The sequence below is a fragment of the Thalassophryne amazonica genome, chromosome 14 (assembly GCF_902500255.1).
Source record: "Thalassophryne amazonica chromosome 14, fThaAma1.1, whole genome shotgun sequence".
NCBI classification, from domain to species: domain Eukaryota; kingdom Metazoa; phylum Chordata; class Actinopteri; order Batrachoidiformes; family Batrachoididae; genus Thalassophryne; species Thalassophryne amazonica.
This window is the reverse complement of record NC_047116.1, coordinates 1631264-1919621: the sequence shown is the minus strand read 5'-3', so window position 1 is coordinate 1919621 and position 288358 is coordinate 1631264. Positions and strand designations below refer to the sequence as shown.

Here is a 288358-nt window from a genome sequence, read left to right as displayed (position 1 = left end):
TGTCCTGTGCATCCAACAGCATTTCATGTATATTCGTTTTTTGAATTGTTCTGTAATTTATGTCTGTATCATGGCCCAAGCAGAGGGTCACCCCTTTGAGTCTGGTCTGCTTGAGGTTTCTTCCTCAGAGGGAGTTTTTCCTTCCCACTGTTGCTCTGGGAATTACTAAGATTAGACCTTACTTGTGTGATGCACCTTGAGGCACCTCTGTTGTGATTTGGTGCTATATAAATAAAAATAAATTGAAATTGACAGATGAGATCCCATGATCTCTTCCACCATTCAGAAGATTCAGACGGCTTTTGGTGGCTTTTTAGTCAAGTGAGTATCCGAGAAAGTGTGAATACCTGAGCATGTCACATGGTTTCCATTGTTTATCAATTTCATAATTTGGCCGCCGAGCCAACCTGTTTTATTTTAAAGGACTTTACATGACTAAGCATTGCGTTGCTGCTTGCATTGTCCATGGGGTGCTTGTATCTGACACTTTGCGTCTGTGTAACTGTGCACACAGCGTCTGTGCAGTGGGCTGAGATGTGTTCATCATTAAACTTGGAATTCATTTTTGAAACAATGCCTTGACGTTTTGGGTTTAGGCCGAGCCAAGTAGGCTACCAGACTTGCACTGAATGTGTGTGTGTGTGTGTGTGTGTGTGTGTGTGTGTGGGGCGCTGCACTGCAGCTTGCATTATCCATGAAGAGTACTTGTGTCTGACGTGTTGTGTCTGTGTGCTCACTTTGCCAGTGCTGTAGGCTAAGTGATAGCGTTGCTTGCGATGTTCAAACAAGGCACACTTTTTCAAACGGTGTATTATTTATAATACCTACACCTTACCTACAACCCCAAAGGTTGGGCCCATCTGATTTTTTTCTGGGCCCACCCGTTTTATGATTTCTGCCTACGCCCCTGCCTATAGTCCGTAAATTATACGGATTTTTCCGAGTTTCAGAGTCCAACGGACGTACAAATAAAGTCAGATATTCAGGGTTTGGTCTGCAGCGGGTCTGTAATCAACCATTTCTGCAGCGCGACTCCACTTTGAAGCCATGAAGCACTGAAGCAATGATTCGATTCAGTAGCTCGTTGGTTCTTTGATTCGCTGCTCTTCAGAAACGGCAAGTCCACTTCTTAACCCCTCTCAAAGCCATTAAAATACCGTGAGTCACTTTTGTGTGGATTAAAGTCACTAACTGGGACTCTTGTTTTGTTGCAGTCGAAGAAACGAGAATCGTCCTCCGTTCCCTTGGCACAGCTCCAAACGCTGCGCGGCTCTCTGCTGAGACAGAGTCCGGTCAGAATAACTTCAAAACGAATTGCCGCTTTAAATAAAATGACATCGCTTTCCAAACGCTGTAATACAGACAAGAAACTACAATTGACTAAAATGTGTTTTCCTCACAAAATGAAACGTGCTATATTTCTTTACAAATTACATCCTGAAGCACAGCAGCTGTCAGAGCTCAGCTCAGATATATGGAAAGATATTTATGCCAGTAATGTCTGAAAGGAAATGCTTTTGAGAAAAACTACAGATTTTGTTTATTCCTATTCATGTCCAAAGATCAAGGATCCACCATGTAGAGTTTATTATGTCCAAAGTTTAAGGATCCAGTGACCAGTTTCATAATTATTTACTTTAAAACGCAATAAAATGTTCAATTTCAATTCAATTTCAATTTAATCAGCTTATAAAGTGCCAAATCACAACAAAATCTAAATATACGAAAACAAATACACCACAATTGTACACATATGGGGAGGTGTACCTATATTGGACCACCAAACAATATCAACATGTACCTCTGTTCTCTTCAATCATATTAATTGTATTTTTACATCAAAGGATAAAGTAAAATAAACAGTCTATGCACACAATATATGAGTTCACTAAATATTATATATTTCATTAAATTAGGCAATATAACTCAGCCACATGGGGTGTTGGGGTGTGCAGCCAGTACATTCTGAGTGCCGGTCCCAAGCCCGGATAAATGAGGAGGGTTGCGTCAGGAAGGGCATCTGGCGTAAAACAAGCCAACCAACTATGCAGACTAAGAATCGAATTTCCATACCGGATTGGTCGCGGCCCGGGTTAACAATGTCCGTCACTGGTGCTGTTGCCCAACAGGGTGCCGGTGGAAATTGGGCTACTGCTGGGCAAAGATGATGAAGAAGAGGAGGAGAATGTTTCCACAAACAGCGGGAGAAGAAGAAAACTAGAAGGGTGGAAATGAGAGTGGGGACTTTGAATGTTGGTAGTATGACTGGTAAAGGGAGAGAGCTGGCTGATATGATGGAGAGGAGAAAGGTAGACATATTGTGTGAGCAAGAGACCAAGTGGAAGGGAAGTAAGAGCAGGAGCATCGGCGGTGGGTACAAGTTGTTGTACCATGGTGAGGACAGGAAGAGAAATGGTGTTGGGGTCATTTTAAAGGAAGAGTATGTTAAAAGTGTGTTGGAGGTTAAGCGAGTGTCTGACAGGGTGATGAGTGTGAAGTTGGAAATTGAAGGGGTGATGATGAATATCATCAGTGCATATGCCCCACAGGTAGGTTGTGAGATGAAGGAGAAAGAAGATTTCTGGAGTGTGTAAGATGAGGTGGTGGAGAGTGAGCCCAAGCATGAAAGAGTGGTGATAGGAGCGGACTTCAATGGCCATGTTGGTGAAGGGAACAGAGGTGATGAGGAAGTAATGGGTAGATATGGTATCAAGGATAGGAATGGGGAAGGACAGATGGTAGTTGATTTTGCAAAAAGGATGGAAATGGCTGTGGTGAATACCTACTTTAAGAAAAGGGAGGAGCACAGGGTAACATATAAGAGTGGAGGAAGGTGCACACAGGTGGACTAGATTCTTTATAGGAGATGCAAGCTAAAGGAAATCACAGACTGTAAGGTGGTGGCAGGAGAGAGTGTCACTAGACAGCATAGGATGGTTGTTTGTAGGATGACTTTAGAGGTAAAGAAGAAGAAGAGAGTGAGAGCTCAACAAAGGATCAAATGGTGGAAGATGAAGGAGGAAGACTGTTGTCTGAAATTTAGTGAGCAGGTGAGAGAAGCACTGGCTGGAGGGGAAGCAGTTTTGGGCAACTGGAAAAGTACTGCAGATGTGGTGAGGGAGACAGCTAGGACAGTACTGGGTATGACATCTGGACAGTGGAAGGAAGACAAGGAGACTTGGTGGTGGACTGAAGAGGTCCAGAAAAGCATAAGGAGAAAGAGGTTGGTGAAAAAGTTTTAGGATAGTCGTAGAGATGAAGAAAGTAGACGGGAGTACAAGGAGATGCGGCATAAGGCGAAAAGAGAAGTGGCAAAAGCGAAGGAAAAGGCATATTGCGAGCTGTACAAGAAGTTGAATAGTAAGGAAGGAGAAAAGGACTTGTACTGATTGGCCAGACAAAGGGACAGAGCTGGAAAGGATGTGCAGCAGGTTAGGGTGGTAAAAGATGCACATGGTAATGTGCTAACAAGTGAGGCGTGTGTGCTGAGAAGGTGGAGGGAATATTTTGAAGAGCTGATGAATAAAGAAAATGAGCGAGAGAAAAGTTTAATGTGAGGAGGAAGCGTAGCCCTAAACAGAAGCCCCGTGTACACCGCCAACCCGTTCACATTTCTAACCGTTTTTCCCCACTTGACGACACACCCGCTGAGGATCAAACTCTGGTTATTGGCGACTCTGTTTTGAGAACTGTGAAGTTAGCGACACCAGCAACCATAGTCAATTGTCTTCCGGGGGCCAGAGCAGGCGACATTGAAGGAAATTTGAAACTGCTGGCTAAGGCTAAGTGTAAATTTGGTAAGATTGTAATTCACGTCGGCAGTAATGACACCCGGTTACGCCAATCGGAGGTCACTAAAATTAACATTAAATCGGTGTGTAACTTTGCAAAAACAATGTCGGACTCTGTAGTTTTCTCTGGGCCCCTCCCCAATCGGAACAGGAGTGACATGTTTAGCCGCATGTTCTCCTTGAACTGCTGGCTGTCTGAGTGGTGTCCAAAAAATGAGGTGGGCTTCATAGATAATTGGCAAAGCTTCTGGGGAAAACCTGGTCTTGTTAGGAGAGACGGCATCCATCGCACTTTGGATGGAGCAGCTCTCATTTCTAGAAATCTGGCCAATTTCCTTAAATCCTCCAAACCGTGACTATCCAGGGTTGGGACCAGGAAGCAGAGTTGTAGTCTTACACACCTCTCTGCAGCTTCTCTCCCCCTGCCATCCCCTCATTACCCCATCTCCGTAGAGACGGTGCCTGCTCCCAGACCACCAACAACCAGCAAAAATCTATTTAAGCATAAAAATTCAAAAAGAACAAATAATATAGCACCTTCAACTGCACCACAAACTAAAACAGTTAAATGTGGTCTGTTAAACATTAGGTCTCTCTCTTCTAAGTCCCTGTTAGTAAATGATATAATAATTGATCAACATATTGATTTATTCTGCCTTACAGAAACCTGGTTACAGCAGGATGAATATGTTAGTTTAAATGAGTCAACACCCCCGAGTCACACTAACTGCCAGAATGCTCGTAGCACGGGCTGAGGAGGAGGATTAGCAGCAATCTTCCATTCCAGCTTATTAATTAATCAAAAACCCAGACAGAGCTTTAATTCATTTGAAAGCTTGACTCTTAGTCTTGTCCATCCAAATTGGAAGTCCCAAAAACCAGTTTTATTTGTTATTATCTATCGTCCACCTGGTCGTTACTGTGAGTTTCTCTGTGAATTTTCAGACCTTTTGTCTGACTTAGTGCTTAGCTCAGATAAGATAATTATAGTGGGCGATTTTAACATCCACACAGATGCTGAGAATGACAGCCTCAACACTGCATTTAATCTATTATTAGACTCAACTGGCTTTGCTCAGAATGTAAATGAGTCCACCCACCACTTTAATCATATCTTAGATCTTGTTCTGATTTATGGTATGGAAATTGAAGACTTAACAGTATTCCCTGAAAACTCCCTTCTGTCTGATCATTTCTTAATAACATTTACATTTACTCTGATGGACTACCCAGCAGTGGGGAATAAGTTTCATTACACTAGAAGTCTTTCAGAAAGCGCTGTAACTAGGTTTAAGGATATGATTCCTTCTTTATGTTCTCTAATGCCATATACCAACACAGTGCAGAGTAGCTACCTAAACTCTGTAAGTGAGATAGAGTATCTCGTCAATAGTTTTACATCCTCATTGAAGACAACTTTGGATGCTGTAGCTCCTCTAAAAAAGAGAGCTTTAAATCATAAGTGCCTGACTCCGTGGTATAACTCACAAACTCGTAGCTTAAAGCAGATAACCCGTAAGTTGGAGAAGAAATGGCGTCTCACTAATTTAGAAGATCTTCACTTAGCCTGGAAAAAGAGTCTGTTGCTCTATAAAAAAGCCCTCCGTAAAGCTAGGACATCTTTCTACTCATCACTAATTGAAGAAAATAAGAACAACCCCAGGTTTCTTTTCAGCACTGTAGCCAGGCTGACAAAGAGTCAGAGCTCTATTGAGCTGAGTATTCCAATTAACTTAACTAGTAATGACTTCATGACTTTCTTTGCTAACAAAATTTTAACTATTAGAGAAAAAATTACTCATAACCATCCCAAAGACGTATCGTTATCTTTGGCTGCTTTCAGTGATGCCGGTATTTGGTTAGACTCTTTCTCTCCGATTGTTCTGTCTGAGTTATTTTCATTAGTTACTTCATCCAAACCATCAACATGTTTATTAGACCCCATTCCTACCAGGCTGCTCAAGGAAGCCCTACCATTATTTAATGCTTCGATCTTAAATATGATCAATCTATCTTTGTTACTTTGGCTATGTACCACAGGCTTTAAGGTGGCAGTAATTAAACCATTACTTAAAAGCCATCACTTGACCCAGCTATCTTAGCTAATATAGGCCAATCTCCAACCTTCCTTTTTTCTCTCAAAAATTCTTGAAAGGGTAGTTGTAAAACAGCTAACTGATCATCTGCAGAGGAATGGTCTATTTGAAGAGTTTCAGTCAGGTTTTAGAATTCATCATAGTACAGAAACAGCATTAGTGAAGGTTACAAATTATCTTCTTATGGCCTCGGACAGTGGACTCATCTCTGTGCTTGTTCTGTTAGACCTCAGTGCTGCTTTTGATACTGTTGACCATAAAATTTATACAGAGATTAGAGCATGCCATAGGTATTAAGGCACTGCGCTGCGGTGGTTTGAATCATATTTGTCTAATAGATTACAATTTGTTCATGTAAATGGGGAATCTTCTTCACAGACTAAAGTTAATTATGGAGTTCCACAAGGTTCTGTGCTAGGACCAATTTTATTCACTTTATACATGCTTCCCTTAGGCAGTATTATTAGACGGTATTGCTTAAATTTTCATTGTTACGCAGATGATACCCAGCTTTATCTATCCATGGTAGCCAGAGGACACACACCAATTAGCATAAACTGCAGGATTGTCTTACAGACATAAAGACATGGATGACCTCTACTTTCCTGCTTTTAAACTCAGATAAAACTGAAGTTATTGTACTTGGCCCCCACAAATCTTAGAAACATGGTGTCTAACCAGATCCTTACTCTGGATGGCATTAACCTGACCTCTAGTAATACTGTGAGAAATCTTGGAGTCATTTTTGATCAGGATATGTCATCAAAGCGCATATTAAACAAATATGTAGGACTACTTTTTTGCATTTATGCAATATCTCTAAAATCAGAAAGGTCTTGGTCTCAGAGTGAGCTGAAAAACTAATTCATGCATTATTTCCTCTAGGCTGGACTATTGTAATTCATTATTATCAGGTTGTCCTAAAAGTTCCCTAAAAGCCTTCAGTTAATTCAAAATGCTGCAGCTAGAGTACTGACGGGGACTAGAAGGAGAGAGCATATCTCACCCTATTGGCCTCTCTTCATTGGCTTCCTGTTAATTCTAGAATAGAATTAAAATTCTTCTTCTTACTTATAAGGTTTTGAATAATCAGGTCCCATCTTATCTTAGGGACCTCGTAGTACCATATCACCCCAATAGAGCGCTTCGCTCTCAGACTGCAGGCTTACTTGTAGTTCCTAGGGTTTGTAAGAGTAGAATGGGAGGCAGAGCCTTCAGCTTTCAGGCTCCTCTCCTGTGGAACCAGCTCCCAATTCAGATCAGGGAGACAGACACCCTCTCTACTTTTAAGATTAGGCTTAAAACTTCCTTTTGCTAAAGCTTATAGTTAGGGCTGGATCAGGTGACCCTGAACCATCCTTAGTTATGCTGCTATAGACTTAGACTGCTGGGGGGTTCCCATGATGCACTGTTTCTTTCTCTTTTTGCTCTGTATGCACCACTCTGCATTTAATCATTAGTTGATCGATCTCTGCTCCCCTCCACAGCATGTCTTTTCCTGGTTCTCTCCCTCAGCCCCAACCAGTCCCAGCAGAAGACTGCCCCTCCCTGATCATGGTTCTGCTGGAGGTTTCTTCCTGTTAAAAGGGAGTTTTTCCTTCCCCCTGTTGCCAAGTGCTTGCTCACAGGGGGTCGTTTTGACCGTTGGGGTTTTTCTGTACTTATTGTATGGCTTTTGCCTTACAATATAAAGCGCCTTGGGGCAACTGTTTGTTGTGATTTGGCGCTATATAAAAAATTGATTTGATTTGATTTGATGTTAGGACTTTTATTCTGTGTCAGGCGGTTTAATGTTCATGTTAGACTGTTTGTATTCTGTGTCAGGCGGTTTAATGTTCATGTTAGACTGTTTGTATTCTGTGTCAGGCGGTTTAATGTTCATGTTAGACTGTATTCTGTGTCAGGCGGTTTGATGTTCATGTTAGACTGTTGTATTCTGTTCAGGCGGTTTAATGTCATGTTAGACTGTTTGTATTCTGTGTCAGGCGGTTAATGTTCATGTTAGACTGTATTCTGTGTCAGGCGGTTTGATGTTCATGTTAGACTGTTTGTATTCTGTGTCAGGCGGTTTGATGTTCATGTTAGACTGTTTGTATTCTGTGTCAGGCGGTTTAATGTTCATGTTAGACTGTATTCTGTGTCAGGCGGTTTAATGTTCATGTTAGACTGTTTGTATTCTGTGTCAGGCGGTTTAATGTTCATGTTAGGCTGTTTGTATTCTGTGTCAGGCGGTTTAATGTTCATGTTAGACTGTATTCTGTGTCAGGCGGTTTAATGTTCATGTTAGACTGTTTGTATTCTGTGTCAGGCGGTTTGATGTTCATGTTAGACTGTTTGTATTCTGTGTCAGGCGGTTTAATGTTCATGTTAGACTGTTTGTATTCTGTGTCAGGCGGTTTAATGTTCATGTTAGACTGTATTCTGCGTCAGGCGGTTTAATGTTCATGTTAGACTGTTTGTATTCTGCGTCAGGCGGTTTAATGTTCATGTTAGACTGGTATTCTGTGTCAGGCGGTTTAATGTTCATGTTAGACTGTATTCTGTGTCAGGCGGTTTGATGTTCATGTTAGACTGTTTGTATTCTGCGTCAGGCGGTGTAATGTTCATGTTAGACTGTTTGTATTCTGCGTCAGGCGGTTTAATGTTCATGTTAGACTGTATTCTTGCGTCAGGCGGTTTAATGTTCATGTTAGCTGTTTGTATTCTGCGTCAGGCGGTTTAATGTTCATGTAGACTGTTTGTATCTGCGTCAGGCGGTTAATGTTCTGTTAGACTGTATTCTGTGTCAGGCGGTGTTAATGTTCATGTTAGACGGTATTCTGTGTCAGGCGGTTTAATGTTCAGTTAGACTGTTTGTATTCTGCGTCAGGCGGTTTACTTTCATGTTAGACTGTTTGTATTCTGTGTCAGGCGGTTTTAATGTTCATGTTAGACTGTTGTATTCTGTGTCAGGCGGTTTTAATGTTCATGTTAGACCTTTATTCTGTGTCAGGCGGTTTAATGTTCATGTTAGACTGTATTCTGTGTCAGGCGGTTAATGTTCATGTTAGACTGTATTCTGTGTCAGGCGGTTTACGTTCATGTTAGGATGTTTGTATTCTGTGTCAGGCGGTTTTAATGTTCATGTTAGACTGTTTGTATTATGTGTCAGGCGGTTAATGTTCATGTTAGACTGTTTGTATTCGTGTCAGGCGGTTAATGTTCATGTTAGACTGTTTGTATTCTGTGTCAGGCGGTTTAATGTTCATGTTAGACTGTTTGTATTCTGCGTCAGGCGGTTTAATGTTCATGTTAGACTGTTTGTATTCTGCGTCAGGCGGTTTAATGTTCATGTTACACTGTTTGTATTCTGCGTCAGGCGGTTTAATGTTCATGTTACACTGTTTGTATTCTGCGTCAGGCGGTTTAATGTTCATGTTAGACTGTTTGTATTCTGCGTCAGGCGGTTTAATGTTCATGTTAGACTGTTTGTATTCTGCGTCAGGCGGTTTAATGTTCATGTTAGACTGTTTGTATTCTGCGTCAGGCGGTTTAATGTTCATGTTAGACTGTTTGTATTCTGCGTCAGGCGGTTTAATGTTCATGTTAGACTGTTTGTATTCTGTGTCAGGCGGTTTAATGTTCATGTTAGACTGTTTGTATTCTGTGTCAGGCGGTTTAATGTTCATGTTAGACTGTATTCTGTGTCAGGCGGTTTAATGTTCATGTTAGACTGTATTCTGTGTCAGGCGGTTTAATGTTCATGTTAGACTGTATTCTGTGTCAGGCGGTTTAATGTTCATGTTAGACTGTTTGTATTCTGTGTCAGTCGGTTTAATGTTCATGTTAGACTGTTTGTATTCTGTGTCAGGCGGTTTAATGTTCATGTTAGACTGTTTGTATTCTGCGTCAGGCGGTTTGATGTTCATGTTAGACTGTTTGTATTCTGCGTCAGGCGGTTTAATGTTCATGTTAGACTGTTTGTATTCTGTGTCAGGCGGTTTAATGTTCATGTTAGACTGTATTCTGCGTCAGGCGGTTTAATGTTCATGTTAGACTGTTTGTATTCTGTGTCAGGCGGTTTGATGTTCATGTTAGACTGTTTGTATTCTGCGTCAGGCGGTTTGATGTTCATGTTAGACTGTTTGTATTCTGCGTCAGGCGGTTTAATGTTCATGTTAGACTGTTTGTATTCTGTGTCAGGCGGTTTAATGTTCATGTTAGACTGTATTCTGTGTCAGGCGGTTTAATGTTCATGTTAGACTGTTTGTATTCTGCGTCAGGCGGTTTGATGTTCATGTTAGACTGTTTGTATTCTGTGTCAGGCGGTTAATGTTCATGTTAGACTGTATTCTGCGTCAGCGGTTATAATGTTCATGTTAGCTGTTTGTATTCTGTGCAGGCGGTTGATGTTCATGTTAGACTGTTTGTATTCTGCGTCAGGCGGTTTGATGTTCATGTAGACTGTTTGTATTCTGCGTCAGGCGGTTTAATGTTCATGTTAGACTGTTTTGTATTCTGGTCAGGCGGTTTATGTTCATGTTAGACTGTATTCTGTGTCAGGCGGTTTGATGTTCATGTTAGACTGTTTGTATTCTGCGTCAGGCGGTTTGATGTTCATGTTAGACTGTTGTATTACTGCGTCAGGCGGTTTAATGTTCATGTTAGACTGTTTGTATTCTGTGTCAGGCGGTTTAATGTTCATGTTAGACGGTCTCTGCGTCAGGCGGTTTAATGTTCATGTTAGACTGTTTGTATTCTGTGTCAGGCGGTTTAATGTTCATGTTAGACTGTTTGTATTCTGTGTCAGGCGGTTTAATGTTCATGTTAGACTGTTTGTATTCTGTGTCAGGCGGTTTAATGTTCATGTTAGACTGTTTGTATTCTGTGTCAGGCGGTTTGATGTTCATGTTAGACTTAAGGAACATTTGTATTATTTACGTAACCACACTATTACTAGAAAGATAGTATTAGAACACTCTGACCCACATTTGACGTTTCGACCGTTGTGGACACAGTAATGATAATGTTTTCTTTATCGGTTTTTCAGATAACTTTGAAAACCATTATCAGACTAATTATCTTCCAATAAGTTTTGGTCCGATAATTTTTAGATCACTAACATGGTTAACAAAGTTAAATAGTTACAAACATTTATGAAACGTAAAATCAGTTGAGTACTTACCTGCTAAATGCTTTGTAGTAGATGCGCAGTTCTATCCTCCGTAAACAGAGGAGAGCTGATTCTAAACGAAACCACTCTATCCTCTGCAGGCAAAGGAGAACTGGTCACAGAAAAGAAAAAAAAAGCTTGTTTATTTTGACCCCATACTGATACGCTGGCAATATCACCCAAATCATCCATAGGTATACAATTTTAACTTATGGTTAAAATTTTAACCAAACTAATTTCGGACAAGGTATTTAAATGATCACGTCTGAAGTTTTATAAAGTGAAAATATCAGATATATGTTTTAGTTTTAAAGTAATGCACTAATTTTGAAGGTTTTATTGTGGACATTCTGTGTCGAGAGGTGCATTATGGGTACCCTCAGTACATTCACGACAGAAGGAATGCATTTGAGATGCTCTGATCAGGCTTCACACGGACAACAGCATTAAACTCTTTGTAGATTGTGCCTAAAACTCTTGTGAATACGAGGTCTGTCAATAAAGTAACGGTCCTTTTTATTTTTTTCAAAAACTATATGGATTTCATTGATATGTTTTTACGTCAGACATGCTTGAACCCTCGTGCGCATGCGTGAGTTTTTCCACGCCTGTCGGTTATGTCATTCACCTGTGAGCACGCCTTGGGAAGGAGTGGTCCAGCTCTCCACAATTTCTCTGATACTTACTGGACTGGTAAGCATTGAAAGCTGAGATAGGCATGTCCAAACTTGTCCTCTGACACGCCGAAACGGAGGTGTTCCTTTGTCTCGCTTCCAAAGCGAAACGGTCGTGACACGCGAAGCCTCCACGCGGCTTTCCATGACAAAATCTCTTGTTAAAAGTAAAATCTGCTGGAAAATGGCTGATGTCCAGCTCTTGTGATAACCAGAGAAAGAGCACACGACGGTCTCGTATCCACAGAGCCATCCGTTTAGAAATGGTCCGGTGGCTTGTGCTGCGTCATCACAGCTCGGAGCGCGGCGCGCCGAGCGTCCTTAAAGGGGTCCTTAAAGCTGTAGTAACAGTCCTTATTCTCTGTGAAGCCCGTAAAATTTTCACCGAAAGCCAGATAAATTTTTCAAATGGTTTCCAGGTGCCAGTCTCAAACAGCTTCTGAAAAAATTCTGATGGAAAAAAAGTCCTTTTCATTCCGCCATTTCCAGACAATAAAAATCCGATGAGGGGGCGGGACCACTCCTTCCAAGGTGTGCTCACAGGCGAATGATGTAACCAACAGGCGTGGAAAAAACTCACGCATGCGCACGAGGGTTCAAGCATGTCTGACGTATAAACATATGAATGAAATCCATATAGTTTTTGAAAAAAATAAAAAGGACCCTTACTTTATTGACAGACCTCGTATATTCTCTGGGTTTATAGATGTTGTTATTGTGTTTGTTTAAGTAAAAATGCCAGAAGACGCTCAAGTTGCTCCTCCATTATTTTCAATTGGAATCATTGCAATTGATTCCTGTTTGCTCTTTAGAGTCCTGCTTATGTCAAACATTGTCTGTCATCTTTGTTCCAGAGTAATATATATAAGATGTCTGAAATTCAGTTTGCCTTTATTAAATTTCACACATCTGAAACATAGCAGACACAGATTATCTGGAATTTTGTTTTGGCAAGTTTTCACGGTCTCTACTGCCATCTATTGGCCACTAGTGTTCTCAATCATTGTACTCGGCTCCAGCTCAAACTTTATGACAAAACTGCAGGGTGTAAAAGTTCACAGCGCACAATTTATGTTCTCACATTATACGGCCCGATGCTCTGATGTGATCTGACTGCTTACATTGTTCGTTCAAAAACCACACGTCGAACTCGTGTTTCCAGAAGCAAAACGTAAACAGAAGCTTTTTTTAAAACTTTATTTACATTTCTTATTTTTACAAAAACTCGCAATGGAAGACATCAAAGTTTTAATAAAAAACATCACAAGACTTTACATGAGTTGAAGAAAGGGGGGAAAAGAAACAGAAGCTGCTCTCCCAAAGAGATGATCACTGTTTATGCTCTCTGCGGTGTTTGCACAGGCACAGTGCAAGAGGTTGGACGCTTGTTGCAATTAACCTGAAACTCAGTGCGATCCAAAAAATTCTCGAACGAATGAAAATTTGTCTGAAAAAGGGCCAAAACTTGCACAGTGTAAACTCAGCTTAAGTACTGAGCGTCTGGGCACCAGTTGATGGCAGTGTTCTATTTATTTTGACACCGGTTATATCAGATGGATATCTAATTACAACTTGGCTTTTTTTTTTTTTTACAAATAAAAAAATGGCATATTTTACGAAAGCACATTTATCTGTAAACACCAACACATGACACACCTCACATTAACGTGTTGGTTTTTACATAGAATGAATGAGTCAACCAATCAGTGTTAGCGGAGGCACATTTTACCCAGAATCCCTTTGGCGTCTGTGTTTGTTACAAAACTTCAGAATTAGTGCATTATTTAAAATTAAAATTATATTTTAACTTTGTACAAATGACAGAAATGACATTAATGGAGTTGTTCTATCAGTATTAATTTTTATCTATAGAACGCTCAAAGACAGAAGTGCTGACTCATTGTTTGGGTCTGTAGTTGCTTTTGATGCTACCAGAAGCGATCATGGTGTTAAAAAACTCAAAATCAGCTTGTTAGTAGTTGGATGTCTACCGGAGACAGTACTGGAAGTTATTGGTTATCTGTAGCTTCCAATACATTTTTGGGTGGTTTATCGGTTTAGCTTTCAATTTCAATTTATTTGAAAGGGACCATGTGCAATTAAAACATAAATGTTACCATTTGATGCATTGCACTGGTGTTAGCCTTAGGCTAATTTACATCTGCAGTCCGTGATCACAAATAAATATGACACATATAAAAACATCAAACATCACGAATAAATACAACACAACCGAGATGTTAAGCATCACTTAACAGATAAAAACATGTAGCAACACTAGGTATTGTAAATAAAGTGCCCGTCATAAGCACTCAAACATATATACATAATCATAGGGTGCAGCAGCAGCAGCACACAACACTACACACAGTCACACACACTCCTTATCACACACAAAAAGCACTAACGTATTAGTGGGTGCATTGTTGTGAACACTTTAAAGATCTTTGATATTAACTTTAAAATCACCAAATGAGTCACAATTTTTTATGCTGTCTGGATCAGCATTCCATTGTGTAACAGCTTTAACAGAAAAGGCTGCCTGCCCAAATGCTGAGTAGTGAAGGGGTAAGACACAGTCATGTATGGAAGCTATTCTCGTGGACCTCACAAAGCCACGATCACAGACAAACTTGCACAAACAGGCGGGAGCCAAACCGTTTAAGATTTTGGAAACAGCACATGAATTTGAAAATATCCTAAAATTTTCAAAAGATAATAGACTGCACTTGTGTAATATGCTACAATGATGATACCTCAGTGGCTTTTTGTCAAAAATTGTTGTCTGGCTCACCTGACCCCAACAGGTAATACAGTATGAAATATGGGGAAAAATTAAAGCATGCAAAAATATCTTGGCAGCCTCAGTAGATAAAAAGGATCTAATTTGTCTAAATAGGGCCAGCTGATATTTAATAGTTTTTGTCATTTTTTGATATGTTTCTTATAGCTCAAATTCGGATCCAGTAACACACCTAGATACAGTATTTGAATTCAGTAACAATCTCAATTTGTTCACTGCCAATGCAGACTTTTACATCTGAGATGTTCAATTTCATTTTGGAGAAGAACATACCTTTGGTTTTACCTACATTTAGGGGAGGTGATGGTCTAGTGGTTAAGGTGTTGGGCTTCAGACCAGAAGATCCTCGGTTCAAATCCCCACCTGACTGGAAAATCACTAAGGGCCCTTGGGCCCTTTAATCCCCTATTGCTCCCGGTGTGTACCAAGCACCTTGTATGGCAGCACCCTGACATCAGGGTGAATGTGAGGCATTATTATAAAGTGCTTTGAGCGTCTGATGCAGATGGAAAAGCGCGTTATAAATGCAGTCCATTTACATTTAAAGTGAGACAGGAGCAGTCTAACCACTCAGCCGCTCCAACCAAAGCATTATTTAATTTTTCAGCTGCTTGTTGAGCTGACTTTGCATGGGTATATAAAACAGCGTCATCAGCATAGAGTTGTATCTCCACATTATGACAAAACTGTGGAAGGTCATTAATGTAAAGACTAAAAAGTAGTGGGCCTAATACAGATCCTTGTGGCACACCCATTGTGCACTTCAAGTAACTGGAATATACATCTTTAATTTTCACACACTGGCTCCTATTGGATAGGTATGATGACATCCATGCAAGTGTGTTAGCTGAAAGATTAAAGCTGGAAAGTTTGGATATCAGAACTGTATGGTTAACTGTGTCGAAGGCCTTACTTAAGTCTAAGAACACAGCTCCAACAACTCCACCTTTGTCAAGATGAGATCAGATTTGCTCTGTTAGATGTAAAATGGCCATTTCTGTGGAGTAATGTTTTCTGAATCTAAACTGGGTTGGATTTAGACCAGGATTGTGGTCTGTGAGTTGTTTTATGACCACTTTCTCTGCTATCTTGGAGATTACTGGAAGTATGCTTATAGGTCTATAGTTACCAACTATACAACGATCACCAGATTTAAAAACTGGAGTCACGATGGCGTGTTTCCAATCCACAGGGAAAAAAAAAAACTGTGTGTAATGGAAAGATTTAGTAAATGAGTAATGGGGGAAATTAGAGCAGCTGAGTGTTTTTTAATAAACACTGTGTCCTGATGGGAAGTATCTTTGCTTTTTGAATTTCTTAAAGAGCAAATCACCTTCTTAACTTCCTCTTCAGTTACTGTAACTAAATCAAGGCCTTCCCCTGCAACAGTCAAATTAACACTGTAGCTCCCTAAATTTAAAATTATCTCCTAGTTCCTGAACAGAATCAATAAAAAAGGAATGAAATGTAGAAGCAATTTTAACATCGTCTATTGTCTCACCCTGAACTGTGAGCTGAATATCCCCTGTATAACTGTGGTCTTTCCCTGTTAAACTGTTAATATTTTTCCAAATTTCATTGCTGTTGCCCTTAGCATCATTCATGAGTTGAAGGAAAAAGTGTGACTTAGCTATTCTCAGTTCATTAATCACTCTATTGCTGTTTTGAGGGCCTTTTTTAGAGCAGTATCTCTACTTTTCATCAGTTGCCATAAATTTTCATTGAACCAAGGCAGGCTGACCTTGCTTCTGTTTTTTCGATGAATTTTTAGTGACTTGATCCCTAACAGCATTGATTTTAGATGTAAATAACTGACAGCTACACTCCAGATTTTCTGAGGATAAAATATCTTCCCAATCCAAATTATTTATCTCATTCTGAAATGTGTCCTGTTTACTTTTAGGTATACAGAACACATTTTTGTAACGAAAAGTTGATATAGGACTCTTAAATCTATTTTTAGTTTATTTCCTTGCCACCAGAATTAGGTTGTGGTCAGACAGACCAGCAATCAAATTGTAGCTTTTTGTTATCCTTTCAGGTTTATTGGAGAAGAAAAGATCAAGTTGCGTATTTGAACACTGTTTTATCAGTTGCTTGTAATGATACTTATCTGTAATAGCTTTTAACTTCCTCCTTGTAGATTTGTCCTCCCAGTTCAGATTAAAATCCCCCATTAAATTAATTTCTTTGTTATGGTCACATTCTTTCAAAATTTCAATAAATTATTCAATAAAAAAAAAAAAAAAAAACTTTGACGGAAAAAACAAAAAACACAAAATGCGCATGCGCAGTTGCACGTCGGGCAAGTTACATCATCTCCACATGTGCAGTAGCGCAACGCACCTCATCTCGACGTTCACCTCATCTCGACAAAAACTCACCTCCCCAGACAATGTTGCCACTGAAGTTGAGGGGAGTCCAGCACCAATATCCCACGATGCGCTCTGAGTAATTACTGGCCCTGGATTGAGCTGTGCGTCCCCAGACAACAGCAACAAGAGGAACAACAGGCCCACACTGTGGATCTTCTGCGCAGAAGAGGCAAGTCCCCGCTGCCTTTGGTGGTTACGTTGGTCAATCGTAGCACAACTGTCACACAGAACAGATGAGTTGATGACATAAAATCCAAGAAGATTAGAATGAGTACTTAGGGCCCAGTCCGAGCACAACCACCAGTGTTCTGTCATCCAGGCCGCCCGCTGCATTTGACAGCCGTCAGAACACAGCTGTTCCGCGTACGGCCTCCCTGACAGGCAGACATGAAATGAAGGACCAATAGCAACCAGCAACAGCGTTATAAAAAGCGTGTTGTAAATTTCCTGCCAAATCACAGTTTTGTGGCGTTGATCACAAATGAAACGATTAGAAAAAACAGCTAAAAAGACATTGACAGCCCCGCCTCACTGCACCTCCTTGCTGTCACCATATTGCTGCTCCTTCAGAATTCTGTATCAGAATGTTTATAAAAGATAACTTTCAACTTAGCTGATTATCTGTTATTGAAGCTAAGTTTTTGGTTAGCCGTGCCCACCGCTGCATATTCATCCAAGAAATGTGTTTCATTTCAAACTATCATTCTTTGTGACTTCATTTTGCTCATTTACTTGCCTTGATCGAATCAAAGATGACTTTTTTAACCGCTAACAATACCAGGCCATCACTACATTAATTACATTTTTTTTTTTCTGCTAATTATGGGGTGAAGGAGTAGGGATTTTTAAATTCAGCAGGTCAAATTACATAGAAATATAAGTTGTATTTTCTCATCCAAAGCAAACAGCACCCACTGGGGTGAAGGAGTAAAGATACAGCTCACCAACAACAATATTTGAACTCAGCAGGTCAAAATACATACAAAAGGATGTTTTGTTTCCTTTATAGTACATATATATGGAAGCATACTGCATTCTCTGGATTTAAAATAAAAAATTAGACTGCTGATCTCTTAATTAGGAGAAAACATCAGGTGTGTCAATTATTTTATATACGAGGTCTGTTAGAAAAGTATCCAACCTTTTTATTTTTTTCAAAAACTATATGGATTTGAATCACGTGTGATTGTATCAGCCAAGCTTGAACCTTCGTGCGCATGCGTGAGTTTTTTCACGCCTGTCGGTTGCGTCATTCACCTGTGAGCAGATTTGTGTGAGCAGTGGTCCACCCCTCTCATCGGATTTTTATTGCGAATAAAATGTCTGAACGATTTGGAGCTTTGCTGCATCAAATTTTTCCAAAAACTGTGAGAGACCTCCAGGTGGACACCATTCGGAAAATTCAGATGACTTTCAGGGACGATTTTATGGGGATTACACAGATTAAGGAGTGACCCAGGCGGTTTAAAGACCACCCACAGCTGCTGAGAGCGCGCCACGCTCTGAGCGCCGATCGACAGGCTGAAACGACCAGATCATTTCCAACGTGAAGGCTTTGTTGATCCGAGACGTCATCTGACTTACACAAAAATGGCAAGAGACATGGACATCAAGACTTTTTCAGCACATTCTACTGTTACAGGAGTTTTTTTCATGGAAAGAGAAGCGGAGGGACGCGCCACAGAGCTGTTCATGTTGCGGCACAAAACCACCTCCATGTTGGTCTCACAGGACGGCTTTCAGGTGGCATTGAGACGGCTGTCGGTGGCTTTTCAGTCGTGTGACTATCCGAGAAATTGTGAATGAGCTGGACATGCCAGAACATGTTCTGTGAGGCTTCATCACGGCGTTGCTTTGCGCCATGCGGCTCCACCACGACACGCGGAATTCCTCAATCTGCCGAAAAAGTGCTGATGTCCATGTCTTCTGCAATTCCTGTGCTAGTCAGAGGACGTCCCGGATAAAACACAGAGTCCAGTTTAGAAATGAACGGCACATTCCACTGTTACAGGAGTTTTTGTCATGGAAAGAGGAGCGGAGGAATTCTGTGCATCGAGGCGGAGCCGCATGGCGCAAAGCAACGCCATGATGAAGCCTCACAGGACATGTTGGGGCATGTCCAGCTCATGCTCATTTTCTCGGATATTCACACAACTGAAAACCCACCGACAGCCGTCTGAAATCCACCTGAAAGCCGTCCTGTGAGACCAACATGGAGGTGGTTTTGTGCCGCGCCATGAGCGGCACGGTGGCGCATCCGTCCGCTTCTCTTTCCATGAAAAAAACTCCTGTAACAGTGGAATGTGCCGAAAAAGTGCTGATGTCCACGCCTTCTGCCATTTTTGTCAGGGTTAGGGTTAGGGTTAGATGATGTCCCGGATCAACAAAGCCTTCACATTGGAAATGATCTGGTTGTTTCAGCCTGTCGATCGGCGCTCAGAGTGCCGCGCGCTCTCAGCAGCTGTGGGTGGTCTTTAAACCGTCTGGATCACTCCTTAATCTGTGTAATCCCCATAAAATCGTCCCTGAAAGCCATCTGAATTTTCCGAACGGTGTCCACCTGGAGGTCTCTCACAGTTTCTGGAAACAAACTGATGCAGCAAAGCTCCAAATCGTTCAGACATTTTCCTCGCAATAAAAATCTGACGAGAGCGGTGGACCACTGCTCACACAAAGCCTGCTCACAGGCGAATGATGCAACCGACAGGCGTGAAAAAACTCACGCATGCGCACGAAGGTTCAAGCTTGGCTGAAGCAATCACATGTGATTCAAATCCATATGGTTTTTGAAAAAAATAAAAAGGTCAGATTTTCTAACAGACCTCGTATTCATAGCTTCCATATTTCCAGTCCATCAGTAAAGAAGTGGGCTGAGGGTAGCCGATGATAAGACACTGGAATCAAACACAAAGTGTGGATTTTCCCCTCAGGTGCTCGTGGATGAATGTCCAGGGAGGAGCACGGGGCGTCTGACCAAACTGAGACGTGTCTCACTCCCCTCCAGACTTCCAGCTTTCACTCACACAGCCCCACCGACCACCGAGGGACACAGAGGGGCTCACTGTCAGCCGGGCACGTGCCAGTCTGGGTGCCTTATGCCCCGCCTCCCTGGAGGAGTTTCACTCATCTAAGAACATCTTAGGGGAAAATCCACACTTTGTGTGTGCATAGAAGTGGTGTGTGATCACGGCGCAGAGTCAGCGGTTACAAATTGGCCCATTTTTGATTATGACTCGGGAATTCTCAAGCTTGTCTCTACTGAGGGACTGGAAGTACGGAAGCCCATTGTACGGAAGCGATTACACACACACACACACACAAAATAAATCAATAAAAATAGCATGACCTCATCATTACAATCTCAGTGTTCTATTTTTTATCCAGTTAATCCAGTAGGCTTCCATACATATACAACCAAAATTGTGGAAAGGTTGACGTAATTGGCAGCCATTTTGCTTTATGCAAATAAGGGGCTGAAGGGTTAAAGATACAGCAACAGGAATTTTTAACTCTGTAGGTGAAAATGCATAGGATTCAGTCTGTTGTCTGCTTTTAACAGAATATGTCTTATACAAGCTTCTTTTCTGAAAAATGGAACCTTACGACTCACATTCAAAGACAGAAAAGGCTGAAAACACTGAGTCAGAACAGGACTGATGAAGGACGACTTTCTTCCCTGGCAGGTGAGCCGGGAAAGAAAGTTCTCTCTCTCTCTGTATGTGAGTGTATATATATATATATATATATATATATATATATATATATATATATATATATACACTCACGCTGTCGTATACGCCGGTCCAGAGCATCCCAAACATGCTCAATGGGTGACATGTCCGGTGAGTATGCCGGCCATGCAAGAACTGGGACATTTTCAGCTTCCAAGAATTGTGTACAGATCCTTGCAACATGGGGCCGTGCATTATCCTGCTGCAACATGAGGTGATGTTCTTGGATGTATGGCACAACAATGGGCCTCAGGATCTCGTCACAGTATCTCTGTGCATTCAAAATGCCATCAATAAATGCACCTGTGTTCTTCATCCATAACAGACGCCTGCCCATACCATAACCCCACCGCCACCATGGGCCACTCGATCCACAACATTGACATCAGAAAACCGCTCACCCACACGACGCCACACACGCTGTCTGCCATCTGCCCTGAACAGTGTGAACCGGGATTCATCCGTGAAGAGAACACCTCTCCAACGTGCCAAACGCCAGTGAATGTGAGCATTTGCCCAAACAAGTCGGTTACGACGACAAACTGGAGTCAGGTTGAGACCCCGATGAGGACGACGAGCATGCAGATGAGCTTCCCTGAGACGGTTTCTGACAGTTTGTGCAGAAATTCTTTGGTTATGCAAACCGATTGTTTCAGCAGCTGTCTGAGTGGCTGGTCTCAGACGATCTTGGAGGTGAACATGCTGGATGTGGAGGTCCTGGGCTGGTGTGGTTACACGTGGTCTGCGGTTGTGAGGCTGGTTGGATGTACTGCCAAATTCTCTGAAACGCCTTTGGAGACGGCTTATGGTAGAGAAATGAACATTCAATACACGAGCAACAGCTCTGGTTGACATTCCTGCTGTCAGCATGCCAAGTGCACCCTCCCTCAAATCTTGCGACATCTGTGGCATTGTGCTGTGTGATAAAACTGCACCTTTCAGAGTGGCCTTTTATTGTGGGCAGTCTAAGGCACACCTGTGCACTAATCATGGTGTCTAATCAGCATCTTGATATGGCACATCTGTGAGGTGGGATGGATTATCTCAGCAAAGGAGAAGTGCTCACTATCACAGATTTAGACTGGTTTGTGAACAATATTTGAGGGAAATGGTGATATTGTGTATGTGGAAAAAGTTTTAGATCTTTGAGTTCATCTCATACAAAATGGGAGCAAAACCAAAAGTGTTGCATTTATATTTTTGTTGAGTGTCTATATATATATATATATATATATATATACAGTGAGGGAAATAAGTATTTGAACACCCTGCGATTTTACAAGTTCTCCCACTTAGAAATCATGGAGGGGTCTGAAATTTTCATCTTAGGTGCATGTCCACTGTGAGAGACATAATCTAAAAAAATAAATAAATAAATAAATCCAGAAATTACAATGTATGATTTTTTAAATTTGTATGTTACTGCTGCAAATAAGTATTTGAACACCTGTGAAAATCAATGTTAATATTTGGTACAGTAGCCTTTGTTTGCAATTACAGAGGTCAAACATTTCCTGTAGTTTTTCACCAGGTTTTCACACACTGCAGCAGGGATTTTGGTCCACTCCTCCATACTGATCTTCTCTAGATCTTTCAGGTTTGGAGTTTCAGCTCCCTCCAAAGATTTTCTATTGAGTTCAGGTCTGGAGACTGGCCAGGCCACTCCAGGACCTTGAAATGCTTCTTATGGGGCCAATCAGTTGCCCTGGCTGTGTGTTTGGGGTCAAAGTTGAGCACGATAGCAGCGCGCATGGGTGCAGCGGCTTTTAGCTCTCCAATTTGGTGCTTGTTTTTCTTACTTTTTGCGCATATATTCTTCGAGTTTTGTAAAGTGACCCACAACTTCAGCCGCCAGAACCTTACCAGCCTCGGTCTGAGGTACAAACTGTTGGTTACGAGCAAGTTCCACCAGTACCACAACATCCCAGAGGACATAGCGAGAACACCGGGCTCTCCGAGGATGACCAGCCTGCCCAGCAGGTGGAGAAGGCGGCGTAGAGACAGGAAGCAGAAGCAAGGATGTCGGTCCAGCTCTGATGCTAGGCTACGTAAACAACCTCACAGGCCAGCATTACAGAGCCTCTTCCTCTCAAACGCCGGATCCATCACCCATAAAATGGACGGATTGGAGCTACAGGTGGCCACAAACAGCTTTGTGCGGAACTGCAGCGTTATTTTCATCACGGAGACGTGGCTTCACCCGCTGATCCCCAACGCTGCAGTCGAGCTAGCAGGCCGCACGCTACACCGGCAGGACAGAACTAGTGATTCGGGTAAGTGCAGAGGTGGAGGGCTCTGTGTTTATGTGAACCACGAGTGGTGATGTAGCAGCAGGATCATTGACTCTCACTGTTCTCCTGATTTAGACATGCTCGCAGTCTTGTGCAGACCTTTTTATCTCCCAGGGAGTTCACAGTAGTCGTTATGTTTGCTGTTTACATCCCACCGATGCTAACGTTAGCACGGCCCTTAGCCTCTTGCTTGCCTGTGTAAATAAACAGCAGCTGGCCCACCCAGATGGCATTTGTATTGTTGGTGACTTCAACCAAGCATGTTTAAAGACTGTGCTCCCTAAGGTCATCCAGTACGTGAAGTGTGCCACCAGAGGGGAAAATACTTTGGACCATGCTCAAACATAAAACATGCGTACAAAGTCACTCCCCTCCCCCATCTCGCTGGATCAGACCAACTCTGCCTGTCCCTCACCCCCACCTACACCCCCCTGCTGAGGCGAACAAAGACACAACGAAAGACTATCCAAACCTGGCCTGAGGGAGCGCTCTCTCAGCGACAGGACTGCTTCTCATGGACCATATGGGATTTATTTTCGAGCCACAACCTGCAGAAGTACACTGACACCGTACTCTCTTACATTAAGAACTGTGTTGACGCTGTCAACAAAAGGGTCAGGGTTTTTCCAAACCAGAAGCCCTAGATGAACAGTGCAGTCCAGTCCCTATTAAAAAGCCACAACACCGCCTTTAAATCAGGGGACAGGGCCCTGTACAGCGCGGCCAGGTCCGATCTGAAAAGAGGCATCAGAGAGGCCAAGGCTGCCTACAAGGAAAAGATAGAGGACAACTTCGCTGTGAATGACTCCAGAAGGATGTGGCAGGGAATAAATCATATAAACAACTACAGAAGCAGCAACCCAGGAAATGCCCGGTCTGACGCCTCGCTGGCAGAGGAGCTGAAACGCTTCTTTGCCCGCTTCGAAGCAGACAGACCAGCAGCAACTCCACACCCACCACCCTCCAGCACTAGCATGCTAACACTTCAGGAACATGAAGTGAGACGTGTGCTGAAGGCGGTGAACCCCAGGAAGCGGCCAGCCCCGAAGGTGTACCTGGAAAGGTACTCAAAGCGTTTGCTGACCAACTGGCTGGAGTTTTCACCTGCATCTTCAACCTGTTCCTGACACAGGCCATCATTCCACTCTGCCTCAAATCCTTCACCATCATTCCAGTCCCCAAGAAGTCAGCAGTGGGAGCATAAATGACTACAGGCCTGTTGCACTTACGCCTGTGGTCATGAAGTGCTTTCAAAGACTGGTCTCTCAGCACGTCAGGGCCTGTCTGCCTCCCACTCTGGACCCCCACCAGTTTGCCTACAGGGCAAACCGCTCTACAGAGGACACTATCACCACAGCGCTCCACACCGCGCTGAGCCACCTGGAGCACCAGGGGAGCTATGTGAGGATGCTCTTCTTGGACTTCAGCTCAGCCTTCAACCACATCATCCCGGAGATCCTGGTCCAGAAACTGACACATCTGGGCATCTCCACCCCCATCTGCCAGTTGATCAAGGACTTCCTCACAAACCGCCCACAGTCGGTGAAACTTGGCCCCCACCTTTCCTCCACCATCACACTCAGCACCGGTTCCCCTCAAGGCTGTGTACTGAGCCCCCTCCTGTTTACCCTTTACACACGACTGCTCACCGACCCATCCCACAAACACCATCATAAAGTTTGCGGATGATACCACCGTGATTGGGCTCATCTCAGGGGGGTGAGACAGACTACAGAGATGAGGTCAATCGACTGACAGCGTGGTGTTCAGCTAACAACCTGCTGCTGAACACCACACAAACAAAATAAATAATCCTGGACTTCAGGAAGAACAGGGCTGACCCAGCCCTGCTCTACATCCAAAGGGTCAGCTCCATCAGGTTCCTGGGAATGCAGCTCTCTGACAGCCTCTCCTGGACTGCCAACACCACAGTGGCGGTGAAGAAAGCCCAGCAGTGACTCCACTTCCTGAGGGTGCTCAGGAGAAACAATCTGGAGGAGAAGCTGCTGGTGTTGTTCTACAGAGCCACCAACAGGAGCATCCTGATGTACTGCATCACAGCGTGGTACGGGGGGTGCTCAGCAGCAGACAGGAGAGCGCTGCAGAGGGTGATCAAAACGGCCCAGGGTATCACTGGCTGCTCTCTGCCCAGCCTGGAAGACATCGCCAGCTCTCGCTTCGTCAGCAAAGGCCAGCATCAGCAAAGACACATCCCACCCCAGCAACCACGTTTGACCTATGACCCTCCAACTGACGGTATAGGTCAATCAAACTAGGACAAACAGACTCAGGGACAGCTTTCTCCCCAGAACGATCACTGCACTGAACAATAAGAAATCACTCTAATCTGCACTTTTCAAGTTTCTTGTGTAATATCTGTAAACCATGTGCAATATTCCTGTGCAATATGATTCCACAGTTGTATATAATTCTCATTTTACATTTTACTTGGCCCACATTTATTTTATTTTACCTTATGTTTATATTAGTTGTACATATACTCTGAATAATTTACCGTTAAATTTCACTATCTTTTATTTGGCTAAAAATTACTCGCACCACAGAAAGCACCTTTTTGAAGTTGCACTCAAATCTCGTAATGCAAATTACAATGACAGTAAAGGCGATTCTGATTCTGACTGTCATGCTGAAGACCCAGCCATGACCCATCTTCAATGCTCTTACTGAGGGAAGGAGGTTGTTTGCCAAAATCTCGCAATACATGACCCCATCCATCCTCCCTTCAATACGGTGCAGTCGTCCTGTCCCCTTTACAGAAGAGCACCCCCAGAGTATGATGTTTCCACCCCCATGCCTCACGGTTAGGATGGTTTTCTTGGGGTTGTTCTCATCCTCTAAACATGGTAAGTGGAGTTGATTCCAAAAAGCTCTATTCTGGTCTCATCTGACCACATGACTGTCTTCCATGCCTCCTCTGGATCATCTAGATGGTCACTGGTGAACTTCAAACGGGCCTGGACATGTGCTGGCTTGAGCAGGGGGACCTTGCTGCCCTGCAGGATTTTAAACCATGACAGCATCATGTGTTACTAATGTAATCTTTGTGACTGTGGTCCCAGCTCTCTTCAGGTCATTGACCAGGTCCTCCTGTGTAGTTCTGAGCTTTCTCAGAATCATCCTTACCCCACAAAGTGAGATCTTGCATGGAATCCCAGACCGAGGGAGATTGACAGTCATCTTGTGTTTCTTCCACTTTCTAATAAATAATCATAACAGTTGTCTTCTACCAAGCTGCTTGCCTGTTGTCCTGTAGTCCATCCCAGCCTTGTGCAGGTCTACAGTTTTGTCCCTGGTGTCCGTAGACAGCTCTTTGGTCTTGGCTATGGTGGACAGGTTGGAGTGTGATTGATTGAGTGTGTGAACAGGTGTCTTTTATACAGGTAACAAGTTCAAACAGGTGCAATTAATACAGGTAAAGAGTGCAGAATAAGAGGGCTTCTTAAAGAAAAATTAACAGGTCTGTGAGAGACAGAATTCTTGCTGGTTGGTAGGTGTTCATATACTTATTTGTAGCAGTAACATACAAATAAATGGAAGCCTCACAGGACATGTTCTGGCATGTCCAGCTCATTCACAATTTCTTGGATAGTCACACGACTGAAAAGCCACCGACAGCCGTCTCAACACCACCTGAAAGCCGTCCTGTGAGACCAACATGGAGGTGGTTTTGTGCCGCGCCATGAGCGGCTCCGTGGCGCGTCCCTCCGCTTCTCTTTCCATGAAAAAAACTCCTGTAACGGTGGAATGTACCGAAAAAGTCTTGATGTCCACGTCTTCTGCCATTTTTGTGTAAGTCAGACGACGTCCCGGATCAACAAAGCCTTCACTTTGGAAATGATCTGGTTGTTTCAGCCTGTCAATCGGCGCTCGGAGTGCGCCACGCTCTCAGCCGCTGTGGGCGGTCTTTAAACTGGCTGGATCACTCCTTAATCTGTAATCCCCATAAAATCGTCCCTGAAAGCCATCTGAATTTTCCAAACGGTGTCCACCTGGAGGTCTCTCACAGTTTCTGGAAAAAATTGATGCAGCAAAGCTCCAAATCGTTCAGACATTTATTTGCAATAAAAATCCGACGAGAGGGGTGGACCAGTGCTCACACAAAGCCTGCTCACAGGCGAATGACGCAACCGACAGGCGTGAAAAAACTCACGCATGCGCACGAAGGTTCAAGCTTGGCTGATGCAATCACACATGATTCAAATCCATATGGTTTTTGAAAAAAATAAAAAGGTCGGATAGTTTTCTAACAGACCTCGTATATACATATATATACATACAAGAGAGAAGACTGACCCACCTTTTGTCAAAAAGTGATTTATGGCCATGTCAGCCAATCAGAATCGACTATGTCACTAATCCCCACCCCTAATCCCACCCCTTATGACATCACAGCCAATCAGAATTGATTACATCACTATGTCCCGCCCCTAAGCCATCCCCTAGTGCCACCTCCAAGCCCCACCCCTGGCTCCTCCCCTAGTCCCGCCCCAGCTCCTCCCCTAGCCCCACCCCCAAGCTCCTCCCCTAACCCCACCCCCAAGCACCGCCTCCAAGCCCTACCTCCCCTCCCACCCGGGTCTAATATTTTAATGTCATTTTATTTCATGAATTAAAGAACGATTAAAAAATACCTAGATCTTTTTAATGTATTAAAGAATTAACTAATTCTGAAATAATTAAACATAAATCAGTGTCTATTATTTAATACCCCTTTAATATTTTTAATTCTTAAATTAAAGTGCGTCCTTTTGGTTTTTAATGCCTCAATTAAAGAAGGAATAAAAAATACCGTATCTTATGCATAATTATGGGAGGTTTTCTTCAATTTAGTGATTAAACACGAATATTTTAATACGCCTTTAATATTTTTTAATTCTTAAATTAATGCGTCTCCTTTTCTGTTTTTTAATTCTTAAATTAAAGAAGGGTTAAAAAAAATAGCCGTCTCTCTCAGCTGTATGTCTTCGCAGCAAGACGGTCAAATACCCACGCATAGAGCTCCTCACGGAAACATGACCCCAGGGCTGTAATACCTGTTGCAGACGCTAACTGTGTGTGTGTGTGTGTGCGTGTGTGTTTCGGAGGCGCGTGTGTGTGTGTGTGTGACCTGCGGAGCGGGGGTGTCAGGCCGGATGGTCTTTTATAACATAGTAGAGAAGCTTGAATCTTTGGTTGAAGCTTGAATGTTTTATTACATCCGATTTCCTGAAGACGGGGTCGTTCGTTGGGCTTGTTTGAAGACGGAAAAACAAAGTTCCTTCTCACTCACGCAAGATGGTGTTTCTTTTAAGATATTAGCCGATCGACCCTCTGATCGGAGATGCTGCCCCGAGGTGATGAAGCCGGAAAAAAAACAAAGTTTCTTCTCACTCACGTCCGTGGGAAGGAGTCACCGCTCATTTCCACTACGACCGGTGAAGAGTGAAGATGCCTGGACCCCGCGATGGGAATAAAATAGAATTAATTTGCGGAAAAAAAAAAAATCCTGAAAAACCATGTTGTTTAATTAAGTTTTCTTGTCTTCGAGCAGAGTGCGAAAACCGCATCAGCTTTCAGGGTAAGTGATTTAAGTAATCTGTTTTGATAGAAATGACTGTTTTTAAATGATGCACGACGTCTGAAACTGTGTCTTTTTTAGACAAAACCACGCAGACGGTCCAGAGCGCGTTCGGACCCGGCCTCGGTAATATATTTGAAATATTACAGAATATCTGCTTGCGAGGGTGCTGCTTTTTATTTATTTATTTATGTTAATTCTAGAAATCAAGTCAGAGCCCCCTGAAGAAGTTCGAAGGCTGGAAGCCCCGACTTCATCACACAGATGTAAGCACAGCAATCGAGATTAAATCACGGTTAAAACTCTGGAATAACCCGATTTTTTCTGTCACAGCCCGTGGAGAAGCGGGTCAGCGGCAGAGAACCGTAAAACGATCCACGGATTTACACGGTAAGGAGTCGGAGTTTATGTATTTATTTATTTTAAATATTTAATAACTAACGATTTTCTCTTTTTTCAGCACGCGGTGGAGGGAGACCGTCTATTTTCCACAGAGACGCAAGGCTCGAAGATATTCTGAGCTGGGATTAACCTCATCTCGCAACTTTCTTGAAAATGTGAAGTCTGTTTTTTTTTGTTTTTTTTTTCTTATTCCGATGGAACGGGAGAATTCATTTTGAAGAGGTATATTAATTGATTTTGAAGAGGTATATTAATTGATTTTGAAGAGGTATATTAATTCATTTTGAAGAGGTATATTAATTCATTTTGAAGAGGTATATTAATTCATTTTGAAGAGGTATATTAATTGATTTTCTTGAGGTAGATTCATCCTGGTACGGCTTTTAAAAGAAGGAAGGAGAGAATTCAGGTCGGGAAAATAACTTCGGACGTGTATTGGATTTAAACGCTTCAATAATCGACTCAGCGGGGAGCGCTCCTGGAGCAGATGGCCCATTACCCGAGGCGTTAAATTCACCGCCTCAAAATAACATCGAGTCCGGAGAGAGACTTTTAAGCCGTGTTCGTTTAACACCGTTAAATGAGGCTCTTAACAATTTGGCGGCTGAACGAGAATCGGAAGAAATTAACCCCTACATCATTTCTGCGATTAACGCGATAAATTCGAAGGTCCAGTCTGATACTGAAGAGCCCCCTGACCCCCCGCACACCCCGCCTCCAGACGAGTCCTGTACCGCGGCGTTGAACCAGGTACGCCTGACTCCGCTAAATAACGCCGTAAACCTCCTCGCATGTGAAGTTAATCCTCACGTCCAATCCGCGGTAGATGAATTAAATCAAACGCCTAATGACGCGCGCGTTTTTTCACCTTTAAGAAGTCCCTCCCCGCGCAATGCGCACGGAGAAGAGATTTTAAACAGAGCTCGTTTAACCCCGATAAACGCGGTAATCTCTGTTTTGATGGAAGGCGGGGATGATGCATGACCAGGGTCCAGCCGACACTCTCCCATGACGGGCGGCGGGGCTGCTGACGTCATCAGGAGACCTGCTTTTAACAATATCGAAATCAGGCTGCCTCTCAATTTCCACCGCGTCGACGAAATTCCCGACTACGCGGAATTTTATCATAACGTCGTAGGGACTCTTCAGAACTCGGTCGAAAAGGCTTTAACACACGCCAGGGCCGGGGACTTTATCCAAATGGAGATTCGTGGGGACTCAGTCTACAACGAGGCCGCTTTGACCAGCTCATATAACGACGCGGGCGATGTGACGGGCTTCGAGAATCTGCTAGAATGATTAATACAATCGAATTCCAACGTTTTATCCGACGAGTCTCTGGAATTAGTGGTCCAAGTCATCTGCAACCAGAACGGTGCAGGGAAACGCAGAATAGATGACCTCCTCCATCACGAGGTTCTGAGGAAAAAATCCAAATGCCTTAATATCGTGTATAATCCTGACAACAGTTTATGTTTCGCGATAAACCTCGTTCAGTTATTGAATCCTCATCTGACTACGCACGAGGCGGAGCAGCGCGGACTGGCGTTACAAAATAGCGTCGGATTAACGGAAGCTACGCCGGTATCGTTAGAGCAGGTGGGAAAATTTGAAAACGTTCTGGGTTGTAAAATTGTGGTGTTTTTCAGAGCTGAAGGGGAGAGAAAGCTGACAAAATTCCAGACAGGAATACCGGCGCTGCAGAAAACTCTTTTCGTTTTTGTTTAATAATAATTTTTACAGAATCATCGATTTAAAGAGATTTTTGGGAGTGAAATATGTATGTAAGTTTTGCTTTGAGGGGTACAATAACCCCGCCTCCCATAATTGTCCGTCATATTGTAAAATTTGTGAATCCACGCAGTGTTACGAGAAAAATATTCGGACGTGGCCGCGCAGTGGTTAGAATGGGTTGCTTACATTACCATCGGTCACGCTCTAAACAGGGGCGAGAAAAAAATAGGAGGTTATTATGTTGATGGGTTTGCTCAGATTGACGGCCGGATAAAAGTGTGGGAGTTTCTTGGGTGTTTTTACCATGGGTGTGCAACGTGTTTTACACAGCACGAAATAAACCCTCTCACAAACACCTCATTTGGAGAGCTCCACGCAGCGTGTCAGAAAAAAATAGCCTTTCTGCGGGCTATGCCGGGCGTCACCCTCAGCGTGATTTGGGAACATCAGTGGCTTGAAATGAGGCTGAGGGCTGAGAGCGTTCGGCGTTTCCTCGCCCGCAGGAGGTTACCGTCGCCCCTCGAACCTCGCGACACTTTATACGGCGGTCGGACTTGCGCGTCCCGTCTGAGGTACACGGCTAAGCAAGATGAGAGGGTCTATTACGTCGACATGACCTCGCTGTATCCTTACGTTAACGTAAATTTCACATATCCCACGGGGCATCCGGAAATTATCGAGAGAAATTTCCGAGACCCCAGGACTTATTTCGGGCTCATCAAAGCTGTCGTGTATCCGCCCCGGGGGCTAAAATTCCCCGTCCTCCCACACAGAACTCCTCACGGTAAACTGGTGTTTACTCTGTGTCGCACCTGCGCTGATGAAAATAATCAAGCGGGAGCGTGCACACACAGTCAGCAGCAGAGAGCTCTGTCTGGGACTTGGACGACCCCGGAATTCCATAAAGCTCTGGATACAGGCTATGTTGTAGCTAAGATTTTTGAAGTCTGGCATTTTGAGGAAAAAAGTGATAAAATCTTTGAGGGGTACATAAACACCTTCTTAAAACACAAGCAGGAAGCCTCTGGTTTCCCTCCCGAATTTGATAAAGACCCCGAGAGCAGAGAAAATTATATCACGGACTACTGGCTGAATCAGAAGATTCGTTTAGACCCAGAAAAAATCAGTCACAATCTGGCAAAACGACAGATGGCTAAGATCTGCCTCAACTCCTTCTGGGGCAAATTCGCCCAGAGGTCAAATCTAACGCAGACCGCGCTCGTTAAAAACGCTGACGATCTGTTCAGGTATCTGTTTTCTGAAGAGTACGAGGTCACATATCTAACATTCCTCAGCAGTCAGGCGGCTATGGTTCAATGGAGGTACGGCCCGCGGTACGTCAGCCGACCGGGTAAAGCCGTCAATATTTTCATCGCAGCCTTTACAACGGCGTACGCGCGTTTGACCTTGTACGGTTTTATGGAGGCTGTGGCAAATCCTGACAGGATTCTGTATTATGATACCGATAGCCTGATTTACGTTTGTAGGCGGGGTGAAACCCCACTGCCTACCGGTAATTATCTGGGGCAGCTCACCGACGAGTTGAAAGGCGACGTCATCACAGAGTTTGCAGCAGCGGGGCCTAAAAGTTACGCATATAAAACTGTACGAGGTAAAACGGTCATGCGTGTGAAGGGGATCATTCAAACCCACGAGAGCTGTCAGAAAATAAACTTTGACAGCGTCAAAGATCTGGTCGAGGGTTATATAAAAGACCCCGCCCTCGCTGCATCTATCATAACGCCGCAGCAGGGAATTAAACGTCATAAAAGCAGTTTCAGTTTGACAAACGTGTCATTTCAAAAATCCTTCAGGGTGGTGTATGACAAGCAGCGTCTTTTAAAGGACGGGGAAACCGAACCGTTCGGATTTTGAAAAATGTCTCACTCGGGAAATACGGTGGAGTTTGACCCCAGACTTCAGCTCCCATTCTTCTGTCTCATCGTTGGACCGAGTGGTTCGGGAAAGACTGTGTTTGTGAAAACATTGCTGGAAAATTGTAGCCACGCTATGAGATATGTACCTGACAACATTGTATGGCTGTATACGTCTGAACAACCTCTGTATTCTGAACTGAAGAATAAAAATATTAAATTTGTAAGAGGACTCCCTGACTCATTTCTGGACGACAGCCTTTTCCCTGAAGGTCAGAGCCATCTGGTTATTTTGGATGATCTCATCTTTCAAGCAACGGATCATCCTGAAGTTGTAAGAATTTTCACCCAGTACAGACATCACCGGAATATGAGCGTCATCATGATCACACAGAACGTGTTTCATAAAGGGAAATACAGTCGAACCATCAGTTTGAATTGTAATTATATGGTGCTGTTTAAAAATCCCAGAGACAAGTTACAGATGAACATTCTGGCTCAGCAAATGTTTCCCGGCAGAAAACAATTTTTTTGGAGGCTCTTGATGATGCTACGAGCGTACCTTACGGGTATTTATTACTGGATTGCACGCAGGAGTGTCCAGATCAGTTCAGACTGAGATCGGGATTACTCCCGCACGAGTGGCCCACAGTTTATTTACAGAAAGATAAACGGATATGAGCTCTCTTTTAAAAAGGAACGGCCCCGCTCTTAAAGCGCTAATCAGAGCCGGGGTGAGGGAGCGTCACCACAGCCTGAGGACCTGCAGGCCGGAGCTTCTGAAAACTTTATCCGAGATCGCTTTGAATATATTAAAGGGGAATATCGCCTTGAGCGACTCTCAATTCCGGGCCTTGAAAAAACGAAAAAGAGTTTTACATCTTCTGGCCGACAGAAAAACCAGTTACAAAAGGAAGCGGGGAGCGTTGATTCAGACGGGCGGCTTTCTCCTGCCTCTGCTCGCCGCGGCCCTGCCCGTTATAACGAGTCTAATAGTACCCAGAGGATAATGGCGTTCAAAGCGGCGCAAAAGATGTTTTTACTCACTCCACAGCAGATGCTTCAACTTGGTCATTCCGTTCCGCCGAGCGGAAATAACATCAGACAAACGGCGGAAAATGATTTAGACTTGCGAATGCGAGGTATACTGGAAGAACGTACTCACTCTCCTTATGAAAAAATTAAAAAGTATGAGGCTCTGCTGCAGCGCTATTTAACCCTGATCAAGCAGGGGGAACTCGAATCACGCGTTTCACCCCCGCAAGAGACTCGCGTCGCTAAGCAACCTGAGGAGGAGGGGGTGAAGGAGGAGGAGGAGGAGGAGGATGAGACTGTCACAGAGGTCCTGAAGAATATCCCCTCCAGAGAGCGTAGAAACGCTGAATATATTATGAGGAAATTATCGAAGGGTGATACGCGCTGGAGTCCGTCGGGGGAATTTATTTACAAGGGGAAAGTCGTGAGGGGGTCTCACGCCATAGATCTTATGAAACATCTCGGATCCTCGTTCAAGAAATCGAGCCCCCCTACAGGCTGGGTGAAGTTCCTCAATATTTTACAGGAGCGGAACATCCCGGTAGCGTGCGTATCAAACCCGCGAGCAGCTTCAGAAGCTTAAAAAAGGCCGGAGCAGCTCGCCGGATGAATCCCTTCTTTTAACCGATTCGCCGGCCAGGAAGAAACTTAAGAAAAAAAAAGACTTCCAACGCTGGGAAGGTTTCTCACCATAAAAGGAGGGTATCGAATTAAAAACTGACTGGATATTATGATCAAGATTCTTTAAAATACATCGCAGTCAGACACGTTTTTGTATATTGTTACTAATAAAACACCGACTGAAACTCATCTCTGGCCTTCTTCATCACTTTTATTCGGCATATGGTTTAAAAAACAACTTTCAACACTTCTCTACTTAATAACAACGATGCAAATAATGAAAAACATTAAAGGTATGATCGGGGGTGCATTTTCTACACATCCGGAACATTTTTCACAAAAAAAAAAAACACATAAAAAAAATCTGAGGTCAAAGCTTCTTTCTACGCTTAAAAACGAGGGTTTAAAGGCTGCAAACGCGATAAAACTTTAAAGGTATGTTCGGAAGGCCGCTCTCACACATCCATCCCGTTTTCAGGCGAAAAAAAACACATAAAAAAAAAAGTCAAAGGTCAAAGCTTCTTTCTACGCTTAATAACGGGGGTTTAAATTATGCAAACGCGATAAAACTTTAAAGGTATGATCGGGAGACCGCTCTCACACATCCATCCCGTTTTCAGGCGAAAAAAAAAACACATAAAAAAATCAAAGGTCAAAGGTCGACGCATCTTTCTACGCTTAGTAACAGGGGTTTAAATTATGCAAACGCGATAAAACTTTAAAGGTATGATCGGGAGAGCGTTCTCAGACGGGGGTTACATTTTCACACGGAAAAACATAAAAAAAATAGGAACGCCGGTTAACACAAGCCGTGACAATATTTAAACTCATGCAAAGGCCCTGCTAGCTGGTTACAGGAGGTATTGCAGCTTTTCTTAAGGCAATAACGATATCTTTTCACAAAATCAGATACCAAATCATCGTTCGCGATAGTATTTTCGGTGTATAAAGACACCACGTCCCGGTACGACTTCCCAGTGGCTCTGTTATACAGATAATACACGCAGTGTTGTCCACATACGTCGGATAACTCGTGCTAAAGCTGTTTGTTGTGATACAGAATGTTTTTAACATCTGGGAGATTCTCCAGATATTGCAGGATGCTTTTAGGGTAGTAATCAAAGTCCGGGCTGAGGCCGAACGAGTCAAAAAATGTGGCTCGACCATTTTTTTCAACGGTGAGCGCTAACCAGTGTTCCCCCGGTAAATGTCTAGGGTGGGTGTTTACAATGAAATATACGGGAGGGCCCGGCTTGATCCGGAATAACTCGTCAGACGCAAAAACACCGGCGAACAGGTCTCCTATTAAGCCCCTCATAACAGCGTCCAATTCCAGGGTGTTCATCAGTAAAAATCCACAAGGACCTGTCGCTTGGAATTAATCTCCAGGAGAGAATCGTAACACGCGTACACTATCAGCGTGGTGGTATGCGGAGTCGCGACTCTGAATCTCATCTGAAGTCGCAGGGTCCCTGTGGAGACGGGGCTCAGAGCGCCGCTGTCCTCCTCCGGGTTTAAATTGAAGACGTACAGCGCATAGCCGTGCGCAAAATCCTCCCGGTCTATACAGAGAGGCTGGTCTTTGAGGTGTCGTCCGGTCGCGGTGTAGAGATTGTAAAACTCCCTGACAGAGAGTCTGTTGTTAAATTCAGGCTGGAAAGCTTTAGCCGGCAGCTGTCTCCCGTTTTGACTGAGTGCGAGGTACTCCAGGTCATAGTGTGCAAATTCAAACGGGGACAGATCTCTTCTCCCGCTGAATGCATTGTGATTCACCATACCCAGAACCACATATTTGGGCATGGTTCCTAAAAACAGGTTCTCCTGGTTGCATATCCTGGAATGGCTGGGGATCACGTAAGTCTTAACGTTGATTCGTGATAACGGGTACACGGCGTTCCCTTTCATGAGAGCTGCGGAGTGACCCAGTCTCACTGCAGGGGATACGGTGACTTTCTTAACGAATAGGGACGCGCCCAGAATTTTCAGCTTGAAAGTGGAGGCCGCCAGCCCCATCAGGCAGAAAGCATCGCTGGCTCGAATTAATTTAACTCTTAGATCAACGTTATTCAGAAGAAGCCTCTCGCAGAAAAATATGTCCGCGTGCAGTGGACCCTGAACTTGAAATTCACGCGATTCGGCGCTAAAGCGTGCTCTGCTCACGAGGCCTTTATTCGGGCCCGCGTCATCCACAGCGGTCGAATTGTGCTGACCCGGGGTGTCCTTGTAAAACAAACCGCCCGTTAACTGCGATTTCAATGAAGCGGGCGAAAAGTTCAGCAGCGTCTCAATCATTGCCCTGTACGGGTGCGTCGCGCTGGACTGGGAAATCAGCCGGTCACCCAGAGTCACGTCGACTTGCGAGAAAATCGTATTGAGAGGATAATTTATTACGCCCACGCGGGCGTCATTAGCCAGGTCAGTCCCATCGGCGTTTGTAATTTTCAATCGCAGATAAAGCAGCGTATTATTGAGGTATAAATACCTCTCACCGTCTCCGGGGATAAAAAACTTGATAGGGCCCATGTCCGTCAGGGCTGATAACGGGCTGACTTCAACGTACTGGCTTTGCTCGATGGACAGCTGGGTCCCGGGGACGGCGAATAAATCCAATTCACTCATGGTGCATTCGGGGGAATTATTTCGCAAAAGAGACATTGTTTAAGAGAAAATATCCCCGGACAACCTCCTCTTCTTATGCTTCCTTCGAACTGTTCTGCTTTTTCCGGGGGTCTTTCGCTTTTTAACCGTTTTGACCCGTTTCCCCGGGGGGCGTTTCCGGGGCCTTCTTGAGAGCACCATGATCCCGGACCCCCGCTGCTGCTCGGGTTCCTGACTCCGTCCGGCCCTCTCAACAACTCGGCTCACTACGTCGGAAGCGATGCTTCGAGCGGCGTTTTATAGGTGAGGTTTGGCGATCGTGTATCCTTGTTTAATCAGCGGCGACACAAATTTGAACAGTTTCGAAAATATGTTCCCGAGCCCGCGCCCGTACATAACAGGAGCGCCGTGGAAGCCGTGAAGGCCGTTCCCGACTTGATTTTCATAGTAAGGCACAAATCTATAAATGTCGGCTTTGTGCACTGCCCCGGCCATTTTTTTATCCCGCCGGTTTAAAATGTAATGTCACAACCACTTTACCTTATCTGAAATCCACCGGTCGATCTTGATCGCTTTTGATTTCGATGCGTATTGTCTCAATATGTCTTTTGGAGACCGGGATGTAATAAGCGGGGTTGAATTTCTTTGTAATTATTTCCCCGAAACGACCTCCAATTTCGAACGCTCGGAGGAGAGGAGCAAAAGTGTCGCCCACCGCCTGAGGCTGTACAACGTCTGTATAACAGAACAGGTGATACATGCCCGCTTTTATATCGGGGTAGCGGGGACAGCTCGTGACCCCGGGTCCGCATCTCAGCCATTGATTAGGGTGCATCCCCAGCATGTACGCCGTCGGGGCTTCAAAAATATACCTGGCTGGTACCGTCTCCTTCCCACAGAAACCTTTTCTGGATATCGTCATATTTTAAAGTCAGATTCGGATCTATAGTCTTCAAACGAGGGTTTATCAGCGCTGCAATAACCTCAAAGTTATCGTAATATCCCGTGTCAAAAAATCGTGAGTGAACGGCGAGTTTGTTCTTGCCCGTAATTTTCATCACCTGAAACGTACAGGAAGGCTTTTCCGGGATATTTAACCAGGTGTGCGGATAAGAAATTTCCGTCAGCGCCACATCCCAGTCACCCTCTAGATCCAGGTGTCGAGCCAAGTCCACCTGGTAGCATGAAATTGTGTTGTCCGGGAATACTTTTAGGCTGGCGTTTGAAGGCAGAGTCATATAAAATCCGTGTTTCAGATCCCGATCCATTTCTCATATGTCGGTTGAAGATAGATGTTCTCATATTTATACGGCCATCAGCTGGTCCGCAGGAACCCAGGAGTTAAATTTCTCGGGCCAATTTTTCCATCTGACAAATACAAATTTCTTCCCCTTGGTAAAACGTTCACGAATAATTTCTTGAACCTGATACGGTCTGTCTTTTGCTATTTTAACCTTCTGCAATTCCGGTTCATAGAATGAACCTTCAATGATCTCGCCGTCATAATCTTTCAATTTATAAACGGGTGGTACACGTTGTATACATTCTGACACCGTGAACATTTCATCCGTAAAACTTTGTTCATATTTTTTTATCAAAAACTCCCCTGAGCTTGGAGACCCTGACTATATCTCCGACCTTATATTTAAACTTCGCAGGCCTCCTGCGTAGGGTGGATGCCCCGTACAAATTTTGAAACACTTGATCGACCTTTCGAGCATTAACCTCATTCGGCCTCATCTTAATGCTTTTATAACTCTCGTTATAAGCCGTGAGTAAAGACGGCAGGACGTCGATGTATCTTCGCGTGTTTTTAGCAGTAAAATATCTCCATTCTCGTCTTTAGCGTGCGATTAAACCTCTCGACAACCGAAGCTTTCAGATCAGTGGCCGTGGCAAAATGTAGAATCCGGTGTTTTTTCATTAAATCCTTGAACGGTTTGTTAAAAAACTCTTTCCCGGCATCAGTCTGCATCTTCAGAGGCACCCCGCTGTGCTTTAAGAGCGAGGCAAAGGCCTGTGAGACTTCGCGCCCTTGCTTTGACTTCAGAGGTCTGGCATACGCTTTTTTTGAGAAGATATCGATAACGGTCAGCAGGTACTTGTACCCGTCGTTAAAATCTGAATAACCCCTGCATGTCGCATAAATCAGCCTGAAATTGGTTAAACGGGTTTGTGACAAATACTCTATTTCTTGGAAAATGCGTCCTGGCAGGTTTGTGTAATGTGTATGCATCTTCCCCCGACAGGAAATCTCTGATATGCTTCATACGAATTTTAGATCCACGTTGATCGCGCAGAGCCCTGCGTAAACGCTCCGGCCCTCCAAAACTCCCCGGATTTACCGGACCATAATATATATCCTTCATTAAACCCTCATCACCCATCTTTTAAGACGGATCTCTTCAGAATGATGAACCGGATAGTCCTTTTTACATTTTTATATGTTTTAGCGACCAAAAATATTAGTCTTTTGTTTTAAATAGGAGCTCTTGGAAACGTTAAATTGAACTCTGATTCAGCACCGCGGAGAGCGCTCACAGAACAGCCTCGAGCTTTTAATAAGACCGTGTTAAAACCCCACATTAATTCATATGAGAACCTTTTTTCCACCAAAACCTTGTTTCTATGACTCTGTCTTGCAATATGAAGCGCCTTGGGGCAACTGTTTTGTTGTGGTTTTGGCGCTATATAAATTTGATTTGTAAAACATTTCACCCTTTTTCAACAATATTATTGGAAAGAACACTGACCGTCTGAGTTTTAGAATGTATGCTTTATTACATTCATTAAAGTCACACACAGAGAAAAAAACAATTGTTCATGTTTATTAAACACAACATACATGAAGGAATAAAGTATACGTTCACGTACAAAACTGGAAAACTCTCAGTAGTACATCTCCCCCGCATTTACGGTTTATTTCAGTATTCAGCTGTAAAAGTGTAGGAACAATCTCCCCTCTGGGCAGTTCCAGCTGTTTCACCCGGCACGCCATCACATCCACAAACAGAGTGTATAATGTAAGCAGGTGCATCGTATTACACCGTGTAAAATCGTCAGTGGTCAAAACAGAGATTTTCAGTAATACGTTGTACAGAGATTTTTCAGATGAATGGAGAGCCACGTTGTAGATATGATCTGTCTAGACTCCGGCCCGGGGCGACGTCTGATAACGTCGAAGACCCTCTCCAAAGCGCATGAAGGCGGGGTGTCTGGGGTCTCCAGCCTGCGAATGACTACCCGCTCCAGCTTATACGAGAGTCCACGTATAATATAAACTTCCTGCAAGCTTTGAAAGAGACTCATCACACAATTACCCATGACTGTAAAACAATATAATGATATAAAAAAAAAAAATAAAAAAAAAGGCAGGTTTTTTTCTTCAGTCGTCTGGGTTATAGACGGCTACCATCCCCTCCAGGTCGAGATCTGCGTCTTCACCGAAACGTGTACAGTTCGTTGATCTTTGCTTCAAAATTATCAGTGTATTTCAGCTCAGTGAGGATGTTTTCTACCGCCCCCTGGACCCTCGCAGCCGATGGGTTGAGGAAGCGCTGGGCTAGGAGCTTTACCACAGCCGGGATGAAGGTCGGTCTCCAGAGTCTCACCATTAATCTCTCGAAATGTCCGGTAAAGAAATATTCATTTAACGGGTCCAGGCACTCGTGCTGGCGCTGGCTGGGGTGATCGATCTCACACCCGTAACAGAGTTTGTCTGTAACTTTTGATCACAGCCAAAAGTAAGTGGGCCACGCCGACTTTCACCGTTTTCAGGAATTCCTCTGACAGGAACCCGTCTGGCCGGTCTGATGCGTAAGATGTGGCGTATTTCTCAGCCCGCTCAAGGTCTTGTACCTCACCCGGACTCGCAGCCTCCGTGACAGCGGGAAGAGAGCCCACGCCTCCCGGGCTGGAAAGCGCGTGAGAAGGTTGGATCTCGCCCCAGACCGGTTCGAGCTGAACTCCCCACGGGCTCTCGTACCCGCCGCGGGTCCGTGAAGCCTTCTGCCGCCGGTCCTGATTCACGACCTGCCCCAGGGATGCCAGGTCTCTTCCACAGGCGAGCGCGCAGTCACAAGCGATGTCATCGGCCGCTGCAATGGGAGAGGTTGAGGAGCTCATGCTGGTTCGTCGTCCGATGCTTAAATGAGATGTGGTCCCCTGGTTTTTTTATAGAAATCCCCGTGCATGTGGGGGAGGAGCTACGGCAGAGTTTTTTTTTTGTTTTTGTTTTTTTTTTTAAGTAAAAAGAGGGGCCAAGTTTTTTCGGACATCGATCACGTCCCTCCAGGCCAGGCACCTTGTAAAAAGGCCCGTAATCCTGTCGTTGCAGGTGTTGAACAACTCATGCCAGCTCTCAGCCGCGGCTGTGACGGTTCTGACGTGGCCGCTGGCACTAACTCGCTCCAATTTAATTTCACCCTCAGAGTCAGTGTCAGGAGGTCCCCGCTGAAATATCACCCTATAGCGTGGCCCCTGGGTGCTGAGCCAGGTGAGTTGGAAGCGTGTTTTCTTCTTTTCCGGCGTCCGATCTCCTGGAGGCTCAGGGTTGACCGTGTCGCGAATCATCGACCCTGCAGCCGCGGAAAACACTCCCCAGTCAGCAGAAGTAAGCGCCACTCGAGGAACCCCACGGGTGGCGTCTCACCCTCAGCCAGAGTGAAGAAACTTACTTGGGCATAATACGGATCGAACGTGTAAGTTAAACGTTCGGGCCCCTCCAGGCCGTACGTCAAATCTTCCTCCGGTATCGGCTGACTCAAGCGGCTGACGTACATCCTCGCTTTTTTTGGAGCGAGCGAGCCCTCTGTCGTCATGGTGATGTTGACGGGCGTCTCACAGATGTAGCGGAGGATTGGAGTTCGTCTCGCCATGGTGAATGCTGTATGTCGTCGAAAAGTGGATTTTTAAACCCCGTCTTCGTCCGCGGGGCGTAATTCATCACCTCGGATGAATAAAAACACCATCTGGCGTGAGTGAGAAGAAACTTTGTTTTTTTCCGGCTTCATCACCTCAGGGCGGCATCTCCGATCAGAGGGTGTCCCGCAGCCCATGATCGATCGGCTAATATCTTAAAAGAAACACCATCTGGCGTGAGTGAGAAGGAACTTTGTTTTTCCGTCTTCAAACAAGCCCAGCGAACGACCCCGTCATCAGGAAATCGGATGTAATAAAACATTCAAGCTTCAACCAAAGATTCAAGCTTCTCTACTATGTTATAAAAGACCATGTGGCCTGACACCCCCCCCCCCGCTCCGCAGGTCACACACACACACACACGCCTCCGAAACACACACACAGTTAGCGTCTGCAACAGGTATTACAGCCCTGGGGTCATGTTTCCGTGAGGAGCTCTATGCCTGGGTATTTGACCGTCTTGCTGCAAAGACTTACAGCCGAGAGAGACGGCTATTTTTTTTAACCCTTCTTTAATTTAAGAATTAAAAAATATTAAAGGTGTATTAAAATATTCGTGTTTAATCACTAAATTGAAGAAAACCTCCCATAATTATGCATAAGATACGGTATTTTTTATTCCTTCTTTAATTGAGGCATTAAAAACCAAAAGGACGCGCTTTAATTTAAGAATTAAAAATATTAAAGGGGTATTAAATAATAGACACTGATTTATGTTTAATTATTTCAGAATTAGTTAATTCTTTAATACATTAAAAAGATCTAGGTATTTTTTAATCGTTCTTTAATTCATGAAATAAAATGACATTAAAATATTAGACCCGGGTGGGAGGGGAGGTAGGGCTTGGAGGCGGTGCTTGGGGTGGGGTTAGGGGAGGAGCTTGGGGTGGGGCTAGGGGAGGAGCCAGGGGCGGGACATAGTGACATAATTGATTCTGATTGGCTGTGATGTCATAAGGGCGGGATTAGGGGCAGGGCTTAGTGACATGGTCGATTCTGATTGGCTGACAGGGCCATAAATCACTTTTTGACAAAAGGTGGGTCAGTCTTCTCTTTCACACACACATATATATATGAGCCTTTTTTTTTTTTTTTTGAGTGTGTTTGTGGTCAACACCTTCAGAATGTTTCTTTTGAGCGTTTTTGTTACTCAGCTCTACTAATATCTAAATAAGCTGAATGCTTTTTTTGCAGTTTGCTGAAGCTGACCTCAGCAAAGGAGATTAGGTGAATCCTGAAACCCACCAGTATCTGCTCAGGCTCATTTGAAAGAGAGGTGTACCAGGACAAAACCAAGACTAAACCAGGTCTAAAAAGGTTTAACAGGGTACCAGGAATAAACCTACCTTGTTTAAGCTCGGTGTAAATCAGGTCTACAACCCCTGGCAATAATTATGGAATCACCGGCCTCGGAGGATGTTCATTCAGCTGTTTAATTCTGTAGAAAAAAAGCAGATCACAGACATGACACAAAACTAAAGTCATTTCAAATGGCAACTTTCTGGCTTTAATAAACACTGTAAGAAATCAAGAAAAAAAAATGTGGCAGTCAGTAACGGTTACTTTTTTAGACCAAGCAGAGGAAAAAAAATATGGAATCACTCAATTCTGAGGAATAAATTATGGAATCACCCTGTAAATTTTCATCATTTTCAAAACTAACACCTGCATCAAATCAGATCTGCTCATTAATCTGCATCTAAAAAGGAGTGATCACACCTTGGAGAGCTGTTGCACCAAGTGGACTGACATGAATCATGGCTCCAACACGAGAGATGTCAATTGAAACAAAGGAGAGGATTATCAAACTCTTAAATGAGAGTAAATCATCATGCAATGATGCAAAAGATGTTGGTTGTTCACAGTCAGCTGTGTCTAAACTCTGGACCAAATACAAATATGAGAAGGTTGTTAAAGGCAAACATACTGGTAGACCAAGGAAGACATCAAAGCATCAAGACAGAAAACTTAAAGCAATATGTCTCAAAAATCAAAAAATGCACAACAAAACAAATGAGGAACGAATGGGAGGAAACTGGAGTCAACGTCTGTGACTGAACTGTAAGAAACCGCCTAAAGGAAATGGGATTTACATACAGAAAAGCTAAACGAAAGCCATCATTAACACCTAAACAGAAAAAAACAAGGTTACAATGGGCTAAGGAAAAGCAATCGTTGACTGTGGATGACTGGATGAAAGTCATATTCAGTGATGAATCTCAAATCTGCATTGGGCAAGGTGATGATGCTGGAACTTTTGTTTGGTGCTGTTCCAATGAGATTTATAAAGATGACTGCCTGAAGAGAACATGTAAATTTCCACAGTCATTGATGATATGGGGCTGCATGTCAGGTAAAGGCACTGGGGAGATGGCTGTCATTACATCATCAATAAATGCACAAGTGTTGTGAAAGTGACGTGACACGGACCCACAACAGGGGGCGTTAATGAACGGACAATGGATAAGCCAAAAGTAACAATTTAATGTTGTGAATCACACAACGACGTACAGACAATAACAATATGGTGACTGTCAATCATACACCAGGTGACGTGTGGGCAGGCTCGATGATAGAAGACGCCTGGCAAGAGAAGAGCTGGATCCCCACACAGCTTCCACCACCAGCGGATCTGAAGAACACCGGAGCCGCCAAGCCCTGCGCCCCAGGTGGCCACTGTCTTCAGCAGTCAGACCCGGTACTGCTGGCAGAGAACAGAGACAGTCCTGATGAGTGTGAGTTCGCACACTCAGTAATCCCACAGTCAGTGTTCAGTAAAGGAGGGAGAACCTCCACCTCCAATCACACACTCGTGCAGCTCCTGTTTAACCACTCATCTTGGTTTGGGGTGTGAGGCAAAGCCGTTGCTGTCACACCAAACGCCAATCCCACAGATAAGGCAGAACACCACAGGATAACGGCTGCAAAAGAAGTTCAGGTTATCACTCAATGATTTGAGGCAGCAGAGAAAGTTACCTGAATGGTAGCTGATTTCTCGGCAGGGAGGTGGAGTTGCAGTCCGGCCTTTATGGTGGTGGTGATGAGTAGTGGATGAGTGACAGCTGGTACGGATGATGAGTGACAGCTGTCACTCCTGGTTGCTCCAACGCCCTCGCTTGAAGCCCGCACTTCAAGCAGGGCGCCATCTTGTGGTGGTGGGCCAGCAGTACCTCCTCTTCAGCGGCCCACACAACAACAAGTTTACGTTGATATTTTGGACACTTTTCTTATCCCATCAATTGAAAGGATGTTTGGGGATGATGAAATCATTTTTCAAGATGATAATGCATCTTGCCATAGAGCAAAAACTGTGAAAACATTCCTTGCAAAAAGACACATAGGGTCAATGTCATGGCCTGCAAATAGTCCGGATCTTAATCCAATTGAAAATCTTTGGTGGAAGTTGAAGAAAATGGTCCATGACAAGGCTCCAACCTGCAAAGCTGATCTGGCAACAGCAATCAGAGAAAGTTGGAGCCAGATTGATGAAGAGTACTGTTTGTCACTCATTAAGTCCATGCCTCAGAGACTGCAAGCTGTTAAAAAAGCCAGAGGTGGTGCAACAAAATACTAGTGATGTGTTGGAGCGTTCTTTTGTTTTTCATGATTCCATCATTTATTCCTCAGAATTGAGTGATTCCATATTTTTTCCCTCTGCTTGGTCTAAAAAAGTAACCGTTACTGCCACAATTTTTTTTTCTTGATTTCTTATAGTGTTTCTTAAAGCCAGAAAGTTGCCATTTGAAATGACTTTAGTTTTGTGTCATGTCTGTGATCTGCTTTTTTTCTACAAAATTAAACAACTGAATGAACATCCTCCGAGGCCGGTGATTCCATCATTTTTGCCAGGGGTTGTAAAATTAGGACTGAGCAGTTGTCCCCACTCCATCTCAGCACTTAGCTGCAGTGTTGCACTAACCTAATGTTAATGTGGCACAAACTGACAGAAATACAGTCAAACCCGCATATAATGGATTCAGGTGGCCCAGCGAATTTTGTCCATTATAACCGAAATCCGCTGTAAGTATAAAACGGACAAAAAATGTGCTACATGTATAAAATGGACAAAATCCGCTGCATGTATAAAACAGACAAAATCCCTTTTACGTATAAAACGGACATCTCCTTTACATACAAAACAAACAAAAATCCCCCGTAACTATAAAACGGACAAAATCCACTATATGTATAAAATGGAAAAAAAATCCCCTATAAAAGGGACAAAACCCACTATATGTATGTAAAGGATTAGTTATAGCCAGGAGACACACAATTAGTCTTATGTATTTCCTTGATGAAACGCCTGACCTTGAATAGGGACCTGCCTCAATTAATGACCGGGTCAAAACTTTATTTGAAAAAATAAACGCCGGCCTTAAATAAGCGCCAGACAGTTTGTGCATTAAAAAGATTACATATGGATTGAGCCATTCCTTTTTTTTAAGCCCACTGTGGAGTGGTACCTTAAAATCCTAAAACCTGATTTATAATTCTACAGCTCTGTGGCCATGCAATGATGTCGACATGTGCATGACCCTTTTAAAGTTCTCTGTTATGTTCGTGGTTAAAGTTCTCTGTTATATCCGTGGGCATCTTTAAGAATAAGAACTTTATTTATCCAGGAGGAAATTGATGCAATTTACCACAGGAACAGTGTCTTTTTCTGGATTAATTTTTCTCTCAACAAGCTCCACTTCTTTATACGAGGTCTATTAGAAAAGTATCCGACCTTATTTTTTTCAAAAACTATATAGATTTGAATCACGTGTGATTGCGTCAGACAAACTTGAACCCTCGTGCGCATGCGTGTTTTTCCACGCCTGTCGGTTGTGTCATTCGCCTGTGAGCAGGCTTTGAGTGAGGAGTGGTCCAGCCCCCTCGGCGGATTTTCATTGTCAGGAAATAGCGGAATGATTTGGGCTTTTTTTCAGAAACTGTTAGAGACAGGCAGCTGGAAACCATTAGAAAATTTATCTGGCTTTCGGTGAAAATTTTACGGGCTTCACAGAGAATAAGGACTGTTACTACAACTTTAAGGACGGCTTTAAGGACGCTCAGGGCGCCGCGCTCCGTGCCACCATAGAGAGCCACAAACCACCGGATCATTTCTAAACAGATGGCTGTCTGGATCCGTGACCATCGTGTGCACTTTCTCTGGTTATCACAAGAGCTGGACATCAACCATTTTCCGGCAGATTTCACTTTTAACAAGAGATTTTGTCATGGAAAGCCGAGCGGAGGCTTCGCGCGTCATGACCGATTTGCTACTGGAGCGAGACAAAACCACCTCCATTTTGGTCTCACAGGACGGCTTTGAGATGGCGTTCAGACAGCTGTCGGTGGTTTTTCCATCGAGTGATTATCCGAGAAATTGTGGATGTGCCTGGACATGCCAGAACATGTCCCGTGAGGCTTCATCACAGCCTTGCTGTGCGCCATGCGGCCATAGTAATTGAGATCAACAATAATATCACAATAATTAACATTGTGTACAAGTTTAAAAAAGGCCTTAAAATGCTGGAATCACAACAGTACATTTTATTGTAGGCTAAAACTAATATTTTTATTGTGTAATTTTTTCTATGAGCCAAAATCAACTGAACTTATACTAAATATAATAAATTATATATCCAAGAAAGTCCAAACAGCATTGACATGCAAATAAATGAGAATTATTGTGATGAACAATCATTCCAGTAATAAAAATAAAAAAAATAGTCTCCAGCTTCAGAATACTTAACTTTATATAGTGAGTACATTTTACACATTACTACGTTCGATGGATCATCGGATGGCCACTAACAAACAGTCTAAATTTAAACTGTTATGATTTCAGTGCGACATCCTTTAAAATAAGGCTGAAGAGAATCAAGTTATTTATTCCACGAGTTTAATGCCGGTGAAGCTCAACTAGCAAAACGTGGAAGAAACTCAACTCGTCCTGCTTGAATAGTGAAGGACAGACGTGTCCTTTGGACTGTTGGGTGAACAGTGATCAGTCAACTCACGCCACCTGGTGGTGAGCTGGTTATAAGACCAGTAAAGCAGAGCGGTTAGAGAAGAAGCTGCACTTTTATTAAAAAGTCATTCAACAGAAATGATGAAAACATAAAAAACACCTTTTTTAAATCATCATCACAGTAATAAAAAGTGATGTGACGTTCACTCGCTCATCCTGCTGGATGAGGGATGAAGACGCTCTACCTCCTCCTCCTGCTCCTCCTCTCCTCTTCATTTCTGTGTCTGTTCTCTTTATCTCTCTCTCTCTCTCCAAATCTGTGTCTGTCTCCATCATCCCATCTCTCCTCCCCTCCTTTTTTGCCCCCCCGGGCACCGCGGGCCCCGTCCTCCCGGGCGGACCTCTTTCTGTCCTTCCTCGCCTGCGTTTCGTGGTCGTCCCCGTGCCCGAGTTTCATCTTGCTGGAGGGTTTTGTCTTTGTCTTCTTCATACTTTGTTCTTTTCTCTTCTTGTGTTTGTTGTCAGAATCTAAAGGATCAAAGAGAAATAAGTTACTTCTTTTTCACAAACACGTTGTGGACACATGGCGGGTAAAATCAGTATTGAACACGACACCATTTTTATCATGAAAATTTCACTGGATGTCAGTAAGAACCCCAAAACTCCAAACACACAAAGAAACCAAACCAAATAAGTACAGAAATTAAGTTATGTGGAATAACACAGGGAAAAAGTATTGAACACACTGACTGAAGTTTATTTAATACTTGGTACAGAAGTCTTTGTTGGTAATGAAGTTTCATGATGCCTCCTGTGTGGAGAAACTAGTCACCTGCACTGCTCAGGTGTGATTTTGGTCCATTCTTCCACACAAACAGTCTTCAAAACAAAGGTTCTGGGAAGCTCTTCTATGAACTCTGACCTTTTCCGTTGGGTTCCAGTCAGTTGATTGGCTGGACTATTCCAGCAGGTTTACTTTCATCCTCTGAAACCAGCTGAGAGTTTCCTTGTCTGTGTGTTTGAGATCATTGTCTCACTGAAATGTCCATCGTCGTTCCATCTTCAACATCCTGGTAGATTTTTATCCAGAATGTTTCCGTTCATCCTTCCATCGGTTATCTGAAGTCTGTCAGTGAAGAACGGTCCCACACCGTGATGTTCCACCTCCAGACTTCACTGTTGGTCTGGTGTTTTTGGGCTGATGTGCAGTGACACTGATGGTGTGTACTTTCTGGTCTCATCTGGTCTCCCCGTATCTCACAGGTTTGTCGAAGTGTCGTGCAGCAAACTTTAAACGAACTTCAACATGTTTTTCCTTCAGCAGTGGAGTCTTGTGCGGTGAGTGTGTGTGTGTACAGACCATCCAGAAAGTATTCACAGCACTTCACTTTACCACATTTTATGTTACAGACTTATTCCAAAATGGCGTAAATTCATTGTGTGAAATCTTTGCTAAATTATTAAAAATAAAAAACTAAGACATCACATGCACATATTCACATTTCCACATCATGTCCAAGCAGCTGAACTGACCCCAGGTGGACTCCAGAAACATCTCAAGGATGGTCAGTGGAAACAGGAGGCACCTGAGCTCAATTTTGACCTTCACAGTAAAGACAGAAAATGAGTTTATGTACATGTGATTTCTTAGTTTTTTATTTTTAATAAATTAGCAAAAATCTTATAAAACAAACACACAAATACCCCCCCCCCCCCCCCCCCCCCCCCCCCAAAAAAGGACACACGCGGACCCGACGACACACGTGGACCCGACGACCGCGGACACACGCGGACCCGACGACACACGCGGACCCGACGACACACGCGGACCCGACGATCGCGGATACACGCGGACCCGACGACCGCGGACACACGCGGACCCGACGACCGCGGACACACGCGGACCCGACGACCGCGGACACACGCGGACCCGACGACCGCAGAGACCTGCAGACCCGACGACCGCAGAGACCTGCAGACCCGACGACCGCAGAGACCTGCTGACCCGACGACCACAGACACATGCGGACCCGACGACCACAGACACATGCGGACCCGACGACCACAGACACATGCGGACCCGACGACCACAGACACATGCGGACCCGACGACCACAGACACATGCGGACCCGACGACCACAGACACATGCGGACCCAACAACTGCGGACCCGACGACCACAGACACATGCGGACCCGACGACCACAGACACATGCGGACCCGACGACCACAGACACATGCGGACCCGACGACCACAGACACATGCGGACCCGACGACCACAGACACATGCGGACCCAACAACTGCGGACCCGACGACCACAGACACATGCGGACCCGACAACCACAGACACATGCGGACCCGACGACCACAGACACATGCGGACCCAACAACTGCGGACACGACGACTGCGGACACCTGTGGACCAGATGACCGTCACCTGAACCGTGGAGGACTTAGCCGCCTCCATCACAGTCTTCTGAAAGACTGTAAATCTACAGGCACCAGGTGAGGAAACGCACTGACTGCACATGTGGAGTTGAACACACATAGTGTGGCCTGGCAGGAGTGCTGAGGTCACAAGAGCACTGCCAAAAGTGCGAAAATTATCCCCACAGTTTTTTCTTATTTCATGTTGGGTTTCAAAAACTATTTTGCAAATCAATGAAGAGTCCAACTAACCTATTTTCTGCATATAACGTCAGACTACAAAGTCGCTGAACTGTCAAGGTTGACATGCTTAGACAATGTTGCATGGACGTTGAGGACTCTGGACTGGCTAATTGGGGTGGTGGTCCCCATTTTTAGCAGTGGACCAGCTCTCTGCAAGAATATTACAAGGGTCTTGGGAGTATGAGTTTCTGAGAACTGTCTACTCCACACAGATTGACCACAGAGTGTCACACTTTGTATTTCTTCATAACTGATGTCAATAAAGTCTGAGACATATTGAGAGGCAGCTTCACCAGAGAGCCTCAACCACAACAACCACAACAGACTGTTAAAGGGGGCAACACACGGTATGAAGAACAGGGGGACGGAAACTTATGATCAGGCTCATCTGGGTCCTTTCTGTTGTCATTATGATTTAAAAAGAGGAAACAGCTGTTTGACAATAAATGGCTTCACCCAACCACAAACCATGAGGGAAAGAAATGTTACTGTGTTAGCATTCATATTCTCTGAAACACGGCAAAAAAAACAAACAAACAAAAAAAACAACTAAAATTCTGCCAGGGTATGTAAAGTTTGAGGACAGTGAGCAAGGAGTGTGACGAGGTAGAATGGCATTACTTTTTAAATGCCACAAAAAACTTGGATTTGGCCCCAAATTCATCTCCTGGATTAAGATCATCTACAGTTGTCTTGTCAGAGTCCACACCAATAATCTCTTAACATTTTCTTTTATTGTTTGGGGACACAACAAGGATGTCCCATTTATAATTTACTGCTTGTAAAGTCAACAGAACATTCAGCTGCTAAGTTACAATGCAATGCAATGAGACCATTTGACAAAACAAAGTCCGTCTCTATGCAGATGACATGCTGTTGTTTCTGTCTGACCGCCACTAAGTGTTCCCAGTCTAATTAATCTGTTAAAAGCTTTTGATAAAATCTCTGGATATAAAAGTGAATCTCCAGAAGATTGAATTAATACAGATAAACAGAAAAGCTCAAGAAACTAACTTTACAGGTTTTCTTTTCAAATTATGTACACAAAAGTTCAAGTAGTATTTAGGAATAAATTTAAAGGAAAACTACATAAGTTTGGTCAGTTCTTTTTTGCTTGTGTTCTTCTCTATGGGCCTCCCCCTACAGCTTGGGAGCACATATGTCATAAACCTGTCAAAAACTCCCCAGCCCCCTACTCTCCATGTGCATTTGTTTTGATGCAATCTGTGTCAAGAAAGCAACAATCCGGGAATACACAGAGAACACAGTTTAGCTCAGGTTGATTCCTCTTTCTGTCAGTTTCTCTCTCACTCTCTCTCCACCCGTCTCACGTACACACTCTTCTCTCTCTTTGTGCCCCCCCAACTTGTTTTTCCTCTTGTCAAAGATTTTTTTATTTATTTAACCTTTATTTGACCAGGTTAGGCCAACTGAGATCAAGATATCTTTTACAGGAAACCTAGACAACGATAAAGTTTCTGGTCCATTTAACCTGCATGTTATGAGGCGATCGGATGAAAAATCCTTCTGTACATTCTGTTCCAGTAAAACTGGTCTCAATAATTTTGTTAAAAATATACAAAAGTGCATTTCACAGAGTTTAACTGAAAAAGATATAAATGCAAGAAAAAATATTTTCATGAGGAAGCGGAACCCCACGTGATCCATCTGAACCAATCACTGCTCAGCTTTCACATCCTAGCCGCATGTAAACAACATGGCAAGTCCCGCTCGCTGGCTGGAGAAGAATCCGTAAATAATGGAGATCCTCGTATTTCAATGGAGAAGGGAACAAGTTAAATGCTGGACCACAGCACTCAGATCTCTGCTTTCCATGTTCAAAACATTGTTCTAAAAGTGATAGTTTCCTCTTCTTCCAGTTGTTGTGGTGCCCACAAACTGAACAATTAATGCTGCTCATGTTTGGACACTGTTAGCATACTGTGTTCCCACGTAGCTAATCATCAGACGCAGCGGCAAATCGGACGTTCCTTGACAAAATGGAGCCGCCCACCCTGACTTCCTGAATAAGGTGAATACAGACAGCACCGACCCAAAGCAGAAGCAGAATCAGTAAAGCGATAGAGGCGGGGCCAACCTTGACCCCCCGAGCAGAGCGTGACACGGAGGGACAGAAGCAGGGAGACTCACTGAGGCGCTGACTTCTGTAAACAAACACGAGGCCAGTTAATCATCTCCACGTATCAAATGAGACGTTGATTCAGTTGTTATGGCAACAGGCTTAGAACCTAATTACACTAATAAGGTCCTAAATCATTCAAAGACGTTCTGTGCACCAGCCTTAAAATGTGGACAGCAGCTGATGACGGAGACGGCGGACGCCTCATGGCTCTGGCCTAAAAACGGCCTTAAACGGGTGCAGGAGGCGGGACCTAAGGTTATTAGCACATAATAACCACGAGACTCTAACTCCGCCCTCTGCTGCCGCTGCTCCTGTGTGCTGGAACTCTCTGGATCAGCATGTGAAGACCCAACATGGCCGTCCGGGCCGCGTGCATCTTTAAAATCACTCTATCTTCTTCTGACGTGGGGATGTTTCTCTGTAAATCAAGTCTGTGACTGTGACTAAATGTGTTGCGGTGAAGTCAAAGAGTTGGACCCAGGAACAACGAGGGGGGAGGGCCGGCTCGTACCTGAGCTGCTGCTGCTGGAGGAGGAATCTGATTGGCTGGATGATTCTGAATCGCTGGAGGAGTCGGAGGAGGAGCTGGACGAGGTGGAGGAGGAGTCAGAGGAGTCCACATCCTGATTCTGGGTCATGATCATTTTGGGAGCATTTTTCAGGTGTTCCCGTAACTCGTCCCTGTCAGGGAAGAAGAGGACAGAGGGGTTAGGACTCAGCATGAACCCAAGGAACCTCAAACATGAACTGTGAAGACAGAAGACCTCAGCACAGAGGAACAGCAACCAGGACCAATGGATGGCCTGGTTGACCTGAACTGTCTGCTTTAGACGTCCCCATAAACCTCACTGACATCTCCGCAGTGAACACATGAATGCTCAGCTGGATGCTGAAGTGAATCAAATGATGACTGCACACTGATGAAAACGTCTGCTGCTGGCGTGAAGACGCTCACAGGCACGCGGCTAACACCTAGCTGCTCGTTAGGCTGTTTCACAAACCACTACACAAAGTTGACAGAAGTAAACTTTATGGAATTTGTCTTTTTGTCTCTAATGACACATTTTTACATGTATTTTGTTTATTTCACTCAAAGAAAGGAAACACTTTTGAAGCTCGCTGCCGGGGCCTTGTGTCCTGGACAAACACACCACATGGACACGTCGTCTCAGCTGAAGGTCCCGCCACAGCGCCACTGATCCATTTTTGAGTGTTATCACCTCGTTTCTGCTTCAAACTGCCTCCAGTCATCATGTGTTTCAGCCACAGATATCTGGAGCTTTTCTACAACAATCATTTGCACATAAACTCAGCATTACACCAGACTCTTGTTTGTGGAAGTCTAGTCAGCATTTAATACGATGCAGCCCTATTGTTTAGTAGAAAGCCTGTGTGATGATTTCCACCTGCCTCACCAGCTTGTTTTATGGATTTTTAATTTTCTACAATGAGGCAAATAAGTATTTGATGCACTGTTCATTTTGCAGGTTTTCCCACCTACAAAGAATGCAGAGGTCTGTAAGTTGTCATGTTTTGGTCCTGGACCTGCCCAGAATCAGGTTTTGTCCCCCAGTCTTCGTCTGTGTCCCTGTCTTTGTCCTTCTGTCCGGCCCTGAGTGTTTATATTCCGTTTCTTCCACTTTAATCTTGGTTATATGATCTGAAATACTTCAGCCACTTGAGTTCTCCTCTAGTTTAGATCCAGCCTTTAATTTTCTGTTGTTCTGTTTCTGCTTTTTCATTTGTTTATTCTGTTTCCCTCATGTCTGGATTTAGGTATTATTTCCTAATTGTTTAACATTTGTCTGTCTCTTTTTGCTGCTTTAGTCTGACACGCCCACCTGTCACTCCACTCTCGTCTCGTCCAGCCACACCTTCCTTGCACCTGCACCTGCATCACGTCCTGATCAACCTCTGCTTTTAAACCCCTTGTTTTCCAGTTCTCTGCTCGTTGGTTGTGCATATTGCCTCGTTCCAAGCCTCTCGTGTTGTTTTTCTGCCTTAGCCTATTTTCTTGCCATGTTTGACCCTCGCCTGGTTTGACCTTGCCTTTTGTCTGTGCCTGAATGCTGCTTGTTTTTGACTCCATGTTTGCCTCCTCCGATACACCTGTTTGCCTGTACTTGAACTCTGCTCTTTACTAACCACGCCATTGCCTCACGATTGTCTGTACTGCCGCCGGCCTGTTTGTCACCCAGTTTATCGAACTCAGCCCGTTTGTGATTAAACCATTTTTTGTACTTCCTGCCTCTGAGCCATGAGTCTGCATTTGTGTCCACCTGCCTGTTATGCCACGTCCTCAAAGATGACAATTTTTTATCGTAGCTTCACTTTAACTGTGAGAGACAGAATCTAAAAAAACCAAAACAAAAAACAAAAAAAAAACAAAACAAAACTGAAAATCACATTGTATGGTTTTTAAATATTCATTTGCATTTTATTGCATGAAATAAGTATTTGATCCAAAAGAAAAACAGACGTTAACATTTGGTACAGAAACCTTTGCAGTTACAGAGGTCAAACGTTTCCTGTAGTTTTTCCACCAGGTTTTCACACACTGCAGCAGGGATTTTGGTCCACTCCTCCATACTGATCTTCTCTAGATCTTTCAGGTTTGGAGTTTCAGTTCCCTCCAAAGATTTTCTATTGAGTTCAGGTCTGGAGACTGGCCAGGCCACTCCAGGACCTTGAAATGCTTCTTACGGAGCCCCTCCTTAGTTGCCCTGGCTGTGTGTTTGGGGTCATTGTCATGCTGAAGACCCAGCCATGACCCATCTTCAATGCTCTTACTGAGGGAAAGAGGTTGTTTGCCAAAATCTCGCAATACATGACCCCATCCATCCTCCCTTCAATACGGTGCAGTCGTCCTGTCCCCTTTGCAGAAGAGCACCCCCAGAGTATGATGTTTCCACCCCCATGCTTCATGGTTGGGATGGTTTTCTTGGGGTTGTTCTCATCCTCTAAACATGGTAAGTAGAGTTGATTCCAAAAAGCTCTATTCTGGTCTCATCTGACCACATGACCTTCTCCCATGCCTCCTCTGGATCATCCAGATGGTCACTGGTGAACTTCAAATGGGCCTGGACATGTGCTGGCTTGAGCAGGGGGACCTTGCTGCCCTGCAGGATTTTAAACCATGACAGCATCATGTGTTACTAATGTAATCTTTGTGACTGTGGTCCCAGCTCTCTTCAGGTCATTGACCAGGTCCTCCTGTGTAGTTCTGAGCTTTTCTCAGAATCATAGAATGGCACCTGTTTGAACTCGTTATCTGTATAAAAGACACCTGTCCACAGCCTCAAACAGTCAGACTCCAAACTCAACCATGGCCAAGACCAAAGAGCTGTCGAAGGACACCAGAAAGAAAATTATAGAAGTGCACCAGGCTGGGAAGAGTGAATCTACAATAGTCAAGCAGGTTGGGTTGGTGTGAATAAATCAACTGTGGGAGCAATTGTAAGAAAATGGAAGACATACAAGACCATTGATAATCTCCCTCGATCTGGGGCTCCACGCAAGATGTCATCCTGTGGGGTCAAAATGATCATGAGAATGGTGAACAAAAATCCCAGAACTACACGGAGGGACCTGATGAAGGACCTGCAGAGAGCTGGGACCAAAGTAACAAAGACTACACACTACACAGAGATGGACTCAAATCCTGCAGTGCCAGGCGTGTCCCCCTGCTTAAGCCAGTACATGTCCAAGCCTGTGTGAAGTTTGCCAGAGAGCATATGGATGATCCAGAAGAGGACTGGGTGAATATCATGTGGTCAGATGAAACCAAAATAGAACATTTTGGTAAAAACTCAACTCATCGTGTTTGGAGGAAGAAGAATGCTGAGTTGCATTCCAAGAACACCATACCTACTGTGAAGCATGGGGTGGAAACATCATGCTTTGGGGCTGTTTTTCTGCAAAGGGGACAGGATGACTGATCCATGTTAAGGGAAGAATGAACGTGGCCATGTATCATGAGATTTTAAGACAAAACCTCCTTCCATCAGTGAGAGCATTGGAGATGGAATGTGGCTGGGTCTTCCAGCATAACAATAATCCCAAACACACCACTCAGGCAACAAAGGAGTGGCTCCGTAAAAAGCATTTCAAGGTCCTGGAGTGGCCGAGCCAGTATCCAGATCTCAACCTCATAGAAAATTTGTTGAGGGAGTTGAAAGTCCATGTTGCCCAGCGACAGCCCCAAAACATCACTGCTCTAGAGGAAATCTGCATGGAGGAATGGACCAAAATACCAGCTACAGTGTGTGCAAACCTGGTGAAGACTTACAGGAAACGTTTGACCTCTGTCATTGCCAACAAAGATTATGTTCCAAAGTATTAAGCTGAACTTTTGTTATTGACCAAATACTTATTTTCCACCATAATTTACAAATAAATTCTTTAAAAATCCTACAATGTGATTTCCTGGATTTTTTTTCTCATTTTGTCTCTCATAGTTGAAGTGTATCTATGATGAAAATTACAGACCTCTCTCATCTTTCTAAGTAGGAGAACTTGCACAATCAGGGACTGACTAAATACTTTTTACCCCACTGTATTTGGTTAAATTTTCTGATGACACTGTACTGTTGTCTCTTCTTCACGGTTCAGAATCAGACCACGGAGCTGCTTTATCAAATTTCATTTGTTGGTGTGATCACACCTTTTTGGATTTAAATGTGTCCAAAAGTAAAGAAATGATCATTGACATAAAAGGAGTGTATTATACACCATGAAGAAGTGGAACTTGTCACATCATATAAGTATTTGGGGACTATTTTTGATGACAAACTCAAGTTTGATGTAAACACGGACACCATTGTGAAGCGAGGACAACAGAGACTTTATCTTCTCCATAAACAGAATTCTTTGTTTTTTTCAGTCTTTTATTGAGAGTCTTTTGTGTTTTTCATTTATCTGCTGGTTTCACAACCTATCAGTGAAAGACACAAACAACCTGAACAACACTGTAAAAATCTGTTCAAAGATTATTGGAGTGAAACAAAGAGTCTTACACTCTTTTTGTCTTTTTGGAATCAACAGATCCTCCTGAAAGTATCTCATCTTTGTCGGGTCATGTTCTTCCAGGGGAGCTTTCTCTGCTTCCTTCAGGACGCCGTTATGCATCACCACTTTGTAAAACCAACTGTTTGTTTCAAGTTGTTTATCCCTTTGCCGATTTGAGTTCTAAATGCTCCGTAGGTCTGGCGTGTTTTATTTATTCTGGCTGCCCATTTTTACTCCTTAAGTCTGTTTTTATCTGTTTTTATTTGTTTCATTATTCTTAAATAATGTTGTGTTATTGTGTTTTTTAGCTGCTGCTTAAACTTAATTGCCCCTTGTGGGATTAATAAAGTTGTTTGATTGAGTGATTGATCATTTCATAATAAAAGACACAGCAGCAGCACATCTGAGTCTGACTCTCTGAGTCTGACCCAAAGTGATCAAAGGGAATAATGTGATTGTAAACCATCAGATGACAAAGTAAAACTTCGAAAATCATTCTTAAGTCAGTTTGAAGGAGAAATGAGGTGATAATCGGTGAATCGCTGCTGACGCCCCAGAATGACACGTGTGGAGTGTGGGGGACGGTTCAGTCGGCAATAGGGTTGAGCCGGATATGCGTTTCAGACGAGTATCCGGTACGGATAAAGCATTTTTGTCGAGTACGAGCATGATCTGAGTAAAACCTGTCAATATCTGTGCTCGTGCTGGAGGAAAATCCTCATTGGTTAACTGACTGTTTTCATGCTCTGTGACTGGCCAGTCACACGCAGCACCTGCCTCTCCCTACAGACACGTCTCTCTTCAGCCTCTCGCACACACAGACAGGAACTGATCTCTCTCTGTGCTTGGCTTGACTCTACCTCACGTTGCGCTCTCAGTATTTGGTTTGTCTGATATTTAAAGTTACTTGGTGAACTTGTTTTGTAATGTACAAACTCCTGCATTCGACAAGACAGAGCTGAAAACGGCTCGTGTTATGTGACACGGTCACTGCCTCCACTCCGGTCGGGGATTTTTTTTTTTTTTAATCGTATGCTTGCTCTTAGTTTGGCTGGTGATATAAAGTCAGCTGGAAAACTTTGCTTGTACTGAATGCGGTACTTTTGAGAAGAATACAGTGAACAAGGCTGACATATTATTTCCCCGTTTGCCATCACTGGATGTTTGCATGAATCACCAAGTTCACACAGATCATTAACCTCTTTAAACCTAGAGTCCCCAAATTTGGGGACTTGCCCTGTTTTGGAACATTTGAACACTCATAACTAACCAATGCTAACACCAACATACACTTATTATACATGAAAAAGTTACTCGGTGAACTTGTTTTGTAACGTACACGGTGAATTTGACAAGACAGAGCTGAAAACAGCTCGTGTTGTGTCAGTCACTGCCTCCACTCCGGTCGGAGTTTTTTTTTTTTTTAACAGTTGAAATTTATTTTATTAGTAAACGGAGCGTGCCGCGGCCTCAATTTTACCTAAATTCTGGGTCTTTTAGTGAAGTTTAGGGCTAGTGGCCGGCGATCACCTTAGTATTTCTTCTGTTTTTCTTGTTGTTTAACGCTGACAAATTATACAGTATTTCTTGTCTTTCTGATGCCTGGTTCTGTTTTTTCTCTGTTCAAGGTGCAGCTCCATCCAGAGATGGGAGTTGTATTTGTGCTGGAGACGCTCCTGTCCTGTGCACCAACAACATTTCCTGTATGTTCATTTTGTGAATTGTTCTGTAATTTATGTCTGTATCATGGCCCAAGCAGAGGGTCACCCCTTTGAGTCTGGTCTGCTTGAGGTTTCTTCCTCAGAGGGAGTTTTTCTTTACCACTGTTACTCTGGTAGTCAGTGGGCCAAATCTCAAAAAGGCTCTAGTTAAGGAGTTTGTTGCACCCACCTGGTCACCAAGGTTTGATGGTTTCATGATCTGCCTGGTCCATCGGGGATAACATTTCCACTTGTTGTCATTGGCACAACCTGGCAAGGATATACGAAAATACGTATTTGCCGAGCACTTTTGTTCGCGTACCCCACTTTCGGCAAAATTTTAGGTAACACACTACGAGGTCTGTCCGTAAAGTATAGGTCCTTTTAATTTTTTTCAAAAACTATATGGATTTCATTCATATGTTTTTACGTCAGACATGCTTGAACCCTCGTGCGCATGCGTGAGTTTTTCCACGCCTGTCGGTGACGTCATTCGCCTGTGAGCACTCCTTGTGGGAGGAGTCGTCCAGCCCCTCGTCGGAATTCCTTTGTCTGAGAAGTTGCTGAGAGACTGGCGCTTTGTTTGATCAAAATTTTTTCTAAACCTGTGAGACACATCGAAGTGGACATGGTTCGAAAAATTAAGCTGGTCTTCAGTGAAAATTTTAACAGCTGATGAGAGATTTTGAGGTGATTCTGTCGCTTTAAGGACTTTTCACGGTGCGAGACGTCGTGCAGCACTCTCAGCCGCCGTCATCAGCCTGTTTCAAGCTTAAAACCTCCACATTTCAGGCTCTATTGATCCAGGACATCGTGAGAGAACAGAGAAGTTTCAGAAGAAGTCGGTTTCAGCATTTTATCCGGATATTCTACTGTTAAAGGAGATTTTTTTAATGAAAGACGTGCGGGCGGATTGCAGTGTCGGCTCACAGCCGCCGCGACGCTCCGCCACAGGAAAAACACCTCTGTTGGAAGCCTTGAGGACACGTTGGAACATCTCCAGCTGATAAACAATTTCTCATATACTCACTCCACTGAAAGCCATCAAAAGCCAACTGGATTTTACAAATGGTTATCAACACGGAGGTGTTTTTCCTGTGCCGCCGCGTCGGCTGCGTCCCGACGCGCGGACCCGTCCGCACGTCTTTCATTAAAAAAATCTCCTTTAACAGTGGAATATCCGGATAAAATGCTGAAACCGACTTCTTCTGAAACTTCTCTGTTCTCTCACGATGTCCTGGATCAATAGAGCCTGAAATGTGGAGGTTTTCAGCTTGAAACAGGCTGATGACGGCGGCTGAGAGCGCTGCGCGACGTCTCGCACCGTGAAAAGCCCTTAAAGCGACAGAATCACCTCAAAATCTCTCATCAGCCGTTAAAATTTTCACTGAAAACCAGCTTAATTTTTCGAACCGTGTCCACTTCGATGTGTCTCACAGGTTTAGAAAAAATTTTGATCAAACAAAGCGCCAGTCTCTCAGCAACTTCTCAGCCAAAGGAATTCCGACGAGGGGCTGGACGACTCCTCCCACAAGGAGTGCTCACAGGCGAATGACGTCACCGACAGGCGTGGAAAAACTCACGCATGCGCACGAGGGTTCAAGCATGTCTGACGTAAAAACATATGAATGAAATCCATATAGTTTTTGAAAAAAATAAAAAGGACCTATACTTTACGGACAGCCCTCGTATTGGCTCTGTGCTTCCCCAAAACCCACCTGAATTTGATTTTATGCAACCAAAGCTACTCTCAGTATATCATAAATAAAATAAAATGCATTTAGGATGATGATAGGTGCCTTTTATATGTCTCTTAGACAAAATTATTCAAAAAAAAAAATCATCCAAAAACATGGCTATTGTGAAAAAAAGTCACATTTTCTCTTCCCATTTCAAAAGTATTAAAGATATGGGCACTAAATAGCATCAAAATTATCCCTGGCATCTCTGCTGAATGTTGACAATTTTTTAATAGTACACCAGGTGGCCTGAACTTTGTTCAGGAGAAATTATCTTCCCCCTACCCCTAATTAAAAACTACCTTTTTAGTGAAATTACCGTAACTTCACATATTATGTATTTTCTTTTCCTACATTGTTCTCATTTTTGACTCAATATAGCATCAGGTATAAAAGCCACTGTTGATGAAACAACAGACCTCCTAACAGCAGAGGAAAAGGGAAATGATGCCTTTACAACATTTGTGGAGAGTAGACTGCGCACAAGTGAAGAGACGTTCCATGCCACTTTGGCCAAATTAAACTTGAAGACATTCAGCCACATGGCCTTAAATAGGAATTCTAAATCGACCCCAACTAGTTTCTAAAGGCTGACCGTGAACTATTTGCAAGAATGATTATCATTGCTCAGCACAGACAGATGGACATGCATGAAGTTTTGAAGTTTCCTCTTGGACCTCTCCCTTGGTCACTTGCCACTACTGATGGCAGGCTACCAAAGACAGCAAAGGACACACTACTTCACCTTCTTGAGGGACAGGCTGACCCTGCTAATGATGTGCAAGCTTCTGCAGCCTTTGTTGTAGATGGTATGGCATTGTTGCAGTCCCTGAAAATGGTTCCAAAGACGTTCAGTGATCTTGCCAGGTATCAAAATTTTCTAAATGTTTTATTCTTTGTTTCAGTGTGTTAATAATGTAATGTAATTTGAATAATAACATATATATAACATATTTCAATATATTTCTTTATATCAGAACTATTTTGTTGTACATGTACGTTTGCAGGTACGTCTTCCTGTTGTTGAAATCAATTTGTGTATCCCAAGAGTCTACATGAACTGACTTCATTCTGGATCAGTAACCAGAAGTCTCAAAGAACCTTGAGAGAGAGGCAAGGAGTGCTCAGGGTACCATTCAGATCCAAGTCAAGGATGGCAAACAGAAATGCCCAACCCAGTGGAAGAAGTTCCTTGGAGATGGCAGTAAAAAGACAAACCTCGCAAACTTCTTTGTTGAGGAATGGCAGAAGGAAGACTATGTTCTGTTGTTTGAGAACTTTGGCACACTCTTTGTCACACATGGCCCAGAATGTCACATGTTAGCTGCTGCAGAAAATAACATAGCCTGTACAACCCCTGGCAAAAATGATGGAATCACCGGCCTCGGAGGATGTTCATTCAGTTGTTTAATTTTGTAGAAAAAAAGCAGATCACAGACATGACACAAAACTAAAGTCATTTCAAATGGCAACTTTCTGACTTTAATAAACACTATAAGAAATCAGGAAAAACAAAATTGTGGCAGTCAGTAACAGTTACTTTTTTAGACCAATCAGAGGGAAAAAAATATATGGAATCACTCAATTCTGAGGAAAAAATGATGGAATCATGAAAAACAAAAGAACGCTCCAACACATCACTAGTATTTTGTTGCACCACCTCTGGCTTTTCTAACAGCTTGCAGTCTCTGAGGCATGGACTTAATGAGTGACAAACAGTACTCTTCATCAATCTGGCTCCAACTTTCGCTGATTGCTGTTGCCAGATCAGCTTTGCAGGTTGGAGCCTCGTCATGGACCATTTCCTTCAACTTCCACCAAAGATTTTCAATTGGATTAAGATCCGGACTATTTGCAGGCCATGACACTGACCCTATGTGTCTTTTTGCAAGGAATGTTTTCACAGTTTTTGCTCTATGGCAAGATGCATTATCATCTTGAAAAATGATTTCATCATCCCCAAACATCCTTTCAATTGATGGGATAAGAAAAGTGTCCAAAATATCAACGTAAACTTGTGCATTTATTGATGATGTAATGACAGCCATCTCCCCAGTGCCTTTACCTGACATGCAGCCCCATATCATCAATGACTGTGGAAATTTACATGTTCTCTTCAGGCAGTCATCTTTATAAATCTCATTGGAACGGCACCAAACAAAAGTTCCAGCATCATCACCTTGCCCAGTGCAGATTCGAGATTCATCACTGAATATGACTTTCATCCAGTCATCCACAGTCCACGATTGCTTTTCCTTAGCCCATTGTAACCTTGTTTTATTCTGTTTAGGTGTTAATGATGGCTTTCGTTTAGCTTTTCTGTATGTAAATCCCATTTCCTTTAGGCGGTTTCTTACGGTTCGGTCACAGACGTTGACTCCAGTTTCCTCCCATTCGTTCATTTGTTTTGTTGTACATTTTTCGATTTTTGAGACATACTGCTGTAAGTTTTCTGTCTTGACGCTTTGATGTCTTCCTTGGTCTACCAGTATGTTTGCCTTTAACAACCTTCCCATATTGTTTGTATTTGGTCCAGAGTTTAGACACAGCTGACTGTGAACAACCAACATCTTTTGCAACATTGCGTGATGATTTACCCTCTTTTAAGAGTTTGATAATCCTCTCCTTTGTTTCAATTGACATCTCTCGTGTTGGAGCCATGATTCATGTCAGTCCACTTGGTGCAACAGCTCTCCAAGGTGTGATCACTCCTTTTTAGATGCAGACTAATGAGCAGATCTGATATGATGCAGGTGTTAGTTTTGGGGATGAAAATTTACAGGGTGATTCCATAATTTATTCCTCAGAATTGAGTGAGTCCATATTTTTTTCCTTCTGCTTGGTCTAAAAAAGTAACCGTTACTGACTGCCACAATTTTTTTCTTGATTTCTTATAGTGTTTCTTAAAGCCAGAAAGTTGCCATTTGAAATGACTTTAGTTTTGTGTCATGTCTGTGATCTGCTTTTTTTTTTTACAAAATTAAACAACTGAATGAACATCCTCCGAGGCCGGTGATTCCATAATTTTTGCCAGGGGTTGTACTAGAGTTGACTCACTTTGCACTTACCAAGAGGAGGCCGACACCAGGATACTCTTACATGCAAAGCATGCCTCAATTCATAGCCATGAGTGTATTATAATCCAATCCCTGGATACAGATGTTGCAGTGCTTGGCATTGCCTTGAGTCATGAAATTCATGCAAAGGTCTTATTCAGTACTGGTACAAAGGAGATGCAGATGTTTAGATCTTACCAAGATTGGACAAAGCTTAGGTGAGAATGTATGCTGTTAGTTTCTGTTTCAATTCATTTGTGAGATTATGAACAAAACTTTTATTTTGTTTGGCATTATTTCCAAACTTTGAGAAATATTTCCATAAAAATTTTATGTATTAGCATTATTGTGTTTATTATATGCCATATACATAAAAAAAAAAAAAATCAAAACCAGTTTGGTGTGGTAATGGTATATGCAATATTCACTGAAAGGAAATTAATATTAAAGTAAATTTATTACAAGCAAAGGTACAAACATTGAATTTAAGCTGAACTTGTGAGGAGGTATGGGGAATTTGAAAAATGGCCAAAAATTAAACTTATCAAATTAAAATGTTAATAAATAGGGCAGGAATCATGTCAACCAACACTGTGGAGAAAGAATATCCATCTTGTATGAGGTTATGTGTACACCATAAAAAAGGCTTTCTTTTTGATTGCGGGCGGGGTAAGAAAATACCTTGTGGACAGAATCCCGATGACCAGTTGCACTAAAAACAGTTGTGAACATTCAGCAGAGATGCCACGGATAATTTTGATGCTTATTTTGTGCACATTTCAGCTTGGGACTCCGATGAGGGCGGTCTCCTCCACTCTCCCTTATCTCTGTTCTCTGCTTTAACCTTCAAGTCCCTACTTCACCAGACTGTGAATTCCTCAAATTATATTGGATACTGGTTCGATTGTACTACTATTGGATTAACCATGGAATTGATCAGCTGGTCTCTGAACGCTATTGACACCATCTTTTCTACAAGAAGGTCAGGACCGGTGGATCCTACCTGCCCAGATGGAACGCATCCTGCGGGCTATGTTCTCGACTCTTGAGGGTCTTGGCATATTGCATGCTTGGTGCCTTTCTCCGTTGAGGATTTACTCATATTTGGTCTTATGGTAGCAGGGCTGGTACTTTCTGGCTTATGTGCTGCCCTGATCTATTGGAAAATTGGCAAGACGGTGGCATTAAGAACCACGGCCCCTCGCTTGTCCGTCATGATTAACGAGGTTGGCAACGCAGTGCATTCTCAGACCGCGATGACTCTTGAACTCGGATGCAAATTGTATGACATCTTGGAGCAGATGCGTGCCTTGCAGATGAAGTTGAAGATTTCGGAGGCCGGGGAATATTCTTAATTCATAATTGGAAATATTCTTAATTCATAATTGGGATTTGGTTGTTCAAGTGGACCTGTAAAAAGTGTTTTTCACTGCTCAAACCTCAACATGGCAGGCTTATCAAGCCTGAAGGACAAACTGCCCAACTGTTTTCCTCCAGAGGAATGTCTTCAGGCCTTGGTGATTATTTGGCTCCTTTCTTATCTCAACCCACAAAGACAATAGACTGTTTTTCATAGGACTGAAGCATGCTTCACTTCCTCTCCCCACCCCACTCCTACCTCCCATCACACACCCCCCACTCCGGCTTCTGCTCACGTCACCCCCCTTCTCTTCTGCGGGGGCGGCGCGGTTGTAGCTGCTGCTGGTCCCCCCCCCAAGCTGACGGTGGCGCAACTCAGGGTTGTTGCGTGACCTTCACCCACATGCCTCAATTCAGATAACGGACTTCTTCAAACTTAGTGCACATAAGCAATGTCAAATGTGTATGTGTTGTCTTTAATTCTGATGTGTGCCATTATTACGGTAAACAAGTAATAACTGTGGACTAATTGTTGTCTGAGGTAACTGGAGTGTAAACATAATTTCTCCACTGTGAGATCAATAAAGTATATCTCATCTCATTTCAGATCTTTAATACTTTTGAAATGGGAAGAGAAAATGTGACTTTACTTTGTTCACAATAGCCATGTTTTTGGATGTTTTTTTTTTTGTTTTACATAATTTTGTCCAAGAGACATAAATGGCACCTAAATGTATTTTATTTTATTTATGATATACTGAGAGTAGTTTGGGTTGCATAAAATAAAATTCAGATGGGTTTTGGGGAAGCACAGAGCCAATAGTGTGTTACCTAAAATTTTGCCTAAAAGAAAGGGGGGTACGCGAACAAAAGTGCTCGGCAAATATACCCTTGCCGGGTTGTGCCAATGACAACAAGTGGAAATGTTATCCCAGATGGACCAGGAACATCATAAAACCATCAAATCTTGGTGAACAGGGGGGTGCAACGAAAATGCTTATTTCAGATTTGGGCCCAATGACTATGGGGGTTAGTAAGGTTTGACCTTACTTGTGTGAAGCGCCTTGAGGCAACTCTGTTGTGATTTGGCACTATATAATTCAATTCAATCTATCAATTTTTTTTTATATAGCGCCAAATCACAACAAACAGTTGCCCCAAGGCGCTATAATATAATTGAAAATAAATTGAAATTAAATTGGATATTCATGTTCTGAGTTCATAAAAAACTTGTTCTGTGAACAGTTCTCTTACTTTTGTGATCAAAATCATTGATTTGAATCTTAAGTTTGAGGCTGTTCTGTAAATAGATTTCAAATAAACAATAAATATAGCAACGTGTGATCAATCCATATTAATTTCAGTCTTAAAATAATGTACTGCTTTAAGCCCCACCCATTTCTGGTTAAACCACACCCACTTCAGGTTTAGGCCCCACCCACTCTGAGCACAGATACAGATAGTGGTGTACTTGCTCATTCCTAGTTGCAACACCGGATTCAACCCTGGACCCAGCTGACGTCAAAGCGGATAAACACGTAGACGTGGTGTTCGAGGTGTAGGTGTGACTCACGTCAGTCCTCCCAGTCCAATCGAAGTGAAGAAGTTGATTGCGAAGCGAGTGTTTCTGGGATTATCTCGAGGAAACAGACCTTCAAAGAACGGCTGCAGAGTCCTGAAACAGACAGAATGAAATGATGGCTCCTGGACTGAGCAGCTGAGGAGGTTCTTTGAAAGCAGAACTGGAACATCAGACCTGACCTTCACATCAAAGAGAAACTGACGGTTGGTTTAGTTCAGAAAACAGATCAGACATCACCAGTCAAAGTCATTTAACCAGTCGTTCCCAACACTTCAAATTACAGCTTTCTGCTGGTGAAGGACCGAAACCTGGATTCAAGTGGTGGCAATTTGAGGTCAAGTTCTCAAAAATGAAGCAGTCAGAAGCTCGGCCATCGAGCCTCTGACTGCTTCATTTTTGTTCATGTTTAATGTGACCAGGACAAGAAAAGAAGTCAATGTGGCTTTTGTAAAAAAAAGAAGTTGTTATAAAACAGAGTGATTCAAATCCAGACAGACGCTAACAATCTGGTCTCGAGTGTTTTAGGACCATATTATGAGAAATAAAGTCCTGGAACAACTTAAATCAGGGGTTGGCAACTTGTTCCAGAAAGGGCCAAGAGGGGGCAGGTTTTCTTTGCAGCCACTGACTCCAGCAGGTGATTAGCATCACTTTGAGCAGATGGAATCAGTTAATGAGTGAAATAACCTGGTGGAATCAGTGGCTGCAAAGAAAACCTGCCCCCTCTTGGCCCTTTCTGGAACAAGTTGCCCACCCCTGATTTAAAGCACCGTGACTGATTTGGCTGCGAGTCTCTAAAAGGCACAATGAGGATTTCAGGATGAAGATTGGGTGGTAATGTATCTCCACATGGACAACACGTGTTCCTCATGGTTCATATCCAAGTCAGAATGTGTTTCCAGAGCACCAGAGATCTGTGGCTGGCTGGAAGGGTTCTGCTGGACCCACTAAGTAAATCCTGAATCAATGGTAACTGAGTGAAGGTGGCATAAAAGTCGTACGTGTCTTTGAGTCGCTGATTGAGTTTGGGTAGACCCATGTAGGCACAGAGCTCCTGGAACAGGATCTTAACAAAGATCCTGCTGGATGAAGTTGTTGTCTCCTCACTCATTCTGATAGACTCCAAAACCTGGACAAGAGAGAGATGAAATAAGTTGAGACGACGTATCAGCCTCACATAGGTTGCATTGAACATTTACATTACATTACAACAACTGGTCCATCTCCACAGTAACCATCTATCTGCTACAGCCAGTGACACGTGGGTGTGTCCTTGACCTTCTCCAGTCTCCAGGGTCCTGAACACAGAGACTCCTGTGTGCTGGATCACGTCCAGAGAAACACACCACATGGACTAAACGTGGGATCTGATGTTCCCTCAGTGTCAGTGATCCTCCTCATCTGAGTCTCACTAATCTGACACAAAGTCATTCCAGTGGGACCCAGGATCCTCCACAGAGACCTGGGACCAAAGACATCCAGTCATCTGATGAAGCGGTCATGTCACTGCAGTTAGTACAGAACTCTGCAGCGAGAATTCTGACACAAGCTAACAGGAGGACTCATATTTCCCCAATTTTAAAGGAGCTTCATTGGCTGCCAGTGTCCTTCAGGATCAATTTTAAAATTTTGGTTTTATCCTTTAGAGCTCTACATGGCCAGGCACCTCCCTATATCTGTGACCTCATCCAGCCTTATGCCCCTGCCAGGGTGTTGAGGTCTGTGGACCAAAATTTGTTGATGGTTCCTCGCACCCGTTCTGCAACCAGAGAGCGATCCTTCCAGGCTGTTGCTCCCAGGCTTTGGAATGGTCTCCCGCTCTCTCTGCGCTCACTGGACTCTGTTGTCACTTTTAAAAGCCAACTTAAGACCTCCTTTTCTACACAAGCTTTTGCTTAGCTTTTGGGCTGCTGTACAATTAGTTATACCTGACAGCTAACGTTAGCTTATCTAGCAGGCCTTAGCAATGTTCATCGTAGCTTACAAAATAGTTGGTTCCTTTGTCTTTGATAATCTTCTCCTGTGATGTCTTATCCTTCTTATGTCTTATTACTTATTATATTATATATACCTTTTTTTATTGAGCTGTTTGGGTGTGTAGAGAGAGTTCCCATGGGATAAAAAAGCTTTCAACCTACCATCCCTGGTTCTCAAGACCAGGCACCTAAGTGGCTCTACTCTACTCTTTTCTACTCTATTTTACTCTTCCTTTTTAGATATTTAGATATGCCTTTGTATACTGGCATAGTTCCACCTTAGCACTGGAATATAATATATAAGATATACCTTACTGAATTTTCATAGTAACCACATGGATCAGGTAGGTGGGACACATACGTGCCCGATGTGCTCATTCTACACACTCATGTCTGAAGCTCAGTGGAGTTTGTGGTACTACTAGTTCTTCATAGAAGAGAGCCTTTATACACACAACGAAACTTGTCCTCTGCATTTAACCGTCCTAATTACAGTCAGGCACAATCCAACCACTTGGGGCAGTGAGCAGCCACAGTCCGGCGCCTGGGGACCAACTCCTGATGTGGAGACGCTGCCTTGCTCAGGGGCAGAGAAAGAAGCAGACCCTAAATAAGCATGTTTTTGATGGTGGGAGGAAACATGGGGAAACTCACGCAGACACAGGGAGAACATGCAAACTCCACCCAGAAAGGCTGGGAAGCGATCCCACGACCTTCTTGCTGTGAGGCACCAGTGCTAACCACTAAGCCACCGTGCTGCCAGAATCAAGAAGAGAATATTTCTTTGGACATTTAAGGTGTTAAACTGTTAACTATTTGTGTTAAGTTAAAAGAATCACACAGATTTAAAACTATCAGAAACAGAAGATAACCACCATAATTCACCTTTCCCTCAAAGCGCTACCCCATCAAGAGGAGCCGTCCGGATTTTCAACCAGGCAAACAAGACCCAGAGGCCCCAAACTAGTGCAGTCAGAATTTTAAACTTCCATCCACATTTGGAGAAACTGAGGGGCAGCATGGTGGCCAAGTGCTCAGGTCCCTTGCTTCCAACACAGAAGGTTCCTAGTTCAACACCACCCACGATCCCACCCGGACGCTGTTCTTTGTTCTATGCACACCTGACGTCGTGACGATCCCACCCGGACGCTGTTCTTTGACGTCGTGACGATCCCACCAGGATGCCGTTCTTTGTTCTATGCACGCCTGACGTCGTGACGATCCCACCCGGACGCTGTTGTTCTATGCACGCCTGACGTCGTGAGGATCCCACCAGGATGCCGTTCTTTGTTCTATGCACGCCTGACGTCGTGATGATCCCACCCGGGATGTCTACTCCACTGTCTACTCTGCACAGATTTACCACAGAGTGTCACAGTTTGTATTTCTTCATAACTGAAGACAGTAAAGTTCAAGACATATTCAGTGACTTGGAAATGTTCATGTATCCATCCCCTGACTTGTCTGAAGAAAACTGGCAATAAAACTGATTATTTACAGGTATTATACCAAAGGGGTTGATTACTTACACAACCCATCATCTTGGCTTTTAGATTTTAAATTAATTTATATCAATTTGTAGAGATTTACTTTGAGTTTCAATCTTATGGCCCAGTCACACAGCACACGATGATTGCTGAATGAAGGGAAAAAAAAGTAAAATAAAAGTCACAATTTGTTGAGAAAAGGTGGACGAAGGTGCTTTATCAATGAACAGCCTGTGAAGAAGAAGCCAAAAAGGATGAAAGAAGAACTAAACAAAACCAAAGCTAACGTTGATCTTGACGCTTTAAATGAAACGTTGGTGGATCCACCTGCACTGGTTCCTTGTCCAGAACAAAAGAGGGATCATCTCCTTCATCATCAGAATCCTCACTGTCTGTCGACACACTGCGCGCTCAGTCTTGCTTCAATTAAAAAAAAAAAAAAAAAACTCTGGTGTGCCGTGGTCACTGCATTACGTTACTAAGCTATATATATCGATTTATATTAGAATACTGTCAAAAGGGGGAATAAATATAAGTGTAAAGATGACTGAATATATCAGAGCAGTAAACTGATCAGTCCGTGTGAATGCCGCGTATCGACTCCCCATGTGCGGTTATTTCAGAACAGCTCTTTATATAATCATCTGAATCATCTACCTGTTGCCACATGTACATAAGTGCTGGATTTTCATTCCTACACTCATATTGTTATATTTAATAAAAAAAAATAATAAGCGTATGCAGGAGCTGACACTGCGTTCAAGTACCGTTGGAAATTACACTACTTTTTGTTGTTTCATATTCAGCAGTTGCTTGTGGCAAAATAATTAATTGTAGCCACACAAAAGATTAATTCTTCCCTATATAAGGTGCCTGAGCCCAGTGAACCTGACCCCCCCACCCAGATAAAAAGTAGACATTTGTCACGAAATGCCCCACGCGCAGTACTATTTTCCATTTAAAGTGCAGTAATATGTACATGTGTGGGGTAGGTATTTAGTTGAACCCTCATCTGTTTGATGTGAACTGAGATACACAGTAGAAAAATTGGAGATTGACATTATATTTATTTAGAGGATGTGGCCAACGACCATAAAAAGTTGGTCACCTTCGAACAAATGTAACTATTGGTAATTTTTTAAAAGTGGGTCAAGGTCACTGGCCTTCGAACCCATGCGACGTACTCCTCCAAAGCAAATACCCACCAAATATGAAGTTTCTGTGAGCAAAAGGTGCCGAGCTACGTTGCGGCCGGACAGATGGACGGACAGACAACCTGGATGCTATATGCCCTGCCTCGCGGTGCAAACGCCGCGCAGGGCATAAAAACCACGCAAACAGGCTCTGTAATTTTCGACGGTACATGAACGTAGCAGCAGCAGTGCTCAAAAATGGCTTCTGTACTGTGTGAAAAACATTCAGCTGGTTGAACGAAGTCAAACTAAACGCTAACGTCACAAACAATAAAAAAACATCAAGAACAACAGCAAAACGAAATACGGACAAATTGAGGTTTTCATTGCCACTGTCACGTACTGTGTGTCATCTGGTTTTCGGCCATGCCTAGGTTGGGGTTCTGTTTCTTTTCTGTGTAGTTCCTGCATTGTTAGAATGGTCTGATTTGGGGGAATGTTGGTTTGTGCTGTATTTGTGACTTCTCTTGGGTGTTTCCTGCTTGGGCTTCTCTGTCCCTATTTCTCTTGTCTGTCTCGCTTGGTGCTTGGTGGGGGGCATCACACTCTGTCTAGGCCACACCCTGTTCTGGTTCTTTCCACAGGTGTTCCCAATCTGTAGCTCACTACTTGGTGTATTTAAGCTTCACTGGTTGCACTGATAATTTGCCTGATCGTTGCGCCTTGTGCCACTGTTTCTAGCTCCGTTCCTTAGTATTGTTCAAGTCCTGCTGCCACGTGTGTTTTGACCACCTACGTGTTTATCTCGACCACGCTACTCGCCTGATGATTTTGATCTGTTTGCTGTTTTTGGACTGCCTCTCTGTGTACCAACCCCCACTGATTAATTCAGTAAACGTCTCTTTGAACCTGAGTTACTGTGTCAAGTCCTGCATTCGTCTCCAGCCATTCCTGCAAAACAAACCTGACAGCCATTTGTTCAAATTTTTCAACAGTTTAAAAATCCTGACGAACCGCCAGCTGCAGGAACGAAGCTGAGTTAAATGAAAGTTAAACGATGCCAACAAAAGTCAACAAAAGTCCAGATTTCTTGTTTTGTTGGGGCTTCATTGCCCTTCGTTAAGTGTGACTGGGCCATAAGGAAGATAATTTTAGAAATTTTATATTGAGAAGCCTGATTTACTTTTTTTGTATTTGAAATGCCATAAACAAATTAAAATGCGTGAAATACCACTTTGGCAAGGCAGTGTGTATGTTTATATATACACACACACACATATAATACACATATATACATACACATATACATATATATATATTATATATATATACACGTTAGAGCTGGCAAGTTAATGCATTATTATCGCGTTAACGCATTCATTAATTAACGCTGACAATTTCTTTTAATCACACATTAACGCAGTTGTTTTGTTTGTTTTTTATTCTAAGTCTGTTGCTCACAGGCTTAGTTTGTCGCAGACAGCTGCTGCGCTCACAGGAACTGATGTGATGAGTCCCTGACACAGGAAAAGAAAAGAACTGGCAGATAAACCAACAAACATGGAGAAGGGCATGGACCTTTTACATGGCCATTTTCATTTTAAAGTGCTTCCAGACTGCATAGTCTTTGAGTACTTTGAGTCTTAAATATCACCTAAATGCAGCACACACAGCTGATACCAGCAAATCATTCAACGAAACAAACTGTGGAATGAGGCTTCAGCAGACTACATTAGATGCAGCGTGTGGGAGAACAATAGATAAACAAAGGCAAGAGAAGCTCGCAAATGTGACAGCAAAATGGACTGCTACAGGCTGCAGGCCAATTAGTGTTGTGGAGTACGTCGGGGTTAGACATTCTGAGAATCCCAACAAATGACGGCACGTATGACATTCCCTCATGACGCATCATAAAGAAGAACCAATTAATCATGGAAATCATGCAATTAATCATGTTTAAAATTGCCCAGCTCTAATACGTGTGTGTGTGTGTGTATACACATGCACGCACGCACGCACGCACGCACACACACACACACACACACACAGGTTTGTTGCACTGGGATACCAATTAAACTTCATAAATCATAAAGAAGACAATGCTCATATGGCTGAGGGTATTTTAGTATTGCCTTATAATTAAAAAAATCCAAACACACTGCTTCACTGTAAATGTGCAATAAGTCTGTTTCAGATGATCAGCGTGGACCCTCTGGTTCTTAAAAGGCTTTGTTTTACTCAGTGTGCTGCTTGTAAAATTTTAGCATCAGCTGCTACATCAGTTACACGGACGCTGTATTGTCTTTGTTTTTTGTGGGAGGGTTACAGCGCCACATACAGGCCTGGCATATACATTACAGAGTTAAACAAAACCTCAAGGCAAAGAATTTCCCTCAAATATTTTTTTTGCAACTGAATTATTCGGGTTAGGGTTTCAGCCATTAACACCCAACAAAAACCACTAACCAACAACACCACCATCAAACTACAACAGCAACAACACTATCAAACAACATCATCAAAAACCACCACCAACACTATCAAAAACCACCAAATAACCAACACTATCAAACAACACCAACACCCACCAACACAACAACAAAAACCACCAATCAACACCATCAAGCTACAACAACCAACATCAACAACACTGTCAAACAACCACCAAAAAAAACACAACATAACACCAAGAAAAACCATCAATCAACACCAACCACCAACAAAAACCACCAAACAATACCATCAAACAACAACACCAACAACCACAACACAACACCAAAAACCACCAAACAATACCATCAAACAACAACACCAACAACCACAACACCAACAAAAAACACCAAACAATACCATCAAACAACAACACCAACAACCACAACACCAACAAAAAACACCAAACAATACCATCAAACACCACCAACAAAAAACACCAAACAATACCATCAAACACCACCAACAAAAACCACCAAACAATACCATCAAACACCCACAACCACCAACACAACACCAACAAAAACCACCAAACAATACCATCAAACAACAACAACAACCACAACACACCACCAACAAAAACCACCAAACAATACCATCAAACAACAACACCAACAACCACCAACAAAACCACCAAACAATACCATCAAACAACAACACCAACAACCACCAACAAAAACCACCAAACAATACCATCAAACAACAACACCAACAACCACCAACAAAAACCACCAAACAATACCATCAAACAACAACCACCAACAACCACCAACAAAAACCACCAAACAATACCAACAAACAACACCAACAACCACAACAAAAACCACCAAACAATACCATCAAACAACACCAACAACCACAACAAAACCACCAAACAATACCATCAAACAACAACACCAACAACCACAACACAACACCAACAAAAACCAAACAATACCACCAAACAATACCAACAACCACCAACAAAAAACAAACAAAACCACCAAACAACACCAACAACCACCAACAAAAACCACCAAACAACACCAACAACCACCAACAAAAACCACCAAACAATACCATCAAACAACACCAACAACCACAACAAAAACCACCAAACAATACCATCAAACAACACCAACAACCACAACACAACAACAAAAACCAAACAATACCATCAAACAACACCAACAACCACAACAAAAACCACCAAACAATACCATCAAACAACACCAACAACCACAACAAAAACCACCAAACAATACCATCAAAAAACACCAACAACCACAACAAAAACCACCAAACAATACCATCAAAAAACAACACCAACAACCACAACAAAAACCACCAAACAATACCATCAAACAACACCACCAACAACCACAACACCAACAAAAACCAAACAATACCATCAAACAACAACACCAACAACCACCAACAAAAACCACCAAACAATACCATCAAACAACAACACCAACAACCACCAACAAAAACCACCAAACAATACCATCAAACAACAACACCAACAACCACCAACAAAAACCACCAAACAATACCATCAAACAACAACACCAACAACCACAACAAAAACCACCAAACAATACCATCAAACAACAACACAACACCAACAAAAAACACCAAACAATACCATCAAACAACACCAACACCAAACAATACCATCAAAACAACACCAACAAAAAACACCAAACAATACCATCAAACACCAACAACCACCAAACAACACCAACAAAAACCACCAAACAATACCATCAAAACAACACCCACAACCACCAACACAACACCAACAAAAACCACCAAACAATACCATCAAACACCAACAACCACCAACACAACACCATCAAACTACAACACCAACAACAGCAACAACAGTCAAACAACAACACCAACAACAACCACCAAACAACAACACTATCAAACAACACCAACAACCACGAACACACCACCAACAAAAACCACCAATTAACGCCATCAACCAGAAAGAGTTTTTGTGTCGGTCTGTGGTGTGAAGCTCTGGAACTCAATTAGTGAAGAGCTGAGAGGGTGTGCAGACATTAGAAAGTTTAAAAAGAAGTTGAAAGAGGTGATTCTGTCACGATACAGTGAAGCAATTTAGAACTAATACATTTTCAAGAGTTGAGCAATAGAACAAACCATGTTGCACTTGTCTTATTAAATGATGCAAATGAATGTTGGAGTTTCTTATGTGTAAATTATAGAAAAGTTGACTGAAACTGTGAAAGCACAAGAAATGTTATAAGTGAGCATAAATTGTAGCTTGGAACTTCTGAAATATATAAATTGCAGAAGTGGGAACAACACTGTAACCAAGGAGCTGAATGATGATATAAGCTGTATTATACGTTCAGAGTAAAGGGATGGGACCAGTAAGTCTATACTTCTTCCCATTCCTTTTTGAATGTGTACTTCCTTTATGTAGTAATGATTCTGTTTTGTCTTGTCTTGTGTACTATACACATATTCAAATAAACAAACTTGAACTATCAACTACAAGACCAACAGCAACAACACTAACACCAACAAAAACCACCAATCAACACCAACAAAAACCACCAAACAATACCATCAAAAAACAACACCAACAGCAACACCACTATCAAACAACAGAAAACACCAAATAACCAACAACACTATCAAACAACACCAACAACCACCAACACAACACCAACAAAAACAACCAATCACCAACAAAAAACAACACTATTAAACAACAAAAACCGCCAACACAACACCAATAAAAAACACCAAACAACAACCAACAACAACACTATCAAACAACACCAACAACCACGAACACACCACCAACAAAAACCACCAAACACCATCAACTACAACACCAACATCACTATCAAACAACAACAACCACGAACACACCACCAACAAAAACCACCAAACACCATCAACTACAACACCAACATCACTATCAAACAACAACAACCACGAACACACCACCAACAAAAACCACCAAACACCATCAACTACAACACCAACATCACTATCAAACAACAACCACGAACACATCAACAAAAACCACCAAACACCATCAACTACAACACCACTATCAAACAACACCAACAAAAACCACCAAATAACCAACAACACTATCAAACACCAACAACCACCAACACACCACCAACAAAAACCACCAAACACCATCAACTACAACACCAACAAAAAACACCAAATAACCAACAACACTATCAAACAACACCAACACAACACCAACAAAACCACCAAACAACAACCAACAACAACACTATCAAACAACACCAACAGCCACCAATCAACACCAACAAACGTATCAAACAGCAACAACACCGCCACCAATCAACAACAGCAACACCAGGAGCATTCAGAGCAGCAAAGTATTGTGTAGGGAGAGATGGGTATTGATAAGAATTTATTGATATCAATGCCGCTATCAATTCCAGTTATTGATCCAATTCTTTGATTCCCTAATTAATACCTCCAGTGAATTTTCTGTGTACTAAAAGTAGGCTTTACAGGTTTTTTATCTCAACATTTTATTGAGTCTTAAACTACAACCCCAATTCCACTGAAGTTGGGATGTTGTGTAAAATGTAAATAAAAACAGAATACAATGATTTTCAAATCCTCTTCAACCAATATTCAATTGAATACACCACAAAGACAATATATTTAATGTTCAAACTGATAAACTTTATTGTTTTTGTGCAAATATTTGCTCATTTTGAAATGGATGCCTGCAACACATTTCAAAAAAACGCTTATTGAGTGTTGTTAGAAGGAAAGGTGATGTAACACAGTGGGAAACATACCACTGTCCCAGCTTTTTTGAAACGTGTTGTAGGCATCCATTTCAAAATGAGCAAATATTTGCACAAAAACAATAAAGTTTATCAGTTTGAACATTAAATATCTTGTCTTTGTGGTGTATTCAATTGACTATAGGTTGAAGAGGATTTGAAAATCATTGTATTCTGTTTTTATTTACATTTTATACAACATCCCAACTTCAGTGGAATTGGGGTGTAAATAAATATGAAATTGGTCACTGGATCCTTGATCTCTGGACATAAACAGAAATGAACAAAATCTGTAGTTTTTGTCAAAAGCATTTCCTTTCAGACATTAATGGCATGAATGTCACTCCGTACCTCTAAGCTGAGCTCAGCCGGCTGCACGTCAGCATCAATGTAATTCATAAAGAACACAGGACGTCTCATTTTAGGAGGAAAAACCATTTTAGTCTGTTGTAGTTTGTTGTCTATGTTCCAATGTTTGGAAAGAGGTGTCATTTAATTTAAACCGTGATTTGCTTAGAAAGTTATTAATTCTGACCGGACTCTAACTTGACTCGTTTGGAGCTGTGCCAACGGAACAGAGGACAATTCTCGTTTCTTGATTCCAACAAGACAAGAGTCCCAGTTAGTGACTTTAATCTGCACAAACGTGGCTCACGACTGACATCTTTTAATGGCTTTGAGAGGGGTTAAGAAGCAGACTTGCCGCATTTTTTTTTTTTGAAATTATCTTTTTATTTGGAAATACATGTTACAGTGCATCCAGACACAAATACAACCACATTTTTTTAACTGTTATGTTATACCGATCTGAGTTTCCTGTAGCTGCAATGGAATTTCTTGTTCCAAAGGTTTGTAGCAGCGGTATGGCTGGTCCATTTCCTTTTATTTTGACAGCGTAAAAGAGGGTGAATGGAGGAAAGGGGTGGGAGGAGAACAGGACATGTACAGCTGAGCTTTTTACATCCAGAAGGGTTATAAAACAGTCAAAAACACATAAAATACTTTTTGAGGAGTATCTGCAGTATTTTAGTTTCATTCAGTTGTGTTAGTGATTGAGATACTGTTGAAGACTTGGGGCGGGGGGGGACAAAAAAACAAACAAACAAAAAAAAAAACCCCTGTGTAGTAGATGAGAGGTTGCCGTTCCCTTAGTTCACTATCTTGACAAAGTCTGGTCTTCGAGGTCTAATAAAATGCACCCATCTTTTCCAGTTTTTCATAAATATGTCCATCTTTAAATTCAAAGAAAAAGTGACCTTTTCCAAAATGTATATTTCCATTGTCACAACTATCCAATTATTGTAGGTCCAGTTTGCAGCCTCCATCTCTTAGTTAAAGCCTTTTTCCCTGCTGCCAGCAACACCCCTATCAGATACTTATCTTTAGCCATCAGTCTTGGTGGGATAAGTCCTAAGTACATGGTTTTGAAGTCAAATGGTATCCATGTATTGAGGACTTCCTGTATTGCATTATGTATGTCTTTCCAATAATTTTGTATTTTTGGACAATCCCAAAAAACATGATAATGATTTGCAGTCTGACATCCACAGCTTCACCAGCAGAGAGCATTACTATTGTTTTGGTGCACCTTCATGACTGGGGTGATGAAGTATTGGGTTATATTTTTCCAACAGAATTCCTTCCATGCATGACATTTTGTAGTTTTCCATTGAAATGTACAAATATCTTCCCATTCTTTATCTGTTATTGTTATGTTTCCTTCCCTTTCCCATTTAACTTGTATATATTTTGTTGAATTAGTTTCTAGATTCTGTAGACTCATAGTCAGGAGATAATCCCTCTCTCTGTTCGATTTGTATGCATCAATAAATAATTGAACAAATGGTTTACTGGCCTCTCTATCATCCCTGTTTTTATTTTTTGACTATAGTAATGTCGCAATTGGAGGTATCTATAGAAATCTTGACTTTGTAGTGAAAAATGATCCTTTAGACTTTGGAAACTCATAAAAGTATCCTTCTGTATAATGCTGCACATTGATGTGATGCCTTTTTCAGTCCAAGCTTTGAATCTATCATCAAATTTGTTTGGTATAAAATCCGAATCAAAGGCACACCAACTTAAGAAACTTCTAACCTCCTCATTCAGTTTATATTTTGTAATTAATGATTTCCAAGTTTTGAGAGTGGAGTTCACCCATGGATTTTCGAGTCCATCTATGTATTGTTGTAAATTTTTATCCGGTAGTACGGCCTGTATGTGTAAGTCAGGTATCAAACTGCATTCAATATCTTTCCATTGTGCCTTGTAGGAGGGGTTGCACCAACAGAGTAACGCTCTCATCTGTGCTGAGACATAATATTTTTCCAAGCATGGTAGGCCCCCATCCCCCCTTCTGTTTAGGTAGCTGTAACGTTTTATATTGTATTCTGGGTTTCTTCCCTTGCCATATAAATCTTGATATTATTTTATCCCATTCTCCAGTTTGTTTTCTCATAATTAAGATTGGTAGCATTTGAAATAGGTAAAGGAACCTCGGTAATATATTAGTTTTTACTGTTTCAATTCTTGCTCCTAAGAGCCTCCTTAATCTTACAAAGCAGAGGTTTGAGTTTTGTCAAATATTTAGGCAGGTTTACTCCCAGGTATTTAAAGGATTCTGTTTTCCATCTTAGAGGATATTTTTCTTTTAATTTTTCACATGGTCTGAAGTTATATGTTAGAGTTTCAGTTTTATTGACATTTAGTTTATACCCTGACATAGAACCTAAGTTCTTTAAAAAAAGTCATAACCTCCGGCAAGGATGTCTCAGGGTTTTTGAGATACAGGAGGACATCATCTTCATAACATGCTATTTTATGTTCAATTTTGTTGATATAAATACCCTTGATTTTAACATTCTGTCTAATGTGTTGGGCTAGCGGTTCTAGGAATAGGGCGAAAAGGAGTGGAGACCAGGCACATCCCTGCCTCACTCCTCTCTCTAAGGTGAGTGGTTTGGATAGGTAGCCGTTTATTTTGATTCTTGCTTTAGGATTGTTATAAATAGCTTTGATGCTGTTTACCATTATTTCATTAAAGCCAAATTTAATTAGGACCTTAAAGAGGTATTGCCAGCTGACAGAATCAAAGGCTTTTTCTGCATCTAGACTTAGGATTAAGACCTTTATCTTATGTTGTTTAATGTGGTCCATAATGTGCAGGGTGAGTCCTATGTTGTCTTGTGTGAGTCGTGCGTGTATAAAACCTGTCTGATCATTGTGAATTAGGGTGGGCAGCATTTTTTCCATTCTTTGGGCCATTATCGATGTGTATATGTGGTAATCAACACTGAGTATCGAAACTGGTCTGCACTCAAGTTTGTCTTTTCCCTCTTTATGTATGAGGGTAATAATGGCCTCTTTCCAAGACGGTGGGGTCTCTGCTTTTCTCAGTGCCCAGTTACATGCTGTTAGCAATATAGGCATAAGTTCTACCTTAAATGTCTTGTAACATTCGGTTGTAAACCCATCACTACCTGGTGATTTATTGCTTTTTAATCTGTTTATTGTGTCTAGTAGTTCTTTTGGGGTTATTTTTGTACTTAGAGTTTTGTTTTGTTCCTCTGTCATAACTGGTAGGTCTAGAGTTTCTAGAAATGAGTCAATCTGATGTCCTTGAGTCTCTGATGTTCTAGAATAAAGCCGCTTGTAGAATGATTCAAAGGCTGCTTCGATCTGTTCTTGTTTGCTTTCAATGCTATTTTTTTGTGGGTGTCGAATTTTATATATCATATTGTTTGCATATTGCTTTTTTAGTTTCCAAGCCAGTAATTTTGTGAATTTAGGACCATTTTCATAAAATCTTTGTCTAGTAAAGAGCAATTTCCTGTGTACAGATTAGATTTATTTCATTTTTAACTTTTTTTTTATTTTTTGCAGTGTATGTGAATCTTGATTTAGTGCATGGTAGCTTTCCAATTGTTTTGTTTTGTTTTTTTTGATCAACCAGTTTTTCTTGGCATAATTTCTTTTTGAGCGAGGACATAGCCACGATCTTGCCCCATAGAACAGCCTTTGCTGCATCCCATATCGTAAGTGGTGAGGTTTCTCCATTAGAGTTTTCCTTTATGTACATTTGAATTTCATTTGTCATTTGCTTCTTGAATAGTGGGTCATTGAGGAGGCTGGAGTTAAACCGCCATGTTGTATTCCTCCTGCAACTTTCCAGATTGAGGGTAAGGTATATTGGGGCATGATCACTTAGGTCCATTGTGCCCATTTCTGAGTCTACAATCCTTGACTTGTCTTGGGCTAATATGATGAAGTAATCAATTCTGGTGTATACTGAATGGGCGGTGGAATAGTGTGTGTATTGTCTAGCAGAGGGGAACATTTCTTTCCATATGTCAATTAGTCCTATTTCATTCATCAATTCTTTAAATTTCTTACTTATTGCTTTAGAGGCATATGAGGGGTTTGATACATCTAGCTTTGGTTGCAGATGTAGGTTTAAGTCTCCCCCGCATATTAAAACTCCATCTGACTGACTCACTATCCTATCAAAGATTTTTTTTGTAGAACAAAAAATTACTTCCGGGGGGGCGTATATATTCAGTAGAGTGACATCTGTCCCTTCTAGTATACCTCTAACCAAGATAAATCTGCCTTCTTTATCTTTCTGAACATAGGTCTGTTGAAAGGCCAGTTTGTTGGAAAGTAGAATAGCAACACCTCTTTTGTGCTTAGCTTTATATGATGAAAAGAAAAGGTTTGAGAAGCCCGTTTTTCTTAATTTCTCATGTTCTGCATCATTTAAGTGCGTTTCTTGTAGATACACAATTTGTGCCTTCTCTTTTTTCATTTGACAGTATCTTACTACATTTCACTGCATTTAATATTCCATTCACATTGAAGGAAACAAATTTCAGTTTTTGATTACCCATTTCCTTTTTTATGTGAGGTCAAAGTATCATAACTATATGCTACAGGTCTTCCCTCTGGTGAAATATTGAAGAGCACGCAAGTGAATACATAACTAAAGCAGCTATTAACATTGAACAAGCTGAACAAATACAAAACATTAGCTTCAAAAAAAGGGAATTTGTTGAGTGATCCCTTAAATAGCCAGAGTATCTCTGGCTTTGGAGGGGAAGCCTCTTTAAACACCTGCAGGTAGAGGGCCCTCCCTGGGGGTTTAAGCCATAAAACGTCCATTGCCTTTAGATGGTTGTTGTCAGCCTCCGACTGATTTTAGTATCTATTTATTTTGAGGAGATTGGGGGGGACATGTCTGAGACCTGTCTATCTACTCCTATTGAGGAGAGTATAGTCTTTCTCCAGGTTAATAATATACTATTATTTATCGCTGCCTTTGCTCTTGATCAGTTTTGTTTTAAAATTTGAGCTGGGTAGAACCGAATGTTTCAGATTTTTTTTTTTTCTGTCTTTCTTTCTTTTCCTTTCAATCATTTTAACTATTTTAAGTAGAAGTTTGTCGTCTGAAGATCTGCAGCTTTTCTCTGATGCCGGTGCTCCGTGGTGAACCTCCGGTGTGTGCCACTCGCCCTCCTCTCGCTGTGTGCCAGGGGTTCAGGTTCAGTTTCTCAAGTGGATCTTCTGGTGGGGGGACAGCTTTGACCGGGAGACCCCTGGACTCCATGTCACTTGTGGCTTTGCTGATCGTGTGGTAGAGTCGTGTCCCATCCTCATAGAAGACCCGCAGTTTGGCAGGATAAGGTGTCTGGAAGCGAATTTTCCTCACTTTTAACATTCGTTTCACCTCATTGTATTCCTTCCTCTTATTCAGGACGGCTGAAGGGTAGTCGTGATCAAAGTATATTCTCTGGTCGTCCAGGCGAATTTCCTTCTTTTACCCAGGCTCTGCGAAGGACGACTTATTTTGCTTTATATCCGTGAAATTTAATTACAATCGATCGAGGTCTGTCTGTAGCAGCGGGTTTCGTGGTCAGCGCTCTGTGTGCTCTTTCAATGTGTAGTTCAGTGGTCGGGGGAAAATCCAGCTTTTCTCGGAGAAGCGTCTCAATAAAAGTTATCATCGAGTTTCACTCTTTTTCTTCTGGTACATTGTACAGTCTGATGTTTCTGTGTAGGCTCTCAGTTGTCCAGGTGGTTTCAACAGTAGAGAAGCTTGAATCTTCGACTGGACTGGGTTGCTTGACGTGAGGACCTTTCGCTTCAAATCGCAGAAGCTTCCTCAGCTAAAATTCATGCTCTGGTGGTCTGACTTCTGTCTTGACACTTGTAGAGAAGAATAAGTCACAAAAGCTGGAGTTTTAAACCTAACCAGACGCCTCCTACCCAGACACAGACTGCTATAGGCTAGTGACTAAACAACAGCTCTAATTAGCACCTATTGTGCTCTAGTTAGCACCCTCCTAATGACAGGGCAGCTGTCCCTCCTAATGATGGGACGGACCCTCTCCTGATGGCTCCCTTGACGACTCTGCTGATCAAATCAAATCAATTTTATTTATACAGCGCCAAATCACAACAAACAGTTGCCCCAAGGCGCTTTATATTGTAAGGCAAAAGCTATACAATAATTACAGAAAAACCCCAACAGTCAAAACGACCCCCTGTGAGCAAGCACTTGACGACAGTGGGAAGGAAAAACTCCATTTTAACAGGAAGAAACCTCCAGCAGAACCAGGCTCAGGGAGGGGCAGTCTTCTGCTGGGACTGGTTGGGGCTGAGGGGAGAGAATCAGGAAAAAGACATGCTGTGGAAGAGAGCAGAGATCAATCACTAATGATTAAATGCAGAGTGGTGCATACAGAGCAAAAAAGAAATAAACACTCAGTGCATTATGGGAACCCCCCAGCAGTCTAAGTCTATAGCAGCATAACTAAGGGATGGTTCAGGGTCACCTGATCCAGCCCTAACTATAAGCTTTAGCAAAAAGGAAAGTTTTAAGCATAATCTTAAAAGTAGAGAGGGTGTCTGTCTCCCTGATCTGAATTGGGAGCTGGTTCCACAGGAGAGGAGCCTGAAAGCTGAAGGCTCTGCCTCCCATTCTACTCTTACAAACCCTAGGAACTACAAGTAAGCCTGCAGTCTGAGAGCGAAGAGCTCTATTGGGGTGATATGGTACTATGAGGTCCCTAAGATAAGATGGGACCTGATTATTCAAAACCTTATAAGTAAGAAGAAGAATTTTAAATTCTATTCTAGAATTAACAGGAAGCCAATGAAGAGACGCCAATATGGGTGAGATATGCTCTCTCCTTCTAGTCCCCGTCAGTACTCTAGCTGCAGCATTTTGAATTAACTGAAGGCTTTTCAGGGAACTTTTAGGACAACCTGATAATAATGAATTACAATAGTCCAGCCTAGAGGAAATAAATGCATGAATTAGCTTTTCAGCATCACTCTGAGACAAGACCTTTCTAATTTTAGAGATATTGCACAAATGTAAAAAAGCAGTCCTACATATTTGCTTAATATGCGCATTGAATGACATATCCTGATCAAAAATGACTCCAAGATTTCTCACAGCATTACTGGAGGTCAGGGTAATGCCATCCAGAGTAAGGATCTGGTTAGACACCATGTTTCTAAGATTTGTGGGGCCAAGTACAATAACTTCAGTTTTATCTGAGTTTAAAAGCAGGAAATTAGAGGACATCCATGTCTTTATGTCTGAAAGACAATCCTGAAGTTTAACTAATTGGTGTGTGTCCTCTGGCTTCATGGATAGATAAAGCTGGGTATCATCTGCATAACAATGAAAATTTAAGCAATGCTTTCTAATAATAAGAGGAACAGAGGAAGTTGATACGTGTTCAGATACGTGTTGGTTTACGTGTTGGCATCAGAATTTTGGCTCTCTGTTGGGACTGTTTACACAGAGACTGCTACCTGCTGCTTTGGACTTGAATTAACAGTCTTTTTCAAGACTTTTTTACTTTTTTTTTTTAACTTTTTTACTGTGCTCCAACGCCTAAGGAAGACCTCTAACGGTCAAAACATCGCGACGGAGCACTTTTATCAGCTAACTTTCATCAGCGTTGGCAAGCTAACTAGCTTGCTAACGCTTTCGTTTTTATTTATTTATTTATTTTTTTTTAATTGTATTTTTATTTTTTTAATTTTTTCTCTTTTAGCACTGTTGTCGTGCGTTATCTGTGCTGCTCCACAGCGTGTTTAGTTGATTTTTATTTTATTTTAGCACCGTTGTCGTGCGTTGACTGCGCTGCTTCATGGCCTGTTTGGTGCCTTGATTGGGGCACTCCTTCTGCTGAATCACCTTTAAATTATTTACACATTGTTCACTTTGTGTGTTTTTGGGGGTCCGCTAGGTTGCGTAGCTACTAGCTCTTAGCCGATTTAGCATGGCGGCTTCTCCTGTCTCTCCCGTACTTTTCTGCTCTGGGTGTGAAATGTTTAGTTATTCCTCGGCCTCCTTTAGCAGTAACGGTACTTGTAATAAGTGCAGCTTATTCGTAGCTTTGGAGGCCAGGCTGGGCGAATTGGAGACTCGGCTCCGCACCGTGGAAAATTCTACAGCTAGCCAGGCCCCTGTAGTCGGTGCGGACCAAGGTAGCTTAGCCGCCGTTAGTTACCCCCTGGCAGATCCCGGGCAGTCGGGAAAGCAGGCTGACTGGGTGACTGTGAGGAGGAAGCGTAGCCCTAAACAGAAGCCCCGTGTACACCGTCAACCCGTTCACATCTCTAACCGTTTTTCCCCACTCGACGATACACTCGCCGAGGATCAAACTCTGGTTATTGGCGACTCTGTTTTGAGAAATGTGAAGTTAGCGACACCAGCAACCATTGTCAATTGTCTTCCGGGGGCCAGAGCAGGCGACATCGAAGGACATTTGAAATTGCTGGCTAAGGCTAAGCGTAAATTTGGTAAGATTGTAATTCACGTCGGCAGTAATGACACTCGGTTACGCCAATCGGAGGTCACTAAAATTAACATTAAATCGGTGTGTAACTTTGCAAAAACAATGTCGGACTCTGTTGTTTTCTCTGGGCCCCTCCCCAATCGGACCGGGAGTGACATGTTTAGCCGCATGTTCTCCTTGAATTGCTGGCTGTCTGAGTGGTGTCCAAAAAATGAGGTGGGCTTCATTGATAATTGGCAAAGCTTCTGGGGAAAACCTGGTCTTGTTAGGAGAGACGGCATCCATCCCACTTTAGATGGAGCAGCTCTCATTTCTAGAAATCTGGCCAATTTTCTGGGATCCTCCAAACTGTGACTGTCCAGCGTTGGGACCAGGAGGCAGAGCTGTGGTCTTATACACCTCTCTGCAGCTTCTCTCCCCCTGCCATCCCCTCATTACCCCATCCCCGTAGAGATGGTGCCTGCTCCCAGACTACCAATAACCAGCAAAAATCTATTTAAGCATAAAAATTCAAAAAGAAAAAATAATATAGCACCTTCAACTGCACCACAGACTAAAACAGTTAAATGTGGTCGATTAAACATTAGGTCTCTCTCTTCTAAGTCCCTGTTGGTAAATGATATAATAATTGATCAACGTATTGATTTATTCTGCCTAACAGAAACCTGGTTACAGCAGGATGAATATGTTAGTTTAAATGAGTCAACACCCCCGAGTCACACTAACTGTCAGAATGCTCGTAGCACGGGCCGTGGCGGAGGATTAGCAGCAATCTTCCATTTCAGCTTATTAATTAATCAAAAACCTAGACAGAGCTTTAATTCATTTGAAAGCTTGTCTCTTAGTCTTGTCCATCCAAATTGGAAGTCCCAAAAACCAGTTTTATTTGTTATTATCTATCGTCCACCTGGTCGTTACTGTGAGTTTCTCTGTGAATTTTCAGACCTTTTGTCTGACTTAGTGCTTAGCTCAGATAAGATAATTATAGTGGGCGATTTTAACATCCACACAGATGCTGAGAATGACAGCCTCAACACTGCATTTAATCTATTATTAGACTCTATCGGCTTTGCTCAAAAAGTAAATGAGTCCACCCACCACTTTAATCATATCTTAGATCTTGTTCTGACTTATGGTATGGAAATAGAAGACTTAACAGTATTCCCTGAAAACTCCCTTCTGTCTGATCATTTTTTAATAACATTTACATTTACCCTGATGGACTACCCTGCAGTGGGGAATAAGTTTCATTACACTAGAAGTCTTTCAGAAAGCGCTGTAACTAGGTTTAAGGATATGATTCCTTCGTTATGTTCTCTAATGTCATATACCAACACAGAGCAGAGTAGCTACCTAAACTCTGTAAGGGAGTTAGAGTATCTCGTCAATAGTTTTACATCCTCTTTGAAGACAACTTTGGATGCTGTAGCTCCTCTGAAAAAGAGAGCTTTAAATCAGAAGTGTCTGACTCCGTGGTATAACTCACAAACTCGTAGCTTAAAGCAGATAACCCGTAAGTTGGAGAGGAAATGGCGTCTCACTAATTTAGAAGATCTTCACTTAGCCTGGAAAAAGAGTTTGTTGCTCTATAAAAAAGCCCTCCGTAAAGCTAGGACATCTTTCTACTCATCACTAATTGAAGAAAATAAGAATAACCTCAGGTTTCTTTTCAGCACTGTAGCTAGGCTGACAAAGAGTCAGAGCTCTATTGAGCTGAGTATTCCATTAACTTTAACTAGTAATGACTTCATGACTTTCTTTGCTAACAAAATTTTGACTATTAGAGAAAAAATTACTCATAACCATCCCAAAGATGTATTGTTATCTTTGGCTGCTTTCAGTGATGCCGGTATTTGGTTAGACTCTTTCTCTCCGGTTGTTCTGTCTGAGTTATTTTCATTGGTTGCTTCGTTCAAACCATCGGCATGTTTATTGGACCCCATTCCTGCCAGGCTGCTCAAGGAAGTCCTACCATTATTTAATGCTTCAATCTTAAATATGATCAATCTATCTTTGTTAGTTGGTTATGTACCACAGGCCTTTAAGGTGGCAGTAATTAAACCATTACTTAAAAAGCCATCACTTGACCCAGCTATCTTAGCTAATTATAGGCCAATTTCCAACCTTCCTTTTCTCTCAAAGATTCTTGAGAGGGTAGTTGTAAAACAGCTAACTGATCATCTGCAGAGGAATGGTCTATTTGAAGAGTTTCAGTCAGGTTTTAGAATTCATCATAGTACAGAAACAGCATTAGTGAAGGTTACAAATGATCTTCTTATGGCTTCGGACAGTGGACTTATCTCTGTGCTTGTTCTGTTGGACCTCAGTGCTGCTTTTGATACTGTTGACCATAAAATTTTATTACAGAGATTAGAGCATGTCATAGGTATTAAAGGCACTGCGCTGCGGTGGTTTGAATCATATTTGTCTAATAGATTACAGTTTGTTCATGTAAATGGGGAATCTTCTTCACAGACTAAAGTTAATTATGGAGTTCCACAAGGTTCTGTGCTAGGACCAATTTTATTCACTTTATACATGCTTCCCTTAGGCAGTATTATTAGACGGTATTGCTTAAATTTTCATTGTTACGCAGATGATACCCAGCTTTATCTATCCATGAAGCCAGAGGATACACACCAATTAGCTAAACTGCAGGATTGTCTTACAGACATAAAGACATGGATGACCTCTAATTTCCTGCTTTTAAACTCAGATAAAACTGAAGTTATTGTACTTGGCCCCACAAATCTTAGAAGCATGGTGTCTAACCAGATCGTTACTCTGGATGGCATTTCCCTGATCTCTAGTAATACTGTGAGATATCTTGGAGTCATTTTTGATCAGGATATGTCATTCAAAGCGCATATCAAACAAATATGTAGGACTGCCTTTTTGCATTTACGCAATATCTCTAAAATCAGAAAGGTCTTGTCTCAGAGTGATGCTGAAAAACTAATTCATGCATTTATTTCCTCTAGGCTGGACTATTGTAATTCATTATTATCAGGTTGTCCTAAAAGTTCCCTAAAAAGCCTTCAGTTGGTTCAGAATGCTGCAGCTAGAGTATTGACGGGGACTAGCAGGAGAGAGCATATCTCACCCGTGTTGGCCTCTCTTCATTGGCTTCCTGTTAATTCTAGAATAGAATTTAAAATTCTTCTTCTTACTTATAAGGTGTTGAATAATCAGGTCCCATCTTATCTTAGGGACCTCGTAGTACCATATTACCCCATTAGAGCGCTTCGTTCTCAGACTGCGGGCTTACTTGTAGTTCCTAGGGTTTGTAAGAGTAGAATGGGAGGCAGAGCCTTCAGCTTTCAGGCTCCTCTCCTGTGGAACCAGCTCCCAATTCAGATCAGGGAGACAGATACCCTCTCTACTTTTAAGATTAGGCTTAAAACTTTCCTTTTCGCTAAGGCTTATAGTTAGGGCTGGATCGGGTGACCCTGGACCATCCCTTGGTTATGCTGCTTTAGACGTAGATTGTGGGGGGGTTCCCATGATGCACTGTTTCTTTCTCTTTTTGCTCCGTATGCATCACTCTGCATTTAATCATTAGTGATCGATCTCTGCCCCCCTTCACGGCATGTCTTTTTCCTGGTTTTTTCCCTCAGCCCCAACCAGTCTCAGCAGAAGACTGCCCCTCCCTGAGCCTGGTTCTGCTGGAGGTTTCTTCCTGTTAAAAGGGAGTTTTTCCTTCCCACTGTTGCCAAGTGCTTGCTCATAGGGGGTCGTTTTGACCGTTGGGGTTTTTCATAATTATTGTATGGCCTTGCCTTACAATATGGAGCGCCTTGGGGCAACTGTTTGTTGTGATTTGGCGCTATATAAGAAAAAAGTTGATTGATTGAGTTGATTAATAATACTGCCTAAGGGAAACATGTATAAAGTGAATAAAATTGGTCCTAGCACAGAATCTTGTGGAACTCCATAATTAAGTAAAGTAGGTAAGTAAAATTTATATCCAAAGCACATTTAAACAGTTTACACTGACCAAAGTGCTGTACATAGTTATAAATAAATAAATAAGCAAGAAATATTCGAAGAAACAAAACAACTGATTACAACATCAGCAGCAAGATACAAACACAACAATCATTGACATGACAAGACATGACATAACCAGTTAACGGCTAATTAGTAGGGAATGCTAGTGTAAAAAGGTATGTCTTGAGCTTGGATTTAAAAACAGTAATAGATGGGGTATCTCTGATATCAGGAGGCAGATGATTCCACAGTCGGGGACCAGCGACTGCAAAAGCTCTGTCCCCTTTTAACTTGAGACGAGCTCGGGGGACATGAAGGAGACCTTTATTGGAAGATCTCAGAGACCTGGGAGCAACAGCAGGATGAATGGCAGTAGCTATGTAGTTAGGGGCCAGGCCATGAAGAGCTTTAAAAACCATTAACAGTAATTTAAATTGGATCCTGTACTGGACAGGAAGCCAGTGTAATGTGGCTAGGACAGGTGAAATATGTTCATGTTTTTTCCTGTTTGTAAGCAACCTAGCAGCAGCACTTTGGACCATTTGAAGCCGTGACACCAGTGTTTGAGGGACACCAAAGTAAAGAGAGTTACAGTAGTCTAGATGTGAAGTTATACAGGCATGGATAACTTTTTCCAGGTCATTGTAACACAGAACAGATTTGAGTTTTGCAATAATTCTTAATTGATAAAAGCTAGTTTTAACAACAGAAGAGATTTGTTTGACAAGATTGAGTTGGGAGTCTAGAATTACACCCAAGTTTCTTGCATAAGTTTTGACAAATGGAGTGAGGGAGCCAACATTCCTGAAGATGGAGTAAATGGATTTTGGGGGGCGGGAGCCAACATTCCTGAAGATGGAGTAAATAGATTTTGGGGGGCCAAAAATTATAACCTCAGTTTTATCCTCATTTAACTGGAGGACGTTATTGGCCATCCAGATTTTAATTTCTTTCAGACAATCAAGGAGAGGATGCAGGGAATTTCCAGATTTGAGTGGAAGATACAACTGAGAATCGTCAGCATAAAAGTGGAATGAAATATTAAATTTTCTGATTATGTTCCCCAATGGAAGCATATATTAACCTTAGTCTGTGAAGAAGATTCCCCATTTACATGAACAAATTGTAATCTATTAGATAAATATGATTCAAACCACCGCAGCGCAGTGCCTTTAATACCTATGGCATGCTCTAATCTCTGTAATAAAATTTTATGGTCAACAGTATCAAAAGCAGCACTGAGGTCTAACAGAACAAGCACAGAGATGAGTCCACTGTCCGAGGCCATAAGAAGATCATTTGTAACCTTCACTAATGCTGTTTCTGTACTATGATGAATTCTAAAACCTGACTGAAACTCTTCAAATAGACCATTCCTCTGCAGATGGTCAGTTAGCTGTTTTACAACTACCCTTTCAAGAATTTTTGAGAGAAAAGGAAGGTTGGAGATTGGCCTATAATTAGCTAAGATAGCTGGGTCAAGTGATGGCTTTTTAAGTAATGGTTTAATTACTGCCACCTTAAAAGCCTGTGGTACACAGCCAACTAATAAAGACAGATTGATCATATTTAAGATCGAAGCATTAATTAATGGTAGGGCTTCCTTGAGCAGCCTGGTAGGAATGGGGTCTAATAGACATGTTGATGGTTTGGAGGAAGTAACTAATGAAAATAACTCAGAACAATCGGAGAGAAAGAGTCTAACCAAATACCAGCATCACTGAAAGCAGCCAAAGATAACGATACGTGTGATGGCGTGAATGACTCATTACCATGAACAAAAGACTGAAACTGCTTTGACCTGAGTACCCCATTGTAAACAGGGGACAAAGCGTGTCTCAGACCCCCTCCCCAGTTAAGGCTGGGTTTCAACTGTTTCACATAGAATGCCTCCTTGACCCCTCTCTCAAACCATTTCTTCTCTCTGGCTAAGATTGTAACTTCCTTGTACTCAAACGTGTGGTTAGTGTCTTTAAGGTGGAGATGAACTGCAGACTGAGGTCCACTGGCGACCTCTCTGTGGTGCTGGTATAGCCTTTTGTGTAAAGGTTGCTTAGTCTCACCTATGTAGTGTTCGTTACAGTTTTCCTGACATCTGATAGAATACACTACATTGCTCTGTTTGTAAGTAGGGATCCTGTCCTTAGGATGAACTAATTTCTGTCTCAAGGTGTTAACCGGTTTAAAGTAAACTGGAATGTTGTGCTGTCTGAAGATCCTCTGTAGTTTTTCCCCTACTTCTGCTAAATAAGGGAGAGACACTCCTCTTCTTCTTGTCTCCATCTCCTGTCTATCTGGTCTCTTTGATCTCTGGGACTTCTGCACTTTGTCCAGGGACCATCGTGGGTACCCACATACTGTGAGGGCTTTCCAGACAAGTTGTTGTTCTTTAGCCCTTAACTCTGTAGTTGTGGGCACCTGTAGGGCTCTGTGTTGAAGAGTCCTGATCACCCCGAGCTTGTGTTCAAGGGGGTAGTTTGAGCCAAAGAGCAGATATTGGACAGTGTGAGTTGGTTTAATGTAAACCCCTGTCTGGAGCTGCCTGCTCCCTCCAATCGTAACATCACAGTCCAAGAAGGCTAAATGGTTGTTTCTGGCATCCTCACGTGTGAACTTGATATTGGCGTCCACCAAGTTGATGTGTTCTGTAAAGTCTTCAACATCCTGTTGTTTGATTTTAACCCATGTGTCATCAACATATCTGAACCAGCGACTGGGAGAGATGCCCGTGAAAGACGTCAAGGCTGTCTTTTCCACTCACTCCATGTACAGATTTGCCACAATGAGGAATACGTACAATTTGGCCAAGAACCTCAAGTGGATTTTGGCTCCTCTAGTGGGTAACTCAGACCACCATGTGGAGAACACACAAGATTTTGTGAACAAGATCAAGGACCTGCAGCTGGAGGCAGATGAAACAATTGTGTCATTTGATGTGAATTCGTTGTTCACCTGCATCCTCACTGCAGAGACCGTCTCTGTTGTGAGGCAGAGACTGCTGGAGGATGTGTCTCTACTTGAAAGGCCCAAACTCACACCAGACCACATCTGCCAACTCTTGGAGATCTGTCTTAACACCACGTATTTCCTGTTTAGGGGGAATTACTACAGGCAGATTCATGGTTGTGCGATGGGGTCTCCAGTATCCCCCATCCCCCAAGACACTAACCACACGTTTGAGGACAAGGGAGTTAAAATATTAGCCAGAGAGAAGAAATGGTTTGAGAGAGGGGTCAAGGAGGCATTCTTTGTGAAACGTTTGAAACCCAGCCTTAACCGGGAAGGTGGTCTGAGACACGCTTTATCCCCTGTTTACAATGGGGTACTCAGGTCAAAGCAGTTTCAGTCTTTTGTTCATGGTAATGAGTCATTCACATCATCAGCAGAGTCGTCAAGGGAGCCATCAGGAGAGGGTCCGTCCCATCATTAGGAGGGACAACTGCCCTGTCATTAGAGGCTGCTAATTAAAGCACAATAGGTGCTAATCAGAGCAATTGTTTAGTCACTAGCCTATAGCAGTCTGCCTCTCGGTAGGAGGGGTCTTGGTAGGTTTAAAACTCCAGCTTTTGTGACTTCCTGATTATTCTTCTCTACACGAGTCAAGACAGAAGTCAGACCACCAGAGCAAGAACTTTAGCTGAGGAAGCTTCTGCGATTTGAAGCGAAACGTCCTCGCATCAAGCAACCCAGTCCAGTTGAAGATTCAAGCTTCTCTACTATGTACAGTCTGATATTCTCCCTTCTTGTTCTTCCCTCCTGACTGATTAGCTTCTCTTCATGTTGTCCCATGATGCACTGTTTCTTTCTCTTTTTGCTCTGTATGCACCACTCTGCATTTAATCATTAGTGATCAATCTCTGCTCCCCTCCACAGCATGTCTTTTCCTGGTTCTCTCCCTCAGCCCCAACCAGTCCCAGCAGAAGACTGCCCCTCCCTGAGCCTGGTTCTGCTGGAGGTTTCTTCCTGTTAAAAGGGAGTTTTTCCTTCCCACTGTAGCCAAGTGCTTGCTCACAGGGGGTCGTTTTGACCGTTGGGGTTTTACATAATTATTGTATGGCCTTGCCTTACAATATAAAGCGCCTTGGGGCAACTGTTTGTTGTGATTTGGCGCTATATAAAAAAATTGATTGATTGTCGCTGAATCTTTAACATGTTTCTTATCACTTCCTCGACTGTTAGCAGCCTCGCTTCGGCACTGTCAATGCGCTCTTCCGCTTCTTCAATCTTCTGGTTTGTTTTGTTAATCTCATCTTTTATATCGTCCAATTGCTGACCGTTCTCTTTTCGGTATGTCTTGTAGAATCCGTTCCATATTCACCTTTGGTCTTTCGGTGCTTCTCTGCCGTCTTTAGCATTAGCACCTGCTTCTGTAGCTTGTCTTTCCTCCTCGTTTTCAATGAACTCCGCTGCGTTTTTCTTACTTTTTGTCCTCATCTCCATTGTTACGCCACTATCCAATTGTTTTGGTATGTTCTTGTGGCTATTCTCTAGTTAGCAGGGCGTTTTAGTATTTTGGTTGGAGGAGACCATGTTTTACTCTGTCATCTCCGTGGTGGCGGAAACCGGAACCTCAGACTTGCCACTTCTGAAATGCAGCAAAGCAATGAACCAACAAAGCAGTGGGTCAAAGCACTGCTTTGTTGGTTCAAGCTTCAAAGTGGAGCTGCTGCAGAAGCGGCTGATTCCAGAAAAACACCCTCAAAAACAACGACCACTGTGAAGGACTGATAAGGGAATAGTTAAGCAAAAAGACTGTTAATGTTGGTGGATTGAATCATTTCTTCATGATACCCGAAAAGAACCGGTTCTCAATACCAAACCCTAGTATTGTGTCAGAACTCCATTTGTTCTAATCACTGTGTCGTGCTTGTTTTGAAACCGAGCTTCACTTTCGGGTGGAAAAAGGTCAGGTGTCAGCGACTCACACTCCAGGGAACAGAGTCTGTGTAGAGCAGGTGAGCGAAGAGCCGAGCCACGTTTCTCAGCTTGTTGGTCTCAAGTCGATGAATGGTGTCATACTGCTCCGAGAAAATAGCTTCAAAGCTCTCCATGTAGTCCTTCTTCAGCAAGCAGAACCTCTGCACGCACATATGCACGCACACACACGCACACACACACACAGAGACTTCAGAAACTCAGAGGCTGTAAGATGTGATGTAGCGGTCTGTGGTTTCCTGCTGAAGGACACAAATATCAGGGAATCTGGATCAGGTTAAAGACCGCAAGACTCACCCCGGCCAGCAGACCAAAGAACTTCTCATAGGTCCTCTGCTGGGCACAGCAGTCCAGAATCATGTTACACAGTTCCTTCTGTGCACACACAGACACACAACAGGAACAGTTAAAGACACAAAGCCAAGTTCAACCCTGTGCTCCCACAAGTCCATCTTCATCAACCTGTACAGTCCTTACAGCTTCTCACGATTCCATAATCACAGAAATTAACAACTTACTGCATCGTCTCCCTCCGACTCTGTATGGCCTTTAATGAAACAAAGTCTTTTAAAAGCTGTTTAAACCACTCATTCCGTCTTCCTGCTACCATGAGTTTGCTTTGAGGGACAGGAAAGGAAAGCCTGGTTCTTTTGTTTTTTGATTAGTCTTTGTGACATCATAGGTGTGGCACTGAGTTAAAGCTCAGAGAAAAACCACATGATCTGCACAACCACAGCGCTCCCAGACAAAAAACATTTTTTTAACAGGCGATAAATGTAACGTTTCGGGTGGACATCCTTTGGTCTGACGAAGGGCGTCCGCCCGAAGCGCTGTGGCTGTGTGGATCATGTGGTTTTTCTCTGTGATATGTTTCTGGTCCTGCACGCCTCTCTTTGTGCTTTGGATGTGCGTGTCTCCATTGCATTAACTGAGTTAAAGCTCAACATTTCATATACAGGGAAACTCCCATATAACAGATTCAGGTGGACCAGCACATTTCCTCCGTCACAAAAGACGGGCAAAACCAGCTCTACGCATAACGGATAAGAAGAAGGGTTCGTTTGTTTGTCTCCACTGGGTCGCATGTTGAGAAAAAGCACATTTTGTGTCAAAATAAAGCCATAAAATAGTTTTTTCTTAAGTTAGCAGTTTTATATAAAGAAATAAACAGAACATGGAAACAAATTCCAACAAAACTCCACACACAAATGATGGTTTTGCAGTGCTGAATTTCACTTCAGTACATGTGCAGTAGAAAGAACTGTGCAACACTTTAGTGATTGTAAACACATTTTAATTGCATGAATAGAATTATTGGATACACAACTGAGCACTGGCTGGCACTGAGCGGTACGAGAGCTGTGGGCTTTGGGCCTCACTGTACCTCTTCCGCACTCTGGAGTCAGGCAGATTAGTCTGTTTAATATTAACTTTGGTGACATGTTTCTTCGTCTTGCAGTGTTCTTCCAAGGTTGTGTTGATAAAAGCCAAAGATAGCGTGCAGAGGGCTTTACCGGGAAGCTCAACCTTGCGGATGAATTCACTGAGTCTTGCTTTTGTTCATGTCCACCTCCTGCTCCAAACATGTCCACTTAAACCATTTTTTACAGCACTATCGATGTCTTTAACGTGGCCTTCGTCCTCTATCTCTGTAATTTTGGCCATGCTACAGATGCAGCTCAATCAAACTTGCAGAAATTCACAATGTTCACATCCGGATACTTTCAGTGACATTTGATATTACAGGGATTGTGACTGGCTCCTTTCAGCTTGCAGTTTCAGCAATGCGGTTCCCATGCATATGAGGAAAGGTTAAACAAGCATGGCTGGCCCTGCTGCACCTCATTCCCCCCACAATTTTTCTCAACGGAATTACGCTGATCTCAGAAATGGCCCAGAAATCCAGAAAAAGTCAGAAATCTGCGGATCCGTGGAGAATTCTCATCCCTAGGTAAACCAAAAAAAAAAAACAAACACTGCAGTAGTCCAGTCTAGAAGAGATAAATGCTTGGATCAGGGTCTCAGCATCAGCCATAGACAGGATGGGACGAATCTTCACTATATTTCAAAGGTGGAAGAAAGCAGTCCTAGTAACATTTCTAATGTGGAGGCCAAAGGACAATGTAGGATCAAAAATTACCCCAAGGTTCCTCACTTTGTCAATGTGATGTATGACACATGAGCCTAGACTGAGCGTTAACTGGTCAAATTGATGCCGATGTCTCACTGGACCAAGAACCATCATTTCAGTCTTATCAGAGTTTAAAAGCAGGAAGTTTCTAGACATCCAGCTTCTCACTGATGCAAGGTAATCTTCTAAGGATTTTATGTGGATGAGATTACCAGCAGTTATCGGCATGTACTATAACTGAGTATCATCAGCATAGCAGTGAAAGCTAATCCCAAGGAGTGCTATACTAAGACAGACCCCTGTAGAACCCCAAATTTCATGTCACTAAGGTTAGAGGTAGTGTATGACGTCAACCATGCAAGGGCACTCTCCCAGTAATCCCAAAATGGTTGTCCAGCCTATCAAGTAGAATATGATGATCCACTGTATCAAATGCAACACTAAAGGTCCTGTCACACCTTGACGATTTAGCCCTCACCCCATCTTTACTTTTGCATGGCTCCTTTTATACTTAATCATGATACTCACCTGTTTTCAATTAATCTGTTCACCTGTGGAATGTTCCAAACAGGTGTTCTTTGAGCATTCATCAACTTTCCCAGTCTTTTGTTGCCCCATCCCAGCTTTTTGAAATGTGTTGCAGGCATCCATTTCAAAATGAGAAAATATTTGCACAAAAAGAATTAAGTTGATCAGTTTGAACATTATATATCTTGCCTTTGTGGCGTATTCAACTGAATATAGGTTGAAGAGGATTTGAAAATCATTGTATTCTGTTTTTATTTACATTTCACACAATGTCCAAACTTCACTGGAATTGGGGTTGTAAGATGCATCTTCGTAGGTTTAGGTTTGAGACATTCCATGCGGGATGCAGATAGCAGACACAAAATATTTGATATTGCTGGAACAACCAACAGGCCATCCTGAATTTCAACATCATCCAATGTAGTAATGGGTATTAAGTTTGCAAAACATATCCTTCTATGATTTTTATGGACACATCTTCGGGAGCAGGCCACAGTCTTGATTAATTTCCCTCCCTGGCAGAAAAACTGCACTATCACCATAGTGGATTCTCTGCACTAATTTCCCTGCTAAGCTAATGGATTCCACACCAACATTTGTCATAAGCCTTGCAGGGTCTCTAATCACCTGCTCTGTGGCCTGCTGTAAATTCCTAATGTTACCCTCCCTGTAGAGATCTATCTATGTTCGGAGACAAGATGGCGGAGCCTTCCCAAGTAGGGTTGAGGCCGTCCGGCACCAGCAAGCCACGGTGGCCCCAGAACGAAGGCCAGTTATCAATAAAGCTAAAGCCTTGATGCTTGATGCCTAAAGCCTAATTATGCCAGCCACCTATTTAACGATGTCAGCCTGCTAAGCACCTCATTAGTAGCCCGTTTGGGGAGAGGACCAGAGACTATTAATCAATGCCGACATCTTTCTGGCAAGGTCACAAGTCCTCTTTATGTCCATTTTTGTGAACTCTGAGTGCTTCATCCTGACATCATTGTGCCAACGTGAATAACTATGTGACTATATCTCATGCCATTAGTGTGTCTTCCCTTCTGCAGCGTCAGCACCCTAAGATGTGAGGCAATGTCGGGAGCTCTGGCATTAGCTAGGCGTGCATGATGCTGGTGCGATGGTTTGTGCATGCGACAGTGTCTTTCGAGCAGTGCGAGCAGCTGCTCGCTGCTCACACTGTGTTCCATGGGACGAGGTGCACCACATCGTGTCGCTTATGTGGAGGAAAATAAAATAAAAACCAACTGTATAATCAGTGACTATCACTGGGTTGATATAAATAATAATACATAAAAGGGGATGCAATATAGAAGCCTGCAGTTAAATAACCCTAGTTACATTAAAAAAAAAAAAAAGCTACTCACGGGATTTGAACCCACACGCTCTGATTACCAGACAGAAACTTTATCACTGCATTGCAATCAATCTTGTAACAGGAGCGTGAAATGGCTAAAATCAACAAGCAGATAAATGTATTTTCTCAAAAAAGGAAAAAAGCGCTGTGATAACTGACCAAACGGCGTTTGGTACAGCGTATTTCTGCTGCTATGTGACTGAAAGTGGTGTATTTGTCGTACTGTTGGGTTGTCCTGGTCCTGTGGCGCGCCGCTCACAGCCCTCACGACCCGACATGCATGTCCTGTCAGACGTGACATTCGGATTATCTGCTGCATGTCCAAACGGACTGACAGTCCGTTTTTATGTATTTCCACACAAGCACACATGCATGTGTCCGTCAAAACACAGGGCATGTGCTGCAGCTGTGATGTCCAGAACCGGAGATGTGTCAACAGCTGTGGGCAGTCAGCCACACCCCCTGTCCTGTCAGCGCATAGACCAAGATGTCAGTCTGTGATAAGATGAGAGATGCCTTGCCTGCGAGGGGGGTGCGCGAACCACATATGCATGTGTTGTGGGGGGAGCCAACACTCTGGCATGCCACATGTGCAACTTCACAGTCGTGGGGCACTTAGACAAATTTCACTGCCAGCTTGACACTGATGGTCTGCTGTTGTCGTGTTAATAGTGCGAGTGACCACATATTTTCTAAGTGCCATGCGAGCGGTGTTAGATGTTCATGGGTGTCATGTGGACTTTGGCCGGGCATTCAAGATATGCACGAATCTTTTTGCTCTGTATGCACCACTCTGCATTTAATCATTAGTGATCGATCTCTGCTCCCCTCCACAGCATGTCTTTTTCCTGGTTCTCTCCCTCAGCCCCAACCAGTCCCAGCAGAAGACTGCCCCTCCCTGAGCCTGGTTCTGCTGGAGGTTTCTTCCTGTTAAAAGGGAGTTTTTCCTTCCCACTGTAGCCAAGTGCTTGCTCACAGGGGGTCGTTTTGACCGTTGGGGTTTTACATCATTATTGTATGGCCTTGCCTTACAATATAAAGCGCCTTGGGGCAACTGTTTGTTGTGATTTGGCGCTATATAAAAAAAAAATTGAATTGAATTGAATTAAGATATGATTAAAGTGGTGGGTGGACTCATTTACTTTTTGAGCAAAGCCAATAGAGTCTAATAATAGATTAAATGCAGTGTTGAGGCTGTCATTCTCAGCATCTGTGTGGATGTTAAAATCGCCCACTATAATTATCTTATCTGAGCTAAGCACTAAGTCAGACAAAAGGTCTGAAAATTCACAGAGAAACTCACAGTAACGACCAGGTGGACGATAGATAATAACAAATAAAACTGGTTTTTGGGACTTCCAATTTGGATGGACAAGACTAAGAGACAAGCTTTCAAATGAATTAAAGCTCTGTCTGGGTTTTTGATTAATTAATAAGCTGGAATGGAAGATTGCTGCTAATCCTCCGCCACGGCCCGTGCTACGAGCATTCTGACAGTTAGTGTGACTCGGGGGTGTTGACTCATTTAAACTAACATATTCATCCTGCTGTAACCAGGTTTCTGTTAGGCAGAATAAATCAATATGTTGATCAATTATTATATCATTTACCAACAGGGACTTAGAAGAGAGAGACCTAATGTTTAACAGACCACATTTAACTGTTTTAGTCTGTGGTGCAGTTGAAGGTGCTATATTATTTTTTCTTTTTGAATTTTTATGCTTAAATAGATTTTTGCTGGTTATTGGTAGTCTGGGAGCAGGCACCGTCTCTACGGGGATGGGGTAATGAGGGGATGGCAGGGGGAGAGAAGCTGCAGAGAGGTGTGTAAGACTACAACTCTGCTTCCTGGTCCCAAGCCTGGATAGTCACGGTTTGGAGTATTTAAGAAAATTGGCCAGATTTCTAGAAATGAGAGCTGCTCCATCCAAAGTGGGATGGATGCCGTCTCTCCTAACAAGACCAGGTTTTCCCCAGAAGCTTTGCCAATTATCTATGAAGCCCACCTCATTTTTTGGACACCACTCAGACAGCCAGCAATTCAAGGAGAACATGCGGCTAAACATGTCACTCCCGGTCCGATTGGGGAGGGGCCCAGAGAAAACTACAGAGTCCGACATTGTTTTTGCAAAGTTACACACTGATTTAATGTTAATTTTAGTGACCTCCGATTGGCGTAACCGGGTGTCATTACTGCCGACGTGAATTACAATCTTACCAAATTTACGCTTAGCCTTAGCCAGCAGTTTCAAATTTCCTTCAATGTCGCCTGCTCTGGCCCCCGGAAGACAATTGACTATGGTTGCTGGTGTCGCTAACTTCACATTTCTCAAAACAGAGTCGCCAATAACCAGAGTTTGATCCTCGGCGGGTGTGTCGTCGAGTGGGGAAAAACGGTTAGAGATGTGAACGGGTTGGCGGTGTACACGGGGCTTCTGTTTAGGGCTACGCTTCCTCCTCACAGTCACCCAGTCGGCCTGCTTTCCCGGCTGCTCGGGATCTGCCAGGGGGGAACTAACGGCGGCTAAGCTACCTTGGTCCGCACCGACTACAGGGGCCTGGCTAGCTGTAGAATTTTCCACGGTGCAGGCCGAGTCTCCAATTCGCCCAGCCTGGCCTCCAAAGCTACGAATAAGCTACACTTATTACAAGTACCATTACTGCTAAAGGAGGCCGAGGAATAACTAAACATTTCACACCCAGAGCAGAAAAGTGCGGGAGAGACAGGAGAAGCCGCCATGCTAAATCGGCTAAGAGCTAGTAGCTACGCTAAGCTAGCGGATTCCTAAAAACACGCAAAGTGAATAATGTGTAAATAATTTAGAGGTGATTCAGCAGAAGGAGTGCTTTAGTTAAGGCACGTAAAGATTACACTGGGAAACAAATCGTAATCTAGATAACTAGATCAATCTAACTGCGCAGATTAAACAGCTAACAGATACAGAAAAACACCGCTGTGCTCCGGAACAGGAAGTGATACAATACCGCAGTGAGAGCCAACCACCAGTAGAGGCTTTATCAAAGAGTAGGTTTGCCAGGATCTATCCAGATGTCGATCCGACTTGCTCCCGATGTTGTCAGGCTCTGGCTACTCTCTGTCACATGTTCTGGGCTTGCCCAAAGTTGATACAGTTCTGGTCATTAATTTTTGATACTTTTTCTTATATGTGCAATAGAGAGATAAGCCCTGTTCCTGAAATTGCAATATTTGGTGTGGTTCCTGCTGGAATGGCAATATCTGGGGCACAATCAGACGCCATTGCTTTTGCATCTTTATTGGCCAGACATCTTATTTTGCATAATTGGAAATCAGATATGCCTCCTACACACAGGCGCTGGGTTCAGGATGTAATGGCACACTTGAAACTGGAAAAGTTGAAACACACGATCAGGGGATCAACTCAGAGATTTTATAAGGTCTGGAAGCCATTTCTAAATTATTTTACCCTACAATTTGATGCTGGAGACACTGGGACATAATGGATTCACAGGCTCTGTAACTTTGTAACTTTTTTTTTTTTTTTGTAATTGTCACTTCATTGTTGTATGTGTTGGGGTTGATGTTTGGGGATTTGTTAGTTGTATAATTGTTTACAATTCAAAACCCAATAAAAATATTTGAATAATAATGTGGACTTTGGCCGAAACCTGCCACGAGGGGGATCTATGGACTCGCACAGCGCACACTCTGTCTTTCAGTCGCTGGTGTGTGCAAATAGTTGTAGCAACAGGTGTACGAGGCAGCTATGATTTTACATGTTTTGCACACGATTCCTGCTTCATGCGCACTTTATGTGCAAATCGACCAAAACCAGGTCTGAGCATGGTTTAAAAAAAATAATCAACCGGGCTTTTAATCACGGCAATATGGTGCCCACTTTCCTGGAATCGGTGAGGAACTTCAGTTTGTACCTCTGTTGTGACTGGGCACGCCCTCTGTCCGGTACATGAGAGGGGTTTTTAATGGGAATACACTGTGATGGGGTGGGACATTTTGTCCAATATGAGCAAAATCTGTTATCCAACATCCGTTAAATATGGTGTTTATTACATGGAAAACCATAACTCCACCACCGTCACTTTTGCTTTTGTCCGGTGACTACGAATATCCGGTTTATACAATGACTGTTTAGGCGAGTTTTACTGTATTACACACACACACACACACACACACACACACACGCACACACACACACACGCACACACGCACACACGCACACACACACACACACACACACTGCTCTTCAGTGAAAAATACAGGAATTTGACTTTTGACCTGTTGGAAATGTTGAATGTGGAGTTTTCTTTTAAGCGATATCATGTATGCTGAATATATAACGTGTTAACTTCACATTTTTTACATTTAAGTGTGACAACTTAATGCTGAGGGTTTTTCATGTGAAAAGACAAAAGACAGCTCTCCTCAGGAATAAGATAAGACAAGGCCACTCTCCCCCATTTGAGAAAAAAAATGTGTGTTTTTTCCAACCTTGGGTTAGATAAGTCTGGCAGCAGTATTGGAGACGTGGGGCGAGTCACAACCAGCAAGATCGATGCTAGGACCCCCCCCCCGTGATCCAAGCTGGATATACACTGAGGTTTTGCTCATGTGCTTCAGTGATGGCACTCACGCGGTAACTAAGTCTTTAAATTGAAGCAAGACGTCTGTTTTCCTCTTCCTCTACCACAAGTCAGGCAGTTATTGTTATTACTTTATTATTTTTCTGACAGTCCTTAAGTCATACCATGCCAACTTTATTTATAAAGTACCTTTAAACAGCCAGCGCTGACACAAGGTGCTGTACTCTATAAAGATAATACAAATTAAGATACAATAACATAAAAAAGAGACACAAAACAAAATGAGTTTTTAAATCAACTTTAAAAATAACCAGTGAAGGCTGGTCAGCTGACCTGAGAGACCGACTGGGTACATAAGGCTGAAGAAGCCCAGAGAGGTACGACGGAGCTCAACCATGGAGGGACTTAAAAACAAACCTAAGAATTTTAAACTGAAACCTAAAATATACTGACAACCAGCGAAGTGCGGCCAGGACAGGAGTCGTATGCTCCCATAATTCAGATGGGAGTTGACCTAACATAGTCAGCGGGACTGAAACCCATGTTGCGTTGCTCTGTGCGCTCATTTGCAGCAAGATGAAGGAAGTACACACAACCTGACTGTAAGACATATTTAGCCCACTCAGCATTTAACCTCACAGTGTGTCCACAGACATCAGCAGGACAGAGCTCAGACAGACACGTGAGGACTCACCGTCTGACTCTCAGGAAAGTCCATCTTGATCAATTTATGAGCGCACTCCTCAAAGTCTAAACTGCAAAAGAAATCAATCAATCAACCAACCAACCAGGACAAGCGAGGAAAGTCACAGTCAAACAGAAATACAAGCAACAGCGGCCTCTAGTGGTTACTACAAGGCTTCGTTAGTCGAGATCAGGGGCCCTGCATGTTTCCCACCCACTGTTCTTTAAGTCAGGTGCGTTCAGCCTGGAAACCCACACACTAAACCAGGGGTGGGCATCGAGGGCCGAGACACTGCAGGTTTTCCATGCAACCATTCACCTCAGCAGGTGGGTTGCTGATGAGCTTCTCTTAACACAAACACCTGATCATTAATGAAATCACCTGCTGAGGTGACTGGTTGCACGGAAAACCTGCAGTGTCTCTGCCCTTTATGGCACGATTGCCCACCCCTGCACTAAACCCTGTTCCTCCTCCTGCTCATGGTACTCCAGGCCCTTAGGGAGTCATGAAGGGGGTTATTGTGCAGATTTGTCTACAAGGACCAAATTTGGTCCAAATGTAGACCAGAACATACCTTTTTCATTTTTGGAGGGCACCAAGCCAGGTGCTCACTGGGGGCCGCCACATTAGCCAAATCCAAGATGGCCACCAACTGACATGCGATTTTATCATAACTTCATAGACCAAAGCCATAGGATCGAGAATGAAGGCATTTTTTATAGGTTTTTGACATCAAGGATTCCAAATTTGGCCTCTCCTGTGACATTCACAGTCAGGATACCCCCATAAGGGCATATAAAAAGCCATTTGGCTGATTTACTAGTTAAATATGCAGCATTTCCAAATTTAATTTATTTTTCACCTGATTTTTGATCATAACAGAGATGACAATTGAGATGAAAACTAAGACAACACAGTTTTTCAAATAATTTAATGTACAGCCACTGATATAGACCAGACCACCATTAGAGATTAAATTATAATGCAAATGTGTCTACAAGAATGAAATTCGGCCCAGATGTAGGCCAGGCTAATTTCAATTTTGGAAGCCCTTTGCCTTTTGATGTGAACAATGTAAATGTGACCACATGAGAGAATACTACCTCACAAGGGTGTTCCAAGGGCGCTGTTCACCAGTCACACAGCAACTATAAGAAAGCGCCTCTGCTGCAAGATCTAATCTAGGCGTTGTCACTGTTCACACAAACACCTTCATACTCGCACAACCCTGTGCAGATATAATGTTGTTGAAATAAAAGAATATGATGTGGAAGTAGGACCTGGAATGATTTTCCTTTTAACTGTAAACCAAATAATGCACTGACTCAGAACAATTAAACTACAGGAAATTCATGAAGACTGAAAAGACTGTTACAGCATTTCAAAAACCAGAGCTAAAGCTTGTAGAATATTTGGAAAATCAGGGTAAAATATCAATAACACACCTTATAGTTAAAAAAAAAAAAGTCACATTCTTGTAAATCCACAGCGTCTTTTTTCCCATGAAAAAAAGTCTACATTAATAAAACTCATTTATATTCTTGTGTAAATTCATGTAAATCCATTCATAGCCAGTCTTTTTTTCCAATGAAAGAAATTCCAGATTACTGAAAAAAGTCACATAATCTTTTCTAAAATCCTGTTTGAACAGCACAATGTTTATTTTCCAGAAAGAGAAAAATTCTTATTTTCAGGTGTGTTCATGAAGCCAGCGACAATTCCACGGATTCTTGTCCTTATTAGACTTTTTCAAACCGTGTTTCTCACCATCTTCTCTCTGTCTGATGTCGCTCCGTGACACAGACATACTGCAAAACTCTTCTTTTAAAAACCTTAGTGCTCTAAAAGTTTGCAATGTCCACATGCTATATTTAGCTTAAGCTTCCCTCAGGAGCCACACAGCGTCGCCGCAGCAACCAACCAGTCCCGCTTTACGACAACTGTCGTAACAGCCAGACTGAGAGCGATTTTTCTCCTCGAAACTCCGCGGATCAGAGGAAACTGATTTGTATCTGTAACACACAGAGCAGTGTCCACTGACCGTCGCGGACATTTAAAACTTGCACGATGTTGTAAAAAAAAAGAACACTGTGATAGACATTTTAAAAACTCAGTAATGATCACAATTACAGAGTTAAACACTAACAAACACCCCCCCCACAGAAAATCACAGATTTTTCACAGCCCTGGATCTCTCCCAAGTGTTATGGTAAGTCTTCCTCTCTTGGTGTTTGCAACTGTTCATGTTTATCTGACTGACAAAGACAGCACAGCTCCCAATTGATATTATTCATCTGACACAGTATTACATATAAATCGGTACAGATATCTTCAGAAGGTTCACTATTTATCACCACCACCATTCCATGTGTTTCTCTGAAAAAGATTAACATTTATATAAAGACTATTTATTAGTAGGTCCAGAATAAAAATGACAGAACAAGTAATCATATCAGCAACCCATAATTGCATCTCTGAAAAAGACAGAAATAAACGCGACTTTGTAACACAAACGAGCATTATGTAGATGGTTGTCACAGATGCCCAAACCTGACACCCAAAGCAGTAAAAATGACTCTATATGCCCTGGGGAAAGAGGGGTGGGGGTGGTTATCCTGACCGTGAATGTCAAAACAAACATCAGATTTGGAATCCTTGAGGTCAAAAACCTATAGAGTTTCAGTTATGAAGCTATAATATAATCACAAATCAGTTGGCAGCCATCTTGGATTTGGCCAATATGGCAGCTTCCAGTGACCACTGGGCTTGGCGCCCTCCAAAAATGAAAACAGTATGTTCTGGTCTACACCTGGGCCAAATTTCATGTTTGCAGACAAATCTGAACAGTTTAGTCCCTAAGGGCCTGGACTATGGGTGAAAGTCACTGGATTATTCTCAGTGCCCTGAAGTTCATCTCAGCTTGTCAGAAACCAACATTGTGCAGCCAATCAAAGTCATTCCATCATGGAGATTATTTGCTGCATTTATAAGGTCGAGTGTGGGAGCATGCTCTGCTGCTGCGCCTTGCCGCATCCATGCCACTGGAAATCATTTGGTTTCCAATCATCAGGAACTCTACAAAACTCTTGAGTGTCACTTTGTTTCCAGCAAAGACTCTGCTGAAGACAGCAAGGATCATTTTCTGTTTCCAGAGAAAAAGGTCCCAAACCATGCTCAACTTATAAACATGAATTATCAGCCTGGACCACTAGTTACCACAAAATCCTACACACTGAAGCTTCCAATTAAAGCCAACTGCTTAGATTTGACCTCATGACTTCATGGTCAAAATTAATTATTGATGAGTCAATAACTAATGGTGCCAATGGTTTAGATTAGTCATCGAACCCGCCTGAAGACTCATTGGACTCGAGCTCGGGTGTCCTGACAGTGCAGGTGACAGCACTCCTGTGTGAGCCTACCTGGACTGGATGGCCAGGTAGATGGTCCTCCTAAAAGCCACCAGGTTGACCTCAGTCTTATCGAACACAGTGACCGTCTCACCTGCCAGACAAACACAAACTGTCACATGACAACACAGGTCATTGGAATGACAAACAGGCGGAACATCACCCTGATGATTATGACAGTAAGGGGGCGGGTCCACAGCCACTCAGGCAGACAGCTGATGGACACCTGAATGGATCACTGTCATTCGATTGGTGGGTTCTGGGTCATGTGACACATTATTTGTGCCACTCTGAGTGACGTCACTACTGTGAATTTCTGCTGTGCGCGTTTTGCTCTATTGAATGTCACCATTAGCTTTACATGAGGCTTTTCACTCACCCATCTTCAACCGCGTATCCAGGACCAGGTCGCGGGGCGACACTTTTCAACTTGTGCAAAAAAACAACCCAGAGAGTTCTAAGCGACGCTGATCATTTTGTGGCAGAACTGATGGAGTGCTGCAGGTTGACCTTTTTGGAGATCAATGTGTCCAAAGCTAAAGAGATGACAGTAGACGGAATTGTCCTGAACGGACGGGATTTGAGGATAAAGAGTGTTAATGATCTGTTTGCTCTCACCTTCTGCATCCTCGTTTCCATCCTCCTCCTCCTCCTCATCGTCGTCGTCACTGCCGCCTCCCTCCTCCCCTGAATCACTGCTGCCTTCGTCCAAGATCTCTGTCAGGAGGTGACAGCTGATTGGTCAATGTGTGAAGCAGGAAGCAGCTGATTGGCTCTTACTGTCAGTATTGGTGCTCTCACCTCGTTTCAGCGTTTTGTATTTTTCCTCGTTGTCCACGAAGTTTGGGTCCATCTTAAACACATCTGACACACAGACACACACGTCAGATGGACACCACACGACTTCAGGACTGAAACCAGCCTCCCAGCACACAAGCAAGTTATCAGAAATGCTATTAGTTCACCTCCAGACCAAACTGACACGCAGGCACAGAGTGCTCAGTCCAAAGAAATAAAGAAGACAAAACAACCCAAAACAAAACAGCTGTGTAAAGCCTGACATCTACTGGTGGGAGAAGGTATGAAAGTGCCTCTTGACTGCAGTAGCTCGCCTGCAGTACCAGCTTCCACCAGTAGCTGAGGCTGTGAGGGTTTGTGCATCTTACTGAGGACGTCCTCTGGGTTGTACTCATCATCCAGCGGCAGCATGTGGGTGAACTGGTCCTCCTCGTCCACCAGGTCCAGACCGTCCGGGATCACTGGGTGATCTTTGAAGCGGTCTTTCCTAATGGCAAACATCACCTCAATCATGTACTGCACACGCTTGTCGATAGTGGACTCGTGGAGGACGTTCCTGAGACGTTCAAATATGGCTGCAAGGCAGAAAGATAATAGTTTGGATGGAAAGCTCCACTTAAACCTCCACCAACAGTCCAGGTCACAGTCCAGGTCTCCAGCCCAGCCTCCTCCAACGAGAGCCCTCAGCAACAACACAACCTGACATGACTGAAGGTCTCCTGTAGCTGAGCCACAGACGTGATAGAGAATGTCTGCTGGAGCAGCCTGAGCAGTGAGGACAGACACCATACACTCTGAAGGAGGTAGAGGCTTCAGCGGCAGCGTCTGGAGCAGCCGCAGACTAGGAGAGCCTGATCCTCACTTAGCGTCCTGCTCCAAACCAGACTCAGAGCTGAGACCAACGCAACTTAATCAACAACTGGACAGTGAGGGTTAGACGTGTGAGGACAGCGTGCTCCTCAACCCCCTGTAGCTCCTCCCACTCTGCACCGAGGCCACACCGAGGCCTTCTGAGATGTCATGTTAAACATTACACTTTCCACCATCTCAAACAATTGACTGCAGACGTTAGCATGACCTTAGCGCCATTTTATGCATTAGAGGGTAGCAGTAGACAGACGGCGGTAATACTGCACTCTAAAGGAATAAAAACACAGACACACCTTAAAGTAGCAAAGGTACTAATGATGTGGAAGGGCTCCTTTCAGAGGAATGTACATTACTGGATGACTGCACTTGATCTTCATATGGTTTTAGGGTGTCAGGTGGGACACACCAACATATTCTCAGCAGGGTCCTTACGAGTGAAATTATCAAATTTTCCAAAATCTTCCCAGGTCACCAACTCGGATTCTCATGGTTTTTTTTTTGTTTTGTTTTTTTTTACAGGTATCTGCATATGTCTGATGAACATGCAAAATATTTCTGCTTAATTCTAAGTAGTTTTTTTTTTACATATAATTATTTTTTAATAAGGGTACCCACAATCCTATTTTACACTTTTGAATGCATTTTGAGCTTTTTTTCATTTTTAAAAGGCATTATCTCCGCTACAAAATGCAGACATAAAGCTCAAATTTGGAATACACCCTATTTGGGCACCCCAGATACAGTAGTACGAGGTCTATTAGACAATAAACCGACCCTTTTATTTTTTTTTAACTATATGGATTTGAATGCCGTGCGATTCCACCAATCATGCTTGAACCCTCGTGCGCATGCGTGAGTTTTTTCACGCATGTCGGTGACATCATTTCCCTGTGGGCAGGCCTTGAGTGAGATGTGGTCCCGCCCTCTCGGCTGAATTCCTTTGTTTCACACGCTGCTCCAGACGGCGCGTGTTGTTTTATCAACATTTTTTCTGGACCTGTGAGGAATATCCGAGTGAACACTATTCGAGAAATTAAGCTGGTTTTTGGTGAAAAGTTTAACGGCTGATGAGAGATTATGGGGTGTTTCTGTCGCTGTAAGGACTTCCCACAGAGCGGGACGTCGTGCAGCGCTTCCAGGCGCCGTCGTCGGCCTGTTTCGACCTGAAAACATCCTAATTTAAGGCTTAATTCACCCAGGACGTCGTGAGAGAACAGAGAAGATTCAGAAGAGGTCGGCATGAGGACTTTATGCAGACATTCCACTGTTTAAGGACATTTTTTAATGAAAGACGTGCGCGCAAATTTGTGTGCACTGCGACAGGAAAAACACCTCCGTGTTGAAAACCATTTGTAAAATTCAGGCGGCTTTTGACGGTTTTCAACAAGTGAGTAACTGAGAAATTGTTTAACAGCTTGGGCATGTTCCAACTTGCCCGTTAAGGTTTCCAACGGAGGTGTTTTTCCTGTCGCGACCCCCCGCGGTCGGGTCCGGCCCGACATGCGAATCTGCCCGCACGTTCTTTCATTACAAAATGTCCGTTAACAATGGAATGTCCGAATAAACTCCTCATGCCGACTTCTTCTGAAAGTTCTCTGTTCTGACGACTTACTGGGTCAACAGAGCCTGAAATGTGGAAGTTTTCAACTTGAAACGGTGAGACGCTGCCGCCTCGAAGCGCAGATCGCCGTTAGGCGCCGTGGGCCATCCTTACGGCGACACTACCAGACCAAAATCTCTCATCAGCCGTTAAAATTTTTACCGAAAACCAGCTGAATTTATCAACTGGTGTCCACTCAGTTGTGCCTTACAGTTTTGAAAATATTTTGATCAAACAAAGCAGCAGTCTCTGAGCCATTCCTAAACAATGAAAAAAACGACGAGAGGGTGGGCAACTCCTCACTCAAAGACTGCCCACAGGCGAATGACGTAACCGACAGGCATGAAAAAACTCTCGCATGCCCACGAGGGTTCAAGCATGTCTGATGTAATCAAACGTGATTCAAATCCATATGGTTTTTGAAAAAAAATAATAAGGTTGGATACTTTTCTAATAGACCTCGTAAATTTCAAAAATACAGGGATACAGAGCTAATTTTTCATTCTGTAGCATCACCATTCTCTCTCTCTCTCAAAAAATACAGATATATACATATAATTTTTAATAAGGGTTCCCACAATCCTATTTTACACTTGTCAATGCATTTTGAGCAGTTTGTCCATTCTCGCAAAAAATACAAAAATTCAAAGAGCTGTACTAAAGATGGGATTCAATGGATAATCTTCATATTGTAGAATACACATATCTGGGCTACTAGTTATATGTGTGTAAAACATTGTGGTCATAACTTCAAGGGTTTTTGAATTATTGGGTCCTGAAAATCAAACATGATCGTAGAAAGTCAAAAATAGGCCTCCAGTCTCTTTATGATTTGACCACGTGGGCAAGTTCTCAACCACTTCATATTTTTTGTGGAGAGTATATTGGTATACCAACTTATGTCAGTTTTTTTATCTACATCCCCTGGCAATAATTATGGAATCACCGGCCTCGGAGGATGTTCATTCAGTTGTTTAATTTTGTAGAAAAAAAGCAGATCACAGACATGACACAAAACTAAAGTCATTTCAAATGGCAACTTTCTGGCTTTAAGAAACACTATAAGAAATCAGGAAAAAAAATTGTGGCAGTCAGTCACGGTTACTGTTTTAGACCAAGCAGAGGGAAAAAAATATGGACTCACTCAATTCTGAGGAATAAATTATGGAATCACCCTGTAAATTTTCATCCCCAAAACTAATACCTGCAACAAATCAGATCTGCTCGTTAGTCTGCATCTAAAAAGGAGTGATTACACCTTGGAGAGCTGTTGCACCAAGTGGACTGACATGAATCATGGCTCCAACACGAGAGATGTCAAATGAAACAAAGGCGAGGATTATCAAACTCTTAAAAGAGGGTAAATCATCACGCAATGTTGCAAAAGATGTTGGTTGTTCACAGTCAGCTGTGTCTAAACTCTGGACCAAATACAAACAACATGGGAAGGTTGTTAAAGGCAAACATACTGGTAGACCAAGGAAGACATCAAAGCGTCAAGACAGAAAACTTAAAGCAATATGTCTCAAAAATCGAAAATGCACAACAAAACAAATGAGGAACGAATGGGAGGAAACTAGAGTCAACGTCTGTGACCGAACTGTAAGAAACCGCCTAAAGGAAATGGGATTTACATACAGAAAAGCTAAACGAAAGCCATCATTAACACCTAAACAGAAAAAAACAAGGTTACAATGGGCTAAGGAAAAGCAATCATGGACTGTGGATGACCGGATGAAAGTCATATTCAGTGATGAATCTCAAATCTGCACTGGGCAAGGTGATGATGCTGGAACTTTTGTTTGGTGCCATTCCAATGAGATTTATAAAGATGACTGCCTGAAGAGAACATGTAAATTTCCACAGTCATTGATGATATGGGGCTGCATGTCAGGTAAAGGCACTGGGGAGATGGCTGTCATTACATCATCAATAAATGCACAAGTTTACATTGATATTTTGGACACTTTTCTTATCCCATCAATTGAAAGGATGTTTGGGGATGATGATATCATTTTTCAAGATGATAATGCATCTTGCCATAGAGCAAAAACTGTGAAAACATTCCTTGCAAAAAGACACATAGGGTCAATGTCATGGCCTGCAAATAGTCCGGATCTTAATCCAATTGAAAATCTTTGGTGGAAGTTAAAGAAAATGGTCCATGACAAGGCTCCAACCTGCAAAGCTGATCTGGCAACAGCAATCAGAGAAAGTTGGAGCCAGATTGATGAAGAGTACTGTTTGTCACTCATGAAGTCCATGCCTCAGAGACTGCAAGCTGTTATAAAAGCCAGAGGTGGTGCAACAAAATACTAGTGATGTGTTGGAGCGTTCTTTTGTTTTTCATGATTCCATCATTTTTTCCTCAGAATTGAGTGATTCCATATTTTTTCCTCTGTTTGGTCTAAAAAAGTAACCGTTTCTGACTGCCACAATTTTTTTTCCTGATTTCTTATAGTGTTTCTTAAAGCCAGAAAGTTGCCATTTGAAATGACTTTAGTTTTGTGTCATGTCTGTGATCTGCTTTTTTTCTACAAAATTAAACAACTGAATGAACATCCTCCGAGGCCGGTGATTCCATCATTTTTGCCAGGGGTTGTAGCTCAAATGCTTTCATAGTGAAAGAAATGTGCAAAGCAGGGCACTGTAACATGGCGCAAACCAATTTTGAACCTGTATTTGCATATTCAGAAAGCAGTGTATCAGCTCTGAATGGAAGCACAAAGCTCAAATTTGGTATTTACAATATTTGGCGCCCCAAAATAATGGACCAACTTTGAAAGACAGATTTCTGAGCTTATTTTTTTCTTTCATGGCATCATAAAATTAGCAATTCAGTCATCAACACAATCTTGTTACAAAGTTTTGAAGAGCTGTAGTCTGAGAGTAAACTGACAGAAAATTTTGATATTTTGATATGAAATTTTGAATTTACTTTCTCCAAGTACAATATATTTATCAGGATGGGGGTTTCTCTCTCAAAGCAGGTGAAATCTTGCATGGTGCAGTAACGTGTGTACTTAGTCTAGTATTATATTAATAGTGCTTAGTTCAGTAGTTAAAACAACTAAGATAATATGTATTTTTCTTAATCTGTTCATTTCATCAGAGGCATTAATAGGGCAAAGGAATTGTTAGAACAATTTTAGACAAGCTGATCATGAGTCACTGCAGTTTAAAAATAGATCTGATATCAACTGCTCATTGTTTTAAATGTGGCTGATGATGTCATCAGCTGCTGCACATCAAGAAACTGCAGTCACCTGTTCACTTGCCAGTGTGTGTATTATATCAGTGAGTGCATGTATTTCTTTGTTTGGAGTAATTAATTACAGCTTATGCAGTTTTTATGCATAAATATATTGTACTTAGAGAAAGTAAATTCTGAAATATCAAAATTTTCTGTCAGTTTACTCTCGGACTACAGCTCTTCAAAACTTTATAACAAAATTGTGTTGATGACTGAATTGCTAATTTTATGATGCCATGAAAGAAAAAAAATAAGCTCAGTAAACTGTCTTTCAAAGTTGGTCCATTATTTTGGGGTGCCAAATATTGTAAATACCAAATTTGAGCTTTGTTTTCTCCAGGTAAAACTGGAGTTGTGTCAGGAAGGGCATATGGCATAAAACTTGTGCCAATTACCAAGGCGGATCTGACTGTATCCACTGTGGTGACCCCGAACAAAACCGGGAGCAGCCGAATGAACAACAACAACAACCAAATTTGAGCTTTGTGCTTCCATTCAGAGCTGATATACTGCTTTCTGAATATGCAAATACAGGTTCAAAATTAGTTTGCGCCATGTTACGGTACCCTACTTTGCAAATTTTTTTCACTACGAAGGCATTTGAGCTAGATAAAAAAATTGACATAAGTTGGTATATCAATATGCTCTGCACAAAAAATATGAAGTGGCTGAGAACTTGCCCACGTGGTCAAATCATAAAGAGACTGGAGGCCTATTTTTGACTTTCTACGATGATGTTCGATTTTCAGGACTCAATAATTCAACAACCCTTCACGTTATGACCACAATGTTTTACACACATATAACTAGTAGCCCAGATATGTGTATTCTACAATATGAAGATTATCCATTGAATCTCATCTTTAGTACAGCTCTTTGAATTTTTGTATTTTTTGCGAGAATGGACAAACTGCTCAAAATGCATTGACAAGTGTAAAATAGGATTGTGGGAACCCTTATTAAAAAATTATATGTATATAAAAAAAAACTACTTAGAATTAAGCAGAAATATTTTGCCTGTGTTCATCAGACATGTAGGTACACGCAAAAAAAAAAAAAAAAAAAAAAAAAATCACGAGAATCCGAGTTGGTGACCTGGGAGGCACCTGATGATGTCACACAGAATGACCCAGCAGTAAATAACGACAGGACACACTGGCAGGATTATGTCCCCCAACAGGTTTGGGGCCAATCTGGATCCCCCAGGAGGAGTTGGAGGGTCTGGCTGTGGACAGGGAAGTGCGGGATGAGCCTTTTTATCTGTTGCCACCTGCAGGTTAAATGACTGTTAAGTCATTAATATTAACAGCAGCATTTCCTTCAGTTAATTTAGGTCATGTTTAGAGGTGATGGTGTAGTGGTTAAACGTTGGGCTTGAGACCAGAGGATCCTCAGTTCCAATCCCAGCCTGACTGGAAAATCACTAAGGACCCTTGGGCAAGGTCTTTAATCCCCTACCACCTGCCTCATTTTGGCTTGTCAGTATCTTACAAATAAGTGAAATTTCCCATTGATGGGATACACAGGCTTAGAAGGGGTAAATCCCCAAGTTGCTCCCAGTGTGTAGTGAGCACCTTGAATGGGAGCACCCTCACATCGGGGTGAATGTGAGGCATTATTGTAAAGCGCTTTGAGCGTCTGATCCAGATGGAAAAGTGCCATATAAATGCAGTCCATTTACCATCTAGTCAGTCAGTGTGCCCATGTGGTGCTTGTGGATGGATCCAGACTCTGTCTGATCCCTGATAAACAGTGGGACTGGATCACCCTAACAGCAGGCGAGGTTTGTTCTCATTCTGATCCAGATCACAGTATGACTTAGACTCCAGCAGAACCAAAACACGGTTCACTTATCAGTGGGCTCAGTTCAGACACAGAATTAGAGACATCAAATCCTGTTTAAAAGATGAGATTAGAGATATTTAACATTTTTAAACTCTCACCACGGACTGAGACTTTTAAGATTCATCAGCAGTCCGCCAGCGTTCTCAGGAAAAACACCAGCACGCACAAATGCAGCTAGCTTGCTACTGCTGCTAACGGTGGGACAAGAATAAGTTTACCGTTGATTCCGCGAGGGGACACCTCGGTGAGTTTGAGTCCGCACTCCTTCAGGAAGGAGATGGTCACCTCCACACTGTCATCGGTCGGACGCTCCAGCAGCAGTGTGAGCATCTCCAGACACAACACTTCGTGGGCCTGAGGGCGCATGACGACGCCAAGATAGAGAGAACGGGTGTTAGCAACAAACATTACTGTCACAATGGGCATGAGTCAGCGACACCTACCACGTTCTGATTCATCAGGTGAGCCACGAACTTAGATGCTGTCAAACACTGTTGCTACAAAACACAAGAACCCATCAGCCACAACAGGACTAACTTTTACTACTACAGTTCAACACTGTGGAAATGAAGAGCCACAAAAACATAGTTACTGAATTTAACTCTTCTGCACAAATAAAGTGGCATCTGAAGCATTATCCTTTTTTAAAAAACAAAGACTAAGCTCAGTTATAACTGAGTCTGTTTGGAGTTTCAGCATTAAAATCGGGTCAGTGCAGGTGAGGGAAGCCATCAATATGAAAATGAAAGATTCTGGGAGTTAATAATCTTATCAAACAAAACATGTAGGGAGTGATGTCAATTTGTGAAAGACAAAGAAAAGGTGAAAATGTGCAAAAAAAAAAATACTAATACAACACATATAAAGCAGCACAAATAAAGTATTAAAAAGCTGAGTTACACACAAACACCACACACTATAATCTATGAATGGAGTTAATATAAGTACATAAATGCATCGATATCATGACACGTACCGAGTATCAGACATCCACTGTATCATACTGAGCTTTGAGAAACCATGTAGACGCCAAGAGATGAGAGTGAGGCGCACTGACAAACAGGTACCTTGAGGTTGCGGCGGTAGCTTCTCCTGAAGGTCAAGATGAGGCGCTTCAGGATCAGCTCTCCAATCTCTGGAAACTTGGAGTTGATGATGGCGACGACAGCAGCGTAAACATGAGTGAATATCGGAGATGCTGCCTGAGCCTGCAGCACTGACCGAGCCAGCAGACCCCTAACACACACACACACACACATTAAGGCGTGTGGGTTTGTGTGGTTATTCCGAGTGTGTAGTTTTTGTGTACCTCCCCCTGACGATGTTCTCCTGCAGCAGCTCCTGGATGATGTTGACGATGTTGGACACATTGACTTTGTTGATCAGACCATTGATGGACTTCTTCAGAGCCTCCCAGCTCATCCTCTGGTAGGCCAGGCTGCAGAAAGGGCAGAGCACACTCATGTTAGATGAAAAAGGTGCGACACAATGTCAGAATCACTTCTTTCGTGTGGAACAAGAAGAGCGTTCTTTAGACCTTAAACTTATTCCAAAGTCCAACGGTGACAGATTCTGTTCCAGGTCAAACAGAAACACACCTGCTCTTGTCGGTGATTTGCTGCTGCATCATGCGGAGTTTGGCAGGGGGGATATAAGCTCCGCCTGTCCTTGTCAGGATTGGATCAAGCTCCTCCTTCTTTCGCTTCACCGGCGGTTCTGCAGCTGCTGCCGGCTCCCTGTCAGTGGGGGTGGAGTCAGCGCGACCCCGCCTCTTGTACGCTGACTCAGAGTCAGAATTAGGCTTCCGGTCGGTGCGCCCGTCCCTGGTGCCACGCTGATCACCACAGCCACCCCTGGGTGTAGCACACAAGTCAAATAGATTCTTCAGGATTTTGTTTGTTTGGTGAACTGATGAGAAAACAGAGGTGTTATGGAGCAGTAACAGAGTCCAACTGTGCTGAAATCACCATGGCAGCCACCGTGGCAGACGTCTCTGTTCTACTCTCCCGACACAGATGCTTCATTTTTTATTTATTTCTGCCTTCTTGTTAATGGTGGCTGTACAGTACACCTACTCGACTGTAATCTAAAGTCGAGACGCACTTTGAAACATCAGCAAAGTTGATCACAAACTTTCATTCAGCCTCTCGGACTTTGGCTTTATACTACGTGAGGAGGTCGCAGCAGCCCCGGCCTTTGGTGAGCCGAGCAGCTGGCAAACAAAGTGGCTGAGGCAGAAACAAGGCAAGAGGTGTGGCCTGCACACTAGGCTAAAAGCTAGGGCTACCAGGCTACCACTACCTAGTGTGTTGCTGACTAAAATGAATAAATAAGATGGACAAGCTGAGAACAAGGATTACAACTCAACGTGAGATCAAAGTGTTCTCACTTTCACAGCAAGTCGGCCATTTTGATTTTAAGTTTAGATTTTGAGCAAATTTTTGCCATTTTTGGCCATTTCCACTACTTACATTTGAACAAACTCGTCCTAGGAATTTCATCCGATCGTCTTCAAATTTGGTCAACATCATCACAACACAATGGTGATCAAAAGTTATCAAAAGATTGTAATTAAGTCAAAAGGCGTGGCTACAAGGGTTCGTCAAACTTTGGTGAGCTTTTCGGAGCGCGCCATTTCACTTCGTACGGCTGTCACGCCCACATACTTCATCGTAGATCCTTCAAGCATGCTGGACATGATGAGGGCTCCGCCCTGAATGTCTACATATATTAAGTTCCCACCTCCACCATAGCGCCCCTCGGTGGTGGTGGGAAATGTCCTATTTTTACTTTAAGAGGTCCTGATGTCACATACTTAACCCAGTCAACTTCATTCCACTTGTAAAATATGAAGAACAAGTTGGTGAACGTAAGCGATGAACATCGTGAAGTTACGACTAACGGCGTCCGTGTGGCGGCGTGCCGAATATTTCCCATTCGCCATGAAAATACGTTCTTCCTTTTGACGGCTTTAATTCTGTCACATCATGAAAATTGATACACAGGTCGAGCACGACAACCTCTTACAATTCATAGGGGCGTCGCCCATGGGTGGGGCAAAATGCCTCAATAGTGCCCCCTTGAAACATTCAAAAAACCTTCCCCATTGGGGATTTTTGGAGTAGGGAGATGAAAATTGGTACACATGTGTGACTTGCATAGACGTACAAAAAAAGTCTCTTGCACCATTGGTCTACTCCAAACAGGAAGTTGGCCATTTTGAATTTTTTTTGTCATTTTGCCATGATTTTCACACATTTTATTTGAACGAACTCCTCCTAGGGATTTTGTCCAATGCACTTCAAATTTCTTTCACAGCATCCAGGGATGATACTGACCAAAAGTTATCGAAAGCTTTTCTCTATGTTGAAGGGTGTGGCCGCTATGGCGCCGCCATTTTGACCCTTTGCCATGGAACATCAAGTCATGATAACTCCTTCATGCTTTGCCTGATTGACTTGAAACTTCACATGCGTGATCACAGTTGGACCCTGAACACACCTGGCCCCTCTGTTTGTACACTGAGTGCCCCCTAGTGGATGAACCATCAACATGTCATAACTTCTTCATGCATTGTGTGATTTGCTTAAAATTTTAACTGTGTGATGAGTGGCTGCCCCTGTATGCACATGCCCACATCTAGTCACAAGGGCACGCATTAGCCTGGGTAGGCGGTCGCGCGGAACGAGGGCCCGTATATGACTGCTTGCAGTCCTAGTTATTATAATTATTATTATGGGCAAAATGAAATCGAAATTTCGGCCTTTTCCCAAAATCTCACCAAATTTTGCAAGGTCATCCAGTCAGATCCGAATTTTGATATTTTGTGGGTCCCGCACATGGTCGCAGCGAAATCGCAAAATAGCGCCCCCTAGAAATTTTCAAAAACCACTCCACATTGGGGTTTTCTCGTCATAACCTCACGAAATTTGGTACACATATTTACCATGCTAGGATGCACAAAAAAGTCTCTTATGGTCATGGTGAAATATCAACAGGAAGTCGGCCATTTTGATTTTACGTTTTGATTTTGAGGTAATTTTTGCCATTTCCAGTACTTACATTTGAACAAACTCGTCCTAGGGACTTCATCCGATCGTCTTCAAATTTGGTCAAAATCATCATGACCCAAAGGTGATCAAATATGATCAAAAGATTGTAATTAGGTCAAAAGGCGTGGTTGCTAGGGTTCGTCAAACTTTGGCAAGCTTTTCAGAACACGCCGTTTCACTTTGAACGGCTGTCACGCCCACATACTTCATCGTAGAGCCTTCAAACTTACTGGACATGATGAGGGCTCTGCCCTGAACGTCTGCATATATTGACTTCCCACCTTTGCCATAGCGCCCCCCAGTGGTAACAGGAAATGTCCTATTTTTACTTTAACAGGTCCTGATGTCACATAGTTAACCCAATCAACTTCATTCCACTTCTAAAAGATGCAGAACAAATTGGTGAATGAAGGTGATGAACGCCGTGACGTTACGAGTAACGGCACCCCTGTGGCGGCGTGCCGAATATCGCCCCTTCGCCATGAAAATACGTTCTTCCTTTTGATGGCTCGAATTTTGTCATATCATGAAAACTGATACACAGGTCGAGCACAACAACCTCTTACAATTCATAGGGGCATCACCCATGGGCGGGGAAAAATGCCTCAATAATGCCCCCTTGAATCTTTCAAAAACCCCTCCCCATAGGGGTTTTTTGGAGTAGGGAAATGAAAATTGGTACACGTGTGACTGGCATAGGCATATAAAAAAAAGTCTCTTGCACCATGGGTCTACTCCAAACAGGAAGTTGGCCATTTTGAATTTTTTTGTCATTTTGGCGTGATTTCCACACGTATTTGAACGAACTCCTCTTAGGGATTTTGTCCAATGCACTTCAAATTTCTTTCACAGCATCGAGAGACGATACTGATCAAAAGTTATCGAAAGCTTTTCTCTATTTCGAAGGGTGTGGCCGCTATGGCGCCGCCATTTTGACCCTTCGCAGTGGAACATCAAGTCATGATAACTCCTTGATGCTTCAAGGCTTGGGAAATAAAAAATGTGAAATCCGAGGAAAATTTGCAGGGGGGGGGGGGCACAGCATTAAATTTTTATCTATTGATACTTTTTCAGCATCTCTTGGAAGAACAAATCTCAAAATTAGTGGATATTTAAATGATCCTACATTCAACCTTTTATTTGACCTGTCGATGATGATGCTGAAATAACAGAATATGACGTGGAAGTAGGACCTGGAATGATTTTCCATTTAATTGTAAACCAAATTATGCATTAACTCAGAACAATTAAACTACATGAAATTTATGAAGACTGAAAAGACTGTTACACAGCTAAAGATTGTAGAATATTGTCCTAAAAGTTCCCTAAAAAGCCTTCAGTTAATTCAAAATGCTGCAGCTAGAGTACTGACGGGGACTAGAAGGAGAGAGCATATTTCACCCATATTGGCTTCTCTTCATTGGCTTCCTGTTAATTCTAGAATACAATTTAAAATTCTTCTTCTTACTTAGAAGGTTTTGAATAATCAGGTCCCATCTTATCTTAGGGACCTCATAGTACCATATTACCCCAATAGAGCGCTTTGCTCTCAGACTGCAGGCTTACTTGTAGTTCCTAGGGTTTGTAAGAGTAGAATGGGAGGCAGAGCCTTCAGCTTTCAGGCTCCTCTCCTGTGGAACCAGCTCCCAATTCAGATCAGGGAGACAGACACCCTCTCTACTTTTAAGATTAGGCTTAAAACTTTCCTTTTTGCTAAAGCTTATAGTTAGGGCTGGATCAGGTGACCCTGAACCATCCCTTAGTTATGCTGCTATAGACTTAGACTGCTGGGGGGTTCCCATGATGCACTGTTTCTTTCTCTTTTTGCTCTGTATGCACCACTCTGCATTTAATCATTAGTGATTGATCTCTGCTCCCCTCCACAGCATGTCTTTTTCCTGGTTCTCTCCCTCAGCCCCAACCAGTCCCAGCAGAAGACTGCCCCTCCCTGAGCCTGGTTCTGCTGGAGGTTTCTTCCTGTTAAAAGGGAGTTTTTCCTTCCCACTGTCGCCAAGTGCTTGCTCACAGGGGGTCGTTTTGACCGTTGGGGTTTTTCTGTAATTATTGTATGGCTTTTGCCTTACAATATAAAGCGCCTTGGGGCAACTGTTTGTTGTGATTTGGCGCTATATAAATAAAATTGATTTGAATTGATTTGAATATTTGGAAAATCATGGTAAAATATCAATAACACACCTTATAGTAAAAAGTCACATAATCTTGTCTAAAATCATGTTTGAACAGCAGAAGGTTTATTTTCCATGGAGAGAAAAATTCTTACCGTGTTTCCTGAGAGAACACAGTTCACTTTTCCTGTTTCTTTTATCTTTCAGGTGTATTGATGAAGCCAGCGACGATTCCACTGATTCTTGTCCTTATAAGACTTTTTCAAACAGTCTTTCTCGCCATCTTCTCTCTGTGCGATGTCTGTCCATGACACAGACATGCTGCAAAATTCCTCTTTTAAAAACCTGAAAGTTCTAAAAGTTTGGGATGTCCACATGCTAAGTTTAGCTTAAGCGCCGCACAGCCAGAGCCACGGAGCCACACAGCGTCGCCGCAGCAACCAACCAGTCCAGCTTTACGACAACTGTCACAACGCGAATCTCCGTGGGTCCGAGGAAACTGATTTATTTACCATGTTAACAGTCTAAAAATTAGCGGACAAAAATTTATCGGAAGATAATTAGTCCGATAATGGTTTTCAAAGTTATCTGAAAAGATAATCCGATAATGAAAACATTATTGGCCCCTGAACACACCTGGCCCCTCTGTACACTGAGCACCCCCTAGTGGATGAACCATTAACATGCCATAACTCCTTCATGCATTGTGTAATTTGCTAGAAATGTGAACTGTGTGATGAGTGGTTGCCCCTGTACACACATACCTACATTTGGTCACAAGGGGATGCGCTGGCCTGGGTAGGCGGGCGCGCAGAATGAGGGCCCACATATGACTGCTTGCAGTCCTAGTTATTATTCCCTTTACGTGATGGACAACTTCAGTTTATGCACAGTTGGTGCTCATGCCAGAGAACCATTGCATAAAATTCCGGTGTGGAACGCTGGACGTTTCTTGCCCGCTACAGGACAAGAGTCCCAGTTTATAACTTTAATCCACACAAAGCGACTCACAATTGACATCTTTAAATAGCTTTGACAGTGGTTAATGAAGACGGCGGATCACAGCGCTGCTTTGTTGCTTCAAGCAGACCCACCACTGCAATCAACATAGAGAAATAATCATTTCCCAATAAACACCCTCAAAAACAACGGCTGCTCCAGCGTCCCAAACTGAAGGACCGGTAAGGAAAACTTTAAGCTTTCTGGCTTTCGTCCGTGGTGCATTCAGTGTGCATCGGGGGGGTGCAAGCAGGCAGCAAGCGATACAACGTGATTCAACCCATCAAATGAATCGATGCAAACTGAATGAATCGTTGCACTCGGATCGCGCACGTTTGTATCTAGATACCAATTCGTATCAATTAATCGCCACATGCCTAGTCCAGTATTCTTCATACGAGGAGGTGATGTCTTACAGCTCCCATATAAGCAGCAAAACATATTCCATCCCACAGACTTTATGTTTAATGCACGGCCTTAGTCTGACACATGGCCAGGAAACATGTAGACCTGAGCCACGACATGAACATAATCCCATGAATTCATGTTTCAGCAGAGTACCTGTGGATATACAAACTAGGATCCAGCAACTCACACTCCCCAACTTTTTGCAAAGTCAAGTAGCATTGAGCCATTTTTACCAGAGTTAACAGAGATGACAATGGCCAAGTGGGAATGCCAGAGGCCTTCCGCTGAACGTCGCCAGAGGCCTTCCGCTGAACGTCGCCAGAGGCCTTCCGCTGAACGTCGCCAGAGGCCTTCCGCTGAACGTCGCCAGAGGCCTTCCGCTGAACGTCGCCAGAGGCCTTCCTCTGAACGTCGCCAGAGGCCTTCCTCTGAACGTCGCCAGAGGCCTTCCTCTGAACGTCGCCAGAGGCCTTCCTCTGAACGTCGCCAGAGGCCTTCCTCTGAACGTCATAGGTTGTCAGCTGAACATCGTCAGAGGCCTTCCACTGAATGTCAGAGGCCTTCCCTTAAACATTTGAGCTCAGTTCAAGTCCCATTTCCAGTCAGATTAGTAACTGCTGAAGACAAGGGTCAAAGTTCAAACAGTCTGGTTAATCTACATTTGCATCTGTGTCAGCTGTTTGTTTTTTTTTTAAAGACATGATGAACAGAATGTTTGCAGTGATGTTGAAACAGTTCACGCCACCACAACCTGAACGTGTGTGTTTGTATTACCGAGATGAGTGTCCTTTGTCATGGCGCTCCCGGTCTTTGGACTCATCCCGTCTCCCAGATCTGGACCTGTTTCTCTCCCTGGAAAGTGGGCTGGACTCTATTTGTTTACTGAACCTGGATCTGGACTCATCTTGTTTTCTTGATTTGGAACATGGCCTGTCAGTCCCAGAGGAGCTGGATGTGCCTCTCGATCGAGATCCGTCTCGCTCTCCGGATGTGGATTTCGATGCATCTCGTCCTTTTGACCTGGATTTCTGGAAGAATATATGGTGAAGATTAAAACAAAACAACAACAACAAAAAAACAATCTTTTTTTTCAATGTTATTTTTATTGGTTTTTAACAGTGCAAAAAAAAAAAAAAAGAAAAAAAAAACAACAACAAAAAAAAAAAAGAACAAATGGTTACACACATACCTGGGTGACACTACATCTTCAGTTTTGCATTATATATTGTCCATTTTTTCCATTGTTTTTCCACTTTCACTTCTTGTAATCTCAATCTATGTGTTATCTTTTCCATTAGATAAATGTCTTATCGTTGATGTCCACTGGTCTTTTGTTGGCACAGATGTTGTGCCCCATGTCCTGGTTATACATTTTTTGGCTGCTAATGACATTTTAAACAAATGTACATCATGTGAAATGGTGTCTTCTGAAAAATGATACAGATAAATCAGTTCAGGTGTTAAGGGAACTGTATATCCCAACACTTCACAAAGTACACTACAAACCATTTCCCAAAACAATAATTGGACATTTCCCGAAGGTATGAGCATGGTCTACATTTATTCCTCCACATTCCTGCCAACATGTTTGTTGTATTTTTAGCCGTTTACTTCTAAGTTTGGGTGTAATAAAAAATGAATCAGGTTCTTCCATGCGAACTCCCTCCACGTTCGAGAGCTGGTAGTAGTGTGATGATGCCTCCACATATTTATCCAGTCTTGATCATCAATTTTTATGTGGAACTCTTTCTCCCAATTACCTTTAATCTTTTCAGTTGTGTTTTTGTCATGCTCAATTAGAGCTTTATAAATTGTTGTTATTTTGATGTTACTGTCTTTATAGGCTTTAGTTATTGTTTGAATTATATCACTCTCTCCTGTGGAAGAGTTCCCCTGTATTTCACTTTTGTAATAATCCCTCGTTTGTAGATAGTGGAAGAAATCATGCTTTCCAAGGTGATATTGTTCCTTTAATTTTTCAAAACTCCTCAGCTGCCCATTTTCCTCCAGTACACACCAAGCTGTCATCCCTCTAATTGTCCAGTAGTTATAATTCTGGTCATATTTTGCTGTCTTAAAATTACTGTCATATGCCACCCATTTCAGCTTTAATTCACTTTTTCCAATCTTGTACATTGTGAGTATTTTAAACCATAGTGTCAAGGTATGATTTAGTATAGGGTCCAAATTTGATTTTAAGTTTTCATATTCATCTTTATCTCCAACCAAATTTTGTATGGGTTCCTCTAAAGTACCACTCTCAATGTCTTTCCATTTTGCATTATAATAGGGATTACACCAGCAGATATCTCAACTGGGATGCGTAATAATATTCTTTTAACTTGGGTAGCGACATTCCCCCTTTTTCTTTGGGCAGCTGGAGAATTCCAAATCTCACTCTAGGTCTCTTATTATCCCAAATAAACCTTGAAATCATTCTATCCCATGTCACAAATTGTGTGTTGGTGAGCCCTACTGGCAATGCTTGAAATAGAAATAAAAACCTGGGCAAAATGTTCATTTTTACAATTCCAATTCTAGAGCTGAAGTCCAGAGGTAATGCAGACCACCTTTCAATATCATTCTGTATTCTCTCCTGTACCTGTGAAAAGTTTTTTGTATTGATATCTGAATTATTTCAACCCCTAAATATTTAATAGATTGCATTCCCCATTTAAATTTAAATGTTTTTTTAATGTATCTGCATGGAGTAAAATTGAGTTTTAAAACTTGTGTTTAGAAATATTTATTTTATAACCAGACAGGTGCTCAAATTGTTTTAACAGTGCCATTAGTTCAGGGAGGGACTTCTCTGGTTGTTCGAGATAAGCAATCACATCATCCGCAAAAAGTCCGATTTTATGTTCAGCCCTATTTAATATGACTCCCTTTATTTTGGTGTTTTATCTCACCGCTTGTGCCAAGGGCTCAATAAAAAGAGCAAACAGGGATGGGGAGAGACAGCATCCCTGTCTGGTTGATCTTTCCAATTTAATTTACCCAGTTAAATTTCCATTTATTTTAATTCTGGCTGTTGGTTGCAAATAATGTGTTTTAATGATTTTTATAGATTTAGAGTTGAATCCCATTCTGTCCAGTGCCAAATATAAAAATTCCAATTTACGGAGTCAAATGCTTTTTCAGGATCAACACTCAAAAGAACTGTACTTATTTTTTTCCTTTGCGCTCTCTCTGTTATATGTAATGTCCTCCTAATTATCATGTGTCTGACGTCCTTGTACAAATCCTGTCTGGTCTTCGTCGATCAAGTCTGATAAAAAACTATTTAGTCTTTTGGATATTATTGATGTATAAATTTTATAGTCTATGTTTAATACCGAGATGGGCCTATAGCTTGCACAGTCTTGTTTGTTTTTGCCTGGTTTTGGGATAATTGATATTATTGCTTCAGACCAAGAAGCTGGCATTTTACTTTCTTTTAAAGTCCAATTCAAGGAGTTATGTAGGATATCTATTAGGTCATTTTTAAATACTTTATACCATTGAGGGAAATCCGTCGCTTCCTGGTGTTTTATGATTTTTCAGGGCGCTTATGGCTTTCAGTATTTCCTCATTTGTAATCTCTTTATTAATCTTTAATCTCTATTCTGGTTCAAACCTATAGATGGAATATCAATTTGTTGAAGAAAATTTCTCTTTTTTTCTTCACTCCCAGAAGGAAGTTGTGAATATAGTTTGCTATAGTAGTTTGTAAATATTTTCAATATCCTCTGGCTTATAAACTAATTTGTTATCTAGATCCTTGATTTAGTTAATTGTATTTAATGTTTGTTGTTTTCTTATTTTTTTAGCTAATAACTTTGTAGCTCTAGGGCCAATTTCACCGTAACTTTGCTTAAAAAAAGTGCTTTTTCTCAATTTCTTCAATTAGTATATTATGAATTTGTTTTTTTATATCTTGAATTTGTTGAGCGATTTCTGTCGTTTTTTTTTGTTTGTTTCACAAATTGTAGCTCGAGTTCTTTGAGTCTTTCAGAACATTCTTCATAAATTTTAATTTTATTTTTCTTTAACCATGCAGTTTTGGCTATAAGCTTTCCCCGAATTACTACTTTAAGAGCATCCCACAACACTGTTGGGTCTACCTCTCCATTAATGTTCTCAATGTATTGTTTTATATCTCCTTTTATGTCTTCTACTATTGTTTCATTGTTTAAAATGCCCAAATTCATCTTCCACAATGTCTGTTTTTTCCATCCATCCATCCATCCATTTTCTTCCGCTTTATCCGGAGTCGGGTCGCGGGGGCAGCAGCTCAAGCAAAGCCGCCCAGACCTCCCGATCCACACACACCTCCCCCAGCTCCTCCGGGGGAACTCCAAGGCGTTCCCAAGCCAGTCGAGAGATGTAGTCCCTCCAGCGTGTCCTGGGTCTTCCCCGGGGCCTCCTCCCAATGGGACGTGCCCGGAACACCTCTCCAGCGAGGCATCCAGGGGGCATCCAGAAAAGATGTCCGAGCCGCCTCAACTGACTCCTTTCGATGTGGAGGAGCAGCGGCTGGACTCCGAGCTCCTCCCAAGTGACTGAGCTCCTCACCCTATCTCTAAGGGAGCGTCCAGCCACCCTGCGGAGGAAACTCATCTCGGCCGCTTGTACTCGCGATCTCGTTCTTTCAGTCATGACCCAAATCTCATGACCATAGGTGAGGATCGGAACGTAGATCGATCGGTAAATTGAGAGCTTTGCCCCCCTACTCAGCTCTCTCTTCACCACGACGGTCCGATACAGCGACCGCATCACTGCAGATGCTGCACTGATCCGTCTATCGATCTCACGCTCCATCCGTCCCTCACTCGTGAACAAGACACCGAGATACTTAAACTCCTCCACTTGAGGCAAGGACACTCCACCGACCTGAAGAGGGCAAAGCACCTTTTTCCGGTCGAGAACCATGGCCTCGGATTTGGAGGTGCTGATTTTCATCCCGGACGCTTCACACTCAGCTGCAAACCGCCCCAGTGCACGCTGAAGGTCCTGATTTGACGAAGCCAACAGAACCACATCGTCCGCAAACAGGTGAGACGAGATTCTGTGGTTCCCAAACCAGACCCCCTCTACACCCTGGCTGCACCAAGAAATTCTGTCCATAAAAATAATGAACAGAACCGGTGACAAAGGGCAGCCCTGGTGGAGGCCAACGTGCACTGGAAACAGGTTTGATTTACTACCGGCAATGCGAACCAAGCTCCTGCTGCGGTCGTACAGGGACCGGATAGCCCTTAGCAAAGGACCCCGGATCCCGTACTCCCGGCGCACCCCCCACAGGGTGCCCCGAGGGACACGGTTAAACGCCTTCTCCAGATCCACAAAACACATGTGGACTGGTTGGGCGAACTCCCATGAACCCTCGATGGAGCGTGTAGAGCTGGTCCAGTGTGCCGCGACCAGGACGAAAACCACACTGCTCCTCCTGAATCCGAGATTCGACCATCGGTCAAATTCTCCTTTCCAGTAGTCTGGAATAGTACAGTCTGTTTTTTCCTGTTAAATATATTAATTTTCATATATAGAGCATTATGATCAGATAGGTCTGCGCTTCCAATCTTACATTCCTCAATCTTGTATATGTCTGATTTGTTGGTAAAATAATCTATCCGAGAGTGTATCCTATGTCGAGCAGAGTAATGCGTAAAGTCTGTCTCAAAGGGGTTTATAGTCCTCCATATATCGGTCAGTCCTAATTCTTCTAAGGATATTTTAACAAATCTAGTTAGAGTCCTTTTACTTACATTGGTGCTAGTTGTGTGGAGCCTGTGATTCAAAACTATGTTCAAGTCACCTATGTTCAAGTCATGAGCTGTAGTATGAATTTCTGAATCCTAATTTTTTAAGTTTTTCGTGTTCTTAATTGTTTAAATGAGTCTCCTGCAGTAGAGCAAACTGAATTTTTTCCTTCTTCAATTTTTGTAAAACCGTCCGCCTTTTCATTGGAGTTGTTAGACCATTTACATTCAAAGATATAAACTTTAGCATATTCGTATCTGTAGATTTGCTTCAATTTGTGTGCCCCCAGACAGTGTAAAACAAAAGGAACAAACCAAACAAACATATGAACAACCTGAACAAGAAACGTGTGACTTCCACAGTGAGGTATATTCTAAACCTCTCCCATTGTCCCTGTTGGTGGGTGAGCACGGCGTCCCCACAAAAGGTGGAAGCCTGCTCCTAGACTCACTAGCACATCAAAGGTCTAGCAATGTCCAACATAAAACAACCCAACCCCCCCCCCCGCATTTTTGCTTAATTTGGCCTGTCTCCCCCCTCATTGTCCACTGCTTAATCATTAATTGTTTATTTACTACTGTATGAGGCGCAAAACGGAAGGCCATAACATAACCTTAATCAATCAAACAGTAGTTATTTTACTACCGCTGGTATTCCCGGAGTCTCTCACGTGTGCGTTGTGCCGTATCTTTGCTGGTTCCCCCGCTGCCGGCGCGCTGCCACTCACTCGCTGTAGATGTCTGCTCTCTTCCTCCGTCTTCGTCGTGCGGCATGGGCACGGGGACTCCTCTGGCTCTCATGTCCCACGCAGCACTCTCAGCGGTGTAATAGCTCTTAATGCCGTCTTTCCAATGGATCCTAATCCTTGTGAATGGAGTTTGGAAACAAATTCCTCGCTCTTTCAGCACTCTTTTAATATCCAGGTAAGAGCACCTTTTCTGGACAATTTCGGCCAGATAATCGTGGTCAAACTGAATAAGCTGGTCTGCGACTCGTACTTTCTTTTGCCAGGACTTTTTCAACAGCATTTCTTTGGTTTCAAACTTCAGAAAATTGACCACTATATGTTTTTGTTTAAAGAAAGAATGAAACAAATTCAGGAAAAACAAATACATTAAGAAAACTGACAATTCTTTAAATGATAAAACATTCTACTTTTATCACTGGAATGAAGTAAGATTTTTGCTAGAATATACACATTAGGTGTCATTCCATAAAGAAAAATCAGAAGGCCAAAGGTCAAACTGTCAGACTGCCCTGAAGACAAACATGAACATGTGCTCCCTCTTCAAATGTTCCCAAATATCTGTGTATTTAAAATGTTTTGACATGACAGCTCTTTAAGATGATTCATTTTATGCGTTTTTTTCAAACGTCTTTGGCCCTTTGAGATGAACAGCTTGGACACTCATCTGTAAAATTAAGATACACTTGGACCAGGTGCATCTTGCAAACATTTCCTCCTGCAAGGCTTCAACATGCAACTAAACCATGCCCTGTCAGAACTTTAATTTATATTACCCCAAATCACAGCATCGTTGCCTTCATGTGAGTAAGGTTTAACCTCACCAACCCCCTGAACACAGGTGACAGTGGGAAGAAAAAACTCCCTGTGGTGGTAATGAGCAGGAAACCTCAAGCAGACCAGGCTCAGAGGGGTGACCCACTGCTTAGACCAGTGGTGTCCAAAGCATTCCAAAAAGGGCCAAGAGGGGGTAGGTTTCTCAGCAGGTGATTTGACTGATGACCATCACTGTGAGTAGATGGGACGAGTTCATCAGTGAAATCACCTACTGAAGTCAGTGGCGGTAATACTTTGGACACCACTGGCTTAGACCATTCTAACAGTTACAAGGTTTTTAGAAAGTTTACAAGAATTTCTTGAATATGACTGAAGCTGTTAAGAACACAAACACTCGCGTAATGACGCCGATTTGTAGAATCAGGATTTTTGAAAATTTCACTCCGATTTCAAAAGTGGTGCTGATGATAGAAGTAACTACTGCGTACACCAAGTTTGTTCTAGATTGACAAATGTTGGAACAAGAAGTTACTGTAATGCTTTAAAATGTGTCCCGATTTGCCATGAAGGATGAAACGGGAAGAAACGGCGCCCTGTGGAATAGGGGTATAAGAGGTGTGGCGGCACCCAGCAGTGTTTCTCCTACCTCACCACAGGACCTGCTCAGGTGACAACCAAAGCATTCAAAAGTTCACAAAGTAAAATGTCCAACGGCGAAAATAACCACACAGTCCTGACCTCTGAACCAGAATGGCCCTTAAAGTTTCCTTACTCTGATCGGAGCCATGCTGCTCCTCATCGTCTTCCCTTCGGCGTCCTCCTCATCCTCGCTGCTGCTGTCTGAGCTGCTAGAGGAGGCGTGGCTTGCAGAAGCAATGGACGAGGAAGGTGGTCTCTCTACGTGGCTGACCCGGACAGACTCGGCATCTTCTGGACGTTCTTCAAAGACACAGATGTCAATATAATTCAAGTCAACTTACCTTTTTCCTTCTGAACATGTGATGGAAATATGTCTGAGTGTGAACATATGCAAATTCAAGACAAACACCACTGAACCACGCAGGACCTCATACTGCACCTGACACAAGGACAAAATCCCCATTTCCCTCTAACCGTACAAGCATGGAGAATCACGCACACACACACACACACACACACACGCACAGATTAAAAATGCATTACATTAATTAATGAATTAGAATTAAAATTTCTCTTTCATAACCGTGGCTTAAGTGGTTATTTCTTCTTCTTTGTTCATAATATCAATAACAGTAATTCACTTCATTCATAGGCGCCTTTCAAGAAACTCAAGGACACCATTACAATGCAGCGATATAAGCAGATTTAAAAACATAATATACAAATTATAACTAAAAACTGAAAAGGACATTTAACAGTTAGAAAAGAAATTATATAACAATTTAAAAACAAGATAAAAGTTATGCAGTGACAGGGTGGAACACATGGTGAATTACCTCGTTATTGTTCTGTGCCTGCCTGTGTGTGTGCGTGCGTGTGTGTAGTCTCGCACCCATTGACCTCAAACACCCTGCACTGGATGCTGGACCTGGTATTTGGTGGTCTACGCTCCAAAAACACAATACCAGCACACCCAGGAGTTCAGCTGACTATTACAGACCCACCAACACTGTGAAAATGAGTGTGTGTGTGTGTGTGTGTGTGTGGGCACACACACTCGTGCATTTCTGAGGTGTCCTTTTTGTTCAACAGCTTTTTTGGACAACAGCTTACATCACCCTAGTTTTAGCCTTTTCATTGGCTGCCAGTAAATTTTGGAATTCGCCTTCAAATTTGAGTTTTAACTTGTGTGGCCCTTCATAGATGAGCCCTTCAGTAAATCGAGAGTTACGAACGGTTCTATGAATTCCTCCTGACCACCAGAGGGCGGTGCTTTAGCACCTGGATGACTACATGTGCGCAGCAAAGAGGTCAAGAATATATACCAACAAAGTCACGCCATTGGATGTGACCTGGGTGACATCACTGGTTGTCTTTATATACCAGACGCACCCAGCGCTCGCTTCTTTTCGGAATGAACTCGCAAGACTCTGAGTGACAAGCAACTCTGGCGGTCATCCAGAATTCATAGAACCATAGTTACATTCGTTTATTCGTCTATTTCATTCCTTCTGACCGCCAGAGGGCGGTGCTTTAGCACCTGGATGACTTAATAACAACAAGGTCACAAAGAGCCACACTCACCTTGCATCAGCAGTGGGGAGTGGAGGCAGACAACACCGCCGAAGTCACCGCAGGAGGAGCAGCCACATTCAGTCTGCAATAGCGGGCGAAGGTACAGGACAAAGCCCACGTAGCAGCAGCACAAATATCACTCAAAGGGACACCTCTCAGTGCAGCCCAGGAGGTGGAAACCCCTCTGGTGGAATGGCACGTAACCTTAGGAGGCTGAAGACCTCTGGACCTGTATACTTGTAAAATGGCATCCACGACCCAATGAGAGAGTCACTGCTTTGAGACAGCACAGCCTCTTTTGTGATCACCGTAACACACAAACAGGGCATCCGTTTTCAGGATCCCGGCAGTCGCACTAATGTACTGCTTCAACATTCGGACAGGACAGAGGGAATCTGAAACAGATAATCCTGGATCAGAATGCTGGGCATACACAGCCAAGAAAACTGGCTGGTTAACATGAAAGGTTGAAATTCTCTTGGGTAAAAAGGGCGGATTAGGCCACAGCATAACCCCAGATCCATCAGAATTCCATCGCAAACAGTCCCCAGCGACTGATAGGGCATGGAGCGCTCCCACCCGCTTAGCCGAAGATAGTGCAAGTAGAAAGGCAGTCTTCACTGACACGATTTTAAAATCAGCACTTTCAACTGGTTCGAAAGGGGATAAGCTTAAACCCTCCAGGAGTAGAGGAAGGTCCCATGAAGGTACACATGCAAGCCTTGGAGGCCGCAAACGTAGAGCACCTTTCAAAAAACGACACACTAAGAGATGTGAAGCCACTGACCGGCCATCGACGTAGACGTGCCGGGCAGAGATTGCAGCAACATAAACCTTCAAGGCAGCAACAGAAAGTCCTTTCTCCAGCAGTTCTTGTAAATATTTGAGGAGAATAGGCACAGGGCAAAGCTCCAGGTCTAACTTTTGGTTCTCATACCACCGCGCAAACAGCTTCCATCTGTTGTCATACAAGGCCCTGGTAGAAGCAGCACGTGAATTAAGGATAGTCTGAACAACAGCCTGGTCACAAGAATTTAACACGGAGTCCGGCCCCTCAACGGCCACACATACAGTTAAGGGCGTTCGGGGTGAGGGTGCCAAATCCTCCCCTGTAGCTGTGATAACAAATCCTTCCTCTCCGGGAGAGCCCAAGGTTCCCCCTCGAGGAGTTTGCAAATCATGGGAAACCAAATCCTCCCAGGCCAGAACAGAGCAACCCGCAGCACCCTGTGGCTGCTCTGGTCTATCTTGTGCAGTGTCAACATTAGCAGGGGGAGAGGAGGGAAGGCATAAAGGAGGCAATCCGGCCACGGGTGAGCCAATGCATCCTGCCCCAGCGGGCTGTCTGGTTCCAAGAGGGAGTACCACAGAGGGCAATGTGTCGAGGTGCTTGAAGCGAAAAGGTTGACTTCCGCTACACCATATTTCTGCCAGATCATTTGGACCACAATCGGGTTCAGTCTCCACTCTCCCGGTGGTGGTTTCTGTCTGAAGCCAGAGGACACACACCAATTAGCTAAACTGCAGGATTGTCTTACAGACATAAAGACATGGATGACCTCTAATTTCCTGCTTTTAAACTCAGATAAAACTGAAGTTATTGTACTTGACCCCACAAATCTTAGAAACATGGTGTCTAACCAGATCCTTACTCTGGATGGCATTACCCTGACCTCTAGTAATACTGTGAGAAATCTTGGAGTCATTTTTGATCAGGATATGTCATTCAAAGCGCATATTAAACAAATATGTAGGACTGCTTTTTTGCATTTACGCAATATCTCTAAAATCAGAAAGGTCTTGTCTCAGAGTGATGCTGAAAAACTAATTCATGCATTTATTTCCTCTAGGCTGGACTATTGTAATTCATTATTATCAGGTTGTCCTAAAAGTTCCCTAAAAAGCCTTCAGTTAATTCAAAATGCTGCAGCTAGAGTACTGACGGGGACTAGAAGGAGAGAGCATATCTCACCCATATTGGCCTCTCTTCATTGGCTTCCTGTTAATTCTAGAATAGAATTTAAAATTCTTCTTCTTACTTATAAGGTTTTGAATAATCAGGTCCCATCTTATCTTAGGGACCTCATAGTACCATATCACCCCAATAGAGCGCTTCGCTCTCAGACTGCAGGCTTACTTGTAGCTCCTAGGGTTTGTAAGAGTAGAATGGGAGGCAGAGCCTTCAGCTTTCAGGCTCCTCTCCTGTGGAACCAGCTCCCAATTCAGATCAGGGAGACAGACACCCTCTCTACTTTTAAGATTAGGCTTAAAACTTTCCTTTTGCTAAAGCTTATAGTTAGGGCTGGATCAGGTGACCCTGAACCATCCCTTAGTTATGCTGCTATAGACGTAGACTGCTGGGGGGTTCCCATGATGCATTGTTTCTTTCTCTTTTTGCTCTGTATGCACCACTCTGCATTTAATCATTAGTGATCGATCTCTGCTCCCCTCCACAGCATGTCTTTTTCCTGGTTCTCTCCCTCAGCCCCAACCAGTCCCAGCAGAAGACTGCCCCTCCCTGAGCCTGGTTCTGCTGGAGGTTTCTTCCTGTTAAAAGGGAGTTTTTCCTTCCCACTGTAGCCAAGTGCTTGCTCACAGGGGGTCGTTTTGACCGTTGGGGTTTTACATAATTATTGTATGGCCTTGCCTTACAATATAAAGCGCCTTGGGGCAACTGTTTGTTGTGATTTCAATCAATCAACTTTTTTCTTATATAGCGCCAAATCATTCATCATATATAAATCATCATCATCATATATTTGGCGCTATATAAAAAAATTGATTGATTGATTGATTGATTGGAGAGTAAATTCGCTGCGCTGTTCTGTACGCGGGGCAGATGAACTGCTCTGACACTCTGAAGGCGAGGCAACGCCCATAAGAGAAGCTTTCGAGTTTCTGCCAATGAGTGATTGGACCTGGTGCCCCCCTGATGGTTTATGTGATAGACTGTTGACGTGTTGTCTGACCGGACAAGAACATATCTTCCTCTCAGGGCCGGGAGGAAATGCTTGAGAGCCAGTCGCACAGCGCGAAGCTCCAGCACGTTTATTTGTTGGAGTCTCTCCTGAGGACTCCAGACACCCCTCACCATCCTGTGATTTCACACGGCCCCCCAACCTTTGAGTGATGCATCTGTAACAACCACCTCTCAGCGAGAAGGGACGGAGCCTAGAGGGACACCCTTGCAGATAAAGTCCACGTTCCCAGGGTCTGAGGTGCAGAAAGCATGGTTGGAGAGTCGTACAAGCCTGTGGCTGATGCAACTTTGAGTTGAGGCCTAGGTTGTGATCCAAATCTGAAGGGTACGTAAGAACAGAGTCCCAAAGGTACCACTAGTGACCATTGCAGTCAATTTGCCCATCAACTGGAGCAGCAAACCAAAAGGCAGCGTCACAGCCCGTTGAATGTGTGAGACGAGACGAATTACATTGTCCACTCTCTGCGGAGATGGCGATGCAGTCACAGTCAGGGAGTTGATGGCAATGCCAATGAAGGTTGTTTGTTGACCTGGGAACAAGAGACTATTTGCAAAGTTCAATGTGAGTCCTAAATGAGAGACATGGTTCAGTAGAAGAGCGTGTCGTTGTGAGCCTGCTCCTAAGTTGGAGCGCAGACAAGCCAATCGTCTAAGTAGGGTAGGATTCTTATCCAAGAGCTTGCAGTGGGGCTAGGGGCTGTACCCATACATCTGGTAAATGTACAGAGGGTGAGAGATGAGGCCGAAAGGAAGCACCCTGAACTGGAGGCCTGACTTTCAAAAGCACAGCAGAGAAACTGCCTGTGATGAGCGCCACCATCCTTCTTGGGAACAAGGAAGTAAATTGAATAGAACCCCCCTGAGCTGGTCTGAACTGTGAACTGGCTCCCCCATTCTCGAGGAGTTCCAAATCTCCCTTACAGGGAGGCCAGACTGCACAGAGTTTGGAAACAACAGTCAGTCCACACCCCATTGAATTTTGGAGGATGACATCTGAACTGAATTCTGTAACCTTCGAACAAGGTTGAAATGACCCATGGGTCTTGAACTTGAGCCTCCCAGTGGCTGAGTTGATTTTGTGAAAAACGGCTGGGGGCCAAACATTGGCAGTCAGACCCGACCACCTCTGACTCGCATCCCTGAGGACCTCTGGGCGTGATTACTGGAAGCTCTGTGAAACCATTCAGTTCTCGGGGGTTTGCCCGTAGGCTCCCGAAAGGCAGGCCGCTGGGAAAGCTGGCCCTCAACTGCAAAAGCACGTGCAGCTCTGGGAGTCGGCGGGAGCCTGGATGTAGAGTGAAAAGCTGTAGCACGTCTGACTGGCTGAGGTCTGCAAGACCAGTGTAGGTCAACAAACTGTTGCCGAGATTTACACTCAACAAAAATATAAACGCAACACATTTGGTTTTGCTCTCATTTTGTATGAGATGAACTCAAAGATCTAAAACTTTTTCCACATACACAATATCACCATTTCCCTCAAATACTGTTCACAAACCAGTCTAAATCTGAGATAGTGAGCACTTCTTTGCTGAGATAATCCATCCCACCTCACAGGTGTGCCAAATCAAGATGCTGATTAGACACCATGATTAGTGCACAGGTGTGCCTTAGACTGTCCACAATAAAAGGCCACTCTGAAAGGTGCAGTTTTGTTTTATTGGGGGGGGGATACCAGTCAGTATCTGGTGTGACCACCATTTGCCTCATGCAGTGCAACACATCTCCTTCGCATAGAGTTGATCAGGTTGTCAATTGTGGCCTGTGGAATGTTGGTCCACTCCTCTTCAATGGCTGTGCGAAGTTGCTGGATACTGGCAGGAACTGGTACACGCTGTCGTATACGCCAGTCCAGAGCATCCCAAACATGCTCAATGGGTGACATGTCAGGTGAGTATGCCGGCCATGCAAGAACTGGGACATTTTCAGCTTCCAAGAATGGTGTACAGATCCTTGCAACATGGGGCCGTGCATTATCCTGCTGCAACATGAGGTGATGTTCTTGGATGTATGGCACAACAATGGGCCTCAGGATCTCGTCACGGTATCTCTGTGCATTCAAAATGCCATCAATAAAATGCACCTGTGTTCTTCGTCCATAACAGACGCCTGCCCATACATTGACATCAGAAAACCGCTCACCCACACGACGCCACATGCTGTCTGCCATCTGCCCTGAACAGTGTGAACCGGGATTCATCCGTGAATAGAACACCTCTCCAACGTGCCAAACGCCAGCGAATGTGAGCATTTGCCCACTCAAGTCGGTTACGACGACAAACTGGAGTCAGGTCGAGACCCCGATGAGGACGACGAGCATGCAGATGAGCTTCCCTGAGACGTTTCTGACAGTTTGTGCAGAAATTCTTTGGTTATGCAAACCGATTGTTTCAGCAGCTGTCCGAGAGGCTGGTCTCAGACGATCTTGGAGGTGAACATGCTGGATGTGGAGGTCCTGGGCTGGTGTGGTTACAGGTGGTCTGTGGTTGTGGGGCTGGTTGGATGTACTGCCAAATTGTCTGAAACGCCTTTGGAGACGGCTTATGGTAGAGAAATGAACATTCAATACACAAGCAACAGCTCTGATTGACATTCCTGCTGTCAGCATGCCAATTGCACGCTCCCTCAAATCTTGCGACATCTGTGGCATTGTGCTGTGTGATAAAACTGCACCTTTCAGAGTGGCCTTTTATTGTGGGCAGTCTAAGGCACACCTGTGAACTAATCATGGTGTCTAATCAGCATCTTGATATGGCACACCTGTGAGGTGGGATGGATTATCTCAGCAAAGGAGAAGTGCTTACTATCACAGATTTAGACTGGTTTGTGAACAATATTTGAGGGAAATGGTGATATTGTGTATGTGGAAAAAGTTTTAGATCTTTGAGTTCATCTCATACAAAATGGGAGCAAAACCAAAAGTGTTGCGTTTATATTTTTGTTGAGTGTACTAGCCTCAACAGCACGCACCAAAGTTTGTCGGGCCACAGGTCCAAATACTTGGCCTGGAAGAACTGGCAGCAAACGGAGTGTGCCTCTGCAGGATTCGGACAGAGGGGACTGCGCAACCCACACCTGACGTCTAGTGATGGTAAGGGTTGACATCAGTCTGCCAAGCTCTCTGAACATATAAGCAAAGGTTTGGAGTGAGGCATCACTAAGACTTTGCGTAGCATCATGAACCTCTGCCTCCCTCAAAGACGTTGAGAGGGCAAAGCTAAATGGGACAGTGAGTTGCCTAGGCGACCGATGCGAGCAGCTATGTCATAGCTTTTGGTGAGGAGGTCATCAGTGACCGTACACTGAGGACGTGGGCAGCGGGCATCCGGCAGAGCAGCATCAGCTGGAGCCACAACCAGGTTCGCAATAATGCTGTCAATGGCGGGCATACGGTTCAGACCATACTGCGCCGAATCACACATAGAGCTAATGGCTCTGCAGTCCTGGGTCAATGATTTGGGGTCCACCCAACAATCGGTGGAGCTCCTCGATATATGGTTGTGAAACTGGAACGTTGAACTCAGGCTTCTGAGTGACTTTGAAAAAGGCACTTGAAGCGGTGGTTTCCGCAGGGGATTGTCGACCCCAAGCCTGGATAAAGCCAACTGAACAGCTTGCTTGACAAAGGATAGTCCAGGTCCGGTTTGCGGCAGGGACTCTGCCTCAGAGGTGTGAGAGCCCACTAATGAATGGCTTGGAGAAAGACCCCTCTCATCCTCATCCTCCACACAGTTTATATCACTTGTCATGTACAAGGAATCAGTCACAGCAATAGACACGACATCTTCCTCCTGCTGAGTAACTACATTGGTCTGATCAGCCTCATTAGGGACAACAGGAACTGTCACTGCATCCCTAGGCTGTAGATTCAGAAGCAAGGACTTAATCTGAGCAAACTCAGAAGTCAACATTTCGACCTTTTCAGCAAAAGCATGGTCAAGAGTAACCTTCTTAGCAGAAGGGGCTCCTGCATGTGGGTGTTTAGGGCGCTTTGGTTCCTTCCTGGGGCTGGAGGCCAAAGTCGGACTAGATATTCCACTTTCCAATGCCGCAAGTCTAGCAGATCTCTCTGCCAGTGGCATGCTGGTACAATTAAGGCAGGCATCGCCAGTCAGGGCTTCCCTCAGATGTCTGATCCCAAGACACGAGGGGCAAAACATATGTCCATCATCTGGGCTCAAGGGAGCCAAACAGGTACTACAGCCATGCAACAAAGGCCCTGTAAACATTGTGGACTGCGTGCAGATGGCTAACGCAAGCCCTGACGGTTACAAATGGAAAGACAAAGCATGAATCACATGCAGTGTAAATAGTAACACAAGGCACGGAGCGTGAAGCACTCACAGCCGTCGACACGAGGCACGGAGCGTGAAGCACTCACAGCCGCAAACTCGACACGAGGCACGGAGCGTGAGGCACTCCAGCCACAGACTCGACACGAGGCACGGAGCGTGAGGCACTCCAGCCACAGACTCGACACGAGGCACGGAGCGTGAGGCACTCCAGCCGCAGACTCGGCACGAGGCACGGAGCGTGAAACACTCAGTGTAAAAGCTAATACAAGGCCCGTCGCGTGAAACACTCACAGCCACAGTAATAACACGATGCACACAGCCGAAAAACTCACAGCCCAAGTGCTAAGTCACTTAGAGCAACAACGACAACACTAGCTGCTAGCGGAGCTGTTAAACTTAGCAAATGGCCGCAGTGCAGACAAAGAACTTCAAGGAGTGGAAAACACTCACGGCAAGCCCAACACAGTACACTATACTGGTTCTGATACACACACTACCACGTAGTAAACGGGGTTAGTGACACAACTAAACAAATAGCCAGCTTTCATCGAAACAACACAGCTAACGTGCACAGAGGAAAATACCCAGCAGGGCAGCGGCAAAGGCGCGCACCCAGCGTTTAGTAAGGTGTACTCACGACAGGCGTCAGTCAAAGAATACAAAAAACGGTGAAGCCGTGTCTCACAGCCTCTGGAGGATGTGTGCAGTGCACGTAGCTCCAACCGAAGGTGGGTTACGAGGCTACAAGCGAGAGCAGCAATCGCAGCTAAATGCATTCTCAACCTCTAACAATGCGAGAATGTAGAAAAGAAGCGAGCGCTGGGTGCGTCTGGTATATAAAGACAACCAGTGATGTCACCCAGGTCACATCCAATGGCGTGACTTTGTTGGTATATATTCTCGGCCTCTGTGCTGCGCACATGTAGTTATCCAGGTGCTAAAGCACCGCCCTCTGGTGGTCAGGAGGAATGAAATAGAACACAAATCTGCTGCAACCCGGTTCTTCTTCCTGGGTCCTCAGGTTCAGGTCAGAGGTTGCCGATGGTCCAAAACCCTCATTTAAAAACTTGTGGGGATCGATCCTTTGGAGCAGTTGCACAGACTCCAGGGCGCTCGTTCTCTGTCTTCAGGCCACGCAGACACCATGAAGTTCTTTTCAAAGCAGCTGAAGACACTTTATACAGACAAACTTTCACCTTGTTGTTTTGCTGTTTTTATCCTGTTTTATATGAATTGATACATTATGAATTTCACTTTGTTCAGTGAAATGCTTTTGTGATTTTTCTCTCGAAGTGCTGTACTAATAAACTGTACTTACTGTGAGGATAATAAACATTTACAACCCCAATTCCAATGAAGTTGGGACGTTGTGTAAAATGTAAATAAAAACAGAACACAATGGTCCCTCGTTTATCGCAGGAGTTACGTTCTAAAAATAGCCGGCAATAAGCGAAATCCTCGAAGTAGTCAGCGTTATGTTTTACAATTACTATAGACATTTTAAGGCTGTAAAACCCCTCACAACACACTTTATACACTTTTCTCAAACAGGCATTAACATTTTCTCACTTTTCGCTCGTGTGTAAACACTCTCAAAGTTCAAACCTTACTAGAAAAATAAGACCAACCTGTTTTCAGGCCCAAACATTTGTTAGAGAAATAAAAATAGAACGTTTTCCTATAAATAATTATGATGGCTTTTAGAACTAATGAATTTAATTTTAACGATCAACCTACGAAGTTGGACACATAAGAAATTATTAATAGTGACTGACCAGTATTTCACAGATCCTCTGATCGCGCCTCTTCGTCCTGGCGCCGCTCCGCTGTAGCATCTTTTTCCACTGAGTGACACCTCGCTGTAGGTGTCTTTTTCCGAGTGAAGCACACAGTTATGGGTAGATGTTGGCGCTCTTTTTTCTTCTGGGCAAGAAGATTCTTAGAAACAGACACGCAGAACACAATGCGCACGCTCTCCCTTCACGGTGCCGCGACCAGCCTGCTTGATGAGGATGCAGAACACAATGCGCCGTTAAAAAAAAAAGCATGCAAAACTGGACTAAAAAATCCACAAAACTGCGAGGCTGCGAAAGGTGAACCGCGTTATAGCAAGGGACCACTGTGCAATAATTTGCAGATCCTCTTTAACCTATATTCAACTGAATACACCACAAAGACAAGATATTTAATGTTCAAACTGATAAACTTTGTTTTTGTGCAAATGTTTGCTCATTTTGAAATGGATGTCTGCAACACGTTTCAAAAAAGCTGGGACAGTGGCAACAAAAGACTGGAAAAACTGATGAATGCTCAAAGAACACCTGTTTGGAACATTCTACAGGTGAACAGGTTAATTGGAAACAGGTGTCATGATTGAGTATAAAAGGAGCATCCCCAAAAGGCTCAGCCATTCACAAGCAAAGATGGGGTGAGGATCACCACTTTGTGAACAACTGCATGAAAAAATTCTTCCAACAGTTTAAGAACAATGTTTCTCAACGTTCAATTGCAAGGAATTTAGGGATTCCATCATCAACAGTCCATAATATAATCAGAAGATTCAGAGAATCTGGACAACCTTCTACACGTAAGCAGCAAGGCCGAAAACCAACATTGAATGCCGTGACCTTCGATCCCTCAGGCGGCACTGCATTAAAAACCGACATCATTGCATAAAGGATCTTACCGCGTGGGCTCAGGAACACTTCAGAAAACCACTGTCAGTTAACACAGTTTGTCGCAACATCTACAAGTGCAAGTTAAAACTCTACCATGCAAAGTGAAAGCCAGACATGCTGCCACACATGCTGCCATCCAAGCAATGTCTTTTTCAGGGACGTCCCTGCTTATTTCAGTAAGACAATGCCAAGACACATTCTGTACGTGTTCCAACAGCGTGGCTTCGTAGTAAAGGAGTGCGGGTACTAGACTGGCCTGCCTGCAGTCCAGACCTGTCGCCCACTGAAAATGTGTGGCGTATTATGAAGTGCAAAATACAACAACGGAGACCCCGAACTGTTGAACAACTGAAGTCGTACATCAAGCAAGAATGGGAAAGAATTCCACCTACAAAGCTTCAACAATTAGTGTCCTCAGTTCCCAAACGCTTATTGAGTGTTGTTAGAAGGAAAGGTGATGTAACACAGCGGTAAACATACCACTGTCCGAGCTTTTTTTAAACATGTTGCAGGCATCCATTTCAAAATGAGCAAATATTTGCACAAAAACAATAAAGTTTATCAGTTTGAACATTAAATATCTTGTCTTTGTGGTGTATTCAATTGAATATAGGTTGAAGAGGATTTGAAAATCATTGGATTCTGTTTTTATTTACATTTTACACAACGTCCCAACTTCATTGGAATTGGGGTTGTAAGTTAATTTATTGAGCACAGAATAGATAGATAGATAAACTTTATTGATCTCACAGAGGAGAAATTCACGTTATGTCAGCTCTTAAGAAAACCCACATGATGGGTCCAAGTAGAGGAAAATGTTCATCAAACAGCAAGTGCAAGGATAAGCAATAATAATAATACTTGTAACAGTACAAGACATAAGAAATGAGGTAGAAATAGAATATATATATACACACACACGTACATACCTATATACATATATATGTATATTTATGCATATACACATACACCATACACATATGCATATATATATATATATATATATATATATATAATTTTATATATATATATATAATTTTCTGTGTACTAAAAGTCGGCTTTACAGGTTTTCTATGTCAACATCATTTTAAACTGGTCACTGGATCCTTGATCTCTGGAAATAAATAAAAATAAATAAAATCTGCAGTTTTTGTTAAAAGCATTTCCTGTCAGACATTTTGGCATGAATGTCTCTCTGTACCTCTGAGCTGAGCTCAGTCAGCTGCTGCATGTCAGCGCAGGACGTCTCATTTTGGGAGGAAGAAAAAATGCTTTGATTGATTGCAGTTTGTTTGTATTACAACATTTGGAAATAGGTGTCATTTGATTTAAACAGTGTCTCGCTTTGAAGTTATTCATTCCGACTGGACTCTATCGTTCTAACTTGACTCGGCAAAGAGCCGCACAGCGTTTGGAGCTGTGTGAACAGAACGGAGGACGATTCTCGTTTCTTTCTCCCAACAAGACAGGAGTCCCAGTTAGTAACTTTAATCCGCACAAAAGTGACTCACGATTGACATATTCAGGGATGAAAGTGGTGAAAAACAAAAAAAGCTGAAAGGTTTGAGAGGTTCAGGATTGCATGCTGTCTGGAAATACAGCCAAATGAGAACCAAGTGAACATATTAATATATACTATGGGTGATGAGATGGAGGATATTGTGACTTCACTTTGTTTGATGGAAGAAGAGGCAAGCGAGTGCCACAATGTCAAAGAGACGCTTGAGGGACATTTTGTTGCGAGGAGAAATATTATTTTTGAAGAGTGAAATTCAACCAGAGGCAACAGGAACAGGGTTAGACTAGGCATGGGCTGGTATGAGATTTGGACGGTATTATAACCGTGGGCAAAAATACCGCGGTTTCACGGTATTATGTATAGCTTTAATATGTGCTTAAACAACATTATGGCTATTTTCATATGAAGTGCGTCTTTCAGGCACACTAACTGACGCGATGTCTACCGCTACGAACACTATACCACTGATAAATTTAGAGAAAATACCAAAATAATAGTCACTCTTAACATGTAGCATCTGTCCTGTGGGAATGACGACTTACTTGCTTAGGGAGAAACATGGCTGAAATAAAGTCCAGAACTCCGGATGCCCAGCTTCACCAACAAAGTGCTTGGAATAGATGTATTTGTCCTTCTTGACATGTTTGTAGGAGAAATTTGGTCGACCACAAGCACGACTCGAGTTCACCGCTTGTACTTCTCGGTGGTTTCAAGGATGGGATAAATTTACTCCTTCCATATAATCCTTTGCAGGTATGGCCTGCAAAGGATTATATGGACCAACCCTGACACAGGCCATAGCTATGGTGCTTTGTTGCCACCGTTTTTGGCTCGAAGGGCTATTCTGCGGAAAATAAAACGAAAAAGCCGGCTTGGTTCTTTTAGATGGATGGAAAAATTCAGTGCAGGCTTCACCTCCTTCAGCTATGATGAAGAGCTAGCTAACGTTAGCTGCCTGTTTGTAAACAGAGACAGAGGTACGCGCCAGGGGGAAGGGCAGCAGCGGCCGCCTCCACTCTGCCTGTCAAGAATTCTCATAACCTGCTTAAACCGTACGGATGGTATAAGGGAAAATTTTAGAGGTTTTGATACCGTGGTATACCGTGAAACCGGTTATTGGCCCATGTCTAGGTGAGACTGTGGACAGTTTTTGCGGTTATGGACAAAAAAAAAAAAAAAAAAAAAACTGTTGGAGCAACTTGAACCGGATCCGGAGCTGACGCTGGAGAGAGAGGTGACTCACGTGCGTCAGAGTAAATGTGTATGTAAAAAAAAAATAATAATAAAACAGGACTTACTGAAGAGTAACTTCAAGACGGAGGCTACAGACGTGACCAGTGTTCAAACAAGACACAAGTTTGATGTAGGAAAAAAAAAAAAGACAGCAGCAAATACATGCTAGAACAAATGATCTGTTTTGAGGCCTGATTCCGTTTCTTTGTCTCCGCTTGAGGTGCAGCTCCATCCAGAGATGGATGTGGTGTCTGTTCCTGAAACCCTCCTGTCCTGTGCACCGGTAACATTTCCTGTATATTTGTTTTGTGAATTGTTTTGTAATTTGTGTCTATCATGGCCCAAGCAGAGGGTCACCCCTTTGAGTCTGGTCTGCTTGAGGTTTCTTCCTCAGAGGGAGTTTTTTTCTTACCACTGTGGCCTGTGTGCTTGGTCTGGGGGTTGGTAAGGTTAGACCTTACTTGTGTGAATTACCTTGAGGCAGCTCAGTTGTGATTTGGTGCTATATAAATGAAATAAATTGAAATTGAAAAGGATAAAAGCAGTTACCAGACACAGCCAGGTAAGCAGACACGGTGCAGGTGGTGTGGGAGAACACCAGCACACAGCAAGAACCAGTGCCCAGCTAGAGATGTGGCATATAAACAGTGTCACGAAAGGGACACTATGCCATGGGTTAAAGCAATAAATTTTCATCTGACTGAAATTTTTTCCTGGCAAAAATCAATGCCAGCAATTCCCTAAAATGTGGCATAGTGGGGGCACATACTCTTTTTTTCCCTCAATAAATACAATACACACATTATACAGCATACAAATCTATTCTAAATAGCCTCTAGGGAGAGAGAGAGACAAAGCATAAAAAGACTGCAAAACTTGAACATACGAGGTCTGTTAGAAAAGTATCCGACCTTTTTATTTTTTGCAAAAACTATATGGATTTGAATCACGTGTGATTGAATCAGACAAACTTGAACCTTCGTGCGCATGCGTGAGTTTTTTCACTCCTGTCGGTTGCGTCATTCGCCTGTGATCAGGCTTTGTGTGAGCAGTGGTCCACCCCTCTCGTCGGATTTTTATTGCAAATAAATTGTCTGAACGATTTGGAGCTTTGCTGCATCAAATTTTTCCAGAAACTGTGAGAGACCTCCAGGTGGACACCATTCGGAAAATTCAGATGGCTTTCAGGGACGATTTTATGGGGATTACACAGATTAAGGAGTGCTCCAGCCAGTTTAAAGACCGCCCACAGCGGCTGAGAGCGTGGCGCACTCCGAGCGCCGATCGACAGGCTGAAACAACCAGATCATTTCCAAAGTGAAGGCTTTGTTGATCCGGGACGTCGTCTGACTTCCACAGAAATGGCAGAAGACGTGGACATCAGCACTTTTTCAGCACATTCCACTGTTACAGGAGTTTTGTCATGGAAACAGAAGCGGATGGATGCGCCACGGAGCCACTAATGGCGCAGGACAAAAGCACCTCCGTGTTGGTCTCACAGGATGGCTTTCAGACGGCTTTCGGGGGCTTTTCAGTCGTGTGACTATCCGAGAAATTGTGGATGAGCTGGACATGTCCTGTGAGGCTTCATCACGGCGCTGCTTTGCGCCATGCGGCTCCGTCCCGACGCGCGAATTTCTCCGCTCCTCTTTCCATGACAAAAACTCCTGTAACAGTGGAATGTGCCGTTCATTTCCAAACTGAACGCTGTGTTGATCGGGGACATCGTTTGACTACCACAGAAATTGCAGAAGACGTGGACATCAGCATTTTTTCGGCAAATTGAAACAGACCTGCGGAGAAATTCACGCGCCGGGATGGAGCCACATGGCGCAAAGAACAGAACCGATCAAAATACTACAGAAGACAAAGAATTTTTACTTGACAATTTGAAGTGAGTTCTATTTCATTCCTCCTGACCACCAGAGGGTGGTGCTTTAGCACCTGGATAACTACATGTGCGCAGCACAGACGACGAGAATATATACCAACAAAGTCACGCCATTGGATGTGACCTGGGTGACGACACTGGTTGTATTTATATACCAGACGCACCCAGCACTCCCTTCTTTTCGGAATGAACTCGCAAGACTCTGAATAACAAGCAACTCTGGCGGCCATCCGGAATTTATAGAACCGTAGTTACATTCGTAACTCTCGTTCTATTTCATTCCTCCTGACCGCCAGAGGGCGGTGCTTTAGCACCTGGATGACTTAATAACAAGGTCAAGAAGAGTCACACTCACCTCGCATCAGCAGTGGGGAGTGGAGGCTAACACCGCCAAAGTCACAGAAGGAGGAGCAGCCACATTCAGTCTGTAATAGCGGGCGAAGGTACAGGACGAAGCCCACGTAGCAGCAGCACAAATATCACTCAAAGGGACACCTCTCAGTGCAGCCCAGGAGGTGGACACCCCTCTGGTGGAACGGCACGTAACCTTAGGAGGCTGAAGACCTCTGGACCTGTATACTTGTAAAATGGCATCCACGACCCAATGTGAGAGTCACCGCTTTGAGACAGCACAGCCTCTTTTGTGATCACCGTAACACACAAACAGGGCATCCGTTTTTCGGATCCCGGCAGTCGCACTAATGTACTGCTTCAACATTCGGACAGGACAGAGGGAATCTGAAACAGATAATCCTGGATCAGAATGCTGTGCATACACAGCCAAGAAAACTGGCTGGTTAACATGAAAGGTTGAAATTCTCTTGGGTAAAAAGGGCGGATTAGGCCACAGCGTAACCCCAGATCCGTCAGAATTCCATCGCAAACAGTCCCCAGCGACTGATAGGGCATGGAGCTCTCCCACCCGCTTAGCCGAAGATAGTGCAAGTAGAAAGGCAGTCTTCACTGACACCGATTTTAAAATCGGCACTTTCAACTGGTTCGAAAGGGGATAAGCTTAAACCCTCCAGGAGTAGAGGAAGGTCCCATGAAGGTACACGTGCAAGCCTTGGAGGCCGCAAACGTAGAGCACCTTTCAAAAAACGACACACTAAGAGATGTGAAGCCACTGACCAGCCAGTGATTGCAGCAACATAAACCTTCAAGGCAGCAACAGAAAGTCCTTTCTCCAGCAGTTCTTGTAAATATTTGAGGAGAATAGGCACAGGGCAACGCTCCAGGTCTAACTTTTGGTTCTCATACCACAGCGCAAACAGCTTCCATCTGTTGTCATACAAAACCCTGGTAGAAGCAGCACGTGAATTAAGGATAGTCTGAACAACAGCCTAGTCACAAGAATTTAACACGGAGTCCGGCTCCTCAACGGCCACACATACAGTTGAGGGCGTTCTGGGTGAGGGTGCCAAATCCTCCCCTGTAGTTGTGATAACAAATCCGTCCTCTCCGGGAGAGCCCAAGGTTCCCCCTCGAGGAGTTTGTAAGTCATGGGAAACCAAATCCTCCCAGGCCAGAACAGAGCAACCCGCAGCACCCTGTGGCTGCTCTGGTCTATCTTGTGCAGTGTCAACATTAGCAGGGGGAGAGGAGGGAAGGCATAAAGGAGGCAATCCGGTCACAGGTGAGCCAATGCATCCTGCCCCAGTGGGCTGTCTGGTTCCGAGGGGGAGTACCACTGTGGGCAATGTGTTGAGGTGCTTGAAGTGAAAAGGTCCACTTCTGCTACACCATACGTCTGCCAGATCATTTGGACCACAATTGGGTTCAGTCTCCACTCTCCCGGTGGTGTTTTGTGTCTGGTGAGTACATCCGCAGCGCTGTTCTCTACGCCAGGCAGATGAACTGCTCTGACACATTGAAGGCAAGGCAACGCCCATAAGAGAAGCCTCTGAGTTTCTGCCAATGAGTGATTGGACCTGGTGCCCCCCTGACGGTTTATGTGATAGACTGTTGCCGTGTTGTCCGACCGGACAAGAACATGTCTTCCTCTCAGGGCCGGGAGGAAATGCTTCAGAGCCAGTTGCACAGCGCAAAGCTCCAGCACGTTTATGTGTTGGAGTCTCTCCTGAGGACTCCAGACACCCCTCACCAATCTGTGATTCCACACGGCCCCCCAACCATTGAGTAATGCATCTGTAACAACGATCCCTCAGCGAGAAGGGAAGGAGCCTAGAGGGACACATGAAGTCCACGTTCCTCCAGGGTCTGAGGTGCAGAAGGCACTGGTTGGAAAGTCGTACAAGCCTGTGCTGATGTAACTTTGAGTTGAGGCCTAGGTTGTTGATCCAAATCTGTAGGGGACGTAAGAACAGAAGTCCCAAAGGTACCACTAGCGACACTGCAGTCAATTTGCCCATCAACCGGAGCAGCATCACAGCCCGTTGAATGTGTGAGACGAGACGAATTAAATCGTCCACTCTCTGCGGGGACGGCGATGCAGTCATAGTTAGGGAGCTGATGGCAATGCCGATGAAGGTCGTTTGTTGACTGGGAACGAGAACTCTTTGCAAAGTTCACTGTGAGTCCTAAATGAGAGACATGGTTCAGTAGGAGAGCTATGTCGTTGTGCGCCTGCTCCTGAGTCGGCGGGCAGACAAGGCAATTGTCTAAGTAGGGTAGGATTCTTAATCCAGTAGCTTGCAGTAGGGCTAGTGCTGCAGCCATACATCTGGTAAATGTACGAGGGGCGAGAGAGAGGCCGAAAGGAAGCACCCTGAACTGGTATGCCTGACCTTCAAAAGCAAAGTGGAGAAACTGCCTGTGACGAGGCGCCACTGGCACATGGAAATAGGCATCCTTTAAGTTGACACTTGTGAACCAGACTCCTGGTGTGATAGTTTGAAGGACGACTACTGTGCAGAGCATGTGAAACTGCAGCATCTTGAGATAATGATTCAGATGTTGAAGATCAAGGATAGGACAAAAGCTGCTATCCTTCTTTGGAACAAGGAAGTAAATTGAGTAGAACCCCCTGAGCTGGTCTGAACTGTGAACTGGCTCTATGGCCCCCTTCTCCAGCAGTTCCAAAATCTCCCGTTGTAGGGCGGCAGACTGCACCGAGTCGGAAACAACAGTCATCCTCACCCCATTGAACTTTGGAGGACGACATCTGAACTGAATTCTGTAACCCTCTAACCCTAACCCTCTAAGGTTGAAATGAACCATGGGTCTTGAACTTGAGCCTCCCAGTGGCTGAGATGATTTCATGGAAAACGGCTGGAAGCCAAACGTTGGCAGTCAGACCCGACCACCTCTGCATCGCATCCCTGAGGACCTCTGGGCGTGATTACTGGAAGCCCTGTGAAACCGTTCAGTTGTCGGGGTCTGCAAAGGCAGGCCGCTGAGAGAGCTGGCCCTCAACCGCGAAAGCATGAGCAGCTCTGGGAGTCGGCGGGAGCCTGGATGTAGAGTGAAAAGCTGTAGCATGTCTGACTGGCCGAGGTCTGGAAGACCAGTGCAGGTCAACAAACTGTCGCCGAGATTTACTAGCCTCAACAGCACACTCCAAAGTTTGTTGGGCCGCAGGTCCAAATACTTGGCCTGGAAGAACCGGCAGTGAACGGAGTGTGCCTCTGCAGGATTCAGACAGGGGGGACTGCGCAAGCCACACCTGACGTCTAGTGATGGTAAGGGTTGACATCAGTCTGCCAAGCTCTCTGGACATATAAGCAAAGGTTTGGAGTGAGGCATCACTAAGATTTTGCGTACCATCATCAACCTCTGCCTCCCTCAAAGACTTTGAGAGGGCAAGGACTAAATGGAACCGTGAGTTGCCTAGGCGACTGATGCGAGCAGCTATGTCATAGCTTTTGGTGAGGAGGTCATCAGTGACCCTACACTGAGGTCGTGGGCAGCAGGCATCCGGCCGAGCAGCATCAGCCGGAGCCACAACCAGGTTCGCAATAATGGGTCTGCCCAACATTGGTGGAGCTCCTCGATATATGGTTGTGAAATTGGAACGCTGAACTCAGGCTTCTGAGTGACTCTGAAAAAGGCACTTGAAACGGTGGTTTACGCAGGGGGATTGTCAATCCCAAGCCTGGATAAAGCCAACTGAACAGCTTGCTTGACAAAGGATAGTCCAGGTCCGGTTTGCGGCAGGGACTCTGCCTCAGAGGTGTGAGAGCCCACTAATGAATGGCTTGGAGAAAGACCCCTCTCATCCTCATCCTCCACACAGTTTATATCACTTGTCATGTACAAGGAATCAGTCGCAGCAATAGACACGACATCTTCCTCCTGCTGAGTAACTACATCGGTCTGACCAGCCTCATTAGGGACAACAGGAACTGTCACTGCATCCCTAGGCTGTAGATTCAGAAGCAAGGACTTAATCTGAGCAAACTCAGAAGTCAACATTTCGACCTTTTCAGCCAAAGCATGGTCACGAGTAACCTTCTTAGCAGAAGGGGCTTCTGCATGTGGGCGTTTACGGCGCTTTGGTTCCTTCCTGGGGCTGGAGGCCAAAGTCGCACTGGATATTCCACTTTCCAATGCCGCAAGTCTAGCAGATCTCTCTGCCAGTGGCATGCTGGCACAATTAAGGCAGGCATCGCCAGTCAGGGCTTCCCTCAGGTGTCTGATCCCAAGACACGAGGGGCAAAACATATGTCCATCATCTGGGCTCAAGGAAGCCAAACATGTACTACAGCCATGCAACAAAGGCCCTGTAAACATTGTGGACTGCGTGCAGATGGCTAACTCAACCTCTGACGGTTACAGATAGAAAGACAAAGCGTGAATCACACGGAGTGTAAATAGTAACACAATGCACGGAGCATGAAGCACTGCCAGCCACAGACTTGACACGAGGCATGGAGCGCGAAGCACTGCCAGGCGCAGACTTGACACGAGGCACGGAGCGTGAAGCACTGCCAGCCGCAGACTTGACACGAGGCACGGAGCGTGAAGCACTGCCAGCCGCAGACTTGAGCGTGAAGCGCTCACAGTGTAAAAGCTAATACAAGGCCCGGAGTGTGAAGCGCTCACAGTGTAAAAGCTAATACAAGGCCCGGAGTGTGAAGCGCTCACAGTGTAAAAGCTAATACAAGGCCCGGAGTGTGAAGCGCTCACAGTGTAAAAGCTAATACAAGGCCCGGAGCGTGAAACGCTCACAGTGTAAAAGTGTAAAAGCTAATACAAGGCCCGGAGCGTGAAACGCTCACAGTGTAAAAGCTAATACAAGGCCCGGAGCGTGAAACACTCACAGCCACAGTAATAACACGATGCACACAGCCGAAAAACTCACAGCCCAAGTGCTAAGTCACTTACAGCAACAACGACAACACTAGCTGCTAGCGGAGCTGTTAAACTTAGCAAAATGGTGGCAGTGCAGACGAAGTACTTCAAGGAGTGGAAAACACTCACGGCAAGCCCAACACAGTACTCTATACTGGTTCTGATACACACACTACCACATAGTTAACGGGGTTAGTGACACAACTAAACAAATAGCCAGCTTTCGTCAAAACAACACAGCTAATGTGCACAGAGGAAAATACCCAGCAGGGCAGCGGCAAAGGTGCGCACCCGGTGTTTAGGAAGGTGTACTCACGATAGGTGTCAGTCAAAGGATACAAAAAAAAACAAAAAACAGTGAAGCCGTGTCTAGCAGCCTCTGGAGGACACGTGCAGTGCACATAGCTCCAACCGAAGGTGGGTTGCGAGGCTACAAGCGAGAGCGGCAATCACAGCTAAATGCGTTCTCAACCTCTAAGAATGAGAGAATGTAGAAAAGAAGCGAGTGCTGGGTGCGTCTAGTATATAAAGACATCCAGTGACGTCACCCAGGTCACATCCAATGGCGTGACTTTGTTGGTATATATTCTCGATCTCTGTGCTGCGCACATGTAGTTATCCAGGTGCTAAAGCACCGCCCTCTGGCGGTCAGGAAAAATTAAATAGAACTCACTTCAAATTGTCAAATAAAAATTCTTTGTCTTTTGTAGTATTTTGATCGGTTCTAATCCGGTCAATGCACCAAATGGGTGCTGTGTCGCTGTACAGTCAATAAAATACAAAATTAGGGCCTAAAGCAACTGACAACGTTGTAGGAACACTGTCACCAGTTTTGAAAACACATGCACATTGAGAAACTCAAAACTGGCTTATTCACATTTAATCGGTAAAATGCTCTCACTCGTAAAACAAACTTGGGCTGCAACTAACGATTATTTTAGTAATCGATTAATCATTTTTTTTTGTTGTTTGTGTTTTTTTTTTTTTACTTACATGTGAATTTTGCCATTATTTCTTGAAGTGAGTTATAATTAAAAGGCCTTTATCACACAACATCAACGTTTGAGCTTATAATAAAGTTCTGATGTGATTTTCTCCTCAAAAACATACCTGGAGTAGTGTTTTGTTTTCTTTTGCACATACATCACCGACACACCACAGAGATATTTCCATCAGGTTTCACCCGATTATGAGCATTTTTAGATGCCTACAGAAACTATCTCAACCACTGACAACATATTACAGCAAGAGTAAAAAAAAGTATTTTAAAGGCCTGACTAAAGTTATTTTCATAGCAGCTGATCTGCTCTGTGTCAGTCTGATCCCGTCAGATCTCAGAAGCTAAGCAGTGCGGAACCTGGTTAGTACTTGGATGGGAGACCTCTTTGGAACACCAGCGGCTGTGTGTGTTTCTCCAGGTAACACTGGAGTTGCGCCAGGAAGGGCATCCGGCGTAAAACTTGTGCCAAATATCAATACGGATCTGGTTGTATCTGCTGTGGCGACCCCGAACACAAAAAACAGGAGCAGCCAAATGGACAACCAACAACTTATTTTCATGAAAAAAGACACAAATGTGCAGTTTACTGCATTTTTTTTTCTTGTGTAAAAACACAACTTAGATGTGGTTTGACTGAAACAAATGGTCATTAAACTTAAACAGTTGTATATAATTCTCGTTTTACATTACTTAGTCCACATTTCATTTTATTTTACCTTATGTTTATATTAGTTGTGCATATACTCTGAATAATTTACTGTTAAATTTCACTATCTTTTATTTGGCAAAAAATTACTCGCACCACGGTAAGCACCTTTTTGGAGTTGCACTCAAATCTCGTTGTAATGGAAATTACAGTGACAATAAAGGTGATTCTGATTCTTCTGATTATTATTATTATTATTAATATATAAATAAAAATAAATAAATAAATTACAATTCATAATACATTTGACTCTTTTACAACAACAAACACTAAGCCATTAATTATACTCAACAAAAATATAAACGCAACACTTTTGGTTTTGCTCCAATTTTGTATGAGATGAACTCAAAGATCTAAAACTTTTTCCACATACACAATATCACCATTTCCCTCAAATATTGTTCACAAACCAGTCTAAATCTGTGATAGTGAGCACTTCTCCTTTGCTGAGATAATCCATCCCACCTCACAGGTGTGCCATATCAGGATGCTGATTAGACACCATGATTAGTGCACAGGTGTGCCTTAGACTGCCCACAATAAAAGGCCACTCTGAAAGGTGCAGTTTTGTTTTATTGGGGGGGGGATACCAGTCAGTATCTGGTGTGACCACCATTTGCCTCATGCAGTGCAACACATCTCCTTCGCATCATCCGTGAAGAGAACACCTCTCCAACGTGCCAAACACCAGCGAATGTGAGCATTTGCCCACTCAAGTCGGTTACGACGACGAACTGGAGTCAGGTCGAGACCCCGATGAGGACGACGAGCATGCAGATGAGCTTCCCTGAGACGGTTTCTGACAGTTTGTGCAAAATTTCTTTGGTTATGCAAACCGATTGTTCCAGCAGCTGTCCGAGTGGCTGATCTCAGATGATCTTGGAGGTGAACATGCTGGATGTGGAGGTCCTGGGCTGGTGTGGTTACACGTGGTCTGCGGTTGTGAGGCTGGTTGGATGTACTGCCAAATTCTCTGAAACGACTTTGGAGACGGCTTATGGTAGAGACATGAACATTCAATACATGAGCAACAGCTCTGGTTGACATTCCTGCTGTCAGCATGCCAATTGCACGCTCCCTCAAATCTTGCGACATCTGTGGCATTGTGCTGTGTGATAAAACTGCACCTTTCAGAGTGGCCTTTTATTGTGGGACAGTCTAAGGCACACCTGTGCACTAATCATGGTGTCTAAGCAGCATCTTGGTATGGCACACCTGTGAGGTGGGATGGATTATCTCAGCAAAGGAGAAGTGCTCACTATCACAGATTTAGACTGGTTTGTGAACAATATTTGAGGGAAATGGTGATATTGTGTATGTGGAAAAAGTTTTAGATCTTTGAGTTCATCTCATACAAAATGGGAGCAAAACCAAAAGTGTTGCGTTTATATTTTTGTTGAGTATATTTATTATACAGAAAACATGCACACAAACTGTACTGCGATGCGAACAGCTTAATGCTAACTTTAACACTGAAAATGCCATAGACATGCTAACGCATTAGCATCAGTCCCGTTTTTAAGTTATAAAATACATCTATCAACCGTTTCAGAAGAACATAACAGGTCGGTTTAATATAAAAAAGGTAAATAATACTCACAGACATATGCTCTTTAGGGTTTTAGTGGGGCTAAATTAAGATAAAGCAACAAACCATCGAAGCAAGTTGGATCATTGCTTCATTGGTTCAAAGCAAAGCCACGCCCTGCTCTACTTGGGGAAGGTCTGCCAATGTTCTCACGAAGACAGGGAGGAGAAGGACCGTGGCTCTTGACTAGCAGTAAACAGAGCAGAGAGGAGTGAAAATTCACAGTCCCTTCCTCCACAGTCCACGCTGACATTGCCGCTGCTTTGATTAGTGCAGAACGGGATGTTGCTTTGACAGTGAGACTATCATATTTCTGTCCCAAAACACGCATGACACCACGTGCGCACATGTATGTGTGGTTAAATTTTCCAAACGACGGAAATCCGTCGTGGTGACGGAGAACTTTAACCCATGCACTATGCGAAAGTGTGCAGGTCAGCGTCTCTCAATGAAGCAAACACAGCAGAGCCGGAGGAGGAGGGAAAAGCTTTCCTCGCACAGCCGGCTCTAAAGCTACAGGAAGTGGTGAACCCTGACTAGTCACCCTTAAAGTCAATGAGCACACAGCTGTGTTCAAAATAAACACAGGGGCAGATGTAATCATGCTGTCTGAAGAGGAATTTCAGAAGCAACAGTTTCCAGAGCTAGAAAGGGCAAAGAAGGTGCTGCAGGGTTCAGGCCAGCCACCCATCACAGTGAAGGGGAGGTTCACAGCTACCACAGGAACAGACAGCAAAAGCACCACACAAGTGAATGTAGTCCCAGGGTTGAACTTTAATCTGCTGGGACGCTCAGCTATCCAGGAACTAGGCCTAGTTGCTAGAGTGGACACAGTGTCACTGGACTCAGTCGAGAGAGTCGAGGAGCAGTTTCACACACTGTTCAAAGGTCTAGATAAAAAATTGAGGGACAACACAAGATTGAGCGTAGAGCAGACGCCAAGTCCTTCTCCCCACGGTGAACCCCATTGCCTCTCATGTCTAAAGTAAAACAGGAACTCACGCACATGGAAGAGATGGGGGTGATCTCAAGGGTTTAACAACCCACAGACTGGTGTGCGGGAATGTGCCAGAGCCAGGAAGGGAAGAGGTGCGCATCTGCGTGGACCTGACCAAACTGAATGAATCAGTCAACAGAGAGAGAGAGAGAGAGAGAGAGAGAGAGAGAGAGAGAGAGAGAGAGAGAGAGAGACACACACACACATGCTCCCATCAGTCTATCACACACCTGGGCAGCTAGAGGGCACCAAAGTCTTCTCAAAAATGGATGCAAATTCTGGATTTTGGCAGATTCCCCTCGCCAACGAGTCTGCCCTCCTCACAACATTCCTTACTTCAGAAAAGAATGTCCCAGATACTGGAGGGTCTCGATGGCATCCTGTGCCAGATAGTCGATGTGCTTGTGTATGGAGACACACAGACCCAGCACTGTACACGACTGCTCGAGGTGCTGGGGAGGCTGCAGGAGGCAGACGTCACGCTGAGAGATAAGAAATGTGAATTTTCAAGATGGCGGCGCGTGTGAACGCAGCGGCTTGGTACTCTCTACTATTTGTTCTTTGTTTTGTTTTGTATGTCGGGTTCGTTAGTCCAGACATTAGAGGCATCAATCCAATATGGGAGAACCGAGCTCCTGGTTATAGGTAGACAATATCAGCACCACATCTCTGAAAAACTGGATTTTATACCATTTGAGATCCAGAGGACTCAGCCGGCCAGCGGAATCATCACCATCCCACACCAGCGGCGTCAGAGATGGAGAAGAGATCGTAAACAGAAGCAGGGCAAGAGAAGCGGCCTACGTGCTAAGCTACATGCTAAACCACACAGACCAGCCCTCCTGAGTTTATTTCTCTCAAACTCCAGGTCACTTGCAAATAAGATGGATGAGCTACGCTTAAGGACTACTTCACACAGCATGGTGAGTTGTGTTATGATTATAACAGAAACTTGGCTGGACTACAATGTTCCCGAAGCTGCTATTGAGCTAGCGGAGCACTCCATGTACCGAGCGGGCAGAACAGCTGCCTCAGGCAAAAACAAAGGCAGGGGTGTGTGCATGTACGTACACAACAAATGGTGCACTGCAGTGAACATTGTTGAGTCACATTGTTCACCAGATTTGGAGTATCTGATGGTGAGGTGTAGACCATTTTATATGAGGAGGGAGTTTTCTGTTACTCTCATTATGGCTGTGTACATTCCACCACAGGCTAATGCTAAGCTAGCTCTGGAAACGTTGCACAGAGCTATTAACAACCAACTGAATGCACAGCCTGATGCAGCACTGATAGTGGCAGGAGATTTCAATCATACAGACCTAAAAACAGTGATGCCTAAACTCCACAAAAATATTAACTTTCCGACTAGAGGCAATAACATACTGGACCAGATCTACACCAACATCGCAAGGGCTTATAAAGCTACAGCCTCCTCACACCTTGGAATGTCTGATCACATCTCAGTAGAACTGACCCCAACATACAGACCTCTGATCTGTAGGTCCAGACCAGTGGTAAAAACTGTAAAAGTATGGAGCGACGAAGCCACTTCAATCTTGCAGGACTGTTTCAAGAATATTGACTGGGAGGTGTTCAGACAAGGTGCAGACATTGAGGAGTACACATCTTCTGTCCTGTCCTATATTCATTTCTGCACAGACTCTGTCCTGCCAACCAAGAACATCAAAGTGTTTCCAAATCAGAATCCATGGCTGGACAGCAAAGTGCGCAGTCTGTTTAGGGCCAGAGACACTGCTTATCGACCAGGTGATATGCTGACTTACAACAGGGCCAGAAAAGACCTGAAGAAGGGCATAAAGTAGGCAAAAAACAGATACAAACAGCGCATAGAGGAACAATTCAATAACAACAATCCTCGCAGTATGTGGAAAGGCATTAAGAACATGGCAGACTACAAATGCAACAAACAGCAGATCAGCTATGAACAATCGCTACCTGACACCTTGAACCAGTTCTTCACACATTTCGATACACAAGAAAGCTGAGGAGTGGCCCAGCCCCTCAAACCTGAAGAGCAGCAGCCACATCTTATTCTTCAGCACCATCAAGTAAAATCCACACTGAGGAAGATACATATTCCCAAAGCTGCGGGGCCGGACAAGGTGTCAGGTAGGACACTAAAGTCATGTGCGGACCAACTAGCAGGAGTATTTCTGGACATCTTCAATATCTCCTTGCAGCAGGCTATAGTCCCCACCTGCCTTAAATCATCTGTCACTGTACCTGTGCCTAAAAAGTCAGCAGTAACCTGCCTTAATGATTACAGACCAGTGGCTCTGACTCCTGTTATTACAAAATGTTTTGAGAGACTTATCCTGAAACACATCGGGAACAGCATTCCACTTAATCTAGACAAACACCAGTTTGCCTACAGGAGGAATCACTCCACAGAGGATGCCGTCTCCACTGCATTCCACACGGGCCTGTCTCACCTGGAGCAACCTGGCACATATGTCAGGATGCTATTCATTGACTATAGCTCTGTGTTTAACATAATAATCCCTCATAAACTGGTAGCTAAACTCTGCAATCTAGGATTGACCCCCTCACTGTGTTCATGGATCAAAGACTTTCTTATCAACAGACCACAAGTGGTGAGAATAGGGGACCACACATCGTCCACAATCATTTTAAACACTGGTACACCGCAGGGCTGTGTGCTCAGTCCAGTACTCTTCTCACTCTTTACACATGACTGCACCCCCAATTATGCCTCCAACACCTTTGTAAAATATGTGGATGACACTGTAGTGATAGGCTGCATAACCAACAACGACGAGACCCACTACAGAGAGGAGATTCACCATCTGTGGTGGTGGTGCTCAGACAACAATCTAGTTCTGAACGCCACCAAAACTAAAGAGATCATCGTGGACTACAGGACAACTAAGAGAACGGCACATACACCCCTACTCATACATGGTGTTGAAGTGGAGCGTGCGAACGACATCAAGTACCTCGGACTCTACATCACAGCTGATCTCACCTGGACTCTCAACACCTCATACCTCAATAAGAAGGCCCATCAAAGACTTTTCTTTTTGAGGAAACTCAAGCAGACTGGACTCCACCCAGAACTACTTGTGAACTTTTATAAGAGCACAATCGAAAGTGTCTTTTGTCTCTGCATGACTGTATGGTATTCCAGCTGTACAGTGCAAGACAGAAAGGACCTGACCCAGGTGGTGAGAACAGCGCAGAGGATCATTGGAAGTCCACTTCCAGATCTGGACTCAGTGTATGCTGACCGCCTACGCAAGAAAGCCAACAGCATTATCAAAGATCCCACCCACCCAGGACATGATCTTTTTGTTCCTCTTCCTTCTGGACGGAAATACCGAACAATAAAATCTCGGACTAGGAGGCTGAGGAACAGTTTCTTTCCCAGAGCTGCATCATGCATCACCTCTTTTGCATTACATAAAACTTAAAATAAATACTGTCATATGTTGTCTTCCTTTGTTAAAGAGGTACCAATCAGAATTTTGTTGCATCATATATATATATATATATAAGGACAATAAAAGCTCAATTCAATTCAATTTAATTCAACAACTTATTCATTTATACCTTGCACTCTTCTCTATGCCATTTTGCACCACCTGTACGTTGTTATTATTATTATTATTATTTTGTATTTTTATTCTTATTTCTCTATTTTATTATACCAAAGTGCTGTATGTTGTCTTCTCTTGTAATATGTTATTGTATGCTGTTGTATGTTTTCCTCTGTTGTCATATGTTGTGTTCTTTTGTTAAGAGGTACCACACAGAATTTCGTTGTATCATATACAACGACAATAAAGCTCAATTCAATTCAATTCAATTCTCAAAAGGCCATGTCACATTTCTCAGACAGACCATAAATGCAGCCGGCGTGAGAGCAGATCCTAACTAAATCAGGGCAGTGATGGACACGCTGAGGATGTGAGCGGAGTGAGACGATTCCTCAGAATGGTGACTCACCTGGGAAAGTATTTGCCTCTTCTGGCAGAGAAGACACAGCCACTCCGGGATCAATCAATCAATTTTTTTATATAGCGCCAAATCACAACAAACAGTTGCCCCAAGGCGCTTTATATTGTAAGGCAAGGCCATACAATAATTATGTAAAACCCCAACGGTCAAAACGACCCCCTGTGAGCAAGCACTTGGCTACAGTGGGAAGGGAAAAACTCCCTTTTAACAGGAAGAAACCTCCAGCAGAACCAGGCTCAGGGAGGGGCAGTCTTCTGCTGGGACTGGTTGGGGCTGAGGGAGAGAACCAGGAAAAAGACATGCTGTGGAGGGGAGCAGAGATCGATCACTAATGATTAAATGCAGAGTGGTGCATACAGAGCAAAAAGAGAAAGAAACAGTGCATCATGGGAACCCCCCAGCAGTCTATGTCTATAGCAGCATAACTAAGGGATGGTTCAGGGTCACCTGATCCAGCCCTAACTATAAGCTTTAGCAAAAAGGAAAGTTTTAAGCCTAATCTTAAAAGTAGAGAGGGTGTCTGTCTCCCTGATCTGAATTGGGAGCTGGTTCCACAGGAGAGGAGCCTGAAAGCTGAAGGCTCTGCCTCCCATTCTACTCTTACAAACCCTAGGAACTACAAGTAAGCCTGCAGTCTGAGAGCGAAGTGCTCTATTGGGGTGATATGGTACTATGAGGTCCCTAAGATAAGATGGGACCTGATTATTCAAAACCTTATAAGTAAGAAGAAGAATTTTAAATTCTATTCTAGAATTAACAGGAAGCCAATGAAGAGAGGCCAATATGGGTGAGATATGCTCTCTCCTTCTAGTCCCCGTCAGTACTCTAGCTGCAGCATTTTGAATTAACTGAAGGCTTTTTAGGGAACTTTTAGGACAACCTGATAATAATGAATTACAATAGTCCAGCCTAGAGGAAATAAATGCATGAATTAGTTTTTCAGCATCACTCTGAGACAAGACCTTTCTGATTTTAGAGATATTGCGTAAATGCAAAAAAGCAGTCCTACATATTTGTTTAGTATGTGCTTTGAATGACATATCCTGATCAAAAATGACTCCAAGATTTCTCACAGTATTACTAGAGGTCAGGGTAATGCCATCCAGAGTAAGGATCTGGTTAGACACCATGTTTCTAAGATTTGTGGGGCCAAGTACAATAACTTCAGTTTTATCTGAGTTTAAAAGCAGGAAATTAGAGGTCATCCATGTCTTTATGTCTGTAAGACAATCCTGCAGTTTAGCTAATTGGTGTGTGTCCTCTGGCTTCATGGATAGATAAAGCTGGGTATCATCTGCGTAACAATGAAAATTTAAGCAATACCGTCTAATAATACTGCCTAAGGGAAGCATGTATAAAGTGAATAAAATTGGTCCTAGCACAGAACCTTGTGGAACTCCATAATTAACTTTAGTCTGTGAAGAAGATTCCCCATTTACATGAACAAATTGTAATCTATTAGACAAATATGATTCAAACCACCGCAGCGCAGTGCCTTTAATGCCTATGGCATGCTCTAATCTCTGTAATAAAATTTTATGGTCAACAGTATCAAAAGCAGCACTGAGGTCTAACAGAACAAGCACAGAGATGAGTCCACTGTCTGAGGCCATAAGAAGATCATTTGTAACCTTCACTAATGCTGTTTCTGTACTATGATGAATTCTAAAACCTGACTGAAACTCTTCAAATAGACCATTCCTCTGCAGATGATCAGTTAGCTGTTTTACAACTACCCTTTCAAGAATTTTTGAGAGAAAAGGAAGGTTGGAGATTGGCCTATAATTAGCTAAGATAGCTGGGTCAAGTGATGGCTTTTTAAGTAATGGTTGGATCTGTTGAAGAAGCAGAACGTGTTTCAATGGGGGCACGAGCAACAAAGAGCATTCAACAGCATCAGCAAGGAGCTCAGCACGCCACCGGGGCTGGCGCTCTACAGCACAAAAGTGGAGACGGTCGTCTCAGCTCAGGCATCATCCTACGGACTGGGAGCTATGCTGCTCCAGAGACAGGAGGATGGTCACCTTAAGCCAGTCACATATACCTCCAGGGCACTCACTGAGACAAGGTACGTACAGATCGAGAAAGAGGCCTTAGCAATCACACGGGTGTGCAAACATTTCTCAGACTTCCTAGTGGGCATCAAGCTTCACGGTGAAATCGCAAACAAGCCTCTGGTTCTGTTAGTAGGCTCCAAAAGCCTGGATGAGCTCCCACCACACATTCAGAGACCCAGAATGAGACTGATGCTGTTCTGCTACTTCAGCTCACATGTGGCTGGCAAGAAGTTGGCCACAGCGGATGTGCTGTCAAGGGCGCTGCTGAGAGACAGAGGTCAGCCAGAGCAGAAAGAGGAAATTAACCTGTATGTGAACATGATCATGTCAACCCTGCCAGCTTCAAAAAATGACTGCATGAAATAAGGAAACACCAAGAAGGAGATGACATACTGAGGGAAGTGAAATGATACTGCATTGAGGGCCGGACAGATCCAGAGCCTACCAACCAATCCACACAGGTTAAGGAAGAACTATCAGTGGAGAATGGCTTACTACTAAAAGGATGTAGGCTAGTTATTCCCAAGCTGCTACAGACAGACATCCTACTAAAACTGCACGCGGGACACCAGGGTGTAGTAAAGTGCTGTGAAAGAGCCAAACAATCTGTCTGGTGGCCGGGACTGTGTACACAGCTTCAGAAAGTAGTCAAGGACTGTGATACATGTGCAAAACAAAGAAACAACCACAAAGAGCCACTGCTACCTACAGAGTTCCCAGACAGACCATGGGCAAAGGTGGGCGCCGAATTGTTTCAGTGGAACAATGACCAGCATCTGTTGGTGGTAGACTCCTATCCCCGTTTCATTGAGGTAGCTAAAATCACTTCAACAACCTCAGCAGTGGTAATGGGACATTTCAAGTCCATCATCGCCAGACATGGCATACCATCTGAGGTCATGATGGATAACGGACCACAGCTCGTCGCAATGTTTCACCCTGTTTGCAACACAATGGGGCTTCTCACACTCACACACACACACACACACACACGTCTAGCCCCAGATATGCTCAGAGCAATGGAGAGGCGGAGCACGCTGTGCGGACAGTTAAAAGCCTCCCCCAGAAGGAAGACGAGGTGATGGTCTAGTGATTAAAGTGGATATGACACCTAAAAAATAAGGTAAAACTGATATAAATATCAAAATATACATACAGTATAGTAAGTTGAAAGTGGTTTTAATCATTATCACTAAGAAATAAAGTTTGTACAGTTTCTCAAAAGTGTGTTTCTTGGAAAGCGCGCTGGCAGTGTTCCATCAGCGGTCACGTGATGCCGTGACATCACAGCTTGTAGAGTCCCATCTTTGTCTGCTAGTTTGACAACAAGAACAGATGGACCTCAGCATGGACAGTGACAAGATCGAGAACTTTTCTGACTGCTCTTCAAGTATGGATTGTTTCTGTGAGGATATCGACTGACTCAGATCATGAGGATGTCGCAGCAGTGATTAGACCCTACAGATTCGAGCCGTATCTTTCAGATGAATATTCAAACCAGGAGCATTCTGACAGTGAAAATAATGCCGATGGTGTTTACAGCGGAGCCAAAGTAGAGGCAAGAGACGTGCCAATTCCGATGGATTTTGAAAGGCTGCAGAATACAGAATGGTAAGGGCGCCTTTGATTTTTGTTGCTGCTGTTTATAACACTATAATTATAGCATTTTCAATTCTAGCGTCTGTTTACTGCCTTTGTTATTTTTCTGGACCAGCGATAGTGTAGCTACTACTTGGGACCACCATCATTACCTTCGGGTTTTTTGCCATTTTTGAGTGCCTGGCATTGCATTTGAATTCTAGTGCTCAAGACATACAATCTCCGCCGTTTCTCTAATGTAGCAGATTTTCTACGCTTCATAGGCTTTGCCTTGGACGTTGATGTGACGCGGGGAAAGATATTTGGAACAGCCCCCGGCAACAAAACCTTCTTGTGACATACATTTATCCCAAGCTGCTCCTTCAAAACTGGGACGTGTCAAAACACCCATCTTCAAAATGTGCACAGCACAACAAAGAATACGCGGTCGGCCTCCATAGCGTCCCCTTCATCAGACCTGATCTTGTACGACGAACTCCACTTTTCACGGAGATTTTGGTCCTGTGGAAACTTGAAAAGGCTAAAACCTTTCGCCCTTGTGTTTGTGCAATATGCTGCGACACACTGGTCAGGCATATCGACAAACAAGTCCCTGAGTGCTGTGTTTAATCAAAGTTTCTGCCGCTAAAAAAGTGTCAACAATGGCCGCCAAGCGTGCAAGCCGATATGGTCCACAGGCAGTGAGGTATTTCCGGTTTCGTGCTTAGCTGGTCATGGGACGTTCAAATGTTGTATATAACGGGAGAACCGCGTCCATTTAAATCACTTATTTTGTCTTGTGCATAGTGCAACAGTTTGGTTTTGAACAATTAAATTTGATATCATTTCTGACGGTAAAGGTTGATTATGTTACAAAGGGAAGTCTTATAGAAGGCCGGATGGGATGTTGCCCCTAGTGGGGGGGAGTGGAATAAAGTCATACTTCTCCGTGATTATTTATGAGTTAGACCCACTTAACTCCACAAGTATAACCTGCAGTAATGAGATTTTAAACACCAAACTTCAAAGCATTAAAGCGGATTTTAAGAGATTTAATTTCATTCATTTTAATAAACGCTGGTAAACTAACGCTCGATGCTACATTATCACTGACACATTTAACCATAGAATATACATCAGATATTCGGACACATATGTCAAATGTTCATTGTTTGGTTTTTCTTCGAATGTTTTTACTTTAAATCACCGAATCTCATTTCTGCGCTAACGCTAAGCTAACTATTGCTAGTGTTAGCGTGAGTTAGCTCTGTGACTACTTCGATTTCGTTTCCTCACGTTGGCCTCTGGTAGTGCTGTATTAAAGTCACCATGTGCATCGTTAGGTCGGTAATAAACCACGAACCTGAAATAGTTTAGTTTTGAACGTTTTTACCTGACGTGTTCCGCTCTCTGTTCATCTTGTCGACTTCCTTCCTGTTCGAACCAACTGTTATGTTATACCGCCCCCTAGCGGTCTGTGGACTTCTATACCGCCCCCTAGCGGTCTGTGGACTTCTATACCGCCCCCTAGCGGTCTGTGGACTTCTATACCGCCCCCTAGCGGTCTGTGGACTTCTATACCGCCCCCTAGCGGTCTGTGGACTTCTATACCGCCCCCTAGTTGTTCATGTCCGATCGATCAGGGAAGAATATTGAGCCCTGATCGAACGCATTGAAATAATTCATTTTTTTGTGTTTAAAAATAAGTCTGGATCTGAAAAACCCAGAGTGATTCCTCATTCAGCTTCTTGGGATAACAAATTCAGTGTTTGAACACAAGCAGATTTATTCACCTACAGAGTGAATAAATCTGCAGAAGGTTCGAGGTCTAGAACAGAAGTGGTTGTTCCAAATTAGAGGTGTTCCGCCTCGCGTGGCGTGATGCTATCTTAGACTATAATCATGTACTACTGGCTACAAAACGGACCTATTACTCTGATCTGATCAGTAAAAACAAACATAACTCGAAGTTCTTGTTCAACACGGTCACATTTCTCATTCACGGGCAGCCACCTGTTAGTCGTTCTCCCTTTTCAGCGCAGGATTTCTTGGATTACTTTGAGAAGAAAATAGAAGATATTAGGCTGAGCATATCTCAGCAGGCCTCGGCCCGGGCATTAAAACCTGCTATTGAGGTGGACGCTACTACTGAGGTATTACCTAGATTTACAGAATTTGATAGTATCTCACTAGGCATGCTGACAAAACTCGTAACGTCAACAAAAAGCACAACCTGTTTATTTGATCCTATACCAACAAAACTGTTTAAGGACCTGTGGTCCACTCTTGGGCCGACTGTGCTGGAAATGATTAATCTTTCTTTAACTTCTGGATGTGTTCCTAAATGTTTCAAATCTGCAGGGATTAAACCATTACTTAAGAAACCTAATCTTGACCCTAGTGTATTGAAAAACTATCGGCCGATATCAAATCTATCATTCTGTTCCAAAATTTTAGAAAAAGTGGTGTCATGGCAGCTCATAGACCACCTCACTGAGAATAATCTCTTTGAGCCGCTGCAGTCTGCTTTTAGGAAATATCATTCTACAGAGACGGCTCTCACTAAAGTTGTGAATGATCTTCTGCGAGCAATGGACTCAGACACCACTACGGTTTTGGTGTTGTTAGATCTCAGTGCTGCATTTGATACCGTAGATCAACATATTTTGCTCAATAGGTTGGAGAATTTTTTTGGGATTACTGGAAGTGCCCTTGCCTGGTTGACGTCATATCTGTCCAGTTGTTCTCAATGTGTCTTGTATAATGGCACTACCTCTGACCTTGGAGACATGAGATTTGGGGTTCCACAGGGATCTGTTTCAGGCCCCTTGTTTTTCTCCCTGTATGTGGCACCCCTTGGGTGTATACTGCGGAGTTTTGGGATTGCCTTTCATTGTTATGCTGATGATACTCAGTTGTACATGCTGATAACTGCAGGAAATCTCACTCCCATAAAATCCCTGGAGGACTGTCTTCTAATCAGTGAGAAGTTGGATGTCTAGTAACTTCCTACTTTTAAACTCTGATAAGACTGAAATGATCGTTCTTGGTCCAGCGAGACATCGGCATCAGTTTGACCAGCTGGCGCTCAGCCTGGGTTTGTGCGTCATACATCATGCGGACAAAATGAGGAACCTTGGGGTAATTTTTGATCCCACGTTGTCTTTTGACCTCCACATCAGGGATGTTACTAGGACTGCTTTTTTCCATCTGAGAAATATAGCGAGGATCCGCCCCATCCTGTCCATGGCTGATGCTGAGACCCTGATCCATGCTTTTGTTTCTTCTAGACTATTGTAATGTTCTATTTTCAGGGTTACCATAGTCCAGCATCAGGGGTCTTCAGCTGGTTCAGGATGCTGCAGCCAGACTTCTGACACGTAGCAGAAGGTCTGAACATATCACACCCATTTTGGCATCTTTGCACTGGCTCCCTGTCTCTGTGAGAGCAGATTTTAAGGTTTTGCTATTGACTTATAGGGTTGTTCACGGACTGGCGCCATCTTATCTGGCTGATCTGGTGGAACTCGACATGCCGGCCCGGGCTTTGCGGTTGCAGGATGTGGGACTTCTCTGTGTTCCCAGGGTGAAGACGAAGTCAGCAGGTCAAAGAGCCTTTTTGTATCGTGCACCCACCCTGTGGAACAGTCTTCCTGCGACCGTGAGGCAGTCCGAGTCTGTGGACGTTTTTAAGTCAAGACTCAAAACCTATTTTTATTCTCTTTCTTATGAATAGTTTTTACTTTTTTTAATCTGTTTTATTATTTTACTTGTTTTTAATTATGTATTTGATTTTTTTATTCGTGTTTAATTATTTAAATTTATGTTGAATTGTTTTATGTAAGGCACCTTGAGACGGCTTTTGCTGTGATTTGGCGCATTATAAGCTAATTAAATTGAATTCATTTTTCATAACTAAATCCAGTTAGTCAAACTCAAATCAACAAGTTTCAGTGTTTAGTATTTTCTGTAAAAACTGTTTAATCCAAATGGAAGGTAATTTATATGCAACTAAAAACTTTTTTTTTTTTTTTTTTTACAAATACACTTTTTTTGACCACTTTGATTCATATTTATACTGTTTGGAAGCTTTGCAGCACTCAGTTGGGGGTCAGTGGTCACTGGGATTGGAAGTTTAACTACAAATACTAAGTAACATAGCTCATTCTTCTTATTTCTTTTCTTAGAAGTGCAGCATGGTGGTTGCTGCAGCACCTTCAAGCTTCCAGACAAACCATTAAATGTTACTTTACTCAAATTATATACACACTCAAAAGATCTAAAACATTTTCTATATACACATAAGATCAATTTCTCAAATATTGTTCACAAACCAGTCTAAATCTGTGATAGTGAGCACTTCTCCTTTGCTGAGATAATTCATCCCACCTCACAGGTGTGGCATATCAAGATGCTGATTAGACACCATGATTAGTGCACAGGTGTGCCTTAGGCTGGCCACAATAAAAGGCCACTCTGAAATGTGCAGTTTTATCACACAGCACAATGCAACAGATGTCACAGGTTTTGAGGGAGCGTGCAGTTGGCATGCTGACTGCAGGAACGTCCACCAGAGCTGTTGCCCATGAATCGAATTTTCTCTTCATAAGCTGTCTCCAAAGGCGTTTCAGAGAATTTGGCAGTGCATCCAGCTGGCCTCACAACCGCAGACCATGTGTAACCATACAAGCCCAGGACCTTCACATCCAGCATGTTCACCTCCAAGATCGTCTGAGACCAGCCACCTGGATAGTTTCTGCAATAATCGGTTTGCTGAACCAAAGAATTTCTGCACAAACTGTCAGAAACCGTCTCAGGGAAAAAACATCTGTTGCTCGCCATCCTCGTCGTGGCTCAACCTGACTAGTTTGTCAACTTAACAGACTTGAGTGGGCAAATGGTGGTCGCACCAGATACTGGTTTTCTGACCCCCCCCACCAATAAAGCAAAACTGCACATCTTTGAGTTCAGCTCATAAAAAAATAGGAGCAAAAACAAGTGTTGCCTTCATATTTTTGTTCACTGTATATTCTCATCTCACTAAACTCTCTGAATAATATGAACTCAAACGTTGGTCAAGTTACAAAAGTTAATTTATTCACACTCACAGTGGAGTCAATATGCCAAAGTGGTTGTACCCTCTTCTTCTGGCTTCTTCTTCATTAGGGGAAGATCCTGCAGATTCACATCACATGAAGAATGGCCAAGAGTGACCCCCCCCCCCCCAACCAGAAACCTCTGCTCTGAAAACAGGCACACTTAACCGCTGTGCCACCACCACCCGCCTAATGTAGCTGGTCTCTCTACCCTCTCTGGACCTCCTCAACTCTTTCAGAGTTGCTCCTGTCACGTCGCACTCCACCCTACCTGCACTCTCCCTTACTTTGACCCCACGAATTTAAACTCAACAGCAAGAATGGTGACAATGGTCAATTTCAGTTTGTACAGGGGTTAAAAGTTAATCTAATTTTGGAAAAACGTAATGCAAATTATGGGTTGAGTTAGAGTTTTAAAAAGTAACAGTTTGCATCATGCAAGGGTAACATATGTTACATGTCATAGAATCCAATGGACCGCAACCTTGTTTGACTTTGTTTGACCAGACCAAACATTCAACAGTCAAAACTATTCCATTTATTAATCCCATTAGCACAACCAATAATTTGCATCACTTTTTACCAAAATCGGAACAACTTTAACTTATGACCCTTGTACAAATTGAAACTGACCTTTGTCACCATTCTTTCTGTTTTTACCCCATTAATTATACCTTTTTGCAATCTTTATGATCAGAAAAATGTGGTATAGTTTTCAATATGATTGGAACATTTTTAAAATTTGGCCCCTGTAGGTCATAAGAGGTCAGCTCCTGGATGCTTCCACATCTGCAAATAAACATTTAATTTAGAATGTGTGAGCCAAATTTGGTGCTTTTATGACAAAATGCCCAATTGTCAAGGGCATTTTGGCCAAGTTGCACCACTATATCACTACTTCTATTCCTTGTAACCACACTATTCCACCAGGATCCCTCTCATTCACACACAACCTGCTCTCACTACTCATATCATCATCTGCAAACATCACAGTCGATGGAGACTCCTGTCTGATCTTGTCAACCTGTCCATCCCCACTGCAAACAAGAAAGGACTCTGAGCCATCGTTGATGTAAATCCCACCTCCACCTTGTATGCATGTCATTCCTACTGTGCATCTCATCTCTGTCACACTATCCTTGTACATATACAAGGTCACCTCTCCTAAACATTTCCATGCATCCACTGGAATGCCATCTGGACCAGCTGCTTTTTCACTCTTCATTGTTGTCCTCAATTCATTCTTACAAATCCATTCCACTTCCTGGTTTACTCTCTGCCTCATCCAGCTTCATTCATCAGCTCCTCAAAATATAGTCTCCACCTTCTCAACACACTCTCGTTGCTTGTCAGCACATTACCATCTGCATCTTTTCCAGCTCTGTCCCTTTGTCTGGCCAATCGGTACAAGTCCTTTTCTGCTGCCTTAGTGTTCAACTTCACATACAGCTTGATATACACCTATTAGTCCCTTCTCATTTCACCTCATCTTTGTACACTCACCTTCAAATTCCAGCTTCACACGAATCACCCTGTCAGACACTCACTTCACCATCCTCACCCTGATACATCAACTTGAACCCACTGCCTGTGCTCCTGCCCTTACCTTCCACTTGGCGAATATGTCTACCTTTCTCTTCTCCATCATGTCAGCCAGGTCTCTCCCTTCACCAGTCATACTACCGACATCCAAAGACCCGACACTCATTTCCACCCTGAGAACTTCCCTCACTCATCAGCAGTTTCTGCCAGAAAGCTATCATCAGTTAAACGGGGTCTCAACCGACCTGGTTTGATATTATATTATTATACATTTGCGGACAGACGCCTGCAGCCCCACCAAGTTAAATCCACCAGATGTGTGCAAATTGTTGCAGAGTCCATTTGGAATATTAACAGCAATTATTGCATCACAAATTAAGATTATTGCACAGATTTATTAGACAGTGACACGCTGACATGCAAGTTCAGTTAGTACACTAGCTGCATTAGCATGGTAGCACTGTAGCATAACTAAGGTCACAGCTACATTTGGCAGTGTTCACTGATATAAGGCGTGGTCATTAAGCTCCTCCCTTGACATTCATCACCCACAACACAAACAATACACACAAAAATGCTGCCACAAACCGATGCTCGTCATGGACACGTGAGCATGCTGCTAAGAGTCATTAACCAAGAATGTTGAGTTAGACTTGATAATCACAGACTGTACTTTACCAAAATGAAGTGTCTAAGAAGACTGACAGCTGCCAGCACCCTGTCCTGGCAGTTTGAGCCAAACACGCAGAGTGACCCCGAGTGCCAGACGGATGCTGAGCATCCAAACATGCCGAGTGACCCCAAGTGCCTCAATGCTGAGTCTCAGTACATTCAGAACATTTCATAGATCAACCACGTTTCATTATCACAGTAAATCGATCACCAAGTGGTTATTGATGAGGGGAACTCGTCAATCGTTGTGTGACTTCTAAAGGTTTGGACAACACAATTTAAGACATTTGGCTTTAATTTAAAAATGGTAACGAAAGAAAGACGCTGCTGTAGTGTGCTCACGGTAGAAGCTTATGATTGTGTTTTAAGTGCATTTATTAGCGACTGTCTTAATCAAACTAACGTTACCTTTTATCAGAATCATCCTCCTGCAACAGGAAGTTGTTCAAATTCATCATAAATTCAATATTCTAAACCATAAAAAAGCTATTTCATGAAGGCCGACACCAAAGTACTGTTGAGTGTTGGGATGACCACGAGAGCAGAACAGAGCGAAGAGTTGTGTCGCTGTGGATCCAACACTTTAAAGTCACGTTAGAGTTTATGTGAGTTTTGTTGTTGCTGCGTGCGGTTCTGATGTCACAAACACAACAACAGTAAAGTCACAATTAATTATTCATCAATAATTAGCTGTAAACGTGTACTGTGAGCAGCCGCAGCAGTAGTAGTAGTAGTAGTAGTAGTAGTAATGGTTGTAGTTTTGATCACAGCACAGCACAGGAGGAGGAAATGTTGCATGGTGGCTATTGGTTCAGAGCGGTGCCCGAGGGGGCGTGGTCTGCTGGTTGGGGCCAACGTTCCCAGCATGCATCACACCAACTCTCTGGACTCAATCACATTCAGGAAAGTCCCATGGCAGTTTGAGGCTCCGCCCTTCACATGTCAGTCTCAGGACAGAGCAGGTGGGCGGGGCTTGTCAGAGGCAGTGTTTCAGATCTACAGTGTTACAGACAAACAGTGGTGCCGCCCAGAGGCGGGTACAAAGGTGGCAGGTGCTCTGCTGTTGCCATGACTACAAGAGCGATCGTCTCGGCGACACAGCTGCCAGCATCTCGTTGTAGATTTCCTGTCGGACATCGTGCGCCACACTCTCTCTGATCTGGAAAAGAAACATCCTGTGTGTCACACTAATGCAGTGGAGGAAAATCCAAAACCTCAAACATCATGTTACAATTTTAGTTTAAACTTTTATGGGGAAAAAAAAGGCAGTTTACACAAATTAAAGTCGATCATCAAATAACGACAGATTTCACCAACAAATCTTCAACCGACATCAGCCCTAAACTACATCCAGGACCTGGACTTCACCCTGCCGGCCTGTGGACCTATCAGCAGCGTTAGAGACAGACAACCACCAAACCCTCTCTTCTATTCTCCTTCTTCAAGTTCTCCCATTAGGGGGCACCACAACAGATCAGTCGTTTCCATCTCACCCTGTCCTCTGTATCTTCCTCTGTCTCACCAACCACCTGCATGTCCTCCCTCAGCACATCCATAAACCTCCTCTTTGTCCTCCCTCTTCTCCTCCTGCCTGGTGGCTCCATCATCAGAATCCTTCTCCCTATATACCCTGGGTCCCTCCTCTGCACATGTCCAAACCATCTCAGTCTCTCCTCCATTACTTTGTATAGTTGCCCCCAAATACATAAAGTCATCAACCTTCAACGTCTCTACTCCTTATATTTCCACTATTCCACCAGACTCTCCCACATTCAAACACGTACTCCATCTTGCTCCAGCTGACTTGAAGAAATATGGTACGTCCACTGAAACCCTCATCAACCTTCAGTGGTCCACAGTAGGAAGCCTCTGAACTGGATCCTGGTCCAGGTTGGAACATTACAGCTGAAGAGCACAAAATGATTTCAGGTGCAGCTGCTGCCGGAGGACGTGGCCTTTCCTCTGGTGTCCCTTCAGGCACAGGCTGCCTCAGGGATGGTTTTTACCTTCAGGCAATCAGATGACTGAACAGTGGCACTTAAGTCAGTGTGGCTGCCGCGGCCGCGTCTCACCGTCGGCTGCCGCGGCCGCGTCTCACCGTCGGTTGCTATTTGCCAGTTTTATGGGCTGAGAGTCGTTTCACTGGAGTTTGTTCTCTCTTGTACTTTTAAAATACACAGGAGAATTTTATTCCACTTTCCTATAATAATGCAAAATACTGCACACACAGTGTGGCAAACGGAACCTGACTGCTGAACATTCAGACTTGGAGTTAAACCAGAATCGACCTGATCAGCAAGACCTTGGCCAACAGAGTGTTGGGTCAGACAGCAGCTGGGCCACCTGGATTCAAGTCCCAATTAAGGCAGCTGTCAGTGTCCTCAAACTGGACATTTCCACTGCATCGACGCCATCCAACCAGCTGTAATGGACACTGGCCTTGGCTGGAGTGGACTAGTACCTTGTCCAAAGGCAGCGGTAGCACCATTGGCCCTTGTGGTCCATATCAGACTTACTTCTACTTCTTCTTTCAACAATACACAGAGATCAGCAGAGTCAGATGATAAGACCAACCAGTTTAATGATGAGGCAGACATGCTGACTGTAAACATTCAAGGACGTCATTCTGTGAAAAACGTGCAGCACGTTACTTTAAAGAAGACTTTCTCAAACCGTTCTGAGGGGAGGAAAAGCCAGAATCACGTGTCAAGTTTGCCAGAAACTCTGGGATCACACTGGGTTTCCTGAGAGGAGGCTGTCTCACAGCAGGAACTAAACCAGTGATGAGAACGTCAGGTCGAACCCCAACTGTCCAAGGTCCTGGAATGCAACCACCCAGGCAGACAACTGGTCTGTCTCCACCTGTCACAAGTATCCATCTGTCTGCCACAGAGAGGTGACAACTTAATAATACTCAACAAAGAGGGTCCCAGCAATGACCACTGACGTGGAACAGTTACCGTCTCTGACCATCTTAGGATCTGGAGAGAAATGGTGTAAAAATACCTTTAAGTTAGAATTGCTGAGTGGGACAACAAAAGGTTTCACAAAGACGGCTGAAGAAATCTCAAGAATTCTCTTCCTCATAACCTCATTCTGCTCCTGATGAAGTCCAACTAATCCTCACCTGTTATCACCTGGTGGCGCCACAGAGTCAAACACCAAACTTTGATATTCTGGATTTTTAAGCATTAGATTGGAGCACATTTATAATACGCCAGGCAATACACAGTTCTCAAGCTTAAAACATATCAGGAAGTGCATCATGTCAGAAACTTTACTTCTCTGATCAGATCCTGCAGGTTCTCCATGACTCCTCCCACCGCTCCATCCTGGTCTTCCTTGGTGACAGTGTTGGGTCGAGCAGGAGGAGCAGGGGTTATGTTGATGGAAGCCCGATAGACTGCTTGTTTCATCTCTCCATCACCTCCTTTGCTGACTGTGCTGGAGGACTGGGAGGAGACACCGGTGGAAGGGGCGTGGTCACTGCAGCTGAGCTCCGACTGCAGAAGGAGCTGCTCTTGAAGGAGATCTGACACCTGAACAGAAACAATGACTGGTCACACGTGCAGAGACACACTGACATCACTCGTGGCTCTACTGACCGGTTCCATGGCTCTGAGAGCAGATGTGGTGGACAGACTGTCCACACTGCCATCTCTGTGGAGACCCTGAGGCCAAGAAAAAGACACACACATTCAGGCTGCTTCTGGGTCTGATTTTTGTGTTACTATGATTCTTAGAATCTGCAGCAACGATGGAAGGGCTGTGTGTGTGTGTGTGTATACGTACAGTGCCCTATTGGAACACTTGGTATCTTACACATTTTAATAATTTATGCCATTTCAAATACAAAAAATAAAAATTTCTGAAATCACAAATTTTGCATCACCACTCTGATCTTCATAGTGGAGAAGGATGTTCTTTCACCAGAACAGATCAAATCTAGGCTCACACCTCAGATGGACCTTCTGGCAATTTGCAGCTAAACTTTCAGGTCTTCTTGTGAAGAAAATGCTCCTCTGTAGCACGTCATACATGAAGCTGGATAACTGCTGATACAAAATGCACAATGTCTCCAGTCACAGAAGCCTGGAACTTCTTCTGGGTTGTCTGGGTGTCTTGGTGGCTTTCCTCACTCTTCTTCAGTTTCTGAGAACTGTCTGCTCCACACAGATTGACCACAGAGTGTCAAACTGTTTGTATTTCTTCATAACTGATGTCAGTAAAGTCTGAGACATATTGAGTGGCAGCTTCACCATCAGAGAGCCTCGACCACAACAGACTGAAACACACAGTATGAAGAACAGGGGGACGGAAACCTATGATCATGTGGGTCGTTTCTGTTGTCATTATGATTTAAAGAGAGGAAACACAATAAATGTCTTCACCCAACCACAAACCATGAGGGAAAACACGTTACTGTGTTATCATTCATATTTATGGAAAAAAAAAAATCAACAATTCTGCCAGAGGATGTAAACGTCTGAGCACAGATATATATATATATATATACACACATACATACACACACACGTGTGTGTGTGTGTGTACACCATTCTGTGTGCATGTGTGTGTCATGCTGTGTATATATATATATATATATATATATATATATATATATATATATATATATATATATATGATGTGTGTGTGTGTGTGTGTAACTCAGCCACATGGGGTGTGCAGCCAGTACATTCTGAGTGCCGGTCCCAAGCCCGGATAAATGAGGAGGGTTGCGTCAGGAAGGGCATCCGGCGTAAAACAAGCCAACCCAACTATGCAGACTCAGAATCGAATTCCCATACCGGATCGGTCGCAGCCCGGGTTAACAATGTCCACCACCGGTGCTATTGCCCAACAGGGTGCCGGTGGAAATTGGGCTACTGCTGGGCGAAGACGACGAAGAAGAGGAGGAAAACGTTGCCACGAACAGCGGGAGAAGAAGAAAACTAGAAGGGTGGAAATGAGAGTGGGGACTTTGAATGTTGGTAGTATGACTGGTAAAGGGAGAGAGCTGGCTGATATGATGGAGAGGAGAAAGGTAGACATATTGTGTGTGCAAGAGACCAAGTGGAAGGGAAGTAAGAGCAGGAGCATCGGCGGATGGTTCAAGTTGTAGTACCATGGTGAGGACAGGAAGAGAAATGGTGTTGGGGTCATTTTAAAGGAAGAGTATGTTAAAAGTGTGTTGGAGGTTAAGCGAGTGTCTGACAGGGTGATGAGTGTGAAGTTGGAAATTGAAGAGGTGATGATGAATATCATCAGTGCATATGCCCCACAGGTTGGTTGTGAGATGAAGGAGAAAGAAGATTTCTGGAGTGTGTAAGATGAGGTGGTGGAGAGTGTGCCCAAGCATGAAAGAGTGGTGATAGGAGCAGACTTCAATGGGCATGTTGGTGAAGGGAACAGAGGTGATGAGGAAGTAATGGGTAGATATGGTATCAAGGATAGGAATGGGGAAGGACAGATGGTAGTTCATGTGGCAAAAAGGATGGAAATGGCTGTGGTGAACACCTACATTAAGAAAAGGGAGGAGCACAGGGTAACATATAAGAGTGGAGGAAGGTGCACACAGGTGGACTACATTCTTTATAGGAGATGCAAGCTAAAATAAATCACAGACTGTAAGGTGGTAGCAGGAGAGAGTGTCACTAGACAGCACAGGATGGTTGTTTGTAGGATGACTTTAGAGGTAAAGACGAAGAAGAGAGTGAGAGCTCAACAAAGGATCAGATGGTGGAAGCTGAAGGAGGAAGACTGTTGTGTGAAATTTAGTGAGCAGGTGAGAGAAGCACTGGTTGGAGGGGAAGCAATTTTGGACAACTGGAAACGTACTGCAGATGTGGTGAGGGAGACAGCTAGGACAGTACTGGGTATGACATCTGGACAGTGGAAGGAAGACAAGGAGACTTGGTGGTGGAATGAAGAGGTCCAGGAGAGCATAAGGAGAAAGAGGTTGGTGAAAAAGTTTTGGGATAGTCGGAGAGATGAAGAAAGTAGACAGGAGTACAAGGAGATGCGGCATAAGGTGAAAAGAGAATTGGCAAAAGCGAAGGAAATGCATATTGCAAGCTGTACAAGAAGTTGAATAGTAAGGAAGGAGAAAAGGACTTGTATCGATTGGCCAGACAAAGGGACAGAGCTGGAAAGGATGTGCAGCAGGTTAGGGTGGTAAAAGATGCACATGGTAATGTGCTGACAAGTGAGGAGTGTGTGCTGAGAAGGTGGAGGGAATATTTTGAAGAGTTGATGAATAAAGAAAATGAGCGAGAGAAAAGGCTGGATTATGTGGTGAGAGTAAATCAGGAAGTAAAAGAGATTAGCAAGGAAGAAGTGAGGGCTGCTATGAAGAGGATGAAGAGTGGAAAGGCAGTTGGTTCAGATGACATTCCAATGGAGGCATGGAAATCTCTAGGAGAGATGGCAGTAGAGTTTCTAACCAGATTGTTTAATAAAATCTTGGAAAGTGAGAGGATGCCTGAGGAGTGGAGACGAAGTGTGCTGGTTCCTATTTTCAAGAACAAGGGTGATGTGCAGAGCTGCAGTAACTACAGAGGCATAAAGCTGATCAGCCACAGCATGAATTTATGGGAAAGAGTAGTAGAAGCTAGGCTTAGAAAACAGGTGAAGATCTGTGAGCAGCAATATGGTTTCATGCCGAGAAAGAGCACTACAGATGCAATGTTTGTTCTGAGAATACTGTTGGAAAAGTACAGAGAAGGACAGAAAGAGTTACATTGTGTGTTTGTGGACTTAGAAAAAGCTTATGATAGGGTGCCAAGAGAAGAGTTGTGGCATTGTATGAGGAAGTCTGGAGTGGCAGAGCAGTATGTTAGGGTAGTGCAGGACATGTACAAGAATAGTGTGACAGCGGTGAGATGCGCAGTCGGAATGACAGACTCATTCAAGGTGGAGGTGGGATTACACCAAGGATCAGCTCTGAGTCCTTTCATGTTTGCAGTGGTGATGGACAGGTTGATGGATGAGATCAGACAGGAGTCCCCATGGACTATGATGTTTGCAGATGACATTGTGTTCTGTAGTGCGAGTAGAGAGCAAGTTGAGTCTAGTCTGGAGAAGTGGAGATATGCTTTGGAGAGAAGGGGAATGAAAGTCAGTAGAAGCAAGACTGAGTACATGTGTGTGAATGAGAGGGAGCCCAGTGGAATCGTGCAGTTACAAGGAGTAGAAGTGGTGAAAGTAGATGAGTTTAAATATTTGGGGTCAACTGTTCAAAGTAATGGAGAGTGTGGTAGAGAGGTGAAGAAGAGAGTGCAGGCAGGGTGGAGTGGGTGGAGAAAAGTGGCAGGAGTGATTTGTGACCGAAGAATATCAGCAAGAGTGAAGGGGAAAGTTTACAAAACAGTAGTGAGACCAGCTATGTTGTATGGTTTAGAGACAGTGGCATTAACAAAAAGACAGGAGGCAGAGCTGGAGGTGGCAGAGCTGAAGATGTTGAGATTATCTTTGGGAGTGACAAGAATGGACAAGATTAGGAATGAACATATCAGAGGGATAGCTCAGGTGGGATGGTTTGGAGACAAAGTCAGAGAGGTGAGATTGAGATGGTTTGGACATGTGCAGAGGAGGGACCCAGGGTATATAGGGAGAAGGATGCTGAGGATGGAGCCACCAGGCAGGAGGAGAAGAGGGAGGACAAAGAGGTTCATGGATGTGCTGAGAGAGGACATGCAGGTGGTTGGTGTGACAGAGGAAGATACAGAGGACAGGGTGAGATGGAAACGATTGATCTGCTGTGGCGACCCCTAACGGGAACAGCTGAAAGACAAAGAAGAAGTGTGTGTGTGTGTGTGTGTGTCTGTGTGTACCATTGTGTGTGCACATGTGTGTACCCTGCTGTGTATATATATGATGTTCGGTGTGTGTGTGTTTGTGTGTATACAGTAGTGTTCAGAATAATAGTAGTGCTATGTGACTAAAAAGATTAATCCAAATTTTGAGTATATTTCTTATTGTTACATGGGAAACAAGGTACCAGTAGATTCAGTAGAGTAAAAAAGTAGAAAAGGGGGTGTTCACAATAATAGTAGTGTGGCATTCAGTCAGTGAGTTTGTCAGTTTTGTGGAACAAACAGGTGTGAATCAGGTGTCCCCTATTTAAGGATGAAGCCAGCACCTGTTGAACATGCTTTTCTCTTTGAAAGCCTGAGGAAAATGGGACGTTCAAGACATTGTTCAGACGAACAGCGTAGTTTGATTAAAAAGTTGATTGGAGAGGGGAAAACTTATACGCAGGTGCAAAAAATTATAGGCTGTTCATCTACAATGATCTCCAATGCTTTAAAATGGACAAAGAACAGAGACGCGTGGAAGAAAACGGAAAACAACCATCAAAATGGATAGAAGAATAACCAGAATGGCAAAGGCTCACCCATTGATTAGCTCCAGGATGATCAAAGACAGTCTGGAGTTACCTGTAAGTGCTGTGACAGTTAGAAGACGCCTGTGTGAAGCTAATTTATGTGCAAGAATCCCCCACAAAGTCCCTCTGTTAAATAAAAGACATGTGCAGAAGAGGTTACAATTTGCCAAAGAACACATCAACTGGCCTAAAGAGAAATGGAGGAATATTTTGTGGACTGATGATAGTAAAATTGTTCTTTTTGGGTCCAAGGGCCGCAGACAGTTTGTGAGACGACCCCCAAACTCTGAATTCAAGCCACAGTTCACAGTGAAGACAGTGAAGCATGGTGGTGCAAGCATCATGATATGGGCATGTTTCTCCTACTATGGTGTTGGGCCTATATATCGCATACCAGGTATCATGGATCAGTTTGGATATGTCAAAATACTTGAAGAGGTCATGTTGCCTTATGCTGAAGAGGACATGCCCTTGAAATGGGTGTTTCAACAAGACAATGACCCCAAGCACACTAGTAAACCAGCAAAATCTTGGTCCCAAACCAACAAAATTAATGCCTTGCAGATGTGAAGAAATCATGAAAAACTGTGGTTATACAACTAAATACTAGTTTAGTGATTCACAGGATTGATTAAAAAAAGCAGTTTGAACATAATAGTTTTGAGTTTGTAGTGTCAACAGCAGATGCTACTATTATTGTGAACACCCCCTTTTCTACTTTTTTTACTAATAGCCCAATTTCATTGTCTTAAGAGTGTGCATATCATGAATGCTTGGTCTTGGATTTGTGAGAATCTACTGAATCTACTGGTACCTTGTTTCCCATGTAACAATAAGAAATATACTCAAAACCTGGATTAATCTTTTTAGTCACACAGAACTACTATTAAGCCCCGTTTACACATAGACGGTAAACTCTCCCGGAAGCGTCCCGGCAGAGATTTTGCCCCCTCCGGGCCATTTTAGGGATCAAACGCCGTAGTTAACACCGGCGCACAGGGGCATGGTTTGGTTCCGGCTTCACAGAGAATCGTCGAAAAAATTATTCAACATGTCGAATAATTCCGGAAGCGCTCCCGAGAAGTGGCCTGACGACGGAGACAATGCAAACAACGGCATTTGATACTTTTTAATCGCCGTGTCATCCCGCCCCTTCCTGTAGTGCCGCAGTTTACACCGCCGTAATTGGTGGCCGACGTTGTATCCCTAACCAACGGCGTGTAAAATGGCAATAGAGCCCACATCAGCGTCCTCAAAGGCGTTTTAACCGGCAACGGCGGTGCTAGCGGACAGTACGCTGTTCTAAACGCCACCTCCCGGTTAACAGCGTTCCAAACGGCCGATAGGCGGCGGTCAATATAAAAATGCTAGCGCGCTGCATGCAGGCCTCTCACTCGCAGCCAGCTCCAGATATTTTTGCAGAGAAGCTCCAGTATACCTCCTAAAATAAAATTGGCAGCGGCAAGGACTTACCAAGAGGTCTGGTTCAGGGGTAGCCCTGTGGTGGAAACGAGCAACACTTTGAGGAGGGGGAAAAAGAGAGAAAAGAAAAGGCTGAGAGGTGAGCTCCCTGTCACTCCCTCCCCCTGCACTGACAGCTGCTTCAGCCTATTATACTCTGGGGGCGGTGCCTATAAGCAAAAGTTCCTGGAGTAACGCAGGATTTGCCCGGATAAATCCTGCGGTACACAGGGCATTATCGGCGGCAGCAGAACACAGCCGTTCTCACGCACGTCTTAACCTGCGATTGTAAAGGATAGAACTGAGTATTAACCCCCGTTGCCTGACATGTGCCGGATGCTATGGCGTCAAAACTCCGCTTTATTCGGTGGATTTAGCGGCGTTTTATCTGCGTATTTGCGGCTAGTACGGCGCTCAAAACGCCGGCGAAATGCTCCGCCCCTTTCCACCGCGAAAACAGCCGGAACTACCGCTAACTTCGGTCTACGTACTACCCGCGGACAAAACTGTCTACAACCCCTGGCAAAAATTATGGAATCACCGGCCTCGGAGGATGTTCATTCAGGTGTTTAATTTTGTAGTAAAAAAGCAGATCACAGACATGACACAAAACTAAAGTCATTTCAAATGGCAACTATCTGGCTTTAATAAACACTATAAGAAATCAAGAAAAAAAAAATTGTGGCAGTCAGTAACGGTTACTTTTTTAGACCAAGCAGAGGGAAAAAAATATGGACTCACTCAATTCTGAGGAATAAATTATGGAATTACCCTGTAAATTTTCATCCCCAAAACTAACACCTGCATCAATTCAGATCTGCTCGTTAGTCTGCATCTAAAAAAGGAGTGATCACACCTTGGAGAGCTGTTGCACCAAGTGGACTGACATGAATCATGGCTCCAACACGAGAGATGTCAATTGAAACAAAGGAGAGGATTATCAAACTCTTAAAAGAGGGTAAATCATCATGCGATGTTGCAAAAGATGTTGGTTGTTCACAGTCAGCTGTGTCTAAACTCTGGACCAAATACAAACAACATGGGAAGGTTGTTAAAGGCAAACATACTGGTAGACCAAGGAAGACATCAAAGCGTCAAGACAGAAAACTTAAAGCAATATGTCTCAAAAATCAAAAATGCACAACAAAACAAATGAGGAACGAATGGGAGGAAACTGGAGTCAACGTCTGTGACCGAACTGTAAGAAACCGCCTAAAGGAAATGGGATTTACATACAGAAAAGCTAAACGAAAGCCATCATTAACACCTAAACAGAAAAAAACAAGGTTACAATGGGCTAAGGAAAAGCAATCGTGGACTGTGGATGACTGGATGAAAGTCATATTCAGTGATGAATCTCGAATCTGCATTGAGCAAGGTGATGATGCTGGAACTTTTGTTTGGTGCCGTTCCAATGAGATTTATAAAGATGACTGCCTGAAGAGAACATGTAAATTTCCACAGTCATTGATGATATGGGGCTGCATGTCAGGTAAAGGCACTGGGGAGATGGCTGTCATTACATCATCAATAAATGCACAAGTTTACATTGATATTTTGGACACTTTTCTTATCCCATCAATTGAAAGGATGTTTGGGGATGATGATATCATTTTTCAAGATGATAATGCATCTTGCCATAGAGCAAAAACTGTGAAAACATTCCTTGCAAAAAGACACATAGGGTCAATGTCATGGCCTGCAAATAGTCCGGATCTTAATCCAATTGAAAATCTTTGGTGGAAGTTGAAGAAAATGGTCCATGACAAGGCTCCAACCTGCAAAGCTGATCTGGCAACAGCAATCAGAGAAAGTTGGAGCCAGATTGATGAAGAGTACTGTTTGTCACTCATTAAGTCCATGCCTCAGAGACTGCAAGCTGTTAGAAAAGCCAGAGGTGGTGCAACAAAATACTAGTGATGTGTTGGAGCGTTCTTTTGTTTTTCATGATTCCATCATTTTTTCCTCAGAATTGAATGATTCCATATTTTTTCCCTCTGTTTGGTCTAAAAAAGTAACCGTTACTGACTGCCACAATTTTTTTTCCTGATTTCTTATAGTGTTTCTTAAAGCCAGAAAGTTGCCATTTGAAATGACTTTAGTTTTGTGTCATGTCTGTGATCTGCTTTTTTTCTACAAAATTAAACAACTGAATGAACATCCTCCGAGGCCGGTGATTCCATCATTTTTGCCAGGGGTTGTATGTGTAACCTGGGCTTTATTCTGAACACTACTGTATATATGATGTTCTGTGTGTGTGTGTGTGTGTGTGTGTGTATACTAGGGATTGATATCGATACCATTATTGATTCCCTTATTGATACCTCTTGCAAATTTTTTGTGTACTAAAAGTAGGTTTTACAGGTTTTCTATGTCAGCAAGTAAAAGAGCTTTTTCTTATCACGCACCCAGTCTGTGGAACAGTCTTCCTGCGACCGTGAGACAGTCGGAGTCCGTGGACATTTTTAAGTCAAGACTTAAAGCCTATTTTTATTCTCTTTCTTATGAATAGTTTTTATTTTTTTATCTGTTTAATTATTTTACTTCTGTTTATAATTATGTATTTGAATTTTTTAATTTTATTTATTCATTTTAATTTTTTATGTTGAACTGTTCTATGTGAGGAGCCTTGAGACGGCTTTTGTTGTGATTTGGCATTTTATAAGCCGATTAAATTGAAATTGAACAACATTTTATTGAGTCTTAATGTAAATAAATATGAAATTGGTCACTGGATCCTTAGACTCTGGACATAAATAGAAATAAACAAAATCCGTAGTTTTTGTCAAAAGCATTTCGTTTCAGAAGGAATATGGAAGGAAGATGGAGGAGCAGCTGGCCTAGAACAACATCAGAGACGTGTGGAGATGCCTCAAGACTGCCTCCAGATTTGGGCAGGGTGCCGGCAGGACTGCAGATGGAGATTCTCGATTTGCAGAGGAGCTAAACAGCTACTTTAACCGTTTTGGCTCCTCCACGCATGCACCCCCGCCTGGTCCCGGCCCTCCACACGTCTCCAGCAGCCAGCCCTCCAGTCCCTCTGTCCCCCCGACCTTCTACCCACCAGTCACCTCCACTGCCTCCCGGACCTTGTCCCTCCTCCCCTGGGACTGTATTCTGCACCAGCCCACCTCAGCCCGCCCCACCTCACTGTAACTCAGACCGAAGTGAGAGGTCAGCTCCTGCGGCTGAAGCAGAGGAAAGCAGCAGGACCTGATGGGATCTCCCCGAGGCTGCTGAGGACCTGTGCAGATGAGCTCTGTGAGGTGTGTACCGTGCGCTCTGTCTGTGTACCGTGCACTCTCTGGGTGTATATACCGTGCTGTGTGTGTGTGTGTGTACCGTGTGCGTGTGTACCGTGTGCTCTGTGTGTGTGTGTGCGTGTGTGCGCCGCGTGCGCTCTGTGTGTGTGTGTGTGTGTGTGTGCGCCGCGTGCGCTCTCTGTGTGTACGCCGTGTGCTCTGTGTGTGTGTGCGCCGCGTGCGCTCTCTGTGTGTACGCCGTGTGCTCTGTGTGTGTGTGCGTGTACCGTGTGCTCTGTGTGTGTGTGCGTGTACCGTGCTCTCTGTGTGTGTGTGTGCGCCGCGTGCGCTCTGTGTGTGTGTGTGCGCCGTGTGCTGTGTGTGTACGTGTACGCCGTGTGCTGTGTGTGTACGTGTACGCCGTGTGCTGTGTGTGTACGTGTACGCCGTGTGCTGTGTGTGTACGTGTACGCCGTGTGCTGTGTGTGTACGTGTACGCCGTGTGCTGTGTGTGTACGTGTACGCCGTGTGCTGTGTGTGTACGTGTACGCCGTGTGCTGTGTGTGTACGTGTACGCCGTGTGCTGTGTGTGTACGTGTACGCCGTGTGCTGTGTGTGTACGTGTACCGTGTGCTCTGTGTGTGTACGTGTACGCCGTGTGCTCTGTGTGTGTACGTGTACGCCGTGTGCTGTGTGTGTACGTGTACGCCGTGTGCTGTGTGTGTACGTGTACCGTGTGCTCTGTGTGTGTACGTGTACCGTGTGCTCTGTGTGTGTACGTGTACCGTGTGCTCTGTGTGTGTGTGTGTACGTGTACGTGTATATACCATGCTCTGTGTGTGCACCATGTGCTCTCTGTGTGTGTGTACCATGTGTGTATATACCTTGTTCTGTGTGTGTGTACCGTGCTCTCTCTGCTTGTGTATACTGTGCTGTGTGTGTACTGTGTGTGTGTGTACCATGCTCTCTGTGTGTGTGTGTGTGTGTGTGTGTGTGTGTGTGTGTGTGTACCGTGTGCTCTGTGTGTGTATATATACCGTGCTCTGTGTGTGTACCATGTGTTCTGTGTGTGTGTACCGTGCTCTCTCTGTGTGTATATATCGTGCTCTGTGTGTGTGTGTGTACCATGGGATCTCTGTGTGTACTGTGTGCTCTGTGTGTGTGTATATATATATACCGTGCTCTGTATGTGTACCGTGCTCTCTGTGTACTGTGTGCTCTGTACTCTCTGTGTGTGTACCATGTGTTCTGTGTGTGTGTACCGTGCTCTCTGTGTACTGTGTGCTCTGTACTCTCTGTGTGTGTACCGTGCTCTCTCTGTGTGTACTGTGTGCTCTGTGTGTGTGTGTGTGTGTGTGTGTGTACCATGGGATCTCTGTGTGTACTGTGTGCTCTGTGTGTGTGTATATATATATATATATACCGTGCTCTGTATGTGTACCGTGCTCTCTGTGTACTGTGTGCTCTGTACTCTCTGTGTGTGTACCATGTGTTCTGTGTGTGTGTACCGTGCTCTCTCTGTGTGTATATATCGTGCTCTGTGTGTGTGTGTGTGTGTGTACCATGGGATCTCTGTGTGTACCGTGTGCTCTCTGTGTGTGTACTGTGTGCTCTGTGTGTGTATATATATACCGTGCTCTGTATGTGTACCGTGCTCTCTGTGTACTGTGTGCTCTGTACTCTCTGTGTGTGTACCATGTGTTCTGTGTGTGTGTACCGTGCTCTCTGTGTACTGTGTGCTCTGTACTCTCTGTGTGTGTACCATGTGTTCTGTGTGTGTGTACCGTGCTCTCTCTGTGTGTATATATCGTGCTCTGTGTGTGTGTACCGTGCTCTCTCTGTGTGTATATATCGTGCTCTGTGTGTGTGTGTGTGTGTGTACCATGGGATCTCTGTGTGTACTGTGTGCTCTGTGTGTGTGTACCATGCTCTCTGTGTACTGTGTGCTCTGTACTCTCTGTGTGTGTACCATGGGATCTCTGTGTGTACCGTGTGCTCTCTGTGTGTGTACCATGTGCTCTGTGTGTGTGCGTACCGTTCTCTGTGTGTGTATATGTGCATGCATGTGTGTGTATATACCATGCTCTCTGTGTGTACCGTGCTCTGTGTGTGTGTGTATATATATATATATATATATATATATACCGTGCTCTCTGTGTGTGTGTAGCGCGCTCTGTGTGTGTGCGTGTGTGCCGTGCGCTCTGTGCGTGTGTACCGTGTTCTCTGTGTGTGTGTGTGTGTGTACCGTGCGCTCTGTGTGTGTGTGTACCGTGCGCTCTGTGTGTGTGTATACCGTGCGCTCTCTGTGTGTGTGTATACCGTGCGCTCTCTGTGTGTGTGTATACCGTGCTCTCTCTGTGTGTGTGTACACCGTGCTCTCTCTGTGTGTGTGTATACCGTGCGCTCTCTGTGTGTGTGTATACCGTGCGCTCTCTGTGTGTGTGTATACCGTGCGCTCTGTGTGTGTGTATACCGTGCTCTCTCTGTGTGTGTGTACACCGTGCTCTCTCTGTGTGTGTGTACACCGTGCTCTCTCTGTGTGTGTGTACACCGTGCTCTCTCTGTGTGTGTGTACACCGTGCGCTCTCTGTGTGTGTGTATACCGTGCGCTCTCTGTGTGTGTGTATACCGTGCTCTCTCTGTGTGTGTGTATACCGTGCTCTCTCTGTGTGTGTGTATACCGTGCTCTCTCTGTGTGTGTGTATACCGTGCTCTGTGTGAGCTCCATCAGTTTGTCATCCAGCTGTTGTTCCAGCTCCTGCAGCTCTTCTCTGACCTCTGACCTCAGAGACTGAAGTTGTTCTGCTTCCAGCCTAAACACACAGAATATGATCAAATGTTTACAGTGACTAGACCTCACACTTTTATGCGTGCACCTCACCTGTCAGCAGGACTCAGGTGTTTGTAGACCAGTGCCTGCTGTTGCATGATTGACAGCTCCAGGTTCATCATGTGGCTGCGGAACAGACTGAGGCTCCGCCTCTTCTGCTGCAACTCCATCAATGACTGAAAGAAAAACGGCACGTGGTGAGGAGGGCAGCAGTAGGGCCCTGATTGGCTGAGCTGCCAGTCTTAGATCATGCAAATGTGGAGAGAAATATCAACCTGTGAAGACCACTTTGTGTCCATTGTTACTTCACTACTGCTCCGACCTGAAGCAAACTTGAACTCGGACACCAAGTAAAGAAGTGGAACTAACCACTATAAACTGTGAATGTGGTCTGGTTCTTAATTGTTTTCTGACCCTAGTTTGAATGTGGGGCCTGATCTGGTCTGCTTGGTACCTGATGTCTGGGCAGAGCTGCTCTGTGATCGCTGAACACTGCCAGTGTGTCCGGTCTGTTCTACAACGAGAAAACACCCACGTGTCAACACTCAAACTCAAGATATGTGGACTAACTGGGAATAAAGCTGGACTAACCTGGTTCAGGCCCAGAACTGTTCCCCTGATGTCATGCAGAACTTTCCTCAACTGCATCTCAGTACTGGAAGAACCCGGACTGGAGCCCGGAGCGGGAGAGCAGCGTTCTGGAGACAGCAGGGGGTGCTGCGTAGCAGGGTAGGAGAAAGCCTGGTGCGGCGGCAGGGCGTATCCATGGTAACCCAGGTTGGAAGGGGCATAATGTGAAGTGTGAGGGGCAGCGTGGTAAGGTGACTGACTGTAGCAGTGTTGGTGCATTACTGGAGTCCCAGGAAGTGGGTGCACAGCGCCCATACTGACGTGCTGAGACCCTGAACAAGGTGGGGGCTGCTGGAAGTTGGACAGACTCCTGTGTTGGGGGCATACAGGAGCTGGAGGCGGGTAGAGACTAGTCAGACTGGAGTGGCGAGTCTGTGAGGGATTATGAAGGTCAAAGATGTTTGGGAGACTGGAATGCAGGCTTAGGCGGTTTGGGTTCGGGTAAAGGCTGTGGTTAAGGCTACAATTAGGATTCGGAGTGGGGTTAAGGAAGCTAGTTGGATTAAACTCAAAACATGGGTGAAGATAACTGGGGTCAAATCTAGTTTGAGGGTAAAAATGTTGGTTAAAACTAGGATTAGGATAAAAACAGGGATTGGGACTGGGATTTAAAGACTGAGTTGTACCACCATAAGGAAGCATGTGTCCCATCTTCCACCCATGCTGGATTTGGAATGCAGTCATGTTTTGTTGGATGTGAGGAGGCTGCTGCTGATTGGAGGACACATCTGGGACACTCTGGGTGCTCCAGGATGGGGTGTGGCCTCCACGTGTCCAATCAGGTGATGGACCAGGGCTCTGTAGTGTACAAGGCGATTGCAGCAGGTAGTGTGGAAGAGACCTAGGCGGGCTGGGGGGTTCTGTGAGTTGATCGTTGTTGCTAGTTGAAGAGGCGGGGTTTATGATCAGAGTGGAGAGGTGGTTGGCTTGACGCTCCTTGATTTCTTCTTGGTCTCCATCCTCCTGGGAGTATTTGTAGGAGTATCTGGGCGGGGTACATGATGTCTGACCCTGGCCAAACTCGATCCTGACAGAGGACACCACACTGGAGGGTGAGAGCAGTGAGGTGGGCAGTGAGGAGGACCGCTGTAGGGGAAGACTCCCTCTTGCTTTGCCCCTTCCCAACAACTGGGCTGTTTCCACAGGTCTGGAGTCAACCTGCTGCAGTTTCTGCTTGGCTCTGTTCAGAGCACTCAGGACCAGAGACGATGGATCAGAAAGACCAGGTCTATCTGTGTCTTGGAATGGATCTCCTGATCCCCCTGTTGGTACATTTGCATCTGCAGCCTCCATAATCAGTTTATGGCCATGTTCAGGCTCTTGTTTTGGGGCAGACTGATCCAATAACTCTGACGGATACCGAGTACGGAGAGACTCTGCTGATTCTGGATCGGTCAGCCCATTTTGAACCTTGTGTTGTTCTGAGCCCACTGGTGCTCTCAGTGGTAGCTGGTGGACTGAATAATGTGGAACTGCCTCTGACATCTGACCAAGCTCCTCTCGTCCCGTGGAACTACACCTCCCCTCGGCAGTAGCACCTGGCTCCGCCTCCTTCTCTCTGCTGACCAGCAACTCAAATGCTGGTTGGTCCAATGCGAGGGGTGTGGCTGTGTCTTGTGAAGAGTGTGATGTCACAGTGGTCTCACTGTCACAGCTGTCACTGCTCTCCTGTACCTAATCACAATTATCAACAGATTACAATGACTGATCAATAACTGAATGGTTCAAGCGCAACCACAGTGAAAATTAGAGCCAATTATCCACACGCACAGTCACACAGATCCACACAGCAGCCGCAGACGGTGGGTCGAATCCCAGAGGGGCCGCGGGCGGTGTGTCAAATCTCCAAGGGTATTCAAACCCTGCCCCAAAACCAGTTGACCAGCAGCATCAGAATCAGAGAGTGAACCCCTCACCTGGATCCCTTCTGTGTAAAGGAGCAGTGGTTCTACTTAAAGATCCTTCTTGAAGTCAAAACTCACCAGCCTGTCGGTAATGTCGGACCCACCAACTGCTGGTGTCAGATCTCATGATTTTGGTCACTGCTGAACCTTCCCAAAAACAAATGAAGGCAAGCTGACTTGTTGACTGTTGGTGTCGCAACAACTTCTTCCTGCTGATTCTACTCAAGTCCATTTGTTGACCTCCCTGTAATTTCCACCTGGGCAGTGTTTACGACCCACAGGAAGCTGGTTATTGCTACCACAAAAGTATAGATGCAGATCTGCCCTTAATATGGCTGCATTATATTGGGCTGCAAAAGATCCCAACAAGCAGAGGAAGTCCTCTTCCAAAAGAAGCCATCAATGCAGTCCTGAAGCTGCCACAACAGATGTTCAGGAACTGCTGACACTCATTCAAATAAGAACAAATGTTTGAGCCACATATTCTAAAAATGAAAAGCTGAGGCTGGCCTGTGTTCCCCCGAGAGCTACGACTCCACTTCTTTTCTCTTTCTCTAGTCAAAGATATTTAGAGGCATGGCAGATAAAGCCATTATATTTTTAAAGCTCCTTATTTTAAAATTATGCAATAAGTAAATTTGCTGTTGATAGCAAGCACATCGTCAGGGAAAGTTAAAAACCTTGATACCCAGGCGAAAGTCAACGTTGGCTCAAAAATCACACCAAGATCTGTACGTCTTTGACTGAATTACATGGTTGAGCAGTGGCGGTGCCAACTGATCATAAAATCTGTTATTGTGTCACCACAGCAGGTGGCACTGTGACATAACACTAAGACAACAGTTTATAGACCAAGGTTTGATTCCAGGTGTCTGCATCAGGACACTTGTCTGTGTCCTTGGTCCCAGAACACCCAGCTGGACAAGGGTATTTCAATTTATTTATTTCAATTCAATTTATTTCATTTACACTCAACAAAAATATAAACTCAACACTTTTGGTTTTGCTCCCATTTTGTATGAGATGAACTCAAAGATCTAAAACTTTTTCCACATACACAATATCACCATTCCCCTCAAATATTGTTCACAAACCAGTCTAAATCTGTGATAGTGAGCACTTCTCCTTTGCTGAGATAATCCATCCCACCTCACAGGTGTGCCATATCAAGATGCTGATTAGACACCATGATTAGTGCACAGGTGTGCCTTAGACTGCCCACAATAAAAGGCCACTCTGAAAGGTGCAGTTTTGTTTTATTGGGGGGAGATACCAGTCAGTATCTGGTGTGACCACCATTTGCCTCATGCAGTGCAACACATCTCCTTCGCATAGAGTTGATCAGGTTGTCAATTGTGGCCTGTGGAATGTTGGTCCACTCCTCTTCAATGGCTGTGCAAAGTTGCTGGATATTGGCAGGAACTGGTACACGCTGTCGTATACGCCGGTCCAGAGCATCCCAAACATGCTCAATGGGTGACATGTCCGGTGAGTATGCCGGCCATGCAAGAACTGGGACATTTTCAGCTTCCAAGAATTGTGTACAGATCCTTGCAACATGGGGCCGTGCATTATCCTGCTGCAACATGAGGTGATGTTCTTGGACGTATGGCACAACAATGGGCCTCAGGATCTCGTCACGGTATCTCTGTGCATTCAAAATGCCATCAATAAAATGCACCTGTGTTCTTCGTCCATAACAGACGCCTGCCCATACCATAACCCCACCGCCACCATGGGCCACTCGATCCACAACATTGACATCAGAAAACCGCTCACCCACACGACGCCACACACGCTGTCTGCCATCTGCCCTGGACAGTGTGAACCGGGATTCATCCGTGAAGAGAACACCTCTCCAACGTGCCAAACGCCAGCGAATGTGAGCATTTGCCCACTCAAGTCGGTTACGACGACGAACTGGAGTCAGGTCGAGACCCCGATGAGGACGATGAGCATGCAGATGAGCTTCCCTGAGACGGTTTCTGACAGTTTGTGCAGAAATTCTTTGGTTATGCAAACCGATTGTTTCAGCAGCTGTCCGAGTGGCTGGTCTCAGACGATCTTGGAGGTGAACATGCTGGATGTGGAGGTCCTGGGCTGGTGTGGTTACACGTGGTCTGCGGTTGTGAGGCTGGTTGGATGTACTGCCAAATTGTCTGAAACGCCTTTGGAGACGGTTTATGGTAGAGAAATGAACATTCAATACACGAGCAACAGCTCTGGTTGACATTCCTGCTGTCAGCATGCCAATTGCACGCTCCCTCAAATCTTGCAACATCTGTGGCATTGTGCTGTTTGATATTACTGCACCTTTCAGAGTGGCCTTTTATTGTGGGCAGTCTAAGGCACACCTGTGCACTAATCATGGTGTCTAATCAGCATCTTGATATGGCACACCTGTGAGGTGGGATGGATTATCTCAGCAAAGGAGAAGTGCTCACTATCACAGATTTAGACTGGTTTGTGAACAATATTTGAGGGAAATGGTGATATTGTGTATGTGGAAAAAGTTTTAGATCTTTGAGTTCATCTCATACAAAATGGGAGCAAAACCAAAAGTGTTGCGTTTATATTTTTGTTGAGTGTATGTAGCACCAAATCACAACAAAGCTGCCTCAAGGCACTTCAAACAAGTAAGCTCTAGCCTTATAACCCCTAGAGCAAGCACACAGGTGACAGTGGTAAGGAAAAACAAGGAGCACAAAGTAGACTTGAGTATCATCAGCATAGCAATGAAAGGTAATCCCAAAACAATTAAAAATATGCCCAAGGGGGGCATATAAAGGGAGAAAAGCAGGGGGCCTAAGGCCCTGTGGGACCCCTATGAGTACCACCCTCAGCTAACCTGAGATGGACTCGTGTCTCAGCCCCGGGGGCTGCTCTAATGTGCTTCACGCCATAGAAACCAGAGCTGAGCACCATCAGTGGGTTCACTGTTGAGAACTCTGCTGCATGGGGAGTGGGAGAGGAACAAGCCAGCTGATGGTACTCAGTTATACATGCTCATAAGTGCTGGTAACCTCACACACACAAAGTCCTTAGAGGATTTCCTGGCGTCAGTGAAACGGTGGATGTCCAGCAATTTCTGACTTTTAAACTCGGACAAGACCAAAATGATGGTCCTTGGTCCAGCAAAACATCAACATCAGTTTGACCAGCTAATGCTTAACCTAGGCTTGTGTGTCATACATCCAGTGGTGGGCACAGCTAACCAAAAAGTTAGCTTCAATAAATGGTAATAAGCTAACTGAAAAGTTATCTTTTTTAGCGCTAAACTGAAAAACTGTCTAAAAACTTATCGGAAGCTACAGCTAACCGATCACTTTCAATTTTGCCTCAAATACGCTCTCAGCTACTAAGAAGCTGATTTTGAGTTTAAATATCGCCAAAGCTTCTGATAGAACCAGCGGCGATCACAAAACCAAACAGCCAATGAGCAGCGCTTCTGTCTTTGTGCGCTCTGCCCCCCTGCTGTAGGAAAGCATCATTTACCCTGACAGGATACAGTGGTCCAGCGATGAGGCAGAGGTCTTTAAATGTAAAGCAAGTTTGAATTATGGTTTTGCTTTAAAAATAAAATTATTCCAGATAGAATAACTACATTAATGTAAACTCTTAAAATGTACAAAGTGATATATAACACATATCTGTTCATTTTAAAATAATGCACTAATTCTGAAGATTTGAACATTAACACACCAAAGGGATTATGGGTAAACTAAGCCTCCGCTCGTACTGATTGGTTGATTCATTCATTCTATGTAAAAACCAACAAGTGAATCAATGTAACATGTGTTGGTGTTTACAAATAAATGTGCTTTTGTAAAATGTCATTTTTTTTCATTTGTATTAAAAAAAAAGAAAGAAAGAAATGTTCAAGATACCGCTAGACAGCGCCTAAGCACACGCGTGATGACATCATAGCTCTATCTGGTGAGGGAGACACGGTTTCTTTCAATAACTGTCAAAAAATGTTCTCGTGTGTGGCGATAGGAATCACCTTTTGAATGCTTGAATAATGATGTCAGTTGCACAAAGAAATCACATAATAGTGAAAACATGTTCGGTGCGGTGTCATAACCAGTGATGCCGGTAACGCGTTACTCTAATCTGACCACTTTTTTTCGTAACGAGTAATCTAACGCGTTAATCTTTCCAAATCAGTAATCAGATTAAAGTTACTTCTCCATGTCACTGTGCGTTACTATTATTTTTGCATTATAGGTCGACAGCAGCTTTAAACTTGGTCTGTGGGCAGGGGGTTGAGGTTCGACTGAACTACACACTTTAAGTGAGCTGTGAGCTTTTCATCCGCGTTTTTCTGCAACAGCTACGACTCGTCCTCACCAGCACACCTGCACTGAGCTTTACAAAGACATTTTTATGCTTTTTTTCTCCGAGCCGCTCCGTATCTGCTGCTAAAAACAGCTGATCCTCCGAGACGTGTCAACAACTAACACTATTTTCCACTCAAATGCACCTAAACTCTCTTTCCGAGGACCACATGATGTGAAAACGCAATAAAACTTTCTTACCTGTAAATCTGGTCATGTTTTCTGCATAAATAAATGTTATCTATTCTTTGTGCTCAAACGCCAAAGCAGGGGCGAATCCAGATGGAATGGGGGCGTGGGGCAGGGATGTGCCCCCCCACAACACCCCTAGATTAAAGGTCCAGTTTTGAAGCCTTTTTTTTACTACAACTACTAATACTACTTATAATAATTTCGACAAGTAAAATGTTTAGAGAGAATTTAAATGTTAGAAAAATGTTAGAATGAATTTAATAGTTACATTTATAAACAATGTAGGTTAGAAATTGCAAGTTTTACTGTTACAGTGCTGTCAACAGTTAAATATGAGATCAAGAAAGAGGTCTTTATTTTACTTTTTATAAAACAAGTATTTATTTTCATTGAAGTCAAGAAAGGGTGACTATAAAGTGAGTTTTGGCAAAACAAGTATCATTGTCATGTTGAGGTGGCAGAGGGTTGTTGTCGGCAGCTGGGGAAAGTAACTAAAAACTAACTAGTAATCTAACTTAGTTACTTTTCCAATAGAGTAATCAGTAAAGTAACTAAGTTACTTTTTCAAGGAGTAATCAGTAATTGGATTACTTTTTCAAAGTAACTGTGGCAACATTGGTCATAACGCATCAAATAGTTGCTGCGTGAGGCGTCATTACATCAATCCTGGTTCACATGCAAGATAATTAGGCCGATATCGGACCCGATCTTCCCCTTCCGACAATCTTAAGGACGCCCCGACAATCGTGACGCCGCTAAATATAATCTTATCAGATATTCCTGCCATGTGTGGTGTGTTAAGAAGGACGTGAGGAGTTAAATGTGACATGCAGCCAATCAGAAAGCGAGGTGTTTGACCTGGGAATGTTCGTGTGTGAAATATGTGTGTGTGTGTTGTTTTTACCGTGTGTCTGACACACACACTGTACAACTAAACCTGTCAGATCTATGATTTGTTTTTATGTCCACATGTGGGGTCTCAGGTTTTGGAAACCTACAAATAATTTTAAAATCCTGTGGTCGACAACACTGTGATATAACCGGTCACCAGTAGATGGCAGTGTTCTATGCATTCTGATGCCGGTTATATCACACGGCCTGAATCACAATTTAACAGACTTTTGGCTTTTAGAGAAGCAACCTGGGCTTCGTCTGGCATTTTTACATAAAACAAACACAATAACATCTATAAACCCATAGAATATATTCACAAGACTTTTAGGCACAATATCCAGAGTTTAATGCTGTTGTCCGTGTGGAGCCTGATCAGAGCGTCTCAAATCCATTTTTCCTGTTGTGAAGTTTTACCCAGAATGCACTGTGCACACAGCATGTCCACACTAAAACCTTCAAAATTAGTGCAGCACTTTAAAACTAAAATGTATATCTGACATTTTCACTTTATAAGACTTCAGACGTGACGTTAATTTAAATAACTTGTCTAAAATTAGTTTGGTTAAAATTTTAACCATTAAGTTAAAACTGTATGCCTCTGGATGACTTCGGTGATATTGCCAACGTAGCAGTATGGGGTCAAGAGAAATGCGCTTTTTTCTTTTCTATGACAAGTTCTCCTTTGCCTGCAGAGGATAGAGTGGTTTATTCTAGAACTAGCTCTTCTTTATTTGTAGAGAATAGAACTGTGCATCTACTACAAAAAGCTATGTCTGCAAAAATTTTAGCGGACTAAAAATTATCGGACCAAAACATCAGAATATAATTGGTCCGATGATGGTTTTCAAAGTCCAATAATAAAAATATTATCTTCGATAATTAGTGGTTAGTGGATTAGCGGAACTGTGCCCACCACTGGCTAAACCGATAAACCACTAAAAAATTAGCAGAAGTTGCAGCTAACTGCTAACCATTAACTTTTATTATGGACTCAGCACACTGTCAGTGACTGATAAACCAGTTTCAAGTCTAAGCACCGCAGAGGCGTCAGGGTAAATTCAATGTGAAGCGATCACAAACCAAAACAAACAACGAGCCAGTGCATTTGTCTTTAAGCATCCTGTCAGCTGCTGCAAAGACGTAACACTGACCTTACACAGAGAATACTATCAAACGCAGGGCGCTTTCACACATGGTTTCATTTATAAACAGACTAATTCCAGACAGTTTATCAACATTAAAAGCAAAGTGAAAATATCTCAGAGGAAAATAAGTATTTGAACACCCTGCGATTTTGCAGATATCTCATGTTTAAAGTAATGTGCTAATTCTGAGGGTTTGGGCATTTTACAGACACAAGCGTTAAAAGGTATTTTGGGAAATCAGTCTCCTGTCACCACCCACCCTGCTCAGTGTGCCGCTCTCGTTGGAGCAACAACACACAGAATGTGTCTCTTTCAGTTCTGACTTTAACACCAAGTTCACACCCAAGTCTTTCATCTCCAACTGTAAACGGTCATCAAAACATTACAATCGTATCTTCCTGAACTCTTCAGCATCAAACTCCATTGTGTCGATGTTTACAATGTGCTGAACAATAACAGGTGAAGATGCTCATAAACTTTAAGTTTCATAAATATTTATTATGGCCACTCTTAAAATAATTCAATTACTGGTAAATTTTAGAATTGATTTCGTTGAGATATCAATCAATCAATCAATCAATTTTTTTTTTATATAGCGCCAAATCACAACAATCAGTTGCCCCAAGGCGCTTCATATTGTAAGGCAAGGCCATACAATAATTATGTAAAACCCCAACGGTCGATATCCTCATTATCTCACAGGAATATATCACAATTATCTGGGAACAACTTTTTGCGCAGGAATTCATCAAGTACGTCAGGCGCATACTAACACAGAATACCCAGAAACTGGACAATTGTTCAGCCATAACGTCCACTTTTAGCTTGTCGTAAGCTAAGCTAGTGGCGCTGGTGAGAGTGTGGTCAACTCCCTCTCAAGGCAGCACTGTTGTGATTTGGCACTATATAAATGAAATAAATTCAAACTGAATTAAGTGCTAATCCCAAAATTAATAGAGACTGTAGTATCAAGAAGGACATCCAGTATTAATTTTGTCAAGCCTTAGCCACATGAGGTGCAAAAGTACATTCTTTGAGCTAGAACGCACAGGTGAGCCAGTACCAGGCTCAGACAGATAAAGTAGGGTTCCGTCAGAAAGGACATCTGGCGTAAACGGAATTTCTGACCCGGATCAGTCGAGGGCCAGGTTCACGAACCCCACTTGTAAACATACCACTGTCCCAGCTTTTTAGAAACATGTTGCAGGCATCCATTTCAAAATGAGCAAATATTTGCACAAAAACAATAAAGTTTATCAGTTTGAACATTAAATATCTTGTCTTTGTGGTGTATTCAAATTGAATATACAGTGAGGAAAATACGTATTTTAACACCCTGCAATTTTGCAAGTTCTCCCACTTAGAAATCATGGAGGGGTCTGAAATTTTCATCTTAGGTGCATGTCCACTGTGAGAGACATAATCCAAAAAAAAAAAAAAAAAAAAAATCCGGAAATCACAATGTATGATTTTTTTATAATTTATTTGTATGTTACTGCTGCAAATAAGTATTTGAACACCTACCAACCAGCAAGAATTCTGTCTCTCACAGACCTGTTAATTTTTCTTTAAGAAGCCCTCTTATTCTGCACTCTTTACCTGTATTAATTGCACCTGTTTGAACTTGTTACCTGTATAAAAGACACCTGTTCACACACTCAATCAATCACACTCCAACCTGTCCACCATAGCCAAGACCAAAGAGCTGTATAAGGACACCAGGGACAAAACTGTAGACCTGCACAAGGCTGGGATGGACTACAGGACAACAGGCAAGCAGCTTGGTAAAAGACAACAACTGCTATGATTATTTATTAGAAAGTGGAAGAAACAAGATGACTGTCAATCTCCCTCGGTCTGGGATTCCATGCAAGATCTCACTTTGTGGGGTAAGGATGATTCTGAGAAAGCTCAGAACTACACAGGAGGACCTGGTCAATGACCTGAAGAGAGCTGGGACCACAGTCACAAAGATTACATTAGTAACACATGATGCTGTCATGGTTTAAAATCCTGCAGGGCAGCAAGGTCCCCCTGCTCAAGCCAGCACATGTCCAGGTCTGTTTTAAGTTCACCAGTGACCATCTGGATGATCCAGAGGAGGCATGGGAGAAGGTCATGTGGTCAGATGAGACCAAAATAGAGCTTTTTGGAATCAACTCCACTTACCATGTTTAGAGGATGAGAACAACCCCAAGAAAACCATCCCAACCGTGAAGCATGGGGGTGGAAACATCATACTCTGGGGGTGCTCTTCTGCAAAGGGGACAGGACGACTGCACCGTATTGAAGGGAGGATGGATGGGGTCGTGTATTGCGAGATTTTGGCAAACAACCTCCTTCCCTCAGTAAGAGCACTGAAGATGGGTCATGGCTGGGTCTTCAGCATGACAATGACCCCAAACACACAGCCAGGGCAACTAAGGAGGGGCTCCGTAAGAAGCATTTCAAGGTCCTGGAGTGGCCTGGCCAGTCTCCAGACCTGAACTCAATACAAAATCTTTGGAGGGAGCTGAAACTCCAAATCTGAAAGATCTAGAGAAGATCTGTATGGAGGAGTGGACCAAAATCCCTGCTGCACTGTGTGAAAACCTGGTGAAAAACTACAGGAAACGTTTGACCTCTGTAATTAAAAACAAAGGCTACTGTACCAAATATTAACATTGATTTTCACAGGTGTTCAAATACTTATTTGCAGCAATAACATACAAATAAATTATTAAAAATCATACACTGTGATTTCCAGATTTTTTTTAGATTATGTCTCTCACAGTGGACATGCACCTAAGATGAAAATTTCAGACCCCTCCATGATTTCTAAGTGGGAGAACTTGCAAAATCGCAGGGTGCTGAAGAGGATTTGCAAATCACTGTATTCTGTTTTTATTTACATTTTACACAACATCCCAATTTCATTAGAATTGGGACGTTGTATTTCTCTGAGTCTGTACCTCCAGCAGAGGCTTGATGATGACGTGATGATGTGAAGTCATGAAGCCACACCCACCTGCAGGAAGCTGCTGGTGTCCGTGGAGGGCTCCTCTGCAAACCCACTGCTGTCTGACTGCTGACTTGTTGTCCTCAACAGGCCTGCAAAAAACAAACCACCATAAGCTCCACTGTGGATCAGCTCAGAGTCCAGGACAACACTTGCCCTCCTGTCCAAAGCAGCTACGCCCCCATCAGGCCAGACGACTAAAGGATTCAACTTTCCTGCCACTTGGTATTTCACACATTTTGTTTTTGCTATTTCAAGTACAAAAAGTTATTCAGGCTTCTCAACATAGAAACTTCTAAAATAATCCTCCTTAAACTCAAAGTAAACATTAAAAAGGATTTTCTTTCAACCAACCAGATCTAGGTTTCTTGCATCTCTGACGTGCCTTCTAGCAAGTTCAGTTGAACTTTCAAATTTTTGTTAAAAAAAAAATCCAAAATGAAGCTGGATAACTGCTGATACAAAATGCAAAATTTGCACTGCTCACAATTTCCCCAGTCACTGCCACAGAAGCCTATAACTTTTTTTTTCTGGGTTGTCTGGGTGTCTTGGTGGCTTTCCTCACTCTGTCTACTCTACATAGATTTACCACAGAGTGCCATACTGTTTGTATTTCTTCATAACTTCATGTGTTCCTCCCCTGATTTGTCTGAAGAAAGCTGGCAATAAATCTGATGATTTACATGTGTTATATACAGAGATTGTGTATATGAATGGGCGGAGCCTGCATGATGTCACCTGTTTTTTTTTTGTTTTTTTTACAGAGACCCAGAAGAGCCCAAGTGAGTGTTTGGGCTCTGTTCTGTACTGTGCCATGTTCACAGCCACTGAACGCTGAACTCATTAATGAATGAAGAGGTGGAGCATGTGTGGCTCAACATGTGACAAAAGACGTCTGACCACGCCCCTCTCTCGGGTGTGAGCCACCTAACCAGGGTTTGGGAGTTTTTTAAATCCTATTTTTGGGGACTGTGTGACAGTTCTCAAGGTTTACTTTACTGTGGACATTACAAATTATGAGCTGCTAAAAGTGCTAACACTGCTAGCATACAACATTAAATCCCACAAGAGTTTGACTCGGTGTGAATATGAGAGCAGAGACATCTGCTCTGTTAGGACGTTTGTCTACAACAAGGCAGATTTTTCCAGGTGTTTGTCATAAAATACTCCCAACAGACAGACGGTCTCCACGAGCAGCGGCATGGAGCGAGACAACGAGCCCGAGATGAGACATGGAGACGCTGTCACTCAAAGCGACCACGCCCCCAAATTTACAGAACTTTATGGCTTAAAATGTCTTAAAGGAAGAAGTCAGAAAAAACTCACCTCACACAGTTGTCATGGAGGAAGAAAGTGTTGAAAAAGAACAAAACGTTTATTTTGGAGCCACAGCCTCCAGAGGCCAGTCAAGGTACTGCACTTCTGCGTCTCGGGGGCCCATTACCTATCCAACCCCTCACCCTCCGGTCCTGATCGTCTGATTTAATGTATATCAAGTTACAGCGGATTTGCTTTGAGTGCGAGTTTAAGGAGGATCATTTTTGAAATTTTTATGTCGAGAAGCCTGAATCACTTTCTGTATCTGAAACGGCAAAAACAAATTAAAATGTGTGACACACCACAGGGGGGTACTAGAAACAGGGAAGAACAGGGTTCTGAGATTCTGACAGACCCGTGAGTGTCCTGCTTAAATAGGCAGCAGGATCAGGAGGTCAGACTGAACTCACCGCTGTCCCCAAGGACTCTGGCTGGTAGAACATCACCTTCATTACTCTGAACCTGAACAGTTAGGACAGAGAGACACAGACAGCTGAGAGACGGAGCGGCGCAGGGACACACGCTGATGTTCCAACGTCATACCTCCTCCATGTCAAAGGAGTCCGTGTTCTCAGTGCGCAGGAGACACAGTTTGGCTGGCGACAGAGTGGGAGGAGCTTTCTGTGAGGACGAGATCAGGGTCACCTCCTCTGTCGTGTGACTGCTGGGCTGAACATCAGCTGACTGTGGCTGAGGTTCCCCACTGGATGTTGGTGTGGCACTGGTTAGGAGGGCACACGGCGTGTTAGCAGTGTTCTATGTTAGCCCAATCGCTGCTCTAGCATCAAAACAGTTAGGACGACTCTAACAAATTTAGTAGCATCATCATTCAGACTGTTCCAACTACGAAACAGAGCTCGAGTTATTTTCTCTTTCTTTAGTCACATGCTTTAAAAACAAATAAGATTACATCATAACCACCAGAACATTACTCAATTTGTCAGATGGCATTGTTATTTTATTAAAAAAAAAAAATCCATAAATTACCTGTTGGTTATGCTCTAAGCCTTGAATTCTCACCTCTTGTCTGTTGACCTGTCTGTCTCTCCAACACCAACGGTTTCCTCGGCAACAGTAGCCAAAGAACAGATGTCCCTCTTTCGAATGTTTGTCTGACTGGCTGTCTCTGCCTGGTAGTCAGAATTGGTAGTGCAAGTGTCGTGACCATGCTCGGCGTGGGCGTGTCCTTGCTCAGCGTGGGCGTGTCCTTGCTCAGCGTGGGCGTGTCCTTGCTCAGCGTGGGCGTGTCCTTGCTCAGCGTGGGCGTGTCCTTGCTCAGCGTGGGCGTGTTGTTGGACTGTGGGCTTTTTTTGTGACTCATTAGCACCCCCCAGAAGATTGTGTTTAGTGATGGATCTTTTCAGGAGTTTGGCAGCATTTAACGCTGAGCTGCTTTTCTTCAGAGGCGGAGCTCCTCCTCCATCTTCTCCTCCTGTGGGAGACACACAACAACAATCCAAACACAACCAGTAGTATGTATCCATTACTCACTGGCTTCTGTACTGTGTGAAAACATTCAGCTTGTCCAACGAAGTCAAACTAAACGCTAACGTTACAAAAACCATGCAAACGATAAGAAACCGTCAAGAACGACAGCAAAACGAAAAATGGACGAATTGAGGTTTTCAACTGCATTCGTTCAAATTTTCCGACAGTTTAAAAATCCTGACGAAGCACCAGCTGCAGGAATGAAGCTGTGTGAAGGTTAAACGATGCCAACAAAAGTCAACAAAAGTTCAGATTTCTTGTTTCACTTGGACTTCGTTAAGTGCCGTGTGACTGGGCCATTACAGACCTACACTCACACAAGCAGCAGGCTGAACCCCCAACCCCCCCCGAGTGCAGACAGGATTTTTTTGACAGGCAGACAGTTTTTTGCACAGCCTCCATCAACAGCATGTGGAGCACAAAGTCCAATGATCTCCCTTGATCATACCAGACAATTTTCCTTTATGCACATGGTGTCCAGATCAATCCAAAACCAAACTATTGCTTCCAAAACTCACTGACAGACAGCGCAACTGAACATTCCATAAATTTGGGTCTGCAGGGTGTACGAAATGCTTTGTACACTTCGAGTGCTAATCCCAAGCCGGAAAAATAAGCAAGGCTGCATCAGGAGGGCATCCGGTGTAAAAAGTGCCAAAATAAAAGATGCAGATCACAAACTGAATTTCCATACCGGATCAGTCGAGGCCCAGGTTAACAACGACCACTACTAGTGTTGTTGACCAACAGAGTGCTGTTGGAAATTGGGCTACTGCTGGCTGAAGAATAAGAAAAGGAGGAGAACGTGTTCACAGACAGTTGGAGAAGAGGAATACTAGAAGGGTGGACGTGAGAGTGGGGACTTTGAATGTTGGAAGTCTGACTGGTAAAGGGAGAGAGCTGGCTGATATGACGGAGAGCAGAAAGGCAGACATACTGTGTGTGCAAGAGACCAAGTGGAAGGAAAGTAAGAGCAGGAGCATCAGCGGTGGGTTTAAGTTGTACCATGGTGAGGACAGGAAGAGAAATGGTGTTGGGGTCATTTTAAAGGAAGAGTATGTTAAAAGTGTGTTGGAGGTTAAGCGAGTGTCTGACAGGGTGATGAGTGTAAAGTCGGAAATTGAAGGGGTGATGATGAATATCATCAGTGCATATGCCCCACAGGTAGGTTGTGAGATGAAGGAGAAAGAAGATCTCTGGAGTGTGTTAGATGAGGTGGTGGAGAGTGTGCCCAAGCATGAAAGAGTGGTGATAGGAGCAGACTTCAATGGCCATGTTGGTGAAGGGAACAGAGGTGATGAGGAAGTAATGGGTAGATATGGTATCAAGTATAGGAATGGGGAAGGACAGATGGTTGTTGATTTTACAAAAAGGATGGAAATGGCTGTGGTGAATACCTACTTTAAGAAAAGGGAGGAGCACAGGGTAACATAAGAGTGGAGGAAGGTGCACACAGGTGGACTACATTCTTTATAGGAGATGCAAGCTAAAAGAAATCAGAGACTGTAAGGTGGTGGCAGGAGAGAGTGTCACTAGACAGCATAGGATGGTTGTTTGTAGGATGACTTTAGAGGTGAAGAAGAAGAAGAAGAAGAGAGTGAGAGCTCAACAAAGGATCAGATGGTGGAAGCTGAAGGAGGAAGACTGTTGTGTGAAATTTAGCGAGCAGGTGAGAGAAGCACTGGATGGAGGGGAAGCAATTTTGGACAATTGGAAAAGTACTGCAGATGTGGTTATAGAGACAGACAGGAAGGTACTGGGTGTGACTTTGTGGTGGAACAAAGACATCCAGGAAAGCGTAAGGAGAAAGAGGTAAGGCAAAAACCCGAGTGGCAAACACTAAGGAAAAAGGCATACTGTGAGCTGTACAAGAAGTTGAATAGTAAGGAAGGAGAAAAGGACTTGTACCGATTGGCCAGACAAAGGGACAGAGCTGGAAAGGATGTGCAGCAGGTTAGGGTGGTAAAAGATACAGATGGTAATGTGCTGACAAGTGAGGAGTGTGTGTTGAGAAGGTGGAGGGAATATTTTGAGGAGCTGATGAATGAAGAAAATGAGAGAGAAAAGGCTGTATGGTGTAGAGCAGGGGTGGGCAACTTGTTCCAGAAAGGGCCAAGAGGTTGCATGTTTTCTTTGCAGCCACTGACTCCACCAGGTGGTCTCACTGATTAATATCACTTTGAGCAGAGGGAATCAGTGGCTGCAAAGAAAACCTGCACCCTTTTGGCCCTTTCTGGAACAAGTTGCCCACCCCTGGTGTAGAGAGAGTAAATCAGGATGTACAGTAGTGTTCAGAATAATAGTAGTGCATAATGTGACCAAAAACATTAATCCAGGTTTTGAGTATATTTCTTATTGTTACATGGGAAACAAGGTACCAGTAGATTCAGTAGATTCTCACAAATCCAACAAGACCAAGCATTCATGACACTCTTAAGGCTATGAAATTGGGCTATTAGTAAAAAAAGTAGAAAAGGGGGTGTTCACAATAATAGTAGCATCTGCTGTTGACGCTACAAACTCACAACTATTATGTTCAAACTGCTTTTTTTTAGCAATCCTGTGAATCACTAAACTAGTATTTAGTTGTATAACCACAGTTTTTCATGATTTCTTCACATCTGCGAGGCATTAATTTTGTTGGTCTGGAACCAAGATTTTGCTGGTCTACTAGTGTGCTTGGGGTCATTGTCTTGTTGAAACACCCATTTCAAGGGCATGTCCTCTTCAGCATAAGGCAACATGACCTCTTCAAGTATTGTGACATATCCAAACTGATCCATGATACCTGGTATGCGATATATAGGCCCAACACCATAGTAGGAGAAACATGCCCATATCATGATGCTTGCACCACCATGCTTCACTGTCTTCACTGTGAACTGTGGCTTGAATTCAGAGTTTGGGGCTCGTCTCACAAACTGTCTGCGGCCCTTGGACCCAAAAAGAACAATTTTACTCTCATCAGTCCACAAAATATTCCTCCATTTCTCTTTAGGCCAGTTGATGTGTTCTTTGGTAAATTGTAACCTCTTCTCCACATGTCTTATTTAACAGAGGGACTTTGTGGGGGATTCTTGCAAATAAATTAGCTTCACACAGGCGTCTTCTAACTGTCACAGCACTTACAGGTAACTCCAGACTGTCTTTGATCATCCTGGAGCTGATCAATGGGTGAGCCTTTGCCATTCTGGTTATTCTTCTATCCATTTTGATGGTTGTTTTCCGTTTTCTTCCACGCGTCTGGTTTTTTTTTTTGTGTCCATTTTAAAGCATTGGAGATCATTGTAGATGATCAGCCTATAATTTTTTGCACCTGCGTATAAGTTTTCCCCTCTCCAATCAACTTTTTAATCAAACTACGCTGTTCTTCTGAACAATGTCTTGAACGTCCCATTTTCCTCAGGCTTTCAAAGAGAAAAGCATGTTCAACAGGTGCTGGCTTCATCCTTAAATAGGGGACACCTGATTCACACCTGTTTGTTCCACAAAATAGACAAACTCACTGACTGAATGCCACACTACTATTATTGTGAACACCCCCTTTTCTACTTTTTTTTTTTTTACTAATAGCCCAATTCATAGCCTTAAGAGTGTGCATATCATGAATGCTTGGTCTTGTTGGATTTGTGAGAATCTACTGAATCTACTGGTACCTTGTTTCCCATGTAACAATAAGAAATATACTCAAAACCTGGATTAATCTTTTTAGTCACATAGCACTACTATTATTCTGAACACTACTGTACAAGAGAACAGTAAGGAAGAAGTGAGGGTTGCTATGAAGAGGATGAAGAGTGGAAAGGCAGTTGGTCCAGATGACATTCCAGTGGAGGCATGGAAATGTCTAGGAGAGATGAGTAGAGTTTCTAACCAGATTGTTTAATAAATCTTGAAAATGAGAGAATAATGAGGAGTGGAGACAAAGTGTGCTGGTTACTATTTTTAATAACAAGGGTGATGTGCAGAGCTGCACAAAGCACAGAGGCAACCACAGCATGAAGTTATGGGAAAAAGTAGTACAACCTAGGCTTAGAAAACAGGTGAAGATCTGTGAGCAGCAATATGGCTTCATGCCCACAAAGAGCACTAAAGATGCAACATTTGCTCTGAGAATACTGATGGAGAAATATAGAGAAGGCCAGAAGGAGTTACATTGTGTGTTTGTGGATTTAGAGACAGTTTATGATAGGGTGCCAAGAGAAGAGCTGTGGTATTGTATGAGGATAGTGCAGGACATGTACAAGGACAGTGTGACAGCGGTGAGATGCGCAGTTGGAATGACAGACTCATTCACGGTGGAGGTGGGATTACACCAAGGATCAGCTATGAGCCCTTTCTTGTTTGCAGTGGTGATGGACAGGTTGATTGATGAGATCAGACCAGGCCCAATTCATAGCCGGGCCGGTTGTCGGGCTATGGAAATGATTGATCTGCTGTGGCACTCCCTAATGGGAGCAGCCAAAGAAAGAAGTAGAAGAAATACGCAAAAACTAAGCGCTACACAGCCACCAATGCCCGTTTCAGACTGTGGTGGATTTAGCTGTCACATTACCTTGATCCCTGGACGTGATGCGTTGGACAGGCTGACCAGAAACTTGACTGTAAAGCTGGAAGAACTCATTAGCAACTGTCGTTAGGACCTCAATCTGACGAAAACGGCCTGTGAGAGGATGGAGAAAAAAAGTTGTACCTGTTAGCGGATGCCAAACGAGTGTGAAGCTATGATGGGCTCAGATGAAGCCCACTGGAAGAAGAAAAAGTTGCAGTTCCTCAACTGGCCTCTCAAGCACGTTCCCATTCACATCCATGTAAAAAAAGTCCAACTTTAGAGCATGCTTTCAGCCTGGTACAAAAACATTGATTCTGTGATTGTTATTTAGCATATACCTATGTAAATGTTATGTCTGTGTTTTTAAGGTTGGCCAGGGGGTCTGCAATGAATTGCCCTTTAAGGGACTAATAAAGTATTCTGATTCTGAAACTGGTTTTGGTCTCAATAGATGGTTTCAACCTCCATGACAACTGCACGGGGGAGAATTTCTTTCTAGCTTCTTAGTTTAAGCCATAACGTTCTGTATTCAGGGGTGTGGTTGCTCTGAAAAAGGCAAACCTACAGAAAACCTACTGGAGACATAACGCAGGGCAGACTAAGGGGGAGGTGATGGTCTAGTGCTTAAGTGTTGGGCTTGAGACCAGAGGATCCTCGGTTCAAATCCCAGCCTGACTGAAAAATCAGTAAGGGCCCTTTGGCAAGGTCCTTAATCCCCTAGTTGCTTCCGGTGTGAAGTGGGCACCTTGTATGGCAGCACCCTGACATCAGGGTGAATGTGAGGCATTATTGTAAAGCGCTTTGAGCGTCTGATGCAGATTGAAGTGCTATATAAATGCAGTCCATCACGCAGGCTTTGTCCAGTGTAGATACAGCCTATGACACCAAAGCCATGGTGAAGGTCCAGAGAGCTGCTGCAGCTGGACACTTCGAACCAGGTGGTGCAGTGGTTAACCCTGACAACCCACATTTATCTTAAATGCAACACCAAACAGCACAATCAAGTCAGGAACAGGCCAATCCTACACAATGCCACATGAAGGAACCACCGTAGGTCCTGTATCACAACCACCCAAGCAGACAACCAATCCATCCCCACCTCTCCAAAATAACCATCTACATGCTGCAAGCAGGTGAAATGTGAGCTTGTCCACTGCCTTCTCCTACATCAAGGCAGGTACCTTAAGCACTGAGACTGGATCATGATCAGAGAAACATGAACATGGACAAAATCTCCAAGCAGATGTTCCCTCATGATGTCAGTGATCCTGCTCATCTGAGTTTCACTAAGGAACTGTTCATTTGACACAAAGTCATTCCAGCAGGACCAAAGGATCCTCCACAAAGACCTGGAACCAAAGACATCTTTAGGTCAGTGGGTAGAGTTGGAGACTGTGTCCCAACTCAGCGGCTGCACAGTGCTGAGGTTTTAATCGTCGTCCGTTTGCATTGTAAGTACTGTGACGAAATTGTCCCATTTCGAAGGCTTCTTGCAAAGCAGCTGGTGTGTGCAGCCTTCTTTCTCCTTCAAAACAAAGGATACAACAGGTGGATCCTTGGCAACTGAAACAATCCCATAAGTCATTGTGCAATAACCCACCCCCACCCCCCCCCAAAAAAAACCCAAACGGTTGACAAATTAAAAAAAACCCACTTACTCAAATTAAGGGTCTTTGGATTTGAGAGGAAGCCGGAGCACCCGGAGGAAACCCACACAAACACAGGGAGAACATGCAAACTCTACACAGAAAGGTCACAGGTGGGAATCCCATGACCTTTACGCTGCAAGGCAACAGTGCTAACCACTAAGCCACCGTGCTGCCCTCCATAGGTAAAACTGTACGCAGCATAAATAAGTACTGAAAAATGATTGCTAACCTACGGATTGGACCCACTACACGATGGAGGAGACACGCAACGAGGTAACAGCGAGACGTCAGAACCGTTTGTTCCAGCCTCCGATGTGTCTGAAGGGCTGAGTTTTGTGTGCCAAAGCATTTAGAAAGCTGCAGATCCTGACGTGTGATACAGCTCAAGTCTGACAGCCAGACAGTGAGACAGGAAGGACGTGGACCCTAAAGATATCAGCATCACCAAACCCCTCTGACCTCGTGACTCCATAAGATCTCCCCTGGATCTCAAAGACATGAACGTCCCTGCTGAGATCAGTTAATGTGTCCAATAACTACAGACTCATGTCATCATTTCGTGAGGTGGCAGTTTTGAGGTTTTAAACAACCTGTTGAACTGGGAAGCTGTTTTGTGGTGGTGGAACCTGTGTCATGTCCTCCCTGAAGACAGTGGAACACCTGGTTTCTGATCAGTTGTGATACTGAGTGTGGGTTCTGATGAGCCTCAAACAGAAAGTCTTCACAAACATGACCACACAGCACATACATTACCGCCTGCTCAGGGTGGCGGCACAGCGCTGATAGTGCTGTGCAGTGGTACGGAAGTACGTACTCGTTAGTGCGTAGTTTGGGTTTTCCAGCTCCATGCGCTGCATCTGTGCTCCCAAATAAACCTGCAGTGAATGAGACAAACTGAATTAATGGTCTAGATCAGAACCAAAGAACACTTCTGGACTGGAGAGGAGTTTGGATCTTACTGGCAGACTGGTCCTTCACGAGCACAACAACATGTTTGGGCTCAATTCATGAATGGTTTGTGTAAAAACATGCAGAAACACCTGCATGCTGAGTTAGTACGCCAGTGAGAGTCTGTCCAATGCACAAAACGCCACCTATCGTCAGTTTGTCTTCATGAAAATGCTACGTGGCGTTTGTCCACCTGAGAACCACAAACTGTGGGAGGAAAACATGCTACTTTCATAGCAAGTCCACAGACTAGGAAGATGTAGACTACAACCTTCTCCTGTATGAACACCTGAGATTGGTTGCTCTGACTGTGGACAGTGTGACTTGTGTATACATGCTGCCCACATCCGTGAGCTGCTTGGGTGGGCAGGGAGAGTTCCCAGGGGATAAAAGAGCCTTTTAACCGACCACCCCTGGTTCCCAAGGCCAGGCACCCAAGTGGCTCTGTCTTTTATTTAGGTGTGCCTGAGGAGGCACTGGGAGGTTCCCCCTTAGATGTGGGATGTATAACAGAAGATAAGCCTTACTGAATTGTCATGCAAATGTGTGAGGTTTGAACAAACACCAAGATTCATCAAGATGAAAAGGAGAGTGTGTAGTTTGTGAGTGTGAAGGTGTTGCACAGAGTTAAAACAGAGATTTCAAAAAGAAATCATCCACTGGAAACATCATTTGGCATATCTGACATTATTTTGTGCTTTTATGTCTCCATGTGTAAAAGGCTGACCAAAGAGACGCTCATATCAGCACCGCGGTGAGACATCAGGCTGCACTCAGAGGATGCAGCGCGCCTCAACACACTCTCACGCTGCTTATTACAACAAATACACAACCACTTCAAACTGTAGAACACAGACATTCACCAGAAAACAAGAATTCAAAGTCTGAAACAGGAGATTATTTCTTCTTAATTGCAGCACATGAACACGCTTGGCTACGTTTTAGAGTTCGAGTGTATGAAGCTGAAGGCGCATACGGCCAGAGAAGACAGTCCTGATCTCACATCACCAGAAGGAGTCATGGTGAGAAAGGATGTGACAGAAGGTCACGTCTGGACGTGAGGAAATGCTGGTTTCCAATGAAAGGCAGCGCTGTGTGTGATCAGTTTTTAAAAATAGATTAGAAAAAGAGGAGAAAAAAAAATAATTTGTCCTCGACATTTAACCATCCTAATGACATTTATACACATTCCATCCATTAGGGGCAATGGCCAGCCACAGTCCGGCATTCAACTCCAGATGTGGAGAAGCTGCCTTGCTCAGGGACAGAGAAAGCAGCAGATCCTAGATAAGCATGTGTTGACTGTGGCAGGAAACCCCCACAGACACGGAGAGATCATGCGAACTCCACACAGAAAGGACCAGGCGGGCAGTGATCCCACGTCCTTCTTGCTGTGAGGCACCAGTGCTAAGCACTAATCCACCGTGCCTCCCACATCACGATGTTCCAGTACTCAGTTGTTTTCCATGTACATTAGATCTGGATGAAGAGGCGTGTCACAGTAACTAAAGGGGATGAATTCATTTTGTTTTAACTTTACAGCCATTAAACTCATTTACATCCCGCTGTCTACATCACATTACCGCCTGCTACCAACTGCACATTTATTCTGAGTAAAACACTCGAAACGTTCTCCATCCCAAAGCACAAACGTTTGGACTGCCCACACAATTTAGTGCTGGTTATCTGTGATCTTAATAAATAAATCAGAGAAAAATTTCTTGGGCAAAAGTGCAGCATCAGCTGCACAGCAACGCAAAGTGAGAGAGACAGCACAAAAGACATAAAAAACATGAAGCTTAAATCAGCATTCAAAACCACACTCAACATGATCACTCCAACAATATGAAAAGCACACCCCCAAAACACAGTAACCATGGTTCAATGATTACTTACGTGACCTCAAGCATAAGGCGAGACATCTAGAACAAAAACGGCGTCGTTCAAAACTGGAAGTATTCCACCTTGCATGGCGTGATGCTATCTTAGACTATAATCATGCATTACTGGCTACAAAGTGGACCTATTACTCTGATTTGATCAACAAAAACAAGCATAACTCAAAGTTCTTGTTCCACACGGTGGCAACACTTATTTATGGACAACCACCTGTAGTTCGCTCTCCTTTTACAGCACAAGATTTCCTGGATTATTTGAGACGAAAGTAGACAACGTTAGGTTAAACATATCCCAGCATGCCTTAACCCAGCCACTACACCCTGCTACTGAGGTGGGCGCCACTACTGAGGTATTACCTAGATTTACAGAATTTGATAGTATCCCACTAGACATGCTGACGAAACTCATAACATCTACAAATTCACAACCTGTTTATTTGATCCTATACCAAAAAAAAAACTGTTTAAGGACCTGTGGTCCACTCTTGGGCCAACTGTGCTGGAAATTATTAATCTTTCTTTAACTTCTGGATCTGTTCCTAAATGTTTCAAATCTGCAGTGATTAAACCATTACTTAAGAAACCTAATCTTGACCCTAGTGTATTGAAAAAACTATCGGCTGATATAAAATCTATCATTTTTCTCTAAAATTCTGGAAAAAGTGGTGTCACGGCAGCTCGTAGACTATCTTACTGAGAATAATCTCTTTGAGCCACTGCAGTCTGCTTTTAGAAAATATCATTCCACAGTGACGGCTCTCACTAAAGTGGTGAATGATCGTCTGCTTACAGTGGATTCGGACACCACTATGGTTCTGTTGCTGTTAGATCTCAGTGCTGCATTTGATACCATGGATCATCATATTCTACTTGATTGGATGGAAAATCATTTTGGGATTACTGGGAGTGCCCTTGCATGGCTGACGTCATACTTGACCAGTCGTTCTCACTGTGTTTTGTACAGTAACACTACCTCTAACCTTAGTGACATGAAATTTGGGGTTCCACAGGGGTCAGTCTTAGGCCCCCTGCTTTTCTCCCTTTATATAGCACCCCTTGGGCACATATTGCGACATTTTGGGATTACCTTTCACTGCTATGCTGATGATACTCAGTTATACATGCCGATAACTGCTGCTAATCTTGTTCACATAAAATCCTTAGAAGATTGTCTTGTATCAGTGAGAAGCTGGATGTCTAGAAACTTCCTACTTTTAAACTCTGATAAGACTGAAATGATGGTTCTTGGTCCAGTGAGACATCGGCATCAATTTGATCAGTTAACACTCAGCCTAGGCACACTGACAACGTGAGGAACCTTGGGGTAATTTTTGATCTGACATTGTCCTTTGACCTCCACATTCGAGATATTATGAGGACTGCTTTCTTCCACCTGTGAAATATAGCAAAGATTCATCCCATCCTGTCTATGGCTGATGCTGAGACCCTGATCCATGTGTTTATCTCTTCTAGATTGGACTACTGCAATGTTCTATTTTCTGGTTTACCGCAGTCCAGCTTTAGAGAAGGTGATGGTTTAGTGGTTAAGGTGTTGGGCTTCAGACCAGAAGATCCTTGGTTCAAATCCCCGCCTGACTGGAAAATTGCTAAGGACCCGCGGGCAAGGTCTTTAATCCCCTATTGCTCCCGGTGTGTAATGAACGCCTTGTATGGCAGCACCCTGACATCGGGTGAATGTGAGGCATAATTGTACAAGCGCTTTGAGCGTCTGATGCAGATGGAAAAGCGCTATATAAATGCAGTCCATTTACCATTAGGGGTCTCCAACTGGTTCAAAATGTTGCTGCCAGACTCTGACAGGAAGCAGAAAGTTTGACCACATTACACCCATTTTTGGCGTCTTTTCACTGGCTTCCTGTCCCAGTGAGATCAGATTTTAAGGTTCTGTTACTAACCTTAAAATTGTTCATGGACTGGCACCTCCCTACCTAGCTGACCTAATTAAACCTTACGTACCAGCCTGAGCTCTGTGTTCTCAGGGTGCAGGACTACTTTGTGTCTCTAGGGTGAATAAAAAGTCTGTGGGTCACAGAGCTTTCTCTTATCGTGCCCCTGTTCTGCAGAATGATCTCCCTGCATCAATAAAACAGATTCTGTAGAGACTTTCAAGTCCAAAATTAAGACACTTATTTTCCCTTTCGTATGGCTAGCATACTGACAAAGTGTGAAACTATGCTTCCCATCTTTTTAAATTCATTTTATTTGTAACAGAACAGGTCTTGGCCTCAACTTTATCAAAATTTTGGGTCTGTGAGTGAAGCTTAGGGCTTGCGGCCTGCGATCACCTTAGCAAGTTCCGTTTTCCTGTTGATTTACTGCTGATGAATTATACCTTAGGTCTAGTTTGTTCTGGCCGACTGTTCCTTTCTTTTTCTCTCTGTCCGAGGTACGAAGGATGGACGGACTGTGACGTGGAAGACCTGAGGTGGGTGCTGCATGCTGCGGTCTTCATGTGAAGGTGATGCTTTCGTGGGAACAGGCCCAATGATGGCGTGAACGACTCCCATCTGTGGTGCTGACACCTGTGTGGACTTGTCATCTTCTTTATATTATTATGTTGTTTGAATTTCTATTTTCTGTTTCTTTAGCATTGTTAAACTTTGCAAAACCTTGTAACTGTTAGAATGACCCAAGCAGAGGGTCACCCCTCTGAGTCTGGTCTGCTTGAGGTTTCTTCCTCAAATCAGAGTTTTTTTTCTTACCACTGTCACCTGTGTTCTTACTCTGGGAGTTAGTAAGGTTAGACCTTCCTTGTGTGAAGTGCCTTGAGGCAACTTTGTTGTGATTTGGCGCTATGTAAATGAAAATAAATTAAACTGAACTGACCAAAATTGGACCAATGGCTATGACAAATGACACCGACTCCCCCAGTGGAAAAAAATTACATATATGTTAAAGGACAAAGAGCAAGAATTTGAAGACATTTGGAAGCCTTTTATTTCATTTGTTGGAGGGATATGAGCAGAAGAGGACTGGGTCTAGGACTGCTTAATTATATCAGAGACTTTTAAGGCAATTTCAATTTAATTAGCTTATAATGTGCCAAATCACAGCAAAAGCCATCTCAAGGCACCTTACATAAAACAATTCAACATAAAATTTAAATAATTAAAAATTAATTAAAAAATTTTTCAAATACATAATTAAAAACAGAAGTAAAATAATAAAACAGATAAAGTAAAAACTATCCATAAGAAAGAGAATAAAAATAGGTTTTGAGTCTTGACTTAAAATGTCCACAGACTCAGACTGCCTCACGGTCGCAGGAAGACTGTTCCACAGGCTGGGTGCACGATACGAAAAGGCTCTCTGACCTGCTGACTTCTTCTTCACCCTGGGAACACAGAGAAGTCCCACATCCTGCAACCGCAAAGCCCGGGCCGGCACGTAGAGTTCCACCAGATCAGCCAAATAAGATGGCGCCAGTCCGTGAACACTTTATAAGTCAATAGCAAAACCTTAAAATCTGCTCTCACAGAGACAGGGAGCCAGTGCAAAGACGCCAAAATGGGTGTGATATGTTCAGACCTTCTGCTACGTGTCAGAAGTCTGGCTGCAGCATTCTGAACCAGCTGAAGACCCCTGATTTTGGACTGCGGTAACCCTGAAAATAGAACATTGCAATAATCTAGTCTAGAAGAAACAAAAGCATGAATCAGGGTCTCAGCATCAGCCAGGACAGGATGGGGCGGATCCTCACTATATTTCGCAGATGGAAAAAAGCAGTCCTAGTAACATCCCTGATGTGGAGGTCAAAAGACAACGTGGGATCAAAAATTACCCCAAGGTTCCTCATTTTGTCCGTATGATGTATGACACAGGAACCCAGGCTGAGCGTCAGCTGGTCAGACTGATGCCGATGTCTCGCTGGACCAAGAACCATCATTTAAGTCTTATCAAACTTTAAAAGTAGGAAGTTACTAGACACCCTAGACATCCACAGAGGCTTTTAAAAGTGGGGACAAAGATTGCTACAAAGAGGCCAAGTACAGGTTTAGCAAGGAAATGGGCATTGCTAGATCACACTACTCTGAGAACATCCAGCAGCAGATCTCAGAGAATGATGCAGCCTCGGTGTGGAAAAGTTTTAGGCAGATTACCAATTACAAGCCTAAAACCCCCCACTTCACAGACAACCTTCAAACTGCAAACAGACTGAACGAGTTCTATTGTCGTTTTGATGGCCAGGTTAACAGCCCTCACACCTCCCTCCAGTCCCAGCAACATACCTAGCAACACATCCAGCATGGACATTCACTCTCCCACCTCCCCCACCCACCACACTTTAGTGGAACCCACAATATCAAGGACTTCCACCCCAGAGCCTCCCTCCTCTCTCCCTGCCCTCACAGCTCTGCATATTTATGAAGATGAGATGCGGAAAGCAGTTTAGGAATGTAAAAGCTCGCAAAGCTCCTGGGCCAGCGGTGTCTCACCTGCCACTCTGACACACTGTGCTAATGAGCTTGCCCCAGTGTTTACAGACATATTCAACTCCTCAGTGGAGGCTTGCCACATGCCTGACTGTTTCAAAACCTCCATCATTATTCCTGTTTCCAAGAAACCGAGGAACACTGGACTCAATGACTACAGACCGATGGCACTGACTTCTGTAGTCATGAAATCATGTGAGCGTCTGGTTCTGTTCCACCTCAAATCTCTCACGGTCTCCCTCTTGGACCCCTTGCAGTTTGCTTACAGAGCCAATAGGTCTGTGGATGACGCCATCAATCTGGCTTTGCACTTCGTTCTGCAGCATCTGGACTCCCCGGGAACCTACACTAGGATCCTGTTTGTGGACTTCAGCTCTGCCTTCAATACCATCCTCCCAGATCTTCTCCAGGCTAAGCTTTCCCAGATGAACATGCCTGATTCTACCTGCAGGTGGATTGCCAACTTCCTGAAGGATAGGAAGCAGCATGTGAGGCTGGGGAAGAATGTCTCAGACTCCCGGACCACCAGTATTGGTACTCCTCAGGGCTGTGTCCTCTCTCCTCTGCTTTTCTCCCTGTACACCAACTGCTCTACCTCTGATCACCAGTCTGTCAAGCTTATCAAGTTTGCAGATGACACCACCCTTATCAGACTCATCTCTGATGGGGATGAGTCCGCCTATAGGCTGGAGGTCGAACGACTGGTGTCCTGGTGCAGCTATAACAACTTGGTGCTGAACATCGAGAAGACAGTGGAGATTATTGTGGACTATAGGAAGAACACAGCCCTCTCCCCATCCTACCCTGGCAGACACCCCCATCACCATAGTGGACACCTTCTGTTTCCTAGGAATCACTCTAACCCAGGACCTCGGGTGGGAGTCCACTATTACTTCTGTTGTCAAGAAGGCCCAGCAGAGGATGTACTTCCTGCGGCAGTTGAAGAAATTCAACCTGCCAGCAAGGATTATGGTGCAGTTTTACACTGCCATCGAGTCCATCCTCACCACCTCCATCACCGTATGGTGTGCTGGAGGCACCACCAGGGACATACAGAGACTACAGCGCATTGTACGCTCTGCCGAGAAGGTGACTGGCTCCAACCTTCCATCTCTTCAACGAACCTGTACACCTCCAGGACACTGTGGCGCTCACGTCGGATCAGAGCCGATCCTTCTCACCCTGGATATAGCCTTTTTGACCTCCTCCCCTCAGGCAGGAGGCTACGGTCCCTTCGGAACCTCCCGCCATAAGAAAAGTTTTTTCCCCCTCTGCTGTTAGCCTCATCAACAAGAACTTTTAGAACTCTACATTGTTGCTATCACCATTTATCATCACCATTTATTTATCTTAGCTCATACATTCTGTAGATTGTAACATTGCTATAGTGTTAAGTTTTATTATATATTACTTGTTTTACTACTCTTTTTTAATTTAGCACCAAGTACCGCAGCAATTTCCTAATGTTGTGAACTTGTTCACTCATATGGCAATAAAACTTTTCTGATTCTGATTCAACTTCTCACTGATAGAAGACAGTCCTCCAGGGATTTTATGGGAATGAGATTTCCCACAGTTATTGGCATGTACAACTGAGTATCATCAGTGTAACAATGAAAGGCAATCCCAAAACTTCACAGTATATGCCCAAGGGGTGCCACATACAGGGAGAAAAGCAAGGGGCCAAACACGGATCCCTGTGGAACCCCCAATCTCATGTCACCAAGGTCAGAGGTAGTGCCATTCATTATACAAGACACACTGAGACAGATATGACGTCAACCAGGCAAGGGCACTTCCAGTAATCCCAAAAAAATTCTCCAACCCGTCGAGCAAAATATGTTGATCTACGGTATCAGGCAGTGGTTTGTTTTATTTTTCTTTTTGTTACTGTGCTTGAAGCACATGGTGCATAATTTTGGTTTTGTATTTATATTGTTTAAAAAATAAAAAATTAGTTAAGGAAACAAAATGAGCTTTCAGGGATGGATGCTCCTGTTTTGTCCCCATAGATCATGAAGACGCTGAATTTGGTGGCGAGGGAGCATTTTCTGGTGGTCCACGTCAATTTAAACACAAAAAAATAAAGAAAGAAAATGTCATCTTACAAAACTTTCCAGGAGAAGTCATGATGTTGTATGTGAATTATTCATAAAGCAGATAGATTTTTTAGCAAGAAGCAGCAGCAGAACATGCGAGTGCCGCAGTAACACCATGCTGCTGCAAGAGTGCCACATGGCCACCGTTAATGTAAACCCATGGGCACAATTTGGTGGGGGATAGGGGGGATATGTCCCCCCCCACCTTTTCAACCAGGGGGGACAGAATATGGTATGTCCCCCCCCACCTTCTGACATATATGTGTGTACTTGAAACATGCTATGCCAGTCTTATGTGCAAACCATGTCAGAATAGTATCTTTGTTTCTGTAAGTTTGTATTTTTAGCAGCACTGACTTGTTTACAACACCTGTTTCTTGTTTGTCACATTCAGAATTTTCTGGGACTGCATTTGCCCAGATTTGAAACCAAAAATATTTGCCTCAAGGGACTAGTGTCTACACATAAGTATCAATGGACCATATGCTAATTTACTAAATTCTGAAACTTAGAAAAGGAAATCAGAAAAGCTATCTGGGACCCAGTGGTGGGTACACTTCCGATAATCCGATAACAGATAATTATCAAAGATAATATTCTCTTTATCGGATTATCTTTTTAGATAACTTTAAAAACCATTATCGGACTAATTATCTTCTGATGAATTGTCCTCCAATAACTTTTAGACCGATAACGCAGTAAACCCAGCTGAACAACAGCAAACATTTTTAAAATCAGTTAAGACCTACTTGTTAAAAGTTTCCTAACAGATGTATATAGTTCTACCCTCGGCAAACAGTAGAGAGATACTTCCAGGAAAAACCACTCTACCTCTGCAGGTAAATGAGAACTAGTCACAAAAAAAACAAAAAAAAAAAAACATTTCCTTTAACACCATACTGATATGCTGGCAATATCACTCAAGTCATCCAGAGGCATACATTTTTAACTTATGGTTCAAATTTTAACAAAACTAATTTTGGACAAGTTATTTAAAATTACTGTCATGTCTGAAGTTTTATAAAGTGAAAATATCAGATATATGTTTTAGTTTTAAAATAATGTGCTAATTTTTAAGGTTTTGTGAGCACATGTTGAGCCCAGCAGTGCATTATGGGTAGGACAGGGTGTTCACGACAGGACAAATGCATTTCAGACACTCTGTTCAGGCTCCACGGACAGCAGCATTAAACTCTAGTACCTAAAACTCTCGTGAATATATTCTCTGGGTTTATAGACGTTATTGTGTTTGCGTTTGTTAATTCACGCATCTTAAATGTAGCAGACACGGATTATCTGGGATTTTGTTTTGTAAAGATTTCAAGGCCTCTACTGCCATCTACTGGCCAGTGGTGTTCATGGCAGTATTTGCCCTAAGTGCTAAGCGTCTGGGCACCAGTAGATGGCAGTGTTGTCAAATCGACACAAATCAAAGAAATGCTGCCTCATTGAGTCTTTTGTCGCTTCCAAAAGCGATCGTGGTGTTAAAACTCAAATTCAGCTTGTTAGTAGTTGCAAATGTACCAGAGACGACACTGGAATTTATCGGTTATCTGTAACTTACGATACATTTTTGGGTGGTTTATCGGTTTAATCTTATCAAAGATAACTTTTCAGTTATCTGATTATCTGTTATCGAAGTTAATTTTTTGGTTATCTGTGCCCACCACTGCTGGGACCCTCAGAAAGCCCATCTGCAATTATGCTTGATCTCCAAATCAGTCTATACAAGCGAAATTATGTTCAGTATGAGTGTTGTCATTAGTGCCACTTTGAAAATTAAATTCATAAGTAATTTATCCTAAACTTATGATCTGTTGTTTGTTCAAACTTATGCAAAAACAAATCTTGAGAAAAAAAAATACAGTATGTGATAGTTAATAATTATTAAGAGCCTGTTCTTTCATATTTATGAATACATTTTACCACATTGCAGTTGTTTTTTTTTAATGAGAACTCAACCTATCATTCTTTTTGAGTTCTACACATGTGGTGATACCTTATTTACACCAGAATGTTAATAAAATCAATGCTGGCTATTCTCAGAATAAAGTCCTTACATCCACAGTTTCAAATTGTATAAGTCAAATGGTGTCCCACTTTATGGTCTTCTCAAAACATTAAAATTACTGTTCCGGATGCTCAGAATGCATCTGAGCTTATCTAGAACCGTTGGCTTCAAGCGGCCTAAATGCGCCTTGGTGAAACCTTGTCATCATAGCAACCAAAGTAACTGATCAGAATTCCATTTATTGAAGGCATTTTAACTTGTATGTCCCGTGAAATGCCCGAGGCCAAGACTCTAATGGTCAAAATCACATCCTGAAGGTGAAGACAAAAGAAAAGCAATGAAATGAAACATTCATTAAAAACACTTCACACCATCCTGGACACATCTCTACCTTGATGTCGATTCCCCGCGCAGACGATGAGCTGTTGAAGAAGCGGGAAGGAATCTTAGACGCTAGGTGGGGTTCTTCCTGACCAAAACCAAGATTTAGGAGGATTTCCTCTGGATCCTCCTCGTACAAGTCCAGCAGCTCGGAAACACTGTGGACACACAGACTGCAGTCAGTCAGACTGAGGTGTGGCATCAACTCACTCACACCTGCCATCAGAATAATGTGCCAGGCTGTCAACACCTTTATGCCTGCTGGGACCTTGGACTTTAACATGAAGTTCAACAGCAACTGAATCCCTTATGGAGCCACCAGCTCCCATTCATGGAAATGTAAGGATACAAGTTGACTTCAGGATTCACACAACGCAAATCAGAACCAGAAAACCATCTGCACCGACACGCGCCGGCTCGGACCGACACCTGCCGGCTCCTTCCTCCCATCTTTTTTGTGAAAAGCCTTTTCAAACAAATACTTTGTTTCACATGATGAATATACAGAAAACTTACAATTTAAAAGTGAGTTGCTTAAAGGAAGGAGAGAAACATTAGAAGGTCCTAATTAAGAACCTGGAGTCAGCAGACTGTAAAGTCTATTGATCTTCAATAACCTTGAGCTGATTTAGACTGACTGGTTTAATTTGGTAAAGCTGTTCAACTCAACTCAAACTTTATTTACAGAGCACATTTAAACCAGCCGGGTATCGACCAAAGTGCTGTACACATTAAAAACAAGATAATCAATAAAATGCAGCAATTACAATAAAAAAAACTACTAAAATACACAGCAGTGCTATAAAATGAAACAAAACAGAATGAAATTAATTAAAATTTAAATTTTGCCAGATGCCCATTTAAACTTGATTAAAAACCAGGAAGAAAAGGCGTGTTTTTAAAACCCTTGATGGATCCCGCACATGTGCCAGGCAGGTTGTTCCAGAGCCTAGGGGGCACTGTCACCTTCAGTTTTTAACCTGATTTTTGGGGTGACCAGTAGCAGCTGTTGATCCAGGTCCGCCTGATGAGACGACCAACAGAGTCAGCTGAACAGAACCCTGAGATCAGCCCTCACATGAGAGATTTATTTTAGTCATCGTCTTCAAATATCTTTCTTCTAAGTAATGGACGCTTGAATATGTGCCTGATGACATCTTTTAAAAAAAGAAGAAACCGCGTCTGGCCGCAGCAGGGTGCAGGACTCCAGGACCGACCTGGACACAGTGCTGCTCTTCCCTGATCCAGTGGAGTTCATATGCTGCCGACTGTCTCTGTACTGAGTCCTCTTGTGATCCACCTGGGAGCCAAAACTGAGGAGACATACAAACAGACCAACATGTCATCGCACGTCTTCACCGGCGCCCATCAGCACCCAGACCGGAGCAAAAACTCACCCAGGTTCAGCTTCACGGTGACTGGACTGAAGGTGGTTGGCTGCAGACAAAAACAAACAAACATTCAAACTGTAGAGATTCTGAAAAGTTTCCACTAAAGCCCCTTTCACACCGGGGCTGCTTCGAGCTGCGTCGTGTGGCGTCATTACGATGCAGGAATGTCTGTGTCAGGGGTGCGCAGCGGGGGGGCAGAGAGGAGGTGAGGATGCACCCTGCACGTCCTTCTCTGCAGAGAGGAGTCAGAGTGCACAGTTTGTCTGCAGACAGACTGTGCACTCTGACTCTTCTTCTACTTTATTTATATTTGTTCTTGTGCTGAGCTGCAGGTCTGTGCTCTGAGTTCTGTTATAGTTTTTCTTCCTTTGACCGTGTGCTGCATGTACGCATGAACAAACCGTCCGTGTGTAAATGTGGAGATGTCTGGAGTTATACTTGATGTGGACATGTCCTGTCTCTGGCAATCAGTCTGTGAGCAGGACTTATGTCCTTTTTTGTCCTTTTATTTAACACAGTGATGAGAGAGTTTGAGGGGAGAGTGAGGAGCTGCACCAGACAGACAGCTTTTCTTTTTTTCCATTTAATTGTTCACAAGTACGCGTGAACGAATCGTCCGTGAGTGGACTGGAGATGTCCGGACTTTTTACTGGATGTGGACATGTCCTGTCTCTGGCAATCAGTATGTGAGTAGGACTTTTATGGACTTTATTTAAAAACAGTTGTGAGAGAATTTAAGAGCGAGGAGCAGCAGCAGTCAGCTTTTTTTCTGTGCTCTTTTTGAGCGTGTAGTTTTACTGCATTGTGTACACGCTATAAAAATCCTGTGTGATTTATACTTCAGGAACAATGGAACACAGCAGGAATCATAAATTGGCAACAGGTAATGTTGTATTGTGAGGGTGTGGCTTCCAGTCATGTTGAGTACCGTCGCGTTGCCCTGACTTGCGTTGAAACTACTTCCTTTCTGCATCCTGTGCTCGACGCAGAAAAAAAATTAAACATGTTTAAAATTAAAAAATTAAACATGTTTAATTTTTGCCATCTGATTCACTTCGTCCTCTGCGTCCCTCACGCTGTTGTGGCGTTGAGCTACATCGTCTCAGCACTGGGTTGCTTCCACGTGGCGTCATCATGACGCTGCACGACCCAACTCGATCCTAAACACAGATCTGCCTTGTGTCCTGGGTTGTAACCACCCACCTCCACCTCCATCCAATGATCTGCTGTAACCAGGAGAAATTTGAGCATCCAGTTTCTGGGGTCCTGAACCCTGAGACTCCTGTGTCTTGGATCACGTCCACAGAAACTCACCAAATGGACTAAATGTCCCTCAGTGTCAGTGATCCTCCTCATCCGAGTCTCACTAAGTAACGGTTCATTGGACCCAAAGATCCTCCACACAGACCTGGGACCAAAGACATCCAGTGCTCACCTTAGGACACAGGTTAGAGTCCAAGGCTGACACCCAGACAGTAGTCGTGTTGATTCTGTCAGTTATTGATCACTCCTGACATTTGATCACATCTGATTGAGCATATGCTTTGATGCATGATTGGTTGGCTCTCACTGCGGTATTGTATCACTTCCTGTTCCGGAGCACAGCAGTGTTTTGCTGTATCTGTTAGCTGTTTAATCTGCGCAGTTAGATTGATCTAGTTAACTAGATAACGATTTGTTTCCCAGTGTAATCTTTACGTGCCTTAACTAAAGCACTCCCTCTGCTGAATCACCTCTAAATTATTTACACATTATTCACTTTGCGTGTTTTTAGGAATCCGCTAGCTTAGCACAGCTACTAGCTCTTAGCCGGTTTAGAATGGCGGCTTCTCCTGTCTCTCCAGCACTTTTCTGCTCTGGGTGTGAAATGTTTAGTTATTCCTCGGCCTCCTTTAGCAGTAATGGTTCTTGTAATAAGTGTAGCTTATTCGTAGCTTTGGAGGCCAGGCTGGGCGAATTGGAGACTCGGCTCCGCACCTTGGAAAATCCTACAGCTAGCCAGGCCCCTGTAGTCGGTGCAGACCAAGGTAGCTTAGCCGCCGTTAGTTCCCCTCCGGCAGATCCCGAGCAGCCGGGAAAGCAGGCCGACTGGGTGACTGTGAGGAGGAAGCGTAGTCCTAAACAGAAGGCCCGTGTACACCACCAACCCGTTCACATCTCTAACCATTTTTCCCCACTCGGCGACACACCCGCCGAGGATCAAACTCTGGTTATTGGCGACTCTGTTTTGCGAAATGTGAAGTTAGCGACACCAGCAACCATAGTCAATTGTCTTCCGGGGGCCAGAGCAGGCGACATTGAAGGAAATTTGAAACTGCTGGCTAAGGCTAAGCGTAAATTTGGTAAGATTGTAATTCACGTCGGCAGTAATGACACCCGGTTACGCCAATCGGAGGTCACTAAAATTAATATTGAATCGGTGTGTAACTTTGCAAAAACAATGTTGGACTCTGTAGTTTTCTCTGGGCCCCTCCCCAATTGGACCGGGAGTGACATGTTTAGCTGCATGTTCTCCTTGAATTGCTGGCTGTCTGAGTGGTGTCCAAAAAATGAGGTGGGCTTCATAGATAATTGGCAAAGCTTCTGGGGAAAACCTGGTCTTGTTACGAGAGACGGCATCCATCCCACTTTGGATGGAGCAGCTCTCATTTCTAGAAATCTGGCCAATTTTCTTAAATCCTCCAAACCGTGACTATCCAGGGTTGGGACCAGGAAGCAGAGTTGTAGTCTTACACACCTCTCTGCAGCTTCTCTCCCCCTGCCATCCCCTCATTACCCCATCCCCGTAGAGACGGTGCCTGCTCCCAGACCACCAATAACCAGCAAAAATCTATTTAACATAAAAATTCAAAAAGAAAAAATAATATAGCACCTTCAACTGCACCACAGACTAAAACAGTTAAATGTGGTCTATTAAACATTAGGTCTCTCTCTTCTAAGTCCCTGTTAGTAAATGATATAATAATTGATCAACATATTGATTTATTCTGCCTTACAGAAACCTGGTTACAGCAGGATGAATATGTTAGTTTAAATGAGTCAACACCCCCGAGTCACACTAACTGCCAGAACGCTCGCAGCACGGGCCGAGGCGGAGGATTAGCAGCAATCTTCCACTCCAGCTTATTAATTAATCCAAAACCCAGACAGACCTTTAATTCATTTGAAAGCTTGACTCTTAGTCTTGTCCATCCAAATTGGAAGTCCCAAAAACCAGTTTTATTTGTTGTTATCTATCGTCCACCTGATCGTTACTGTGAGTTTCTCTGTGAGTTTTCGGACCTTTTGTCTGACTTAGTGCTTAGCTCAGATAAGATAATTACAGTGGGCGATTTTAACATCCACATAGATGCTGAGAATGACAGCCTCAACACTGCGTTTAATCTATTGTTAGACTCGATTGGCTTTGCTCAAAATGTAAATGAGTCCACCCACCACTTTAATCATACCTTAGATCTTGTTTTGACTTATGGTATAGAAATTGAAGACTTAACAGTATTCCCTGAAAACCCCCTTCTCTCTGATCATTTCTTAATAACATGTACATTTACTCTGATGGACTACCCAGCAGTGGGGAATAAGTTTCATTACAGTAGAAGTCTTTCAGAAAGCGCTGTAACTAGGTTTAAGGATATGATTCCTTCTTTACGTTCTCCAATGCCATATACCAACACAGTACAGAGTAGCTACCTAAACTCTGTGAGAGAGATAGATTATCTCGTCAATAGTTTTATATCCTCATTGAGGACAACTTTGGATGCTGTAGCTCCTCTGAAAAAGAGAGCCTTAAATCAGAAGTGCCTGACTCCGTGGTATAACTCAAACTCGCAGCTTAAAGCAGATAACACGTAAATTGGAGAGGAAATGGCGTCTCACTAATTTAGAAGATCTTCACTTAGCCTGGAAAAAGAGTCTGTTGCTCTATAAAAAAGCCCTCCGTAAAGCTAGGACATCTTTCTACTCATCACTAATTGAAGAAAATAAGAACAACCCCAGGTTTCTTTTCAGCACTGTAGCCAGGCTGACAAAGAGTCAGAGCTCTATTGAGCAGAGTATTCCTTTAACTTTAACTAGTAATGACTTCATGACTTTCTTTGCTAATAAAATTTTAACTATTAGAGAAAAAATTACTCATAACCATCCCAAAGACATATCGTTATCTTTGGCTGCTTTCAGTGATGCCAGTATTTGGTTAGACTCTTTCTCTCTGATTGTTCTGTCGGAGTTATTTTCATTAGTTACTTCCTCCAAACCATCAACATGTCTATTAGACCCCATTCCTACCAGGCTGCTCAAGGAAGCCCTATCATTAATTAATGCTTCGATCTTAAATATGACCAATCTGTCTTTATTAGTTGGCTGTGTACCACAGGCTTTTAAGGTGACAGTAATTAAACCATTACTTAAAAAGCCATCACTTGACCCAGCTGTCTTAGCTAATTATAGGCCAATCTCCAACCTTCCTTTTCTCTCAAAAATTCTTGAAAGGGTAGTTGTAAAACAGCTAACTGATCATCTGCAGAGGAATGGTCTATTTGAAGAGTTTCAGTCAGGTTTTAGAATTCATCATAGTACAGAAACAGCATTAGTGAAGGTTACAAATGATCTTCTTATGGCCTCAGACAGTGGACTCATCTCTGTGCTTGTTCTGTTAGACCTCAGTACTGCTTTTGATACTGTTGACCATAAAATTTTATTACAGAGATTAGAGCATGCCATAGGTATTAAAGGCACTGCGCTGCGGTGGTTTGAATCATATTTATCTAATAGATTACCATTTGTTCATGTAAATGGGGAATCTTCTTCACAGACTAAGGTTAATTATGGAGTTCCACAAGGTTCTGTGCTAGGACCAATTTTATTCACTTTATACATGCTTCCCTTGGGCAGTATTATTAGACAGCATTGCTTAAATTTTCATTGTTACGCAGATCAGTGATTTTCAACCTTTTTTGAGCCGCGGCACCCACGTGCGGTACAGATATGACTATAGTCATAGAGCTGTATATAAGAACTAGAGAGCGCAGTCCCATTGCTGCACACTAAACGAAAACATCCCTTCATGGACAGCGACATGACGTCTCCTAACCGGGCAAAATATTGGTGAAGTACCCGGATGTTAATGCATTTTCAATGGAGATTCGCGACTGAACACACTCAGAAAAATGCTCACAAAATACGTGTTAAAATGCCATTTTGTCCAGGATATCGAGCCAGTAAAATTAAATTACATTAAATTATGTCAGGAAAGTATTAAACTTACTCTGACACTCACACATTCTCAAATATTAGTGCTGAAAGTTACACAGATCTGTGCTGATAAGCTCCGCTGCTCGGCTGAGGTGCTGCTGTTCAACGCAGCGCGGCTCCTAAAACCATTAAAATACATTTATATATATTATATTTTTACACAATTATCCTTTATTGACCGAGTTTCATTCATGAAGTCAGCGGTGTGTGTGTGCACATCACTGTGTGTGTGGCAGCACAGCGCAGGTCATTAATCTCATTATTTTAAGGTGCAAAAAAAAAAAAAAAAAAAAAACTCCCCAGTCTTGTCGAACAATTTTTAGTCACTAACGACAAGAATTTTAACTAGACATTGGTCTAGCAGTGGAAAATATCAACTAGACATAAGTGAAATTAATGATCCGTGTCATCGGGCGACACAGGTACGGCAGGAAACATACAACTGTTTATCATCCAAATATCACGGACAAAGTGACAACAATAACCAAAACCACTTACTTATGGAAGGAAATATTGTCTCCCTTGTTCCTCCGTTTGTGACTTTGCCAACATGCGCAGCTTTCCGACATATCCCACCTGTTTCTGGACGAGACTAAGTGAACTTCTATGCACACAAATCACTAACTTGCCTGGATTTAAAATGGTGATCACGCCTCCTTGTCGGCACACAGCTCAGCGCTACTGCACGCTTTGCTGCCATCTACTGGAATAAAAGAGCATTACACCATCTGCCACACTATTACAGCACATACACCCGATAATGGTGATATTTGATAATTGCCCACGGCACCCCTGACGATCGATCACGGCACCCCGGTTGAGAATCACTGACGCAGATGATACTCAGCTTTATCTATCCATGAAGCCAGAGGACACACACCAATTAGCTAAATTGCAGGATTGTCTTACAGACATAAAGACATGGATGACCTCTAATTTCCTGCTTTTAAATTCAGATAAAACTGAAGTTATTGTACTTGGCCCCACAAAACTTAGAAACATGGTGTCTAACCAGATCCTTACTCTGGATGGCATTACCCTGACCTCTAGTAATACTGTGAGAAATCTTGGAGTCATTTTTGATCAGGATATGTCATTCAATGCGCATATTAAATAAATATGTAGGACTGCTTTTTTGCATTTGCGCAATATCTCTAAAATTAGAAAGGTCTTGTCTCAGAGTGATGCTGAAAAACTAATTCATGCATTTATTTCCTCTAGGCTGGACTATTGTAATTCATTATTATCAGGTTGTCCTAAAAGTTCCCTGAAAAGCCTTCAGTTAATTCAAAATGCTGCAGCTAGAGTACTGACGGGGACTAGAAGGAGAGAGCATATCTCACCCATATTGGCCTCTCTTCATTGGCTTCCTGTTAATTTTAGAATAGAATTTAAAATTCTTCTTCTTACTTATAAGGTTTTGAATAATCAGGTCCCATCTTATCTTAGGGACCTCATAGTACCATATCACCCCAATAGAGCGCTTCGCTCTCAGACTGCAGGCTTACTTGTAGTTCCTAGGGTTTGTAAGAGTAGAATGGGAGGCAGAGCCTTCAGCTTTCAGGCTCCTCTCCTGTGGAACCAGCTCCCAATTCAGATCAGGGAGACAGACACCCTCTCTACTTTTAAGATTAGGCTTAAAACTTTTCTTTTTGCTAAAGCTTATAGTTAGGGCTGGATCAGGTGACCCTGAACCATCCCTTAGTTATGCTGCTATAGACGTAGACTGCTGGGGGGTTCCCATGATGCACTGAGTGTTTCTTTCTCTTTTTGCTCTGTATGCACCACTCTGCATTTAATCATTAGTGATTAGGCGCTATATAAAAAAATTGATTGATTGATCTCTGCTCCCCTCCACAGCATGTCTTTTTCCTGATTCTCTCCCTCAGCCCCAACCAGTCCCAGCAGAAGACTGCCCCTCCCTGAGCCTGGTTCTGCTGGAGGTTTCTTCCTGTTAAAAGGGAGTTTTTCCTTCCCACTGTAGCCAAGTGCTTGCTCACAGGGGGTCGTTTTGACCGTTGGGGTTTTACATAATTATTGTATGGCCTTGCCTTACAATATAAAGCACCTTGGGGCAACTGTTTGTTGTGATTTGGCGCTATATAAATAAAATTGATTGATTGATTGATTGATTGATTAAATGATGGAAATCGTTTTTATTGCTGTAATTAATGTTACCACTGCCATTTGTTGAAACAAGAGGGGCAGAGCCTGGAGGACTGGAGCCGCTTCCATTGGTCTGTCCGATGATTGACAGCTGGGTCTTCTGCTGCTGAGACTTGATCCTCTTTGCATGACAACTTCAGGGTTAGGGTCCAGCTCAGGGTCAGGATCGGGGTAAAGGTGTCACTCAGTGAAGCTCAGTCCATAAGGTTGTTAATGGGAGGCTAAAGTCAAGATGTTGTTGGTCTGATCCTAAACATGAGCTCTGGCTTTTCAGAAGCCGCTCTTGTGTGTGTTTGCATGACACATTCCACACAGGTGTGCATGTGTTCGTGAGTGTGTGTGTGTGTGTGTGTGTTCGTGAGTGTGCGTGTCACACCTGTGCCACTGTTGACTTATCTTTAAAAACAACACAGCAGAGTATGCGGCGGAGCTCTGCATGGCGAATGACTTCAGGGAAACCGTATTTTCACAGTCTCCACTTTCTGTCAGGTTACAAAGGCTCGTCCCATCAAAATCTAAACAGCACCATGAACTCAGCCACGTGCCATCTAACGGGTTCCGGTGCTTCCTGTCACTGTGCGGCTTTCTCATGAGAGGACGTCCTAAAGTTAATGGGTTCTCTGAAGCTGCAGCCGTGGTTCTGGGCTTCAGGAACTGAATGTGGAGTATCTGCACTGACCTTCAGCTCCCAGTGAAAGGTCATCCTCAAAGCTGCAGCCGGTCCTCGGCGCTCCTGTTCACACACCAGGACCAGATTCACTGGTTAACCACAAAAACCTGATCCTGAACCAGAGTCAAAAATCACACACAGGTAACCGGTCTCACCTCTATTGGGAGATGAAGGTCTGATCATCCAGAGATGCTCGAGGGGAGTTCCTGAAGAACCCACACAAACAACCCGACCGTCACAAACACTGGGAAAACAAAACCACACCCACCGCCACGCAAACAAACCCGACCGTCCAACACTGGGAAAAACAAAAACCACACCCACCGCCACGCAAACAACCGACCGTCACAACACTGGGGAAAACAAACAACCACACCCAGCACCACGCAAACCCAACGACCGTCACAACACTGGAAAACAAAAACCACACCCAGCACCACGCAACAACCGACCGTCACAACACCGGGAAAAACAAAAACCACAGCCACCGCAACGCAAACAACCGACCGTCACAACACCAGGAAAACCAAAAACCACCGCCACCGCAATGCAAAACAACCGCACGTCACAACACTGGGAACAAACAAAAACCACACCCAGCGCCACGTAAACAAACTAACTGTCACAACACCAGAAAAAAAGACAACAATTTCCACAACACAAACAACCAACCGCCACAACACCAGACAAAAAAAACAACCACCGGCACCCAAACAACCGACCATCACAACACCACAAAAACAATAACCACACCCACCGCCACCCAAACAACTGACCATCACAACACCAGACAAAAAGGCAATCACTACAACACAAACAACCGACCGTCACAACACCAGATAAAAAAAGACAAGAACCACCGCCATGCAAACAACCGACCGTCACAACACCAAAAAAAAAAACAATATCCACAAACAAACAACCGCCACCACCAAAAAAAACAAACAACCACCGCCACCCAAACAACCGACCATCACAACAGTTGACATAAAGACAATAATCACTGCAACACAAACAACCGACCCTCACAACACCAGATAAAAAAAAAAAAGACAACAACCACCGCCACGCAAACAACCGACTGTCACAACACCAAAAAAAAGACAACAACCACCTCCACACTAACAACCAACTGTCACAACACCAGGAAAACAAAAACCAAACCCGCTGTCATGCAAACAACCAAACCCTGGTCCAGAGGTTCAAACCCCATCTGACTTTAAGTTCTTATCTAGCCTTAAAATAATTCATCTCATTGTTCAGTCTTTTACCTAAAACTGACCAAGTTAGAATCTGGGTGAAGTCAACAGGAGCAGATATAGTTGTTATTTCTGAAACTTGGCTAAACAAATCTGTATCTGATAATGATGTTTGCATAAATGGTTTTCAAATCTATCATGCTGACAGATCAGCTAAAGGTGGGGGATTGTCATTTATATTAACTCATCCCTCCATGTAAATTTGTTACAAGCTGAATTCCCTTCTAAACCATTTGAACTTTTACTGTTAAGGATTGAACTTGGCAAGGGTTTATATGTAAATGTGGGATGTTATAGGCCTCCTTCTGCCACCTCAAATGCACTTCAGTCACTAAAGGATTTTTTTTATTTAAGCTTGATTCAAATTAAATTATACTAATTGGAGACTTAAACTGAGACTGGCTTAGTCCTAATTCTGATGATTTCAACACTGTATGTGATCAATTAAATTTAACACAATTAATTGTATCCCCTACTCATCCAAATAATAAGTGTCCTGATTGATTTGATTTTAATAAATGCCCCACATAAGAGGAGGAGAATGTTTCCACAAACAGCAGGAGAAGAAGAAAACTAGAAAGGTGGAAATGAGAGTGGGGACTTTGAATGTTGGTAGTATGACTGGTAAAGGGAGAGAGCTGGCTGATATGATGGAGAGGAGAAAGGTAGACATATTGTGTGTGCAAGAGACCAAGTGGAAGGGAAGTAAGAGCAGGAGCATCGGCGGATGGTTCAAGTTGTAGTACCATGGTGAGGACAGGAAGAGAAATGGTGTTGGGGTCATTTTAAAGGAAGAGTATGTTAAAAGTGTGTTGGAGGTTAAGCGAGTGTCTGACAGGGTGATGAGTGTGAAGTTGGAAATTGAAGGAGTGATGATGAATATCATCAATGCATATGCCCCACAGGTAGGTTGTGAGATGAAAGAGTGTGTTAGATGAGGTGGTGGAGAGTGAACCCAAGCATGAAAGAGTGGTGATAGGAGCGGACTTCAATGGGCATGTTGGTGAAGGGAACAGAGGTGATGAGGAAGTAATGGGTAGATATGGTATCAAGGATAGGAATGTGGAAGGACAGATGGGAGTCGATTTTGCAAAAAGGATGGAAATGGCTGTGGTGAATACCTACTTTAAGAAAAGGGAGGAGCACAGGGTAACATAAGAGTGGAGGAAGGTGCACACAGGTGGACTACATTCTTTATAGGAGATGCAAGCTAAAAGAAATCAGAGTGTAAGGTGGTGGCAGGAGAGAGTGTTGTTAGACAGCATAGGATGGTTGTTTGTTGGATGACTTTAGAGGTAAAGAAGAAGAAGAGAGTGAGAGCTCAACAAAGGATCAGATGGTGGAAGCTGAAGGAGGAAGACTGTTGTGAAATTTAGCGAGCAGGTGAGAGAAGCACTGGTTGGAGGGGAAGCAATTTTGTTGAACTGTAAAAGTACTGCAGATGTTGTGAGGAAGACAGCTCGGACAGTACTGGGTGTGACATCTGGACAGTGGAAGGAAGACAAGGAGACTTGGTGGTGGAATGAAGAGGTCCAGGAAAGCATAAGGAGAAAGATGTTGGCGAAAAAGTTTTGGGACAGTCGGTGAGATGAAGAAAGTAGACAGGAGTACAAGGAGATGCGGCGTAAGGCGAAAAGAGAAGTGGCAAAAGCGAAGGAAAAGGCATATTACGAGCTGTACAAGAAGTTGAATAGTAAGGAAGGAGAAAAGGACTTCTATCGATTGGCCAGACAAAGGGACAGAGCTGGAAAGGATGTGCAGCAGGTTAGGGTGGTAAAAGATGCACATGGTAATGTGCTGACAAGTGAGGAGTGTGTGCTGAGAAGGTGGAGGGAATATTTTGAAGAGCTGATGAATAAAGAAAATGAGCGAGAGAAAAGGCTGGATGATGTGGTGAGAGCAAATCAGGAAGTACAAGAGATTAGTAAGGAAGAAGTGAGGGCTGCTATGAAGAGTGGAAAGGCAGTTGGTCCAGATGACATTCCAGTGGAGGCATGGAAATGTCTAAGAGAGATGGCAGTAGAGTTTCTAACTAGATTGTTTAATAAAATCTTGTAAAGTGAGAGCATGCCTGAGGAGTGGAGACGAAGTGTGCTGGTTCCTATTTTCAAGAACAAGGGTGATGTGCAGAGCTGCAGTAACTACAGAGGCATAAAGCTGATCAGCCACAGCATGAAGTTATGGGAAAGAGTAGTAGAAGCTAGGCTTAGAAAACAGGTGAACATCTGTGAGCAGCAATATGGTTTCATATCGAGAAAGAGCACTACAGATGCAATGTTTGCTCTGAGAATACTGTTGGAGAAGTACAGAGAAGGACAGAAAGAGTTACACTGTGTGTTTGTGGACTTAGGAAAAGCTTATGATAGGGTGCCAAGAGAAGAGCTGTGGTATTGTTTGAGGAAGTCTGGAGTGGCAGAGAAGTATGTTAGGGTAGTGCAGGACATGTACAAGAATAGTGTGACAGCGGTGAGATGCGCAGTCGGAATGACAGACTCATTCAAGGTGGAGGTGGGATTACACCAAGGATCAGCTCTGAGTCCTTTCTTGTTTGCAGTGGTGATGGACAGGTTGACAGATGAGATCAGACAGGAGTCCCCATGGACTATGATGTTTGCAGATGACATTGTGATCTGCAGTGACAGTAGAGAGCAAGTTGAGTCTAGTCTGGAGAGGTGGAGATATGTTTTGGAGAGAAGGGGAATGAAAGTCAGTAGAAGCAAGAATGAGTACATGTGTGTGAATAAGAGGGAGCCCAGTGAAATAGTGCAGTTACAAGGAGTAGAAGTGGTGAAAGTAGATGAGTTTAAATATTTGGGGTCAACTGTTCAAAGTGATGGAGAGTGTGGTAGGGAGGTGAAGAAGAGAGTGCAGGCAGGGTGGAGTGGGTGGAGAAAGGTGGCAGGAGTGATTTGTGACCGAAGAATATCAGCAAGAGTGAAGGAGAAAGTTTACAAGACAGTAGTGAGACCAGCTATGTTGTACGGCTTAGAGACGGTGACACTAACAAAAAGACAGGAGGCAGAGCTGGAGGTGGCAGAGCTGAAGATGTTGAGATTCTCTTTGGGAGTGACAAGAATGGACAAGATTAGGAATGAACATATCAGAGGGACAGCTCAGGTGGGACGGTTTGGAGACAAAGTCAGAGAGGCGAGATTGAGATGGTTTGGACATGTGCAGAGGAGGGTCCCAGGGTATATAGGGAGAAGGATGCTGAGGATGGAGCCACCAGGCAGGAGGAGAAGAGGGAGGACATGCAGGTGGTTGGTGAGACAGAGGAAGATACAGAGGACAGGGTGAGATGGAAATGATTGATCTGCTGTGGCGCCCCCTAATGGGAACAGCCGAAAGACAAAGAAGAAATGGTCCACATAAATACTGTTCAACTGGGGTTTTTTTGCAATGATCTTAGTGACCACTGTATCATGGCCACTGTTAGAAATACCAAAATGGACAAAAGGAAACCACAAATCGTTACAAAAAGAGATTTAAAACATTTTAATGAACAGGTGTTTTACCATGACCTTTCCAAGTGCCAGTGGAACAGAACTGACCTCATTCCAGATAACAGCTTGGTCATTTTTCTATGAGTGTTTCATGGCTATTGTTAAAAGCCTGACCCATTTAAGAAATTTAGAATTAAAGGTACAGAAAATCCTTGGTTTACACCGGATTTGGCAAATGCTTTACGTGAGAGGAACATAGCCTAGGCAAAAGCAAGAATAACTGGTATAAAATGCGACTGGGATATATTTAGAAAATTTAGAAATAAAAAGTTCCTCCCAAATTAAAAATGCCAAGTCCGAATTTTACTTGTCAACTACAACTGACGGTCTCAATGACTGTAAAATGTTTTGGAAAACCATAAAATCTCTCACTATTGACTTGCCAAATTACATTGTCCATAACTCATCAAATATTTAAGACAAAGTTGAAACGTTAAATTGTTTCAACCAACATTTTATTTGCTCTACACTTTCTATAAACTCGAGCAATCCTCTGATGCATCAACATTTAGTTTCCAGCCCTTTACTTTGTGTCAAGTCTATAAAGCATGAAAATCATTTGACTTTAAACCACAAGGACCTGACTTAATTGATCCCTACTTTCTAAAAATTGCAGCTGATTTAATAGCAAAACCTTTGACTGATATTTTTAACTAAGTTTGAGCTCTATGCAAATTCCCAAAATTTGGAAACTGGCTTTTGTCACACCATTATTCAAAGGTGGTGACCCAACAATCTTAAATAACTATAGGCCAATTTCAAAACTTTGCATCTTATCAAAAATTTTGGAATCTTTAATAAATGAACAGCTGAAAGAATTTTTGTATTTCAACAACAATTTATGCAAATTCTAGTCAGGTTTTAGGAAAGGTCATAGTACCATAACAGCAACACTGAAGGTGATCAATGATATGTCGACAGCTCTTCACAATAAGCAACACTGTGTAGCACTTTTCATTGATTTGGAAAAAAAAGCTTTTGATTCTGTAAATCATATTTTACTCAAAGAAAGATTGATCAATATTGGACTGTCTAAAAAGGCAATTGGATGGATCTATAATTATCTCACTGACAGGTCCCAATGTGTTAAATCAGATAATATTTGTTCTAATATTCTTTCATTAACTAAAGGAGTGCCCCAAGGCTCTGTTTTTGGGCCACTCCTATTTACTATCTATGTGAACAATGTTGGTTAGGATCTTGTGGACACCAATTACCATTTTTATGCTGATGACATGGTTATCTACAGTTTTGCAAAAACTCTTAGTGCTAGTGTTTTTACATTACAAAATGCTTTTAACATAGTTCAAAACATGTTTCTCCAACTGGATCTTTCTATTGATGCAAATAAGAGCAAGTTGATGTTATTTTCAAAAATAAAGAGCAATCTGCAGATAAGTCCTCCAATTGTCACTCTTCAAGGGACAGAAATCAAAAGAGTTAAATCTTTTAAATATTCAGGTATTTTAATTGATGATAATCTTAGTTTTAAAGGACTGTTGAACATTTGGTTAGGAAATTAAGGCTGAAAATTGGTTTTTACTTCAGAAATAGGCTATGTTTTTCCATCAATGCAAAAAAGAAACTTGCAGCTGCAACATTTTCACCCATTCTGGATTATGGTGACCTCATTTATGTGAATGCCTCAATTCAAGTGTTGAAATTACTGGATTCTGTTTATCATGCTTCGTTGCGGTTTATTACAAACTGTAAGCCTCACACACACGCCACTGTAAACTTTACATAAGTGTGGGCTGGCCGGAACTGACAGGTATGTATTCATTTATAAGGGTATTCTGTGCCTGCTCCCTTCATATTTGGGTGAATATATTCAACCTAAAGTGGCTGGACTGTGTTCTTTGTGCTCACAAGATGCACTGCTATTATCTGTACCAAGTGTCCGTATAGAAGCTGGTAAGGTGGCATTTCAGTATTCTGCCCCAACATGGAACAATTTACAAAAAGACTGGAAATTAAAGGAACTGGTTTCAATAGGCCAGTTTAAACTTTTTCTCAAAGGTTTGGAAATGAAAGCCATGGTTTGTCAATGTTTTTAAATAGTCTTATGAAATCGTCTATAATATTCTGAATTGTTGTGATTTGTGCCGCTGTCTTGGCCAGGACTCCCTTGAAAAAGAGATTGGTAATCTCAATGGGACTTTCCTGGTTAAATAAAATAAAATAAAAGAGAATGCTGCCAAAACATTAAAAAACAACAACATGAAAATATTTTCAAAAACCACATGTCAGAACAGAACTGAAGCTGTAGACTGACCAAGAAGCAGATTCAAACAATAAAAACAGCTCACAAAACCTGATCAAATGTTAATCCACAGTTCAACAGCATCATATTAACTGACGAACACTTTCAAATGGTGATGCAAGCATCAGATTTGGCTCAACCACACCTTAGACATTACCCTTTTGAAAAGGCAGGGTATCCACTTGAATGTTCAATAGGCAGCCAGGTAGGTAGGGGTCAACAGGGGTCAAAATTAAAAAATGCTCCAATCATATTGGAAACTACACCACATTATTTTTCTGTTGACAAAGGTTCCAATAAGGTGCAGTTTGGACAATCTGTGACTGAATGTCATGGAGCTATGGAGCAAGAATAGTGACAAAGGTCAATTTCAATTTGTAAAGGGGTCAAAAGTTAAAAGTTTCTCTAATTTTGGAAATTTGGAGTTAATAGATTTTTAAAAAGGAATAGCCTGCATCATGTGTCATCCTTAGTTATCATGTCACGGGGTAACATACACTCAACAAAAATATAAACGCAACACTTTTAGTTTTGCTCCCACTTTGTATGGGATGAACTCAAAGATCTAAAACTTTTTCCACATACACAATATCACCATTTCCCTCAAATATTGTTCACAAACCAGTCTAAATCTGTGATAGTGAGCACTTCTCCTTTGCTGAGATAATCCATCCCACCTCACAGGTGTGCCATATCAAGATGCTGATTAGACACCATGATTAGTGCACAGGTGTGCCTTAGACTGCCCACAATAAAAGGCCACTCTGAAAGGTGCAGTTTTGTTTTATTGGGGGGGGGATACCAGTCAGTATCTGGTGTGACCACCATTTGCCTCATGTAGTGCAACACATCTCCTTTGCATAGAGTTGATCAGGTTGTCAATTGTGGCCTGTGGAATGTTGGTCCACTCCTCTTCAATGGCTGTGCGAAGTTGCTGGATATTGGCAGGAATTGGTACACGCTGTTGTATACGCCGGTCCAGAGCATCACAAACATGCTCAATGGGTGACATGTCCGGTGAGTATGCCGGCCATGCAAGAACTGGGACATTTTCAGCTTCCAAGAATTGTGTACAGATCCTTGCAACATGGGGCCGTGCATTATCCAGCTGCAACATGAGGTGATGTTCTTGGATGTATGGCACAACAATGGGCCTCAGGATCTCGTCACGGTATCTCTGTGCATTCAAAATGCCATCAATAAAATGCACCTGTGTTCTTCGTCCATAACAGACGCCTGCCCATACCATAACCCCACCGCCACCATGGGCCACTCGATCCACAACATTGACATCAGAAAACCGCTCACCCACACGACGCCACACACGCTGTCTGCCATCTGCCCTGAACAGTGTGAACCGGGATTCATCCGTGAAGAGAACACCTCTCCAACGTGCCAAACACCAGCGAATGTGAGCATTTGCCCACTCAAGTCGGTTACGATGACGAACCGGAGTCAGGTTGAGACCCCGATGAGGACGACGAGCATGCAGATGAGCTTCCCTGAGACGGTTTCTAACAGTTTGTGCAGAAATTCTTTGGTTATGCAAACCGATTTTTTCAGCAGCTGTCCGAGTGGCTGGTCTCAGACGATCTTGGAGGTGAACATGCTGGATGTGGAGGTCCTGGGCTGGTGTGGTTACACGTGGTCTGCGGTTGTGAGGCTGGTTGGATGTACTGCCAAATTCTCTGAAACGCCTTTGGAGACGGCTTATGGTAGAGAAATGAACATTCAATACACGAGCAACAGCTCTGGTTGACATTCCTGCTGTCAGCATGCCAATTGCCCGCTCCTCAAATCTTGCGACATCTGTGGCATTGTGCTGTTTGATAAAACTGCACCTTTCAGAGTGGCCTTTTATTGTGGGCAGTCTAAGGCACACCTGTGCACTAATCATGGTGTCTAATCAGCATCTTGATATGGCACACCTGTGAGGTGGGATGGATTATCTCAGCAAAGGAGAAGTGCTCACTATCACAGATTTAGACTGGTTTGTGAACAATATTTGAGGGAAATGGTGATATTGTGTATGTGGAAAAAGTTTTAGATCTTTGAGTTCATCTCATACAAAATGGGAGCAAAACCAAAAGTGTTGCGTTTATATTTTCGTTGAGTGTATGTCACATGTCACAGAATCCAATGAACATCAACATTGTTTGACCTTTACTTTGCAGACCAAAACATTTAACTCAAGTAAACACGATTCCATTTATTGATCCTATTAGCTCAACCAATAATTTTCACCACGTTCACCAAAATTGGTAAACTGCATCACCATTTGAAGGATTCCTCTGTCAACATTCTCTTATCTGCTGCACTACAGAGGAGACTGATTGTGTTTAGACAGGGTTAGGGTTAACCCTACCTGCACTCACTGAGCCAGCTGGTGATCTTATATGGACCTGAGAAAAGACACACACACACACACACACACACACACACACACACACACACACACACACACACACACACACACACACACACACACACACACACAGTAATCACTCGACAAATCGACTCAGGAGCAACAGTTAAAGTACAGATATAAAGTAAGCTGGCCAGGATGACCCACAGCATTCAGCACAACTCCACCACTGACAACTCCTGTTGTTTTCCCTCTGGGCTTTTCACCAATACCACAAATAGCAGCACGGTGGCTTTAGTGATTTGCACTGTTGCCTCACAGCAAGAAGGTCATGGGTTCGATTCCCACCTGTGGCCTTTCTGTGTGGAGTTTGCATGTTCTCCCCGTGTTTGTGTGGGTTTCCTCTGGCTTCCTCCCACATCCAAAGACATGGAGGTTAGGTGGACTGGAAACTTTATAAGTGTCCAAGTCTCCCTTGTTAAAGAGGTCTCCATCTCAGTGGCACTAACCTGGTTAAATAAAGGTTAAAGTAAACATTAAATTAAATACCAAGTTTGCCCGTTGGAGTGCCCAGGGCTGATTTCATCACAAATCAAATTAAATCACAAACGACTTGCCTGTTTGTGTCCATTTTTGTCATTTTCATAATTTATTACAAACATTTACATTTCCTTCTCTTGACATGTTCAACATGGATGAGGTAGAAGTATAAACTTATATCGTCCTACCTCGTTACACAACTCAACTGAAAGTGCACACCACTAAGAAGCAAAATGTCACAAGAGCCGACTACTCTAAGTCAATGAAAAATAAATGAATATATTGATATATTTTATTTTTTTTGGTGCCTTCGGCTCCTCCTTTGTGGTTTCGCCACAGCAGATCCGAGGTGGATCTGCATGGTGATTTGGCACAGGTTTTATTCCAGATACCCTTCCTGATGCAACTCCACATTACATGGAGAAATGTGGCAGGGGTGGGGTTTGAACCGGGAACCTTCTGCACTGAAACCAAGTGCACAAACCACTTGGCCTCCACCCCTGCCATTTTTGGTGCCACATGCCCAGAGAAATTAAGTCACAAACATGGTGAAATCAGCGTGAGGTCACCTGCCTCCAATAAACGCACAGAAACCTCAAACTGTGAGGAACATGAATTTTGACATCATCTCAGGTCACGCCCTAAAACAACTGGGGAAAACTGAAAGTTTTACAGTGTGAAATCAATGTTTTTTGTGGACTTTCATGGTGAATACGTGAAAATGGCTAAAATGTGTGTTTTACGAGGACGCACTAAACTGACGAGTGCTGCTCATTAGGTGGACAGATTTCCCAAAGATAATGTTTGGAGGAGGAAAGTGAGACAGGGTTTTTTTTTTTTTTTTTTTTAGGACAGAGCAGAAGTGAAGATGACCACAGTGTGGGAATGGTCTCCAAAAAAAACACATCCAACCACAGACTTTATGCTTTCCCTTTGTGAACTCTAACAAAGCGTGTTGCCTCTGCCATGTTTGTAGTTTGTGCCACCACACTAAGCAAAGCTAAAATGCTACATGAGGGAGTCTCACTGATGAACCCGCTTTGTGATCAGGAGTCAGAGTAAGACACGAAGGGGACACAGGTGGACTGACTGTGTGTTCTGGAGTGTGTGACTCATCTTTAACCATTTACTCCAGTTAAGGGTCATGGGGGTGGAGCCAATCCCAGCAGTGACAAGGCATGAGGCGGATTCCCCCTGGACAGGACACCAGTCTGTCTCAGGGACACATAGACACACTTTCATACCTACGGTCAGTGTAAAGTTTCCACCGAACCTGCATGCCTTTGGAAGTGGACAGAAGGCGGAGCACCGGGAGAAAACCCACGCAAACATGGGGAGAACACTCCACACAGAACAGCCACAGGTGGGAAGCAAACCCATGACCTTCTCACTGTGAGGCAAGAGTGCTAAAAACTAAGCCACCATTCTGCCCTGATATTTATTTAAAATATGCATTTTGCATAGTGCTTTATACTGATGAATATTTTGACTTTGCTTAAGTTCTTCTCTTAGACTCGTCCATCATTTTGCTCCTGACAAAGAAACAATCAATTTCAACTTATTTTCATTTATATAGCGCCAAATCACAACACAGTTGCCTCAAGGCACTTCACACAGTAAGGTCTAACCTTACTAACCACAAGAGCAACAGTGGTAAGAAAAACTCCCTCTGAGGAAGAAACCTCAAGCAGACCAGACTCAAAGGGGTGACCCTCTGTTTGGGCCATGATACAGACACAAATTACAGAACATTTCACAAAACAAATATACAGGAGATGTTGCCGATGCACAGGACAGGAGGGTTACAGAAACAGACACCACACCCATCTCTCGATGGAGCTGCACCTTAAACAGAGAGAAAAAAACAGAATCAGGCATCAGAAAGACAAAAAACACTGTATAATTTGTCAGCATTAAGCAACAAAAAGACCAGAAGAAATACTAAGGTGATCGCCGGCCACTAGCCCTAAACTTCACTAAAAGACCCAGAATTTAGGTAAAGTTGAGGCCGCAGCACGCTCCGTTTACTAATGAAATGAATTAAAAGAGTAAAAAGAATAGAACTATACTATGTCAGTATGCTAGCCATACGAAAGGGAAAATAAGTGCGTCTTAAGTCTGGACTTGAAAGTCTCCACAAAATCTGACTGTTTAATTGATGCAGGGAGATCATTCCACAGAACAGGGGCAAGATAAGAGAAAACTATATGACTCGCAGACTTTTTATTTGCCCTTGGGACACAAAGTAATCCTGCAAATCGAGAACACAGAGCCTGGGCAGGTACATAGGGTTTAATTAAGTCAGTAAGTAGGGAGGTGCCAGTCTGTGAAAAATTTTATTGGCTAATAGCAGAACCTTAAAATCTGATCTCACAGGGACAGGAAGACAGTGAAGAGACAGCAAGGCTTTAGTTTTATTGATAACTGACATTCGTTCTGGGGCCGCCATGGCTTGCTGATGCCAGACGGCCTCCACCCAACTGGGGAAGGTGCCACCATCTTGTCTGCGAACACAGATAGAGCTCTGAAGGGAGAGTAACATTACACAGTAAAATCACCGGTGTTAAATTAACACTGACAGTGTACATAAGGTTCCACTCTGACCAGACCATATGTACACTGTCAATGTTAATTTAAAACTGACAGTGTTGGTTTTACACTGGTGATTTTACTGTGTAGGAATTTACAGCAGACCATGGAGCAGGTGATTAGAGACCCTGCAAGGCTTATCACAAATGTGGGTGTGGAATCCATTAGCTTAGCGGGGAAATTAGTGCAGAAAATCCACTATGGTGATAGTGCAGTTTATGTGGCAGGGAGGAAAATTCAACAAGTTGAGACTGTGGCCTGCTTCCGTAGACATGTCCATAAAAATCATAGAGGGATATGTTTTGCAAACTTAATACCCATTACTACATTGGATGATGCTGAAACTGAGGATGGCCCACCGGATGTTCCAGCAATATCAAAGATTTTATGTCTGCTACCTACAACCCGCGTGGAATGTCTCAAACCTAAACCTACTTCTAGGCATCTTATATATGCTACTCTGGAACCACACCTAAACCCAAACAGTTCAACTGTCAACCCGACTGAGGTCCTTAGTCTGGGTCTCATTAACATACGATCACTATCCTCAAAATCACTGTTGATTAATGATCTAATTATTGATCTTCACTTAGATATGATTGGGTTATGTGAAACCTGGCTTAAACCTACAGATGTCCTCCCTTTAAATGAGGCCTGCCCACCAGCAGATACATTTAGTCACGTCCCTCGTGATGTGAAGCAAGGCGGGGGTGTTGCTCTTATTTATAAATCAAGGTTTAGCTTATTAGCTGTTGGGGGTCACAAATATAACTCATTTGAGCATGTGATTCTCCACTCTGCTCAGGATATTATGCATTGCCAAGGTGAGAAGAATACAAATCAGCCATATTACTTTGTCACTGTATACAGGCTTCCTGGCACATATTCTGAATACTTAGATGAATTTGGTGAGTTCATCTCTAACTTGTCGACTAGTGCAGATAACATTCTGATCATTGGTGACTTTAACATTCATATAAATAAGCCTTCTGATCCCCTCTGCACATAATTTATGGAAACTGGATACAGTACGATTTTGGCAATGCATTCGGGACTCGACGCACATTAGTGGAAATACCCTGGATTTGGTTCTCACACGTGGTATTGCTGTCACGAATACTGACATCATGCCTCTTACATCAGTGGTCTCTGATCACTCACTTAAGTTTACAGTTTCGCTGCCGTGTTTAGTGGAACAACAAACTTATATATCATTACGCTGTATGCATCAACTCCTCAACTAAGACTGAACTCGAAGCTAGACTGCCTGATGTCTTAGCTTCACATTTGGCAAATACTCAGTCAGTAGACAGTCTTGTGGATAGTTTTAACTCAATGCTCAAAACTACACAACATGATTGCACCACCTGTATTAAAACCGCGCTCCCCCAAATCACAGTCACCTTGGTTCAATGATTATCTGCCTGACCTCAAGCATAAAGCAAGAGGTCTAGAATGGAAATGGCGTAGTTCAAAATTAATATTCCACCTCGTGTGGCGTGATGTTATCTTAGACTATAAGCATGCATTACTGACTACAAAGCGGACCTATTACTCTGATTTGATCAACAAAAACAAGCGTAACTCAAAGTTCTTGTTTGACACGGTGGCAACACTTATTCATGGACAACCACCTGTAGTTCGCTCTCCTTTTACAGCACAAAATTTCCTGGATTACTTTGAGAAGAAAATAGAAGACATGAGATTAAACATAACCCAGCATGCCTTAACCCAGCCACTACACCCTGCTATTGAGGTGGGCGCCACTACTGAGGTATTACCTAGATTTACAGAATTTGACAGTATCTCACTAGACATGCTGACAAAACTCGTAACGTCAACAAAAAGCACAACCTGTTTATTTGATCCTATACCAACAAAACTGTTTAAGGACCTGTGGTCCACTCTTGGGCCGACTGCTAGAAATGATTAATCTTTCTTTAACTTCTGGATCTGTTCCTAAATGTTTCAAATCTGCAGTGATTAAACGATTACATAAGAAACCTAATCTTGACCCTAGTGTGTTGAAAAACTATTGGTCGATATCAAATCTATCATTTTGCTCTAAAATTCTGGAAAAAGTGGTGTCACGGCAGCTCGTGGATTATCTTGCTGAGAATAATCTCTTTGAGCCACTGCAGTCTACTTTTAGAAAATATCATTCCACAGAGACGGCTCTCACTAAAGTGGTGAATGATCTTCTGCTTGCAATGGATTCAGACACCACTACGGTTCTGGTGCTGTTAGATCTCAGTGCTGCATTTGATACCGTGGATCATCATATTCTACTTGATAGGCTGGAAAATCATTTTGGGATTACTGGGAGTGTCCTTGCATGGTTGATGTCATACTTGACCAGTCGTTCTCACTGTGTTTTGTCCAAAAACACTACCTCTAACCTTAGTGCAGTGGTGGGCACAGTTCTGCTAATCCGCTAATTATTGAATATAATGTTTTCATTATCGGATTAGCTTTTTCAGATAACTTTGAAAACCATCATCGGATCACTTATCTTCCGATAAGTTTTGGTCCAATAACTTTTAGACCGCTAACATATTTTTGCAGACGTGGTGAACAAAGCTTAATACTTACAAACATTTATTAGTCTAAAATCAGTCGAGTTCTTACCTGTTAATGTTTTGTAGTAGATACGCAGTTCTACCCTCTGCAAACAGAGGAGAGCTAGTTCCAGAAAAATAGTAAAGAAGATTGAATGTTCCACTGGACTGGGTTGCTTGATGTGAGGACGTTTCGCTTCAAATCGCAGAAGCTTCCTCAGCTAAAATTCTTGCTCTGGTAGTCTGACTTCTGTCTTGATTCTTGTAGAGAAGAATAAACAGAAGCCACAAAAGATGGAGTTTTAAACCTAACCAGACCCCTCCTACTGAGAAGCAGACTGCTATAGGCTAGTGACTAAGCAATAGGTCTAATTAGCACCAAATGTGCTCTAGTTAGCACCCTCCTCATGAGAGGGCAGCTGTCCCTCCTAATGATGGGATGGACGCCTCTCCTGACGGCCTCCCTGACGACTCTCCTGTTGACGTGAATGACTCATTACCATGAACAAAAGATTGAAACTGCTTTGATCTGAGTATCCCATTGTAAACACGGGACAAAGCGTGTCTCAGACCCCCTCCCCGGTAAAGGCTGGGTTTCAACTGTTTCACATACAATGCCTCCTTCACTCCTCTCTCAAACCATTTCCTTTCTCTGGCTAAGATTTTAAATCGTTGTACTCAAACGTGTGGTTGTCTTTAAGGTGGAGATGAACTGCAGACTGAGGTCCACCGGCGCCCTCTCTGCGGTGCTGGTATAGCCTTTTGTGTAACTGATAGAATACACTACATTGCTCTCTTTGTAACTAGGGATCCTGTCCTTAGGGTGAACTAATTTCTGTCTCAAGGTGTTAACAGAAGTAAACTGGGATTTTGTACTGTCTGAAGACCCTCTGTAGTTTTTCCCCTACTCCTGCTAAATAAGGGAGAGACACTCCTCTTCTTCTTGGCTCTGTCTCCTGTCTGTCTCTTCTCTTTGTTCTTTGAGACTTTTGCACTTTACCCAGGGACCATCGTGGGTACCCACATACTGTGAGGGCTTTCCGGACATGTTGTTGTTCTTTAGCCCTTCCCTCTGCAGTTGTGGGCACCTGTAGGGCTCTGTGTTGAAGAGTCCTGATAACCCCGAGCTTGTGTTCAAGGGGGTGGTTTGAGCCAAAGAGCAGATATTGGTCAGTGTGAGTGGGTTTTCTGTAAACCCCTGTCTGGAGCTGCCTGTTCTCTCCAATCGTAACATCACAGTCCAAGAAGGCTAAATGGTTGTTTCTGGCATCCTCACGTGTGAACTTGATATTGGCGTCCACCGAGTTGATGTGCGCTGTAAAGGCCTCCACTTCCTGTTGCTTAATTTTAACCCATGTGTCATTGACATATCTGAACCAGTGACTGGGAGCGATGCCTGTGAAAGACATCAAGGCTCTCTTCTCCACTAGCTCCATGTACAGATTGGCGACAATGGGGGATAACGGAGACTCCATTGCACAACCATGGATCTGCCTGTAGTAATCTCCCCTAAACAGGAAATACGTGGTGTTAAGACAGATCTCCAAGAGTTGGCAGATGTGGTCTGGTGTAAGTTTGGTCCTTTCAAGTAGAGATGCATCCTCCAGCAGTCTCTGCCTCACAGTTGTCCAGAAAAAAACTGCTCTATCTTCTGCAGGCAAAGGAGAACTGGTCACAGAAAAGAAAAAAATAATTTTGTTTGACCCCTCTACTGATATGTTGACAAGTCATCCAGAGACATACCATTTTAACTTATGGTTAGAATTTAACCAAACTAATTTCAGACAAGTTATTTAAATTATCATGTCTGAAGTTTTATAAAGTGAAAATATCAGATATGTTTTAGTTTTAAAATAGTGCACTAATTTTGAAGGTTTTAGTGTGGACATTATCACGTCTGAATTTTTATAAAGTGAAAATATCAGATATGTTTTAGTTTTAAAATAATGCACTAATTTTGAAGGTTTTAGTGTGGACATTGTGTCGAGAGGTGCATTATGGGTACCTTCAGTACATTCACGACAAAAGAAATGCATTTGAGACGCTCTGATCAGGCTCCACACGGACAACAGTATTAAACTCTTTGTATATTGTGCCTAAAACTCTCGTGAATATATTTTCTGGGTTTATTGTGTTTGTACGCATCTTAAATGTAGCAGACATGGATTATCTGGAATTTTGTTTTGGCAAGTTTTCACGGTCTCTACTGCCATCTGCCATACTGTTCATGGCAGTATGAGCATCTGGACTCCAGGAGATGGAAGTGTTCTATTTATTTTGATGCCGCTTATATCAGACGATTATTTAATTAGGGCCCGAGGACCCTATTGTAATTGGGCTGTTTATTATTATTTATTAGGGCCCGAGTAGGAAAAAGTCCTATGAGCACCCTATTGTAATTGTGCTGTTTTTTATTATTATTATTAGGGCCCGAGTAGGACAACATCCTACAAGGACCCTACTGTAATTGCGCTGTTTATTATTAGGGCCTGAGTAGGACAACGTCCTACGAGGACCCTATTGTAATTGCGCTGGTGTGGCCGCTATGGCGCCGCCATTTTGACCCTTCGCCATGGAACATCAATTCATGATAACTCCTTCATGCTTTGCCTGATTGACTTGAAACTTCACATGTGTGATGACGGTTGGCCCCTGAACACACCTGACCCCTCTGTTTGTACACTGAGTGCCCCCTAGTGGATGAACCATCAACATGTCATCACTCCTTGATGCATTGCGTGATTTGTTTAAAATTTTAACTGTGTGATGAGTGGTTGCCCCTGTATGCACATGCCCACATCTGGTCACAAGGGCACGCACTGGCCTGGGTAGGCGGTCGCGCTGAACGAGGGCCCGTATATGACTGCTTGTTGTCCTAGTTACAACTTGACTTTTTTTTGCAAATGTACGGACCCCGCCTGGGGACATGGTGGTTAATTATTTTGGGCCCAGATTATTGCGTTCCCTCGCAATATTATTGCGTTCCCACACTAGTTTTTGCGTTCCCTCGCATTAACCTAAAATCATATTAAAGCTCATGCCTATCAGAGCACACAGTGAGTGGAATCAGGTGGGGGGAGACTGAACGCTTATGCGTGCACACGCACACACACAGCAACAGGAATCACGAGAGGACGGTAAAAAAGAAAATACATAAACGTTCATAAGGCACACTAACAGGTGTTGCTACTTACTACCACTGTTGTATAAATAAACTACATTTCACACAGAGTCTTACAGCTGTGCAAGGTGTAGCAACTTACTCGATCATCTGTTGTGAATCCCGTTGCTGTCTGCTGTGTGGCTGTGCGTGCGAGCGCATATGCGTTCACTCTTCCCCACCTGATTCCACTCACTGTGTGCTCTGATAGGCATGAGCTTTCATATGATATTAGGTTATTGCGAGGGAATGCAATAATCTGGGCCAAAAAAAAATCAACCACCATGTCCCCAGGCGGGCTCTATACAAATGCCTTTTTTTTTAACAAAACAACAACAGCAACAACAACAAAAAAGGCATATTTTGCAAGAGTAAAATAGACCCCGGTAAGGTCTATTCCAGAGTACTGGAGAGGAGAATTCAACCGATGGTCGAACCTCGGATTCAGGAGGAGCAGTGTGGTTTTCGTCCTGGTCGCGGCACACTAGACCAGCTCTACACGCTCCATTGGGTGCTCGAGGGTTCATGGGAGTTCGCCCAACCAGTCCACATGTGTTTTGTGGATCTGGAGAAGGCGTTTGACCGTGTCCCTCGGGGCACCCTGTGGGGAGTGCTCTGGGAGTACGGGGTCCGGGGTCCTTTGCTAACGGCTATCCGGTCCCTGTACGACCGCAGCAGGGGCTTGGTTCGCATTGCCGGTAGTAAGTCAAACCTGTTTCCAGTGCATGTTGGCCTCTGCCAGGGCTGCCCTTTGTCACCGGTTCTGTTCATTATTTTTATGGACAGAATTTCTAGGCGCAGCCAGGGTGTAGAGGGAGTCTGGTTTGGGAACCACAGAATCTCGTCTCTGCTGTTTGCGGACGATGTGGTTCTGTTGGCTTCGTCAAATCAGGACCTTCAGTGTGCACTGGGGCGGTTTGCAGCTGAGTGTGAAGCGTCCGGGATGAAGATCAGCACCTCCAAATCCGAGGCCATGGTTCTCGACTGGAAAAAGGTGCTTTGCCCTCTTCAGGTCGGTAGAGTGTCCTTGCCTCAAGTGGAGGAGTTTAAGTATCTCGGGGTCTTGTTCACGAGTGAGGGACGGATGGAGCGTGAGATCGATACACGGATCTGTGCAGCATCTGCAGTGATGTGGTTGCTGTATCGGACCGTCGTGGCGAAGAGAGAGCTGAGTAGGGGGGGCAAAGCTCTCGATTTACCGATCGATCTACGTTCCCATCCTCACCTATGGTCATGAGATTTGGCTCAAAGAACGAGATCGCGAGTACAAGCGGCCGAGATGAGTTTCCTCTTCAGGGTGGCTGGGCGCTCCCTTAGAGATAGGGTGAGGAGCTCGGTCACTCAGGAGGAGCTCGGAGTCCAGCCGCTGCTCCTCCACGTCGAAAGGAGACAGCTGAGGTGGCTCGGGCATCTTTTCCGGATGCCCCCTGGACGTCTCGCTGGAGAGGTGTTCCGGGCAGGTCCCATTGGGAGGAGGCCCCGGGGAAAACCCAGCACACGCTGGAGGGACTACATCTCTCGGCTGGCTTGGGAACGCCTTGGGGTTCCTCCGGAAATGCTGGGGGAGGTATGTGCAGATCGGGAGGTCTGGGCCGCAACCCGACTCTGGATAAAGTGGAAGAAAATGGATGGATATTTTACAAAAGCACATTTATATATGTAAACACCCAACACACACCTCACATTAACGTGTTGGTTATTACATAGAATAAATAAGTCAACCAATCAGTGTTTAGCGGAGGCACATTTTACCCATAATCCCTTTCGTATCTGTCTGTGTTTGTTACAAAACTTCAGAATTAGTGCATTATTCAGCATTAAAAGATATATGTTATATTTTAACTTTGTACAAATGACAGAATTGACATTAATGGAGTTATTCTATTGGTATTAATTTTATTTTAAATCCAAACCATAAGTCAGCATTGCCTTATTTTCCAAAACTTCCGCCTTACGGCGAGGCTGTTACTGAATAGAGAGTTGAGCTTCACTGCTCCTCTCAACCGCATCTCTGCTGCAAGCTACGTAGTAAACAGGAGTTTCCAGCAGGGGGCAGGATGCTCAAAGATAGAAGTGCTGACTCATTGTTCATGTCTGTGGTCGCCTTCGATGCTACCAGAAGCGATCGTGGTGTTAAAACTCAAAATCAGCTTGTTAGTAGTTGCAAGTGTACCACGGCTATCAGTTAACTGTAGCTTCCGATAAATCTTTGGGTGGTTTATTGATTTAGTTTTATAAAAGATAACTTTTCAGTTAGCTGATTATCTGTTAACGAAGCTAACTTTTTTGGTTAGCTGTGCCCACCACTGCCTTAGTGAAATGAAATTTGGTGTTCCACAGGGGTCTGTCTTAGGCTCCCCGCTTTTCTCCCTTTATATAGCACCCCTTAGGCACATATTGCGGCGTTTTGGGATTACTTTTCACTGCTATGCTGATGATACTCAGTTATACATGCCGATAACTGCTGGTAATCTCATTCACATAAAATCCTTAAAAGATTGCCTTGCATTAATGAGAAGTTGGATGTCTAGAAACTTCCTACTTTTAAACTATGATAACACTTGATGGTTCTTGGTTCAGTGAGACATCGACATCAATTTGACCACCTAACACTTAGCCTAGGCTTGTGTGTCATACATCACACTGACAAAGTGAGGACCCTTGGGGTAATTTTTGATCCTACATTGTCCTTTGACCTCCACATTAGAAATATTACGAGGACTGCTTTCTTACACCTGCGAAATATAGTTAAGATTCGTCCCATCCTGTCTATGGCTGATGTTGAGACCCTGATCCATGTGTTTATCTCTTCTAGATTGGACTACTGCAATATTCTATTTTCTGGTTTACCGCAGTCCAGCATTAGGGCTCTCCAATTGGTTCAAAATGCTGCAGCCAGACTTTTGACACAAAGCAGAAAGTTTGACCACATTACACCCACAAGTGACGATACGACAAGTGTCCCCATGTTTCAATGGAATGTAGCTGCTAACGTTAAGAACGGAGGCACAAATGAATTCCAAAGTTGGCATAAGTGTGATGTCGTGTTATGATGACTCATTTTAAGTGATAACCATTCATTTTGATGGAGTCACGGTAAAAGCTGCAGCTACAAGAAGGTTTCTGTGCACCTGCACCCATGAGTCATAAACATATCCTGTCAATAACCATCTCTGCTCCAGGATCAGTTTTGTGCACGACTAATTATGAGTGTTATCAATAAAATCTAAAAAAATACATCTGCTGGCAAAGAAAAACGAGCGTCTTGTCAGTTGCATAGCGCACGCACGCATGCACACACAAACAAATACACACAGCGAGCTTCGCAGCACACACACATTCCAGCTCCAAATTTACACTCTCCCACATAAAAAAAAAAAAAAAAAAGTAGTCTCAAAACACAAAAGGGGAACATGCCAGACTCACCGTTGTGTTGTGGGTTAAGTTCCAAATATGAACTTCATGCGATCAAAGAAATGTGAACGTGTGTGTGTGTGTGTGTGTGTGAGATCACCGGCTCTCTCACGATCATGGCACGTAAAACAATGTCCATGAACTCCTGGAAATAATGTATTCTGACATTTTCCAATTTAACAAATCCATCTCTGTGTCCAGGCAGTCTCTTAAAAACAGTGTCAGATGTACTGTGTCCATGTCCACAGCTTCAGCCACACTTTAGGCTCCGAAATCACTCTGAAAAAGTTAAGAGTTTCAGGGTGAAGCGTGTCATTTCCTCTCTGTAAGTCCGAGCCATCACGTTGGAACAACAGCTCAGAAGCTTCATTTTGGACGGAGCAGGTTTGTTTCCCTCTGTCTGTCAGTCAATGGGATGTTTCTGTTTTGCTTATAAGTGCGTCACACACTGAAAAGTGCTGAGACTTGCTGAGTGACGTTTTCCGGAAATGCATTTCCTAACACTCAGAGTGAGAGGAATAAAATACATACTAGTTATTAGCACATGTGTGCAGAGACACTTACAATCATGAGTACTTCTATGTTGTCTTACTAACCGGGACGTTAAAAAAATGTGAGACATGTCCTTTAAAAGTAGGAAGTTGCTAGACATCCAGCTTCTCAATGATGCAAAGTAATCTTCTAAGGATTTTATGTGAACGAGATTACCAGCAGTTAATGGCATGTATAACTGAGTATCATCAGCATAGCAGTGAAAAGTAACCCCAAAATGGCACAAGATGTGCCCAAGGAGTGCTATATAAAGGGAGAAAAGCAGGGGACCCCAAATTTCATGTCACGAAGGTTAGCGGTCTAAAAATTATTGGACCAAAACTTATCGGAAGATAAGTGATCCGATGATGGTTTTCAAAGTTATCTGAAAAGCTAATCCAATAATGAAAACATTATATTTGATAATTAGCGGTTAGCAGAACTGTGCCCACCCACCACTGCACTAAGGTTAGAGGTAGTGTTTTAGTACAAAACACAGTGAACACCTGGTCAGGTATGATGTCAACCATGCAAGGGCACTCCCAGTAATCCCAAAATGATTTTCCAGTCTATCAAGTAGAATATGATGATCCATGGTATCAAATGCAGCACTGAGATCTAACAGCACCACAACCGTAGTGGTGTCCAAATCCATTGTAAGCAGAAGATCATTCATCACTTTAGTGAGAGCCGTCGCTGTGGAATGATATTTTTGTGACAACTTTTTCCAGAATTTTAGAGCAAAATGATAGATTTGATAGACCGATAGGTTGTCAATACACTAAGGTCAAGATTAGATTTCTTAAGAAATGGTTTAATCATTGCAGATTTGAAACATTTAGGAACAGATCCAGAAGTTAAAGAAAGATTAATCATTTCCAGCACAGTCGGCCCAAGAGTGGGCCACAGGTCCTTAAACAGTTTTGTTGGAATAGGATCAAATAAACAGGTTTTGCTTTTTACAGACGTTACGAGTTTCGTCAACATGCCTAGTGAGATACTATCAAATTCTGTAAATCTAGGTAATACCTCAGTAGTGGCGCCCACCTCAATAGCAGGGTGTCGTGCCATCCTGCGCACCAACAGCATTTCCTGTATATCGGTTTTGTGAATTGTTCTGTAATTTGTGTCTGTATCATGGTCCAAGCAGAGGATCACCCCTTTGAGTCTGGTCTGCTTGAGGTTTCTTCCTCAGAGGGAGTTTTTCCTTACCACTGTTGTTCTGGGGGTTAGTAATGTTAGACTTTACTTGTGTGAAGCACCTTGAGGCAACTCTGTTGTGATTTGGCGCTATATAAATGAAAATAAATTGAAACTGAATAGTGGCTGGGTTAAGACATGCTGGGATATGTTTAACCTAATGTCTTCTATTTTCTTCTCAAAGTAATCCAGGAAATCTTGTGCTGTAAAAGGAGAGCGAACTACAGGTGGTTGTCCATGAATAAGTGCTGCCACCGTGTCGAACAAGAACTTTGAGTTATGCTTGTTTTTGTTGATCAAATCAGAGTAATAGGTCCACTTTGAAACATGTTTCAAAGTTGTCCTAACACATGACACACATTTTTAAATTCAGTTCTATCCCCCCCCCCCGTAAAGACAATTCCTTTATTTTATTTGGAAGTAGATTATTTCTTGCTTTGAATATCATGTGCACTGTTTTAAAATTAATCAGATCCTTAAATGTTGCAGCTTTGTTTTTTTTTTTTGTTTTTTTTTTTTAAATACTTTATTGGCATGGTCCTGTTGTTATTTATTATTCTAATGGCACATTATATTTATTGTTTGTATATTAATTTTATATGTGTTTCCTCAAATATCTACACAGAATAGAAACTTTGTCATTGCACATATATACATACAGTATATACAGCGAAATTTGTCCTCTGCATTTATTTATTTATTTATTCATTTTTATTATCTTTTTGTTTGAAAAAGGCAACATCAAGTTATATTCTGCATTTACAATTACAGTTAGTCCTTTTTTGTTTTTACACACTATAAAACAAGCAAATTAAGAACAGTAACAAACATGAACATTGCATCCGAACTAAGCACTCACAGTCATGGAACATTCATTAGAAAAGGGAAATAAACTGGCAATCAACATAAGAAATTCCTGGAGTAGTCATGAAAATTCTGCATATGGGTAGGAGATATGAAGGTGATCCATTTGTTCCAAATTTCATAGAAACAGACCTTTTGAATTCTCAGACAGTATGTTAATTTTTCCATTCTATAAATTTCAAATATGGCTTGAAACCAGTTTTCTAACTTTGGAGGTGCCGGGTTCAATCAATTTCTCGTAATTGCTTTCTTACTGGCCGCTAAAAGGGCCTGTAAGTTTCACATCTCTCCTCCTCTGTATTGTTGACACAAGACCCAAGTACAAATGTTTGAAATCACTGGTCACTTGAGTTTTAAACACTGAAGTTAACACCTTATGAACATCAACCCAATACTGTTTCAGTTTGGGGCAGTCCCAGAATATGTGGTCATTGTTTGCTTCTGTTGAGCCACACTGTGTCCAGCATGCAGGGTTTGTATCTTTATATTTGCCCTGGTAGGGTGACCTAAAATATCTAATGACATTTTTCCAACAGTGTTCGCTCCACATCAGGGAGTTGGTGGAAGACCACTGGAAGCGGCATACTTTCTCCCAGTCTTCTGTAGTTATGTTTATTCCCGCTTCACGTTCCCATTTGTGTTTTATATGTAAAGTGCTCCCATTTTTGGCCTGAAGCAACACATTATACAATCTAGAAATAGCTTTACTTACAGATGTAGTGTATGACAAGCTTAAAATCCTGAAAAAGTCCATTTCAACTGGTGTCAGGTTTGTAACCCTACAATTCTTAATAAAATATGCACGAATCTGGAGGAACCTGAAAAAATCTGACTTATCCAGTGAGTGTTTAGATTTTAAACTCTGAAAACTTTGCAGTGTGTTCTTATGAGCGAATGAAAGAAATGCTGTTAATCCAAACTTTGTCCACGACTGAAATCTTTTATCAGTTTTATTCGGTTGGAAATCTGTGTCATAGGCACACCATCTAAATATTTTTAACATGTTGTTGATTTCACAGGTCTTGACCACTTTCTTCCATATTTTTAGTGTGTGATTAATCCATAAATTCAACCCTGTAAATTGATCTGTTAGGACCTTGTCTGCGATTGCAGCCTGCAGGGGGAAATTTGATGTTATGCCCATTTCTACTGTTTTCCATTTGGCCTCATAATCCTGACTGCACGAATGTAACACAGGAATTAACTGTGAGGCATAGTAATAAAACCTTAAATTTGCGAGTGATGCCCCCCCTTCTGCTTATCTAGTTGTAGGACCGTAAAGAGAATTCTCGGTTTCCTACCCCGCCAAATGAAACGGGACATCCATTTATCCCATTCCCTAAATTGTGTATCATCCACCTTGACCGACAAGGTCCTAAAAACATACAATAGACAATTTGTCACTTAACGATTTGGGGCATTGAAGCTCAAAGTCATCACCTGCATTTTAGACACATTTAATCTGTAGCCGGAGAGATTCCCAAAATTAGATAGTACGGCCATCAATTCAGGAAATTAATTTTCAGGCTCCCCTATAAAAACTATTATGTCATCTGCAAACATTGCCACTTTTTGCTCTTCTCCTGCCACCAAAATTCCTTTAATCACATCACTCTGTCTTATTAATTGGCCCAGAGGCTCTATAAAGAGGGCAAAAAGAAAAGGGGGAAATTGGGCATCCCTGCCTCGTACCTCTCTCCAAGACAAACGAGTCGGAGAGATCTCCATTTATCTTAATTTGGGCCCTCAGTTTATAAGTCTTTTATTAGCGTTACAAAAAAAAAAAATCTTCAAATCCAAATCTTGCTAGTACTTCATATAGAGAGGTCCATCTAACAGAGTCAAAAGCCTTTTCAGCATCTAGCCCTATTATTAAAGCCTTAGTCTTTGTCTTAGCCAAGTGTCCTATTACATGTAGTGTCCTCTGATACTGTCCAGAGTCTCTCTCGTTGAATAAAGCCTGTTTGGTCTAAATTGATCAAATCTGGTAAAATATTTTCTAGTCTTCGTGCCATGATAGATAATTTGTAATCCAAATTTAAAACACTAATAGGTTTGTAGTTACCACACTCCTGTTTATCCCTACCCTCCTTTGGGATGAAATGACCGCATCTCTCCAGGATAGGGGAATTTCTCCTTTTTGTATAACCAAATTAAATGCCTTTAATAAAAGAGGGGATAGTTCTTGTTTCATAGCCTTATACCACTCTGCAGTGTAACCGTCTGATCCTGGGGATTTCCCTGTCTTTAATCTAGATTTGGCCAGGTTCAGTTCTTTAATTGTTATTGGTTGTAATAATGTAGAGAAGCTTGAATCTTCGAGTGGACTGGGTTGCTTGACGCGAGGACGTTTCGCTTCAAATCACAGAAGCTTCCTCAGCTAAAATTCTTGCTCTGCCAGTCTGACTTCTGTCTTGACCCTTGTAGAGAAGAACAAAGTGCGATTTTGTGCTGTCTGAAGATCCTCTGTAGTTTTTCCCCTACTCCTGCTAAATAAGGGAGAGGGGTCCATTGGGGCTTTTCATGCCTCAGCATACTCTTTTCTCTTATGCAGAACTCCTGGGGCATAATCATGGTCACAACTGATCTTATTATTGTCTAGCATGAAGACTTTCTTTTGCCAGACCAATCGAAGCACCTCTTCCTTCATTCTGTAGTTCAAAAATCTAACGAGGATGGATCTGGGATGCGATTCTGGAGAGGGTCACGGCGCTAGCACCCGGTGCGCTCTCTCTATTTGCAGGTCTTTTGATTCGGGAATGTTGAGGTTTTCTCTGAGTAGCTTCTCTATGAAGGGGATCATCATTTTTGGGTCCCCCTCTGCTCCTTCTGGGATGCCATAAATTCTCACATTCTCTCTTCTCAAACGGCCTTCTTGATCCGTAAGTTTATCTTGTAGTTGTTCTGGTATTTTTTAGCATTTCTGCTAACACCTCATCAATGTTCTGCAGTTTCTCCTCTGTTTCCCCAATCCTCACCTCAGCATCATCCAGTCTCAAGTTGGTGCTCTTAATTTCATCTTGAATAATTTCAAGATTTTGGATGTTGCCTTGCCTAAATTCCCGTAGATCCTTGAGAATTAGCGTTAGGCTCACTGGTTCCCTCTCCTTGGCTGCCGTATTTTCAGCTAGGCTAGCAACAATGGGGCTAGCGTCAGCGTCTTCATTGTAGTGCAAAACCTCCGCTTCTTTAACCATGGCAAGGGCGGACTTCTTATGCTTTTGTTTCGTAGCCATCTCTTCCTATTACTAGATGTTTATCATTTAAAAATCATACAGATTTTTCTTGCCTTTCAGGGAAATTAATTACTTTAGGTCAAGAGACTAAGAACTATACTGCCATTCCTCTGTGACCCGGAAGTCCTCTTGTCCTCTGCATTTAACCATCCTAATTCCACTTAGATGTGGCACGGGAAAGGGAAGTCTGGGCTCCCCTGCTGGAGCTGTTGCCCCCATGACCCGAACCTAGAAAAGCGGATGAAGATGAATGAATGAATGAATTCCACTTAGATGCAATCCAACCACAAGGGGCAGTGTGCAGCCACAGTCCGGCGCCCGGGGACCAACTCCAGATGTAGACACTGCCTTGGTTAGAGCCAGAGAAAGGAGCAAACGCTAAATAAGCATGTAACTCAAATATGATGAAATCAATGTCAAACATAAAGTATACAAGGTCTGTTAGAAAAGTATCGGACCTTTTTATTTTTTTTAAAAACCTGATGGATTTGAATCACGTGTGCTTGCATGAGCAAACCTTGAACCTTCGTGCACATGCGTGAACTTTCACGCCTGTCGACTGCATTATTTTCTGGTAAGCAGTCTTTGTGTGAGGACGTGTGCTGTGCGCTCGGCGGATTTTCATTTCAAGGAAAAAGACGGAACGACTGGAGCAGCGCCGCATCAAATTTTGCCAGAAACTGGTCGACAGCCAGGTGGAAACTATTCGGATGATTCAGACGGCTTTTGGTGACTTTTCAGTCGTGTAACCATCCGAGAAATTGTGGAAGAGGTGGGCATGTCACAGCAACAGATGTCCTGTGAGACTTCCAACACGGAGGCGCTTTTGCGCAACCATCAGCAGCAGCATGAATTTTACCACCAATCTTTTCATGGCCAAATCTTCTGTCACAGTGGAATGTACCGAAAAAGTGTTGATGTCCACCTCTTCCGCAATTTCTCGGATAGTCACACAATGGTCCCGCATCACCACAGCGTTCACTTCGGAAATGATTTGGTCATTTCAGCATGTTGATGGCTGACCGGAGCATGGCTCGCTCTCCACCATTGTGCGGATGTCTTTAAACTGGTTGTACCACTCCTTAATCTGTGTGATGCCCAAAGCATCGTCACCAAAAGCCGTATGAATCTTCCGAATGGTTTCCACCTGGCTGTCGCCCAGTTTCTGGCAAAATTTGATGCGGCGCTGCTCCAGTCATTCCATCTTTTTCCTTGAAATGAAAATCCGCCGAGCACACTGCACACGTCCCACACAAAGGCTGCTTACCAGGAAATGACACAAAGGACAGGCGTGAAAACGTTCACGCGTGCGGACGAAGGTTCAAGGTTGGCTCATGCAAGCACGTGATTCAAATCCATCAGGTTTTTGCAAAAAATAAAAAGGTCCGATACTTTTCTAACAGACCTCGTATAATGCTTCCTGTCTTGTTTTCCTAGGACAGCGATGCTCCTTGTGACAAGTTCACTCCAACATATTTCACATCTGGTTTCCCACTGATTTTGTGGTCTAAAGTCACACCAAGAAATTTAATTTCATTTACTCTTTCAATATTTACATTGTCACTACTTACTTTTACTTCCTTTATCTTATTGTTTCCAAACAACATGAAGCTAGTTTTGTTCAAATTTAAAGACAATTTATTTTTGTCAAACCAATTTTTTACCCATTTCTTTTGTGGCCACCTCAAAAAGCTGCTGCAGTTCCACATTGCATTTTCTCATACATTAAATGTCTTCTTTGTAATTTAATTGATGCTCGGTACCTGAGCCCTCCGACAGGTGAATACAGGTAAGTAAGAAAATAAAATAAAATAAATATGAGTAGAGATATTATCAAAGGATAATATCTACCCCAGGGGTCACCAACCCTGTTCCTGGAGGGCACCTGCCCTGCATGTTTTCTAACTCTCCCTGATCAGGCAATTAATTCTCAGGTGTGCTCAGCCAATCAACAGCTGGGAGACACCACTTAAAAAAAAAAAAAACAACAGGTGTGACTTGAGTAGGATGAAAACATACAGGGCAGGGGCTCTCCAGGAACAGGGTTGGTGAACCCTGCAGATAAAGATTTGAACAAAAGCTCATAATGGTCAGTATTTGTGATTGACTGATGATGAAGTCACAAAGCAGGGAGATGGTGAACCTATCCGCACAAAACAACTCAAGTCTCAGAGCATGTACTGGTGTCACACTTTTTGCATCCACCACAGAACCGGCTCACCCCCACCTCTCAAGGTAACCTATCTGCTGCGGCCCAGTGACATGTGGCTGTGTCCTTGCCCTTCTCCAACCACTGGGGTCCTCAACACAGGCACCTGTGTGCGGGATCAAGTCCAGAGAAACACACCACATGGACTAAATGTGGTAGCAGATGTTCCCTCATAGTGTTGGTGATCCTCCTCATTTGAGTCTTCAACCTTCATTCCCCTGCAAAGACATCAGCATCACAAAACACCTCTGACCTTTGACATCATGACTACATAAGATCTTCTGAGGTGTCTCTTGCAACAGCAGAGTGAATCAGTGAATGTCTGTCCGAGTTCACCACTTACACCACCACAAATAGATACACTTCTGACAGCTGAGGCCAGGAAGACAGACGTCTAGACCAGGGGTGGGCACCAAGGGCAGAGACACTGCAGGCTTTCCTTGCAACCAATCACCTTAGCAGGTGGGTTGATGAACATAAACACCTGATCATTAATGAAATCACCTGCTGAGGTGATTGGTAGCAAGGAAAACGAAGGTTACGCATGTAACCACGGTTCTATGAATCCCGACTGACCGCCAGAGGGCGGTGCTGAAAGCACTGAATGATCCCTTCGCGCATGTGCAGTTTGAGTAATGATAACAAAATAGTCACACCTGTGACACCACGGATGACCAATCACAGTGTATATAAGCGTATGTCATCCGAGGCTCTGTCCCTACAGAACCTTCTTGCGCAACGCAGTTTCCGAGAGACAGAGAATCCCTGGCGGTCAGTCGGGATTCATAGAACCGTTGTTACATAAGTAACCTTCGTTCCATTTCATCCCTCCTGACCGCCAGAGGGCGGTGCTGAAAGCACTGAATGACTAATACCAACAATGTCAGGAGGAATCCCGAGCACCTACCTCACAGAGGAGACCCAGAGGACACCGACAGGAGCACACGACCCAAAGGATGAGGGTCGGCCACATTGACATTGTAGAAACAAGTGAATGCACTCGGGGAAGCTCATGATGCCGCAGTGTAGATGGCATCCAGTGGAACCCCTCTGATAGCCACCCAGGAAGCAGAGACACTCCTGGTAGAGTGAGCCTTCACGCCGGTCAGCCGGGAACAGCCCGCTGCACAACAGGCATGGCAGACGACATCAACGATACAATGAGAGAAACGCTGTTTAGATCAAGGAAAGCCCAACTTAGGACCCCCATGACACAAAACAGCTGGTCAGAGCGTCTCACACTCTCAGTAGCTGCAATATATGCCTCCAGCGCTCTCACGGGACACAACAAGTCCGACGCATCCCCGGCCACCGACGTCTGTGGTCAAAACCGCGCCAATCGCAACGGCTGGTTACTATGAGCACGGGACAAGACCTTAAGCAAAAATGCATTGTTCGGCCACAGGGTAACATCAGCCCAATCGGGACCCCATCTGAGACACGAGGTGCTGACAGATAGAGCATGTAACTGACCCACTCTTTTAGCGGAAATGATGGCCAACGAAAACGCAGTCTTACCCAAGAGCCACTTGAGGTCCGCATCTGCCAAAGGCTCGAGCGGAGGGCAACAAAGCGCTGCAAGAACCAGGGTCAGATCCCAGACAGGTGTACGTGGGGCAGCCGGTGGATGCAACCTACGAGCACCACACAGAAATAGAGAAACGAGATGATGGCTCCCAACTGAACAACCATCCACTCTCGCCAGAACACAGCCACCAGCAACAGCCTGTGGCCCTCCCTGAGAACCCTCTATGGAGTGGGCCAAAGCAAGAGAAGAGGAGGAAAAGTGTACAGGAGCACCCTGGGCCATGGATGAGCAAACACGTCCGACCCAAAGTGTCCAACACCCCTGTAAGGGAAAACCACCGAGGGCAATGAGTCGACACTTCCGTTGCGAACAGATCCACTTCCGCACGACCATAGAGGTCCCAGATCATGCTCACCACATCAGCGTGAAGACACCACTCCGCTGGAGCAGGCGCCTGACAAGAGTGCATCTGCAGCTCAATTCCGCTGTCTCGGTAGATACTCTGCCCGCAGAGTGGACAGAAGAGGAAAGGCCCATTCCAGCAGATCCCTGGAGACTCTCAGAAGATGAGCCAACCTGGTGCCCCCCTGATGGTTGATGTGGTAGACAATCAATCAATCAATCAATCAACTTTTTTCTTATATAGCGCCAAATCACAACAAACAGTTGCCCCAAGGCGCTCCATATTGTAAGGCAAGGCCATACAATAATTATGAAAAACCCCAACGGTCAAAACGACCCCCTATGAGCAAGCACTTGGCCACAGTGGGAAGGAAAAACTCCCTTTTAACAGGAAGAAACCTCCAGCAGAACCAGGCTCAGGGAGGGGCAGTCTTCTGCTGAGACTGGTTGGGGCTGAGGGAAAAAACCAGGAAAAAGACATGCCGTGAAGGGGGGCAGAGATCGATCACTAATGATTAAATGCAGAGTGATGCATACGGAGCAAAAAGAGAAAGAAACAGTGCATCATGGGAACCCCCCCACAATCTACGTCTAAAGCAGCATAACCAAGGGATGGTCCAGGGTCACCCGATCCAGCCCTAACTATAAGCCTTAGCGAAAAGGAAAGTTTTAAGCCTAATCTTAAAAGTAGAGAGGGTATCTGTCTCCCTGATCTGAATTGGGAGCTGGTTCCACAGGAGAGGAGCCTGAAAGCTGAAGGCTCTGCCTCCCATTCTACTCTTACAAACCCTAGGAACTACAAGTAAGCCCGCAGTCTGAGAGCGAAGCGCTCTAATGGGGTAATATGGTACTACGAGGTCCCTAAGATAAGATGGGACCTGATTATTCAAAACCTTATAAGTAAGAAGAAGAATTTTAAATTCTATTCTAGAATTAACAGGAAGCCAATGAAGAGAGGCCAACACAGGTGAGATATGCTCTCTCCTGCTAGTCCCTGTCAGTACTCTAGCTGCAGCATTCTGAACCAACTGAAGGCTTTTTAGGGAACTTTTAGGACAACCTGATAATAATGAATTACAATAGTCCAGCCTAGAGGAAATAAATGCATGAATTAGTTTTTCAGCATCACTCTGAGACAAGACCTTTCTGATTTTAGAGATATTGCGTAAATGCAAAAAGGCAGTCCTACATATTTGTTTAATATGCGCTTTGAATGATATATCCTGATCAAAAATGACTCCAAGATTTCTCAGTATTACTAGAGATCAGGGAAATGCCATCCAGAGTAACGATCTGGTTAGACACCATGCTTCTAAGATTTGTGGGGCCAAGTACAATAACTTCAGTTTTATCTGAGTTTAAAAGCAGGAAATTAGAGGTCATCCATGTCTTTATGTCTGTAAGACAATCCTGCAGTTTAGTTAATTGGTGTGTATCCTCTGGCTTCATGGATAGATAAAGCTGGGTATCATCTGCGTAACAATGAAAATTTAAGCAATACCGTCTAATAATACTGCCTAAGGGAAGCATGTATAAAGTGAATAAAATTGGTCCTAGCACAGAACCTTGTGGAACTCCATAATTAACTTTAGTCTGTGAAGAAGATTCCCCATTTACATGAACAAACTGTAATCTATTAGACAAATATGATTCAAACCACCGCAGCGCAGTGCCTTTAATACCTATGACATGCTCTAATCTCTGTAATAAAATTTTATGGTCAACAGTATCAAAAGCAGCACTGAGGTCCAACAGAACAAGCACAGAGATAAGTCCACTGTCCGAAGCCATAAGAAGATCATTTGTAACCTTCACTAATGCAGTCAGACAACCGAGGTGTTGTCTGACTGCACCAAAACATGTCTCCCCTGCAGGTGGGGAAGAAAGTGCCTCAGAGCTAGATGCACTGCCCGTAGCTCCAGCACACTGATATGCTCCAAACGGCTCCAGAGCCCCTCAACCACTCTGTGCTGATCAGACCGTGCCCCATCCCGTGGAACTGGCATTCGTGGTGACCACCTCTCTGCGGCACACCACTAGCCCCATCGGGACACCCCTGGACAAATAAGCCCTGTTCCTTCAGGGAGCCAGGGCCCAGAATCACAACCATGTCACCGTGAGCCTGTGATGTCTGTGCAGTTGGGGGTCCAGACGAAAGTTGTTGAGCCACCTCTACAAAGGGCGTAATGAAAGCAAGCCCAATGGCACGACGCGAGTGACTGACGTCAGTTTGCCGAGAAGCCGCATGAAGGCGATGTATGGAAACCGCCTGCCTAGTCTGAACAAACTGACCAACTGGAGGACATCGTCTATCCTGCGGGCAGATGGACGAGCCTCCATAGAAGTTGAATCCAAAGCCACCCCGAGAAAAAAACAGTGGTCTGAGAAGGAACAAGGCAACTCTTCTCCAGGCTGACCCTGAGACCCAACTGGGATGCGTGAGCAAGCAAACGTATCCCGAGATGCACGCGCTTGAGACGGGGCACACAGAAGCCAATCATCGAGATACGGCAGAATCTACATCCCACATGCTTGCAGCGGGGTGAGAGCTGCCTTTACACACCGAGTAAACACCCTCGGAGAAAGGGAGAGGCCAAACGGGAGTACTCGAAACTGCCAATAACAACCCCGATAGGCAAACCTCAGAAAGCGGCGGTGGTCTGCAACAACAGGCACATGAAAATAGGCATCGGTCAGATCTACTGACATAAACCATGCCCTCCGTGCCACAGGCCGAACATGTGAAACAGCAGCACCTTCAAGTAATGACTGAGTCCCCACAGATCTAAAATGGGACGAAACCCACCAGTCTTTTTTGGAATGAGGAAATATGTGGAATAGTAGCCTCTGGGTTGCTGCAGAGGATTCACCTCCTCGATAGCACCCTTGGCCAAGAGGGCAGAGAGCTCCTGGTCCAGTGCTCAAGCTTTCACCGGGTCGGAAAGCAAAGTCACCTTGACCCGGGCCGAGAGGTGTGGCCGGCGTCGAAATTGCAACCTGTAGCCATGGTTCAAAGCAGCAACCACCCACAGATCCACAGTGTGAGCAGCCCAGTAATCGAGCTGCTGATGGGAAAACCATCCGACTGCCGGCCCGGTGGCCTCACCTTCCCTCCCCATGACCCCTAGGGGCCCTGGGGGGTTGGCGGCCACCATCCGAAGCTCACGTCTGCCTGTTGGAGTGGCAGACTGGCTCACGAAAACCACCCCCCAGCCGCCGCTGAGAGCCCCACTGTGTAGAGCCTCCTCCAGAGACACAACCAGCAAGGCCACCGCCGGGTCAACCGCCGGCATGCGGTCCAAACCGGCCCTGGTGGACTCTTGCATAGAGGCCAATGCCCAACCGTCCGCTCAGAGCCGTGAGAAGGCGCGAGGATCCCGCCAACACGCGTGCAATTCCCTCAAATAGTCCACCGACTGGGGAACAGAAAAGGCAGTGGGCGCACGCCCACGTCTGAAAAAAGCGCTCCAAGGGGCAGGTCCCTCTGCCACGGGAACATCCAACTGCAGCAGAGGTAAGGCCCTACGCATAACATCCTGCATAGCGGCATCGCTTGACTCACTGACCACACTGTGAGAGGAGCCGAACGAACCCATCAGACACAAGGGATGGCCGAGACACCGCTTCCACCCCAAGATGAGAGGCCAAGGTGGCGAGAGACGATACATCCTCCTCCACCTCCAACTCAGGCACAGGTGGAGAAGCCCCTGTCCCAGACAAGGAAGCGTCCAGCTGCCGGGCATGAAACAACTTCATCTCAGCCAATTCAGCAGACAGCGGCTCTGCCCTTGTGGCAAGGCCTTGATCAGCTGCGACCCGCTTCTTCTTAGGAAGACCCGCGGTAGCAGTGACCTCACTCCGACGCTTTGAACGCCTGGGCGCAGTCACCCGCGCCGAAGGCGGGAGCTGGTCGGCCTGTTGTTGAGGGCGCACCTGTGCCAGCCGAGCCACTCTCACGGCACGAGGCATGTAACTGCAGTTCATACAGGGATGGTCTTACAGTGCCTCTGTAAGGTGGTCAACCCCGAGATAAGCTGGGCACAGGTCATGACAGTCATCTGCTCAGAGGGCGAGTCCACAAGCAGCACAGTAATGGGAGTCGTCCATAAGCCTGACCAACAGGCTAGCACACATCTAGCAATCGTCAGAACAAAACGCCAGCACCGGGAGAGGGGGCCCGAACGTTGCCGTCACCAGTAATAGTGAAACCAGAGACCAACTCCGCTAGCTCGGAAAAAAAAGAAAAAGGCTAACACAGTTAGCCATCAATGTAGACAGGCCCAAAACCGGGAGAGAGGGCACTCACGCTGCCGTCACTGGTATTAGGAAAAAACGAAACAACAAAAGGAGGCCAACACTGTCAGCTATAAACACAAATAGGCCCAAAACTGGGAGAATGGGTGCTCACACTGCCGTCACCGGTAATAGCAAAACGAAACAACAAAAGGAGGCCAACACTGTAAGCTACAAACACAAATAGGCCCAGAACCGGGAGAAGTGGCACTCACGCTGCAGCCACCGGTAATAGCAAAAATGAAACAACAATATATGTATGGCCATATACTTGGGCGAACACGCTCCTGTCACCGGTAATGGCGAAGAAAAGAGACACTTACCACACCCGAGGATGGCAAAAAACGTTGCTCCTGCCAAAAGGAAAGGCGAAAGGGCGTCCAACGACGGCAAAACCTCAAGAAATATTCAGCACAAAAACTGGCGGACACCAACAGCAGTGAACCGCGTGCGAGAAGAAAAAAGGGACAGAGCCTTGGGTGACGTATGCTTATATACACTGTGATTGGTCATCCGTGGTGTCACAGGTGTGACTATTTTGGTATTATTACTCGAACTGCACATGCGCGAAGGGATCATTCAGTGCTTTCAGCACTGCCCTCTGGCGGTCAGGAGGGATGAAATGGAACCTGCAGTGTCTCGGCGCTTCATGGCACATGATTGCCCACCCCTGGTGTAGACCTTCTAGACCTTGTGTTCTGTAAAGTGCCTTGAGGCAAGCTCATCATGAGTTGGTGCTATAGAAATGAATAAATTTGATTTTGATTTGAGTTCTGGTTTAGAAACACTGGTCTTGAACTTTGTCACAAGCTAGGACCATCATAAACGCAGACACTCGGATTCCTCACTCAGCTTGTCAAGTGCTGGAACCAGGGTATCCCCTGATTCCACAAAGACCCCCGCCTCATCCATGAAGTCAAGATCAGTAAAACTTTCAGGGCCAACAAACGCTGCCTCTTCTGTCTGTGCATGTTTGACAATACTTTGTTGTACTTTGTTTTGTTTTTTTTTTATATCAAATTCTTTTAGGAAGTATGCCCAGAGCCGATGGCCCCCCTCTGAGTGCAGTCTGCTTGAAGTTTTTTCCTAAAATCAAAAAAAAAAAAAATGCCTGAGGGAGGTTTTCCTGACAACTCTTGCCAATGTGTTGGCTCAGTGGGCGGGTAAGATTAGACATTATCTTAGTGAAGCGCCTTGGTCAGCTTAAGCTGTGATTTGGCACTATATGAATGAACTGAAAAGCACCTAAGTTACTGGTTTCCAACAATCTACCAAACATCTGGTCCGTACAAGGGCAGGGGTGGTGGCCGAGCAGTTAAGCAAGTGTGTTTCCAGTGTAGAAGGTCCCAGGTTCATGGATACTGCTGCCCATTTTCAATGTAATGTGAAGTTGCATCCAGCAGGGCGTCTGTCATAAAAAAAAAAAACAACAACATGCGCTCCAAGGTGCATCCGCTGTGGCGACCCCCAGTGAAAAAACAAAGGAAGAGCCAAAAGGGACTTCTCTTACAGTCTGCTACAAAAAAAAAAAAAAAAAAAAAAACAGCTTTGGTCTCTACAGGTAGTTTCCCCATTCATGAAAACTGTACAGAGGGGAGACAGGGTAGTGTGTGTGTGTGTGTGTGTGTGTGTGTATGTCTCTATGTGTGCGCACCCATGGCCCCAGTGTGGTATCAGAGCCGTCCCATCAAAATATGCCCCAATATTCGGTACTGTGCATGTGCACCCGGCCAAATCGCATGTATACATGGAGAGTTAGCAGATCAGTCCTTTTGATTCATTTGACAGTCTTTGAGGTGACAACGCTTGCAACACAGCACCAAAACTGGAGACCACATTTCCTTGCTCAAGTAAGAACAATTTAGTGTTTTCTTTGGATAGGAAGAACTTTTACTTCACTTCATGACAGACAGAGGAGAAAAGAGGAAGATTTTGGCAGCGTTCAAAGCTATTTCACTGTGTTGAAAGATTCGTGACATCGCACAGCGGGACTATTTCAGCACCATGCCGGCTACAGGCTGACAGCTACAGTGGACTTAACGGTGTTTGTCCTTTATGTGCATCTTATTACAAATATTTGTGATAATATGGTAAACAGACTGCATTTATATAGCACTTTTCCATCTGCATCAGAAACTCAATGTGCTTAACAATGACGCCTCACATTCACCCATTCACACAGACACACTCACACACCGATGTTAGGGTGCTGCCATGCAAAGTGCTCACTACACACTGGGAGCAACTCGGGGATTAAGGACCTTGCCCAAGGGCTCTTAGTGATTTTCTGGCATCACTGGGGTTTCAACCGAGGATCCTCTGGTCTGAAGCCCAACGCTTAACCACTAGACCATCACCTCCTCCTGGCTTGCTGCATGGATAATTAACAGACCATCTCTGACGCCTGTGCTCCATAAATTTCCTTTAAGTGACATTTATGTCCACACCAGGTTTGCACCAATTAGCAGATAACTTCCACAGATGGCACAAGTTTTTAATATCGCCACCCAAGCCACCTGTCCACAAAACATATGGTTTAAACACCTGAAACAAAGTTAGCCTGCTAGCAATAGCTTCACTTGTTTTGCCAACTACCAGATGGGGGCATATTCAGGCTTCAGACATCCCACCCAGGTCATGATGTTTTTGCCTACGCGTCACCTCTTTATCCATTTTTGGGTTGGCCAGGAGGCAGGCGGAGTCAGGCTCTGCCATAATGGTGACACCTGGAGCCGCGTTATTTAAGCTTCAAAATCACTCCACAGAAAACCGATGAATGATGTCAAGGACAGTCTGTCCAGTTTCTATAGTGCAGTTGATGTGTCTGACTAGTCTACCTGGTTCCTCTGGTGGTGTCTGAGTGTCCACACGCTGCTGGTCCTGCTGGGATCCCTGGGGATGACTGTGGTCTACCTCTTGGTCTAGCCAGGTTGAGTCTCTGCTCTGGGCCCAAGCCTTGCGTCGCAGACTGGCCATGCTGCAGTCAGACTGAACTCTAGGATCTGAGGATGGACCAGTCAGGACAACAGAGCAGGTGTTCGATTCCACAAACACAAATAAGGCCACAGGTCAGACATCCCAGATCACCAAAGACATACATTATAACCCACCTGGAGCTGAGGTGGTATTCATCCTCATGGCTCCACTCTCCATATCAATCTGTCAGCCAATCAAAGACAAAGACAGAAATGGGCACCATACCTGGAGAGAAAAGCAGAACTTTAATTCATGATGAGCTAAAATGATAGATGATAGAAAAAACCGGGTGTATGAATTTTTAGGTCCCTCCTAAGATTCTCAGATGGGCTTCTTATCAAACCCATCTACTTCCAGAGATCAAAAGAAAATCCATCCTATCAGTTATGGGCATTTTTAGCGGAGCAGCCACCAGGAGGACATGGAGAAATATTTAAAAAGTATTAATTTAATGCTAAAATATTCTCGGTCGTGTGAGCATTGTCTTCTTTATGATTTGCTGTTTATCTGGTATCCCAGTGCAAACTGCATTTTATATTATATGTCAATTATAGATTTATTTATATTTACATTAATGATTAAGACCCTACTATCTGATAATGTCTCAAGGACCACAACAGAAATACATGTTACTGTCTTATCAATGTATTACTGATTGCAAGCGAGCGTGCATGTGAGCATACCTGAGCTAGCAGAATCTAGCTTTGAGTGCATGTGATGCGTGTGCACGTTGATATCCGGGAGATGCCTTGTAAATGGGTCCAGAGGTGTTATCAGATTACAAAGACAGCATTTTCAGTTTTACAGGTGTTTATTTCTTGCCAGCGTTCACATAATATATGAGAAGTACTTGTTATATTTACACAGAAATGAAACTGTTTTGGAGCAGATTCCACCATGCTGAATTAGCAACAAGAGAGAGACCAGCCAGTGATGTCACAGTGCCTCGCTTCTGTGATTGGCTGTCACCCCACCACCCCCCCATCAAAAAAACCCCATCAATGTGCATGTTTCATAGCATAAAAATAGGAAAAAGAATGTGACCTTTAAACCTCTTAAAATAGGTCAAGGTTAGCCATTTTTAAAACTTGTCCAAGTCCTGTGGATTTGAAGACTGTGGCAATAACAGGACTGGACTTATACTGAACACAGACAGACGGACAGACAGACACAAAGGCTTCACAATACCCAATGGCCATATTTTGATGGCCTCTGGTAAAAATCATTAATAATCTCAAGTTTCTATATACTTTTTCAATATTCTGAACATGCTGAAGCCTCATCAAGGTCAGATTTTGGCTGATGCGTATATCCGGTGCACATCAGACCCTTCATCAAGATGACCCAAATCCTAGACTGTGATCAGATGGCAGATTAATACAGGACAGGTCGGTATATAAAATGTTAATTTTGTAGCCACCAAACACTTATTGTTCATAATTGATGTAGATATGTTTCAAACAGGAACAGCTGTCTGCCTCAATTTATATATTTTCACCTGGGGCCATTGGCTCCAAACCTGAAAAACTTGGGGGCAAGTCAGCATTTCAAGGAGCAACTGTGACTTAAAAAAAAGACATTTTCATTATTTACAGAGTATAATTTTTTTTTTATGTTACAGCCTTATACCAAAATGGATTAAATTATTTTCACACACTCGTCTCCTAATAAGAAAATGAGGCAGAAAATGAGGAGAGGTTGGAAAATATACACACACATGTACATGTGTAACACATAACCTGACGTCCTAATAAACTGATATTACAACCCCTGGCAAAAATGATGGAATCACCGGCCTCGGAGGATGTTCATTCAGTTGTTTAATTTTGTAGAAAAAAAAGCAGATCACAGACATGACACAAAACTAAAGTCATTTCAAATGGCAACTTTCTGGCTTTAAGAAACACTATAAGAAATCAGGAAAAAAAATTGTGGCAGTCAGTAACGGTTACTTTTTTAGACCAAGCAGAGGGAAAAAATATGGAATCACTCAATTCTGAGGAATAAATGATGGAATCACCCTGTAAATTTTCATCCCCAAAACTAACACCTGCATCAAATCAGATCTGCTCGTTAGTCTGCATCTAAAAAGGAGTGATCACACCTTGGAGAGCTGTTGCACCAAGTGGACTGACATGAATCATGGCTCCAACATGAGAGATGTCAATTAAAACAAAGGAGAGGATTATCAAACTCTTAAAAGAGAGTAAATCATCACGCAATGTTGCAAAAGATGTTGGTTGTTCACAGTCAGCTGTGTCAAAACTCTGGACCAAATACAAACAACATGGAAAGGTTGTTAAAGGCAAACATACTGGTAGACCAAGGAAGACATCAAAGCGTCAAGACAGAAAACTTAAAGCAATATGTCTCAAAAATCGAAAAGGCACAACAAAACAAATGAGGAATGAATGGGAGGAAACTGGAGTCAACGTCTGTGACTGAACTGTAAGAAACCGCCTAAAGGAAATGGGATTTACATACAGAAAAGATAAATGAAAGCCATCATTAACACCTAAACAGAAAAAAACAAGGTTACAATGGGCTAAGGAAAAGCAATCATGGACTGTGGATGACTGGATGAAAGTCATATTCAGTGATGAATCTCGACTCTGCATTGGGCAAGGTGATGATGCTGGAACTTTTGTTTGGTGCCGTTCCAATGAGATTTATAAAGATGACTGCCTGAAGAGAACATGTAAATTTCCACAGTCATTGATGATATGGGGGTGCATGTCAGGTAAAGGCACTGGGGAGATGGCTGTCATTACATCATCAATAAATGCACAAGTTTACGCTGATATTTTGGACACTTTTCTTATCCCATCAATTGAAAGGATGTTTGGGGATGATGAAATCATTTTTCAAGATGATAATGCATCTTGCCATAGAGCAAAAACTGTGAAAACATTCCTTGCAAAAAGACACATAGGGTCAATGTCATGGCCTGCAAATAGTCCGGATCTTAATCCAATTGAAAATCTTTGGTGGAAGTTGAAGAAAATGGTCCATGACAAGGCTCCAACCTGCAAAGCTGATCTGGCAACAGCAATCAGAGAAAGTTGGAGCCAGATTGATGAAGAGTACTGTTTGTCACTCATTAAGTCCATGCCTCAGAGACTGCAAGCTGTTAGAAAAGCCAGAGGTGGTGCAACAAAATACTAGTGATGTTTCATGATTCCATCATTTTTTCCTCAGAATTGAATGATTCCATATTTTTTTCCCTCTGCTTGGTCTAAAAAAGTAACCGTTACTGACTGCCACAATTTTTTTTTTCTGATTTCTTATAGTGTTTCTTAAAGCCAGAAAGTTGCCATTTGAAATGACTTTAGTTTTGTGTCATGTCTGTGATCTGCTTTTTTTCCTACAAAATTAAACAACTGAATGAACATCCTCCGAGGCCGGTGATTCCATCATTTTTGCCAGGGGTTGTATTTGTCAAAGAAATTTCTAAAGGAAATAGGGCTGGATGTAAAAAATGGGAGAATTTGAAAAACAAATATTAACAGAACTAGATGCAGCCCAAACATACATACAGGTGCTGGTCATATAATTAGAATATCATGAAAAAGTGGATTTATTTCAGTCATTCCATTCAAAAAGTCAAACTTGTATAATGTGTACATTCATTCCACACAGACTGATATATTTCAAGTGTTTATTTTAATTACTAATTAATTAATGATTAATTCATTAACAATATTAATGATTAATTATTAGTATTATACTAATAATAATTAGTATAATGATTAATATTAATACTAGTAATTATTATTATTATAAATTACAAATTAATTAAATTAATTAACATGACATGATTCCGATGCGTTGAATAAATCTGCGACTTCTATTTCTTTGCATTTACGCAGAAAGGCGAGAAAATAAAAAGAGCAAACAGGCTACTGCAACAATTTGCATTTCGGTTGCCATGGTAACAAGCAGTGAAGATGGCAGTTTGACGGGCAGTTTTTTTTTCTCCTAAGGCAGAGGGGTGTCTCAATTCATAGGGCTAGAGGCATACCCCTTCACCTTACCCCTGGTTTTAAAGGGGTAGGTGTAGGGGTAGGGCTAAGGGGAAGGGGTACAAAAGAGAATTGAGATTGCGGGAAAGATTGAACTCTTTGGTGTCATGTTTAGAGGAAACCAGGTACCATCCCTACAGTGAAGCATGGTGGTGGCAGCATCATGCTGTGGGGATGTTTTTCAGCAGCAGGAACTGGGAGACTAGTCAGGATTACGGATGGGTATGGAGAACCGGTTCCTTTCAGGTATCGTTAAGAAATGATTCAATCCACCAACATCAATAAGCTTTTTGCTTAACGATTCTGTTATCGGCCCTTCACAGTGGCCGTTATTTTGGGGGGTGTTTGTCAGGAAAATGATAATTTCTCTATATTGATTACAGACCCTGCAGCGGGTCCGTAATTAACTTTTCTGCAGCGCAGCTTTGCTTTGAACCTTGAACCAATCGAAGCAGTGGTTTACAGATTGAAGCAGTGCTTCGATTTATTGCTTTGTTTATTCTTTATCTTAATTTTCCCACGCTAAAACCCTAAAGAGCATATGTCTGTGAGTATTATTTACCTTTTCTATGTTAAACCGACCTGTTATGTTCTTCTGAAACAGTTGATAGATGTATTTTATAACTTAAAAACGGGAGCAATGCTAACACATTAGCATGTCTATGGCATTTTCAATGTTAAAAGTTAGCATTAAGCAGTTGCAGCTTCATCACGTTCGGGTGCATTTGTTTTCAAATTGTAATATTTTTTAAATTTATTTTTGTTCATATATTAATAATCTAATGATTATTATATACAATATATACTTATTATATACAATTTTAGAGAAAGAGACAAAAAGAACCTGAATAGAAACACAACATAAAATATAAAACCAACTAACAATGAACATACATAAATAAATAAATACATATAGAAATAAGTGTTTCCTGTGAACACCTAGTGACTCTTACACCTCCATTTCATCCCTGTCTTATTTAAGTTTAATGACAGTTTGTCATTAAACTTCAAACCATAAACTTCAAACAACCAAACTTCAAGCTTCGGTCAAACCATGTTTTCAGTGTGTTAATTTCTTCAGTAATTTCCTCCAGAACTATCTGCCAAACTAGAAAACTGCTGCATCCTAGTAAGAGCAGAATACTACCGGAATGAATGTGAATAAGTTGTTTTATTTCTCACTAAGTGGATGCTACACTCACTGCAGTTTATTGTCTGGAATAGTCCCAGATTGCATTTCAGAGCTTCTAGAATTCAAACATTTCCGTGCTGATGGTGTTGGAGGTAATTTTGGGTTTCAGCTTCTTTTTTTGTTTTTCACCACTTTCATCCCTGAATATGTGAAATCGTGAGTGACTTTTGTGCAGATTAAAGTTACTAACTGGGACTCCTGTCTTGTTGCGAGAAAGAAAGGAGAATCGTCCTCCGTTCTGTTTACACAGCTCCAAACGCTGCGCGATAGAATCCAGTCTGAATTAATAACTTCAAAGAGAAACACCGTTTTGTTTATTTTTATTTATGTCCAGAGATCAAGGATACAGTGACCAATTTCATATTTATTTACTTTAAGACTCAATGAAATACATAGAAAACCTGTAAAGCCTACTTTTAGTACAAAATTCACGAGGTATCGATAAGGGAATCGATAAGGAATCGGATCGATAAGCAGAATCGATAATGGCATCGATAAATAAAATCTTATCAACACCCATCCCTAGTCAGGATTGAGGGAAAGATAAATGCCGCAATGTACAGAGACATCCTGGATGAAAACCTGCTCCAGAGCGCTCTTGACCTCAGACTGGTGCGACGGTTCATCTTTCAGCAGGACAATGACCCTAAACACACAGCCAAGATATCAAAGGAGTGGCTTCAGGACAACTCTGAATGTCCTTGAGTGGCCCAGCCAGAGCCCAGACCTGAATCTGACTGAACATCTCTGGAGAGATCTGAAAATGTCTGTGCACCGACGTTTCCCATCCAACCTGATGGAGCTTGAGGTGCTGCAAAGAGGAATGGACCAAACTGCCCAAAGATTGAGTGTTGTTAGAAGGAAAGGTGATGTAACACAGTGGTAAACATACCACTGTCCCAGCTTTTTAGAAACGTGTTGCAGGCATCCATTTCAAAATGAGCAAATATTTGCACGAAAACAATAAAGTTTATCAGTTTGAACATTAAATATCTTGTCTTTGTGGTGTATTCAATTGAATATAGGTTGAAGAGGATTTGAAAATCATTGTATTCTGTTTTTATTTACATTTTACACAACGTCCAAACTTCATTGGAATTGGGGTCGTACAATAAAATTTCACCAAGAGTTCTAGGTATTAATATTATTATTGCTGCTGTTGTTCTTAACAAATGTATGATTTTTCAGTATATAAGTAGCAACGGATTACAAATTACAGGACCTCCCAACTATACTCCAGAAAATATGCTATGTAATAAAAATTAATTCTTTCTTTTTCTCTTCATTGGCTTCCTGTTAATTCTAGAATAGAATTTAAAATTCTTCTTCTTACTTATAAGGTTTTGAATAATCAGGTCCCATCTTATCTTAGGGACCTCGTAGTACCATATCACCCCAATAGAGCGCTTCGCTCTCAGACTGCAGGCTTACTTGTAGTTCCTAGGGTTTGTAAGAGTAGAATGGGAGGCAGAGCCTTCAGCTTTCAGGCTCCTCTCCTGTGGAACCAGCTCCCAATTCAGATCAGGGAGACAGACACCCTCTCTACTTTTAAGATTAGGCTTAAAACTTTCCTTTTTGCTAAAGCTTATAGTTAGGGCTGGATCAGGTGACCCTGAACCATCCCTTAGTTATGCTGCTATAGACGTAGACTGCTGGGGGGTTCCCATGATGCACTGTTTCTTTCTCTTTTTGCTCTGTATGCACCACTCTGCATTTAATCATTAGTGATCGATCTCTGCTCCCCTCCACAGCATGTCTTTTTCCTGGTTCTCTCCCTCAGCCCCAACCAGTCCCAGCTGAAGACTGCCCCTCCCTGAGCCTGGTTCTGCTGGAGGTTTCTTCCTGTTAAAAGGGAGTTTTTCCTTCCCACTGTAGCCAAGTGCTTGCTCACAGGGGGTCGTTTTGACCGTTGGGGTTTTACATAATTATTGTATGGCCTTGCCTTACAATATAAAGCGCCTTGGAGCAACTGTTTGTTGTGATTTGGCGCTATATAAAAAAATTGATTGAATTGATTGATTGATATTTGGCCATGGAAGACTCCACTGAATTTAGGAGGTGGTCCGGATCCAGGTTGGTGATGTCAGAAATCTCTGATCGCTCTTGTTAATTTAGTATTTTTCAAAGACATAAGAGTCACAAAGTAATGTGTAAGGACTAAATAGAATGAAACATATAGGACTCAAGTCACAGTGTACAACAGGCAAGAAACAATGACGAGACATGAGAGATGGTAAGTACAAACCAATTTCAAGGTCGGGCATTATTACAGCACTCTCTGGTGGCCATTTCTGGTCAGTGAAAATGTCACAAAACTCGGTTCAAAGGGGTCAGACTTGTCAATGTAATGTACAAAGGTACATTTCAGGTCAGCCTGAGGTGTAAATCTCTTCGTTCCAGGCAGTGAGAGCCATCAGCAGCAAGTTAGAGACAAAACCAAACCAGCTGATTTCAACAGACAATCAACACAGCCACAGTGTGTTTTCACCGAGCCACCAGTCTCAGAAGTACAAATTCTCACCTTCAGATTCGCCACGTTGCCGGAAGTGATGTTACCCGACTTCACCAATATCTAAAACCTTCGAGGCACCAAATAAAGAAGTGCAGCAAGACAGAAAATACAAAACCGTAACCCCCTTTATTCAGGGACGGGGTCTGTCCAGCGGTCCACATGAAGTGAAAGAGGTGCTCAGTTGCCATCAGGACATTACAGGGTCCTCTCAGTATCCTCTCACAAACCGCCATGATCGTGGTGAAGCATGAAGCCACACCCGATTTCCACAGAAGAGTCGCCAAGGTCGGGAGCTGCACAAATATCACAATGGCCATGTAAAAATACCGCAAGGCTGCCCAATGGGCACACAATGACTGCGGCAACAGCAAATGGCCCAGTGACATATGATCAGAGTGACATGAGTTTGGACATAAACTCAGGGGAAAAAAGAGCAATATCATTTCAACGTCACAGCCAACGAGCACAATGTGTGCTGTGATTTTTATGAATAAAGTTCATGCTATAAAGTCCAACATGAATTCCTTGTCAGCTGATGTCCACCAAGTTCATCAGAAACTTTGGTGTGTGTTCAAATCTGAGCCATCAGGTGCAAAGAATTTGTCTTCTACTTCTGCTGTGGCTGATGGTTCATTCTAGGCTTCTGAAAGCTCTGGTGTCAATTCAGGACAAGAGGACATGAAGCTCGACTGCCTCTGAAAGGACATGGCATCACATCAGGCATGTCAGAGAAGTAATCTGAGCCCTGATTCCTGTTATGATGACAACCTGTAGCACTAACTAAAACCTGTCACCATGGAATACAAAACCAACTAAATGTTAAATGAAGCCTTTTTCCACATTTCTGTACATGAACATTTAGTTTGAATCATGTGTGCCAGTTTTTTTTTTTTTTTTTACTGCCTTGCGCCTGACAGCAGCTGCATTAAAAAACACCTGATGTGGAACATTTAAATATATGCGAGTAGCTACATTAAGTTTATTGTGGACTCGCCACAGTTTTGTCCTTTTTCCATGAATTCTAGAATCCAGAATTTGACTCACAGAGCACCAAGAAAACCAAAAAGTGAGTTTTCTGAAGAGGACAACAGTCATGTGAATTCCATTCCCTGCAATGTTTTTTTTTTTAATCAGTTTTTATTTTTCATGGGTCAGTTGTTTTCAAGCCATAAAAAGTCCAGTGAAAGGTGTTAATTATCCAGTGATGTAATTTTTTCCTGTAGATTCATGCTGCCTGTGAATGACAGGGAAACACACGCACACGAAACAAATCCAAACTGACGAGCATGAAAAATTAAGCATTTAATATTTACAGTGGGGAAAATAAGTATTTGATCCCCTGTCAGTTTTACAGAATGGAGAGATCTGTAATTTTTATTGCAGGTACACTTCAACTGTGAGAGACAAAATCTAAAAAAAATAAATAAATAAATAAAAAAAAAAATCCAGAAAATCACACTGTATGATTTTTAGATAATGTGCATTTTATTGCATAAAATAAGTATTTGACCCCCTACCAACCAGCATGAATTCTGGCTCACACAGACCTGTTAAATTTTTCTTTAAGAAGTCCTCTTATTCTGCAATCTTTACCTGTATTAATTGCACCTGTTTGAACTTGTTACCTGTATAAAACACACCTGTTCACACAATCAATCACACTCAGTAACAAAAACTGAGTACCCCAACTATTTTGAAAATGTAAGTGGAAATAACCATGATATGAAAAACATAGTTAACAATTTTAACCATTTTTTTGTGAATGTTGGTCCACAGCTGTCTGCTGGGATTCCAGACCATTCCCAAAGTCAGCCCTTAGCAAATGACACTATGATTAAGAATCCATTTTCAGTGTTTCTCTCTGCAACCAATGAACAGGAAGTAAAAGAAGTAATTCTCAAATGTAAAAGTAAATATTCCACAGATTGTGATGGTATTGATATGTCTTTAGTAAAGAGAATTGTTGACAATATTGTAATTCCATTCACCCATATTTGCAACTTGTCTTTCCAGTCTGGTTGTTTTCCTAGCAAAATGAAAATAGCAAAAGTGATACCATTATTTAAAAATGGAAACAAACACACTTTCACCAATTATCATCCAATCTCCCTCCTCCCTCAGTTTTCAAAAATTTTGGAAAAATTATTCACTTTTCGGCTTGAAAATTTTATTAACAAAGATCAAATAATAAATGAAAGTCAATATGGCTTTAGGTCCAAAAGAACTACTTCTATGGCAATAATGGAGGCTGTAGAAGAAATAATGAATGCTCTGGACCATAATAAATATGCAGCTGGTATTTTTATTGATTTTAAAAAGGCGTTTGATATGATTAACCACTCAATTTTGATTGGCAAACTTGAAAATTATGGAATCAGAGGAGTAGCTGGGAACTGGATACGAAATTACCTGACCGGAAGGGTACAGTATGTAAAAATGGGAGATTACGCATCTGAACATCTTGGTATTACCTGTGGTGTCCCCCAGGGGTCAGTGCTGGGTCCAATTTTGTTCAATCTTTACATTAATGATATATTCAATGTATCAAAATTTTTAAAGCTAATTCTATTTGCTGATGACACAAACATTTTCTATAGTAGTTCAGATTATAACGAGCTTTTGGAAACTGTGAATGGGTGATTCTTTAACTACGGGCACTATTGGCCTTGTAAATGTAATTTCCACCACACCATTGCCTTACAATATAAAGCGCCTTGGGGCAACTGTTTGTTGTGATTTGGCACTATATACATGTGCTCTGATGTCACTGTTTATCTCCATAGAAACTACCCAAACAATCTTTCATACAAACTGTTTAAAGGGACATTACAGTGTTGTGGTGGAAATTACGGCAATAGTGTGGGACAACTACATTTTGTTTAAAAAAAAATCACAACAGTTGTATGACATTGAATACCCCAATTATGTTTTGATTATTTTACTGATATTTTATTCAGAGATATTTTAAAACATTAGAAAAAACATTTCTTTACCATTCATTTTTATCATTGAAGATTAAAAGTCTGAGTGTGGGACAAGCACAAAACGGCAATATTTGCATATAATGATGCTGAAAAAAGGTGAAAAAGTCATCATATACTACTAGAACAAATTTCTTAAAACACTTTCATTGTAAAGATAACTATAAAAGTGTGAAATTTCCCCTTTTTTCTGTTTTTCATACAATATGATCAAAGGACATAAGTGCCCATAGTCTAAGAATCACCCGAATATGGAAATGAAAATATTAAAGAAATGGATGGACACCAATAAATTACTGTTTAACTTAAGTAAAACAAAAGCTATGATTTTTGGTAATTATAAACATAGAAATGAATTACAAATGATTACTGATGGTGTACAAATTGAAAATGTATCGAAAAATAAATTTCTAGGTGTAATTATGGACAGCAAATTATCATGGAAAGCCCACATCAGGCACATAAAAACTAAAATATCTAAGAACCTCTCTATTGTAAACAAAGACCAGAATGCACTCCGTATTTTATATTGTTCTCTGGTTCTCCCCTATTTCACATACTGTGTCGAAATATGGGGCAATAACTATAAATGTTCAACAAATCCGCTATTCTTATTGCAAAAAAGAGCCATGCGGATTATTCACAAGGCTGGTTTCTTATAGCACACCCATGATCTTTTTATCCAGTCCAAATTATTAAAATTTCATGACCTTGTAAAATACTGTAATTATGCTATTTAAAGCATGCAATAATCAACTTCCAAAAAATGTGCAAAACTTTTTTTCTCACAAAGAGAAGATTTATAATCTGAGAGGTAATGGAAATTTTATTTTACCTAAGGTACAAACCACTCGTAAAAGTTTTTGTGTGACAGTATGTGAGGTTAAAATGTGGAATGCTCTGGATCTACAGTGAAAGCTTTGCCCAAATATTCACAAATTTAAGTCCTTGTACAAAAATGCAGTTTGGTCAGAATATAGTCATAGTAGAGTTTAAATGTCTTGTTGTGCACTTGCCTGTATCAGTGTTGTGTTTGATACCTGACTTTTCCTTTCCATCGTTGGTATGTGAGTTCTTTCTATTGTATTACCATTGTTGGTAACATTGTTCTCACCATTGCTGGTATGTAGCTTGTTGTTTCTTATATGTACATTTAATGTATTTACTAATCTATTCTTCATTAAGTTATCAATATTTTCAATGTGAATGACTTGCTCCTTATTTTGGTGTGTTATTTATTTTTGTTTTGTTTTTTGTTTTTTCTTTATTGATATGGAAATTGGAAGTCAAATATGAGTTCAAGTTAAGTATTATTATAAGATAGGGGTGGGATTCAATAAGTTTTCTTCTTCCCACTCCTTTTCGAGCAAAAATGAAATGTATCTGACTGTATAATATGTACTAGGTACATGTATTTTGTTTACACTGCTCGTAATGAATTAATTAATAACACTCCAACCTGCCCCCATAGCCAAGACCAAAGAGCTGTCTAAGGACACCAGGGACAAAACTGTAGACCTGCACAAGGCTGGGATGGACTACAGGACAACAGGCAAGCAGCTTGGTAGAAGACAACAACTGTTCTGATTATTTATTAGAAAGTGGAAGAAACACAAGATGACTGTCAATCTCCCTCGGTCTGGGATTCCATGCAAGATCTCACTTTGTGGGGTAAGGATGATTCAGAGAAAGCTCAGAACTACACAGGAGGACCTGGTCAATGACCTGAAGAGAGCTGGGACCACAGTCACAAAGATTACATTAGTAACACATGATGCTGTCATGGTTTAAAATCCTGCAGGGCAGCAAGGTCCCCCTGCTCAAGCCAGCACATGTCCAGGCCCATTTGAAGTTCACCAGTGACCATCTGGATGACCCAGAGGAGGCATGGGAGAAGGTCATGTGGTCAGATGAGACCAGAATAGAGCTTTTTGGAATCAACTCCACTTACCATGTTTAGAGGATGAGAACAACCCCAAGAAAACCATCCCAACCGTGAAGCATGGGGGTGGAAACATCATACTCTGGGGGTGCTCTTCTGCAAAGGGGACAGGACGACTGCACCGTATTGAAGGGAGGATGGATGGGGTCATGTATTACGAGATTTTGGCAAACAACCTCCTTCCCTCATTAAGAGCATTGAAGATGGGTCATGGCTGGGTCTTCAGCATGACAATGACCCCAAACACACAGCCAGGGCAACTAAGGAGGGGCTCCGTAAGAAGCATTTCAAGGTCCTGGAGTGGCCTGGCCAGTCTCCAGACCTGAACTCAATAGAAAATCTTTGGAGGGAGCTGAAACTCCAAACCTGAAAGAGCTAGAGAAGATCTGTATGGAGGAGTGGACCAAAATCCCTGCTGCAGTGTGTGAAAACTTGGTCAAGAAATACAGGAAATGTTTGACCTCTGTAATGGCAAACAAATGTTTCTGTACCAATTGTTAAGCTCTGTTTTTCTAGGAGGTCAAATACTTATTTTATGCAATAAAATGCAAATTAATTATTAAAAAAAAATCATACAATGTGATTTACTGGATTTTATTTTTTAGATTCTGTCTTTCACAGTTGAAGTGTACCTACGATAAAAATTACCTCTACATTCTTTGTAGGTGGGAAAACCTGCAAAACTGACAGGGGGTCAAATACTTATTTTTCCCCGCTATAGCTGCTTTGCTCACTAACTCTCTCTGCGTACATGAACAGTGAGGAAATATGACGGCAAACCACTAAAATCCAGCATACATATATGTCAAAAAAGCAGCAGATCTCCATGGAAATGTGATGTCATCTGTACTGCACAAACTCCACGTGAGACATCAACACACACAAGGGCCACTGAAGCAGTTACACAGAAAGGTGTTTTTATGTCACATCTGCAGATCAGGTGTGTTTTAAGATGCACAACAGACTCACAGTTCTGCTGCCATCCAGTGTAAAGGGGGCCAAATGTCAGATTAAACAAATGTGCTGTAAAAGATTTGGACACCCAGTATTTCACTTCGCTACAGGATTTCTACCAAGAACGGACAGGGTTAAGGAGCGAGCTGATGAATTGAGGGTGAAGGACATTTTCAGATAAGCAGGTCCTTTAAAATGAGGTGCTGCGCACGATGGTACAAGAATTTAAAATTTTATCCTGAAAATAACTGAGATGTGGTGAAGAGACACGAGCTGAGGGGTGGTCAGGGACCATTACACTAACTTTGTCAACAGCCTGCAGATGACCGAGTGCAGACCTGTCTGTTACACCGAAAAGGAAGTTATGACAAGAAACAACACTATACAAAACATCAAAATGTTATTGAATAAATAAAACAAAAAAAACAACGGACTTTGTAGGTCTGATGAAGGTACTCGTTTCAATGCTGAAATCTGCTTTTACTGTCAATGTGCACGGCCCCAATGATGCTGTCAAACTGAATACTGATCCAAATACCAGCAACTAAGAAACAAACTTATGGGTAAACAGGAGCAATCAGAGTTTTCTGATGTCCGTCAATCCAGATCTGGATCACCTCCAAAATTCCATGCTCTATCATCTATCTGTGGTGCAAATTTGGTGAGAAGCCGTGAAGCATTTTTGACATAATCCTTCAAAGCATATATAAAGTGAAATCTTGAACCAGAATCTGGATCCGGATCGCCTCCAAAATTTAAAGGATTCTTCCATGGCCTAATATGTATGTGTGTTGAAAATTTGTCAAAATCCGTGCAGCAGTGACGTTCAGCTTAGAGACTACCTGGTACGGTCTCTGTGGGGTCCGCAGGGACAAATTGTGGGTCCTCTCTTCTGTTGCATTTATATGCTCCCACTGGCAAAGCAGAAGTCAATTCAATGTATTTAATTTCTATAGCGCTAAATCACAACAAAGCTGCCCCAATGTGCTTCACACAAGTAAGGTCTAACCTTACTCACCCCCAGAGCAACAACACAGGTGACAGTGGTAAGAAAAAAACTCCCTCTGATGATCCTGAGGAAGAAACCTCAAGCAGACCAGATTCAGAGGGGCGACCCTCTGGTTAGGCCATTCTACCAATTACAAGATTTTGCAAAGTTTTACAAAGCTGAAAAAACAGAAAATCACACAAGATCATAATATAATGAAGATGAAGAGTCCACACAGGTGTCAGACCAGTGGCGCCCCCATGTGGTGACTGGGGGTGGCTACAGCCACCACCAGATTACTCTGAGCCACCCCTCAGCCACCACATGAGGGCGCATTGGATTTGTGTGGATTTAGGGAATATATTTTAAATCACAACAGTTAATGTGAAAACGGTGTTAAAACAATAATAAAAAAAAAAATCAGTGTTTAAATATATGAATATACTGTAAATTCAGTATATCAAATAGTTTTTTTTTTTTTTTTTGGTTGGGTATGCCACCCTAAGATTTTGCCTAGTCCCCACTAGCCACCCTTAGAATTTTTTTTTTGCTGGCGCCACTGTGTCAGACTGGTGGAGTTGCCTTCAGAATTCACAAAATCATCTGAAGGTTTTAACTGTTGTGCTGATGATGACACTCGGCTGCTTCTGTTAAACCAAATCAGATGAACACACTGAACATTCCACATGATGGCCAAACCCCATGCAGCAGACAGTATCCAGATTTGCTTTGTTTGTCTTTAAATGGTAGAACTGTAACAAAACAATTAATTATCAGGATGATGATACAGAGACAGATCGAACAAACAAACAAGAGCGCAGACAGAGCGAACAAACAAACAAGAGCGCAGACAGAGCGAACAAACAAACAAGAGCGCAGACAGAGCGAACAAACAAACAAGAGCGCAGACAGAGCGAACAAACAAACAAGAGCAGAGACAGAGCGAACAAACAAACAAGAGCAGAGACAGAGCGAACAAACAAACAAGAGCGCAGACAGAGCGAACAAACAAACAAGAGCGCAGACAGAGCGAACAAACAAACAAGAGCGCAGACAGAGCGAACAAACAAACAAGAGCGCAGAGACAGAGCGAACAAACAAACAAGAGCGCAGAGACAGAGCGAACAAACAAACAAGAGCGCAGAGACAGAGCGAACAACAAAACAAGAGCGCAGAGACAGAGCGAACAAACAAACAAGAGCGCAGAGACAGAGCGAACAAACAAACAAGAGCGCAGAGACAGAGCGAACAAACAAACAAGAGCGCAGAGACAGAGCGAACAAACAAACAAGAGCGCAGAGACAGAGCGAACAAACAAACAAGAGCGCAGAGACAGAGCGAACAAACAAACAAGAGCGCAGACAGAGCGAACAAACAAACAAGAGCGCAGACAGAGCGAACAAACAAACAAGAGCGCAGACAGAGCGAACAAACAAACAAGAGCGCAGACAGAGCGAACAAACAAACAAGAGCGCAGACAGAGCGAACAAACAAACAAGAGCGCAGACAGAGCGAACAAACAAGAGCGCAGACAGAGCGAACAAACAAGAGCGCAGACAGAGCGAACAAACAAACAAGAGCAGAGACAGAGCAAACAAACAAACAAGAGCAGAGACAGAGCAAACAAACAAACAAGAGCAGAGACAGAGCAAACAAACAAACAAGAGCAGACAGAGCGAACAAACAAACAAGAGCAGAGACAGAGCGAACAAACAAACAAGAGCAGACAGAGCGAACAAACAAACAAGAGCAGAGACAGAGCGAACAAACAAACAAGAGCGCAGACAGAGCGAACAAACAAACAAGAGCGCAGACAGAGCGAACAAACAAACAAGAGCGCAGACAGAGCGAACAAACAAACAAGAGCAGACAGAGCGAACAAACAAACAAGAGCAGAGACAGAGCGAACAAACAAACAAGAGCAGACAGAGCGAACAAACAAACAAGAGCAGAGACAGAGCGAACAAACAAACAAGAGCAGACAGAGCGAACAAACAAACAAGAGCAGAGACAGAGCGAACAAACAAACAAGAGCGCAGACAGAGCGAACAAACAGAGCGAACAGAGCGAACAAACAAGAGCGCAGACAGAGCGAACAAACAAACAAGAGCGCAGACAGAGCGAACAAACAAACAAGAGCGCAGACAGAGCGAACAAACAAACAAGAGCGCAGACAGAGCGAACAAACAAACAAGAGCGCAGACAGAGCGAACAAACAAACAAGAGCGCAGACAGAGCGAACAAACAAACAAGAGCAGAGACAGAGCGAACAAACAAGAGCAGAGACAGAGCGAACAAACAAGAGCAGAGACAGAGCGAACAAACAAACAAGAGCAGAGACAGAGCAAACAAACAAACAAGAGCAGAGACAGAGCAAACAAACAAACAAGAGCAGAGACAGAGCAAACAAACAAACAAGAGCAGAGACAGAGCAAACAAACAAACAAGAGCAGAGACAGAGCGAACAAACAAACAAGAGCGCAGACAGAGCGAACAAACAAACAAGAGCGCAGACAGAGCGAACAAACAAACAAGAGCAGACAGAGCAAACAAACAAGAGCAGAGACAGAGCGAACAAACAAACAAGAGCAGAGACAGAGCGAACAAACAAACAAGAGCAGAGACAGAGCGAACAAACAAACAAGAGCAGACAGAGCGAACAAACAAAGTTAAAATAAACCATTCTTCCAGGGTTCGCGCAGATTACGTCTTGTAAAGTTTGTGAAACCTTCCGGAAAACATCAAAACAAACACGTAGACGGTTTAAAGTGTTTTGACTGTTGAACCTGTTTATCTGGTTTGTTTCTGACACAGAAACGGCGCCAAAAACAGAGAAACTCTTACATTAACAGTTATGTCGATCAGCTGTCTTAAATCAGTTTAAGTGAGTTTAAATCGGTTTAAATCACCTGCACGTTCGTCCAAACTTTTCTAAAGTTTCTTGGTTTCTTCCAACAACTCAACTTCCGCTTCCTCAAACCCACTGTGGCGCGTGCGGATAAGGCGGGACAGGGGCGTGTCCTCGACCTGCGCGTCACGTCCAGCAACGAGTGTGTTAACAAGATTAAAATTCAATTTAGAAATCTTCTCACTTACGAATATTAAAATTAAATTTAAACCTTCTCTCACTTATGAATACTAAAATCAAACTAAAAATAAACCCTCTCATTTATTAAGATTAAAATTCAATTTAAAATCCTCTCACGTATTAATATGAAAATTGAGCTGAAAAGTCCTCTCACTTATTAATATTAAAATCAAACTAAAAATAAATCCTCTCATTTATTAAGATTAAAATTCAATTTAAAATCCTCTCACGTATTAATATGAAAATTGAGCTGAAAAGTCCTCTCACTTATTAATATTAAAATCAAACTAAAAATAAACCCTCTCATTTATTAAGGTTAAAATTCAATTTAAAATCCTCTCACGTATTAATATGAAAATTGAGCTGAAAAATAAACCCTCTCATTTATTAAGATTAAAATTCAATTTAAAAATCATCTCACGTATAATATTAAAATTCAATTTAAAATCCTCTCATTTATTAATATGAAAATTAACCTGAAAAGTCCTCTCACTTATTAATATTAAAATCAAACTAAAAATAAATCCTCTCATTTATTAAGATTAAAATTCAATTTAAAATCCTCTCACGTATTAATATGAAAATTGAGCTGAAAAGTCCTCTCACTTATTAATATTAAAATCAAACTAAAAATAAATCCTCTCATTTATTAAGATTAAAATTCAATTTAAAATCCTCTCACGTATTAATATGAAAATTGAGCTGAAAAGTCCTCTCACTTATTAATATTAAAATCAAACTAAAAATAAACCCTCTCATTTAT

At 43.2% G+C, this 288358-nt stretch overlaps 2 protein-coding genes across 3 annotated transcripts; both read right to left on the bottom strand.

Moving 5' to 3' along the window:
- Positions 1 to 47728: 47728 nt before the first annotated feature.
- cwc22 (CWC22 spliceosome associated protein homolog) lies at positions 47729 to 166883 on the bottom strand. The gene is made up of 19 exons (XM_034186117.1): positions 166817 to 166883; positions 132205 to 132371; positions 124940 to 125193; positions 118179 to 118433; positions 117890 to 118018; positions 117648 to 117816; positions 117024 to 117077; positions 116799 to 116934; positions 109381 to 109587; positions 109016 to 109078; positions 108833 to 108931; positions 108227 to 108308; positions 104814 to 104874; positions 95820 to 95897; positions 95513 to 95665; positions 67894 to 68021; positions 66884 to 66985; positions 52961 to 53130; positions 47729 to 48162 (listed from the first exon to the last, which is right to left on the bottom strand). Exons 1-19 carry the CDS (start codon positions 166839 to 166841, stop codon positions 47876 to 47878), a joined length of 2619 nt encoding a protein of 872 aa, XP_034042008.1. The 5' UTR covers positions 166842 to 166883; the 3' UTR covers positions 47729 to 47875.
- A 5553-nt stretch (positions 166884 to 172436) lies between these two features.
- On the bottom strand, positions 172437 to 287512 carry itprid2 (ITPR interacting domain containing 2). Of its 2 annotated transcripts, XM_034186303.1 has the most exons (22): positions 287417 to 287512; positions 270051 to 270141; positions 269778 to 269942; positions 240416 to 240453; positions 231182 to 231230; positions 231036 to 231089; positions 222947 to 222986; positions 222767 to 222862; positions 221560 to 221707; positions 210573 to 210633; positions 208113 to 208220; positions 203090 to 203501; positions 202613 to 202790; positions 202480 to 202531; positions 200762 to 200844; positions 189244 to 190956; positions 189107 to 189166; positions 188704 to 188828; positions 188530 to 188635; positions 176339 to 176404; positions 176015 to 176272; positions 172437 to 173892 (listed from the first exon to the last, which is right to left on the bottom strand). In XM_034186303.1, exons 2-22 carry the CDS (start codon positions 270091 to 270093, stop codon positions 173806 to 173808), a joined length of 3942 nt encoding a protein of 1313 aa, XP_034042194.1. In that variant the 5' UTR covers positions 270094 to 270141; positions 287417 to 287512; the 3' UTR covers positions 172437 to 173805. The 2 variants fall into 2 exon arrangements, with proteins under 2 accessions (XP_034042194.1, XP_034042195.1); XM_034186304.1 differs by lacking the exons at positions 231036 to 231089; positions 231182 to 231230; positions 269778 to 269942; positions 270051 to 270141; positions 287417 to 287512 and having other exon boundaries at positions 240417 to 240437.
- Between the last annotated feature and the right edge of the window lie 846 nt (positions 287513 to 288358).

Bases quoted from the DNA above. Each gene is read 5' to 3' on its own strand.
- cwc22 (XM_034186117.1), bottom strand. From the start codon at position 166,841: ATGAACAGAGAGCGGAACACGTCAG. The intron at 116,935-117,023 runs GTAGGTGTCGCT...ATGCGCCCTCAG, and splicing joins ACCTGATGAATCAGAACGTG to GCCCACGAAGTGTTGTGTCT. The intron at 95,666-95,819 runs GTGAGTCTTGCG...ATGTGCGTGCAG, and splicing joins TCTTTGGTCTGCTGGCCGGG to AGGTTCTGCTTGCTGAAGAA.
- itprid2 (XM_034186303.1), bottom strand. From the start codon at position 270,093: ATGGAGAGTGGAGCCATGAGGATGAATACCACCTCAGCTCCAG. The intron at 222,863-222,946 runs GTGAGTTTTTGC...ATGTCTCCTCAG, and splicing joins CACCGTGAAGCTGAACCTGG to TTTTGGCTCCCAGGTGGATC. The intron at 200,845-202,479 runs GTGAGTTCAGTC...TGTTTTTTGCAG, and splicing joins CAGAGTCCTTGGGGACAGCG to GCCTGTTGAGGACAACAAGT.